The following is a 288,358-nucleotide window of genomic DNA, read 5'->3' on the forward strand; positions in this document are numbered from 1 at the left end:
GATTCTATTATGTATTAAACTGCTTATAACCATAAACAGAGCACGATTCTCAAAATGATCTTTAAAGTCTGGTTTATGCAATGGAGCATCTTTAATTCACTTCACTTTGTTTCAGTGCTTGAACTCATCATCGATAAAAACGTCTTCTATCCAAATTGCGCTGGTAGAGGTTTGGTGCTGGCCGTCGCAGTGAGGAACATACAAAGGTTCAAGATCAAACAGGTTAAATTAAATTATAGAAGGGAAAAACGTAGGTAAACTTTAACAGCAGACGATTTGAGCGTCAGTGTGAAATGAATTAGGACTGCAATTGAAAGTTGGAAAAACCCTTATTGCAACATGAGTTGTGATATGCTAATCGCACGGTGGAAAATGAATTGTTGTGTATTAGAGGAATATGGAATGCGTTAATCCACTGAGAATAGGAATAGTTTAACAACAGCTGCACGACTTTCAGATTCTCTTATCTGGATTCTCAGACAATGGATTGGCGTCACTAGGTTACCGGCCTTGACGCTTTTGCTGTCTCTTCTTAAAGTGGAGGTTGCGGTTTTCCAATTACCAAAGGCAGCTTTAAAGTCCCCTCCTAGCTTTGGAAAAAAAACCCTATATATTGCCTATGAATTCAGCAATGTAAATGCACGTTGTCTTTGCTGCTTTAAGTTACACAATCACGTAAAAAACACTGATCCATATTAGAAAAATGTCCCATGGGGACCCTCTGTCTTTTGGGTTTTGCTGCAGCAGAGTTCTTACTTGTAGTTCACTGATTTCAAATTCCGATCTGTAACATATTTAACTTTTGGTCTGAGCTCTTCACATGCTGATTGAGATTTAGAATTGTTATCAACTCAGGTCCATTTGGAAGTGCAGCACACTGGGCTGGCATTAGATACAATACTTGACACCAAAGGTTTTACAATAAACAATTTGTTTAAGAATTTTTTTTTTTAGTTTAATGGATTTTTGCTTGTGCAAACCCCCATTGTAATTTTGAGTGGGAGTACCATATATACTATAGAATACATAATTCTAGAAAAAAAAGGTCAAAACCATTCTTAATTGACTACATTCCTACAGATCTTGACTCATATTAAACTCCTATTTTGCATGCATTTGAACCCATTTATACAGCTATATCCATAAAATTGTTTTGCTGTGGATAAAGCATAAATAATTTAAAAGAAATTGATCTAGATATAAAACTCTGATAAATATTTCTAAATTGATTGTAAAATAAATTGATTATTATTATTTCATGTGTGTGGAAAATGGCATTTGACAAATTCAGATACTCAGTACTCTGAACCTGTAATTTGCAAAAAGGACTTAAAAGATGAGAGAACATTTATGGAAACTGTTTCAAACCAAAAGTAGCACAACATTTGTGAAAGACTCCATATTTTTATCCTTTAAGCATCCATGCAAAATAATCACTCAAGAGTACTGAAAGAGCATTATTATGCTGTTTTTTTCCCACTGTATTGTAGTTCAGTGCATCTCAAAGCTGTTGCCTGTACAGGACTATGCAAATCTCCATTTGAACATTGCTGAAATAGTAAATGAGTCCCTGTATTGTACCTCTTTCCTGTTTGACAGTAGTTTCTGCATTGTCATTTGACTGTTATATCATGGCAACACAGGCAGACGTCTAACTAGGTATCAGCATGTCTGGGAGAAACATACCATGATGTCAAAGTGACATAAGCAGCACTGTACTGAGCGATTAAGAAATGTGGGCTGGGCTTTTTAGTACTCAGCTGTTCAAAGCCTAACTGTCATGTATGTGTGAAAAGACACAAATAACATGTTGGTAACAAGGTTCTGTGACTCAAGTCAGTAGTTTCCAGTGCTGGCCCCATGGGTACTCTCTGTCGTTTGTTTGTTTTTTGGTCTGAGCTCTTCACATGCTGATTGAGATTTAGAATTGCTATCAACTCAGGTCGAATTGAGGTTCATTTGGAAGTGCAGCACACTGGGCTGGTGTACAACAAGGCAGCTGTTTCACACTAATACTGTAGTTCATTGCAAAGCACAAAAGGTCAAGGAGGGTGGAATTACTGAGTGATATGAAGAGAAGAGACAGAAATATAGGTAGTTCAGAGAGCCTACACTGGGATGTGATTATTCTACTGGGACCAGTCAGTGTGCTTCTTAGCATATTATTTTAAATAGAGTGATGGGATATTGGATAATACAAAGGAGTTGTTTAAAAGATTCATCTGAAGGAAAGTATTATTAACCATGCAGATCTAGTTGTAACTGACATCTTATTTCTGAGGAGACCAAGCTTGAAGTTGCTTGCTCTTAACCGGGCAGACGGGAGAAATAAACACCCCCTTGAACGTCACAAAAAATTCCCCACATCACTGTCTCACTGTGTTCTGGCACTCCTCTGAACTCCATGGAGGCTAACCACCTTTTACTGAACTGTCCTGCACTGCTGGCTCTAGATATGCAGTAGCTGACCTGTGAGAGGTGTTCTCAGGCTACTGCAGCATGTCTGCACATGTTCAGGACTCCTTTTTTTTACCTTGATAATTTTAACCTTTTCCAGTTTGCACAATACATTTAGTTGATCCTATCTGGTAAAGCCCCTGAAGCAAACTATAAAAGAAGGAATTCAAGACTCAGCTAAGTGCACCTCTAGCATTTACCTTAATTGAAAGTTTACAGCCCATCATCTCACTCACAATGTGTCAAAGAGATCAAGTCACTCTTAAAACCTGAAAAGGCTAGGTATAGCTTTCAAAGCCTAACCAAGAACTTGATCATGGTCTGGAATCCTTGATACCTTCCTTCTCTTTTAATGATCTTGCTCTCTTCTCTAGGTGCTGTATTCCTCCTCCCTTTCCTCTCCTCCTCTCTTTCCTGTTTATTTCTTTCCTAACACTGTTTGTTCTTGTTGTTACTTTGTATCTTGATCTTACAATATTCTGTACTGTTTTTCAAAACGTAGGAATAACGCCTTAAGTAAATAAGCACTGGCAGTTTATAATTGTCTACCTTTGGAAAAAAGACACCTTTCAGAAATGACTGTCACTAACCTGTATGCTCATGAGATTCAAAGAGATTCATGAGATTCATTTTTTACCTAATGTACAGGGCCATTATCATATTTTGCATGAGTAATCTCTTACCTGCCATTTGCATTTACTGGAATTTGTAACAGCTATTTGTTTTGTGAATCACTGCCATGTTAGACGATGTGAATTGTAAGGAAAGGATTTTAGAAAGGAGTTCTTGGGCTCACTTTTCAGTTTTCACAACTTCTTTAACAAGCTGCAACTGTCCTTAAAAAAAGTGTATGAAGAGCTGAAGGTGAGCTACCACATTTCATGGTGCACTGTGAGGGTGAGTTAATGGAAATAGTCCAAATTCCACACACATTAGCAAGCTCTCAGTGTCACATTCCTTTTTTCAATGCGCCGGAGACGCTATTTTTTTCGCATGTTACATTTTTTCCCATTACTGAGAGAATCATGTTCCTGTGCAAAAAAAATATTGTTTCAAATATTATCTGTGAATTAAATATTTATTGCTGTTTATTTGGATGAAAGATTCATTAAACCTCAAGTTAGTTCGAGTTTATACTAATACTAATACATATTACACTGAATAAATCTCATAATATCACAGCCAATGACAAACATTATCTGGAATTTTTCAAAACTACAGTCCTTCCACTCAAACACTTCACAATTAATAGAACATTGTAGTCATTGTAGTCTGCACAACGTATGACTCATTTAGCCTTAAGCGGTAACAACTCAAAGCATATACCCAACCCCTGCACGAGTTCTAGAAGAAGGGTGGAATCTGTGAATGAATGGAGAGATTATGTTACCGTTGAATGCTCGGGGAATGCTGGGATCAAAGGGTACAAACACTTTTGTTAGCTAGGTAGAATGCTTATTTACCACCTCTACTGGCTTGATCTCTAAACACTACAAGCAATATACTGATGAAGATGATGGTGATTCCACCTGCTTTAGCAATCAGCTACAGGAATTTCTGTCACTTCATTAATTCTCATACATCTCTCAAATTCATGTTAATGCACTGTATCTTCTACCATTCTTCCTTTGCTTGACAAGATCCTATTAAGTATGTGGAGCTGAAAACCTCTATGTATTACAAACCCCTGATTCACACAGAAATCTGTTTTACGACTCCCTCTGTCTCAACCATTCTAAAAACCCTCTTTCTTTCACTCACTTTATAGTTTATGTAGCAATCAGACTGACTTCCAAAACCAAACACTTAAAATGTGGTCTTTTCTAACCCCTGTCAGTTATCCTTTGTGGATTGTTTGAAGCGCTGAGAGGGCCCTCACCTTAAAAAAAATGTTCTATTAACTTGAGCAACACAGAAAAAAAAAAAGAATTGGATGACTATTTCAGGGAACAAGGTCAGGGCACTGAGGATTAAAGATGTCTCCAAATTGATAGTCCTTCTTTTACCTCTTCCATTTCTATTTACACTGGCCTTTCAGTCTCTGTCACCTCAGAGGGAGTCAAAGGCTAATATTCCTGCTGAGCAGACTCCGAAAAGACATCACTGGAAGCTACAATGATCCTTACACGTCATTCACACATATCCCAGCACTCAGTGATTGACTTATCTCTTTCCAATCTCTCCTTTCATTTACAGATTAATGTAATTGCCCAGATTTCCATTTCTTTAGCTCCCTTTTTGCATTCTCCCACCTATTCACATATTTTCTTTTGTCTTCCCTACCACATCCCTATGCCTCTTATTCCTGCTCTGTCCCTCTGCCATCTACAGCAATGAAAACCGCTCAGCAGCCAAAACATTGCATTCGTCTCTCTTTTTAAATGATTTCATTGTGGATTTAACCCCTTTCTTGCTCCTCTAAACTAATGCTATCAGTGCTTTCCATCTGTTTCTGTGCACACTTTTCAGGAATGATTAAACACATGGAGAAAATAAAACCTAACGGGCTCTATTTGCAAATCTGGATATTTAACACTTCCAGAGGTCATTAACGAGCACTTGTAAGATGTTTGGAGTGTAAACACTACTGATTTCAGAAAACATTTCTTCTGTTGGAAGGTTAGAGTGGCTGATGAAAATCTAAACAAAACAGCAGAGAATTTGAAGACACACTGTATCAAATAAGAAGCATGATTTTTGATATACCCCATCTATTCTTGGTGTCGTGTTTCAAAGGAAGACACAAACAACATGACTCAGGTGAAAAAAGCATACTTCGCAGTACTGAACAATTATTACAGGGACCAGAGGGCATTTTTCTATCTGTACTCAAAGAAATCAGGTGTGCTATTCATGGATTGTTGTATAACATATTTTATCTGTCACTTCGAACAGAGTTTGGCTTTTTAACATGGCTCAACCGGAGAAGTGCAAAAGAAGGAACCATCTTTGAGAAACTAGGAATCACAAAACTAAACCATGTAATAACAGATATATTCACAGGTCTTCAATCAATTACATGTAAAACATGGTGACAACTGATTAGTGGTAAACTATAAACTAGATTATGGTGAGATCCAGCATCCTATAGAGTCAACATAGCTTTAGATAAAGTTTATATTACTAGAATCTTTACCAAACAAGAAAGGTAAGCCAAATGTCCTTATTAAATATATTGTAATTTCATATATTTCAGTTACAATGTATCTTTTAGATAAAACTTATGATTTTTGTTTGTTAAAAACACTTTAAAAGTGCTTTTAAACATTTCATGTCATTCATGCAGTAATATAGGAATATGAATTTATGCATTAATTATTAAAACTAGATAACACATGTATTATGGGACCACTTAAATGTCTATACAACAACAGTTTGTATACTATATACTATAATCACTAGAGATGTGCATTCACCTCCATGGATATGGTACAAACAGCCGCAGAGTGATATCACCAGTATTTTGTTTCAATGGGACAGACAATTGCACAATATCCTCTAACCGATTACATCAGAAGGTTGGCATCCACTACTTTAAACAATGTCTGTTCAGGCTGGGGTCTGTGAAAGGGATATAAGGTTGGTGTTTCCAGGACAATGAAAAAATAAAAGACAAGATCAAGGATTCAGTCACCTTTTAAATAATCTGATTATTCCACTTTTGATAGTTCCAAGGCTTGGCACCCTTTATGCCAGGTCATTTCTTCACCCTTTGGCACTTAAAACTGGCAGAGTGGTCAGTTTGAAACCTAGGCCTATGGTCCAACCATCTGTAAATGTAAATTATGTAATTGTAGCAAAACCTTTGTTGACCAAAAAATCCATACTATTTATCTCCAAGTCTTCTTGTTTCTAAGGTCAGTATTAATTGAACTTTTTCACTGTACCTTCTTGGGACAAATGTTTTGCTGGAACAGTACGACACCCCTTTTAGTGGTTTCATTGTACTTTCTAGAGCCTGTGTGCTATTTTTAGCTCTGTCTTGCAGCCGTGAGATAATATTTGCTAATTGTATGGCTTGTTGACTCTTTCTAGTTTACTTGGTTCATGTAGGGCCACCACAAAGTATTTTCTTTTAAAACAGAACACAAACACTTTGTGAACACAAAATACTAAAGAAAATTGTTTTGCTACACTTGATTTTAATATGATCAATGTTTTTAGAAACACAGATTTATTGTGGGGACTGTTTCCCTCCCCAGATACAAAATACCTGTTCATTGCAAAGTTGTGAAACACAGCTTTTGGCACTCAAATTAGTCAGTACAATATTCACATGAAAAAAAAAAAACAGTCTCAAATATAATTTGCTCAGAATAAAAACACTATCCGGATAAATGTATTAATAATTTAAAGTTGCATTCTTCAGATGCGGTATTTCTAGATGAAATCTTCCATGTGGACCTCTGGCAAAAGCCTCCTAAAAGTCCATCTTAATTTGTTGCCTTACGTAGCACCTAGAATACGTGTAAGACATTTAAATACTACCTCTAATTTTACTAATGATGCGCGGCCCTGGGAGTGTAACTACATAATACTCCACTTCACCCATTAAAGAGTTTTGACTCTATTGCTTAGCATACATTTACTGTTAAACATCTATATAGGTTACATTTTCATGGTATTACACATTCTTCTTTTCGAAGGTGGATGAGAAATTGCTTGTTTTCAGTTTAGCGTAATGCCTTGTTTTTTTAATACTAAACATAATAGTCGTTCGATTGCTAGCTTCCTTAAGGAATAAAAGATTCTGAGTACTGTGACATTTGCTTGTTTTCAGTAACGCTAGCTCCTGTGGTAGTAAGCTGTTTCCCCCGGGTATGTTTGTGTAAACTATTTCAGTTTGATAGTTTTTGTTATGCAAACATAAATTAGTTCCTGAATATGGCCACACTTTTCTTGTCCTCAAGTTACTTAAACTTGCCCAATTGTTGCATTGTCGAACTTCCTATTTTCTTTCCTAAATGGGAAAAAGTACACCCCACCCCAACAAAAAACGGGAAAAAAAAAACAGAAACTGTAAAATTATGTTGATGTTTTGCATTTTCTGAACTTGATCTTCTTCAATGTGTCAGAAATATTCATGAAAAATAACTAAGTATGCTCAATCAGCGCTTTTTAAGTATGCAGCAGTTTTGGGGGCAGATATCGGTTAGCATTTTAGAATGACAGAAATCTTTGCTGAGAGCGAAAAGCTATACTATCCATTAAGATTCTCGCAAGGTCAAAATTTGCCGGGCGTCCGGCTCAAAAACTGAAGAAACTAGTTTCAACAGGACAGCCGGAAGCTAGGGCATGTACCATAATTCTAAAAAATGTGGGGGGGGACAGTAGATTTCAATTAACATAATATGTTATTTATATTGCATAACATATAAGGTGGTGTAGAGAGTATGTACTGTATTACAATATCTTCTTTATTTTTCGATATTAAAGAGGTGGAGTTATATTAAGTCTTACTTGCATTCCGCTGTTGTAACAAGTCCCCCCCATATATGGACGTGTCTGCCAGTTTTCCCAGACAAATGTCCAGAGATTCCTTCAGTCGGGATTTAACAGGAGGTGTTTGAAGTTGTATGATTAGTTTCGTTAGTGTTATTTATATGTCTAGTTTGCGGGGCACAAACTGGAATCGCCGGACTATTTTCATTAGAGGAGTTTTTTATTATACGGAAGCATGATTTTTTGAAACCTCTGGACGAATGAGCAAAATGACAGCCTTGATCTTTAAATTGGTAAGATTTTATGATTAAAATATTTTTAAGTCTTTTAACGCCGCTTACGTCGATTTGGTTTGTTTATTTTTTATGTTCTTGTTTTGGCTGATGTTAAAGTTTGTTTTTTTTTTTGTAGTTGAACTCTCCCGCAGAACATGCCCGACACGTTTCTTTCTAGTTCTGTTACTGGTGTTAGAACTTTTTTTTAACAACTTTTCGGGAAGCCCTTACTGTTTTAACGAACACGACCTTTGAAGGGACTATTCAGTCACCTTACTCAGGTTAGCGAGTGGTATCGCAAATTCAGATCATCCCCTTCTTTAGTCATACATAATAAAGAAAAACTGAGGTAGGAATGTAAGTCATTTGGCGTGTTTGCGTGATATTCGGACCAATTTACAGATACGGTTTTGAGTGGTAAATGGGGTGACGTCTTCAAATAAGTTGTAAAGTCCTATAACTTTCAAGGACCATGGTTTGTCATTGCTAACTGAATTGTTCAAATCTTTACACTTCTTAAGATATAGGGTGATTTACTAGTCTCTAGTTCTACAGGTTAGGGGTTAAACTAAGCTTGGGAACGGGTGTTACCCACCACAACCTTCACCTGTGCGTTTTTTTTTGCATCGAAACCCTCTACTACTACTATCCAGCAACAATTAAAGAATTGCGAAAATTCTTTTAAATGAACTCTGATTTCAAAATTATATATCGCACTTTTAATACCTCGGCATTGCACCAGATGTAGGTTATAGATTTACTTATTAATGCATTCATTAGAAAAATTTAAAAAATCCAATTATTTCTTAGCCACTTTGTCATTTTTACTACAATGGCACTTACACATTGTCGACTACCTGACACCACATTTCTGAGAGAAGCGTATTTCCTTACTTTTGAGAACGACTTTTGATGCTTCTTGCTAGCAGGTGCGCCCAAACCTTTTGGGGATGGTTCCACAATGTTGTAGGTTATCCTAAATCATTTCTAAAACGACTTTTATTACAATGAGTATACATCTAGCAATTTTAGGCTTATTTTAAAAAATGTCGGGCATGTCCCGACTTGCTTTTATCAGTGTTTTGCAGGCGTGATAACATTACTGCAGCATACCGGTGGCAATCCCGATAATTCTGCTGGAATGTCTTTTTTAAGTGTTGAATTTAGTTTTTGCGGATCTTTGCACTGCAAAATATATTATGTAAAATAATTTAGCCTATTACTGCTAAATGTATACTAATATGTCTTTGATGCTGCTTACTTGGCGGTATAAAGTCGATAAGCATATCAACAGTCAAAGCTTTCAGATTGCTGTTATAAGTAACTTCACATTTAGAATATCGGTTATACATTGTGACTTTTAACAGTTTGTTTAATATCGAGACAACGATTTTATTACCTTGGTGCTTTTATATCTGGAGTGCATCATGTATATGCGCGATAAATAGTACACACATCCCTAAATGAACTGTTTTCTTTTTCTTTTTAATATATTAATCATCGTTGGAAATCGTTAAATTTATCTTCCTGTCAATAATACCTTTCGCTGGTGCGTGGGTAGGCAGGTCTCTGGCCTGAGATGTTAGGGTTGTGGTGCCATTTTTTCTCCAGGATTAAATGCTTGCAGTTTGACACCAATGTTAATGATTGTTGTTTTTCTTTTATTATTACTGATGAAACCACTTACTGTATAAAATATTAGATATGTTTCTATTTGCATCAGAAGTATAAAACCCTCTGTGTACTGTAAGCACATTGCTGAATATTTTATAATGTCAAAACACCACGCTTGCACGCTCTGGTATTGGGTAGTTTGTTTCAGCTTTCAATAACCATCCATGCACTAAAGTGTTCCAACTTCAGCTGAACAGGTACAGTGAAAGTGATGATAACTAAGTTGACTTGTGATAAAGGCAAATAAAAGACATTTTGGATGTATATACCCCTGAGACTTTGTCGGCATTAACGTAACACGCCAGTAAATATTCTTTTCTCTTATGACATTCTGGGAGACTTTTGAATTCCTTCACATGGAGGTGTCAGCTCTTGTGAAAGTAGCAGTTTGGTGACGGGATGCTGTTAGCGGTGTCGTAGGCAGTTGAGAAATCCCACCCAAGGCATTTCCACAATTACCGTGGGCTCCTGCACCTCTAGGTTCTGTCTTCAGCAAAGGAAGTTTCAGCGGCGGGGTATTGTTAAACAGGATTAAGAACCATGCTAATATTGAAGCGTTCCATGAAATGACATTAGTCCACATAATTAAAAACATTGCCGAGAGGGCTCCAGAGAAGCACAACATTCCTAAAAGGATGGAAAATGAACTAATGCTTTATCGTGCGAAAGTGCTGATTTCGTGTTTTGCAAAAGTACGTTACCAGTGTGAGCACTGCCCAGAGCAGCATCTCAAGTTTACTTTCAAGAAAAAGAAATAAGAATAGTTTTCACAGAATCATTTGTTCAGAGAGTACTGTCAGACTTTGGGAGTGCTTGAACCACCGAATACAACAGTAAAGGTGTCGGAAGGCATCAGTTCTGTAGCAGGGATTTGTCTCTTTTTGAAGTCAAACTCAATAACTGAGGTGGAAACCTTGTATTTATCCATTTTCCATGCCTGAAAAAGTGCCCCAGAAGCCAGTTTTTTAACATTACCAAGATGACTGACTGCTTTGTATTAGTTGATGCCTTTGTCAACATCAGAGCAGTAAATCTTCCAAGTTACATGTAGTTGTCAGAATGACAAGCTGCCTATAAAACTCAGTTATTAGTAACTGGTGTTACAGTACCTCTCGGCTCGTGGGTCATAAGAATAAGGAATAAGGTCATAAGGTTACATGAGAGGCCTTTGGAACTGTTTGGAAAGGAGGCACTAGACCTGGGATCTCGAGCCCAGGTAGTCTTCCTAGGTCTCCATGAGTCGAGTATTTCAAAATGTGAGCACTTGTAATTTATCAGTTCAACTATTAAGGAATGACTGGTCCCTGGGCTAAAAGGCATTCAGATTTCAAATCCTATCCTGGAGTCCTTGCACTGGTTTCCTGTCAAATTCCATGTGGACTTTAAAATCCTCATGCTCACCTGCATGGCTTGGCACCTCAGTACCTGTCTGAACCATTATCGCCCTACTCCCCACCTCACACCCTTCGCTCTTCTAACTCTAGTCTACATTCTATGGGTGACAGGCCCTTCTCCTGTTATGCCTTCAAGCTCTGGAACTCTCTCCCCAAGGATATGAGAGAGTCACCTTCTCTGAACTCCTTCAAATCCAGACTCAAAACCTTCTTCTTTAGAAGAACCTTTACTTAACTGGTTCCATTCTTTACCCCTCTGCTCCTACTTTATTTAGTACCTCTATCCACAGTCTCCTCTGTGTATTGTAATTGTGTTTTATCTGAAGTGTTCTTTTTATTTATTGTCATTCTGTAAAGCGTCTTGAGAAGCCACCTTTAAGGGTTCTATATAAAATATTTTATTATTATTTGTTGATCTCAATGATGTATGCATTGCTTAATTAAACAAATCTCTTTTGTTATCACACTTTAATTTATCCCTGGTTTTCAAAATTGCTAGTTTATGAAGGTTATGGTGTTCTCCTACACTAGATTCTAGGAAGTGTCTTCTTTCAGATGATAATATAGTGCATTTTACATATAGGATTAGGACCCACTTCATCCACCATTGCAGTGCAGTACCTACCTGAGTGATGTGTATCAGCAAATTGGTTAAACAATTTTCACTTCACTTCACCAGTTGCACTTGAGGGAAGCTGGATGGTACAGGCTCAGAATAGAATTTAGCTAAGATATCTGTCTAGGACCAAGAATTTAGCCAGTATCAGGATTTCTTGATTGCTGTACTGCAGTCATAATTGAACACAGTCTATACAGTGGAGTTGAATTATCGTGGAAAATTCTGTAATTTTGCATTTTTTTTTAGGTGTATATATTGTAGAGTGAAACATCGTGATATATGTTCTAGCCGTCATCCTGTAGCTAAGTATTTTTATTATTTGCTGATGAACAAGAGGATGTAAAGTGAACACTGAGTGTATTGTATGCTGTATTATAGTTTGCTGGAAAATATAAAACGTCGCATGACATCTCATTTTCATTGAGTATTTTTGTCTGCTGCATGGAGGTCACAAAGAGCTGTTTGTACGTGTATATATCTGCTTTTTGATATGTTTTATTCTTTCCTCTAAAAAGAAAGTTGTGCGAGGAACAGGCTTTCACCTATTTGAATGATGCTGTGGTGAAACCAGTTTTTACAGTGGTGTTTTTGTAGGTTTCTCCAACCACAATTCTGTATTGTGTGATTGAGTGTGCACCATCTTTAAAACCTTATTAATTTTATCACTGTGGGACCTGGAGTGGTATTTTAGCAAGCTTGGAGGTGAGTTTCAGAGGTGTGCCCGAACTGCACAGCAACACAGTGTGTGGTCAGACCACAGAGCATGAAGGAAACATAGTCTTTCTGCTAATTTTTAGTTATCCTGAGGAAACAATAGAAGTTCTTAGACTGTAGAAGACATCTGTTTTAGGTTTCAGGGGTTTCTGCGGATTTCATGGGAGAGCTATTTCTGCTACACAATGTAATCTTCAAACAAACGTCAGTGAGATTTTTTTCACATCCCCAAACCCTGGCAATCAAATATTTTTCTGGCAGAATAGGTACTCAACTACACATTAGTGTGTAGTTAAAATTAACCAGAGAGCCTCTCATACTTAACGCACCAAATGACAAAGGGTAATGGCCAGGATTGGGGGAGAGGGAATAAGGATGGTTTTATTGGATTACATGCATTTTTGTATGCATCACTTACACAAAATATTGTGATACTCAAATTGTAAGTTGAGAATATCTTACAAGTGCATTCTCCATAGATCCCCAGCCCGTAGTGCTGCTATTGAGAGATGTTGGCAAGATGTGTAGTGTCAGTAATGCTCTTAAGGGCTGGACTGTTGAAGTGAGTTGCATTTTGGAACATTTGCTTTGGCAGCAGGCAAAGCAGGAGCAGGGGGTAAGTTAGGTCTTTACAAATGTCTGAAAGCAAGACAGATTGGAGCAATGTATTTTTAATTTAATTTTAATTACCACTGCACACTAGGACAGAGTATTTTATAAATGTGCCACAAGGCACAAAAGCATGAGCCTACTTATAACAGTAGTATTATGTTTTCCCCAGGGCAGCCAGTAAAGTTTCAGAATTTAAAAAAATGTATGTACTGTTCAAATCCATTGGTTTTGGTTTCTCCTAGGCTGTATACTTTGCTTGTGCAATGCATTCAAGTTTTAGAAATAAGAAAGAAATACAAGTGACTCTTGAACAGCACACATACTGTACTTCATTCCTTTTAAACCTCAAATGAATTTCTTATAGGCAAGGGAGTTCCCCCTCAAAAAGTCCCTGTACTTAATTGTTTGCAAAAGTGCAGAGAACAGTTGATTTTTTTTCTGTAATTTTTATGGGTTAACCCGTTAACCTCTGCATTGTTTGCTGTTGATTTAGTTTATTCTTAAGAGAACAGGGCACAGTGCTCCAATGCAGAGGGGGTTGAGAGAAGATGTGTTAGTGGTGTTCTTAAGTGGTCAAAAACATCAAATAGCGCAGTAGAGCAAGCTAAGCTAATAACCTGTCTTTGCAGCTTTATTTACTTATTGCAACATACAACTTGGCCCTACCTTGAACTTCAGTCTATTGTTCAAGATTTTCCTGTCTTTCTTAGCAACAGGTAACTATTTTTCGGCATGTCTGACAATGTGTTGAGTCATTGTAAGCTGGGGTGAGTTCCCAGCTTTGTAGCATGTGCTTTTATTGGAATATTTATTATGGTAATAGATTGGGCATCTTCTATGGATTTCAGGAACTTACTTTTTAGTTGAGTCTGTGTCTGTGAGCTGGAATCTGCCCAATTTAGGTGTTGTCATGTATTTGTCAAAGTGTGCTTCTGTCTTACCTGAACACACTTCATGCTGCTGTTTCACACAGGGAATTGATGAGGGAAGCTGTAAGTCATCTGAAAGCTTTATCTTCTGTTAACTTTCAAAACCTGTTTTGTCAACTCTTTTTGCCTGGTTGACTTTTTCTGTCCCTACCAAAGTTTCACAGTGCATTGAAAACTATCATTAATAAACTATTTTATATAGCATGGTTAAAGCAGCCATATCACCCTGCAACTCACAACTGGCAGCCAACTGAAGCTAAGCAGGTGTGAGTCTGGTCAGTACCTGGATGGGAGACCTCCTGGGAAAAACTAAGGTTGCTGCTGGAGGTGTTAATGGGGCCAGCAGGGGGCGCTCACCTTGCGGTCCATTTGGGTCCTAATGCCCCGGTATAGCGAAGGGGACACTATACTGTAAACAGGCGCTATCCTTCAGATGAGACGTAAAACTGAGGTCCTGACTCTCTGTGGTCATTAAAAATCCCAGGGCGTTTCTCAAATAGAGTAGGGGTGTAACCCTGGCGTCCTGGCTAAATTTCCCATTGGCCCTTACCAACCATGGCCTCCTAATAATCCTCATCTAGGAATTGGCTTCATTACTCTGCTCTCCTCCCCACTAATAGCTGATGTGTGGTGAGCGTTCTGGTGCACTATGGCTGCCGTCACATCATCCAGGTGGATGCTGCACATTGGTGGTGGAGGGGAGTCCCTATTACCTGTAAAGCGCTTTGAGTGGAGTTTCCAGAAAAGCACTATAAAAGTGTAAGCAATTATTATTATTATTATTATTATTATTATTAAAGGTGGCTTCTCAAAGTGCTTTACAGAATGATGACAAAAAATGCACAAGATATGCACCATGAAAATACACAATGAGAGAAGACAGTAGATGGGGGTTCTGAATACGGTAGGAGCTAAGTAACAGAACCAGTTACAGTGCCTTGCGAAAGTATTCGGCCCCCTTGAACTTTTCAACCTTTTGCCACATTTCAGGCTTCAAACATAAAGATATACATTTTTTATTTTATGTGAAGAATCACCAACAAGTGGGACACAATTGTGAAGTGGAACGAAATCTATTGGATTTTTGAAACTTTTTTAACTAATAAAAAAATGAAAAGTGGGGCGTGCAAAATTATTCGGCCCCCTTGCGTTAATACTTTGTAGAGCCACCTTTTGCTGCGATTACAGCTGCAAGTCGCTTGGGGTATGTCTCTATCAGTTTTGCACATCGAGAGACTGAAATTCTTGCCCATTCTTCCTTGCAAAACAGCTCGAGCTCAGTGAGGTTGGATGGAGAGCGTTTGTGAACAGCAGTTTTCAGCTCTTTCCACAGATTCTCGATTGGATTCAGGTCTGGACTTTGACTTGGCCATTCAAACACCTGGATACGTTTATTTGTGAACCATTCCTTTGTAGATTTTGCTGTATGTTTGGGATCATTGTCTTGTTGGAAGATAAATCTCCGTCCCAGTTTCAGGTCTTTTGCAGACTCCAACAGGTTTTCATCCAGAATGGTCCTGTATTTGGCTGCATCCATCTTCCCCTCAATTTTAACCATCTTCCCTGTCCCTGCTGAAGAAAAGCAGGCCCAAACCATGATGCTGCCACCACCATGTTTGACAGTGGGGATGGTGTGTTGAGGGTGATGAGCTGTGTTGCTTTTACGCCAAACATATCGTTTTGCATTGTGGCCAAAAAGTTCGATTTTGGTTTCATCTGACCAGAGCACCTTCTTCCACATGTTTGGGGTGTCTCCCAGGTGGCTTGTGGCAAACTTTAGACGAGACTTTTTATGGATATCTTTGAGAAATGGCTTTCTTCTTGCCACTCTTCCATAAAGGCCAGATTTGTGCAGTGTAAGACTGATTGTTGTCCTATGGACAGACTCTCCCACCTCAGCTGTAGTTCTCTGCAGTTCATCCAGAGTGATCATGGGCCTCTTGGCTGCATCTCTGATCAGTCTTCTCCTTGTCTGAGCTGAAAGTTTAGAGGGACGGCCAGGTCTTGGTAGATTTGCAGTGGTCTGATACTCCTTCCATTTCAAGATGATCGCTTGCACAGTGCTCCTTGGGATGTTTGAAGCTTGGGAAATCTTTTTGTATCCGAATCCGGCTTTAAACTTCTCCACAACAGTATTACGGACCTGCCTGGTGTGTTCCTTGGTCTTCATGATGCTCTCTGCGCTTTCAACAGAACCTTGAGACTATCACAGAGCAGGTGCATTTATACAGAGACTTGATTACACACAGGTGGATTCTATTTATCACCATCAGTCATTTAGGACAACATTGGATCATTCAGAGATCCTCGCTGAACTTCTGGAGTGAGTTTGCTGCACTGAAAGTAAAGGGGCCGAATAATTTTGCACGCCCCACTTTTCATTTTTTTATTAGTTAAAAAAGTTTCAAAAATCCAATAGATTTCGTTCCACTTCACAATTGTGTCCCACTTGTTGGTGATTCTTCACATAAAATAAAAAAATTATATCTTTATGTTTGAAGCCTGAAATGTGGCAAAAGGTTGAAAAGTTCAAGGGGGCCGAATACTTTCGCAAGGCACTGTAAGTGAAGGCTCTTCTAAAGAAGAAGGTTTTCAGTCTAGATTTGAAAGTTTAGGGAAGGTGACTCTCGGGTATCCTTAGGGATAGTTCCTGAGCTTTAGGGCATAACAGGAGAAGGCTCTGTCACCCATAGAGTGTATATGGACTTGGGGGGGGACAGATAGGAGATCAGAATTAGCAGAGGTTGCGAGGTGGGGAGTAGAATGATAGGAACTCAGATGGGTATCGAGGTACCAAGGTGAGCATGAGGATTCTTTAAGTTGACCTGACTTCAGTTAAAACCTGACAGGAAGCCAGTGCAGGGACTCCAGGATAGGAGTAATGTGATTACTTGCACTAGACCTGGTCAGGATTCTGGCTGCTTAATTTTGCACACACTGGAGTTTGTTCAGTGTGGATATAGAAACTCCAGTGAGCAGAACATTACAGATGTCAATTCAGGTCAGCAGTTGGCGATAACATAGGACTTAGTCTGGTGATAATATTGAGGTGAAAGAATGATGTTTTGACTGTGTTGCACATGTAAGCCGAATGTCAAGCCTGAATCAAATATCACGCTCAAGTTTTTAAATTAAGACTGAAGCCCAAGTGCAGTACCACCCACAGATGGAAGGCATTGGCTTTACAAAGTTGACGGGAGGTGCCAAAAAACATGACTTCAGTCTTGACAGTTTGAATGAAGGAAATTGAGTTATCCATGTTTTATGTCAGAGATGCTATTTAGAGAGAATAGAGACATACATATCAGTATCAATATTTATTATGGTGGTGGAAGGGTTTTATTCTTTTGTGGACTTCAGGAGCTTTTCTTTTAGTTGAAAGTCTGTGTTGCCGAGCTGGAATCTGCCCAAATAAAGTGTTGTCATGCCTTTGCCAATTTGAGTTTCCACCTTACCTGAATAATTACAACACTGTGGTTCATTATAGTGCTTGTGAGATATTAATAGAATGCGCAGTGCAATCTGTCCAAATTAATTCAACTAAACTATGTTACAAGGCACTATCCTGTCTTCTTTTCTTTTGCATTTTGAGTTATTGTAATTCTAAAGAGAATAAGGTTCAGCTTATTGGATTTTTAGTCCGATTGATTTGTACTATAAATTGGACAGTAATAAAGATTCCTTGATTCAATTTTGCCATTTTTTTTTATCTTTAGAGGAGTAGCACTTAAGAAGACCTTGAAATTCCAATGACCGGAAATGTAATTACTTGGAGGGTGTAAGGAAAGTGTTAAGTGAAGGTGTGGCAGAGTTTCTTAAATCCACTGTTTGGCTTTCAATTCATATGTGGAGGCCAGGATAAAACCTCCTTCTAACTCTTGTGTAGCTGGCATAGTGGTCTCAGTCAGGCCTACTATAACAGTAAACCCTCGGCTTAATGGACTAATTGGGGAAGGTGTGCCCTTTATTGTGGAGTGGCAAATAAATCACAAATGACGTTCTCAGCTGAAAAACGCCAATCTAAATGGGGAAAAAAAAAAAACAGTTTTCTAGATGTATAAATACACAGTGTAGGTAGGCATTTACATATTACTGTTCTGTTTATACGCACACACCATATTGTATTACAGTACAGTATATCTTGCTTTACCGGCCTAATACAGGGAAAGGGGAATCTGGTATTGTTGGCCGTTGGTTAAATTACCAACAAGATATAGATCAGTGTTTTTTGAGCTTGAAATTGAGAATCAAAATTGATTTAGTTTGGAATGGTAATAAACTATTGTTATATCCTTGAGGACCCTTGACCACTGTGACTTTGTGACAGCTGCGTGTGTCAATCTGTGTAAGCCATCAGCATGTGCAAACAATAATACTGAGATTCTTTCCTTGCTGATTTTCCGTTCTGGCACAAAAGTCTTGTGGTTGTATGCTTGGGTGTTCTCTGGGAGCGAAAGCCAGAAAGCCAGTCATGTTTGCAATGTACATTTGGTTAATATGATGCCTACATCTTGGATTAATTTATTCAGTTTCTTACAGAGCAGTTCTGTATCTTCAGTGGGTGCCCTCAAAGCTTCACTTTAGGTTCTTTTGTTCACAATACCAATACATTTACAAAGTCTCCCAAGCTACTTGTCGCTGCCTTTGAAATGCATTTTAATGTGTTTGGCCAGTATATTAACTTGAACTCTCAATTCATCACCATGGACATCTCTTTTGTGGCCAAAACCCCCCTTTATCAGAATTTGTACATTAAGTAGTTCTTTAAAGCAAGGGTATTCTGTACTACTTCACCTGAGTTCAGAAGCTCAGACTTTTCTATGGCATCATATTTATAACCAAATGGAATGGGTTGAGTTTTGTCCTGTTTTTACAATCAATAAAAATAGTTAAGGTTTCCCTTTGATACGTTAAACATTCTTAAATGTTCAGGTATTTCCTTATGTTATAATAATGCAATCCCTAGAGGTGTAATGTTAAATATTTAGATAACTTGTGCAGAAACCTTAAGGATGTGTGTAGAGAAACTAGAAAGCACAAAATATTAGTGGGCAAAGGTCAGTTCATGTGTCCTAGATTTTGAATGAACATGAGAGCCAGATTTGTACAAACAACACTGCATTAGTACATAGAATCTCAAGTTCTTCCTTTAAAGGCAAGGGGGTGGATGTTTACTAAGCTCCTAAGCCGCAGGGAGCTTTATAAAGTTACCTGTTGTCCGCAAATCCTCGCCTAGCTCTAGATGAACCGGTTGGCTTCCTGTAAATGGGTGTATGAAAACTCGTGACTCTTATTTAATTCCTTTGGTATGCAGTGAAAGGAAGAGGCTGACGAACTTGCACAATGTTTGTTTGCTTAATGAGTCACATTACCTTTAGTGATACCGCGAAAACAGCCTTAGATGTCCTTTCATGATGTTAATAGTTAATAAAAAGAACAAAACCTCGTCAGTGCATTATTAACAATGCAGAAGGGATTAAAGGCATAATAAAGAAAAGTTTAACAAAGTTTTGTATTAAGGCCAGTGGTGATGAGGACACTTATTTAGGTAGCCTTTGTCATTTGAAGTCTGAAAAAGAACGATTGCAATATGAAAGCGGGTAATGGTCTTGGTCAGACTTTAAGCCAAAGGAAATATGACTTCTTGATCCATCAGCACATGGTCCATGTTCCTAGACGTTGAGCATGTCTGCTCTCTGCTTCTGACGGAGGTTAGGATCAAGCCTGTGCATGGTATGGCAGCTGGCTTTTCTGTCGCCCAAAAGACAGCCCTTTTTAGGGAAATTTATCATCATCTGAACGAGTTTTTGTTCTTCATGTACAATTTTAGCAATATGGATGAAAGACTACAAACGGAGCTACTCCTTTCAAACAGAACATTAAAGTTTCAAGTGCCATCCATTAGTTGACAAAATCGAATGGACAGTTTTGCTGCAAATCAACATTTCAAGTCGGAAATGGCATTTCCATTATCAAATGCACCACGAAATAAAACATCAGCATCTAAACAAGGACTTTACTATGCAGAGAAATATTAAAAGGTAATATGAAATAGGCTAATAACTACTCACTTAATAAAATGATAAAATGGTTTAACTTGTTTAGTATCATGCCATCTGCTAACTGGATGGAAAAGCATGAACCGAAGCACTTCCTTCCAGAAGCTCAGCCTGTAAGGTGTTTGTTCAGAGTGCAGGCTGAGACCTTGTATATCCCTGGTGTGAGCCTGGGCTGTGTCACTAGCTGACTGCCACCTGGATTCCTGAGTAGGGCTGGCAGTGACACTGGGGTAGAGGGTGTGTCAAGTCAGGCAGTGGCTGTTCACGTATATTGTTGCAGCTCCTGTGACTTGCTGGGTGCCTGCAAGTCTCACAGTGATGGTGGTGGAGAAGTGGTGTTCCACCCGTTAGTGCTGCTCACCTGTGATGACGGGCATCCTGGGCAAAATAAGTAGAATATAACCAGCTGCATAGCCTGCTGTCAGTCTTAAAAAAAAAAATGTAGTAAATCCAGAAAAGTCAGTTATGTTGTAAGTTTGCTGATGACAAACCTGATGTTAAAAAAAAAGGTTCTTGGAGTTACCAGTTTCTTCAGGGGTGCGGCTTGTGAGGTGTGGCTGTCGGTGTTAATGCAGCTGTCCAGATCTTACCTTAATTTGCAGTGTCCACCTCTATGATGAGGTCTATAGGGAAGTCAAATCAGTTCAGATTCTCAGTTTCTAACCTGCCTGAACTCTGCTTAGGGAGATGTCATGATTAAGTATGGTGCCATTTGGCTATGCTAAATACAAAATGCACTGTTTATGCATCTTTGTTTTAGTCACTTTTGTTTTCTCTGTATTCATTTTGTTGTATACTCTTTTCAGTATAATGAAAATGATGAACTTTTTCCACTGAAATTAGAATGGATGCCTCATACAACACCAGTAGCATATAGATAAACCTATACCTAACATCCTGTAATCCTATTACTGTAACAGCTCTGCAAAGTTCTAATATGGATAGAGAAATAGTGTTGGAGTGCTCCTTTAAACCCCATGAGCAGATGTGAAAGGTGCCTCTAGTTGGGATATGTGCTGTTTTTAATATTCCTTTTTTTCCATTTTTAATGCGTAATAATTCCATAAAACAGTCCATGTACATCTCTTGAAACTTGTCTATACTAAAAACACTCCAGTCATTTTGTGAAGCATAAACCACGTTTGCAATTATTTTTTTTTTAACCTACACGATATTTAGCCAAGTGCTGATTTTTTTTTTTCCTGCTACATATTAACATCTGCATGAAACTGGACTAGATTTTATTACTAGAGATCGTGAATGTGGGAGTTAATTTGTCCTGCTTCCAGATTCCTCCACTTCAAGCCGTTCCTTTACAAAGTTTGGTTTTCGGCTTTGATTTGTTTGGATAAATCTTAGTGGGGTGATTGCTGGAGCGGTAGTTTCATTGGCCCTTCCCGGTGTTCCTGCTCATTGGAAATAATGATGCAATCGAGCGCTTTGAACATGCAGGAAATCCCCTGACAGAAACCAGGTTTGTAGCCAAATTCCAGAAACTTTTACTGTGAAGGACTGGCCCTGGCGATCTTGGCAGTAAATATCTTCTTAACCACCCTCCCCCTTCACACCAGAATGCGTTTTCATAGTGTTCTAACACCGTTATTGAAGTTTAAAATGTTGTGCGTTTTGTAACAAAAATTGCATGAGTGCTTACTGAGAGTGGAGTCCATAGCATAGTATTTTAAACCAGATCAACATTCAGTCATTCGTTAACATTATGCTGAGTGATAAAAAGTATTAAAAGGCAATTACATTTCAGTGATAGCAGAATTGATTTAATTGACTTTTTTACTTTAATTGACCTGGTGCAAAATGATTGCAGTTCAGTAATATGCATATGTAATCAATTGGTGCAAGATGATTTTAAGAGTTACATGCATGTACTTGATATACTGCCTCGAGCAGGGTATAAGATTTCCAAGCTTTGTGCTTGGAATAAAATGGCTTTGTGCCTTCATGGTTTTAGAAAAAATGCCATCTTTTTGTAATGCTTAGAAAATTGAAGCAGGTTTTCGATAGAAACTGCTTATACGTAGTTTTTGGCTTCAGAGTGTAAATTGCTCACATGAACAAGGTGTTACTTTGTCTCTCCAAGCAGACATGGTTTTTGTGAGTTTTTTTAAATCTGCTTCTGCTTCTGCTGGTAATATTTTGATTTTAGAACTGTTTTTTCAGTCTATTATTGCTACAAAAACATTTTAAATTAATTGATATTTAACCAATTAACAACAATTGCTTAGATTCCAAACACAGAAAAGTAGAATTTAGAATCTGTGACTGGACTCGGCCCCACGGGCCCCCCCCCCCCCCCCCAAACTCAACGGTCCTGCCCCCTCCGTTTTGGATAAAAGGATTTTTGAATACTTTTGCTTACTTAACTTGTGCCCTAAAAAATAGTTGTGCTTTGTCAATGGTCAGATAAATACACTAACCCCAAATTCATAGTTACTACATCGGACTGCTTGATGTGCAGGTGGGCTATCTGTCCAGGAACGGCACATATTACATAGTGTCTATGTTATTGGGTGTCAAGATTATTAAGATTCCTTGTAGTAGTTTATCCTTATACTCAGAATCGTTATTTAACTAGCCCTGTAGTTACTATAGAAGTTTATGGTTCCTTTAGGTTTTACAATTTTTTTTCTTAACAATTCAGAACCCCATTACCGTCGATATAGCTGCAAAAATAAAAGCATATGGCATTTTGTCGCTCCAGTCTATAATAACCGTGAGAGTGCGGATGAAACTGTACTTAGTTGCTAAATCCCAGATTGCTCGTCGTTATCTTCTGTCATGAAGCGCTAATCGGTGCCATGGTTGCGAGACTTCACTTGGGTAGAGACAGCGGCTCGGTTTCAACCGAAATATCACCTCCCCGCTCTGGATTTCAGACGCCCCCCTACAGATTTTTCTCCTGGCGCCGGCACTGCCTGTGACCCTGTACTGGATAAAGTGGTTAGAAATGTGGGACATTGCATGTACAGTATGTTGCATTTTCTGTAAGTTCTAAATAAGCAGCACAAGCTGCATGTGAAGGAAAAGGCATTTCTAGTAAAGCTACATGGTTGCGGTGATCTTTTTTTTTTTCTGTTGTAGGTGACCGTCCTGGTGGTTTCCCGTACGATTGCACCAGCTGATTTTAGTAACAGAACTGCTCAGCTTAAGGTCTGCCAAGAGGAGGAATACTTGGATGGTCAAATCTGCTGTAAAAAATGTGAAGCTGGTAAGAAAATCTGGTTTTCGATTTGTGAATTTTGTTTCTGGTGTTCGTTCAAAGCTTTAAAGAAATATACGGATCCATATTTGTGCATCATATTTAAACAAATAAACCACGGGCACCGATAACTGTGGAATGAATTCAGTTTTAATTAGTTCCTTCTGCAAGGCTTAGCTAAACTTTTTAATATGCCATTTCTTCACTAGTTTCAGAACAGTTCAAAGGATAGAAAATTGGAATCTGTTATCTAATTTAATGCCATAATGGAACATTTCTGAAATGCTGCTTTGCTGGGATTTATATACAGTATTTAAAGAGTTAAATACCAAATATAAAAGTATCTAATGCTGTTGCTGTGACTGCTTTTTTTCCCTGGTCTGGTTTAAGCCATTTTGTTAAAGAAAACTGAACTAATACTTCACCTCCACTTTCTGGATATGTCTCCTGTTGAAAAGACATACAAGCGTTTTGCCATAAAACCTGGAAATCATGAGTGCCATTTACCAATGTGAAATGTAAAACTTGATCACCAGTTTGAAAATGATATATAATTATGAAATGCTAATTGTAAACTAGGGATCATGGTAATTAAGGACCATAGAAAAATCTTGCATTGTGTCCTGTAATTTTGATTTATTTTAAGTGCAAAACGTATTTGGTGTACAAGTACCCATTAATACTGACATAATATGGATTAATTTCTTTAAGTTTCAATACATAAATGTAGGTTTTTCTTTTAAGTGCTATGGTGCAACACTTACAGGTTTTTATTTTGATTTCAATAAAAGTGATGCATCTCATCCCCTTACAGCACTGTTTTTTTCTTTATTATACTGTATATAGACAAATATATGCTGGACATGTGTTTGAGCGTGCTCTCTCCCTGCAGGGCAATATGTGAAATCGCCATGCACGAGCCCCTCCACGTACGGACAGTGCGAGACCTGCGCGGACGGCAAGGACTACACCGAGCACGCCAATGGACTGAAGCGCTGCATCCACTGTTCTCGGTGTCGTTCAGGTACCACGCTGCCAAACCAGAGTTCCGTTGTGCTTGTGGTGGGAGACGTGCGTGCCATCAGATCGCTGTCAAGTCTGTTTGCTCAGAGTTCAAGATGAAAAAAAAATTGATAAGGTTCCCTTACCCAAAAGATGACTCAACGCCCTCTGTCCCATGAGTTCATCCGGTGAGGAGGAAAAAAAAGATTTCACTATACACTGTGAGAAAGAAGCAGACACTTACGGAGCAGTCATTCTTAATCAATTGAAAACCTCCCCCCCCCCCCCCCCCCCCAAGGGATGGAGGCACAGTATCTTCACCTGGCCTCTGTTTAAACACATGCAGAACTGAACCTTAGACAGAAAAGCTTTCGATTTGCAGCGCAAAGACATCCAGCCAGGCCTGACAACAGGCTTTGGAGAACATCTGTGGTTGTTTTAGGCTGGTTGGTCTGAAAACAAATTGTGTTCAAAAGTGGAAAGATTGTTTCAGTGTCAAGTAATTCAAAAATGTATGTGCTCTTTTAAACAATAAATTAAGCAAACTGCAGTCTGTTTTAAATTATGTTGAGTGAGTCAGTGGAGTCAAAGGTTCAAGTGTGGCATGAGTAGGCTTTTCAGCCATGCTTAGAATTTGCCACACCCTTGTTAGGTCACAATCTGAGGCTCTGCATTTTTGTCAGACAATGTGAAACCTGGTTTGTTGGAGGATTCTGAAAGTTGTGCTTGATGTGCTGTTGGTTCTTTCTGCTGCAATTTGTCAGTTTACAGCTTCAATATTTTTTTGCATAATTTGAGTACAAAATAATTAATCCATAGACATGTAAAGCACTGGATTAGCCTGTGTAAACATGTAGTAGTGTGGGTAATTATGCTAGCTAAACTTGTAGTATCCCTTTCTGCACGCACTGCATAGTGCTTTTGTTTCTGTTTGTGTGTATCCATATGCACAAGTCTTCTTAAAAAATGAAGGGTGTTAAAATGGCTCTGTGCAACTTTTCACTCTTTTTTTGTGCAGAATGAAGTCCTTTGCACTGGTGTATTAACTTAAATGTTATTAGATTATACTTTGTTACATGCTTTTCAGCCTCATTTTGAAGTGGAAGTATATGGAAATAATCATTTACATTGTAATTATATTTTTAGAGTAGAAAAGCAGTCAATATTTTAGTTTAGGTGGTAAATAATGGGAATAATATGTAATATTTTGAAAGCATGTTTTTATTACCTTCTATGAGGTATTTATCAAATGTCAGTCTGCTAAACAACAGCAGTGATGCGTGATTGTGAAACATACATTATATGCCGATCTCCTGCAAGTTAAAGCATAGTTTACAAGTCTCTCTCCATCTTGGTTGAAACCAGCAATACAACAATATGGTGCTTTTGGTGTTAAAACCATGTAATATATAAAGCAAAAGTGAAATAAAAAGGCTCCCCAAACCAGATAAGTAACTGTTGAGATAATATCTCCGCAAATGAACTTTTTTACAGGACAAACCTATTTGTAAGGGTTGGTCAAATTCTTGTACAGCAGCAACCCCTTTAGGTAAGGGGCAGCCGAGCCTAACCTAGCCTTTCTGTCTGCAGACCAAGTGGAGACGGTTCCCTGCACAATTGTGCAGAACCGGCAGTGTCAGTGCAAGCCTGGCTACTTCTGCCGTCCGGAGGAGGCCTGCGAGGTCTGCAAGAAGTGCTCCAGGTAGGCAGGCATGCAGCAGCTCCGCGCGTCGACCTCATGGGCACTGGCGGGCTTAAATGAGCCCTTTCAGGAAAACCTGATGATGTCGTTTTATCCTCTCTGGTTCTGCGTTGCACGTTTTAAGGAAGCCAGACATTTATGTACAAAGGCATTGAAACAATTGCTTTGACAATGCTTTTCGTAATGTATATCTCAATCTGTCACAATTTTTATTGACTACCCTCATTCTCCTGCATATTTTCGTTGTTGCTCATAGATATCAGTAAGGCAGACATGGTCACTTAAAGAGTAACTTACAGTAAGTGCTACTTTTGTTCAGTAGTGTTTCTTTAGTTCAACTGTACAGGACAGATTAGCTGTGAAGTGGTTCTATAGTGGTCTGTTCAAATATCAACAGGTTCATGTAATAAAAAATGATGGTCTGACACTATGGACCAAAATAGTTGAATCTGTGAAAATAAAAAGAGAAACAATGGAATTTCCTCGTGGGTTTCTGTTACATGTCACATTTTCTCTTATTTCCAGGTGTAAAGAGGAAATGGCTGAAGTGCACAGTTGTAATGCTACTGCAGACACTGTGTGTGCGAAGCCGTCACCTGCCACAGAGAAGCCAAGACTAGGTAATACTGACAAAGCCACTACCAGCGCAGGAACAGGTATACTTCACATGGCTAAGGCAGTTTTATGCTGTCATTGGTTGGAGACGATACACCTTTACTAATTTTTCCTCTTTCCATTGTGATAGTAGGTGTTATATTTATCTTTTTCAATGGTTGCTAAGCTACATTTGTCTACATCTATTCACTATTAACTTGGAGTTGTTCTCCTGGAGCCCAAAGATGTCTGCGGTTTTTTACATAGATCAGGGTTTTCTAATATCCCAAGAATCAGCAGGGGTAGTTGTGTGGGGGCACGATTAAAACACCATTTTCTAAAGATATGGGATATTTCCAAATAAGAGTACTTTGTCTCTCAAGGGCCACTTGTCAGCTACTAAAGATGCATGCAAGTGATCTGTTTAAGAGGCCCCCGGTCCTTGAGAGATAAAGATTGGCATCCAAGTACTCTTTTAATTCAAGTGACACAACAAAGTTTGGAGACCTGACTCAGACACCTTTACGTGTGTGAGGAACTTTTTTCCTCTTTCTCACATGCTGCTTGAATTGCAGTTATTTCAGTCCTTTAGAAGTAAACCAGTTCCCTTTCATAATCCGTGTAAGTCAGGGCTGATTCTGCAATGCTTTATTTAATTAAAGCAGTCATTAAATGCTAATTTGCTAACATTATTTTGATTGTTAATTCTAAAGGAAATTTGTACTGATAATTTCTCTGAATAACAATGGTAAAACTACACAGTAGTGTAAAAATTTGAACTTGTTTTAAATGATGCAACATCATAATAGTTAATGCATTCAGCAGAGTGATTTTTTTCCATGTAAATGCGCCGGATTTAATAAAAGTGGTGCAAGGTATTTAAATGAATGATTGTGAAATGCTATCAAAGAGATTCAGATGCCCTCTTAACATGTTTCATTTTTGTTTTGTAACAGTGATCACCATTGTGATTGTAATTATCATTGGGATTGTACTTGTGATTTCTCTTGTTTTGTGGAAGAAGAGGAAATGTAGTCATAATCCAAGTCCTGGTGAGTAACATCGCAATAGAAACAAGAAAAGACTGATATAGGGAAGGGAATCCTGACATCTGCAGCTGCTCAGCATTTGACATTCAAATGTTGTTGTTAATCTTTTTGTCTATTTTTTTCTTTTTTCCCCCCCATGAAAGGCCTGAGCAGTGACTATAAAAACAACAAACAAAATGCTTTTTAATGAATTTCTTTGCACTTGTTCATGCTGTAAAAGTATTACACATTTTAAAAAGAAGACTTGGTTTGAATTATAGCAATGTAAAATGTCATCTACAATCACATGTAAAACAACTTGTGTGAGATCAGAAAAGAAACAAAAGAAAACCAAATGGGCAACCACAAGTTGTTTGTGCGACAGATTTATTAAATTGGTTTAACACTGCACTTTCAAGAGTTTAATTGAAAAAGTTCCATGGCAGCTGTGGCATTCATGATGTCTCTTTGTGCATGTAAAGCTTTATGTGACATTTCCCTGGGAAAACGACTCATAAGCTGTATGCACGGTTAGTTTGTACACAAATTCCTTCCTTTCTCCTTGAGTGCAGTTTCAGCACACAATGTAAGTTCCTCATTCTGTGTTCCAGGTTGCTCCAGCCAGCCAAGTGATGTGAAGATACCAATAGTAAGGGTTCCTTGATTCTCATATAAACATTATTTTAATGTGTTGCAAAGTCTGTCAGAGACGATTGACAGAAAACAGCTGTGGTTTTGCTTCGCTGTGTTACATGTGCACTCCTGTACAGCTCTTTTGAATTTCTTGAAAAGTGTGTATACATTATATTACAGTTTTAACATTTCTTCAAATCTAAGAACTCCACAGAGTTTTCCAGCACATGGCACAGAAATAAGAAAAATGAGCTTACACGCATTGATAAAAATGGAAAGTGTATGGTAATCTGGAATTAGCTCTCTATTACAGTGAAGAGTTCCATCTAAGCAACTGCCTGCATGGGAAAACCTGTTTCTACTTCTGTTATTCATAGAGAGATCCATTCAAAATAAACTTTGGGGAAAAAAGCACAAAAAATTTCTAATGTACAGTATGTTATACTAATTTCATAATTGCTGTGATGTTTTCAGCATTTGTTTCTCAGATCAGAAGTGGGCCAAACATTTGCATGTTCAGCTGTATTTGATCATTTCAACTCAAGCAAAAAAAAAATTGGTTTAGATTGCATTTATGGTATGGTGCCCTCTAGATTTATTAATGCACCTGAAGGAAAAAGAACAAAACATTATCCAGTCTATAACTCAATGTTGTAACATTCTCAAAAAAGAGTGAAGTCAAATGTCATTATTGAGTTCCAGCAAACACCAGGGTTATGATTATTCCCACTTTTGTTTACACTTAAGTAAAAATATAATTGTAAAATATCTTCCTGTGCTTTGGAAGTACAGGGGAGCTATACAGAAACAACTGAAAGTTTCCCTTTTAACTGGAGTATAAAAGGAAGTAACACACAGAAGACACTCAGTAGCAGAAGCATTATCATTAATGTGAGAGAGCTCTCTGAAGCCTGAAGGCTATTGGCCATTGACCTCCACAAGTTAGTTGGGGGAGTGTGGACAGTCTGAAATTAGGATAATTTACAAAATACTCTCCGCAGTGTTGTGAATGCATGTGTACTCAGGTTAATAATAAACAAATAATGGCTTTGCTCTGTGCAGTGTTATATAGTAATACTTATAGTGTTTTTAGGAATTGTGAAGCAAGATATCCAAATCATTGAATCTTTTTTGTGCTGATTTCGTCAGGGGTATGCATTCATCTGGAGGGCAGCGCATGTTTCGGTCGTTTTGAAACTTCTGTCCTTTTTTGTTTAGGATGGCGCAGGTCAGGGCTCAGTGGAAGAGAGGCAGAACAGCTTGAATGCAGGGACAGAGCAGCAACGACGCGTCAGTGAGGGCGAGCCGTTGCTGCAGAATGAGCGCTTGGCCGGCGCCACGCGCACGGGCATTGACGATGAGGACAGGGGCTTAGGAGACAGCCTGTCCAACACCGCTAACTCCTCACAGACCAGCCTGGCAGGATTGCCCAGTAGCGCCTGCAGTAGCAGCACCCCTCGACACAGCCCTCCAACACAGAGACAGGACTTGGCTGGGGTAAGAGCAATATTACTGTATATAAGACATAATCATCCCTTCTATAGCAGCACACATTTAGGAAGCACTACAGTCACAATGATCCTGGATGACATCAATATGGCCAGTGGCATGCAGCATTAGTTTAAACCTGAACTTTAATATAATGATACATTAGAGCAATATGGCTTTCATCAAACCTTGACATTTGAGTAGCTACCATAGTTGGCATGAATATACAACATGCTATTCTTCAAGGTAGTACTTTGCTTTGCTACCTTTCTAGGCCCAAATAATGAAAGATAGACAACACCTTGACCTTTGTTCTACTAGCTACAACTAACCTAGAGTGAAAAGTTGTTAGCCAAAGATTCATATTAGTTAACCCATAGTTTCAAACTTCCATGTGCTTTGGAAAAACCTGTGAACTGTTTCATAATTTTTTGTTTGGAGAAATGAACAAATGCTAAAAGGGCTGTTCAAGACAGTGGATAGATATGTGCTTATTTGTAGAGTATCTTTTAATAAAGATTAACATTGTTGATATATTTAGTGTATGTCGGTTTGTAGTTCATCAGCTTCTTTCGAGCTGTTGGTTCTGTGCCTGCTGTGTTGGCATAGATACGCTCAGCAGTTTAACCACATGCCATACACCCATCTAAGATTGGCCAGAATCCTGCAGTAACTTGGGCTGATTCTCCCTGCTTCTGTCCATTGAGTTTAGTAGATTACAGTACTTTTACTTCCCCTTGCTTTCATGAGTTCAAATCTTATCTTTAAAAAAAGGAATCCAATAAGTGTACAAAACCCTAAATTTGATCAAGGAAGCAGTTGTAATGGTGTTGATAGAGGTTGAGGGTTTTCTGTCAGTGAACATAACCTTTAAGATTTAGTAAACTAGTAAAGTGTGTGGGTGAACTGCCTTTTATTTTTATAGATGAAAATAAGTTATTAGTATAGGAATTGTCTGTCTAATTTATTTAGGGATGATTCTAAACTGTCAGTTCTAGGATTTTATTAGACTGTACAAACAAGAGCTTTTTTCAGATGGTTGAATAATATCTCTTCTGTTTTTGCAGGGTCGTGCTATAAATGAAAATACTTATATTCCTTTAGAAGGTAAGTAGAGCGATAATTTCAGTGCATGTTTTTTGGTTGTAATGTGACTGATTAGCTTGAATATGGGTAAATAATCTTAAGATTTGGAAGTGCATATTTTTTCTGTTAGGCCTACTGGTAAACAGAAGGAACTGAAATTAGATTTTGATAATTTTCTGTGTAAGCACTGGCTCCATTAACAGTGTACATGTATGCATTAAAAGCTTGCAGTTAATCAGACATGGATATTATTCAATGTTGTTTGTACCCTTATACTTTTGCAACCCTAGGTTGCAGCTGTATTATCAAATTCTTTGCAAGTGCCCAATAATTTACTAGGAGCATTTTTTAACAACAGGAACAATCAAGTCCTAGAATTGTATGAATCTTGTATTTTTGTCCTACTTTATATCAAAATGGTGTCCACTCCCCAAAAGATATTCTAGTGTTTTAGTGACCTATAAGTTCTATTTCTTGGACATTGTAAAATCTCCAGAATTATGGAGTTGCACTTGCTGAAGTCCTATATCCTTTTGTGTAGGTGATTTGTAGTGGAATATAAAAAAGACAGATAAAATAATCTCTCCTCTTTCCAGTCTCTTATTTCTCTTGCGCCTCATTTCTTTACAGTGTCAGAGTCCCTGAAGAAGAGCTTTGCAATCTTCACAGATCAAGTGGGAGTGAAAGATAGGAAGAAATTCCTGAGACATATTGGCGTTAAGGACAATGATATTCTTAAAGCTGAAAAAAATATTCCTGCCGATGTGGATGAACAATTTTATCAACTCCTTACTGGCTGGCAGCAAGACAAAGGGAAAAATGCTTCTATTGAACTATTGCTTAATGCTTTACTGGAATTAGGTCATAGACACGATGCTGAAAATATCATCCAGAAAGTGATTGAAAATAACTATTATAAGCTTAACAATGAAAATGAATAAAGATTTTTTTTTTTTGCTTTGTAACACCCATGCAAAGATTTTTGCAAGGATAGCTGAAGGCAATACAATGACTTAAGTCAGTGTGGCCAAGGCCAGTAGGGCCCATCTTCCATTTTTTGAGCTGTAAGTCTTATTGATCGAAAGATGCAAGAGAGGGGAACACTTCAGCTCTTCTGAGGACAGTGGTATTCCTCTAGTCTGAACATAGAAGGTGTTCTTGGTTCTGTCCTGCTGTGGTTGGTAGAGATTTAATCTGTTGCACTGAGCTGTTACATCACTGGTTTATGGGGTAATTTCCCACCACATTTTACCTCAAATGGTACTTGACAGAACTGGAGATTCATCTCTCAAGTTTTTTTTTTCTTGAACTACAGTTAAAATGTTCAGCTGTAGGAGCTACTGTGAAGAGATGTATTTATTTTTAAATACATGTTTACATATTGTATACATTTTTGCCTTTGTGTGTTTTTTTTCTTGTAAAATACACAAATCAAAGAATGCAATCTAGATCACAGGGTTTGTAATATTAATTTGCTTTAATCTTTTCTGCAGTAAGCAGTTAGAGGTAGGCATGTCCGAAATTAATTTGTTCCAAAGAGTGTGTGTACATTCTTAAAGTAATACAAAAATACAGTGCCAAGGATTTACTCTTAAAAGTATTTTAAAGAGGAAGGATCCGTTTTTATTTTTACATGAACTTGAAGAGGTGTGTGTAACCCTACAAATGTAATGGCTGAATGAACCTCCTTAAGTGTTAGCCAGTAGTGGTTTGCCACCTAGTGGTTACAATGTACTTTTGTTGAGAAGGCTGATACTTTTTTTTTCTGTTGTAATTCATAGTTAATTCTGACATGACATTGAAAGTATTCAGATAACCTGTTTTTAAAGCATTCTTTTTAAATTTTGGCAACTGGATTGCATGTACATTTGTAAAAAGTTATATAATAGACACTTTTATATCAAATTTTCAGCTAGTTAGCTCAAGTGTTTGAATAGTTGTTTTGTGTGAATGTTTTTCCAAGTAGGTTTTAAAAAAACTTTTCTTTAGCTTCATTTTGTGTAATGCTTTCTAAGCTTTTAATTTACTTTCCACTTCACTGTGCAGTCTTTAATTCTATTTATTTTTTATTTATTCCTAGAAATAAGAGGGTTAACTGGATTAACTCTCTCTGTGATTAGTGAATATTCTGTCTCTATTGCTTTTTCTCTATTAAACAGTGTTGGAGACCGATTATGCAGAAGAATCTTTATTTAAGATTGACTTTTTTTAAATCAATTTTTGTGTACATTAACTTGTAGTAAAGGTTCTAAAATTGTACTTTGGAATTGTAGGACATGTTCACTGCCTTTTTATAGTCTGCCTTAAAAACAAAGACTCATAATTGTTTTTTGTGCCTTGCAAAATTAGTCTGTCACCAACGGCAGCACTTCAAAAATTATACCACCACAATGTGTGAAGCAGGATGACAATCTTGTAGCAACACGGTGTCTTACTGCCATACCTGAAGATAATCTCTTACTTGCATGTGATCACTTTTTTTTCATATGTGCTCTCTATGCTGTATGCCCATTTGTTTTCTAGCTGCTTTCTCTAATACAGGGCAGTCTGGGAGCCAGTGCTTATCCCAGCAAGCAATGTGCAGCAGTCCATCAAAGGGCTCACACAGACACACCAGGGCCAATTTCCTCAAATGCCAATTAACCTACAAGTATGTCTTTGCACTGTGGATGGGAACCTGAGCTTCTCTATACATCTATACATGTGTAATATAATATGGAACAAACTGGGTTCTATACTAGAATTCGGTGTTTGTTTTTCTACTCTGGCTCATCGTGTGTTAGAGCGAATGTTTCTATGCATGTATACTTGAACATTTTTGTGGTAAGTCAGTGCAACAGCTGCTTGTATGAATTTCTGCCATACTGCAGTCTGTGCAAGGTGTGTAAACAAGTTAAGTCTGCAACATACTGGAGCTCACACAACAGTGGAGTAACTGCAAAAATATTACATCCAAGGGTTTAAAATAGCTGGCATGATTGACTGCTGATGCTTAAAAGAATTTTCAAATGGAAAATGTCCTTTTCTGTTTCTTCCTGTATTGCTAGTTTCATTGTTTAACTTCCTGAAAGATAATTCATTGTTTTTATAGAAATGATGCTTCATTATGCAGACTCATCATTTTCTATATTTTGCCTGGAATAAAAGCATCAACTAAGTACAAGAGAGTGATTTTGTAATGAATAGATGCAATGTGATTGGCACTGAAGACTTGCGAGCATGCTAGTCACATTTGGGAGTTAAACTGCTCTCTTTTCGGTGTACACTAATGCTTAAACTATTCTGGAAGCTGCAATATGGAAATGGATCTTAGCTGCAGTTTTAAATTACACAAGTTTTATAAACATTTTTTTTATCTGAAATTAAAGAAATGTCATTAGATAAAAATGCAAATTAATAGTTTTTACAGTACTTTTTATCGGATTTTCTATTCATGTTTTCTTAGTGTCCTGCAGTTGTAAAAGCATATTCAGCGATGTCCTCTTTCTTATGAGGTACAAATATATAATATTTGAAGTCAAACTGATATGACTTACAGTTACTGAATTAATGTTTTTCTAAACATTTTTGAATGCAAAGAACATTAGGAAGAAGACTTCAGTCTAATAAGATATGTATTTAAATAATTCTGATTATGGTTCTTTTGTTTGTGGCTTTCTTCATGATAGCATAAACCCCATTATGACATCATCATGACATGATCAGTTGCCACTTGGCTAAATTTACACTACTGTGTATGGCACTCTGTGATGTCATTGGTTAAAAGAATATCCAGAACTGCAGGTTCAGAGAGAGAAGTTTTTTTTGGGTGGGGGTCAAAGAATGAGTGGGGTTCTGGATTTGAACCGATGCACTGCCAGACAGCTCACACTGATGTCTGGGATTTCTGTAGAAAATGCCAGAAGGCTGGTTAGTTTTAGGAAAAGACAGCACAACAATGCTAGACAGATGGAGGCCAGGCAAACCGTATTGAAAACAAAGCGAAGACTCAAGCCAAAAGGTCAGAAAACAGCTAGAGAGAAGAAGAAATTTCAAGTTATAAAAGAATCCCCACCAACTCAGGCAGGTGATGACCATTCTCCCAAGTCTGCAGCTTTGGACCCAAATGTCAACCTTCAAAAGAGGAAGACCTTGAAGGAGGCCAAAAACTCAAATAATGAGAGACAAGACAGAGCTGCAAAATGTACAGAGGTTCTGGAAGAGGAGAAAACTTGTGGTGGAAGAGCAAGCCTCCATGGTCAAGCAGAAATGGAACGGTCTCTGGCAGTCGCAGACCCCATTCATGATCCTGATCCCTGCTTGAAAGTCTGCCTTCAGGATTCAGCCCAGCAAAGTTCCAAGATTTGGCTCAGAAGCCTCTCAAATGCACGTCTGCAGGCAACCAGTAGTGATTCAAGTCTGCAGAAGCAACAGGGTAGTTTTCGGTCTTCTCCTCACTCCAGTGCTGACATTTCTACAATCCAGGCACCAGAAAGTTCTGCTCAATCCTTTCTGCAACCTTTACCACAACTCGGGCATAAATGCCCTTCTGAATTGCCCTCTAAATCTTATCCTGGACTGCCCCCGCACATTAACCAGAACAGACTGCTGAAGGAAAGAGGAAAACAGGACAGCTGGGAGTCATATTGCATGATTTGTGGAGCTCCTGAAAAGTACAGGATGAGAAAAGGGAATGCCAAGGGGGAGGACATGGTCTGTTTTCAGAGTAATTGCAGTCCTCAGAAAAGAAAGGTAGACCACAGGAAAGGTAGGAAAAAAAGAATGAAAAGAACAGTGCCCCCAGAGCCAGAGATGGAGTGGATCCCTACTGTTAAGGAGATGGAGAAGGAGCCGGGATACTGCACCATTCTTTAATCTTGGACACCATTTGCACATCCAATCTGTGAAAGCTGATTGAAATAAACTCCATTAACATCAGAAGACCAAGGACCAAACGAAATAAAGTAGGATTGTCCCTTTCTTCAACAGTTAGAGTAATTTGTGTCATTTTGTATGTCAGCACAAAGGTGCATGTCATATAAATAGTGAAATTAATAATAATATTGGGAAGACCTGGGAATTGGGAATATAGATCTGAGTGTGATATAGACACAGAAATAGCAGTTTGGTGGCAATTAAGGCAAATGATGCCTGATTCACAAAATCTGAACTACAATTGGTATTCTCCAATTAAACTGGTGTGGCCAAATTATAGGATGCTACACAGACTGTAAGTGAGAAAACATTTCTCCAGTGGTGTCTAAAGGATTAAAAGTTAATCAATATATGAGTTTTGCAAAAAGGAGTTTTATTAACATTGATGAATATATCATCAAATGTTTATTATTTTCTTAATATTCAGTATACCACATTGCTGAAATCTAAATTGTAGAGGGAAAAAAGTGCATGAATAGATGTGTACACTTATTATAAAATGTAAACAAGTGAGAAGCATGTTGAGATGATGACATCAATATCACTAGATCATAGGATAACTTGACTTGGGTTTTTAACTTCAAGCTTCTCTAGTCTTAAAAAGGCATCTGTGGGTCTCTTGTGTGAGTGAACATTTCAGTGTAGTGTGTGAAAACAGATAAGACTTGGACACTACACATGCTGTACCTAAAAAGTATGAATTAAACTTAAAAGACCTAAAATGATCAAGTAATTTCATTCTTCAAAGGAAGTGCACGCAGTGTAAACAGTGTTTTTGAGAGTTGGATTTCCTGAAGGTATTACAACGGTAATTCTGCTATTATAAAATCTCAATAGGATACTGAGTTTAAAAATTGCATCAATTTTCCTCAGGAACCTGTTTCTGGTATTTTAGAATATATAATCCACTTTCTTAAATACCTAAGAATAAATATATAAATATAATTGAAAAAAAATAAATTGAAAACTAAAAACTAGTACCCTTTTCTTTGTATCCCAGATAGGACACCGCTATTTTCAACGAGTAACATACTTCATATAAACATCTCCAGTAAATATCCTACTACATAAATTGTTTCCAGGTCATTACTGTAAATGAGAAATTTAATAAAATACAGGAAGCTGGCCAAATAAAATATCTGTTTTCTGAAAGTCATCAGGATAAATGTTTTCTGGGTTGGGCATCCAAAAAATCTTCAATACTTGGAAAAAACAGAAGCACGCAGTTCAGATGTAATGAAATATGCCATAATTCATTAAAAAACACAAGGCATATTCACAATTTTCTCAAATTAAAGTGCATTAATGTATTACAGAACACCCCATTGTCTATTGAAATTTGAATCTGAGTTGTGGCACAATGTGAGTCTTCTGAAATGAAAGTGAGTTCTTCAGGGTGTGTGCTCCTTCACTATTAAAGCTGTTTCACACAGTGACAGATGTTAGCCCTCCTGCCAGTGCTAATTTAGTTCTGCAAGTCATACATGCTTCTGTCTCTCTGAAGCTTTGCCAGCGAGTCTAAGTCAGACAATGTGAGAGCGCAATACAGGCTGCACAAAGCATCACTTACCCATAGCTAGCTTTAATCTCTGCAGGGGGAGTGTAGTCTGGCAGCTGAACATGCTCATCATTACAACATGCATGACACATGCCTGCTCTGTTTCATAACCACTGCTTCAAGGGAGTGTGAAGACAGTGCCATCCAATATTAGGACCAAAGTGCAGTCAATGGTTTAATATGACGAAAGAAATGTCAGACATTTGTAGTAATGTATGTTAAAAACAAATCCTATTTTTCTTTTAAAAAGAAGCCTGACTTTCTTGCATGACTTTTTTAATTTGCTGAAAGCTCTAGGTATCTTATGCTAGCTTTGCTAAATCCAGTTCCTGCTACTAGGCAATTGCTTTAGGAAAACCCTGTATCTCTGGTAGAGAGTGTGGGCTATTTTGAGAATTGGAGAAATCTTTAATAGAGAATTAATATAGTGTACCTTACCCTCCTCTGTGGCTATAACCCATACCAATTTTTAAATGATTTGAATGCACATTAAAGCTAATTTCTAACTTGTTGTTAGCAATGATGCTTGAACACAAAGCCAAACTAAACTATAGGCGATTTTGAAGAGTCTGTTCTTTTTCAGCAGAATTCTGAGCTCTCGTAGATTGTTTTGGCTTTATTCACTGTGCGTATATTCCCACTCACAAAACAGGGCAGATGTTGGACCTTGTTTAAACTGAGGTCTGCCTATTAATAATGTGCAGGTCCATGAACTTCTAGCCAGTTGTTTTAATCTGGAGTTTCCAGGAAATATTGACAAGACTAAACAAACTATTAGGGGTTATGTTTTCTTTTCCAATCTTGTTCTCTTGTCACCATCACTTAGCCATCCTAGACTTGAGGAATCTGTTATGGAAAAAAATAGATCAGTGTTGTTCATACCTCAGTCCCCTTGGTCCAGTAAGCAACATTGCTTCATTAAGTGTCATGTGTATAAACTTGAACATTGAAGGGATACTGTCTGTTCGTTTACTTTCCCTCAAGCAACACCAACGGGCCTGTTGTATATTTATCGTTTATATACTTGTATATTATTTTTCATGATTTTTTTTCAGTCTACAAGTGTTCAGAGTCAGATTGCATTTTGTGATTCTATGTGTTGAGTCCGATAACAATCGCTGAACACTAAGTTTACTTAAAGGGAAATGTTTTGGCCACTCCCGATTCCCTCATGTGCTTGAGAGACACGAATTTGGACACCAGGTGGAGCTGCTGTATTAACAAGATTTTTAGCATACATATTTAATGATTTATGTATGTAGAAACACATAGTCATGCATTGTTTTACAGAAAAAATCCTTCATCTTTATTCAAAGATTATTTTTTCACTACAGGTAGGAAAAACAGTTTTACATATGAACCACATTAAAACAAATATTTCCAGTACACTAAATATACAATACTTTCCCTTATATAAATCACACTTAATATTCTACATATGTACTCTGCCAATTATAGAGCTGTCCCAGAAAATTGCACTCTTTTGGTTTAACAATATAGTCTACTGCATAGTAGACTATATTAGTGGCAGTTTAGTCAAATCTACTGTACATCTAGACAAAGGCAAAATGATACTGTGTGTGACACTGACACAAGAAGAGCTCTTTTTGAAAAAGGCTGTTTGAAAAAGAAATGCCAAGATATGGCATTAGAAACAGGCTTTCAGGAAACAGAAAAATGAAAAAGCAAATAACAGCCAATAATGGTAAACTGTGTGCCAATGAACAAATTCATATATCACAGGAAATTGGAGTGTTATTTCCAAACAAGTCCTATTAGATAAAGAATACTAATGTCTCAGTTTGAAAAAAAGGCTGTTTAGACCTGAAAAAAGTGGAGGTTCTGAGTTACATGTGACTAATTATAGCATACCAGAGGCAGCCTGCCAGTAACTGACTCATTGACTTCTAAGATTATTAGCCATAGCAGCTTGTGAAGAGCTCGCTTTGAGGCATGAAAATGTTCTTGACATTGTGCAACTCAATAATCCAGGATACTGGAAAATGTACTACCGATGGTGTTATAGATCATTTTTGAGTATTTTCTTCTGAAGTGTGCACAATCGACACGAGTCTTACTTTTAGATCTGTTTTCCCAAGTGTATTTCAGGAAATGAAATCACAGACTTACACGGCTGAAATAGGTTATATTCTCTGAAGAACAAGTTTAAAGCAATATATGCCTTTTTAGGAACAAGTAATAGGTGCTAAAAAGAGAAGAAAGAAAACACAGCGTTTTCGGCCGTGGAGCCTTCTTCAGGCACACGTGACTTCAGACATGAACAGCAGTACCGCGAAATTGCGGAAAGAGTAAAGAGGAAAAACATTTAAAAGTGAATTACTTTGTTTTGTGGAGTTACCAAACAACCAAAGTGTCCTCTCGTACCTTCGATGTATACATGAGACAAGAAGCCACGCTCTGTACTGTACAAGTGAGAATCTCGTGTTGGTAAAGATAACTTTCTCACAGTTGAGAAACACTGGGCGAGTCTCGTGCACAGTCATTAGATATCAGGCCTTGTAGCCTGCAGAGAAGAAAGGCTCAAAAGACAAAGGGCCTTGCCTTCACGGCAAGCGTTACCCCTAGTCCTGTTACTCAAGCACAGCATCAAGCAAGAAGCCATCAGGTGTATAAGACCTTGCCCTGATTTAAAAGGAACTGAAATCCTGGGCTTCCGATCACAAAGCACATACTTTAACCACTTGAGTGGCTAATAGGTACTGTACATTACAATTACTCTCATCTTCAAAATTGAAATGATACCGAAATCATTTGTATTTATGCTTAAAGAGCTGCAACCAGATTACCTCTCACCACCTCCTGATTGCCGTGATTACTCCACATCCTTCTGTTTCTTCTGGGACAGGGTTTAGCTAGAGGATGTGCTGACATGCAGGGGATCTGTGACACTGAGAAGCAGGGGGCTGCTGTGCTTTTTGGAAATGCCTTGGAAGAGGTGGACCTGAGGGAAAGGGTTCAAGGTGTGCAGCTCTGACTCCCAGGCCACCCTGCTCCACTGGTGCGCACCAGCTCCCAGCAGGCTGTGCTCACTGCGGTCCCGGAGGTGGAGCGAGTCTATGGCCGAGACTCCCACACGGGCCCGGTCTCCCAGCCTCCCCGCCAGCCAGCGCGGCCTGCCCCTCTGGAGGAAGATGGCCAGGAGGCCCTTCTTGAAGTTTTTGTTGAGGACAGCGTATACCACGGGGTTGCAGATGGAGTTGCCGAATCCCAGGATCTGGACTGTGGTGAAGACCAAAAACTCCTGATCTGGGTCGAGACTCAGCTTTCCTGTGGAACAAAGGTACTGTAGTGACTGGACTACAGTAAGTACTGTACAGTTTTCCTAGTTGTAAATGCTGTGTACTATGGTTTAGGTTACACAGAACAATGCTGAAAAGAACAATTCTACCTATTAATTAAAAATTTGTATAAATAAAATAATATACATTATAAAGCAAATAGCTTATGCGTCAGTTGGTTAACTGCAAGACTGAAAAGCAAATTTAACTGTGAGATTTAATTAGTGAGATCAACACCACCAGTAAAAGTGATCGATCAGCTAGGAGTCTGCAAGTTGTGGTGCTTTTTTCGTAATTGTTGTAATTTATGTGTGTTTTCAACAGAGAAATTGAATAGGCCAACAGCAAATTTAAAAGGAAATCACAAGACCAAAAAAAAAAAACACTTTTAGAAGTGTTTTAAATGGTAGAACACTACTTATGATTGCTTATGATTATGGTTTCTAAAAAGCTCACCCCGGTTGCGCAGCTTATATAAGGGATGGATCAGACAGCTTCATTTTTCATGTTTACCATAGTCAGAGAGCACGGAAACCAGATGAAAAGGAGCCCAGCAGACAGCAAAGAGAAGAACGACCGTGGCCATCATTTTTACAGCACGTCTCTTCTTCCTGTTTGCAAAGAAAACGACCAGTGGGATTAGCGATGAGTCACTATAATCAAGACATTCTCATCTGCAGCCTGTGAATTCAGTTCACTTCACAAGGTAAGTGACTCTTGTATTGCAGAGGAATGAAAACAAGTGTACTTCAAAGTATTCTAATTTATGCCAGATATATTAATGGTTATGTGAAAAGAATGGTTATGTGAAGCAGCCGCTTATTTCATACATTGCTTAAATGGAAGTAAACTGAGAAGCACAGTTATGATATCACCCAATTTGGAAAGAGCTAGAAGTTGTGCCCCTTTGTGGGCTTAAATCCAACATAAGCTTGATGTAAGTATTTTATTTAGATCGCTGCATGTGCATCCCCACTTGTATAAATAGATTTAAATGTAAATCAATAATAACAAGATATTTCTGGAATGCTGGAGTACATAGTATCTAAATCATTTTTAGTGGTACAATGAAGATTTGACTTCTGATCTGTGATCAGTGGGACTATAAGGCTAAGACATCTGGCCAGGGTTGTAGGACAAAACAGAAGAGACTGGAAACTATCTAGAATCAATTCAAACTTGCAAATCATTGGATAATATCTCAAGACATAAGGATACCACAGTGGAGTATCATTTTCTATATAAACATGACCTGCTTTGAATTCCTTTTGCTCAAGAGCTCACCTGGTGATCTTGTTTATCTCTGAGCCAGGTAGTGTCTGAAACATGACATCATGGACACGATGTTTGCCCCACAGTTCCCGCATGATTTTGCCATATAGCACACTCATAGTAACCATGGGAACCAGGAACACCAGCAACAACAAGAATGTAGTGTATGCTTGTCGTTGCCAAGTATGAGGCCATATCTCCTGGCAGCAGGTGTAGTGCACATCAAACAGGAAGTCGTACTTCACCTGCAAAACAATCACCATGTAACTGTATGAATATCATGCATGTTTCTGTGAAGGTATAGAATATAAGAACACGATGCAGTAGGTTTTTGGTAAGAAATGAAGAAATACAAATGTCTGAAACTGAAGTTTCTTTCTTGATTTTTTTGGAAACAAATCAGTCCTGAATTTTAGAAAGTAAATTAAATATATAAAAAACAACCCTTAACCTAAACATCCACCTCCCTCTTAGTCCTGTTTTAAGTTAATTTGACAAACTGTTTAAGCATGCATGACATCTTAAATTAACTATCACATTGAGCATACCAATACAATTTACAGTTATTTTCACTCTTACTAAAAAGTGGTATGCATTCATCCAATGCTAAAAATCCAAAAGACATTATGACAACCCAGAGGTCTTTTATAACATTAAAATATATCTTTTATACTTTATCCTGATTTGTTTTTCAGAATTTCTGTTCTGTATTTATGCTACTAACCGTGTGTAGCACATAAAAAGCAGACAAATGATAATGCAGTATTTTGATAAGAGTCCTATTCAATATGACTGAAAAGGTATTGTAACGAATTCGCCTCTGTACATAACAGGGATCTTGGCCGCGCAGGCTGAGGAAGGTCTTCTTCAGCTCAGCCAGCAATACCCCTGGTTGAGCCATGCCGGAGAGCAGGGTTCGTGCCCAGTGTGGTGAGGGAACAAACCCTAGAACCCGAATCTGTTACAGTATTTTGAGGCTGAACTTTTAATTTCTTTGTCGACACCATATTTTCACCATTGTGTGTCAGCAGAACTTTTAAAAGTTTCAGGGCTTCTTCTTATTAATAATCTTAATTTCTGTAAAGACTGATGTACTTTGAAGAGATAGTTACGACTAAGAGGACATTGCAAGTCATTTGTGAAGAGATAAAACACTATTCAAAGAATAATAATGATTCCTGAAGCCTTACTGAATGATCGGAAGCTCTTGATGTACACATGTATATTTATGTTGGCTATCTCTAAAACATACAGTACCTTTGCTTTTTGAAATTTGTGCACTAATCACTAATTTGATTACGCTAAAGAATATTCTTTACCAGAAACATAATTTGTCTTGGTCACTGCAATTCTAAATAAGTAACAGTAAGGGAATTATAATTAAAGATTTAGGACACAAAAAAAGATAAATGAAAAGGACAAAAAGTACAACTTGATTAATTGAATTTGAATTTAATTTAATTTGATGAATTATAACTTGAGGTTTAAAACAGTGGGAAGTTACCTCCACTTTGTGGGCATACCACATAGGGCATGCAATAACCAGAGCTGCCAGCCAGACACCAGCTGGAAGGAAAAAAATGGTCATTTAAGAAACCACTTTAAAAATACATTTACAAAAAGCTAGCCCCCTCTTTCTCTGTTTAATTATCTGTGCAGTTTCATTGTATCACCACAAAGTTAATAGTTAAAAAGAAAGTATTCCTCAAAAGACCATTACTGTTTGGAATTGGCACCAGTGTGCCCGACCAGTATGTTTGTATATTATTTGCCCTAAAATGAAACAGATTTTGTCAAAATAATCTCATGCTTTGCATAACAATTGTCATGCAGGCATAGTTGAAATGTGCGTTACTTCAGTGCAAACAAATATTCGTGTTGTTGTTTGTAACTTCACAGTACATGACACATGTACTGTATGTAGAGAGGATGAAGTAGGAGCTGTGTCAGAGTGTGAGCTGCAAAAGAGTAAGCAAAGGTTAATTTCTTGCTAAAAAACAGAAACAAAAGTATGATTCAGCTGTTGGCTCTATTTGACTGTTACTTCTTACTCATTTAGATATTTCTGGCTATGAACACTCCAAACATATTGAAGGCTTAAAGCAATTTTCTCTTGATAAGTGAGGCTTATTAGTTACTTTCTGTTTCTCTTCTTGATTTTCAACAGGTCTGATATCCTTGTCCCCAGTGCCTCATCAACTTCCTGAATAATGAGGTGATTTAAAGCTCGTGCATCAGTCATCCAGGTGATTCAGGTATAACAGGATCAGTTGTAAATGTTCAATTAATTACAATGACACCAAAACCATTATAATAAATCACCTAAATCTTCACACTGTTTTTTCCTAAAAATATACATTTATAAATAGTAATGAGTAAAAAATAAGTTATATACTGTATATAAGAATTTTCATACAAGCCATATTGTGTAAAAGTCTGTTTCCATGGATAAAGTTAGCATTTCTAAATGGCACATTCCATGTTCCTGCTTAAACAACCAAGCCTATGTTAAGAAAGGAAACCTACATCTCAAGACACTGGTGTACAAAATTGTGGGGGCGCCAGGAAAATCTTAATAAAATCCACGTAAGAAAATAAGAATGAACAAATTTATCAAGGAACTAACAAAACTTTTGAGTCACAGGATATGGGGTACATATCTTCCCAACAAAAAAAAACGCATGAGTGAAAAATCAAAGGTGGTCCCCCTGACTTGGCTCTTACCCAGCATCTTGATGGCATGACTAGGGAAGTAACCATTCTGCAACTGCAGTGGGTACAAGATGCCCTGGAATCTCTCTGCTGCTATGCAGATCATGGTGAAGATGCTAGCTGAGATGGCAGTCACCTGGAGAAATGCAACCAGCTTGCACAGAAACTCTCCTGTGAGAGATAGAGAGGAACAGGAAGACAGAGAAAAGAGTTTTCCATTATTTCTTTTACTAAACATTTTGGGACTTGTGGGAGAGAAATGTTTGCTGCCTTGGTAAATCTTCAGACTATTCTTGCATTTGAATGTGGTAACAACAAAATGTATTTATGCTGACAACCATGAAGAACGTGAACCCTTGTAAACTGAACACAAATATCACATTTTGTTGTTGACATTTTCCCTCGACTTACAGTGGTGCTAAAAAGTTTTTGAACCCTTTAGAATTTTCATGCAAGAAACACAAACAACATCACTGAGTTGAAGCAGTTCTGTAAGGAGGAATGGGCCAAACTTCCTCCAAGTCGATGTGCGGGACTGATCAACAGTTACCGTAAGCAGTTGGTTGAAGTCATTGCTGCTCAAGGAGGTCACACCAGTTACTGAAAGCACAGGTTAACATACTTTTTCCAACGAAGAAATTTAACATTGGATCATTTTGATCAATAAATGAATGAAAAAGTATATCCTTTTGTGTGTGATTTGTTTTATTGGGTTCTTTTATCTATTTTTATGACTTAGATGAAGATATGATCCCATTTGAGGTCAAATTTATGCAGAAATTCAGAAAAATCTAAACAGCTCACAAACTTTCTAGCACTACTTGTATATGCAGCAAAAGAACACAAAACAGATTTATTATACACTCTGTCATTAAAAACCCAATTCCACCCAGCACAACTCACCTCTTTTGCCATTTATAAAGTTTATATGTAAATCTGCACAGATGTGTTCACTGCAATTATTACACATTCAAAATAATTTACTGGCTGCAGCTTGACAGTAAAACACAAAATGAGTGAGCGCTAAACCTTCATATACACTGACAGTAAAGGTCAAGAGTTTTTTATTAAAAGGCCAAGAAATATATAAGAATTGGACTCGTCTAGATTGTTATCCCTGTATATATCCTGTCACAAAAGTCACTACATGATGGAGCATTCTGCAATTTAATAATAGTAACTCCAGTCTTCACTATTTTATAAAGTTATGGAATGGTATAATGTCTTGTGGTCCACGTCAGATGTCAAGAGAAAATCTAAATAAAAATTAAGTAACATTTTAAGGGTTCCTGCTATGTAACATCAGTTATGTTTCAATAAGTAACATTCTTTTCAAAGTGGTCTATGATTAAAAAAAATGAACAGCTTTAAAAGTAAAACGTGTAACAGCTTCTTGTGACATTAGCACTGAGTTGCTGGTCATGTAAATGCCTGTTTCTGTTATACTTTTAATATTGAGTGTACTTTTAATATATACATTTTTTAATATTAATACATATTAATTGTCTTGCAGTGTGGCTGCCATAGGGAAATAAATGTGAAGTATTTACAGTGTAATAGGTTGAAATGAAATCAAGGGTGTTTTAACACAATGGCATGTGATGGGTTTCACTAGGTCATTTGAATCCCATATTCTGTACTGTTACTCATTGAATATTATGTGGTCACTTCAAAGGAACCACAAACTGGATTAGTGTCAATATCTGAGGCTTAACTGTCAGAAATGTGATGAATTTCATAAGTACAACAAGACAGGAGGCCTACTGATAAACAAATGCCAAAAAGTTGTCAGGAAACAGAAATAAAATTGCAGATCTGACACAAAAAGCCAATTGTACATAAACTGAGAAGTTGCAAATGAATCACTGCTGAAAGTTCAAAACATGTCAAACAAGTCAGGTAAAACAAGTTTGCTCAAGCACATCTAGAAATTTTGTTTTACAAAAACAGTAAAAGTTCAGCTACAGATTTCCGGCAGAAGTGCCATTTCAAATGTGAAGTTCATTTAGAAATATCAAGAACATTGTGTCACTTTAATGTCAGAAGTTCAGTTGAAGCTCATCATACAATATAAAGCTGATGTAAAACTGATTATAATACCTAATGTGAAGCTGAATTTCAAAACACTGAAAGGGATACCTTTATCATCATTACAAAACTATTATCATTATTGCAAAGGAACCTTTTCCTTTGCAGCCTCTGCATGCTGACGCATGCTTACTTGATTTATTATCAGTGTTGATGAGACGGGCTGTTTTTTTAATGATCTAAACAGAGAATATGACTGGTTGAAATAAAACAACTCTAATGAATGGCAGCCTTTCTCACTGATTTATGTGATCCATTAACATAAGACCACCTGGTGAGTAAATAGTCTTTAAATGTGTAAGCTATTAAACATGGAGCCACTGCATTTTAGATGGTAGGCCATTTCAGCTGGTATCCAAAAAGTTAACAGTGGCTGAGCCATTACCCATATTTCTCTGCCAAGCACAAGTAACGACGTCTTATGTGTAAACTGATTTGTAACCTATCCAACTAAACATAGAGAGGACATCTTAGGATCTAGACGACTAAATAATCATGGGTGTAGCATGAACTATCAGATGTTTTACTAGAATGAGTACAACAGCTTTCTTAATGGAAATTCTTTACTACCTTGTTTTAACATGTTTGGAAATTGTGTTCAAGCTAAAATCTCTGTGGCCTTCAAAGCTTGCCAAATACTAACAACTCCACTTCTGAAAAATATCTTAAGGCTGATTGCCAATAAATGTGATAAGTAATCATTAAAACATCAGAAGAGTGAAAAACTATAATGAGCACGTTGGTCCATGGGTGTGCTTCATGGTCCAACAAAGGAATTGCTGGTAACAACCTGTCTCATCTCTTCTGGCAAATTCAAAAATTGAATTTGTGAAAGTTAAATTCCTAGATGTCCCTACTGTATTTCTTTCCTTCACTGTAATTGTTACCCGTCAACAGGCAAGAATTTGTAAAGAAATTGCTGAAATGAGAAATTTTAAGTTATTCCCATCCTCTGATTCTAGCTCAGTGTCATGTGGAACTTCCTGTCAAGCTGTCTGCCTAGCCTTTTCAACAGCTCCTTGAAAGTGCTTATGAACAACGTACCTACCTGCAAGCCAGTTTGTGAAGAAGTGCTGCAGGAGGGTAGCTGGGACACAGAAAATGGAGATCAGGAGATCGCTTAGGGCCAGTGAGCAGACAAAGAACGTGCTGGGAGCCTGGAGAGCCTTCCTCCGACAAAGCAGGAACAGCACAGCTGTGTTTCCGGCCAGTGCCAGAATGAAAATCAGTACATAGAGGATGCTAAAGATAGGCTGAAGTGCAGAAGGCAGCCGGGGCACATACACCAGTGGACTGAGCCCAAACTCCTGAATAAACTGGTGCCTGGAGACATTGGAGGCCTCCAGCCAAAAGGTTAACATCTGGGGTGTGAAATTCATCATGTAAAAGCTGTAGGCGGGAGTTTCTCTTGGTGATTATAGTCCTTACCTTAGAGGATAAGAAATCTAGGCTTGAGGACTTGAAAACATTCAACAGAGGTTCTTCGAATTCGAGTGCTGATTCTAACTTGTTAGGGAAATTTTAAAAAGTACCGTTAAATCATCTAGCCCTTTGGCAGAAAGCCCCATCACCATCATAAGGGGACTCCTTGAAATTTTGAATGTCCACTTGATCATTTTTTCCAGCTTCAGATACAACATACTGTAAGAGCTGAATACAAAAGAATAACCTTCTTAGTGTACATAAAAGGAACACTGAATCTCTTCTTATTGATCCATTCAAAATATCCAGGTGGCTCCCTTCAATACCACATGGCTCTGTTGCTAGACCTAATAACACTTGATTGAAATGGTCTGGTTATAAGTGACTGATGTTGTCTGGTGCTAGCATGACAAAAATGGCTGAAGAAAACTGTTCTGCCATTCGCGACTTTTATCAGGGCTCTTACCAGTTGTCAGTCATAAGGACCTTTCGCTTTTGGTATTTTCACCTTTTCTTAATGAAAAGTCACATGAAATTCTACACAACTGAGAAATGTTGATACGTGCCAAGCAAAAGGCTGTATCTGTTCACTCATATTATTCTACTAATAAACTCCTGTGACCGGGTTTATTATATTGACTTTATCACTGCACTGCATCATGGTTGGCCTGTACAATCTGCAGTTTGTGGAAATGAATCATTATCAGTTTCACTGAAACAGGATGATTTTTTGTCTCTATAGATTTTCAAGCTAAGGTAGAAATCTCCACCACAAAATACAACTGTTATTTCAGTTACTCTCACACTGGATAAATTCCAACTTGATAAAGCTGCAAAATTTTAAAAAATTCCATTACACTATTTTGTTGTGCCCTCACACCTATTTTCTAGATAGCTCTTTATTTTTCATTTGGTCTTCTTTTGGTTTGTGCACAGCACACACAATGAATAGATCTCATGTAGCTCAAGAGAGTAAAAGATTATTAAAAAGCCAGAAGTCCTCATCAGAAGTCCTCCTCACACAGAGGAGGTCACAACGCAGTTGACTGGTTTCTCAGACTGGCAGACTTCCTGTAAATCGTAAGGGCTGCATAAGTACTGTAGCAGTTTGGCAGATGTGAATCGATGTGGATCCTAAGGAAAGAAAATGCAAGAAAAAAACACCAGTAACTTTAATAGTTCTACTGTATATTAGCTAAATCATTGCTGTAACAAAAGAAGGCAACTTCCCTATACACTCTTTCCCTAAAATCCCTATACACTCTTTCCTGACATACTGTAGGCTTTGGAAAAAAACCCCAACTTGGACCTAAACTATTAACATGTCCTTTATTTTTCCAACTAGTCATTTGTCAAGAATATGGCAGAGACTTGGAGGATTTGTAAATTGTTTGGTCTTTTGAATCATCTTGTGAGCCCCAATGTGATCCAATGGAATTTGACAGACCTTGCAGATTTTCATCGTCTTTGAACCATTCTATACGTTGCTCAGGATAATAATATGATCCATCTAAATATAATACACACAAGTTCATCCAAAACCCACCAGATCTTGCAAATATACAATAAAAGTAATGGACATTTATACAAATGGATATACAAGTTTAGTTTTAAAACATGACCACCAGATGACTATAGCAAAAAGAAATGAGCACATTGTCACTTAAGATTCCGTTACAGCCAATGTGGAACTCTCTAAAAAGTGAACAGCTATTTACTCAAAATAAAATTGAAGAAGTTAAGGTTAATCACACACTGAAGAGTGGAAAGAAGAAACACATCTTGCCGGTTATGTTTTCTTCAGCTGCCATCCAAGAATTAACTTTTAAGTTTTCCTATCCATTCAATGAATTCTAAAACAGCTCCCCCCTCAAACCTACTCAAAAATGTTTACTAGCTTCCCAAGCATCTTAGGCCAACTGTGATTTAAATGAGTTTTCTTTGCCTTGTTTTTAAAGCTTTCTTATTTTTCCCAAATTCCAGTCTGGCCCTGATTAACCCCTGATTAAACACCATGTAGCTGATCTGCTCCAAATGTTGCAAGGATAGTGTTGGAGACATTATAGTTTATACAGTACAGTACAGTATGTGGACCAATACTGGATTATCAAATTATTGTCAAAACAATGCATTAACAGTTCAAAATTGTTGTAGTGGCAATAAAGTGCCCCCACAGTGCCTGTGAATAGACTGAACGCATGAGTAGCAGCATCACTCTCCAAAAAAGCCTATTAGTGTGTGTACTACTAGTGTGTAGTATAGTTTAATCCAAACTGACTGTATCTGACTGATAGTAATCACACTGAAGGGAAATGTTCTAGAAAATTTCTACAAAGAATTGCTTATTGGGAGTTCTGATGGTTCTGAGTAAACTGAACTCATTATGTCAAGTCTTTTTATAAACTGTTAGTTGCTGCTGGCAGATTGACTAGTGAACCAAACAAAGGTTTGGGAACTTATAATTAATCCAGTTTTCCCACATAATTTTTAACTCATAGACAAAAAACATCTTTTTTTTTCAGTGATTGAGAGAATCTATGAATTTCCATTGAAGTCGGTTAACTTTTACAGGATATTTTTCTGGATATCCCATAATACAATGTATACAAACTACTGGAAAGCAGTAAAAATACAAGTCTAATTCTTAACTTGAGTATTTAACATTTTCTTGAAAGATTACAGTACGTAACATAATTAAAGTAATGTGTGAACGTAAATTTGAACGGGCTCTTCTCCATTATTACACTACAAAAAATAATATATACCTGTATTTATTGTACTTTCTGTAGGATTCTCTCCTAAATTAAAAAAAAACCGTTAGTGGTTTTGTTAAATCCCCAGTTGTATAGTACAATAACGTACTTCCATCCCTCTGTATTTCGCTGTAGCATGAAATTAATCTAATAAATTCGGGAGATTTCTGTCATTTCCTGTCTAGGAATATTAATTCCATAATTTTAGGTGGTGCATAAAAATGTATTAAAAATGATCATGCAGCTACAATCGCTAATGTCACATTGTTCATTTTCTGAATACATGTGTGGCAGACAAAACCTAATTATGATATATTCTATTCGAATACATTTTCTTAAGAATAGACTGTCTTATAACTATATACTTGTGGGAAATAATCTCTATTCCATACAAAGTAATTTATTCATATTTATCTAACTAACGGTAAGAACGATAGACGCTTTGTGGATTGTTTCTGCCGTTTCACTAGACCCTAGCCGGTGTGCCGGTATTCTGTAGTACAGTAGGCGTAATTCATGTTGTATAACAGTACCAGACCATCCAGATACCCTCACAATTATTAATGAATTATTGAGGTTTAAATATTAATTCCAATTAAAATCGCCATTCCAGTTTTTAAACTAAAAATCAACAGAATGTATGCGCGATTCCCCTTGAGCTTGGTTTGTTAAAATGCCATTTTTCTGGCTCTCTGAATACTTCAGTAGTAAAGTCAAATTACTCACATTTCCGTTCTTGTGAAGCTAGAAGGAAAAACGCTTCTTTCTTCAAAAGCTTTTTTAAATACACCTCTCGAAATATCTGATTTCGTCGTGTTTTCATTGTAATATTGAGAAGAAAGCCGGAATTATTTTCTTTCCAAACACGTTTCACTGGATCCAACATTCACATGATGCGCGTTAGGTGAAGCTCGCTGGAAAAGTTCTCTCATAGCTGCTCTGCTGGCAGCCAGAATTTCCTGTGCATTATATATACAGTACTGTACCCTGACTGTTTTCCCTCCAGGTCTTTCCAGGTTTGTTATGTGAAGTGTTGGGTGAGTCTCCTGTTTCAATGTGTATCTTTGACTGACATTGCGAGATATATTAAATATATTCAGACATCTTCAAGCGTGCTCTGTGGTTTTTTGGAAAAATACCGCGTCCTGGGCGTTTATGTAAATGCCTACCGTAATCATAATTGTGTTTTTAGATTCTCCAGGTGTCAAATGTAAAAACAACCAGGTACAATTTCAAACAAACATAAAGAACAATGTCAGTGCCTAGGGAAGGTAACATTTATGCAGCGTAGATACACCAATAAAATTGTCGGCATTTCTACAGTACAAAATATCAGATTTTGTAGCTTTTTATCACAGCGGGGTAAAACTGTAACCCTGCTGTGATAAAAAAGGGGGGTAAAATTATGTTTTTTTCTTCTTAAAAGCTCTGTTTTGGTCATTTAGTCTCGTGTTGTGCTGATTTCAGATATAGGGCAGAGGAAATAACAAATAAGGACCACGGTTAATTGTCTACATTGTTAATTGTTTTTAATTAGCCGAGAAGTATAGCGTTGTAGGACCCAGCACATTCCTTTAGACAGAAACAACTACATGCCCCAGTAGAGCAGCAAATTAAAAAAAAAAAACTTTGAGAATTCTTATCATACAATATTGATTTGTTGTACAGTAAGCACACTAGAATCAAAATGTTGTTATGAACCTGTGTGTGCAATAAGCAATGAACAGCTTCTTGGTCAGAAATGATTAATTAATAGATTTTAATGTATAGTATTGTAGTGAAAGAAACAACCTTTTCATTCAAGTTAGCCTTTAGAAGGAAAGGTTTTGTGGGCACAAAGGGATGATATATACAGATATCCTCCTTCTCATTCACCCATCACTTTACTTACACACCAGCTTGTGCAACCTTTATACTCAACTTTCAAAACGAAGGTGTCACCCTGTCATGATAAAAAGGGTAAAATAAAGGGTAAATTAAATTTCCTCTTAAATTGTGCTTCAAAGAGTTTGGCTTTGCTTGTCCTCCTCAGAGACTAGTTTCCAGTTGTGCAAATCCATTTATATTATCTCTGTGATTGGATTTGTTTAAAATGTATGTGCTAGAGTTTACATCTGACATATATCACTTGCCTAAAGTGTGGCCTGGGCAAATAACATCCTACATTTTTAGCCCAGGCAAACATCTGGGATTATCATGTCTCACGTTTCCACCCCTGACAGCAGATTGTTTTTCTGTGTCTAGCTAATAACCCTGCTGATGAGTGCTTGCTGGGCTCTAGCACTTCCAAAGGAAAACATTTTCTGAAAGACTGAAATAGAGACAGGAATGCTAAATTATAATGTGTGGGAGAGTTCCATGATTTTTGAACCTGCTTTTTGTTTTTATCCTCCTTCTGTCTTTCTATTAAACCTGTCCTTACCTGTATTGCTCTTTTGCCGGGTGTTTCTGTTTTTCCACTCTTACACTAGCTGAAAGGTAGAATCGTTTCAAAACATTCTATGAGTTCAGTTACTAATTTTAGCCCTACGTAGCCCCCACATTGATATTCTTGGGAAGGTTGATTTGATCATAATGATACTGTGGTGGATACACACACACAAAATAAAGTGTGAGAAACAAAGGGGAAAAAGAATTGATTGGATCATAGAATACAAATCCAAATTGTCAAGCACCGTGTATATTAGATTCCTGGGATCCTTCAAAAATGGGTACCATTAATTTCTGCTTTCATCTTTATCTTTCGATGTTCTTTATTCCTTTTTACCTATGCTTTGATGTCATTGATCTTGTATATCTCTGTCTAATAATTATTGTGAAATAATCCAGTCATTTAAAAATGCTTTATTGTGGGACAGATCTTCGATATAAAAATGTATACAGCAAGCTTAAGAACAGGGTTAAATTAAGAACACTGTTTGTCATTTTTATATATACTGTATATACATTACTATATATACCTTCCTAAGTGATTACGTTTTTGAAGAATGGTTGAAGGTATTCATATCTTTTTTCTTTAAAGCAGTTAGGAACCCCTAGATTAGGTTAAATAAGTCCACCATCTTGTTTCACTTGGTGTCTGGAATTTTTAACAAATTAACATGAAAGCTGAGATTGTTATTTATTCATGTGTACTTGCTTTAGTGAATAATAAACAATATACATTTGAATATGAAACAAAATATTTTCTGATCATGTTGGTCACTACTGAAAGACCCACTTTGACACTTTAAAGCTCTCAAAAGCAATCACTGTGATGCTCAGTAATACCATACACACTTAAGATTAATAATGTTTGTTCCATGAATTTTAAATGCATGATTTAATTTTAAATAGGCGATTGCTAATTATGAATACTGTTTTAGTAATCTATTTAGTTTTTCTTCAAGTGAAGCTCTCACTATTTGAAATATAGCACAATATTCACATCAACATCTGGTAGTTGCTTATTTACTAATCTACAGTTTAGAAAAGGACCTTAATTCGAATGATCCATCTTAAAACAACAAGAAATACTCAAAGTAAAACAGCTGATATCCTCAAAATGTAAATAAAACATTTTTATATACATTTTAATATGAACGTTGTTGGTACAGTGATTTTATCTGCTAGAGCTTTGGGCTAACCCATTAAGCAATTAAGTATATTAGTGTTTTGAACTTGAGATACAGATTTGCTTTTATCAGACAACCTGACCAGAAAGATTCAACTTTCCCCTACCCGCAGAATTCATTTCTGTTTGACAGATGATGGAAAAGAGTAAAGATTTATCTTTGGCATTGCTATATTCTTGTAATGCAGATTCCTGCAATTGTAGTCTGTAAACTAAACTACTTTTTTCAAGGCAACAGGGTGATATTAAGGGGTAGAATTATTTTGAAAATTATTTTGACACATGTGAACTGTTAAATTGATGAATGGTTCAGGAGTTACCTACTGACCAAATTGAAATGATTACCAATGTCCACTAATCAGTTTAAAATGATAATTTTCAATACAGCAAAATGGACTACAGTCAGTACAATACAACCTTATTTCCTTTACATAGTTTGAGTTAAATTAACTTTCAGTTCCATCAAGAACCTGAAGGCAGGACAAAAGCGGTCAAAAACATACAGAATTATTCCAATTCAATTAGCACCTCTGATATATATAGAAACATTCAAATGGTTACTAAACCTAAAGGATCTTTGTGCGGTGCTTTCATATTTACACTGCAGAGTTCAAGTTGTCCAGATTTTTAAAACAACATTTGAATATTTCAAAACATTTGTGCCTGGGTAGAAGTATGTTATGCATTAGTGCCTAAAATTGGCATTTATCAAATAACATTTGCTCAGATGCAAATTCCAAGTGCTGTCTGCAGCTGTCAGCTGATAAGGAGAGAAACCACAAACTGAGCAGAGATAATCGGTGGATCTTTTTCAGGCCTGCTGCTCTAATTTCTAATCTAAACTCCATACCTGGATGGATAGTGGGGAATTATGCAATTTGCAGATGGCACAAAAATTGTATGGGAAGGCAGCACGGATACCAAACACTGTGGGAAAAATAAAATATGTGACCTGTTATATTTATTGCAGACATACTGTCTGTAAATTCTAAATATCAAATGGATGGAGGTGAACTTGAAAAGAAGTAGTTTTCATTAATGATTATTAATGTCTTCATCTACAGATGTCTGGAGACATTACAAACCCTAATAAATGATCTGTATATGAAATAAAAAGGTCAGAATTTGAATCAGGGCAAAACTGACAATACACAATACACCATAAAATTGGTCTGCAAAATGTACCATACACGGATAGGAATTTAATGTCTTTAATCTTGAAAAGAGGAAAATACCGATGCAAGTATTTGAAACCCTGAAGAATACTGAGTCAGCAAAAGTAGTAACATACAGTAAAACACTGTACTGACCAAATTTCCAGCCTGATGAGTGGATCAGCTATGTGGTCTCCACTCACATCGGGGCTGTTATTTTGCAAGCTACATTTGCACATGTCCAGATGCCTCAATATCCTCTGTGTCTAGCAATGTCAGTCATGTTGGTGCCTGTGGTGGTGGAAGTCCATTTTGTAGGATAAGGGGCACTAATTAATACAGGCATTTTTAATACCTGTACCACACAAGTGGAAGTTATTAACTGCAGATCGGAAGAGATAACAACGAGAACTCAATCTCCCACAAATGTACTAGGCCCCATCATTACGTCACTAGAATACATATACTGTACTGAGCTCAGACGCCTCCCTTCGGTTTTTGATCAAGCATCCCTCCACCTCATCTTCACTGTGCGGAGTGGGTTGAATATTTTGGAGCTGTAAAACTGTAGATGGAGGTGATAGAAGGTATGTGTTTCATAAATGTATTGACTGGGTTTTTAAATTAGTTAAAATAACTAAATAATAAAAAATATACTGATTTACAAATAGTTTGAAATATTTTTAAAATAAAATCAGTCCTAAGGTTTGTTGGTTACTTTACTTCTTTTGGTACTTTGGACTGATGTGAATATCTTCTACTTCATTAGATTTATTTTTAATATTTTGCTTGTATCTAACTTCTGGAGGTCTATTGACCAGCACTCTGATGGAATTACAGTCTGGTATGTGAAGTACTTTGATTCACTACTATATGAAAACAGTAGATTTAAGACTATGAACCCTTTTCTTTGAATACTGCATCATGTCAATCAGCCACAGCCCCTCTTCCTCCATTTCAAGATAATCTGCATAGATCCTTGTTCTCCCAATGGCAAATAATCCAAAACCCTGTGGAAAAGAGTACAGTCTTCTGAGGGCATATACATAAATGTGACAGCATAAACCAGGCCAACACCTTTAAATATTTTAATTTTTACATTATTTACAGGAAGTATTTTATTTTACCTGTACATTATTTAAAATGATGTGTCTTGTAAGCATATATAAGATAATAGAGTTTACAACAGAAGTTTGAAAGGAAGGTTAGAGCCTAATCTCACACTCTTCTGCTTGCCTATTTATATACAGTAAATCTCACTAGTTGACTCCACAATAGTGAGGGTGGATGGGCAGTATATACTAAGGGCTAGGGTGCCATTCCCTCAGCTAGGCAAATCACAGAAGATGACTTTACATTAAGTTAGTGACTCTGGAGAGCTTTGACAGATCAAGTAGAAGTTCATTCTTGTGCTGGAAAGTAAAAAAGTAAAAACAATGATAGGTGCACACAATTTCTTGGTTGTGGAGCCTTCTTCAGGTGTATCAGTTGAAGGATCAGTCACAGCATAAGCTTTTTGGAAAAACAGATTCTGATCCTGCACAAAATTCCAGGTCCTTCCCTATACCTGCATATGTCTTGCATTGAGATGCCAGGCTAACAAGCCCCTTTCTTCTATTTTCATTTGTTCATCAGAGAAGAACCCAGAATTCTGTATTAAGATAGCAGGCGTTTTTTAATTTTCACTACACATCGCTTCAGAGATCCCGTGACACGATGGCCCAAACCTCTACAGAGACCGAAACCAGTAGGAAGCTGTGTCTGGTGGTGAGCATGTATTCCTTCCTGTTCTGACAGACTAGATTTTTGTACTCCTATGTCATGGTGCAGGTAGACAGATTGTTGTCTGTTTGTGTGCTTTAGGCTGGAGCTTTCCTTTAGTGCGTGCATTATGATTTGGGTTTCCATTTTTCCTTCATTGCTGTATGTTAGATTTTCTGCAGCAGGTGTCGGCTGCTCTGAAGGGTACTTCTGAGTGCCTGTATCCTCCTGATCACTTGTGATTTGCATTTGTAAGTACTCTTCTTCACTAGGAGTGTGCAAACCTGTCTCGGGTTGTTGGATGAACGTATGTATTTCACTGCTCTGATGTTGAGATCTGAACATTCTCTTTACACAATCCTTCCGTGTTCCCCCTGAGCGATGCCTTAGAGTTCTGCAGCCTGTTTCCTGATGATGACTAGAAGTTTGAGTCCCAGAGTTGGTTTGCTGGTTGTTTCCTTGTCTCTGGATATGCTGTATCTGGTAACGGTATTGTGTTTCTGTGTCTTGCTGGTCACCAGAGCTTTGCAGCTTGTCAGCTTCCACAGAGGAGACTGCAGTATCCTCTAGATCGGATGAATGGTTTACATCTGTTTGCTGCTGGGGATCAGAGTGTTGGACTTCTATTTTCAGGCTGTGGTGATGACTTTCTTGGGTCTTTCTGTTTCCACTCTTCTGTGTTTCTATGTCCTGCTCCTGGCTGAAAGAATTTGACAATCCTATGTCTTGTGTTTGGCTTGAGGTTTGTGTCAATCTACCTATAGATTGAAAGGACTTTTCTTTTACCATTTTCTGTCTGCGCCTTAAATCTTTTCTCAAACAATGCTTCCATATACCAGTTAAGCGGTGTATTAGACCCTTGCATGAGAAGATGTTAGTCGTGTTTGTATGTTTATTTTCAAAGCTGTGCTGTGCTGTATGTGATTTTGTTTCCATATGCTCTTGGAAGCTAGCCTCCTCAACACCTGAATTTAAATGTACTGACAAGGATTCTTTCTCTTTAACCTCTTCTTTAGTATAATTTTGTAATGATGTACCCTGTCCTACATATTGTTGGTATATATCTGTATCTGGAACTTTACTGATAGACGTTCTATGTTGGTCCTTTTTGAATATAAAAGATACATTCTGGTTTTCTGTGCTCTGATCCTCTGTAAGAAGTGTTTGAAATGGGAATTTTCTTTGTATGAAAATACGTGATTGCCGTTGTAGAGCTTTATATTTAAATATACATCGCTTCCATGCACCTCTTCGACGATGAAACAACCCATGACATATATCAACAGGTAACTCTGTTTCTGTGTTGGTGTCCTTCTCCATCTCAGGAGTCTCTGTTGGTGTTTCATCTACTTTGTTGGATATATCTTGCTCATCATGCTGTGTTGTGTCCTCTTCTGTATTTTGATCTCCATGAGAAGAGGATTCTATTTCATTCGTGTCCTCGGTTGAAGTGGAATCTGCTGTGTCTGCTCCTTCACTTTCTGGTATTAACTCTTCCTGCTCCTCCTGGTTGGATATGTCTGATTCTGTTTTGTCTTCATTGTTGTCTTCACTTGTATCATCAGCTTCTGAGAGAGTGTCTTCATTTACAACCGGAGTGTCAGTTTGTGATTCTTGATCTTTATTGCTTTCGTCTTGTGTTGTTTTCTCTTCTGTGTCCTCTGATATGCTGTGGTCTTCTGATTCTGATTTATCTCCAGTCTGAATCTCTCCAGTTAACTCACCTTCTGTGTTGCTGTCCTTTTCTATGTCAGGAGTTTCTTCTGGTGTTTCCTCTCCATTACTGGAAATATCTTGCTCATCTTTAAGTGTCGCTTCCTCTGTTGTTTTCTGGTCTTCCTCAGTAGAGCTGTCTGTTTGAGTCGTGTCCTCTGTTGTTGTGTCCTCTGCAGTGTCTCCTTCTTGAATGTTATTTTTGGACTCTTCATTTTCAGTCTGGTTGGATTCCTCTGTTTCTGTACTGCTTTCATTCTCGTTTTCTTTTGAAGTTTCTTCTTTTGAGATGGCTCCTTCATTTTGAGCTAGAGTATCTGTTTGTGTTCCCTGGTCTTTGGTGCCATGTTCTTCTGTTTCTGTATTGTCTCCATTTTGAATTTCACCAGGTAACTCTGTTTCTGTGTTGGTGTCCTTCTCCATCTCAGGAGTCTCTGTTGGTGTTTCATCTACTTTGTTGGATATATCTTGCTCATCCTGCTGTGTTGTGTCCTCTTCTGTATTTTGATCTCCATGAGAAGAGGATTCTATTTCATTCGTGTCCTCGGTTGAAGTGGAATCTGCTGTGTCTGCTCCTTCACTTTCTGGTTTTGACTCTTCCTGCTCCTCCTGGTTGGATATGTCTGATTCTGTTTTGTCTTCATTGTTGTCTTCACTTGTATCATCAGCTTCTGAGAGAGTGTCTTCATTTACAACCGGAGTGTCAGTTTGTGATTCTTGATCTTTATTGCTTTCGTCTTGTGTTGTTTTCTCTTCTGTGTCCTCTGATATGCTGTGGTCTTCTGATTCTGATTTATCTCCAGTCTGAATCTCTCCAGTTAACTCACCTTCTGTGTTGCTGTCCTTTTCTTTGTCAGGAGTTTCTTCTGGTGTTTCCTCTCCATTACTGGAAATTTCTTGCTCATCTTTAAGTGTCGCTTCCTCTGTTGTTTTCTGGTCTTCCTCAGTAGAGCTGTCTGTTTGAGTCGTGTCCTCTTTTGTTGTGTCCTCTGCAGTGTCTCCTTCTTGAATGTTATTTTTGGACTCTTCATTTTCAGTCTGGTTGGATTCCTCTGTTTCTGTACTGCTTTCATTCTCGTTTTCATTTGAAGTTTCTTCTTCTGAGATGGCTCCTTCATTTTGAGCTAGAGTATCTGTTTGTGTTCCCTGGTCTTTGGTGCCATGTTCTTCTGTTTCTGTATTGTCTCCATTTTGAATTTCACCAGGTAACTCTGTTTCTGTGTTGGTGTCCTTCTCCATCTCAGGAGTCTCTGTTGGTGTTTCATCTACTTTGTTGGATATATCTTGCTCATCATGCTGTGTTGTGTCTTCTTCTGTATGTTGATCTCCATGAGAAGAGGATTCTATTTCATTTGTGTCCTCGGTTGAAGTGGAATCTGCTGTGTCTGCTCCTTCACTTTCTGGTTTTGACTCTTCCTGCTCCTCCTGGTTGGATATGTCTGATTCTGTTTTGTCTTCATTGTTGTCTTCACTTGTATCATCAGCTTCTGAGAGAGTGTCTTCATTTACAACCGGAGTGTCAGTTTGTGATTCTTGATCTTTATTGCTTTCGTCTTGTGTTGTTTTCTCTTCTGTTTCCTCTGATATGCTGTGGTCTTCTGATTCTGATTTATCTCCAGTCTGAATCTCTCCAGTTAACTCACCTTCTGTGTTGCTGTCCTTTTCTATGTCAGGAGTTTCTTCTGGTGTTTCCTCTCCATTACTGGAAATATCTTGCTCATCTTTAAGTGTCGCTTCCTCTGTTGTTTTCTGGTCTTCCTCAGTAGAGCTGTCTGTTTGAGTCGTGTCCTCTGTTGTTGTGTCCTCTGCAGTGTCACCTTCTTGAATGTTATTTTTGGACTCTTCATTTTCAGTCTGGTTGGATTCCTCTGTTTCTGTACTGCTTTCATTCTCGTTTTCTTTTGAAGTTTCTTCTTTTGAGATGACTCCTTCATTTTGAGCTAGAGTATCTGTTTGTGTTCCCTGGTCTTTGGTGCCATGTTCTTCTGTTTCTGTATTGTCTCCATTTTGAATTTCACCAGGTAACTCTGTTTCTGTGTTGGTGTCCTTCTCCATCTCAGGAGTCTCTGTTGGTGTTTCATCTACTTTGTTGGATATATCTTGCTCATCCTGCTGTGTTGTGTCCTCTTCTGTATTTTGATCTCCATGAGTAGAGGATTCTATTTCATTCGTGTCCTCGGTTGAAGTGGAATCTGCTGTGTCTGCTCCTTCACTTTCTGGTTTTGACTCTTCCTGCCCCTCCTGGTTGGATATGTCTGATTCTGTTTTGTCTTCATTGTTGTCTTCACTTGTATCATCAGCTTCTGAGAGACTGTCTTCATTTACAACCGGAGTGTCAGTTTGTGATTCTTGATCTTTATTGCTTTCGTCTTGTGTTGTTTTCTCTTCTGTTTCCTCTGATATGCTGTGGTCTTCTGATTCTGATTTATCTCCAGTCTGAATCTCTCCAGTTAACTCACCTTCTGTGTTGCTGTCCTTTTCTATGTCAGGAGTTTCTTCTGGTGTTTCCTCTCCATTACTGGAAATTTCTTGCTCATCTTTAAGTGTCGCTTCCTCTGTTGTTTTCTGGTCTTCCTCAGTAGAGCTGTCTGTTTGAGTCGTGTCCTCTGTTGTTGTGTCCTCTGCAGTGTCTCCTTTTTGAATGTTATTTTTGGACTCTTCATTTTCAGTCTGGTTGGATTCCTCTGTTTCTGTACTGCTTTCATTCTCATTTTCATTTGAAGTTTCTTCTTCTGAGATGGCTCCTTCATTTTGAGCTAGAGTATCTGTTTGTGTTCCCTGGTCTTTGGTGCCATGTTCTTCTGTTTCTGTATTGTCTCCATTTTGAATTTCACCAGGTAACTCTGTTTCTGTGTTGGTGTCCTTCTCCATCTCAGGAGTCTCTGTTGGTGTTTCATCTACTTTGTTGGATATATCTTGCTCATCATGCTGTGTTGTGTCCTCTTCTGTATTTTGATCTCCATGAGAAGAGGATTCTATTTCATTCGTGTCCTCGGTTGAAGTGGAATCTGCTGTGTCTGCTCCTTCACTTTCTGGTGTTGACTCTTCCTGCTCCTCCTGGTTGGATATGTCTGATTCTGTTTTGTCTTCGTTTTTGTCTTCACTTGTATCATCAGCTTCTGAGAGAGTGTCTTCATTTACAACGGGAGTGTCAGTTTGTGATTCTTGATCTTTATTGCTTTTGTCTTGTGTTGTTTTCTCTTCTGTGTCCTCTGATATGCTGTGGTCTTCTGATTCTGATTTATCTCCAGTCTGAATCTCTCCAGTTAACTCACCTTCTGTGTTGCTGTCCTTTTCTATGTCAGGAGTTTCTTCTGGTGTTTCCTCTCCATTACTGGAAATTTCTTGCTCATCTTTAAGTGTCGCTTCCTCTGTTGTTTTCTGGTCTTCCTCAGTAGAGCTGTCTGTTTGAGTCGTGTCCTCTTTTGTTGTGTCCTCTGCAGTGTCTCCTTCTTGAATGTTATTTTTGGACTCTTCATTTTCAGTCTGGTTGGATTCCTCTGTTTCTGTACTGCTTTCATTCTCGTTTTCATTTGAAGTTTCTTCTTCTGAGATGGCTCCTTCATTTTGAGCTAGAGTATCTGTTTGTGTTCCCTGGTCTTTGGTGCCATGTTCTTCTGTTTCTGTATTGTCTCCATTTTGAATTTCACCAGGTAACTCTGTTTCTGTGTTGGTGTCCTTCTCCATCTCAGGAGTCTCTGTTGGTGTTTCATCTACTTTGTTGGATATATCTTGCTCATCATGCTGTGTTGTGTCCTCTTCTGTATTTTGATCTCCATGAGAAGAGGATTCTATTTCATTCGTGTCCTCGGTTGAAGTGGAATCTGCTGTGTCTGCTCCTTCACTTTCTGGTATTGACTCTTCCTGCTCCTCCTGGTTGGATATGTCTGATTCTGTTTTGTCTTCATTGTTGTCTTCACTTGTATCATCAGCTTCTGAGAGAGTGTCTTCATTTACAACCGGAGTGTCAGTTTGTGATTCTTGATCTTTATTGCTTTCGTCTTGTGTTGTTTTCTCTTCTGTTTCCTCTGATATGCTGTGGTCTTCTGATTCTGATTTATCTCCAGTCTGAATCTCTCCAGTTAACTCACCTTCTGTGTTGCTGTCCTTTTCTATGTCAGGAGTTTCTTCTGGTGTTTCCTCTCCATTACTGGAAATTTCTTGCTCATCTTTAAGTGTCGCTTCCTCTGTTGTTTTCTGGTCTTCCTCAGTAGAGCTGTCTGTTTGAGTCGTGTCCTCTGTTGTTGTGTCCTCTGCAGTGTCTCCTTCTTGAATGTTATTTTTGGACTCTTCATTTTCAGTCTGGTTGGATTCCTCTGTTTCTGTACTGCTTTCATTCTCGTTTTCATTTGAAGTTTCTTCTTCTGAGATGGCTCCTTCATTTTGAGCTAGAGTATCTGTTTGTGTTCCCTGGTCTTTGGTGCCATGTTCTTCTGTTTCTGTATTGTCTCCATTTTGAATTTCACCAGGTAACTCTGTTTCTGTGTTGGTGTCCTTCTCCATCTCAGGAGTCTCTGTTGGTGTTTCATCTACTTTGTTGGATATATCTTGCTCATCATGCTGTGTTGTGTCCTCTTCTGTATGTTGATCTCCATGAGAAGAGGATTCTATTTCATTTGTGTCCTCGGTTGAAGTGGAATCTGCTGTGTCTGCTCCTTCACTTTCTGGTTTTGACTCTTCCTGCTCCTCCTGGTTGGATATGTCTGATTCTGTTTTGTCTTCATTGTTGTCTTCACTTGTATCATCAGCTTCTGAGAGAGTGTCTTCATTTACAACCGGAGTGTCAGTTTGTGATTCTTGATCTTTATTGCTTTCGTCTTGTGTTGTTTTCTCTTCTGTTTCCTCTGATATGCTGTGGTCTTCTGATTCTGATTTATCTCCAGTCTGAATCTCTCCAGTTAACTCACCTTCTGTGTTGCTGTCCTTTTCTATGTCAGGAGTTTCTTCTGGTGTTTCCTCTCCATTACTGGAAATATCTTGCTCATCTTTAAGTGTCGCTTCCTCTGTTGTTTTCTGGTCTTCCTCAGTAGAGCTGTCTGTTTGAGTCGTGTCCTCTGTTGTTGTGTCCTCTGCAGTGTCACCTTCTTGAATGTTATTTTTGGACTCTTCATTTTCAGTCTGGTTGGATTCCTCTGTTTCTGTACTGCTTTCATTCTCGTTTTCTTTTGAAGTTTCTTCTTTTGAGATGACTCCTTCATTTTGAGCTAGAGTATCTGTTTGTGTTCCCTGGTCTTTGGTGCCATGTTCTTCTGTTTCTGTATTGTCTCCATTTTGAATTTCACCAGGTAACTCTGTTTCTGTGTTGGTGTCCTTCTCCATCTCAGGAGTCTCTGTTGGTGTTTCATCTACTTTGTTGGATATATCTTGCTCATCCTGCTGTGTTGTGTCCTCTTCTGTATTTTGATCTCCATGAGAAGAGGATTCTATTTCATTCGTGTCCTCGGTTGAAGTGGAATCTGCTGTGTCTGCTCCTTCACTTTCTGGTTTTGACTCTTCCTGCCCCTCCTGGTTGGATATGTCTGATTCTGTTTTGTCTTCATTGTTGTCTTCACTTGTATCATCAGCTTCTGAGAGACTGTCTTCATTTACAACCGGAGTGTCAGTTTGTGATTCTTGATCTTTATTGCTTTCGTCTTGTGTTGTTTTCTCTTCTGTTTCCTCTGATATGCTGTGGTCTTCTGATTCTGATTTATCTCCAGTCTGAATCTCTCCAGTTAACTCACCTTCTGTGTTGCTGTCCTTTTCTATGTCAGGAGTTTCTTCTGGTGTTTCCTCTCCATTACTGGAAATTTCTTGCTCATCTTTAAGTGTCGCTTCCTCTGTTGTTTTCTGGTCTTCCTCAGTAGAGCTGTCTGTTTGAGTCGTGTCCTCTGTTGTTGTGTCCTCTGCAGTGTCTCCTTTTTGAATGTTATTTTTGGACTCTTCATTTTCAGTCTGGTTGGATTCCTCTGTTTCTGTACTGCTTTCATTCTCGTTTTCATTTGAAGTTTCTTCTTCTGAGATGGCTCCTTCATTTTGAGCTAGAGTATCTGTTTGTGTTCCCTGGTCTTTGGTGCCATGTTCTTCTGTTTCTGTATTGTCTCCATTTTGAATTTCACCAGGTAACTCTGTTTCTGTGTTGGTGTCCTTCTCCATCTCAGGAGTCTCTGTTGGTGTTTCATCTACTTTGTTGGATATATCTTGCTCATCATGCTGTGTTGTGTCCTCTTCTGTATTTTGATCTCCATGAGAAGAGGATTCTATTTCATTCGTGTCCTCGGTTGAAGTGGAATCTGCTGTGTCTGCTCCTTCACTTTCTGGTGTTGACTCTTCCTGCTCCTCCTGGTTGGATATGTCTGATTCTGTTTTGTCTTCGTTTTTGTCTTCACTTGTATCATCAGCTTCTGAGAGAGTGTCTTCATTTACAACGGGAGTGTCAGTTTGTGATTCTTGATCTTTATTGCTTTTGTCTTGTGTTGTTTTCTCTTCTGTGTCCTCTGATATGCTGTGGTCTTCTGATTCTGATTTATCTCCAGTCTGAATCTCTCCAGTTAACTCACCTTCTGTGTTGCTGTCCTTTTCTATGTCAGGAGTTTCTTCTGGTGTTTCCTCTCCATTACTGGAAATTTCTTGCTCATCTTTAAGTGTCGCTTCCTCTGTTGTTTTCTGGTCTTCCTCAGTAGAGCTGTCTGTTTGAGTCGTGTCCTCTGTTGTTGTGTCCTCTGCAGTGTCTCCTTCTTGAATGTTATTTTTGGACTCTTCATTTTCAGTCTGGTTGGATTCCTCTGTTTCTGTACTGCTTTCATTCTCGTTTTCATTTGAAGTTTCTTCTTCTGAGATGGCTCCTTCATTTTGAGCTAGAGTATCTGTTTGTGTTCCCTGGTCTTTGGTGCCATGTTCTTCTGTTTCTGTATTGTCTCCATTTTGAATTTCACCAGGTAACTCTGTTTCTGTGTTGGTGTCCTTCTCCATCTCAGGAGTCTCTGTTGGTGTTTCATCTACTTTGTTGGATATATCTTGCTCATCATGCTGTGTTGTGTCCTCTTCTGTATGTTGATCTCCATGAGAAGAGGATTCTATTTCATTTGTGTCCTCGGTTGAAGTGGAATCTGCTGTGTCTGCTCCTTCACTTTCTGGTTTTGACTCTTCCTGCTCCTCCTGGTTGGATATGTCTGATTCTGTTTTGTCTTCATTGTTGTCTTCACTTGTATCATCAGCTTCTGAGAGAGTGTCTTCATTTACAACCGGAGTGTCAGTTTGTGATTCTTGATCTTTATTGCTTTCGTCTTGTGTTGTTTTCTCTTCTGTTTCCTCTGATATGCTGTGGTCTTCTGATTCTGATTTATCTCCAGTCTGAATCTCTCCAGTTAACTCACCTTCTGTGTTGCTGTCCTTTTCTATGTCAGGAGTTTCTTCTGGTGTTTCCTCTCCATTACTGGAAATTTCTTGCTCATCTTTAAGTGTCGCTTCCTCTGTTGTTTTCTGGTCTTCCTCAGTAGAGCTGTCTGTTTGAGTCGTGTCCTCTGTTGTTGTGTCCTCTGCAGTGTCTCCTTTTTGAATGTTATTTTTGGACTCTTCATTTTCAGTCTGGTTGGATTCCTCTGTTTCTGTACTGCTTTCATTCTCGTTTTCATTTGAAGTTTCTTCTTCTGAGATGGCTCCTTCATTTTGAGCTAGAGTATCTGTTTGTGTTCCCTGGTCTTTGGTGCCATGTTCTTCTGTTTCTGTATTGTCTCCATTTTGAATTTCACCAGGTAACTCTGTTTCTGTGTTGGTGTCCTTCTCCATCTCAGGAGTCTCTGTTGGTGTTTCATCTACTTTGTTGGATATATCTTGCTCATCATGCTGTGTTGTGTCCTCTTCTGTATTTTGATCTCCATGAGAAGAGGATTCTATTTCATTCGTGTCCTCGGTTGAAGTGGAATCTGCTGTGTCTGCTCCTTCACTTTCTGGTGTTGACTCTTCCTGCTCCTCCTGGTTGGATATGTCTGATTCTGTTTTGTCTTCGTTTTTGTCTTCACTTGTATCATCAGCTTCTGAGAGAGTGTCTTCATTTACAACGGGAGTGTCAGTTTGTGATTCTTGATCTTTATTGCTTTTGTCTTGTGTTGTTTTCTCTTCTGTGTCCTCTGATATGCTGTGGTCTTCTGATTCTGATTTATCTCCAGTCTGAATCTCTCCAGTTAACTCACCTTCTGTGTTGCTGTCCTTTTCTATGTCAGGAGTTTCTTCTGGTGTTTCCTCTCCATTACTGGAAATTTCTTGCTCATCTTTAAGTGTCGCTTCCTCTGTTGTTTTCTGGTCTTCCTCAGTAGAGCTGTCTGTTTGAGTCGTGTCCTCTGTTGTTGTGTCCTCTGCAGTGTCTCCTTCTTGAATGTTATTTTTGGACTCTTCATTTTCAGTCTGGTTGGATTCCTCTGTTTCTGTACTGCTTTCATTCTCGTTTTCATTTGAAGTTTCTTCTTCTGAGATGGCTCCTTCATTTTGAGCTAGAGTATCTGTTTGTGTTCCCTGGTCTTTGGTGCCATGTTCTTCTGTTTCTGTATTGTCTCCATTTTGAATTTCACCAGGTAACTCTGTTTCTGTGTTGGTGTCCTTCTCCATCTCAGGAGTCTCTGTTGGTGTTTCATCTACTTTGTTGGATATATCTTGCTCATCATGCTGTGTTGTGTCCTCTTCTGTATGTTGATCTCCATGAGAAGAGGATTCTATTTCATTTGTGTCCTCGGTTGAAGTGGAATCTGCTGTGTCTGCTCCTTCACTTTCTGGTTTTGACTCTTCCTGCTCCTCCTGGTTGGATATGTCTGATTCTGTTTTGTCTTCATTGTTGTCTTCACTTGTATCATCAGCTTCTGAGAGAGTGTCTTCATTTACAACCGGAGTGTCAGTTTGTGATTCTTGATCTTTATTGCTTTCGTCTTGTGTTGTTTTCTCTTCTGTTTCCTCTGATATGCTGTGGTCTTCTGATTCTGATTTATCTCCAGTCTGAATCTCTCCAGTTAACTCACCTTCTGTGTTGCTGTCCTTTTCTATGTCAGGAGTTTCTTCTGGTGTTTCCTCTCCATTACTGGAAATATCTTGCTCATCTTTAAGTGTCGCTTCCTCTGTTGTTTTCTGGTCTTCCTCAGTAGAGCTGTCTGTTTGAGTCGTGTCCTCTGTTGTTGTGTCCTCTGCAGTGTCTCCTTCTTGAATGTTATTTTTGGACTCTTCATTTTCAGTCTGGTTGGATTCCTCTGTTTCTGTACTGCTTTCATTCTCGTTTTCTTTTGAAGTTTCTTCTTTTGAGATGACTCCTTCATTTTGAGCTAGAGTATCTGTTTGTGTTCCCTGGTCTTTGGTGCCATGTTCTTCTGTTTCTGTATTGTCTCCATTTTGAATTTCACCAGGTAACTCTGTTTCTGTGTTGGTGTCCTTCTCCATCTCAGGAGTCTCTGTTGGTGTTTCATCTACTTTGTTGGATATATCTTGCTCATCCTGCTGTGTTGTGTCCTCTTCTGTATTTTGATCTCCATGAGAAGAGGATTCTATTTCATTCGTGTCCTCGGTTGAAGTGGAATCTGCTGTGTCTGCTCCTTCACTTTCTGGTTTTGACTCTTCCTGCCCCTCCTGGTTGGATATGTCTGATTCTGTTTTGTCTTCATTGTTGTCTTCACTTGTATCATCAGCTTCTGAGAGACTGTCTTCATTTACAACCGGAGTGTCAGTTTGTGATTCTTGATCTTTATTGCTTTCGTCTTGTGTTGTTTTCTCTTCTGTTTCCTCTGATATGCTGTGGTCTTCTGATTCTGATTTATCTCCAGTCTGAATCTCTCCAGTTAACTCACCTTCTGTGTTGCTGTCCTTTTCTATGTCAGGAGTTTCTTCTGGTGTTTCCTCTCCATTACTGGAAATTTCTTGCTCATCTTTAAGTGTCGCTTCCTCTGTTGTTTTCTGGTCTTCCTCAGTAGAGCTGTCTGTTTGAGTCGTGTCCTCTGTTGTTGTGTCCTCTGCAGTGTCTCCTTCTTGAATGTTATTTTTGGACTCTTCATTTTCAGTCTGGTTGGATTCCTCTGTTTCTGTACTGCTTTCATTCTCGTTTTCTTTTGAAGTTTCTTCTTTTGAGATGACTCCTTCATTTTGAGCTAGAGTATCTGTTTGTGTTCCCTGGTCTTTGGTGCCATGTTCTTCTGTTTCTGTATTGTCTCCATTTTGAATTTCACCAGGTAACTCTGTTTCTGTGTTGGTGTCCTTCTCCATCTCAGGAGTCTCTGTTGGTGTTTCATCTACTTTGTTGGATATATCTTGCTCATCCTGCTGTGTTGTGTCCTCTTCTGTATTTTGATCTCCATGAGAAGAGGATTCTATTTCATTCGTGTCCTCGGTTGAAGTGGAATCTGCTGTGTCTGCTCCTTCACTTTCTGGTTTTGACTCTTCCTGCCCCTCCTGGTTGGATATGTCTGATTCTGTTTTGTCTTCATTGTTGTCTTCACTTGTATCATCAGCTTCTGAGAGATTGTCTTCATTTACAACCGGAGTGTCAGTTTGTGATTCTTGATCTTTATTGCTTTCGTCTTGTGTTGTTTTCTCTTCTGTTTCCTCTGATATGCTGTGGTCTTCTGATTCTGATTTATCTCCAGTCTGAATCTCTCCAGTTAACTCACCTTCTGTGTTGCTGTCCTTTTCTATGTCAGGAGTTTCTTCTGGTGTTTCCTCTCCATTACTGGAAATTTCTTGCTCATCTTTAAGTGTCGCTTCCTCTGTTGTTTTCTGGTCTTCCTCAGTAGAGCTGTCTGTTTGAGTCGTGTCCTCTGTTGTTGTGTCCTCTGCAGTGTCTCCTTTTTGAATGTTATTTTTGGACTCTTCATTTTCAGTCTGGTTGGATTCCTCTGTTTCTGTACTGCTTTCATTCTCGTTTTCATTTGAAGTTTCTTCTTCTGAGATGGCTCCTTCATTTTGAGCTAGAGTATCTGTTTGTGTTCCCTGGTCTTTGGTGCCATGTTCTTCTGTTTCTGTATTGTCTCCATTTTGAATTTCACCAGGTAACTCTGTTTCTGTGTTGGTGTCCTTCTCCATCTCAGGAGTCTCTGTTGGTGTTTCATCTACTTTGTTGGATATATCTTGCTCATCATGCTCTGTTGTGTCCTCTTCTGTATTTTGATCTCCATGAGAAGAGGATTCTATTTCATTCGTGTCCTCGGTTGAAGTGGAATCTGCTGTGTCTGCTCCTTCACTTTCTGGTGTTGACTCTTCCTGCTCCTCCTGGTTGGATATGTCTGATTCTGTTTTGTCTTCGTTTTTGTCTTCACTTGTATCATCAGCTTCTGAGAGAGTGTCTTCATTTACAACGGGAGTGTCAGTTTGTGATTCTTGATCTTTATTGCTTTTGTCTTGTGTTGTTTTCTCTTCTGTGTCCTCTGATATGCTGTGGTCTTCTGATTCTGATTTATCTCCAGTCTGAATCTCTCCAGTTAACTCACCTTCTGTGTTGCTGTCCTTTTCTATGTCAGGAGTTTCTTCTGGTGTTTCCTCTCCATTACTGGAAATATCTTGCTCATCTTTAAGTGTCGCTTCCTCTGTTGTTTTCTGGTCTTCCTCAGTAGAGCTGTCTGTTTGAGTCGTGTCCTCTGTTGTTGTGTCCTCTGCAGTGTCTCCTTCTTGAATGTTATTTTTGGACTCTTCATTTTCAGTCTGGTTGGATTCCTCTGTTTCTGTACTGCTTTCATTCTCGTTTTCTTTTGAAGTTTCTTCTTTTGAGATGACTCCTTCATTTTGAGCTAGAGTATCTGTTTGTGTTCCCTGGTCTTTGGTGCCATGTTCTTCTGTTTCTGTATTGTCTCCATTTTGAATTTCACCAGGTAACTCTGTTTCTGTGTTGGTGTCCTTCTCCATCTCAGGAGTCTCTGTTGGTGTTTCATCTACTTTGTTGGATATATCTTGCTCATCCTGCTGTATTGTGTCCTCTTCTGTATTTTGATCTCCATGAGAAGAGGATTCTATTTCATTTGTGTCCTCGGTTGAAGTGGAATCTCCTGTGTCTGCTCCTTCACTTTCTGGTTTTGACTCTTCCTGCTCCTCCTGGTTGGATATGTCTGATTCTGTTTTGTCTTCATTGTTGTCTTCACTTGTATCATCAGCTTCTGAGAGAGTATCTTCATTTACAACCGGAGTGTCAGTTTGTGATTCTTGATCTTTATTGCTTTCGTCTTGTGTTGTTTTCTCTTCTGTTTCCTCTGATATGCTGTGGTCTTCTGATTCTGATTTATCTCCAGTCTGAATCTCTCCAGTTAACTCACCTTCTGTGTTGCTGTCCTTTTCTATGTCAGGAGTTTCTTCTGGTGTTTCCTCTCCATTACTGGAAATTTCTTGCTCATCTTTAAGTGTCGCTTCCTCTGTTGTTTTCTGGTCTTCCTCAGTAGAGCTGTCTGTTTGAGTCGTGTCCTCTGTTGTTGTGTCCTCTGCAGTGTCTCCTTCTTGAATGTTATTTTTGGACTCTTCATTTTCAGTCTGGTTGGATTCCTCTGTTTCTGTACTGCTTTCATTCTCGTTTTCATTTGAAGTTTCTTCTTCTGAGATGGCTCCTTCATTTTGAGCTAGAGTATCTGTTTGTGTTCCCTGGTCTTTGGTGCCATGTTCTTCTGTTTCTGTATTGTCTCCATTTTGAATTTCACCAGGTAACTCTGTTTCTGTGTTGGTGTCCTTCTCCATCTCAGGAGTCTCTGTTGGTGTTTCATCTACTTTGTTGGATACATCTTGCTCATCATGCTGTGTTGTGTCCTCTTCTGTATTTTGATCTCCATGAGAAGAGGATTCTATTTCATTCGTGTCCTCGGTTGAAGTGGAATCTGCTGTGTCTGCTCCTTCACTTTCTGGTGTTGACTCTTCCTGCTCCTCCTGGTTGGATATGTCTGATTCTGTTTTGTTTTCGTTTTTGTCTTCACTTGTATCCTGAGCTTCTGAGAGAGTGTCTTCATTTACAACGGGAGTGTCAGTTTGTGATTCTTGATCTTTATTGCTTTCGCCTTGTGTTGTTTTCTCTTCTGTGTCCTCTGATAAGCTGTGGTCTTCTGATTCTGATTTATCTCCAGTCTGAATCTCTCCAGTTAACTCACCTTCTGTGTTGCTGTCCTTTTCTATGTCAGGAGTTTCTTCTGGTGTTTCCTCTCCATTACTGGAAATTTCTTGCTCATCTTTAAGTGTCGCTTCCTCTGTTGTTTTCTGGTCTTCCTCAGTAGAGCTGTCTGTTTGAGTCGTGTCCTCTGTTGTTGTGTCCTCTGCAGTGTCTCCTTCTTGAATGTTATTTTTGGACTCTTCATTTTCAGTCTGGTTGGATTCCTCTGTTTCTGTACTGCTTTCATTCTCGTTTTCATTTGAAGTTTCTTCTTCTGAGATGGCTCCTTCATTTTGAGCTAGAGTATCTGTTTGTGTTCCCTGGTCTTTGGTGCCATGTTCTTCTGTTTCTGTATTGTCTCCATTTTGAATTTCACCAGGTAACTCTGTTTCTGTGTTGGTGTCCTTCTCCATCTCAGGAGTCTCTGTTGGTGTTTCATCTACTTTGTTGGATATATCTTGCTCATCCTGCTGTGTTGTGTCCTCTTCTGTATGTTGATCTCCATGAGAAGAGGATTCTATTTCATTCGTGTCCTCGGTTGAAGTGGAATCTGCTGTGTCTGCTCCTTCACTTTCTGGTTTTGACTCTTCCTGCTCCTCCTGGTTGGATATGTCTGATTCTGTTTTGTCTTCATTGTTGTCTTCACTTGTATCATCAGCTTCTGAGAGAGTGTCTTCATTTACAACCGGAGTGTCAGTTTGTGATTCTTGATCTTTATTGCTTTCGTCTTGTGTTGTTTTCTCTTCTGTTTCCTCTGATATGCTGTGGTCTTCTGATTCTGATTTATCTCCAGTCTGAATCTCTCCAGTTAACTCACCTTCTGTGTTGCTGTCCTTTTCTATGTCAGGAGTTTCTTCTGGTGTTTCCTCTCCATTACTGGAAATTTCTTGCTCATCTTTAAGTGTCGCTTCCTCTGTTGTTTTCTGGTCTTCCTCAGTAGAGCTGTCTGTTTGAGTCGTGTCCTCTGTTGTTGTGTCCTCTGCAGTGTCTCCTTCTTGAATGTTATTTTTGGACTCTTCATTTTCAGTCTGGTTGGATTCCTCTGTTTCTGTACTGCTTTCATTCTCGTTTTCATTTGAAGTTTCTTTTTCTGAGATGGCTCCTTCATTTTGAACTAGAGTATCCGTTTGTGTTTCCTGGTCTTTGGTGCCATGTTCTTCTGTTTCTGTATTGTCTCCATTTTGAATTTCACCAGGTAACTCTGTTTCTGTGTTGGTGTTCTTCTCCATCTCAGGAGTCTCTGTTGGTGTTTCATCTACTTTGTTGGATATATCTTGCTCATCATGCTGTGTTGTGTCCTCTTCTGTATTTTGATCTCCATGAGAAGAGGATTCTATTTCATTCGTGTCCTCGGTTGAAGTGGAATCTGCTGTGTCTGCTCCTTCACTTTCTGGTTTTGACTCTTCCTGCTCCTCCTGGTTGGATATGTCTGATTCTGTTTTGTCTTCATTGTTGTCTTCACTTGTATCCTGAGCTTCTGAAAGAGTGTCTTCATTTACAACGTGAGTGTCAGTTTGTGATTCTTGATCTTTATTGCTTTCGTCTTGTGTTGTTTTCTCTTCTGTGTCCTCTGATATGCTGTGGTCTTCTGATTCTGATTTATCTCCAGTCTGAATCTCTCCAGTTAACTCACCTTCTGTGTTGCTGTCCTTTTCTATGTCAGGAGTTTCTTCTGGTGTTTCCTCTCCATTACTGGAAATATCTTGCTCATCTTTAAGGGTCGCTTCCTCTGTTTTTTTCTGGTCATCCTCATTAGAGCTGTCTGTTTGAGTCGTGGCCTCTGTTGTTGTGTCCTCTGCAGTGTCTCCTTCTTGAATGTTATTTTTGGACTCTTCATTTTCAGTCTGTTTGGATTCCTCTGTTTCTGTACTGCTTTCATTCTTGTTTTCATTTGAAGTTTCTTCTTCTGAGATGGCTCCTTCATTTTGAGCTAGAGTATCTGTTTGTGTTCCCTGGTCTTTGGTGCCATGTTCTTCTGTTTCTGTATTGTCTCCATTTTGAATTTCACCAGGTAACTCTGTTTCTGTGTTGGTGTCCTTCTCCATCTCAGGAGTCTCTGTTGGTGTTTCATCTACTTTGTTGGATATATCTTGCTCATCATGCTGTGTTGTGTCCTCTTCTGTATTTTGATCTCCATGAGAAGAGGATTCTATTTCATTCGTGTCTGCGGTTGTAGTGGATTCTGCTGTGTCTGCTTCTTCACTTTCTGGTTTTGACCCTTCCTGCTCCTCCTGGTTGGATATGTCTGATTCTGTTTTGTCTTCATTTTTGTATTCACTTGTATCCTGAGCTTCTGAGAGAGTGTCTTCATTTACAACGGGAGTGTCACTTTGTGATTCTTGATCTTTATTGCTTTCGTCTTGTGTTGTTTTCTCTTCTGTGTCCTCTGATATACTGTGGTCTTCTGATTCTGATTTATCTCCAGTCTGAATCTCTCCAGTTAACTCACCTTCTGTGTTGCTGTCCTTTTCTATGTCAGGAGTTTCTTCTGGTGTTTCCTCTCCATTACTGGAAATATCTTGCTCATCTTTAAGTGTCGCTTCCTCTGTTGTTTTCTGGTCTTCTTCAGTAGAGCTGTCTTTTTGATTTTTAGCAAGAGTACCCATTTTTGATTCATCCTCTTTGGTTCTGTATTCTTCTGGTTCTGTTTTTTTTCCATTTTGAATTTCCCCAGATAGCTCAGTTTCTGTGTTGGTGTCCATGTGCACCTCTGGAGTCTCTTTTGATTCTGAGTGATCTGCATTCTGAATCTCTTTAGCTAATTTATTTCCTGTGGTGGTATCACCAGGAGTCTTCTTTAGTGTTTGTTCTGTATTATCGTAAATTTTGTTTTCATTCTTCATTGTTGTTTCCTCTGTTGGTCTGTGGTCTTTGTCAGTAGAGGAGTCTTTTTGATTCTTCACCTCAAATGTTGTGGACTCTGAAGTGTTTTCTGTTACAGTGTGTGCTGCTTTTAAATGTTGCATTTCAAATGTAATGTGCCTTTGGCCATTATCTTCTAGAAGCTGAGATTTAATTTTTTTATGTGGTTGGTGTTCATCACTGAATGCATTTTTTTCATTTTTTTTGTTTGATGTCTTTGTGGTTTCAGGTTTTTTGTTGTTGGCTTGCCCATTGACAGACATTTGTGTATAGGAAGTTTGTTTTCTGACTGGAATGTTGACATTTGTTTGCTTGAAACTTTGTGTTTCAATATTGTTCTTCTGTTCACTAGACAATATATGTATTTGATTGATATTGCAAAAGTATATAATTTCCATTTGAAAATCAGATTTTTGTACATGTAAATCTTTTTCCTTTCTAATACACATTCTTCTCTTTTCTGTTTTTTTCATAGTAATCTGTGCTTTCTTTTCTGTTGTAGTGCATATGTACACTGTCTCCTCTTCTAGTCGTGATTTTGTTTTTTTGATACATTTGCTTTTCGTTTCATGTTGTTGGTTGAATGTCTGGGTCACATAGTCAGTTTTGTCAGTGTATATTCCCTCTCCTGTCTTCTGTATTTTTCTAGTGAATGTTTTTACTGACTTGATTGTTGGGGTTTTTTGTTTCTGTTTCAAGCAGCGAAATTCTAAGTTAAACTGTTTAAATGAGGTTTTAATTTCTTTTTTGTATCTAATGCACTTCCAGACCCTGGTCCGCCATACTCTGGAGGTGTGTTTTGTTAATGTTTTGTGCTGGATGGAGGTTTCCATTATTTGTATGCTTTTTTGGTTCTCATTCACTGTTTTACTTGAAATTTCCTTTTCGGTGTCTGGGCTGTGATCCAAATAAGTGGGTTCTGTTCCTGCTTCTATCTCTTTATTATTTGTAGTATCTTGAAATTTATTTTCTTCTACTTCATATGATGGGTTTTCACCTTCATAAGTAGATGTGTCTCTTCTTGTTGTGTTATCAAATGATGTTGTTTCAGCTCCTGTCTTTAATAACTCTAATTCTGCATGGTTTTCATTTTCAATTGAAGCTTCCTCTTCTGAGGTCATGCTTTGATCCAAGGAAAGAGTGTCTGTCTGAGAGTCTTGCTCTGTGCTGCTACTGTAATGCTCCTCTTTCTCTTCTGCTTCCTCTGTTAGACACTGATGATCAGCTGTTGAAGCTTCTGTTCTTGAGAATTTTTCTGCAGATGTTATGTCTTCTTCTGTGGTTTCAACTTTTTTCCTTTCTGTTTCTTCTAAAATTATGTGATCTTGTTTGGTAGATGCTTCTGACCCCGTCTTATCCTCTCCAGATTTTGTTTTAATGTTTTCTAACTTAAAGTCAGGGTTTAAGTCTTCATTCTCCTGCTGATTGGGTACATCTAATTCTGTTTCGCTTTCTTTCTCATGTTCATCTGAAGTCTCTTTATGTGATATAGTGCCTTGATTTTGAGCAGTATTATCTATGTGTGATTCCTGCTCTTTTATGCTGTGGTCTACTGGCTCTTTTTCATCTCCATTTTGAATTTTACCAGATAACTCAGTTTCTGTACTGGTGCCTGTCTCCATCTCAGGAATCTTATTCGTAGTTTCGTCTCCTTTGCTGGAAATATCTTGCTCGTCCTGCAGTGTCCTGTCCTCTTCTGGATTGTGGTCTTGGTAAGAAGAGGATTCTTTTTCAGCCTTGCTCTCAGTTTGAGTGAAATCTGCTGTGTCCCCTCCTTCAATTTCAGATTTTGACTGTTTATCATCCTTCTGGTTGGATATGTCTGATTCTGTTTTGTCTTGATTTTTGTCTTCACTTGCATTCTCAACCTCTGAGAGAGTGACTTCATTTACAACTGGAGTGTCAGTTTGTGATTTTTGCTCTTGATTGCTGTCATCTTGTGTTGTTTTCCCTTCTATGTCCTCTGATATGGTGTGGTCTTCTGATTCTGATTTATCTCCAGTCTGAATCTCTCCAGTTAACTCAACTTCTGTGTTGCTGTCCTTTTCTAAATCAGGAGTTTCTTCTGGTGTTGTCTCTCCTTTATTGGCAATATCATGCTCATCCTTCAATGTTGCTTCCTCTGTTGTGTTGTAGTCATCTTCAGTAGAGGTGACTGTTTGAGTCTTCTCCTCTGATGTTGTGTCCTCTGCAGTGTCTCCTTCTTGAATGTTATTTTTTGACTCTACATTGTCACTCTGGTTGGATTCATCTGTTTCTGTACTGCTTTCGTTCTTGTTTTCATTTGAAGTTTCTTTTTCTGAGATGGCTCCTTCATTTTGAACTAGAGTATCCGTTTGTGTTTCCTGGTCTTTGGTGCCATGTTCTTCTGTTTCTGTTTTGTCTCCATTTGGAATTTCACCAGGTAACTCTGTTTCTTTGTTGGTGTCCTTCTCCATCTCAGGAGTCTCTGTTGGTGTTTCATCTACTTTGTTGGATATATCTTGCTCAACCTGCTGTGTTGTGTCCTCTTCTGTATTTTGATCTTCATGAGAAGTGGATTCTATTTCAGTCTTGTCCTCGGTCGGAGTGGAATCTGCTTTGTCTCCTCCTTCACTTTCAGGTTTTGACTCTTCCTGCTGCGTCTGGTTGGATATGTCTGATTCTGTTTTGTCTTCATTTTTGTCTTCACTTGAACCATCGGCTTCTGAGAGAGTGCCTTCGTTTACAACTGGAGTGTCAGTTTGTGATTCTTGATCTTTATTGCTTTCGTCTTTTGTTGTTTTCTCTTCTGTGTCCTCTGATATACTGTGGTCTTCTGATTCTGCTTTATCTCCAATTTGAATCTCTCCAGTTAACTCACCTTCTGTGTTGCTGTCCTTTTCTATGTCAGGAGTTTCTTTTGGTGTTTCCTCTCCATTACTGGAAATATCTTGCTCATCTTTAAGTGTTGCTTCCTCTGTTGTTTTCTGGTCTTCCTCAGTAGAGCTGTAGGTTTGAGTCGTGTCCTCTGTTGTTGTGTCCTCTGCAGTGTCTCCTTCTTGAATGTTATTTTTGGACTCTTCATTTTCAGTCTGGTTAGATTCCTCTGTTTCTGTACTGCTTTCGTTCTCGTTTTCATTTGAAGTTTCTTCTTCTGAGATGGCTCCTTCATTTTGAGCTAGAGTATATGTTTGTGTTCCCTGGTGTTTGGTGCCATGTTCTTCTGTTTCTGTATTGTCTCCATTTTGAATTTCACCAGGTAACTCTGTTTCTGTGTTGGTGTCCTTCTCCATCTCAGGAGTCTCTGTTGGTGTTTCATCTACTTTGTTGGATATATCTTGCTCATCATGCTGTGTTGTGTCCTCTTCTGTATTTTGATCTCCATGAGAAGAGGATTCTATTTCATTCGTGTCCTCGGTTGAAGTGGAATCTGCTGTGTCTGCTCCTTCACTTTCTGGTGTTGACTCTTCCTGCTCCTCCTGGTTGGATAGGTCTGATTCTGTTTTGTCTTCGTTTTTGTCTTCACTTGTATCCTGAGCTTCTGAGAGAGTGTCTTCATTTACAACGGGAGTGTCAGTTTGTGATTCGTCTTGTGTTGTTTTCTCTTCTGTGTCCTCTGATATGCTGTGGTCTTCTGATTCTGATTTATCTCCAGTCTGAATCTCTCCAGTTAACTCACCTTCTGTGTTGCTGTCCTTTTCTATGTCAGGAGTTTCTTCTGGTGTTTCCTCTCCATTACTGGAAATATCTTGCTCATCTTTAAGGGTCGCTTCCTCTGTTGTTTTCTGGTCTTCCTCAGTAGAGCTGTCTGTTTGAGTCGTGTCCTCTGTTGTTGTGTCCTCTGCAGTGTCTCCTTCTTGAATGTTATTTTTGGACTCTTCATTTTCAGTCTGGTTGGATTCCTCTGTTTCTGTACTGCTTTCATTCTCGTTTTCATTTGAAGTTTCTTCTTCTGAGATGGCTCCTTCATTTTGAGCTAGAGTATCTGTTTGTGTTCCCTGGTCTTTGGTGCCATGTTCTTCTGTTTCTGTATTGTCTCCATTTTGAATTTCACTAGGTAACTCTGTTTCTGTGTTGGTGTCCTTCTCCATCTCAGGAGTTTCTGTTGGTGTTTCGTCTATTTTGCTTGAAAAGTCTTGCTCATCCTGCAGTGTCGTGTCCTCTTCTAGACTGTGGTCTTTATAAGTAGAGGATTCTATTTCAGTCTTGTCCTCAGTTGTAGAGGAATCTGCTGTGACTCCTTCAATTTTAGGTTTTGTGTCTTCATGCTCCTCCTGGTTAGATATGTGTGATTCTGTTTTGTCTTCATTTTTGTCTTCACTTGAACCCTCGAGTTCTGATAGAGTGTAGTTAGTGTTTGATTCCTGCTCTTTATTGCTGTCATCTTGTGTTGTTTTCTCTTTTGTGTGATCTGATATAGTGTGGTCTTCTGATTCTGTATTTTGTCCAGTCTGTTTGTCGCTGTTGGAGTTTGGAAAGGGGATGTGGTTTGGGTTGAAATTTTGGTTCTGAATGCTGTTTTTCTCTCGGTTGGACAATATATGTGTTTGTTTAATATTGCAAAAATATTGCATTTGTGAGTGTTTTTCCTTTCTGATACAGATTCTTCTCTTCCCTGTATTCTTGGTAATTGTCTGTGTGTCCTTTTCTGTTGTGGTGCACAAGTACACTGTTTCCTCTTCCAGCCTTGATTTAGATTGTTTTATACAGCTGCTTTTTGTTTCATGTTGCTGGTTGGATTTTTGGGACACAATGCCAGTGTGCTCAGTGTAGATTTCTTTTCCTAGCTCCTGTGTTTCTTCTGTGAAAGCTTTTGCTGATTTGATCATTTGAGTGTCATGTTTATGTTTTGTGCACTGAAATTCTAAGTTATATTGGTTATGTGAGGTTTTCTTTTCCGTTTTATATCTAATGCACTTCCAGACTTTGTTCCGCCTTTTAGATGTGTGTGTTATTACGTTTTGGTGCTGGATGGACGATTTCTTTGTTTGCAGGCTGACAGCTTTCTTTCCTATATTGTCTTTTTTGCTCAGGGAATGTATCCTTTGACTGGGAGCACCCTTTGATATTTCCATAAGTCCGCTGGAACTTTGTGTTTTAGACTCTCGTTTCTGGTAGTTCTTTTGCTTTACCAAATATCTTCTCTGCCTAAGAGTATCTTCTCCTGTGTCTTCTTGTATGGTGTATATGTCTTTATGTTGTTTTTGGGTCAGTCTTTCCATTTCCAAATCTGGCTCCCTTTTGAACATTTCTTCTTCGTACCTCATTAATTTATTAATATCATTCTTTGTGTTCGCTTGTGTTTGAAATATTTCTTTTCCTGTGACATCCTGCCAGTCAAATATGTCAGTGACTCTGTTTTTATGCTGCCTTATCAGTTCTGTTTCAAACTGTGGGTCAGCTTTAGATATACTGGTTTCTAATCCATCTTTTGGCCCTGTCATTTTGCTTTTTAGTTGTTTGTAGTTGTAGGGTAATTTTCTTGAATTATCGTTATCCTTATTGGATAAATCTGTGTCCTTGTCCTCTTGCTGGCTGAATCTATCCTCTCCTTTCAACTGGTTCAAAATGGATATTTCTTTTAGAATGCTTTTAAGGCTGAGAGGAGATTTTTCCATTTCTTCTTGTCCACTGAATTTGCCTACTATTATGCCCTTCTTGTTTTTATCTATATCTGTGTACTGATACTGATCTGGGGTTTTATTTAGTTGTTGCAGTTTCTGTGTTTTTGGTCTTACCCTTTGATTGTGGTCAAAGATTTTTACAGGTTTCCCTGTAAAAAACTTCTTGGTCAGAATCATTTCTAGCTCTGCAACACTTATTGGCTTCAGATCAAATGGTTCAGTGTTGCTCCGCAGTATTGCTCCTTCTTGAATTTTCTCAGTACTACTGTAGTGGTAGGCACTCCAGGAGAACTTGGGTATTTTAATGCGGTTTTCTTTATGAATCCCAGTCCACTCTTGCAAATGGCTTTTGAGATCAGAAGGAATGATTCCACTTACTACATAGGTTACTGCTTGAATGTCTGTAATTGGTCCCCTTCTGTTTTGTGCCTCGCTTAAGCTGATACTTGTTTCTTCCTTCATGTAAGTGCTTAAGAGCTTAATAAAAAAGGAAACAAATAAATAACCAAACTAAGTTTGAGTGCAATACAAATCAAATAAAAACTAATGGACATATTACACACAGGCTATTCAGATGTAGATGATCACAAAGAAGGAATTTGCAGTGCTGGGCGAGAGGCAGGTGAAACATGGGAACCCACAGACAGCTTGCAGACTGTGTAGGCAGCACACATGCAGGGAACTGCAAAGTGCTTTGCACACACAGACACTGTGCTGGGCGGGCAGCATGCACAGAGGGGAACTGTGCAGGCAGCTGTGCTAAGCACACAGGCATCATGATCCTGTAGCCAGTCTGGGACTCAGAAAGCACTGCAGTGTGTGCAGACAGGCAGAGAGCAGCGGTAGGTTAGGAAACGAGGATATGAGCACTGTCTGAGATCATGGTCAAGCAGGGTCAAAGCTGGTGAAAGCAAACTAAGGAGAGTCAAAAGCACAAAACATAAATCTGGGAGACAAGTTCAAAGCAAGCCAGGGTCCAAGCTAAGATACACAGTGTAGAGAAACAAAGCCAAGGGAGAGATGTGGTACAAAGCAAACAGAGATTCTAAACAAAGCACTAGGGAACAAAGCTAGAGACACACAGGGGCAAGGATTCGAAAGGCAGAGAGACAAAACTAAGGAACAAGACTCAAGGGACTCAAAGTCGAAACTCAATGACTATGCCCCAAGCTCAGTCAGATCTGAGTATTTATCTTGAGAAGCATCTGGAACAGGCATGGTTGTAAACCATACCAAAGATCTGCATGGTTGTAAACCATCTCCGTTTTCTCCAGATCTACAGTTAATTGGTTTCTGCGGCAACCAGAGCAGAGACACAGGTTGACAGTGATATAATCAGTTTCCGCATCAAAGCTTGTTTGCACCACTGCTTGTCAGCGGAGGCAGACGTAACGTGTTCATCATCAATCATAGATTTGGGAAGCAGAGTAGAGATGGTAAAGTTTATGTGATCAGGGGCAGGTTCTGGAAAATAAGTGTAAATCTAGAACCTTTCACATTTCCACCAGTAGGGAAAGACAAGAGCTTGGAATATTGTCAGCTACAAAAAGAAAACAAACCTTTATCAACTCTATTGGATATATTTGATATTGGATAACATTTAAAGACGTTCAACAGTGGAAGGTGGTCTGGTTCTTTAAGTGACTTGATTTTGTATGTTAGCATTTTAAATAATACTTATAAAGATTCCAGTATCCACTGGAATCTGGATTTGGCATAATAGTTAATAATTAATGTTTAAACATTTAAATAGCTATATTGAACTGGTTAGTTACAATTAATATTATGTGGCCGACCCATTTTTTTCAGTACATCAATAGCAATATTCATTATAAATGAGTTAAAATTACGAACTGTACTTCTCCACATTATCTGCCCTGAAATTGTTTTGGCTTCTCCAAACATTGCCCTCAAAACTTCCCCTGGGGTCAATATTGATGAAACCACCTCCCACCCAAATGAAAATGAAAAATACGCAAGATGCTTTCCCCAGAAAACAAAAGATCTGCCACCCACCACCATGCTTTTGCCAAATCAGCCTCTGCTCCCACTAAACTGTTTTGATTAAACCATAGGAAACATTGACAAATATCAACAGAGTGGTGTACTGCAAGCTCAGCAATTAAATGCAAAGCAAGGAAAGTAGCAGGAATCTCAATTTCAAATAGGGGCTGGACTAAAATGAAAAGCCACTTCATTACTCAAGCAGCTGGAAGAATGTGGGAAAAATGACACAGCATTTTGTTTTAAGGTAGTTCCATCTGATGCATTCAGAAAATGTCAGTATGAAATTTGTAGATTCACAACAAAGTTAGCAGTTTAAAGTGGGCTTAAATGAATCCTCTCATTTGAAATTCATGACTTTCTGATTTGGAAAAAAATATATTGACCGAATTTCTTTAGTCCTTCAGATTGTTCTTAATTTCAATATTTTCTATTTTTTTATTATTTTAAACAAAAAGTTCAATGATTATTAACAAAGGTGGGAATTACAATCAAAACATTCTCCTAATGAAGTATTCTTAGCTATGCACAGGTCCAGTTAGTGAATTCCTGATTTCTGGTACAGGAATAAAATTAAAACTGTGATCCATGCACCATGAGTTAATTCCAAAGCACAATTTCCAATTCCCAACTCGCAACAAAGTAATAGAAATGATATTCCCATTCCCATATTTGGCAGGTGGGTTGAAGTCTGCATTTAAACATTTAAACAGCAGACTGGTCATTAAAAAAAGTCAGAAGGCCTAGAGGGGCGTCCTGAAAGTCCGAAAATATACTGTATGAAGCTCATTTCTAACCATTCTGCTTTTAAAACTTTAAAAAAATGTTAATAAAACAAGTCTAGTCTAGGGTCTTATTAAATAGTTTGTATTTGCCCATAAGCCAGACCTAGTTACCTTGAAGAATCAATGTTCAAACCCCTCCCCCAGAAAACAATATCATTTATCACATATCAAGGAAGGAAAATTGTGCTACCAGGAGAAAACCCCTTTCAGAAATCAAACCAGAAAGGGGGTCCAATCCAATAATAAAGCTTTGTGGACGGACCAACTTAACAGAGCTCTATGATAAAAGGTAGAATGCTTAAATTTCAGAAATAAACATTCCATTCTATATGAATCTGAAGTACTTCTGCTTTTAATGTATTTTCCTAAAAAATGTAGCTTGCTCATGTAGCTGTCCATCATTTTGTTGCCCACATGTTCAATACATAGAATTACAGGCCTTTTAATAATCTGATTTCAGAGCCAAAACATATTATTTTACTGAAAACTGTTTTCAGAGCTAAAACATCCGACACTTCCTAGTAAATAATTATAAAAAATAAAAAGCTCACTGCCCCAAAAGTATGATATTCTTTGCTAATGCTCAGTAAAGCAGGAAGATAATGTATATCTGTGTATTAAGCTATTTATTAATCTATAAACATTTCAAAGTATCTTTAAATATCATTACTGAAGTGCCAGCTGTCTTTGTATTTTTTATACTCTATGTTTTTTGTGCAAAGATGTCTCTAAAACATTTAAGGCCAATAAATAGAATCAATTAAAAAATGCAGCAGACAAAATAACAGAGAATTAGAGCAGGTGCAAAATAAATGTAAATCCAGTAATTGACCGAAATCCTAAGAAAAGTGAAAGGATGTGTTAAGAGGAAGACACAATAAACACTGAAGAAAGTGCCAAAAGAAGGAAGGAAAAGAGAGTTTGGAGCAAAGGAACATGAGGAATGAGATGATATACATAGAAAGGATGAAATGTGTCAGATGGATACAGGGAGAGAGAAATTGGAATGAAGAAACCAAACTGTGCTCCAGCCAATTAAAGTCTAACTCCATAGTCCACAGAAAAACATGAAGTAAATATGTCTACAAACTGCAGGATGATTTTTAGACAGGTTTTTGTCTCAGAACGTATAGCTAAGTAGTGATGGACTGATGTCCTACCTAGGTTGTAGTCCTGTCATGCACCCAGTGTTTGGATGATAAACTTTGGGTTGCTATGACCCTAACCAGGAATAAGAGACTTTCTGATAATAGATTGATACATTGTTCAGAGTTCAAGATATTTAATAATTAGATTAGCCCATTGCTATGTAGTTTTCTGCCAAAAAAGAGACTTTGATTGTTTTTGTTCATAATCCTTTTTAAGACACGTTTTCCATGATTTTAAAAAAAACATTTTTAACTTACCATTGGATCAATGTGCCAGTTATTGATATCTGATAGAAATTCATGACTATTCATGACTTCAGTGCTGTGAGCAGAGTATATAGGAATACGTCTTTCTTGGTCAAACAATGCAATGTAGAAGCATTTGTTGCCAAAACACTGGCAGATGCGGTCCATTTTGTTTGCAATTTGCTCAAAGCCTGAGGGTTCCTGGCCATTGAGTAAATTTCTTTTGCAAAGATTCCTGTCCGCAGATTCCTTGATCCACTTGACCGTCTTTCCTTTGAGAAGCAAGGGGAAGGAGGTGCCCAAAAACAAAGCTAGCCACCAGAACTTCATTTTCAGCCTGGACAAGTGACCCGTCAGTGCACCAGCCACAAAGGCAAAACATTCAGTTTTATCTCTGTACACTTATGAGCCTGCTGACTTTGAATATTGAAATCAACTGTCATGAAGTTGTTCACAAGGTTTTCTTCAAAGAAACGTTTGTTATTCCAACTGTAGGTGGCCAGTTTTACCCGGACATCCACAATTTAAAGGAGCTCCACGTGTGTTATACAGAATTAATCTGTTTCAAAATTAAAGCACAGATACCAGGGTCTCCAAGTTCTGAGTCTCTGGATACAGTCTCCTCCAAATTTGAATGAGCTGGGAGATCACTGATATGTACAGTTGTAGACGCAAGTATTGGTACCTTGTAGAATAAATTAGATAAATCACTAGTAGTACTACCATTTGATCAGATGAATGAGTGTTCAGTCATGTCTGAATAAGCATTACTGACTACTAAATATTAGTATGTTTTAACAAAACTACTGTATATATTACATTTATTAAATTGTAAAAATTGAAATAACCGTGTTTCAGTGACAGAGTGCCACATAAAATGTAAAACTAGGTATATTTTTTAAATCTACAGTACATTCTCATTTTCAGGTTTTAGTTCTGATTCTCAGAATAAGTATTTTGACTTTACGGTTTTAATTCTAAAGGACAAAATTATTTTTCATAGCTATAGTAGTAGTATCCAAGAATTAAAATATATTTAAAAAATGCAGATGAGAGGATATAAAAAAACCTGAAATATATATAAAAGGCAAAATAAATGAAGAGAAGCTAAAGACCTCAATTCAGGATGTTTATACAGTATTTTATAGAGAGAAATGAACTTGAAAGTGAAAAGTCTCAAGTAACTTTTAAATTTCAAACTGAAAATAACCAAGCTTTGGCTTAAATCATTCCAGAATGTTTTGTGTTGTATGTTGTATTTCAGTTGAAATATAAAAAGAATACAACTATGTATGTGCTCAAATCAAAAACTGGAAATTGGAATAGTATGGAATATTTCATGGGAGTTATTCACTAGGACAGCATAATCTTCTCATGAACCTTCAAAACCACATAATTTCCATGTCAAACATATCCTTATTGTATTGCTTCCAGACATGTGACATTTCATCATTTTTTTTTGTTTACATAAGATTTACCTAAACTTGCCTTCTAATTAATAAGAGAATGTGCCTTTGTCTGGTATGTTGGAAGAGAAAAATACATTTAAATTTGGAAATACAAAAATACACTATTTCAGTTATTTCAAAAAATAACTTTAATTCAATTAAGGTGTTGTGGCTTTATTCTGTAATGTCTTGTCAAAATGAACTGAAACTTTTCTCTTGCTGGGAATGTTTCAATATGTCGATTAATTAAACTGCCGTAAATACAGTAATGGATGAATGTTATCAATAAATCTGAAATGCATCTTATTCATGCTTAAAGGGTGCTTAATCACTGACTGAATTCAAGATGAATGAGATAAATAATACCTATGAATGATTAATTGTATGTTTGTTGACAAAATTATCTTGTCTCTGAAATATAAATGCTGTGTATGTTTCAGTGCTACTTATTTGTTATACATTTGTAACATCTAAGACTTCAGGTAAAGTGAAAACTTCATTAGCATGTCACTTACTTTTTAAAAAATTCTGGGGTAGAAAAGGTTTTAAAGAGGATGAAAAGGAAAAACACTGCATTCTTTATAGTTGTAGAAGAATGCCCCCAACCATTGTTCTCTAGATTGCAGGTTATTTTTGGTCAAAACTGAATTTAAAGAAGCTAAGTGTTGCTGCCAATGAGAACAACAGATTTTCCAACCTTTCCTGTGTTTCTAACCACCTCTGGTCAGAAAGTTCATTGAATGCAATGGCCTCAATCTGGAGCCCACTCACATTTACAGTAGCCACTGCTGGGCTTTTCTGGGAAAGGGGAAATCATGACAATGTTCACACTGAGGCACTGTTTGTTCTCTGAGTAAATGGAGAGCCACAGGGAACAGTGACCCTTCCATCACCTTATACAGTCTTGTCTAAAATAGCTTTTCAGATAATTATACTTGTGTCAACCGAGGACGTACTGTGCTTTGAAAGGAAAGAATATTACTTTGTAGGAAGAGTGCCATTTAACAGTTTAATTGGATAGTATTGTAAAAGTGCCGAGCTGGCACAGTGTTTAGCATTGCTGCTTCATGGTGCTGGAGTCCTGTGCTCAAGTCCAGACCTGGGGTGCTATCTGAGTGGTGTTTGTATGTTCTACCTGTGTTCACATGGAGTTTTCTCCATGTTCATCAGTTTCCTCCCACAGTCCAAAGACACACTGGTAGGTTAATTGGCTTCTGGGAAAACTGGCCACAGGTGTGAATGTGTGTGCCCTGCAATGGCAAGGAGGTGCTGCTCCCTGTGGGGTACTACAAAGCAGCAATAGTCCAACTACACAGCAGAACAAGAAGAAAACTGACAAGATGCTTCACTGATTGATCAAAGGGGAACTTTAGGTAGGCCAAGACTGTGCAAGTACAATGTGGAAATTAGCCAGGACAGCTCCATACACCTCTTCTTTGAACTGTGCATTCAATTAATGGCATTCCAAAAGACAGCACCACCTACAGTACAGTCGGGCCTGTTCCTATACTGAGGCACTGGTTTGAGAAACCTTATCTAGAAGGAAGAGCAGACCTGTAAGTGGCACTGACACCACTTTTAGGAACAATCTGTTTTTCCTTCACAACCCATTACAGACCAGGCACAGCCTTGCTTTGCAACGAGGTCCAAAGAGAAATTATCACACTGCTGTCAGACAGCCTGCATTAATTGAACTACTTTGTTACTTTTTAGTTTGTTAAAATTATTTATTCTTTTCAGAACCAGGAACATATCATTCAAACGGTGTATTTAACCTAAAGCAGTCTGAACCTGCTGAAATAGAAGCTTACTTTTGCCTATCTGATTCCTCCATGAATGTAGGTTTTCACATGGGTAAAATAAAATGCAAAGTACTTTTACCTTGGTTTAGTAACTGCTCACATGTTTTATCTTCCAACAATACCACACTGCAGTTGGACAAAAGGGCAACTTAAGCCATGAATGTAATCTTAACTATGAAAAGTAGACACCACTTTTGGTTATTTACTTCATAACCAAAGCAGAATTTGAAGGGGGGCTCTGATCTTGAATGTTTGAGATATTTATACCAGTAAGCTAATATGTGAACCAACATTAATATACAGTATATATATATCACTGTCGTATAAATAACTGAATGATCATGATAGTTTAATGTTAGTTATAAATAAATAAATGTATGTATGCTTACATACTCCAGATGAAGGTACATAACTAGCTGTTCTATAAATTTTAATACGTCTTAGAAATGAGTCCAGCTGCTGTTGGATGCTGTTTGAATTTGATCATACGGCATATTACAGTGGATTGGAATTTAATTGGTGAGAGAAAACATTGGTAATTCATTTTTTTATGATAGACGTGGGCTTCATTTATGTATAAAAATATTGCAAAGGTAAACCTCATACACTAAGTTTCAAGTCCTGTTTTTGTTGCATTCATCTAAGAGTATTTCTTAATTTATGTCTGTGGATCTTGACATGATTTTTATAATGAGCCTGATTTCCTGAAGTTTAAGCTACTGGAGGCTTTATTTTATATACCTGTACTGTACATTTAACTACAGAAGATAGTCTACAGCTTAGTTTATTGCAAGAAGTATAGTAACTTAGTCCTGTACATTAGTAACCTCTAGAGGGCAGCAGCTGTTACTTTAAGTTAATTGCAATTGAGTACATCTTTAGCATGGAGCTGGGGACTAATTTCAGCCAAGTCCTTTGCAATTGGTATTAACCTAGACTTAATACCGATCTTGAGTACTGAATATGGGATCATCCCCAGTTAGTAAGTGCTTTTCATGTGTTCCAATTTACCCTAAAAGATTAAGTGCATTATCCTTAACAATATTATTTTTTCTATACAGTTAGAAGAATTGTCATTGTTTTTTAATATAAGCAGGTAAGATCACAGTGAATATTTAGGAAAAGGATATATAAATTATATTTTAACTGATCACATGTATCTTTCTGTTATCAGTGTCAGTTTGTTGTTTATCATACTAGATGCATCCTCTGACTTTTTGTCTTAACAAATGACTTCTGATTACTAATTAATACAGGAGCATACACCAGAAGCATGTCAATTTGGAAAAAGTCATTGAGTCATTTACAAAAAGTCCACTCACAACAATTAACTGGCATGGCCAACATCATTCTCAATAGAAAAAAAACAATTACACAGAATGCAGTTTAAAGGAGATTTTAAATTATATACTGTATTATACATATACCAGTATATATACAAGATTAATAGATTATTGAAAACCTTTCAGTTTAAATTGTCTATTTAAACAATTCAATATTGTGAGAACAGTATATTTGGCAAAACTGTGCCCATTGTCTACCAAGCCTTCTGGTTTCCCATTAAATTAAAGCATTTCTAAATGGCCATCTTGTAATTCTTTTGAATCCTTACTTTACCAAATGCAGTGTGACAGATTCTACAAAGATTCTGGTAAGTGTATTCTTTACTTAGGCTGGAGCAAATAAAATTGATCAGCTCCAAATCCAGGCCCCCATGTAAAAACCTCTATGCAGCTCTGTGGGGAGTTTTTGGCAAAAATTGCATATTTTCTCTAAAAAACTTACTTGTCAGTTCTTAATGACAGTTAGGCTTTACTTCTCGAGGAGCTAATCAGGGATTTGTATGTATAGCACACTGGAATTCTCACAGCAGGATACAGCTTTACAGGTTCATGCTCTTAGATTCACATACTGTAGCCACGGAGATTTCATTTCCGATGGGACCTTGTGGTATTGGTTTGTAGTTCATCTTACTCCCAGCAGGCAGCCATCTCCATTACTAAAGGTACTCAAAGGTGTTGGTGACACGCTGTTGAGCCAAAGTTTCTTTGAGGAAAACTAAACCAAGTGAGGGGTCCCTACTTTGGGTTTAAGGTCAAGGACAAGGATTTGTATGTAGAATAGCAACAGTAGGAGGGTTATTTTAGAGTGTGTACTAAGGGATTGAAAAAGTATTTCAGTTAACCTGAAGGTCTAAACTTGAAGAAGCACTATTTTATGAAGGGATTGTGCTGCCTTGCAATAATATGCAGAAATATGTGTATTATATTTAGGTCCATTGTACATTTTTCTGTAACCTGTGTTCCTTTGTGTTCACAATTTCTGTGCCAGCAAAATTTTTCTATAAAAAAGACATTTAAAAGGCTGCATAGTCACGTAAGGGATTAAATTATATTGATGTTATCCTGATTTAGTAATTGTTCACAGAACTACCCAGAATCTTTTTACATTAGCATTTAATTTACTTTTTACTTACAGTATGTTGTCTCACAGTCTTCAAGCAACTCAATCTATTGCATTTAATTTATATGTGAATTGTATTTGTTATTGTATATTGTACAGTTAAGATTTCAGAAACATGAGCAAATGTGGGTTACATATCTTAGAGACCCAGTAAAACTAAAACGAGGTAAGCTTTTTAAAACATCTGTATTGGTACATACAGAATATCCTACCAAAATCCCAACAAAATATTTGAACAAAACAATCTCATAAATCAGTAAAACTAACATTGTTTTGCACACATCACCCTCACTAGCCAACTGCAAATTACAAAACCTTTTCCTTTATGGTTTTTTGATTTGGTTCAGTCTAATTGTCAAAAACAGTACCATTTATATTTGTTAGTTTTTTTCCTGTTTGTTTCTTTTATTAAAGTAAAATTATGCCAGTAAGATAAACATCCATGCTTTCCGACTAAAAGGTTAATAAGGGGGAATTATTTTACAAAAATCTTTTACAATCTCAACAAATATTATAAACTTCTGCAAAGACTTTTTGTTTTTAAAAACGACATTCAGTTTATCTGTGTACCAAGCAAACAAACCAAAGAGATTCTAAAGAAGAAGCAGCTTTTATTTCTTTAGGAACACGTAATAGGTTTATTCCATGCTGAAAACAAAAGAAAGGAAGCAAACTGTTTTGGCTATGGAGCCTTGTTTGGATGTTTTATTTCTTTATTTGTAGAAGGCTGTGTGATAACTGACATAACTTTTGGCATGTCTATTTTTGTGGTGTCGGATTAATGGAATATTTAAAAATGGGAATCCCAAAGGATACAGATAAATATTTGGATGGGTGTTTCAAATATACAGTATCACATAATGTTAGTCCATCAGCCTTTTTCTCAGAGGGACAGAAATATCAAGTTACCACCTAAAAATCCTTTGAGAAATCATCCATACTTATTAGTCTCATCTACCATTTCAATACAGTACAGTGTACAATTTACTTTTGTTTAGTCTTTATTTTTGTTTCTGTTTTATATTAGTTTAAGCAACTCAAAACCTAAATCTATAAATGACGTGCACAGAAATGATCATTTTTTCACATATGATAACATAACAATGCCTGTGGTTTTAACATAAGTATGTAACTTTGATTTTGTACAATAAAGACAAAAATAAATTATCCCTACTGTGCTCCGTACAGTTTTTTTATATAGGATTTTTATACCTCTTAGGTTTAACACATTGTTTCGATTTTCAAAAGCACTTTTATTCATATTACACTTTGAATTAACATTTTGCCCTGTTCAGTTACAATATTTTGAGACAATGTATCTAAAGATTTGTTCATTCTTTAACTGTTTCACAATAATAACAGTAATATTACATTAACAACTATAGTCGTATAAAGTCATTTCAAAGCAAGTATCAAACAACAGCTAAACAGAAAAAAAATATTCCAAAACATTACACTTAAAAAGTGTAGTTGGTAAACTGACAGTTTCAAATATAAATTTATCTTAAAAGTTAAAAATAAGCCTTTACTTAACCTTATAATTTCCTTGAGAACAGATTATTTACAATGACAAACTGACTGAGAAGCTAACACGACTGCTGCACAGAAAAAAAAACAAAGAGAGAAAATAATTATCATCCAACCTTCTATAATATGATGATTAGTTACTCCATAGCCTATCCTGACATCAGGGGGCACAAGGCAGGAATACACCTTACACGGGTTACCGGTCCACTGCAGGGCACACACATAGTTAAACGCTTGTTAACACGCTTTTCCATTTTAAAAAGGTGACACAAAATGGATATAGGTCTATAGCAGTTGAACTTGAACTTGAACTTTATTGCCATATGTAACCGGTACATGTACTGGTACAATGGAATTCTTACTTACAGAAAGTCTCTCGATTGTAAAACAATCCGTATGTCCGTATGCTCTTATATCTCTTGCCTGAGGGCAGTGGGGTGAAGAGCTCATGCCCGGGGTGGTGACTGTCCTCTGTGATGGCCAGAATTCTACCACGGCAGCGGTCCTCATAGAGCTGTTTAATCTCGGTGAGACCGCAGCCGATGATCTTCTGGGCCATATTGACCATTCTCTGCAGTGCCTTTCTTTCTCGCGAAGAGGTGTTGCCATACCACACGGTGATCGGGTATGAGTTATCATAACCTATGATAAGAACTTGCCTGCATCACTCTCAGCAGAATCAGCATTATTTTAAGTATTGTAAATAAACGGATAAAGTAAATGTTTAATTGTGAAAGCTAGGGACACCATCTTGCCTTGCAGGCACATGTATAAAAGGGAAATAATAAAACATCCCAGTAATCAGAGAATGTTGAGTGGGGTTTCTTTTTTTCTTGGCACTACAGTATGTGGTTTTCAGATTAAATGAGATTATTGTGTAAGACACAAGCATGTGTTTATGTGCACAACTAATGTAGAAAACACATGTACTACTATTTACAAATATTTACAATATGTGTGTGTCACAATCGCTACTGCCCCTCTTAAGGGTGCTCCAGCCCTTCCTCGTTTTCCCCCATTGCTTACACCTGTTCCTTATTCCAGCCCCTTTTTAGTTCCACCTCGGGCAGACGCAGGCGTTTGCCCGAGGTTTCTCATTGAATCCTGCTTCGTGAGAGCCCAGGGGTCCTGCCGCCTCTGGCTCCGTCATGGTTTTAGTTTCCTGTTCCTGATTCCCTGTCCTGCCGGTCCCGACCCGGTTCTTGTTTTTAATTACTTTGGATGGATCCCCTGGCCTTGGACTCAACCTCCCGTTTTGGATTCCCCCTTTGGATATACTCTTGGATTGTTCGCCTTGGATTCACTCCCCCTGGACACCTGCACTCCTCGGACACGCCCCCCGTCTCCAGACCCTTCTCCTGCATGACTATTTTCCCTGTTGTATCCTCACAATTCCGGATGGTGTCGTCCGCATAGGGCCCGGAAAGTACTGTTCGTGACAGTGTGAGTACCTGTACTCAGTATTCTACACAACCAAAACGTAGACAGACTGTCCCAGTGTCATCCTAATGAGACAGAAATTCAGAAGGAGACTAGTAAAGTCACTTATCAACTAAGAGGCACAAACCTCCTCTCTAAACCGATGCTAGACCAGATGGAACTTTTTTCCTTATACCAAATACACAATTCAACATAGACAGGTTTTTCTCACCTGATGAGACACCACACAAAGATACCTGGATATCACTTAACTGACTAACTGACTTTACCAATGAGGTGCTTATCTTCCCTTGCACTTGTGTCTGGTGATCCCACTCTTGGTGCTCTCTTTGCCACAGGAAGGGCAGGTGGCCTGGCCTGCCGCCGTGTGCATCAGGGTGTGATGCAGACTTAGTCCTCTCTGGGTGTCGAAGGAACGACCACAGCTGCAGGTGAATGAGGAGGTGGGTATAGGCGGCCTGTAGGGCTGGACGCCTTCAGACTTCCAAGCTGTGAAGGAAAACAAAGTGACATTAAAAATGAAATCTACCTAGCCTATCTAGCCAGACCATAGGAGGAGGTGTTTCCACTGCTGGATGCACTGGCCAGCTGGCTAGCCCAACTTGTAATCCGCTATCCATTGGCCCAGCTTACAACATACAGTAGCAACTACATCAGTAACATAGCAATTATGTCGTTAACCTAGCAGGAACTAGTGTGCTGGGAAAGTAAAGCAACAGATCAACAGAGGTACAAAGTCACAACAAAATTATGTAAAAGATGTCACACAGACTAAAAGCTAATAAACTTGCTTTGCTTTTTGTAGTTTTAACAAACTTTGTTGGTTTTATACATTTCTTTTTAGTTGGGTTAGTTGGCCCTGCACATACTGATTTTTAGATATTAATAGAATTAATAGAATTAGAAAATAAAGAAAGGAATATTATAAAAATGCTCTTATTTAAAGTACTGTCATCAACTTATGTGGGGTTAGTTTCTTGCATTTTTATATTTTTTCTGTACTGCATACATTTAAAGCTTACTATTGTATATGCATTAAGCCTAATGCATATAGAAATATGTCTCAGATGTCCTTTTATCATACCCAAGCATTAAAGTAACAAATCAATGTGTTTATACATGCACTATACTTTGATAATGAGTCACCTTTTTCATATCTATTTAATAAATAATTTTCTTCACTGCTCCAGTTTACTTTTCACATCGAATTTACACCTGCTGGCCAAGGTTATATACAGTTTAAATTTACAAGAAAAAACAAATGGGCTACAAAGAACAGTAAGTAGTTCTGTTACATATACTACACAAATGATTGTACGTGCCTCTGAATTTTTATTTTTTAAAGAGGTTGCTACCTAGGGGCTGCTGAGAATATGTAAACTATGTACTACGTAACTCAGTGACTACCTGTATTCTGTTAAAATTCCTTTACACTGAAGTCTGGCGGTTTAGCTATTCTAGCCATGGTCCTTACATTAATTTCACTGATAATAAGCAACACTAGCATTCAAAAATCTATCATACAAAATACATTGAATAGACTAAGTATCCCACTCTGATATTATCTACAATTAAAAGACATAGTTAAATTTCTTCTTGTGATTCATGTTGTAGTAAATGGTAGTAGACCACTTTCCTACACTTCAAGGACTATATGTCCCTTGTTCTCACCTTGTGGTAGAGTTAATCTTTCACTGGTCTGGTAGTTCTGTGTCCAGTCATATAAGGTGGATGTGAGTTGGGAACTTGTTTGAGAATCAGCATCAACTCTAGTTATTAACCATGGATTTCTGCTCTGATACAACCCCAGATGTCCTTGGCAGTATGGTAGGTGTCGGGTTATCCCACTTTTAGTGCTCTCTTTGCCACACTTAGGACAGGTGTCTCTCCCTTCTTCTGTATGTATCTGGGTGTGATGGAGTTGCAGCCCTTTCTGGGTGTCGAAAGAGCAACTGCAGCCTGGCTCACTGCACGTAAACCTGCTTAGGCCAGCAAATTGAAGGGACTGGAAACTGAATATTTTCTCATCTGAGAAAAGACAAAAGAACCACAAAATTAGATTGTTTGTCGAAAACAAGGAATACGGATATTGGGAATGGAAGTAGTCAGACGAAATTGACGGTATGAGCTACTTCTTTAGGTTTCCTAGAGGCTCAGTCACTTGCTCATCTTAATCTGTCAATCTGTCATTGGTGACAGCGAAGAAGCCTTCTACTGCATTTTCCTATTAATTCAAAATGTATTAAAGTTTAGGAGCCCATATCAAATCCAAGAAAGAAATAATGAATCCCTCCATTCCTCTCCTCTCACCTTGTGCTTTAGAGACTATACTTGGAGGCTGAGAAGTCTGGATCCTGTTGAATAAAGTTGATGTAAACTGGGTTAACGAAGGATTTCTGCTCTGATACAACCCCAGATGTCCTTGGCAGTATGGGAGGTGTCGGGTTATCCCACTTCTAGTGCTCTCTTTGCCACACTTAGGACAGGTGTCTCTCCCTTCTTCTGTGTGCATCTGGGTGTGATGGAGCTGCAGCCCTTTCTGGGAGTCGAAAGAGCAACCGCAGCCTGGCTCACTGCACGTAAACCTGCTTGGGCCAGCAAATTGAAGGGATCGGAAATCAACTCTCGTCTCACCAAAGAAGAGATCTGTAATAAAGCAGAAAAAACATTTGACATTTTCAAGGAAAAAAACTTAGCAAGGTCAGAAAGGTCCAGGAAAAAGCAAATACTGCATCATCGTACCATAGGAAGTGGTTAGGAATCCAATAATGGAAATATAGAACTTCCATTCTCACCTTCTGCCATACGAACTCCAGTTTCTGGCTGCTGGTGAATCTGGTTCCTGGCTATTAACTGTAAGGGTATTTGATTTGATCTTGTAGGCTCAGCCAGATATCTTTCCCTTATTGGAATGTCTGTAGATACTGCCTGATGATCAACCTGTGGGTATTATTTATTGAATCAGAACATACTGTATACCATTCACTTCCTAAAAGTCCTATGTACTAATTCTCAAAGTATGAGTTCAGTTCATTTAAAATGACAGAAAAATATTTATGATGAGAGGAACATGGCAATTTTCCTTTTTGTTTTTGCTAAAATGCAGAAAAAGGTTTCTGGAAGTAAATACAAAGGTTCAATTATGCCTATCTGTAGATATACAAAAAAGAAATTAAATTAAGTTATACTTAGCAATACTTTTGGAGAGAGGGAGAAAAATGCTTTCAATTTTCTTAAAAACATTTTAATTACAGTTAATCAAAATGTGGTGATACATATCCTTGAAGGTTTCAAACTCAACATTAACTGAAACTAAAAAAGTAACGGGATACGTACAGCAGCCTTCTCTGAAATACATTTCAGAAGCTCTGTAATGCGTTTTTGTGCCTCCAGGACTTGTTCAGATAGTCCCTCTATTGTGATAGAACTATTTCTGCAATGGAGCCTGACTCTCAGCTCTTTCTGGATGGAGGCGAGTTGCTCTGGTCTCAGCTGAGCAATCTGGGGGTCTTTTAGACATTGTTGTTGTTTGGCACCCTGGAAGTCTGTTTCAATGGCTGCTCGAGCTTTCTCCACATCTGGCATCCTCCCAGTCACATGGATCTTGTGTGCTAGAAAATGAAATGTATTAAAGCTGTAGGAAACTAAGGACGATATCCAGCTTTTTGTATAACAAGTACACAATAGTATACTGTACTTATATATATGGATTCAGAAGTCAATAAGAAACCCTATTTTTGTATGCTATTCACAAGGTGTGTAGTAATTATCTTACAATAGTGATAGCTAACAGACTGACTATGGATGAATAGATACATTTGTTTGTGTCTAACCAAGAAGAATTTATACTAATTAAACGGACCTTCTCCAGGACCATTCCTGACTTCCATGATGACAAGGCATCTAAGGGCTTCACAGTACTCCTCCAAGGTAGCTCTTCTTTCCTGATCCTCAAAGTAATCCTTGGTCCAAGGCTCAACCAGAGTCAAGGATTTCCTCACAAGGGACTCCAGATCCTTTGTCACAGTCTCCTGGGCTCTCTGTACTTCATCTCGTGGACCAGACAGTATCACTTCCAGCTGGGATTGTGACCCAGTCTTCATCTTCACCTAATGAAGACATGCGGTCACACAGAAAGTTACAGTATGGGGCTGAAGTGAAGCAGATAAGCACCTCACCTAACTCACTGCCAGGCTTTTTAAAGCCTTGGGGTACACACCATACCGTTCCCCATAAAACAAATATGTTTTTATACAGTATAAATTGAAGATATATATGCATCTGTTATACCAGAATATAGCTTAATAATGATTAAAAGAACATTCTAGAAACTTCTTAAGAGACCACCCCTCAGAATTATATTAATTTTACCAAGTGTTAGACTTAAAGTGTCAAATAACTGTCTCACCTTAGTTTGTATCGAGCTTTCCCAGTCCATGATTTTCTGAAGTTGAATTCCTGCTTCCATTAAATGTGGCTGCCGGAATTGCAGGACTCTCCTAGCAAGAGTATTGTGGCGTAAATAGTTTTGGATGCAACAACATGCAGCTTGCAACTCTGCTGTAAATCCCACTAGCACCACCAAGTAGTTGGTGTCATTCTTATCTCTCATCGTGTGGGCTTCCACCTTCTTTCCATTCACATTCAACCCTTGAAAGATACTGTCCATTAGTTCTTGCCAGACCCTCTTTTTAGTAGCTGCTTGGTTAGCACTACTGATTCGGATGGCTTTCTCCTTAACAACATCCTTCAGGATTTTCACCACTCTCTCGGATTCATCCTCATGAATCCCTGTCACCACTAGGGAGCCATCTTGACATTTCAAAGTAGCCAGCATCCCTCTGGGGTCAAAGACTTCAGCAGAGAAAGCTTCCAGGTCCAGTCCTTTTAGGAAAGCACACTGGTACTTTGAAAGTTGGTTTTCACATGCAACTTGTAATTTCTGTTCAGAGATTTGCCCCTTAAGCAAACTCATAGCCATGTTAATGTCCTTCAATGGTCCCTTGAACACTAACCTTGGTATATCCCTAAAGCTTAAAATTGAAACATACGGGAATTGATCTGACAGCATCTGCATGAACCTGCGGATGACTCCAGAAACTGTTTCATCCGAAGAAGGTTTCCAATTTTCAGAATTTATCTCAACGGCTACATTCCAGTTCAGAAACTCCTCCAATTCTTTAACCCTCCCTACCAATACTTGCAGTTCTTTATAAAACCTAACAGAGGGCAATGCACTAAGAGCAGGGGCATATACTTTCCGATTTATCCAGGATGTGAGTTCTACAGTTCTCACACCATACAGTTTTCTGGCTTGCCAGTAGATATCCATGAGAGACAAACTGCTCCTCCCAGAGCTATCTGGTTCCACTAGGAGGCTAGGTAGTTGTGACCCATGGAAAATGCTAAACTTTAAATTCTTGGCAAAGAGGTGTCTGGAAATATCTTTGAAAGCCTCCGCATGGTCCTGAATGTACTGTATAAAATAGGAATCGTCCATAAAGCAGGTTCCAATTATTTCTAGAAAGAAAAAAATAGATATATACCGATAAATATTTAAAAATGAAATCAAAAGTAAAATAAGTAGTTAATGCAATTCACACTTTGACTTCTTCCTTATGCAGAGTTTTAAGTGAAACAAGTTACTCACTTATGAAAAAGAATTACAGCGGGTGTTTACATTCGCACACCATTGACATATTTTATACAATGTGGGAAGTAATTGAAAAGCATAGACATTAAATCAAAGCATGGGATGTTGAAAATGTATAATGCACAAGTGAGTGATTCTTATTTTGTCCCGCCCAGTACACCTAGAGGGCGCTCTACTTTCCTCCTGTTCCTAGTTTCCTGTGATTATTCTTGTCTTTCTGGTGTGTCTTGTTGTGTAGCCTATTTATTTCCGGCTTCTGCTCTGTTACTCGCTCAGCATTGATGTTCGGATGTCCTGAAACCCGCCTAGCACCAGGTCGCCCCACGTCTGCTACATGAGGGCATAGGTTTCTATACGGCATTTCCTGAACAGCTGACCCTGGGCTAACCCCCGTCTCGCCACTACGCATAGGGTCTTTTCGCTCTCCTGTCTTTTCATGGTTCGTCCTTTCCGACATCGGTGACATATTTAGAATAATGTCTACAATGTGTCTTTAAGATAACATATTGTTGCTCTGGAACCAGTCCAGAGAAGAGCAACCAGATACATTCAAGGGCTCCAGGGAATACCCTGCCAATGACAGGCACTGAATCTTTTTAGTCCTCAGCAGAGAAGCATGTGAGGGTACCTGACTACAAGAATTAAAAACCACTGATGGGCAGACTTTAGTGGATATAGTAAACATAAAGCAGAGGACACAAATGGAGACTATTGTGGAAGTGCATTTAAAACTGAGAACAGGAGGCACTTCTCTACCCAGAGCACTGAGACTATGGTACAAGTTACCCAGCCATATTGCAAAAACAGAAATGCCCTTAGAATTGGTAAGCAAATTTTCTATATATAGCTGTTCCCCCAAAAAATGAGTAGCTTTACACTTTTTTGGGATATGACTCAGGATGATAAGCAATAGTGACCACATAGAAAGTGCAATAATGACAACCAATTAAAATCCTACATAATGAATTGAGTATGTTTTAAAAAAAAGTTCATACCTGAAGGCTTTTCAATGCCTTTCAACACCTGCAAAACAGAAACACAAAAAACAATCTAAGTCTATTTCTTTGTTTTGACTGGGAGGTGTTAATGAGTAAATCATTACTTAAAATTGTTTTGGGCATTTTCAAAGTCCACATCATTATCTGGTTATTAAGAAATTATTTTAATCTGATTAATCTGCATCAATATTTGCAACTAATTTACATGACATCTCATTTTGCTATATTTTAAAATAAGTATTCCCTTAATTTAATCTAAAAGCTTTATTGTAAATTAAGTTTTATGCATCTAGTGTAATGTTACCATACAGTTAAATGATCACAGAATCAGATCACAGATGAATAACTATACTCTTTGGGCTGAATTACTATTGCGGAGATGAAAAGAGAAAAGGAAAAGGCTACAAGGTGCTAAGTATTAGGAATTAGACATACAATGGATTTCTGTAACCAACAGATATGAGAAAACCAAATATAAGAGAAAAAATATGAGCGAACAACACAAAAGTACAGAGTATTGTATTTAGGAAAACAAAATACACTCTTCTTTAAAAGCATATGAGTAGCATCCTTATTTGTGTGGGTTATAATTAGTTAACATCCACAAGGACTGTCTACAAGAGAGAAGCAAAGAACACGGACAGTTATAAATGGAAGTGTAGGGTCCACTCACATGAAAAGGACAGAATTCAATAAACATCCTTTATTGAAAGCAACATTGACAATGCGTTGGCCACAGCCAATGTTTTTTCAATAAAGGATTCTATTGATTATATGCATGCTTACATTAATAACCTTTGCCTTCTGTTTAGAATACACTAGAATGTTGCATGAAGGCAATGCATCTTGAAGGGATTTAATTTTTAACAGTTTACACAGCAAAGCAGATAGAAGGTCCCTTTAGTAATAACTAACCTCTAAACAACCTTAATGAAAACTGGAGATCCTCCTATCCAATGATGGCATTAGATAATTAAGTTTATCTAGATTATCAAGTTTTGTTTTAAAAATAGGAAATTGATGATTTTTTCTTTTATACCCTCTAATTTTAGGGTGACATTGTGATGCAAAGTACGAGGTATTGAAATGGTCCCTGCTTACCGTAGTTTCTTCCAAAGTTCCACACACCACTTGAGCCAAGATGTCTCCTTCTGGGAAGGGAAAGCCTTCATTGGGGAGACGATCAGCCGTCTCCTTTTGTATTTCAGAGAAAGGGTGCCAGCTTGCCCCCAGGCTTCTCTGTAGCTGTATGACCCCTTCATTTTCATCAGGAAAAACCAGGTGCACAGACACAGGTGCAGGTAAAGTGGAGAGTGTTGCCCTGCTGAAAACCTCTAATTCTGATACCAGAATTTCAGCTTCAGACTGAAAGCACTGTGCATTTGTTAATGGAAGGCAAATAGCCAGAGATGCCAGGCCATGGTGCTTCACATATTTTAGTACAAGACTGATTGCACTTTGAATCAGGGACACACAACTGCTGCACTCCACAACATTCCAGTGAAATGTGATGACCCTCTGTAGTCTCCCTTTGGTGGTCAACCGTCTGTGAACAGTTAGTGTGACTGCTTGCTCTTCATCCACCACTTGCTCAAAGGTTCCCAGTTTTGTCTTCCTGCTGCTTGGCTTTACAACTACATCAGACTCCAGATGGAGAGTGTCACCCACACAGATGTAGATCTTTAGGCCTTCTGGTGTCTGATAAATCCCACAGACCTGATTAGTAGCTATACATTCCTTTGGAAAATTCTTTTTCCCATTCTCTCTGATGCTAGCTTGTTTATGCCTTATTTCTGATGCTGTCTTAGTATTTCCTAATATGGTCTCTGAAAAAACACCTCTTTCCTGTTCAATGTTTGTAACATCTGCATTAAAGACCTTTAGTATCTTCAGTTTATTCCAATCAATGGAGTCTACCACATCTGGTGGTATTTTGCATTCATTTTTCAGTCCCTTGGTACTGAGGGCTTGTCTATGTGAATCAGTGTCCACTCTCATACCTCTGATTCCCAACTTGTCCAAGCTTGGGTACAAACTTTTATCTGCTAGAGGCAGGGCCATATTACAAGACAGTTGGTCCAAGAGCTGTTCTGATTACTTATTTAACTGTGCTATTCCTCCACTGACAGGATTTTCCTCTAGGAAAAGAATATACAAGAAAATGTTTAAAAGTCATCAAGATAAGTTTAACATATTTGTATTACTTATGATTAAATCTAAAACTACAGAAGCGCATCGCTGCCACCAATGGGAAAAATCGCCCCCTTATTATCTCGTAATTGTGAGATAGCAATGATTACTTCGGTGTATGTACTGTACAACCTGTTACGCTGTGCACTGAACGCATCTAGAAACTACCGTGAACTTGGCTAAATCTTTCGGTTTCATGATTTTGCCAATGTCCAGCGCTTCAGAATTAGTACGGATTTACTTGCGACTGGGGTTTAGTCATAAGTATCCGAAAATTACTACAGTATCTCGTAATTACGACATGTTTTTCTTGTAATTATGAGATAACTTTGTCGTAATTACGAGATGAGGGCGAGGATTGTTTCTTCCTTGGTGACAACAATGCGCTCCCGTATAAAACGAATGTCTCTTGGGCATTATATTTTAGTTTTGTCATCCTAGAATATATTTTATTACAGCACAAATTTGAGCAAACAAATCAATTAGTAAACTATTCTACCAAATTACCTACAGTTTGTCTCAAAATACAAATATCTTAACCGGAAACGTGAAATGCTTGCAATAACCTGCAAACACTGTAAATAAATTAAACTTTGGAACACATTATGAATTATTCATTCATTGGCATACTGTACATTGAAAACATATCTAAAATCATACACAGAAATATATTTTTCTCTTACCGTATAAGTCTTCTTTAAGCAAAAAAATCGAGGTATCCTATCAAATATCACGCAGAATGGATAGGATTTCCTTCTTCATATGCGAGTAGTTCCAGACGTTCACGAACTAAATAGTAACTTTCTTTCAGTTTCGTTTCTCGGAGTCGGATTGCGTAAATACATACTTAAACACGAAATAGCCGACTGTCCAAGTTAGAATAGATAAACTGTTCAGAAAAAGATTAAAGTTAAATACATCTAAGCTATTTGGTATTTAGATTTAGATATTTAGATTATTGTATGAGCATGAAATGATATATTTAACAAATGTGAAAGGGGCATAAATAAATCCATTTGATTATTATCAAGTTGCACAGATCAAAGAAATTAGGGCGTACTGTGCTATATGGATGTGTCATTCATCACATCAAATGTTAAACCAAAGTGTAGACTGCTTGGTTGTAAAATAACCCCATGAGTAGGGGTGCTAAATCCTCTTGTCCTAACTAAATTCCTGGCCTACTCTAAAGCTTGTCCTTGTTACACTTGGTGAAGTAATTTCTCACTTAGTGCTAGCTGCTGTGCATTTCACTGGTGAATGAAACTGCCTTTCCTCAGGGGTGAGGTGATGCGAACACCCTCCTCTGCCCCCATTCCAGTGGTGTTTTGCAGTGGCAATGTCATCAATGCCAACTACAGATGGGCTGTCCTCTTCTTCCAGTCTCTCTTTTTCTCTCCAGTTCTGTATAAATGGAGATACAGCATCCTGTTTGCTCAAAGGCATTCAATTATTTTACAATAATAAGTGAAAACAGTGAAACAATTAAAATTCCATAAACCACATTTCATCATAATGCCAGTTGCTGCTAAACTGCAAGTTTAAAAAGCATTGTTTTTTGCCACTTTTTTTTTTACAGCATACACAGGGCGATGACATATAAAAAGATCTTGGACAAAGCATCATGAGGATATTTGAGATCACTAAAGGTGTGGCAGCATGTGAACCCCCCAGATGTCAGCATTTTCTTAATCTTGAAACATCATCTTGGAAGTGTGCTCAAGGCTAGTGCTATTTTGATGACTCAGATATACAGAATACAGTACATACAATTTGAGATGCCAAAACGAGCTCAGATACACTTTTGAAGTATTCCAAAAAGTGTTTATGGAGTTAGATGGACTTTATCTGTCCTCCAATGTGCAAAGACTAAAGAACAAAATGTGCAACTTGATTAAAAGTAATAGTAATCTAGTGCCTGAAAACACAATGTCATGACAATTTGCATGATTTCTTCTTAGCTTTTATTTTCATCTGCATTTACTTATTTATATTTTGATTTAAAACCTTGAACATCATAATGCAAAATAAAAAATACGACATACTATTTTTGCTCAATGACAATTACAAGCTGCAGAGAATTGTGTTTAATGCAGAGACATGTTACCCAAGAAATGTTTTGCAGCACATAGATGTTACTTCCATAACCCTGAGAGCTTGGGTTGTTCAAATCTGGTTGTGAACTATATGATTGCTGTTGAGTGGCTTTTATTTAGATAATGTCGTCTAATTCTAGGGGAAAAGATTGAAATGTCAAAAAGGGAAAAAAATCATATCATGCACTAAATGTCAAGGTTTATATAAATTCAAATGTATTAGATGTTATTCCTCATTCAAACCACCAGGAAGCACTATATTCAAGTAAAGGAACAAGTAAAGGTTTACTCCATGCTGAAAAGATTATTCCATACTTCTGCTGCGACCCATTATGCCTTCCGCTAAATCTTTTTCTAGATCTCTTCGTCATTCCTTCTCCTCCTCCCTGCTCTCACCAAACCCTTTTTCAGCATGGAATAAACCTTTACTTGTTCTTTTGCAGCCTATGCATGCTGACAGAGCTACCTACTTAAACTATGTTCAAGTAAAATAACCAGCGCTCTCCTTCTATGTAATAACCAACATTCCACATGATAATGGGATGAGAAGTGGTTTGTACTGTTAAAGTAATTTGTGTTAAATGATTGTAATAAATTCCATACATCAATTTTCTAACTGCTTCATCCAATTCAGGGGAGAGAGAGAAAGGGAGATAAACAGAGAGGGTGGAGAGACAAGCAAGATCTGGAGAAAGAGAAAGAGAAGATGGCGAGACCTCCATATACAGTATAATGTACAGCAGGACGAAACAGCTAAATTCAGGGTCAAGTGTCATTGGGAAGCAGTACAGTTCAGTTCCAAGGAGGGGTGGGGGGACAAGCTAAGGCCATTCGGATTGGGAAGACTAGCTTGCCGTTAATAGGACAATGTTCCTAATCCGGTCTTTTGTTGTATGACAGGGTAAACTTGCATGTAGTATACAGAAAAACCTATGCAAGGGATTGCTCCTTGGTAAGTGGCCACGAAGAGTTCACTGATGGGTTTAATGAAGGACACTGGCATTATGTATGTTTAGAACATACAATTATTATACAATGATCGAATCCACTAGGCGGGTGGCACGGGGGCATAGCAATCATGGCTGTTGTCTCATTACTCTTGAGCCCCAGGGTTGATTCCAGATGCAGGCACTTTTCTAAGTGGAATCAGCATGCTCTTATTTTGTCTGAGCGAGCTTTTCGGTTATTGTCATCATTTATGTGTCACTTCAAACCTTGTGTCTGTTTGATGCTGGAGAAATGGTATATTCAGTCCCGAAACAGATCTGATTTGTTTCACTGACATGAAAGTGTAGTAAGGGAGCTGGTATCCCCTCCAAGAGTAGGTGCACATTGAACTCAGCTTCTGTAATAATAATAATAATAATAATAATAATAATAATAATAATAATAATAATAATAATAATAATAATAATAATAATAATAATAATTGCTTACACTTATATAGCGCTTTTCTGGACACTCCACTCAAAGCGCTTTACAGGTAATGGGGTCTCCCCTCCACCACCACCAATGTGCAGCATCCACCTATTATTATAATAATATATAACAATATATTATTATATTGTAATATTCTCTCATTTGCTGCCAGGCGCCGAAATTCCATTCAATTAACCTCTACTTGTCCCTTTATACATAGCACTGTTTTCATAATTAACAAACTGTAAGAGAATTAACTCACTAATATATATTTGCGGTGTGGCAACGTACAGTACAGTATGTGGTCTTCCGTACACCCCCCTTCCAAAAAAGTGCCGCAAACTCTGCAGTTCAGGTATTTCCGGAAATCGTTTTTGTAATTCTCCACTGCAAAGACAAATTGCAGTTCCAGCTTTTATGGCGAAACTCGAGAAATGGACCCGGCGTATTCGGATCTTTATGGAATTTACTGACAGAATTAGATGAGAACCTACGACTCCGATTAATCTGGATTGCTCCCTTACTACACTTTCATGTCAGTGAAACAAATCAGATCTGTTTCGGGACTGAATATACCATTTCTCCAGCATCAAACAGACACAAGGTTTGAAGTGACACATAAATGATGACTATAACCGATCATAAGAGATATAATATTCCTGTATTCCTTTAACTAAAAAAAGGGAAAATACACAAAACGTCTCTTATTATTGTTACCACGTATTTTAAGTAAAACGAACAGAACTGAAAAACTTGTCATACAAACGTTTGCAAAATGGATTCTTTTGATGAAAAGGGATAGCTAAAAAACAAACGTGACAGAAACGTTTTATTGCTCTCTTTGCTGTGGAAGATGAAGTTATTATTCTCATTCGTTATTATCCTTGGTTGTGTTGTTGTATTAATCCGTCTAGACCTGCGTGCGCAAATTACCGACATGTTGAATAACTTTTTTACTCAAGCTAAGTCATAGACACGTGGTATTTTGTGACCGCCTTGCATAAACTTGCATTCCTGTGTTTTAAAGGGGCTACGTAATTTTTACTTTGGAGTTTATACAACACTCCATCCAGCGGGTGACTGCCGTTTACGAATTGTGCAAAACAGACAGTACACCATACTGCATTTCACAGTAAGTAATCTGCTTCTGTATTGTTGATCCTGTATTTTCATTTCTGTAGCATTCTGTTTAATATTTTACATTCTGAAAACTAAACTTTGTTACAATTGTATATTTATACAAGGATAAAATATTGAAATCTAAAGTGATTTCCTGGAAGACTACACAACAAGACATTGAAACAAAACGAGTCATAATGTTTGTGTTTAATTTCCTAGCTGAATGACTTGCTTCCTCATTCTAGAATCAGCAGAATCATCAATATAACGTTACTGTGAAGAGGTAGTATTACAAATTGTATATTCTCACGGATAGCACCTTGCGTCTGGTTATCAAACACCGAGTCAGCATAGATGTGACCTGATTGGATTGGCATTTTAGTTTTGTATTATGTACTGTAGGATTAAATGTAAAATTAGAGATCACAGGATATGTTTCCAATGGCACAACGTTGAAACTGTGGAATAATTAACTTGCATAAATAACAGAAGTGGTGCACTTGAAACTATTACTCACTATCTCACTTAATTGCATTTTAAAAACTACAGACTGACAGAAAATAGAAAAAAAAAGCATTTGACTTGGCAAAGTTTAGGTGCTAATTGTATCCTGGAAATACCTTTTGTTAGATCTTACAATGTAAAAGACGTAAGGGAGAAAATTTTGGGTGGTGTGTTTTTTTTTTTGTGTTGTTGGATGCACAGCACTGATCTATTTTGAGCTGGGTCAGCTGAAAGAACTGAAGGAAACCCAAAGCCTCAAATTTGTGGAGTAATCTTGGTCAGGCATCGTGTCCTGTGGTCTACTAATTATGTACTGCATTACGTAGCAGTTGCAGTTGAGTTCTGGGCAATTATAAAATGTCCTTTTATAAGTTTGTGGACTAGTATTGAGGTATATATTGCCACTGAGGTTTTGCCTTTAATGTTGGAAGCCACTTTCAGCTATGTCATCTCACTGAAGTATGACTAAATGGTCTGAAGCTGCCTTTGATGCATTTTATACAATATTGTTGCAATAAACACAAAACAGGTATATCATAGAAACTGTATATGGATTGTTGATGCTCTTTTGACCAACTTCAATAAAGGACTTCAGAGCATCATGTGGAATTGAAGGAGAGAGGAATTACAGAAGAAAGTTCTCCAGTTGGATGGATTGTTAATTTTAGTGGTTTTCAGTTAAAGGTGGTTTTACATTTGAGTTAATTTTGGAAGTGCTTTGTTGTTACAGTGTAATTTATTACCCCAGCAAGACAAAGCGAGGAAGGCTGCGTTGACAGAAGGGTTACCACTAGAGGCCGCTAAAGTGACAGATGCCAAAGACATTGTAATGGGATGTTCAGATGGCGCTTATTGAAGGTGTGCCTTTGTTTTGCTTGAGGAGTCTTTGTAGAACAACTCTGAGACAAGCACACTTGACTGTCAGCAGTAGTAGTAGCTTCCTTGCTTTATTTCTGATATTTTGTACTGAGTTTAGATACAATTTATTTCAATGAGTAGACAGATGTCAAAGGAAGTTAGGTTTTTCTTTCATGTTTGTTCAGAATAATAAAACCACGAACCAAACGGACCTTGTTATATCTTTGGGTGCAGAGTGTTATGTATGTGAAGGTTTTTTTTGGTCTCGAGCTTAGGCCCTCTGTAATTCATCTGGCAGGAGAGACCAGGACATCATGTTATGCCGAGCACATGTATTGTGGGAAACATACTGTACAAGGACTTTTGTGGTAATATTGTATTCAGATTGCTCAGTTTCACGAGGTAACTGCTGTCAATCGTTTCTGGAAAGTGTACTCAACCCACAGTAAACAAGTAATATAATCATGAAAGCAAGAAAAGCAATTGCCAGGTTAACTTTATTTCAGGTTTCATGGGCACACTGTTTATCACCTCTGCCCTGCCTTTTTTATTTAAGCTGGGAGAAGGGATGTGTTGCAGAGAATGATTATTTAGTTAAGCTTGCAAAGCTTCCACCATGCAATATATTTGTGCATTTTCAGATGCCTTTTCAGAAAACATGTGGGAAATAGGTGTGCTAGCGTGGAAGGCTGCAACAATAGCTGTGCATCAAAAGGACAGCATAAGAGGAATTGCAAAAAAGAAATGAAACCAGGACAATACAGCTTTGCATTAATCCTAATACCTGTTTACCTTTTTCTTTAACAGTGAGGTGATGTTCTCTGTTTTTCAGTGCAGGTGATGCTGTGGTTTTGCTGTGATCAAGTGTACAGCAGGCATCAGTGTTAGTTAACCTTCTCCGATTATTTGTGGGGTTCCATATCAATTTATATGATCGCGAGGTTTGCCTCCACTGCCAGTAAGTTGCAATAAGGTCTTTGTGAGCTACAACTGCCACATGACTCTGCAAATACTAACCTGACCACTTTTCTACGGTGTTACTTAACTCGAAATCTTGACACTTCAGAGTATAAGAGGGTGTGCCTCCTCTGACATACTACCCTGTCATGTGATCCTGTTCATTCCACAGGGGCAGGCAGTAGTCTTATCGCTTTTTCGTGGTCACCTGCTGCTGACTGTGATGTTATCCACTGCTTGTTGGAGCTTGTATCTTCCCGGCTGGGAGATAGTGACTGTAAGTAGGTAGGATAACCAGAAAGTCAGACAGTCAGCAGCACTTCCAGTAGGATTGCAGCCTGACGGTTGTAAAGTGGTGATGCCTAATATGTACAATATATAATTATGTGACATAACTTGTATTTTCACTAATCTGATGCATGCCTGGGTTGTAGAAGCAGTTATGTATTATAAAGATCCTTTCCTTAGCCTAGTCTAAAAATATTTATTGACAGCTTTTCAACTGTGAAGGAAGGTATGGTTCAAGCATGTAGCACTTCTATAAGCTAAAGCTATGGGTATCTTTCCTGAGTCTTGATGATCACATTACACCTGAAACATCCTCACAAAATAATGAAATAAAGTTAGGAAATGCTTCCACACCTATGGATTGCCTACCAGTATAACACTCTTCCGTATATCGTTGCATGTCCTGATCCAGGAGCCTGCCCTTTTCTGAGTCAGGGCATTTTAATGGGGTGGAAAGGTTTTTTTATGTGCATTGGTGAGTGTTAGTAGGAGAATTTGGAAGCTGAACTTGGAGCTGGACTTGTGGATCTTTAGAAGCGAAGCCAGGAAGCTGAAGATTCACTTCTGAAACGCTGCTAGATGGAACAAAACAAAACCAATATTTATATTTATTAATAATTAATAATTAATTTAAACAACCATTTTATATACTTAATTATGTATGTATATTAAATATAAAACACGATAATATACCAATAACCAAATTATTTTTAGTTGAGCTTGCATTAATGGGTTCTTTGAATTACGGTGGCCAGGTGGCAGTCACAGTTATGCCATGTAAACAGGAAGCAGGAGGCACAACAAAAGTGAGAAGACTACTGTAGCCCCTATGGAATGAACAGGATGTGTATTTAGGAGGGGAGAGGTAGTCTTCCAGTCCAGCTGTTCTTACAGGTGAATGATTCATAATTGTTCCAATCAAGCTAACTATCCTGTGACCTGAGATTTTAGGTTGAGCAGAAACTAGAGGGCTGAGCAGCCCTTGCTGGAATTGCGCTGTGATGTTGGTGGCACTGAGCTTGCACTGAGAATGCATTCATGCTTACTTGCAGTGCAGTTTGCTTTCTGCGCCTCGAGTGCTGGTTGAATAACTTTCCTCCACCCCAGCCAGCCACACCGGCAGCTGCCTGAGTGAATGAGGAAGCAGACTCAAATTTCGGTTCCCCGTCACCTGCCTCCCTCTGCTCTTGCGGGCCTGTTTGACTCGAGAGTGGTTGATTTCCGCCCATTCTGTCTCTCTTCATGCGTGCTTATAAAGAAGGGAGAGCAGAGACTGGAGACGTTAATAGCGGCAAAGAGCTGATAGAGTGCAGACAGGGAGAAACAGAGTCCGTGGGTGAATGCGAAAGAGGAAGGCTGTGAGAGAGGGAGGCGGATTATGGGAAATAGGAAGCACAACAGAGAAGTAGAGTGACTGAGAGAGAGCAAGCAGGGGCGTTAGAAAGCAGTACCAGATAGCAAGACAAAGACTCCCTTACCAGAGGGGAATTTGTGTTGTGGAAGAGGAAGAGAAAACCAGACAGTGAATTCTGTGCCAAGAAAGAGAAGATACTTGAAAGGGAGAGAGGTCCTGTGGACTCTGAAGGGTACCAATTTCAGTGGAAAAGCAGATATACCGTGTGAGTGCACAGCTGTCTTTTCTCAGATACTAGTTCACTACAATGTCTGTTTATTCTGGGGGAAGAGAAAGATTTTGGAAGTATATTTGCCAGGTTTATCTTGTCTTCTGCCTGAAGGAGAATTTTATATTCTGTTTAGATCACTGTTTTCTGAATTAAGGATTGCTGGATTTTCATCAGAATCTGAATATGAAATAGCTGTGGCAGTTAAATTATTATTGTATGGTATTCACAATTAGATCTGGGTGGGATACATTTGAAATGGTGTGTAATTCCATATTAATATTAATTTAATGTGCAATTTTAATGTTGAAGTTGAACCTTGGCATTAGTTCATGTGCAACAGTAATAGTAGATCTTGGACAGGTAAATTCCAAACAGGCCCTTTTACCTCCCTAGCTTCCATGGGAATTAAAGTGCCTAACTGTTTTGATTATAGCACATCATATGTTTATGCATCATATGATGCATATGATAGTGCATCATATGTTTACCCAATTTATTTAATCTATTTGGCATTTATTTAATCTAAATAAATTTGCATTGACAAGAAATTGACTATCCTGTTGTTCTCATAGTCTGATGATTTTAACAATTCTGATCTGCTGTAAGTTGCAGTTGTAACGTTTGATCATACTGTTATGACTATGGGTGACTATGGAAGTGTCTCTAAGAATCTAGATATAATGGGTAATACCTGGCTAGTGTCAACATTTCCAGCTTCAAAGCAAATGGATGTTTGGCCAAGAGGTTTGGCTGTGTAGGGAGTCCAGATTCAGTGATCAAAACAATCATAAAGTTTACCTTGGATTACCTTAGTCAATTTAGTTCTGGGTAGTTGATTAAGTGTCAGTTAACAGTACAAGAGAATAAAAGGGGGAGACAAGAGGGGGAGGAGAAAAAAGAAGATATTGAAGATGAGAGCTCTTTGTCTAAGATCACCCAGAAAAAACACACTGGAGCTAAGTATATGAACTGTTAAGAGAGCTTGCTATTCTGTAGGTAGCTTTTAGGGAACTCTGATTTCCAGCGTTACCAATCCCTCGGTTAAAAATTGCTTTGTCTTGTTATTAGGTACATTTTTAGAACAGGGAGATAGTTTCGCAGTTTTGTGGCATCCGGTTTTACAGAGAGAGATTTCTTCTTTGGGTCTTTGTAGGCATTTTAGAAGAGTTTGAATAATTAGTAACAGTCTGGGATTTTTCTGGGTCGTTAGGCTGTTAGGTCTCCGGGATTTTTTATTTGTAAATTTGTATACTTTGTAACCAGTGTGTTGTATGTTTATGTTGTGTGTAGATTAATGTGTGTATTATTAATAAATATTTAACTAAGTGTGCCTGAATTATTACTCTTTTCAACAATGCTGGGCCAAAGAACAAAGAATATGTGTGCCTCTAACTATACCAGCCATAGATATATTATTGGTGAAATCATTTGGGGTAATGATTATTTTATGTATTGATTAATCTGCTTGGTAATTTCCTGATTCTCCCCTTTTTTGCAATACCTGATTTGTAGCAATACTACAACAGTGTATTACTCTTTAGTGATTTTCTTTTTACTATTTACTATTTAATTTACTACAGCAGTTGGATTGGTGCTAACGGTTGAAACTGAAGCCAACCCGGCCAAAGGCTGTGTGGGAAATTACTGCAGCAGTATAATAAGCCCATATTAGAAGAGCAGCATTTATATGAGACAGTACAATACAACAAAGAAAATTAAAAATTTCCCTTGGATCGTCCACTCCTCATGTGAATGTGTACATGAAGTATTTGTTCTCTTCCAATTGTATAAACAATAGACAATAGATGTGATTATGTCATGTGGTTTAAGGCCTATTACAAGTGCTCTTATACTCTTGTAACTGTGTTTTTAATGTCTCATATGTTCTGTGCTGTATGTGTTTGTTGTTTTTTAGCACTGGTTTCATTTTCTCGCAATTTGGACTGTCTTTAAGATAAGACAACTCATTTGTATTTACTATCAAGAAATGTAAAGCAGCCAATTAAAAATTGACTAACGCATTTGGGTTATTGTATGCATGTTGTAGTTAAGTAAATATAATGATTTGTATAATTAAGACCCTCAAACCTTATGAACACCTGTATCGTGGACTCATATACTGTAGGTTTTCCAGTGCAAGCAATGTGATATTAAAACATATTTAGATAAAGCAATAGCACTAATGCTCAAATATGAAACATCATCCTCAGTCCAGATTAATATGAACTTTCCAGTAAAGCTACTGAAGAAGACTTCCCCATAATGCTCTCTTCTGGAAGAATAATTCATTATTAAGGTTGGTAAGACAATTTAAACCAACATTTTGTGAAAAAGTGGATTTAAAATAACATTTTTCAAGCTGTACCATTCACTTCAACATCTAAACTATCCACCCATTATCACAGAATCTGGGTGTGCTGGGAAGGGTTGTGTCAGCCTGGAGTTTATCCCAGGAGATAAGAGGTGGAACAAAGTACAAGTCTTCTCTCACCCTAGACAGGACTCCAGTGGATCACAGGGTTGTGGAGAAAGGAACAATTTAAAACAACCAAACCAGTGCCAGGAATTGAACACAGGTGCTGAGACCCATGGGACAGCAACACTATTTACCATCCCACTGAGTATCACATTTTAAAAATAATGTTGAAAAATAATGCTCAAATACTACAGTAATTAGAGTATGAAAGTGGTGCACTGAATAATTTGTTTAATTTGCACATTTGTTTCTGTCTTTTTGTCTGTAGTTGAGATCTTTTGGATTTTAAGATGCATGTTACACTGAGATCTTCAGGATTTGTCCTCAATCATGACCCTTGTCAGAATGACACAGCGATTCTTTGATGCTGAAGCCAGAGCTTTCTGACTGACCAAGGGGATTTAGGGAAATTGCCCTTACTAATCAGGGGATTTAGGGAAATTGCCCTTACTACTCAGGCTCAAGGCTTGACATGAACAGGCTGGTGTTTAAGTCACACACTGACTCTTAGTAACTGTCTGCTCTTGCAAAGTGTGACACAGTATTAATGGAGTTTCATGCCTGGTTTGGAAGTTATCCAGTCCTCTGAAGAAATGTACTGTATTCCTTACTCTTTTTAAGAACTGAAGTAGGATATCCGTAATGGGCCATAGCCACAACACATAATTTTCGTTGCTTCGAGAAATAGGGATACAGATTTCATTATACAGTATGAGGATGAAGTGCAACATGCATGTGTATTATGGCTTGCACATATTCAAGAACACAATATTATTGCTTAATTATGTTGTGGGAAGTATTACAGTAATTTTTGGAGTATATTAACCTAGCCAAATAAAACAACAAAATTAAAACAAGATAAAAATGATCTGTGTCAGTTGCTGCAGCAATCAATTTCCTCCTATTAGGTGTTAAGAGAAGACATAATAAACTTAAAGAACAAGATGAAAAACACCTGTGTGAAACAAGCCAACTTTGGTCACAGACCACAAGAAACTGTGCTGTATAAAAAGGTTGAGAATTCTTAGTGTATTGTCTATCTGGTGGGGAAGTCTTAGCACTTTATTGCTGTGCATACTGATCTCAAGTAAAGGTAAAACGTTTCTGATCATTTTATGCACAGACCAGCTGAACCATCTACTGTGAAACTCTTAATTGACGTAAACTCTCTCCCTCTCCTTTTTCTTATTCCCTCCCAGGTGGTGCACCATGAGTTCTGTACTCTCCTTCTATGTGTCCTACCTGCTGTGTCTGTGCCTGGGTTTCTTGTGTGTGGTTTTTGTGTCCTACTGGAACTCGAAGTGGCGTGGGGGTTTTGCCTGGGATGGCTCAGGGCTGCAGTTTAATTGGCACCCTGTGCTGATGGTGACTGGACTGGTTGTGGTATATGGCAATGGTGAGTCAAGGATGTTTAACCTTATCTTACTGTGTTGGGGAGATCGCTAAGAATACCTGATCTGGGAACAAATGCTGTCTTTAGTTGTATTAATAAGAAGAGAACTATCATGCAAGTCTCATAAAAAAATACTAATTTATGTGGTTGACGCTTTTAACCAAAGTTACATTTGCACTTATTTATACAGCTGGAAATTTAAGCAGCGTGGGTGAAGTAAAGTCCAATGGCACTTGTACTTTGCCCTACTTCAAATTTGACCCATCAACCTACCAGTTATAAATAAACAGTTTGCTGTGTATTTTATCATAATATAATTATTGGTCGTTTATGTGAATCAGAACACTTTCTCATTCTCATTTATCACATTATTTTGTTAAAGATTAATGTATCTATTATAGCATTCTAATCTAAAACCATCCAGCAGTTATACATTAAAATGAACACCCCCAAAATATCAGAATAGTTTTATTTCCCCACAGTGCTTCTGAACGTCACTGGTCTTCTCCTTGATTTTCTGCCTGATGACGGAAAGGGGTAATGTTTTTTACGCCAGCTTTTCAGGACTGCTTGATAATGTCAAATCATATAATCAGTCTGACTCCCACTCTCCTTGTTTGCCCTTTTCCTCTATTACTGCACTACAGCGGCAGTTCTCTATCGAATTCCCCTTACCTGGGGTGAAAATAAGTTGCCCTGGAAGCTGCTTCATGCTGTTCTGATGTTCCTGGCACTGCTCCTGGCTGTGCTGGGTCTCTGCGCGGTCTTTGACTTCCACAACAAGCAAAGTACCCCCAACCTCTACTCTGTGCACAGCTGGGTGGGCATCTGTACTGTGGTTCTTTTTGCAACTCAGGTAAGGACACTGTTACTGTCTTTGGTATACCTACTGTACAGTAGTTGCACTGTAAGTAAAGAAGCCAGTTGGTCTTGGTCAAAGGGATGTTTACAGTTTAAAGGACTGATTCGATTTGTGGTCAAATAAAGATCAATTTATTTAAGCATTTAAAAACCTGCACCATTCTGACTAAAGTCAACACAATGACCACAATCATGTTCAACAATGGATCAAAGAAAATATGAGGAACTTGTGATCTCTTCTTCTTTTTACTTATCTGCATTTGACATGCCTCTAAGACCAGGAATTGAGCCATTTTGTGCTATGCAGATTTCAAGTTAATTTCCCTAACAATCTACTTTTTAACAATTCCTATAAAAAACATTCCTTTCAGATACAAGTTGATCTGGTTTCTCTTTAGCCCCTTGGAAGAGAAATAACATGTTAATATGTGCATAATGTAATTTTCCAATATATTTCCCTAATTATTTACTTTGCTCCAAGTTCAGGCTTTTTTTTTCAAGGTCCTCTCAAAGCCCAGTTTGAATTTTTTGACTCATTATTGTCTTAATCTTCACCAACAGTGGGCTCTGGGTCTATGCACATTCCTGCTGCCCTGCTCTCCCTTAGATCTCCGCAAGTTTGTCAAGCCTTTGCATGTGTGGATGGGCAGTGCCATTTTCATTATGGGTATTATTTCCTGCATCTCAGGCATCAACGAGAAGCTCATCTTTTCTCTGTAAGTGATGACTTTGCCTAGAAGCAGGAAACACCTGAAAGTCATTGTGTGACATCAGTGTTTTTATTTGTGAACTTTGCATAGCCTGATTTTGTATCTCATAGTCCTTTAAAGTAAAATTGAGAGTTACTTTGGATCTGCTCTTATCGGAATCTTGGTGTGAACAATTGGCAAGCATTGCTTGGGCTTAGCAAGTCCAAAGTTTTTGTAACTTCCACAGGTCACCATTGACAAGCAATCCCTGTCCTGCGCTCAGCTCTTGTATACCCTATTAATAAGAAATGTATCAGAATGTCTCTAGACATTGCAGATGACTGGACAATGCTTCAGAGGATTGATTGATATAAAGTACGTGTATCCTCCAAAACAGAAAGCAAGGAAGGTAAAAAAAAATCCAATTCTAGTTTGGGTTTTGGGCATTAGAAAATAGGGATCAATCAGTATCAACATCAAATCTACTATCTTTATTAGATTTTTTGTTGCCAATATATTACCAATATTGTTCTACATTATTTTTTAAAAGACCTAGTACCAGGGGTCAGAAAATATCTTTCTATGCAATTGTGAAATAGATTCTAAATCCCCTGTGTGTGAAACTGAATTATATTTTGTTACCTGGGTTGACTCACTAGGAAGAGTGGAAACAAGACTCAGCCGTACTCCACCCTGCCCCCAGAGGCTGTTTTTGCAAACTCATTGGGCATCTTGATTGTTGCTTTTGGAGTAGTGGTCCTGGGTATTCTGTCGAAACAGTCGTGGCGTCGACCAGAGTCAGGGCCTGAAGATGACAGCTCAAGGGTAAGTGTGAAGTGGCCTTCTGGCTATAATGCACACATAGTGCCATACATCCACTTAGGCATGTTGTATTGTTTGCTTTCAATTTAAATACAATTAATCTAACATTCCATTTACTGTGGATATACAGTGTTTTTCCATCTATGTGCAGATCGGCTCATTCACTGTATACAAGGTAGAGCAGTTTTAAAAGGCTGTAATTATTTGCCCACTGGTATTTCCAATATAGTTAAGAATATTAGTTTTAAAGAGCAACTTATGGGGTTACGAAAAAGAGTTTTATGTATCAACACATGTGCACTTAAGATCTTGGATCTTAAATCTATGTCCATTGCACACATTTTCAAGATGCCAGCATTAGTTTGGTCCGGGGAAACGCCCATGATGCAATGAAAAATGTCTGGAGACGTGCCAGACAGGCGTCTCTCACGCCACATGTAGCATTTCTTTCCGTTGCCCCAGTTTCAAGTCAGTACCTCGACAGTAAGTGTAGCGAACTGAAATTCTGGAATTTAAAAACGTGTTACAGAAACCTTTCTTGAACAGCTGCACCACCATGTGGAGACATGCGGCGGTGTGTTTTTTGGAACACAGCTGTTTGCTCTTTGTCTGGGAGTTCAAGTTCAAGTTTATTGTCATTATACTCATATACAAGTATATGGAATAACGAAATGCTATTTAGCTAGCTCTCAGACGATATGTAGTAAAAAAAAACAACAATACAATTGTATAATAAAAGAAAGACAGAGATAACAGGCAGTGTGCAAAAAACAACAGGCAATGTTCAAAACAACAAAAAGGTAACAGGTAATGTGCAAAAACAACATCAGATGTGCAAAAAACATGCATCAACAGAATGAAATATAAGGATAGAAATTATGGGGAGTGAGCTCTATCAGGTTTCTGAATGCTGTTTTTAACATGATTCTAGTTTTTTTTATTGGTCCTAAGTCTGCTCTTTAAGGATGTTGTCCACTTTAAGTACTATAGTTTGTGACTTGTTTCTTTTCCTTCTCAGCCACTACTGCGTGAAGAGAGACAATAGCTAAGGAATGGAATGAAATTATTTCCTGGACAGCTCTTACTGCACAGATGTCCCTTTTGTGAACATTGCACTCAGGATTAGGAGCGTGACTCCTTCCTTCCTACACGGTCTCCTGCCTATAAAACCCTCTGTTTTAATCCCATTCCCTGCTCCAAGATACAGACACTGTTATCTTCATTTTTATAAATCAAGACAGTAGGTGCTCTTAACGAGGTCATTTAAACAGAAGATAACTGTTAATATTTGTAAGTAAATGACCACAAAACTAATGAGAAATTGGGATATCTAGCATGATATTCATAATACAGTTATGACAAATACAGGACAAATACACAGTTAGCAGGGTCTGGATAAATGTGTTGCTGTCGGATAAGGGAATACAGTGTATGGAAAACCAGAGTAAATCTCTAAGTTAGAAGCATTTTATTTTTGTATAAATGATCACTAGTATATAATATATACAGTGGCTATCAAACTTTTTCACCCCCTTGGGCTTTTTTACATTTTATTGTGTTGCAATAGGGAATCATTATGTAATTAATTAGGATTTTTTGCAAGAAGGCATTTTGGAAACTGTTAGACCAAGTGGAAGAAGATTCCATTTGATGAGACCAAAATTGACCTTTTTGGCCTAAATGCTAAGTGCAATGTTTAGTGCAAGTGTGATCCGGAGAACACCATCTCTACCATGATGACGTATGGTGGTGGTAGCTTCATGCTAAGGGGATGCTTCATTGTGTCAGGGACTGGTAAACCTGTGATGATGGAGGGCAAAATGGGTGCAGCAAAGCACAGAGAAATCCTGGAGGAAATCGTTTTGCAGTCTGCATGACACCTGGGACCTGGGAGAAGATTCACTTTCCAGTAGGATAATCGATCTTGACAAGGTGGCACAACTCAGTCCATCTGCTCGGCTGTAACATCTTGCCAAGGTAGAAATTGCTGACTATGATTATCCCAAACCGAACCCGCCAGGACAGCCCCTTAGCTTAGCCTTCAACATGCCAATAGTACAAAAGTATTGCTCTCTTACTTGGGGCATGTTTGTTTTATCCATATTTTCTTTCTTTATTTTCCCCATGTTGGACATTCAGCTGATTAAATCACCTCGTTACCTTTGCCCAATCAACTCTTTCACTAATGTGGAGATTTAATGCTTACTTTAATGTATCCCGGCCACCTGTAACTGATCAATTAATGCCAAAAACTGTTAATCAATAACTAAAAATATTGAAAAGTGTATTGAAACAGGAAATGTATGGGGAAAATGTTCCAAGTCTGACTTGGAACTAAAAAGTATTTCTTTTTTAGTTGAAAAGGTTTTTCAGTACTACTGAGAAAGGAAAGAGTGAATTGCACTTTTGAAGATAGACACCCTCTGTGATGATGCAGAATTTGCTCATTGAGAAGCTTTTTACTCATGTAACATACATATATTGAAACCGTTTTTAAGGATAATTTGACTTGGTGTCATTAAAATTCTGACCTCTAAATGTTCAATAAATGTATTTTGATTATGAGAAAAGACCAGTGTGCTGCTTTACTGTATCACTCTGCCTGTCTCTGACTGTTTCTTCATTTGCTTGGAGTTATGTTTTACTTATATTATAATGTGGTGTGTTTAATAAAATTTGATCTGCGAATAACCACCAATTTGAACTCTGAAATAATTTAAAAGTGGTCAAGCCACTGCAATAAATATGTCTTTATCAGCGATATTAAAGAAATCAGATCATCTGAGTCTTCACTTGTTTTTGGACAGACTTCAATTATTCACACAATGGTGAGGCACTGAGGCGGTATGAACAAAACATAAGTAGAAAAACTTAATATTAATGAAAATTGTTATTGAATGAAAATCGTATTATTATTATTATTATTATTATTATTATTATTATTATTATTATGGTTGAGAAAAGGGAATGAGGTGTGGTTACAGAAAAAATGGGATGTTGACATATTATGCAGTTTATACAGAGGTTTCTGAACACACATTTCATTTGGCAAACCAAATATGCTAAGAAATGTAATTTTTAGCTTTTAAATTATGCTATTAATTGATTGATAGAGTTAGCGTTTCCAGTGGTTCGGGATTTCATCTGAATTTTGGGGACCTATCAAGCTTTTAATTAGTAGGCAGCGATCTTTCATATGTCAAAGTGTAATCATGTGTTTAAAAAATCAAGAAAAAGGAATTGGGAAAGCTGTTATAACAAAAGATGGTCTTACTTTTTTGTTCCAAAGTTACTTAAGTTCCAAAGGCTGTTTTCTGGCTGTCAAATTAAACATGCCTTTTGATTAATAAAGCAAGAGATTTCAACCTCATAGGATCTCAAAAGCAAAGAGTATCTGAATTTATCCAGGCTGTCCTTACCCAGGCAAATTCTGAGAAAAGGAGTTTGTTTCTCATCTGTGAACTCTTCACCTTTCTTAACTTTCTGTCTCTGGTGTCACTGTCTTACAATAAAACAATTCTACCTTCAAAATGTTCCAAACATCCAAAAATGTTTTAGTTGATACTAGATTTGATTATGACGTACTGTAATAGAGCAGATTGATCAATGTTAAGAATCATGTGGAGCTTAATTGTTTTTTTTTAAAGCCTGTGCAAATGTGTTATAAACTTGGCATTATTATGAAGAAATCTGCTCAACTGAGTAATCTGTTTTTCTTTCTTTGTTTCTGGAAAGTTCCTTTTTGGTTGTTCTTAATAAAAAACAAAAAGATTAATTGTAGAAATGCTATGTGAGCTGTATCAGTAGGTTTTATACTGTATGGTAAAATAATATAAACTAATTGAGAAAAGTACATGGAAGGACAGATACAATTACATCTCAGTTTTAGGTTAGTTCAAAACTGATTGTCAGGACATAATACTATCAACATTATATTTCTGTTACGTTTACATCACAGTATATCCTAAAATCTTTTTAGGATCTCAGTTTATCTTAAAATTATACCTTGTCTTCTTTATTGTTTTTGTCTAAATTATTTAAAAATCTTTTGTGAAAAGACACAATAGGGAACCTGTTTAATGTTTAGATGAAAAAACATTGCTCAGTCCTCTGTTTGCCCCATGTCCAGTAATTCATTGCATTATCCCTTTAAGGTTTTACAGTGACAGCCTCCAACAAGCAAAATTATATACAGTATCACACTCTGTCATCTGCTAGATAATTTATGAAACTGCAGCTAAAAGTGAATTCATTGCTTTCCAGCTGTGCATTTTATTGATTAATCATGAAACATTTTATTTCATTTTTGGGAGACAGTGCAATTAATAATTTAAAAATTATTTTCATTTTCATAGGGACATTTATTCCCCATTGAAGCAATATGTTGAAAATATGAATATTATAATAATACAGATAAAGATGTTACTGTACATAAATAAATATCAATGTAAAAACCTATGATTATAGTAAGATTACTGCATACCTAGGACTTCTTTACACCCAGAAGAAATGTCACTGGATAACAGCCACATTTGGGTTATTAACTATGTATGGAATAGTGATTTTAGCCACCAACATTAATATATAATTCTGATGTTTTTATGTTTTTTCTCATTCATGCAGTCTTGCACGGTTTTCAGCATCAGAATGAAAATTGAGATCTTTGAGACAAAAATAGAATGCTGAAGAGGACAGTGGAAAGGATTTATCCCTGCATTAATGAATGTCAGTATGAAAATTAGCTTTCATGCATTTCTTGTTTTTCTTTTAATAGTTTTTAACTAAATTGAAGAATAATGTCTGCATTTGGCATACGTTTTTAGCCTAATTCAAACCAGAGGAAGGAGTGACATAAACCATTCCCTGAAGTAAGATCACTGGAAGATTCCCCATTAATGGTGATGGCTGAGCTATAGGGTGCTATAGGATAAAAGAGCACAGCTCCAGAGAGATTAATGGCATCATATCAAATAGCTTGAGGCAGAGCAAGAAAGACTACATACACGAGACAATGAGAAATTCTGTCAAAGAGTTGGAGTGCACAGAGAATACTTCATTGCTTTCCCGAGTGGATTTCATGAGAGTGTTTTAAAAAAATCAATATTTTACTTTAATTTTCTTTGAAGTCCCTTCTCTGTGATTTATGTCAAGAACAGACCTCAGTTGTGCTCCCTGATCACCAGCAGTACTTCTCAATGCTTCATTTTGAAGTAAAACTTGAAAGAGGATGTTTTGAATTCTCATAGCTTTGGACACCTCCGCAGCATTGCCAAAGGGGCCATCAACCATGACAAAATGGTTCTAACATGAACATCACGTTTACAATATACTAATTATTATATATAAGAAAACCTTGCTGATCCACATTCATAAGTATTGTAACTTTTTATCCATTTACAAAGATGGATGCGAGCAGTTAGGAGACCTCTCTCTCAGAGAGTAAGGGTTTTTGTTGTGCTATTGTGTGCTGTAAAGATTGATCAAAAAGGTTTTCAGTTTGAGAAATAATTTATTACTTATTGATGTTTGAAATGTTTGCTCAAGTGTCACGTAAATATAAAGTATATAAATGTATTCACATAGATTTCTATCCTGTCATTTACTGCATTTTTTGTGTCTTCCTAAAGTCTAAGTGCCAAACTTGTATAAATCAAATCGAGATTTCAGATTTCTGGCTACCTGGATATAGATTTTGAACAAGCAGCAAAAACCAATCCTGTCAGAATTTCTCCTATGATACTGTATACTGTATGTACAATAAATGTTAACTCCTGTCTAGTCTTTCATATATAAATAACAGGTTCTGTTTGGTTATTCATGCTCCTTTTTTAACATGAATGTGACAATATGACATTTCAAATTAACCATGAATATTGTATTTTTTCATTTTTTAATAATTTAAGCAATCTTTTCTGGATAACCAGAGGGCTTAAGTAAAGAAGCATAGGAAATTCAATTATACTGAGCTATCCCTCACTGTGAGTTGAGATTTCCATCCGGAGTTCAGTGGGAGACAAAAAGCTTTCTGCTGAGCTTTCTGCTGTTGCTACCTTTGTAAGAAACCTTTACATTTTCTGTACTATTTTATTTCCAAGGTAGGCTGTATATAGCTGTCTGATGCACAGCAATTCATTAGGTTCTCAGGGGGACCCACTAGTACGTAGACATCCTGTAATAATTTTGTACTCTCAATGTATAATAAATGGTTTTCACATAAATTGTAGTTCTTACATACAGTATTTATGGGGGGAATTATTTATGCACGTCTTGCTCTTTCCCCCATGAATCCTTCATGCGTGGTTTTCATTTGCTCTATGAGTGTTTCCCAGCACATTACTTTAGTAGTATTGATCATAACAACATTGCATACATATCTTTACCAGCAAAAACAGCTTTTTTTATCTTCTATGTACCTGCAGTTCAAGAAAACTACAGTAAGTGTGCTTATTGTTTTCAAACTTTTTTTCTCTCTAGCCAAACACATTTAAAGTTTCAGTAAGTGATCCATAAATCTGTAATACTACTAAAACCCAGTTACTTACAAGTTATTCCATTCACCAGTTTAATTTTAATGAGATCACAACCTTGAAGTCTGAACGCCTGTTGTCCTGATGATTGTATTGGTACTGGTATGGACTTGTAAGGATTCCACTTTGACTGATGAAGAATTCATTTCTTTTTCTTTGACAATGGTAATCCCTGCTCCGATGAATTCCCACTTAAAATCTTCTAACATTTAGAATTGCCCTCAAGGCTTCCAGTTTTTTATTATATTTAATTGGAAACTTACTGTAGTTAATGGTGTCCCAGATAATCTCAAACAGATTAATTCAACATAGAAAAGATAATTTAATCTTTTTCCAGTAAAAACTGAGCTAGTCTGAGAATAAGATGTAAATTGGATATTTAGCAAGCCATAAAGTGTGGATTCCAGTTTCATGAAAGTTGTTTCAAAACAGAATTAAAATAGTTATTCAGCTTCCAAAGAGTGTTGTTGCAGTTTGCTGTGCTGTTTTGACAAAATGATCTAGGAGAAGAGACATAACTCTCAGGTCTCTACTCTGTGTCAAGTCTAGTATGGTTCTATGTGTTTGCCAGGATCATCTGAGATCATAAACACATTTTCCAACTTGAGAAATTGAAGAGCACACTTACAGATGTCCTAAGATTGAATTCCTCTCTTCTTCCAACAGCTATAATATAATGCTCTATCCCAGTTACTGTAAAAGTAGCTTCATTTACAAATGTACAATATTTCACCATATTGTCTCTTCCTCCTTCCATTTGGAGAGATTGCCTTGTTTTTTTCTTGTTGGAATTTAGTCTTCTTCTCCCATGTTAATTCCTAAAAAGTTATTACAACAATTCAGTTACAATGAATGAAGATATATTTTGCATCAAATGTGTTTTTGATGGAAATTGATTTATTTTTGATATAGTTACTGCACATGATACATTGCTTTCTGATGTCTGATTACCTGGTTTGTATCACAAACATCAGTACTCTTTTAATTCATATAGGCCTGAAGTTGAAATGAAGTACAGCATTATTAATCCATTAATAATCCTATTAATGCAAAAGATACGCTTCTTTTTTGCAGTTCATAACACTGATGTAGAATAACAATGAGGTTCATTAGAGATGACAGAAACAAGCCCTGTTCAACTATTCTTTTACTAAAGTACTGTTGCATGATCTTCTGGTGCATTGTGAATTGCTAATCTTGAACATCTAATTGTAATTGACCAAATACGTTGAGCACAGCTTGAGCTCACAGTCACAGCATGTGCCTGTCGGTAAAAGGGTTTACTGAAGATGAATTTCAATGCAAATTGGGACAGAAGCTTTCAGTCAATGATCCCTGTTGTGTTTTAATGAACTGAGACTCTGGGGCAGACAGTTCAGATTGGGATAACAGATAAGTCTGTTTACTGGCTTGGTAGATTCTGAATCCTTCCCCTTAACTCCCCTGACGAAAATGTTTCCCCAAAATAATCAAATCAAAAACCGAGATCTCCCAAACAAATCATTATTCATCCCACAGAGTGTTTATTCAAAGTCATTAATTGAGTTAATTAGGGGTGATACATGCACCAATGACTGCTGCTTCAGAGCCATTTACAACAGGGACGTTTTACATGTCAACCAAAAGACAGAGGATAAGAAGGTCATGAAAATAACTCAATTAGTGAAACAACCCAGTCCTGTAAATGTGTGCAGTAAACTGTCTTAGTTGAAGAACATGTCATGGGTTTACAGGGTCCTCCTGTTTTAAAGTTTTTGAGCGGCCAAGCTTGAATTCGTGCATGACTGAGTTTCAAATTAGCTTTAAGTAAGCCTCAGTAAACTTTCCATGTCTGAAGGGAACGCACTATGTGTTAAAAGAGGTAATAGTTTCATGCAGGGAACTCATAAAAAAATCTCAGTAATGTATTAATCATATCCCCCATTATATTTTCTTGTGAAGTTGATGCAGTAATAGAGACTGTCTTTATCTACTGTATGTCTCATGAGCAGCTTCTATTTCTTAACAGGATATTACTGTACAGTATGTTGAGCTACAGTATATTTTCCCACTGTCTAAGACATTTTCTAGGAGTAGTAGTGTAATTAATGTTAACTTTCTCATCAAATAGTGAAAATGTATCTGACAATCAATATAATCCTGGTTTATAAATTGATCATATTGTGATTAATCTAAATATAAATCCCTCATACCTATTTGAAAGCCCATTCCATTTCTCACCTGCTCTTCAGTGGACAAGTTCCAATTCCAATTATTTCTGACTATACCAACATAGTGACCTGTTAGTTAGTTCCCCTAACAAAGCACAATTTCACCCATTTATTAGTATTTATAAATTCCACAGGATGATGGGTTAAGAACAGTGTTTCCCAATACACCCACACATCCCTTCCGTATCCAGCTTTTCAATTCAGTCAGAACCTAACCATGCAGTTTTACATCTATACTTGATATGCATTTTGCATAATACTCTAATATTCTAATTTATTTGAAAATGTCAAACAAAAGATGTTATATACAATTCTCCTGTTTTTTTACTGTATATTGGTGCTTTACAGTTATATTGTATTGTATTATTGCTAATATATATTGTTGTTAGTAATAATATATGTTGACTTAAATAGTTGATTTGAATCAGGTTTTCATGCTTGCTCCCAGCAGACAACTTGAGTGGAAGTCACTGAAAATGACTGGATTTAGAACAGTCACAACACATTAATTGCATTTAATTCTTGCTAAATTTTCACTCTGAAATGCACTCTTCTGCACAGATTTGTCAAAAATTAAGAAAAAAGAATAGCTGATGCCCAGTTGTTTCTAAAAGTCGCTAAGAAGAACATAAAGAAATATATGTTCTCCTGCAGTGTTGAAAAGTACACTGAAGTACTGTACACTGAAATAAATGGTTTAGTTACTTTGTAAATACTGAAAATGCATTTTCTTTATATACTGTAGGATCTAATCTCTGAAGGGTCGTAAAATGATAATATTTCATTGGAATTTAGGAACATGACCTGCTAATATGATTATATTGACTGATCACATGACCTAATTTATCTGCTTTCTTAAGATCTTATCTTGCACAGCTTTTGGCTATTAAGTGAGTTAAACTAGGCTATATAGTCAAACTAGGGCTATGTTTTGGAGTATATTAGAAAATTAGAGGGTTACTGAATCTGCTACTAACCCTAGTCATAGATGTGGTTTTGCTAGATCTGTTGTTGGGCTTGTTGACTGTTTTACTGGGGATCCAATAATTATTTGCACAACATTTTGAGTACCTGATGCATCGCAAAGTCACAAAACACATATCATGCAAATTTTGTCAAGACTTCTGAGTTTGGAGCAAGTGTAGTGGGAACAAAAGGCTCTGGCTTCCTTCTGACTCCGAATTGGATGAAGTAGTTAGAAAATGTTTAGATGGATGCTTTCAGATGTCTTTTAATGATTTTTCCTAAAAGTAAACAAAGGGGAGCAAGTAAGATATCAGTTACCAGATTATTTCAAATTAAACGAATAAAAGCAAGTATGGGCTATTTTGCTGGTTTAAAGAGGAAACTGATGTGTGACTTGGTTTATTTAAAATTAAACACTTAGATTTGAGGACATATTTCAGGGTTGACTTGTGACACGTTTTCGAGAAGTTTTGTTTCTTGCTGGCTTGAATCAATTCTCTGAAACATAATAGGAAACATTAACCAGCGAGAGCTTATTCAGCATCAGTGGACATGATTATTGGACCTTGGTTATTCAAAACCATCATTAACTGGTGAACCAAACAAAGTCTTAGTTCAGATGACTTATAGTTTTTCTACAGCTAAACCAGTTGAATTTCTACAGCTGATTTGAATACAGCTTATTGTTCTTAAAAATTAAAACTGAGACATTGCTTCTTATATTAAAAAAGGTGATAACAAAAATCTTCCTTCAATTCTATTTTAAAACTTTCATTTTCAATATCTCAGTAGAATATAAAAAAGCAGAGTACTGTAATATTACTAGTCAATAACACTATATTTAATCATTCTTGAGAAGATGTGTATTATCTTTAGAAAGACTAAAGCAAAATTAATAACGTGAACAAACACCACATGATAAAGATAAATTTCAAATACAGTAATAGAACAAAGTAATAGTAATATTGCAGTAATAATATGACACACCTCTTATATTGAAGGTCTTCACACTAATACAAATCACATCAAAAGAAAAACCTCAAATGTGCAGATGAGATTGCAATGCCAAAATAAAAAGGATTGAATGACTTCAGATGAACCATAAAATATCATCCATGTTACACAATTATAAAATTAAGAAAACCTGCATGCTGAGTACTAAAAAACATCTTCCAAAATAAATTGTTTTATTAAATTAAACACCATCGGTACCTGCATATGTTCATCTATGAGTCTTTTTTACCTTGTTTTACTCTTCATTCCCAGGTCCTTACTATCTTTTTCATGTAGATCCACAATAAAAACTTAAAACCCGTCATGTTAAAAAAACAACTACTTCCTTGTTGAAACCACTTTAAAAAATGGCACAGCAAACCAACTGTTCAATTCAGAATGTATGAATAAAATAAACATATGGATGATAGAGCTGAATTCAAAGTAAAAATAAGTACACTACCTGTGTATCACCATCACACATGAAGAATAATAATATGTAACTGACGTTGTTAAAAGCTTGAAAAGTGCAAGACAACTGAGAACAAAGAAAACGTAAACCCAGGCATTGTTCATCAGTAAGAACTATGTAAGCTGAGTTTGCAGAATTCATTTGCAGAGTTCATTTGTAGATGCACAATCAATGTGCTGTTTATCTGTAGTCTTCCAGCACCAACTAAGCTATTTGTAAAATCGAGACTGAAGCTATTTAATACAGGTTAACACAAGCATGATCTAATAACTTTAAATTCTCTCCACATTAAGAACTATTTGTTTGAGGATGCCTCAGTCCTTTTAAAAATTTTGGATAGGCAACTGACAATGAAAGCACCATCTACTACATATTTTGCTTATAAATGATCACATTGAAGTCAAAGATGAGGCCACTAATCCTAAAATAAATTAAGCCAGTAGTCCAAACAATGTTAATGAAAAAAACATGTGAAGTCCACCATCTGTACAGAATTTTCAGCATTCTGCAAACCTACCAAAAGTAGCACAGTCTGCACTCAAGCATTTTCTACATGACCGTGTACAAAGGATAGCTCTTTTTACAATATCCCGTACCTGCACCAGAACCCTCTCTCTGGGTGTGGATCATAGACTCTGTTTAAACAGAACCAAGTTAAATGGCTGATCTCCAGGTGTAAAGGGAGTGATCTTGTCCAGTGACACATCAGTATCTCCATCAGCATGGACCATAACAGGGTGACTTCCTGCCTGATCCCTGTCCCTGCGAGTTGTTTGAGAGAATTGGGACATGTCATCAAAGGACAGCTCCTTCTCGCTGGGTGGCCTAACAACATGGGGAAGGAGATAGGGATAGCTGAGTGGCTGAATCTCCTGATGGTTGGTGGTATCATGGTGGTAAGACACTAGTTCATTGCTAAAATCCACTGTCTCGACTGCATTACTAGGACACAGTCTTCCACAGCCCAGTAGTGATGCAAAGGCCCGGCGGAAATCAGCATTGAAGGCATAGACTACAGGGTTGAGAGTAGAGTTGGCCCAACCAAACCAGACAAAGACATCAAAAGTGGTCTCACTCACACAGGGCAGCTGACCTCGGTGGTGGATGCTTGGGTTACAGAAAGGGACCATACAGTTGAGGATGAAAAATGGCAGCCAGCAGCAAACAAAGACACCCATGATGATGGAAAGAGTCTTGAGGACCTTGGTTTCCTTCTTGAAAGAGTTCTTCAGGCCACCCTCGGGTAGACCTCGATTTCCATGGCAGTTCTGAGCATGCTCAGCCGCTCTCTCTTGAATGGAAATGCGGCGGATCTGCCTTTGAGCTATGCGGTAGATTCGGGTGTAAGTGACAACCATGATGATCACAGGAATGTAGAAGCTGATCAGGGAGGAGGTGATGGCATAGGTACGGTTCAGGCTGGAGTCACAGGTCTCAGAAAGCTTAGCAGAGCTTGGTGGAGGAGAGGTACCATTAGCTTTGTGCCAGCTCAGCTGCACTGGGATAAAGGAAATGAGGACAGAGAGAGTCCAAGCCACTCCAATCATGACTAATGCCGCCCGACGTGTCATTTTGCGCTCATAACGGAAAGGGTTGGCGATCGCCCAATAGCGGTCCACGCTGATGATGCACAGGTTAAGGATGGAAGCCGTGGAGCACATGATATCAAAGGCCACCCAAACACTACAGAAGCTGCCAAATGGCCAGAACCCAGCCACCTCTGCCACTGCCCTCCAGGGCATAACCAGGGTAGCCACAAAAAGATCGGAAACAGCCAGCGAGACTACGAAGATATACGTGACTTTGGAGCGGAGGTGGCGGAATTTCACCACAGCTGCACACACCAAAGCATTCCCCAGAAGCGTACTGATGACAAAGAGCAAAAGCAGGCAGGCAGTGAGGGATCGAGCCAGGAGCCCTTGAATCTTGCTGCCAGTACCGTCTTGAAGCCAGGTATCATTAGTCATGCTTCACCTTGTCTTCTCTTGTTCAAGTGAGGACCTCTGGCCTCTGGATCGCCCCAGGATTGGCTTCAGAGCAAATCTTTGGAGTTGTCCATGTTGTATCTGTGCTTTCTGTCTTTAAAGTCCTTTTAGAGTGTTAGATCTGGAGGCTGTTTATTTGCTTTCCCATTTCAGCCTCACTGTATGCATCCCTGTGCAAAGCTATGAAGAAAGAATGAGTGCAGCTAAGCTAATGAACTGTCGACTTGAAAGAAAGGGAGGAGGCAGAGTTGTGAGCAACAAAGACACAGAGAGAGAGAGGGGAAGAATGAGGTCTATCCCTGGTTGGTTGCTTTCAGCTCAGTGCTCAGTTCCTATCTACTCAGATTTCTTCCCCCAACATCAAGTGCTATTCCTTCCTTTTGTGTAGATTCTCTTTTTCCTGTAATATCACAACTTTCATTTTATCATCATATAACGCAATACATAAGTGGGGTTAGGAAGTGCTACTGTACATATATGTTTCAGGTATAGATCTAGGTGTCACAGAGAAAACAACATTATATTCCTTTTAGTTTATCTGTTTTTAAATTACATTTATGGAATCATCTTAACACAAATCTCTGAATAAGGTCTAAACTAAATCCACACTCCAAGCAGAGTATCTAGAGTCAAAAACACTGCTTGAAATCTTTCTTAAATATCGGAATACTACTCACTGAACTGGAAAAAATCCATGACAGATGAAAAAGATGGAAAAGTAATAGCAACTGAAAGGTTTCCTGAGCTCATAGGTCTATGATTGACAAAATGCTTGAAATATCTATTGTGCACAAAGGAATTATACTTGTATGCTCAATATTTTAGCACAACAAATTATTTGTACAACTTAACAAGGTGTGCAGGAGCTAAAAGGCTATGATCTACCTAGGCTAATACTTAAAATAGATTTGAGCACTAGTTTGCAAAACGGAACATGTATTTCAGGGAGGCTTGCAAAAAAGCTTTAGACTGTATATTACAAAATAGCACACTTTATATATTCAGGTTGTACCATACCGCACACTTTCTACCACTGTTATAAACTTACTTTTTAGATGGTGCTCCAAGTTAAAAGGCGCTAATAAAAACGTTTTAACTGATTCATAACACAAACCCGCTTCTCCTTGTTCGTGTCAGTGCAGAGAAAGTGTTCGTTTAGCAATTTTGAAACGTCTCTTAATCTTCTGTTTTTTCCCGTTTAAAATACATTCTAAAATATTTGTTGTTATGTTAATTCGCGTTTCTTAAAGTGGGATGAATAATTTTAAGAGTATGTTTGGTACTGAAAATTGACCGTATTTTTAAAAAACGAATCACTAGAATGTATAAAATTGTTTCGACTTCAAAATTAACTTTATATAATTTATCTTTATTTTAATTTTTATTTAAAAACTATTTACATTTTATCACCTACTTCACAAATAAAATTCACAGGGGCTCATGAATACACAATCGGAACAAACATCGCTTTCTTAAGGTACAATTATCTCAGAATTAAATTGTTAACTGTAATCTTGAGTGAATGTTAAAAGAATACATGTGGCATATTCTTTAATGTCCCTCTTAAACGTAGCATTATAGAACCCAGATCTCCTCATAATTAGTTTCATGACCTTTCTTTCATTTTAGTATGTAACATATGTTAATTAGTATGTGTGATAATGTGAATCGCTATCAAGGATAGAGACGTTCTAGCAGAGATTGATGTGATATTTTATGGTGCACAAGGGGGCAGTAGATTAACTTGTAGAGGAAAGTAACCCTGATTGTAACCTTATTAGCGGTTAGGACTGCCACAGATTTATATCCTGTGTTCTGGATTTTCAGCAACGTCTAGAAGGAAAAAAGAGAGGCAACAGGAAGTCTTATGGAAAAGATTGTACAGTCTGTTTCAACACAATCTTGCACCTCTGACGTCGCGATACACGGTATGCCATTATTTTTTATTATATGAACCTTTTTTAAGTGATAAGTTATGAAACAACTTTCCCGATAGTTTCAATTTAAAATGTTAAATTATTTTATTTTATTACACCTAACTTCTTTATGCTGCATCCATCAATGGTCATACCTTTTTAAAATTTTCTGTTGTAAAATTGTACTCATATACCCCCAACAAAAAACAGCTGCTTTTAATGTAATGCTATCTCTTAACGTAAGTGACGTGATTTTTTTTTGTGAACAAAGGCAACAGGAATGATTATGAATACGCTCTACCCTCCAAAATATGCGTAAATGTTTCACTACAGATTAATGCAATTCTAAGATCCTCTAAAAGGAGTCCTCCCACAAAGTCTATACGTTGGTCATATATTTTAAAAAAGTGGAGTTCTTGTTAAAATTAGTAGCACTTAATGGCTTCTGCTGACAGCCATGGTAATATTTTTCTTAGTATTAACTACACTAAGTAATAGTATAGTAGAAGGAATTGGTAGTACAGTACAGTTGTGAAATCTTCCAGTGTTGTGTAGAAATGACCTTGTAAACACCACTTACATCTTCAAAAAGTTTACCCCAATATATGCAAACTGAGATTATACGTCATGATTTGTCTAAGCTTCGACTCAATTTATAGGTGATATGTGTGTTTAGCAAAAATGCTCTAGCTATGAGGATTAATAGTACGATATAAAGACTGCTTCATTTAAAACGTCTTTGTCTACGGTCTGTTACGTGTACATAAGAATCCCAGCAATATTTAGCATTGCAAGATTTGCGTTAAGGATGAGGTCATTGTTGAAATGTTGTGAGGTAGGCGTGGAGGGGCCGTTCTGAAAGGCGTGCCTTTGGCTCAGAAACCCCAGCTCTCTTGCTGGAGGTGGTGAAAGTTGTTAGGGAACCTCTACAGAACAAAGTAAAAAGAGGTAGTAATCAGGCGTTTTCAATCTTTTTTACAGGAACACTGTCTTAAACCTTAATTTATTCTACAAAGGAAATTTAAGGAGAGACTTTCGAAAGAAAGCATCCGCCTTCAGTTGTCAAAGTAAGTATTAATGCTTTGATGTGGGATAGTCTTAAATGAAACGTTTTTTTCTGCTTATTAATTGGTCTGGAGGTACTTTGAAATGCATCACAGCAAAACAGTTAAAGTTCTCGATTGCCTGTTGGAACATAAATTGAAACATAAATTAATGCCTTTTTAACAATAACTGTTTGAGCCAAGTTTGCATAATTGTCATTATTTCTTAATCATTAACGTTACTAAAAGCCACTTTGCTGTGACAGAACGTGTCAATGATAAATTATTATCCGCGAATTTGGCCGCTATTGCAATTGGGCAAGAACAGTTAATCTCGACTTGCAACAGGGTGCGTCCGCTAGAGATCATAACTGCCTAATTTCCTGTACTGCCCTGTTCTTTAGAAGCGTGGACAGTCCAATTAGTTTTCAATCTAGGATTCGGTGAGGAATTCCGAGATGTGCACTTGCATACAGGACTTCATTAAGGGTGCCTGGAAAAATATTTGATTGGGGGGTGTAAGGAAATTAAATTAATCTTTTGGCTATAACATTCTAAAAAGACATCTAGGTCCAGTGAACCTGAATTTTACCACATAATATTTATTCTGTGATAATTCCGCAAAATCAGAAAAGGATTACGTCTTTAACTTTTTCTATTAATTTGAAGACACATGTGTGTTCCCCTACATCGATACAGTCCTTTGTGTGGAGTGTCTACGTTCGCTGCCCTTATGGGAATTAGCAGAACCCTACTAGATTTAAAAAATAACTTTCTGCAATTAGTTATTGGATACGATCCTTTAATTAGCATTGTTTGTCAACAGAGAAATTTGGACCGATGAAGAAATTACGCTGAAAAAAGAAACTATGATAATGACTTACACTGTTTACGTGGTTTGAGCCCTTTGCTGAATAACCCTTTTGAAAACCAGTGGGTACACTATAGATTTGAAGTTTGTGTTAGATTGTTAGTTTATACTCCTTTAAAAAATTATGCAGGCCTTTTATTGTAGCCGGTGTTGTGCATTTTTCTTCTACTTTATGTTAACCCCGATCAACAGTCTGCTTTCCCATTCAACAAAATGAAGGTGAATGTGCTGAGTTTCAGGCATTGCCTACTTGCAATTGGTACGGAAAGTTCAGCAGGGAGGTAATAGGAAGATGAACTGCTTGGCTGTAAATTTAGCAGTGAAAACCTATAATCAGCTTGTCTCCCGACCGCTAACAACCTAAGGTACGGAAACTTTTAGAAAATACTTTTTTCTGGCACTACATAAAACAAAAGTCAGGAGCAACAATTTGCAGCACCGTATCAATATCTGTTAGATCGTTTATCGTTCACCCATCTCTTGTCAACGGAAAATCTGAATTTAAAGACCCCCCCCCCCAAACAGACACTCACATTAGCTTGCAATGCTAAGTGCTAAACCACAACTCTGTAATTAAAGATTACGTCTCTTTATTCCAAGAAGGAAAAATGCGAGCACAAATTTTCCCGATATCCCCACCAGAGCAATATCATATTTTTAATGATTTTGTTTCGTTTAGCTGCGTGCATTTTAGTAGTTAAATCAAATGGTTAACTTTCAAACCCGATTAATGAGTTGTATAAAACAGTAACAGACATTTCACAGATAATGATTTTTGTCCAATGAACACTTTCGTTTTTGCGTATTAATTAGTATTATGATGTTGGAGGGACAGAGCCTGAATTGGGGAGTGAATCAAGTTGGTGGTTCAGCTAATAAGCTTGTTCCTGCATCACCGATAGCCCTGGAGTGCCTGGCAAGGCAGGAAGTTGCACTTTTCTGTGAGGCGTAGTGCACAAAGGCTACCAGGAGATGGTGATGCTCAGCTCTGAGATACATCAGCGTGTACACGTTTCACCGCTTTTCTCTCAACCACAGCATGCCAACACACTGCACTGCACAACTGGCTGAATAATGGAAGCCTTCTGTTTAGCTCCGGCAACAATCTAATGCTTGATGGGTTGACGGGTTGGATATGGGATTGAACCCCAGTCAGTAATTCAACTGGCAAGCACGTTAGGACCAGACTACACAAAAAGCCAGACCACCCTGGAAAAGCGAGGACTTGCTCTTTTCGATTACGTGTAGTACACGCTGGCTTCCAGGAGATGGCGATGTCCCTGCAATGCCAAAAGCGTTGTCATGCACTAATTATGTGAACCCATACGTGACAAAAGGCATGCACAGTACAATATGAAACCATGCTCAAGTGGAGCAGTATAATCTGTTAGTATGCTATTACATTAAATATTTGAACAGAAAATGCTGGGGTTAAACCAGTAAAGACTGAGATTCAAGGAGCAGCTTGTCCTATAACTCAGGTGTAGTTTGTGTAGATGTTTGGCTATACTTTTCAGATTTCTTGCTAAACTGCATAAACAAATATCTTAGCTTGTTGGGAATGACATTCTTGAAGTGACAGTGGAGCTCTGCTGGGTTAGGTGGGCTTGGGCCTCCATATTTTTGATTTGCTGCATAACAGAAGCTAATTGGGACCTTCCAGCTGTCTCTGAGATTGGGTTTAACTAAATGGGCTTAACTCTCTGTAATTGAGAGTTGTATTATTCCTCAAATTTGTTCTAGTGGGCACGGCGGGACTTGTAAAATATCATAATGCAAGTTTTAATAATAACAGCACAATAAGATCAAATCAATTCAAGCAAAATGTATTCTATTCACATGAAGCTTAACACCGTTCTTTATTCTGCGTGGTTGCAGGGGGTTTCTAATAGGTGTTTGCTGCTATGTTATTGATAATATTTTTAATAAAGTGTAAAGTCTATAGTAAGCTATTGTTTTAGATTCCTGCACTCCATGAAGCTATTATTATTTCAGCTGCTCATGTACTTAGATCTTAATGAGCAATAATATAATAATTATTTTTCTGCAGCATAAAAGAATGATATTAAATGTCTTCCTTTTGCTCGTGATGTAATGACAGGTGCTCCTTGTAAGCTATGCACGTTCATTTTCAAGCTGGGGCATGACAAATTCAGTCTTTAATAGTGCGTGAGATCAGTTAAAACATTTCAGAAGTGAAGTAGGCTCTGGAAAGGCAAAGCCACCTTTTATAAACAATCATCTACATAAGGGTTTGATTGGCCCAAAGTGCTGAAAGAGTCATGGTAGATTTGTGGGTGTGGGTCAAAAGTGAGAAAACACAGCTACTGTGAATGAATGAGCAATATAGCTGCTATAGTAACAGAGCAGATAACTGACCCAAGTGGTCTCAATCTCATGTCCTGGAAGTTCTACTGTGTTTAAGTTGTCCTGAGTAGTCAAGTAAACAATCAACCAGTGATTTTCTTAGGCATAATATTTTTCTTAAGGTCTTTTACACTTAATTACTCGAAGCAGCCTCTTCATCTTAGAGGTAAAGTTACCTACTGTACAAAACACATGAGAGCAAGAGCAGTAGATTATATTACTGTATGTGACTTGATGCCTTCTTTCTTGTTCTCTTAGTGGTCATTCTATGACATCTCAGGGTTTTAATGCTATTTGTTATCTGTGTCACTTTCCAGTGGTAAATGCATAAATACAAATAACAGATCAAATAGAAATCACAGATAAAGTCTTTTGTTTTATCAAGAATTAATTTGTGATAGCCAGGTGTGGAGAACCAAAGCGTTTAAAATTTCTGCAAGTGATAAACAGTGCTTTGAATGACCCCATACATCAACTAATTGCCCATAGCTCTTAAACTACCAAAGATCCAATGCTGTAAGTTTCTGTGCTTAAAAATTAGAGTCTGTGGAACGTCATACTGAAAAATAGAAAAAAACAAAAACAAAAGGCAAATGTATAAATGTAAACCTGAAAATTTTAAATTTCTCAATAAAAACCTCAAAGACAATTAATCTGTTGGCATATACAAAAGTCCATTGTCATACTTTTAGCATGTGTAGATCAGAAATTTTCCAGGAAGCCCAGGTAGGTACAAAAATGCCACAGAACATTAAATGACCATATCTCAAAAAGCTGTTTGAGATGTTAATATGACATTTTTACCCCAAATAATTTCTCCACGGAACAAATATTTACACTGAACTTCTGGAAAGGGGAAAATCCAGTTGATTTTACACACAGTGATTCCATAATCTAGACATCTTCTCTGAAACCTTTGTCACCATATTCTTTTTTGTCCACATCTTTATAAATGGGGAAAGAGATTGAGGTTTTCAGGATCAGATGTCAGTGTTAAAGGTTATTTCTTTGTAATATAATTGTGAAGGAATTTTAATTTAATAACGTCACTGCAGTTCTCCAGTTGGCCTTATTTGTATGTGTTCCATGTGATTTCCTGTTGTTTCAGCTGTCAAGCTGGCTAAAATAGTCTGTGCACAGAACATATGGAGCTAAGTCTGTCTATTTGCTAGGAGTTGAAAATGACTTGGTTGTAATTGTGTATCTGAGAATGAAATTGTCACTTCTTGCACCTGCAGTAAGTTGTTTCAGCAGATTGCATACCCTGTTTTCCTGGGAGATAAGGAATTCCTGCCCCAGCTGGAGTTATAAATGGTTAAAGTGTGGTTGGCATAGCGATGCTTTCCTATACCAAACCCAGCTGACCTGTGAACTCCTGCCAGCTCTCCCTGTATCTTGGTGTAGGGAAGCAAGCTATTAGCAGTCCTTCTCAAGGTTGTGAGGGAAGATAATTACTGTCCCACAAACAAGAGCCCATTCTCCTTAAGTGATCACAGAGCAGTAGTGAAGAATTCTGGGGTCAGGAGAAAGTTGCTTGGAAAATTAGGACTCCCATCCAGAGGAGAAATGGGCTGTAGCATAGTGTGATGTCATAAATCTCAACTAAATGATTTTGGTTTCCCCTTCTTACCAGGGGGAGTCTGTGCTTGCTGAAGGTTTTGTGTTGCTGTGTTTTATGCCTCTGTTGCTAGGTGATTGCTCTTTAATGATTTCAGCTGTTACCAGTTGTGATGAGGGTCTTTTTCATTGTGGTTCACTGCAGAAATATCTTACCTTGCAGTGCTTCTCAATCCTGGTTCCTAAGGATCACAGTGTCTGCTGGTTTTTGCAGTATTCTGGCTTTTCAAAATTCTGGACTCCAATTGTGAAAATACCCTAGGTAGAGTGCATTATTTCTAATATCAGCATATAGAACTCAGTGCAGTCTCTCTTCATCTTCCTAAGATTTATTCATATATTTCTGACAAGGATTCCTAATAGGTAACTAGTTTGTGATGATCACACATAATGAACTGTAGGTACTGTATTTGTGTATATATGACCGTATAAAACACATTCCCCATACAACTGAATGAGGGCAGTTGTGAAATCACTCATTAATACAAGTCTGTTACCAATTACAAATCCTTTTCTCCTTTATAGAAGCTGAAAGCATATTTAAAAATAGGCCTGAAATATGAAATTGATATCAGCTGGCTAATGATTAAGAACTAAGCTGAAGCAAAATTAGTAGACACAGGGGTACTGTGTCTAGGACTACGTGTCCTAGACACAGTCTAGACAAACTAAGTGTTTAGTCTAATGTCATATACAGTAAGTCTCATGTGTAAGCCAGTGGTCTGCTGTTTCCTCGAGGTAGCTTTATCAATCAAAGACATTGAATCAATGAAAAATCATTGTAACAGCCTGTTGGGATGATAACCACATGTCTCAGGATTTACATAAGACCCGCATAAGCAAGGAAAACTCTTCCTGTGGCACATGGAGTTTTGTGGCACATCACTTACAGCATAAAGGCTCATTCCATATGGCCTGTTCATCTCTCTCATCTGTCAATTCCTCAAGCTGCTTCAGTTAAAGGCTGCTCAGCTCTCCCACAGAACCACAGTGTATGGTTTTGCTTCCTCAACTTTAAACTGACCGTGACAGGCTCCTAGAGGCACTCAGCCCTAGTGATTTGAACTCATGACATCTTAGAGACCAAAGGTGCATTCAGAGAAAGCAGTTGGCTCCAGGTCCCTTGGCTTTTGAAGGATTAACTAAAGAAATTAGGCTTGTTCTTTAGTTTTGTTGCCTTTTTCAGACTTTTGCTTTTTCCACCAGGAGAAGGTGGTTGCAGAATTAATTGTTTGTAATCACAACAAACCATAATGACTTCACTTTCCTGCCAGAATATGGGGGTCACTTCCTCTGAGACCCCAGTGTAGCCAGTGTCATGCCACAAATCACAAAAGCTCTGAAGAAATAACATTGCAGATATCATTCAGCATAGACTCTAGGGCTATAAGGAGTCTGAGGTTGTGAAGATCTGAAGTGAAAGACTGAAAAAGAAAGTCTCCCATGTAATAGATTAAACATAGATGAAGTTACAATGCAGGATACATATTATACACCAAACAGTAGAGGGAACAATACAATTAAATGTCTGAATAAAATGCAGTTTAATAATGAAGTGGAAAGCTTGCATGGGCAAAAAATATAATATGGGCTTAACAAATAAGTATCAGAATCATTACAGACAACATTTTGTTTCTTTTTGCAATTTGTTTTATGAGGTTTTTATTCCATTAATAGGCCAATGGGAATCATGGAGCTAGGAAATTTGGTATACATATAGTACAAATAGAACCATGAGTACTATATCCTAATAGATAATGACAATATATCCTAGAAGGCTATAACATTACCAGGATGCTCTATAATTTCCACATTGTGCTCCATGGATATAAAATCAGCTGTACAGCTGCAATGTAATGCCTGAAGTGTTATGTTTACAGTATGTATGACAGATGGGGTGACACTTTCTCATGCACATGATGTTTACCACATTAGTTTCCAGGCTTTTTAAGAACATACTGTATGGATCTTCTGGAACATGCATTTCAAGCTTCCATTAGCCTGTTCAGAAAAAAAACAATCCCACAACCTCAAGGAACAAACCTCACAGTCTATATTCTTTTAGGATTGTTTCCCAAGTTGGTTCATTGCTCCAAATGAAAAAAACAAACAAACAATATTTTAAAGTTGTAAAGTTGCAGAATAAAAGCCCATCAGTTTATATAAAAAATAAAATATTGATTTTGAGATTATCCAGTCTTTAGTGGAAACATAAGAGGGTGTGTGTTAAGTCATTTCTGAACTATATTTCACCCTTGATAGTGGGCTGTAGTTTGTTAGTTGTTCTCTGTAGAATACTGATCAAGGGTCTGTTTGGAGCAAAACTGTGTACCTGCTTCCACTCTTTTGTTCAATAAGCAGTTCATACATGAAAAAAGTCCCCCAAATCCTTTTTTAACATTGGTGTATTTGCTAAAGGGAATGTTAAGCCCATTAGGATTCAACAGGAAGGAAGTCTTCATTTAGGATTGCTTTCATTTGTGAGAGATTGAGATTTGGAAGACTTCTTTTTCTCCATAGGTTTAGCTTTTATACATTTTAATGTTGTTAACAGATCTGTGCTTTATGCACCCCAAGTAAACAGGCACTCACAGTTAATTTTCACATTTTTTTCTGTATTATAAATCAAAACAATCATGCTGTTGTCTAGCACCACTGTGAAGTGATTCAGTTAGAAATCTTAGATCAGACATCTCTAACCCTGCTCATGGTGACCATTAAATCACCACTTTCTAAAGTCTTAGAACAAATTGGCTGTGATCATTTTCAGGTGTTTTGTTAAATGTAGTAATTTAGTGATCACATGGAATTTCCTTAACCAATTGCTTGCTTGATTGATCAATAAGGTATTGTACATATGTTACTACTTTATAGGAACATGAACATTTTAGGGTGAAACCTAAAAATGTATTGGATCCAGACTCTCCAAGAAAAAGGCTGGAGATCCCAGTTTTAAATGTATATTGTAGAGTTGGCTTTCTTATCACTGAAGCCAACTAAACAGTCACAGTTAAAGCTACAGATGATTGAAGGCATCCAGATAAGCTTTATGTAATGATATAGCCAGCCCAGGTCATTCTCCATTTCTACACTTTTACAGTGTTGTTACCTGCAGATGAATTAGTATCAACACAGCAGGTAACAACTGCTAAGACCATTGCTGTAAATCTATTTAAATCACAATATACAGTATATTGGTCCTTTTTGTTTCAAGTCAGTCTTATCTTTAACAAGCTGACGTTGCTGTCAAAGATGACCTTAAAGTTTCGTAACTGTGGCGAACTGAGGCAAGTTCTCCAGGCTCCTGGAAAGCCCCGTGCTGTGACATCAAGATGTCAGACGCAATTCTAATTAGGCATGCAACAAACATACAAGCAAATATATATACAAGGGGCATTAAATACTTAGAAAGTGATATTATTTGCCTTTAAATGCCAGCTTGTATGTGCCTGTAAATCTTAAAACGTTTCCGTGGTAAGTTAAACAGAACAATTATTTGTATGCTTATACATCACATAGACACTAATAAAATGAGTTTAATTTAAGATACTTGCTGAATTTATCAAAAATAAAACACTTTCTAGAAACACTACCACATTGTACACCTACACGGTTCACTGACAGCGTTTTTTATATGTTTTTCATTTTAAGCAATTATCAAAATATAAACTAATGTTTAAACTGGAACTGTATCCTTCTAAAAAGCTCAAATTTAATCTAGCTACTGCTGTGTGTATTCTGTGAATTTTGTTTATTAAATGTGCATTTCACAGTATATATCCTGAGTACTGTGATTTGCACAGCTAAGTCCTAGATATTTGTAGTAACTATTTTATTAATTACATCACAGGGAGGGGTGATGGTAGGGCTGTATTACAGGGGATGGTGTCTGGTGATAAAAGGAGGAGAGGCCCTGGTCCTCACACTCCTTTAGGGACAGCCCTGACAGCTGTCATGTTCTTCTGCATTTAGACTTAGATGAACATAAGATGTTTGTCTGAATCCCGTTACAGTATCTTTTTAACCAAAGGACCTCAACAAGCAGGCTTGTGAAAAAATCTCATTTTCCAATAAGTGAAACTTACTTGTTAACTCTACAATGCAGATCACACTGGAAATTTTCTGTGGTGAGATGTCTGCTGCACAACCTGTACTTATTCGCTCGTACATTGCATTACACTAGTAATTACAGTGACTAGCGAGCAGGAAGGGCCACTTCACATCACAGTTTGCACAGACTCTCGCTCCTGCCCGTGGTGAGACCAGGGGTTTGTGACAACATGGTGACTTACAGTACTTTCACAAAGTTCATGATTTTGTGCTTAATTAGAAATTTGTTAAATGTATCTATACCATCAATGAATTCATTTTGTTACTGAATAAGCTTACTTTGAGGTTAATAATAGAAGATGTAAAGACAGGTAGACACTTACAAAAGTATCACCAGTCATATATCTAATTGATGAGTATTATAATAGTTTTTTTTAAACGTTTTTTTTTATCTTTCAGGAAACCTCCTGTTGTTTCTCTGAGGAACATCTACAGAAGGCTACAGAGCTGCTGCCATGTCCCCCCCTGCCTGTTTGATCTGCTGCTTGGCTGCTGTCCTTTGGCTCAGCGTATTGTGCCAAGCTCAATATGAGCAATGGGGTTACCCAGAGGGCTACCCAGGGCCCGCGCAAGAGCACTACCAGCCCCCCCAGCTGCCTCCTGACACCCCCAAAATCCAGCTGAGGCTCACAGGTGACAAACGGAAGCACAACGAAGGGCGCGTGGAGGTGTTCTACAATGGGGAGTGGGGCACCGTCTGTGACGACGACTTCTCTATTCATGCCGCCCAGGTGGTGTGCAGGGAGCTTGGGTATCTCGAAGCCATCTCATGGTCCCCAGCCTCGAAGTATGGCAAGGGAGAAGGTAAGGCCAGACGTCTGTAAAGCACTCAAAAATCAAACTGTGTGGAAGCATTGGAGAAGCTCAGCCGGTTCAAGACGTTTTCCCTTAGCAAAGGTTGGGCCGCTGTACTCCAGAGATCACTGACTGGTTAGGGAATTGTGACTGGGATTCTCTAAGTGACCAGGCATATCTGCTGAAATGTTGCCGGGGTCAGAGGTGATCTGGTCACTCAGTGTGACTCACAGGAGCAGTTTCTATGGCTGGGCATGCATTTGTAAGCTTTCATTGTCACAAATGGAAGCATGTTTCAGTGGCTGCTTATACTACAGCTATAGCAGTAAGCCAAGTTGATTGACAGCTAGCATTTTAAAACTCATGAGGCTATAAAAATAAATATGGAATTTTCAAAAGAGGCAATTTTGTCACATGCACTTTGTTTTAATCTGAAATGTACTATGCATTTCTGGATGGGCATATTCAAAATCTGTTGTGGCATAGAAAGAAAAATGTTATTTCCAGATATAGTCAGTTAATAATCTGTGTTTCGATTTGATCGCTACTAGGCAAAATTATTCTCAGGGGTTTTTCTACATTTTAAGTGGAAGCAGACTAGAAACTGGAAACCTATTCTTGCACAGTGTGGAATTTTAAAAACACCTTTTAGGAGATTATAGCATCATTAAGATCCAAACATTTTGAATAATTTGATCATCTCTTGTCATGCTAAATCATATCCTTTCATATGCCATGAAGTTCTCTTCACAATGTTTCAAATTATAATTCCAACTATATACACTTTCTTTTTATTGTGTTTTTTCTCTCATGAAATGTTTTTTTTTCACAATACAACAATTTAACTAATACCATAGTAAGGTATAAAAAAAATGTAAGGTATTAAAAAATGTAAATTTGACATACAGGTAGATAGTAGGACATGCATTCTGTGCTAACTTGAGAGTATATTATGTGCTACAATTTTCCCAACTCCATAAATCACAGCGAGAGCCATAAGTACAACACTTAAACTTTAAGGCCTTTAGGCTTTTTCGATAATTATGAATCTGCATTGTAATAAAACCCAGATGCAGATTTCAGCAGTTAAACACTTTTCCTGCTCATTTTGGTTCTAATGCAAACGGGGGAGACTTTCCATATACTGTACATGTCTGATTGGATCACTTCACCAGCATAGATTTGGACTGTTATATTACTGCATTTCCTTTCTGATATAACACGTTTCACTTTCAAGACGTTTGAGTGCCACTGATAACCTGATTTATAACTTTGACTGTTGATCTGGGTTGTCTACTATATTTTCAAGTAAATTCCTAACTTGGTCCAACAGAAGTATTGGGCAGCAGAGCTATAGCTGCATGTACTGTATGTAACTGAAATACTGCCCTGACTGTTTTATATAATACCACAATAGTTATTTTTCTCTGGGAAACCCTACAGACCTTTTCTCTTGCATTCAGCTTTGAGATGTGTATAAGGAGCTTTGTAAGCAACTACAGTAACTGTACAACGTACAAAGTATTTTGCTCTAGAAGAAATATATTTCTACTTTTTAAAATAAATAGAGTATTTCACAGAATTATGTTTCCGTTGTAAGATATTATTTTTGTCTTTTCTTTGCCCAGTTGTCTCTTTACAAAAATAAAAAATTTCTGTAAAGAAAGTTTGTTTCTCAACATGATTGACTGTGGTTGTGTTTCTTTACAACCAGCAGCTTTGTCTTCTAAATACATCGATGAACAAAAAAAAGCAACATGGCAAATGGATTTAATCCAACATTTTAAACATACAGTAGATATGAAACAAACTCACAGAAAATGTGAGCAGAAGTGCAGACTATACAACCATTTTCAAGAGATGTGATAAGCACGTTATAAACGGACAAAATGGAAGTACAGTATGAAGTTAGCATTGAATATGACCTCTCAATCACTATCTGTGTTAATGCATAGACTTGAGTGCTGTAGGATGTTCCACGACTTTTCCTGTCCAGCTGTAGCCTGTTGCAGGTGTCTGCAGTTGGTATTGGTTGGTCTATTGGACTCTCTCAGGGGAATAATCTGGCCATGGCTAAATTTTGACACTGATTTCCTAAGAGTCTTCAATTAAAATCCTAACAATGTGTGGTCTTGCATTGTTGCTGTAAAAATGGTTGGCTCAAGGTCTTTGTCAGTGTATTACTAAGCTATGAAGTTGCTGGCAGTCTGCACTGGAGTTTTAATTGTAGTCTTAAAGGAAATTCCTCCATCACACTTCCACTGCCACAGTCTGCCTGTTTATCTCTGGACTGTTGTTAATGGAATCAGCCAAGACAATGTGCCATTTGTTCTTAAACTATCCCTCTCTGGCAGTTGTCTTTTTTTCCTGTTATTAGTTAATGTGTTCCCAGAGACAGCTAACTCATGCCATATGTCTGGAATGTGGAATATCCCACCCAGTCCATTACATTTTTAATAACTAGGTAGTGATATAACAGCTTGTGATGATGACCTGGAAAAGGAATGTTATCTATGAGTAACTTCGAAATCTGGGCTATGAGCCAGGATAGCTTTCTACATACTGTATATCAGCCATGGATTCCCATTGTCTGCCTTTCTTTGTGTTATAGGCCGTATCTGGCTGGACAATGTTCACTGTACAGGAAAAGAGAAGAGCTTGGCTCTTTGCTCTTCCAATGGCTTTGGGGTGTCAGATTGCAAGCACACAGAAGATGTAGGTGTGGTTTGCAGTGACAAGAGGATCCCAGGCTTCAAGTTCATCAACAGTTTGACCAACAACATCGAGGTAAAGCCTTTACATTTAAAGCCATTTCCCTAATGGCATTTCTCTACACAGGCTTAACGGGCTCTTTTCAAGGCTCAGTACCAGTACAGTGCAAGAATTACTTTTCAGTTCTATTTTTCATAAACACAGGAGAAATGCTGTTGTTGAGGGTATTTACAGAAGGACTAAACTGCTTCAATTGGTAAACTACTTGCTTTTTGGCTCTAGAAAATAATGTGTTGTGATAGCTCTAAAATAAATGATAGAAATGTAAATGTCTGGTAACAGTATAGGTCTGGAAAAGAGAAATAAAGTAGACATAATTGTAAATTGTAGGTGTATTTTATTTAAAGTCTTGTGAGAGGATTGCGTCCAATTTTCCATTGTGAGCAAATGCTCCAGTAAGTAAATTAGATGAGTAGTTCACCCACAGTAAGAAATGGGAAACATTTCATATTTTTATGTGAAGATAAAAAATCTGTAATATGTTTTATTCTTTTTCAAGACACAAGACATTTGTAGAATTAAGTCTACTTTACATCAAAGGAAACATGACCAGAATACATCCAGATGGTTGGACAGTGTCGTCAGCTATTTAAATACCACAAAAGGGATTTTGAGGTATTTATTTTGCCACAGAAAGAAATTCCCTGTCATGCTGAACAAATATTGTATGAATAGTAACTTTTACCTGGTGGTTATATATATATATGGATTTGTTTTTCTGGTCATTTTTATTACATGTTACTCTTTCCTGTAGACCGACAGGGCACAGGGGAGTGATGTTAACCAAACTAAAACAGGCTCAAGCATGTTAAGAGCTGTTCTCATAACTTTCTAAGATGTGGTAGTTAGACAGAGCTGCACATTGTAGCTACTGATTTTACATTAAGCACTTTTCCTTTCTTTGCAAGGGGGCTGTTTTCTTTTTTCCATCTGGATAATTAAACATTAAAAACAAATACAGTAAAAGCACAGGTTCCAAAGACTGGAACAGGACACGTGGGTGGTGGAAGACTTTGTCCACAGTTATCTTGGATCTGAGGTGCAGGGGATATTCCATGGAAATGCAGCCCTGCAGTGCTTCACTAAAATGAAATGAACGATACATCAAAAAGTCTCAGCTCTGTGAAAAGTGCAGTGATTCATACCTTATAGATTTTTAATTGAAAGTGTTGTCAAATACTGATACATTTACATCCTATGGGGTATATTGGATCAACATCTCAGTTTTAAAACCAAGAATAAGACGCATATCTTTGCCCACAGGGTTGTGGGAAAGTGGAACAATCTACCATACTTGTTGAAGCCGATACTTTGGCTTCCTTCAAGAAACCACTGGATGAGATCCTTGCATCTCAACTCAACTACCAAATGTCACAATCGTAATCCCTCCTCTTAAGGGCGCTCCGGCTCTTTTGTATTTTAGTTGATTACATGCACCTGCCCCCTGTTCTGTCCCTCCTTATTTAAGCCTGGCACTTTCGCTATTCTGGGTTCAGCATTCTGTAACAGGAGCTGGTCCAGGCTCCCGCGAAGCGTAGTTCAGGACCCTTTGCAGATGGTATAATCCGTAAGTAAGTGGGGAAGGACAACAGGGAGGAGACGACGAGGATCAGGACGGGTTGACAGACAGGAGGCCTTAACGATGGTGATCTGGTACTCGGGGGGGCGTGGCAAAGGCAAACAAGGTCAAAGAGTCCAAGGGGGAAATCCGGGGCACAGTCCAAAGTCCAAAACCGGGTGAACCATCCAAGACGAGACAAAACATGATAAAAATCCGGAACGGGATCTGGAACAGGGCCAGGGAATCAAAACAGGGTAATGAGGCCAGGCACTCTGAGGCCAGAACACTGTGATGAAGCCTATGCCATCGGGTCTCTCCTGGACCCGCTGGTAGGCGAGCTTCCGGGCATCCATCTCCCAATGCTGAGCCAGGAATAGCTAGAGTGCCAGGCTTAAATAAGGAGGGACAGAACAGGGGGCAGGTGCCCTTAAGAGAAGGGATCAAGATCATGACACCAAACAGGCACGATGAGCCAACTGATCTTCTCTTCTTGTGTGTAACCTTTCTTGTTCTTTCAGTATATTTAATCAGAAGACCCAGGACAATGTGATGTGTAACAAACTATATATTAACTATATAAATAACACATATTCTTGAATGACAGCAGAGTCCAGTCCCATGGTATCTACCAGTGTTTCTGAATGAGTTTTTCAAGCTAATTAAGCTTCAATAGTGAGTTATCATGGAGAGGAGAAATATAAGAAAAAACAGAAATGAAAGTCTTGAGCACATCGCAGCACTTGTACACTTGGTAAAAAGTGAAATGAGAGGTTAAACTGTATATATTGGAACACACTTGTGTATTTCAAATTTATGCTGCTGGATGTAGATAAAACAGGGAGACTTTATGGTAGGCTAAAAAACACAGAGTTTAAGGTTAAGTCTAGACATGGGGCAGCCACTGATGTCTACAGCTAAGGTATTTAGTGAGAACATGAAGCTCAGCTTTTCCATTTCCCCATGTGAACTGTGGGCTTTCCTAATGGCTTAAACAAACCAAGATTTGCCAGTCTTGTCCACGTTAGACATGTCTCACATGTTCTGGGAATTTTAATAAGATGAATTACAGCTGCATATCTTGCCTTACTGTCTTACTGTCTAATGGAACTAATGACAACAGAGTTCTGTGGTCTGTTGAGTGTAGAGGATAGGGAAACCCTGAGATTATAAAACTCCTGCCTACATTATTTTTTTTATCATGATTATTCAGACTTTGGGGCTAAGCTAACATATGGAAGTAATTCAACAGCCTATACTGTACATAATCCATCAAGGAAGTTAGTCTTATATAGCCCTGGAATAGTTTATGGTATATAAAAAAATGTAACTGTGCTAAAATGTTTAAGAATTATCAGACCACATTACATTAGATGTTTTTTTAGAAATGGTTCACTAATATAAAAAAATGTTTAATCATGAAAGTATACATTAAACTTTAGCAGTGATAAACATTTCACTCTAGAGTATAATATGATTTATTTAGGTTTATACTTAAATATGTTTTCCAAACAGAAAACATTCTTTTTTGAAATTTTTATTTTCATTTAAGCAAAGATTAAACCAAGAATGTTGCAACAAAAAAAAACAAACATTCTTAAAACATGTAAAGTAAAGCCTTGTGCAAATGAAGAAGCCTGTAGTCAGTTTTACTCTTAATGCTGTATGTATGAAGTAAGCTATGCAGATGTTTTGCAGTGGTCCAGAAACACCTATTTTAATATTCTGTTGTCTTAGATGAATTTAAGGTGAGACTTCAGTCTAGAAAGCCTCTTTGATGAGCTATAAGTTCAGGATCTACTGCAAATCTGCTTTCAATTTGTGAAGTTCAGAAACACATGTAGTGTCCTGCAAGAAAGTAAAGGCAAAATGAAGAATTGCTCAGCACACTTTGTGGATGTGACAGTTCTCTGGTGGTATGCTCTTCATATCATAGGGAGTATTAAGCATATTATAAAGGAACTACTGCAGTGACGTGCTTCTTTGAAAAAGAGTTTAGCATTATGAGTCCCCAAAGGAAGGGGCCCCTACTTTAGCAGTTTGCTTTCTTGATGAACATCCAAGAGGCTCCAATCGGGAAAAATGAAGACTTACTGGGAGAGGAGACATGCCGACCACAGTTATTTTCACAGGCTGCATTCATTTTAATGTAAAAGGGGGAAATCTAAATATATATAGCTATTTTTTCAATTCTAATGCAGGATAAAATCTGTCCCAAAGAGGGTATAAACATATAATTTTTAGCATCTAAATTTGTAATCTAAAGTTTCACCACAGGAGAACATGTTTTAAAAGCAGATGTGAAAGGCATCTCAACCATCTAAAATTTCAATTGCGGATTTAAAATGGTTCAGGACACAGATCAGACCCTGCCATAGATATTTTTTCCTTGTTAGATTATATACAATGTGTCTATATTAAACCTCACTTTCCCTGTTTATATTTGTATCAATATTTATGTCTCACAGCAGTTATTTCAAATGGCTGCATTCCTGAGTTCAGTAAATATTTTCTCTTATTAATTTGAGGCTTTCAAGTATTGAGGGAGCAGGATACAGAGTGGATAATTTCTTTTTAGAACAGGTTGACCTGCTAAAGAGCACATACATAGCATTCTTTTGTAACCAGACTGAGGTTAGCATGAGAGGTGAACAAGAAAGGCTCTCTTTTCCTGAATTCATGAAATAGCTACATTTTTGGAAGGACATATTTCCAAGCATACTAACCAGGTTGGATCACAGGTCTATCAATGCATGGCTTTATGTAGATATACCCCTGCTTCAGTCTGGAGTAATTTAATCATCCATGTAGTCATACAAATGATATGTTTGTCTTTTCTGCACTTGGTTAAACATACCAAAAAAAATAATTTATTTTCTCAGCTTGTCTAATAAAGTGTCTGCACAGGAGCAGGAAGTATTTAAGATTTTATTTTTTAGAAGTCAGTTTTCCCCCATGGTTTATGAGTGCGTTACAATTCCATGTCTTTCCTGGCTCAGAGCGAGAACTTCTAGTTTTATCAGTGTTTCTTCTAATTAGGGATATTTTATTTTTTTATTTAATCATCTGTTAAATCAGATTAAGGACAAAATCTTTTTTTTTTACAACTATGACCTGTCCAAGACTCTTAAACTGCTGTTCCACAGAAACACTTAATTAAAAGAAAGGAATAATGTTAACAAGCTGTTAACATAACGAGACAAGTAAGTGTTAATTATACCAGTCATTAGCAACAGTAGATCAATCATTAGAGGCTCTCAGATGTTACAATTTTGATAAAAATTGCATCTTAAATTGTAAGATGGCGCAGAGAACTATAAAAAATAATAAAGACAAGAAGGTGTTTTTTCCAGTTCAATATCTGTAAAGTAACTTAAACCAGTGAATCATTCATCTAGAACACAGAAGATATTGGTGGTTTAGTAGGATTTTATGAACAGCATATCAAAATATGTTAAAACAATTAGGTAATTGTGGTGGGTGTTCAAAACCTAACTATGCCAGTAAATAGATTGTTAAGGTTTGTGGATCAGTGCTCAAGGAAACAAAGGAAATGACACATGTAGCTTTTTCACATTTGTAGTATATATATTTTATATTTTTTATTTTTTATTTTATGACCTACCATAACAACAAATCATGTGCAGTAACTTGCATAGATGATTCAAATACCACCTATGTACAGAATATATATTTCACATAACAAGGACATGATGTGCAGACTCAATACTGTATGTTGATCATTTGTATGAAGATGTGTTCTCAATCGATAAACAATGTAATCTACAAAGGATACTATATCCACCAAAATGTATTGATGGAATTCTGTGAATATCATATTTTAAGTATTGTTTGAGTAATTCTTATTCATGGGGTAAGACCTTTCTTATAAAAAATGTTTTTCAGCATATGAAATGCACATATCTTTAGATACATTAAAATATACATTAAATGAAGCAGATGCATATTTGAACTGGTAGCATTTGTTGTGTTTTTAATGCCTCTCAGTTTACATGACTGTTTTGCAAGTCTTGAAAATGATAGTATATTTTACCATAGTGTCCTATGACCTAAGAGTTCAGAGGAAGAAGAACTCTTTAAAATAAAATGGTTTGCCACACACATGGACAGTCTATTGGTGTCTAACCCAGTTGCTATGCAGGAAAAATGCCCATACTCCCTCATAAACAAGCATGAGAGGAAGCATCTTACTTCAAGGGATGACACACTGTAGGGGATGGAAGGTCATTCTCTCTGGGAGTTTGGTTTCTATACGTTCTCTGTTCTGTTGCTCTGGGAGAATGCTTGCTCATTCGGTCAATGGCTGTTAACCTTTACCCTGGTCAGAATGGAAAACCCAGAAATATCCTGTTGCCTAGCCTGTTTTAGCAAGAGAAGAGAGTGAGGTTTCTTTTAATCAAAAGGACTTCCTCCTGCACTCAGACTAAATTATAAAAAACTATTTACAGCTAAATGCTTACTATTTTTCTCATGTTATAGTCAGTCGCTGCTTATGTCTGTCTTTTTTCCAATCGTCTTGGATGAATTCAGAATTCACAATGGAAAATATATGCAATGCCCACACCCCACCCCTAATATAGGGATTCAGATAAACCTTCACATAATTTGGGGTAACTGAGTTTTCCATTGGAGGGCTCTGTAGCTGAAATCTTTCAAATGTGCTCATAGACCAAGAACAGCTCAAGAAACTCCAAATTTATCTTTCTGCAACTTCACTGTCAATGTACCTTAGCCACCCTGCCCTGGAGGGACCATTCTTTTTAGGAATGAGAGTGTCTTGGTCTCCAGATTCATCAACCTTTGACCTTCTGCCTGTATAGCAATTGTCAGGAGTGATAGTGTGATGGTGTGATTCAACCAAGGTGTCCTTGGGCTAAGAAACCTACAAGTCTGCTGTACAATATGTGGAATTATCAGCATGATCACTGTAACTGCATCCTAGGACACAAAACTGCTACTATTTAATGAGTAGGGTGCCAGTGTGAAAGTGGAAGGCATAAGGTACATGTACTGTATGTGGGTTTCTTGTGTCCCTTGCATAAGCGGGGATTGTAACGTTGATTTTGAGTGTTGGATGACCACATTCACAGCACTTCCTTCAATTTTGGATACTATTCTAGAAGTCAAGATGATATTCATGGATACACTTAGAGGTCAAGGAAAAGTATATTTGGGACAAAAAATAAGTCAGCTCTAGAGTCAGCCCTTTGACTCCAGAGTTGTTGGTGTCTTGAAGAAACTATGCAGTTGCATTTTGGAAACTCATTAGCTAAATCCTTGATCAGGCTTTTGGATTGTTAGTTTTCTAGCAACCAAACAATTACATTGGGCCCAATGGTCTGTCTTGTTTACTTGTAAAATGTTACATGCCTATGAAGTTTACGGAGACGCACCAGACTGTCAAGAGTCTGTATCTTTATTGTAATGTTAACAGATTTTGATGAATTAGAAGAACATTATTGAAATATAATTAGGAATTTTGTCACAAAAATATTTGGTATTCCCTTACAGTCTTTGAACAAAAATGGGTCATTTTCTAACACCGAAAAGCCAATCTGTAGCTCTCTGGGTTGTGTACGATGTTTTTTGTTTTAGTTTAGTGTTTTCAATACACCACTTAACAAATTGTGTCCTCTACACTGTTGTTTTGATATTCCACTGAGTTATGGGAAAATAACAACCTTTGGCAACATGTCCACAAAATCCACAGTCTCTTAAACATTAGTTTACATTTTTACCATCTAACTGCTAAGTAAACATAATTTAATGATGTCAAGTCAAGCAGCATCTACTTATGACTGGGTCTGATTTGTTGCTATTTGTGATATACATGCTTTTTGTGGTTTCTTTTTGCAAAGATTATTTTCATATGCTGTATATGACCAACAGAATAATGAATTATAAACATTATGATAAAGTAAGTGTATGAGGGACAAAATGGTGCAGCATCAAGTTTTAAAGTTGTGGTCATTGCACTGTGGATACATGGTACTGTAGCATTTCTTGTCCTTATGTATAGAAAGTGTGTTCGGACACTGGTTTTATTAATCAGAGAAATGTGAATAGTCTACTGAGCTTCCATTCCTACATGTGTCATGTGAGTAGCATTCCTAATCATGTTTTTTAAGTTCTAGCATTTATTTCTTGGAAATATCCTGATTTTATAAGGCTGTAGTGGTAGAATGTAATAAAGATAAACTCTTTAACTCTTTAAGAGATTGTTAGTAACATTAATAAAGTAATCCCGAACACTTATGACACTGTTAGAGGGTATGGGCTTGGAAAACAAGTTACGTCTCATTCATTCTTCAATGGCCAGGTCACATCAATAACTTCTTTTCCTTGTACACTTCCCGACAATACTTTGTAAGAAGTCTCTTGTATTCCCTTCAAGGCTTCAATCAATAAGACTGAAATGCATGAGACTGAGATCTTGTAATGCATTATGGCCCAGGAGACAAAGCCTACAAAACAGCAGGAAACCTGTTTTTAGATTTATCATTTCCTATTAGTAAGTCTCTTTTAAGTTTTTCAAAGGTTTATGTACATTAGAAATTGTGCATGTTTGGGGCAATGTTCCATTTCCAGCCTCTGTTCATGATAATCCCACTCCTATTAGTGTGATCAAGATGATGTTTTCCAGCTGTTAGCAACTAGTTTTATAACATTTGCTGTTTTCTAGGAAAGTACAAATGACATTATCAGGCCAAATGATGTATGGTAAGTATGTGGACTATCAAACAATCCAGATCACAGGCTTATCCTTTGGTTCAATACCAAATTTTGTAGAGATTTAAACATAAAAGATAATCTTGAATAAACATTTTAAGACTTTGTAATAAGGGTAACTTCTGTCTCTGTGCCCCTGTGCACTTTTGGATTCAGTACAACATGTACAGATAATATACTACACATATTCCACAAAGGGTTTCAGAGGATTTCAATCCTTGTTCTACATTACTCATTTGTCATCTGCTTTTTACTGAGCTTGAAATCACTTCATTTTATTAAATCCTTAATTGGCCTAGCTATTTTCAAAGACTTTTCAGAGCTCAAGTTATTGTTTTTGGAAATTGCTGCTTCTTTTAGAGTTTAAAATTGAGAAAACAACACTCTGAACACTCTGTCCTCAACTTGTGCTGTTAATTGTTGCTGTTTTATACTCTAGGACGTTTAACAATACAGTACTAAGACATTGGCATGCAGGCACATTATCAAATACTCAAACAATAAGCTTTACTAGATTTTGTAGGGCCTAACTGCCACATGAATGGTCAATAAGATAGTATATTGAAATGAGAGGAGGGCCGAAACCTTGTACAAGGTTAATGCTAATGTATTTCTAACCATGCCCAGCTATTTATGAGCTGACAGCTGGTCTTATGAAGTAAATAGCTCTATAAAAAAGTTCAGGTGGAATGAAAACTAGACAAGGAAAATATACTCCAGGACCGGAATTCAATATTCCTGGTCCACGGAGTCTGGTACACATGATGTTGACCTATTATTTGATGTTGTTGTTTGCCTTAGGGCCTTGGAATATATTATTTGTTTGTGGCACAAGCAGGGTTAAAGGATACCATTCATTGTGAAATTGCTGTCATTACACAGGATATGCTTTCTGTAGCTGTTCTTTAGCCTTCACCTTGAGGCTATGGTTTAAGTTGTATTTTTCTTGCTACTATATATTAATGCATACAAGCTGAAGCACAAGACTTATTTAACAATGCGTACAGTATGATGCTTATGCTTCTGATATCCTGTAATTATGACAGTCCTATACTTCTTCCTTCTGTTCCTCCTAATTCCAAATTTCAGAAACATCAGTTCTTATGTTATGTATCTAAATTCATTTGTAGAACTGGTAATTGGGTCCTTTATTTTTTTTTCTTCTGTTGTGCAACAAAAGAAGTTGGCTTCTGAAAATCCAAGCTTTCTCTCTGTGTTACATGGAGAGATTGAGCTGATTATGTGTAAACATAATTAGACAGTTAGACAGCTGAGGAGGATCTGGACAGAATACATTTTGTCCTTCTGAACCCTAAAATGATTATAAGACCTGAAATGGCTTGAGTGGGTAAATATTCTTCACACCTTAAAAAAGAACATAGTTTTTGTGTTATTTTTCTTTTTTCTAGTGGAGAATTAATCCAGTTCTGTTCTTTGGAAGCTCAAATGTTTCTCTAGATTTTTGTAGTGAAGGTCTTGAAGGTGAAGAGGGCTTCTTCTTTAAACCTGTTTTTATTTTGTTTTCAGGTTTAGAATGCCAGTTATCTTTCTTTATATAATCTCCCCAATGTAGAATTGACAATTCTTGATTTGCTTACGTCTATGCTGTAACCCTGGATTCTGTCAAAGGCGTCACTATTGCATGGCAACCCAGCCAGTCTCTGAAGCACTCAGACGCCTGTTCTTGGAAAAACTTGCCCACAGCGCCCATGTTCACACCTGAGATTCCTGGACTGTGTCACATGTGTCCCTTCACTTGTTGATACACTTGAGACCCTGGTGCTTTCAGTTTGTTTTCATCAAGAACAAACATAAGTGAAATTTCCTGTTGAGGAAAGGAAAAAGAATGCATGGAAAGTCTGTAGAACATAAACCATTTGCCTACGGCTAAATGCATTAGCAAAAGTAAACGTCCAGACCATCAGTCAGCTGGCGGTCATAATCAAGAGCGATGTGGGTTACCTCTGTCAGCTTTCTGCTTTGTGGAGCACAAAGGTTAAATATGTTTCTGACCGTGAGACTCACTTCTGGATTCCTAACCAAGAGCATAATAGAAAGCAACCTGAGCTTTCTAAATTCTGTGTGCTTTCCAGCGCGTGTTAAACACAGTGCAGTCATATGAGTCTCTAGATGCTTGAAGATATGGAGTAACTACATTAATCTCTCACTGAGGTGTGTGTGAAGAATAAAGAAGTTTGTCTGTTTATCGGCAGCTGTCAAGCTGTCCTGTAGAAAAATTAAAAGCATAAAGTTCTGGTTTACCTCTTTAAATGTTCAAGGTTTGAAATTTACAGATTTTATTAAATCATTGTAATTTTAAATCTCTGCATATTTCTTTTTGCTTTGCCATCCACTTATAATAATAATAATAATAATAATAATAATTGCTTACACTTATATAGCGCTTTTCTGGACACTCCACTCAAAGCGCTGTACAGGTAATGGGGACTCCCCTCCACCACCAATGTGCAGCCCCACCTGGATGATGTGACGGCAGCCATAGTGCGCCAGAACGCTCACCACACATCAGCTATCAGTGGGGAGGAGAGCAGAGTAATGTAGTCAATTCATAGAGGGGGATTATTAGGAGGCCATGATTGGTAAGGGCCAATGGGAAATTTGGCCAGGACGCCAGGGTTACACCCCTACTCTTTTCGAGAAACGCCCTGGGATTTTTAATGACCACAGAGAGTCTGGACCTCGGTTTTACGTCTCATCCGAAGGACGGCGCCTGTTTACAGTATAGTGTCCCTGTCACTATACTGGGGCATTAGGACCCACATGGACTGCAGGGTGAGCGCCCTGCTGGCCCCACTAACACCTCTTCCAGCAGCAACCTTAGTTTTTCCCAGGAGGTCTCCCATCCAGGTAATGACCAGGCTCACACCTGCTTAGCTTCAGTGGGCTGCCAGTTGTGAGTTGCAGGGTGATATGGTTGCTGATAGATTATGAAATCTTTGTCAATGTGATGATAGTTTCACTTATTTTCCTTTACTTTTGTGATACATATTGCGAAAGATTATGTGGTGTGTTTCTACATGTGCTAAAAGCGGTAGCCCACACAAGCTTGACTCGTAGGATTGATCCTTGATGACTTCCAGGCATTTCCTAGGAAAAAAATAAGACTACAAGAGAAGTCCTGCTTTATACAGATCTCTTAAGAATTTCACCCTAAAATTCTTTAACAATTATGTGTCTGTTCCCATGATATTGTGAAATAGTCACATATTTTTTCATTACATTTCACTTTTTCAGGTTCATGTCATATATTTCTCAGCTTTTGCTACAGTAGGTTTAAGAAGTGCCTAATATACTGTAATACTGTGCCATTTGCTGAATTTGTGAGATTATACCAATTGAAAGGTAAGGTCAGATGGGAATTATTGATAACAGCAGGAAGGGCTGAGCCTTTCCCCCAAAAAAATCTTGTTAAATGGACATCTTCATGATTCTGCTGTGTTTATGATGTAGCACATAATTTTTTACCGAATACAGTATGGAACTATGATAATGAAAGTCGGCATTATTAAAGTCAAGAATTATTCTATATTTTTCTTTACTCTATCTGAATTGTGGGCAACAATCGTGTAAGGTTCTACTACACTTATAGTACAGTTAAAAAGTTGTCGCATTATATGATTATTTCACGTCACATTATTATGATTATATAAACAAGTGAAATTTACTGGAATTTTTTTTTCATTTGAGTAGAACCAACATGTAAAACCTGAAAATACAGTGTGCTGTTTTCCTTTCCTATTCTGCAAATATATTTTTTATCTTGACCAATGGATTGCCAATGAGTCAAAGAATCCTGCAGCTGTTCTTCTCTGTTAGTTGCTATATACTGTGCTGTCATAACTCCTACCCAGAAAACACAACCCAGTTAATTATATGGGTTTTTACGATTCTAATTACTGTATACAGATGTCTCCATTTTCTTTGATTCTATTCTTTGTAGTCCTATTTGCATTCTACCAGTTACCCAGTTTTCCACTTTCCAATAGTTTCCTCAGTATCTTCTGTTTTATCAGTTCACTTCATATCGTAGGAATAATTGTATAGTACTTATGTAGACCTGTATCCACCTGGTTCACAGTGAGATTACCAGTGGGGTTCCCTCTTTGAAAACCTGACATGAAATCCACAGTGCTTCTGCTTGTAAAACATTTTAGCAGAGTAATTTTGCCTGAACCTACCTGCATCTTAATTAAAATGTAAGGTTCCTGTGCAACAATAAAGACGGCTTCCTATTTTTAAGTGTGTTCTGTTAACCAAGTGGCATCATACTGTATAAATATAAAACTGTACATTGGCAAAGATGATATTATCTTTTGAGGAACTGACGATTTCTGAGAAAGGTTAAGATGAGAATTGTGATGTACTGTGCATGGTAAAATGTAGTAAAACAGACAAGGCAATAATAAAAGAATATAAAAGCAGGCATTTTGCCTGACTGCATGTTTCTTTAATTGCCATACAAATTTGAAAACCAAATTAAAAGGTTTTTACGCCTGTGGAAATACATGCTCCAACCTTTCTAACAACAAATAAACTGCGTTCACTTTCCTAAGCTATGTTTACAGAGGAGGAATAGTACATTCTTCCTTTTCTTCCATAAATTGCAGATTTTCACATTAATACTGTAGTTTCTTTCACAGATTGAGAGTATCGTTTCCTCAGGAAGCTAAAAATGTTTTGAAAATCACTGTCAATAAACAAAAAGGCTTCCGAAAAGTGTGAATGTGGAGGAAAAGGCAGTGTTCCACAGAAAGCTAAAGCAATAAGCCTGTGTTATGCTGATAAAGTTCTCTTTCCATGAGACTTCAATCATATAATGAAATCATAGTCTGAGTGAAGGGAAAATGGCAAGAGTGAAGTTAAATCTCCTTGCCTCAATTGTAACATTCAGGCCCTCCCATAGTAATACAATTCTCTCAGTAACACAGTTGCTGTGAAATAAACCTATCAGTCCTTGCAATGAAACTTGCAAAGACATCTACTGAAAATTAAGAAAGTATATACAGTGAATTTCTTGACATTTCAGGGTATAGCCTGAATAACTTTAATTGTTCGTTGCACGGTGTGAATACTTAGATCACAAAATGGTTATGCTTGACATTTCCGCTGAAATGTTTAAGTGTGTTACCACTTGCTCCTGTAGGTCCTTCTGGAATTCGTTTTAGTGTGCGTTGGTGAGGGGGTTTGTCGGCTCATCTTGTACCTCTGCCCCTTTGAGAGCTGTCCGTATTATAATAGGTTTTACAGCTGCAGGTTTGTCTCCTATGCAGTCGCAATCTTTTCCCTTTGGAGAGGAAAAGAACGGCGCAGATGTTACGTCTGCAGCAGACTCTTCCTCAGAAGTCTCACGTGCAGCCAGAACGTGAACTGTAAAGCCAGAATGTTTAGAAGAGGAATAAAGCATGTCTGGTAGCTAGGGGAAAAATCATCTTAAAGGGGCTGTGATATACTGCATGAGTCACTGGTGAGACAAGGTTTGCCTCACGTTCATGCTGAATTCTTAAAAAAAACAGATTGTTCATTAAATGTTACACAAGATCTCCCCAGCTGGCTGCTGAGCCAATGGAAAACGCAGAATTGAACGTTTCTTCTAGCGAAGGAATTTGGTGGGTGAGCAAAGTTTAGCTTTACAGCTCTCTGGAGTACATTATTAGCTTAACTATTTTCACTCCCAAACCGCATGTTGTTGTTACAGGGGGATTTTGCCAGTGTGGATGGAAAATGACTGAGGGCTTTCCTCATTCTCTGTCATTGCTTTGCATTAAGTGCCACGATTATAAAGAATTTTATCATATTTGGAAAATAATTGAAGCCATGCAATCATTAAACAAGTGCAGAAGTCATCATTAATAACTATAGTAACAGTTAAACACAGATGTATATATTTCTCTACTAATAGCAATTATTTAATTCTATTTTGGAATTATATTGTAAACCTATGTCTTTCCAGACTCTACAGGAAGCAAATAGCAAAGATGCCCTATTTCTGTTTACTGAAAGGGTATTTATAACTTGGCGCCACATTAATAAAACTTTTACCACCACTGTACAGATATAGCTTTTTATGTTTGTTTTTAAATGTGTTTTTATTTTTTCATAAAGAAATAAAATACTGAACAAGGAGTGGTGGAATATGCCTGTTTACCGCTCTTTGGTGCTTAAAGTCAACATTATCTGCATGTCACATAGAATTCCTGTTCCTGATACTCTCTAGTGTAATACAAATATAATGAACTGAAAATGAACTGAAATACCATACTAGATTGAATATTTTTAATATTCACTTTATCAAGAACATTTTGTTATACATTCATTTGTTTGAGAAAGTATTAGAATAGATTCAATTGAATTCTACTTTATTATCCTCTGGGGTAAATTTGTTTCATGGCACAGTCTAATACATTAATTAAGACAGTACTAATGTGTTATAGGAGAGAAGGCAATTACTATACATCGTTTGAAAGAGATTATGGTGGGGATGAAAGATGTTCTGAGACCATTACTTTTACACCTGGGGACACAGAGGTGTCTCCCAGATGGGTGTAAATTCACAATAGAGGGGGTGAGATACATACTCAATAATGCTCTTGGCTGATCTGAATAGATACCTAAACTATCATCCCTGTTTTTTCATGTGGTTGTCTCATAGTGGAATTGCTATTCCAGATCCTAGTATCTGACAACAGAAGTGTATTATGTGTAAAAATGACACAATTCTAAATGTACTAAATCTGCAGTGCTATGAAGATGTTTGTTTTCAGAACCAAAGTACAAAGAAGAACAAATTATAGAGATGACTTATGAGTGCAGCTTAATAACTTGCTGCATTATAACTCATACTTTCTATACTATGAATGTTTCACTGTATGTCAGTCCTTTACAGTTTATAGCAATTTGATTCAAAGTGCAAAGTGCTGCATTATAACTCATACTTTCTATACTATGAATGTTTCACTGTATGTCAGTCCTTTACAGTTTATAGCAATTTGATTCAAAGTGCTTGTACTATATGCATACCCTTTACATGTATTTTTGTTTTCATTAACACAGAATAAAACATGCACTTGCACATGAATTTGGTGAAATTTGATGAATGATAACATTCTGCTTGATTATTGACTTAAATACTAAAATTTCGATAGGACATTTCCATCAGAAACCACTTCTCCTATAAACTAATTTTCAATGTGACATTATAAACTATGAAAAAATATGAAAATTACTAGTATGGTTGTGTGGTATTTAGGGTTTCTTCCTTAACTGTCTCGTGTTTGGAAGTCTTGAGTGTCTGTCCCTGTGGAGTTTTCAACTCCTGGTTTTTGGTTTTCTCCTGGGTTTTTTTCTGGGGTGCTCCAGTTTCCAACCATTTTCTAAAGACATTCGGGATAGAGTTCATTGACTACTGTACATTTTTCCTGTAGGGTTTACCTAGTCCCCATTACCCCACTAAACATTGCAAGATTTTTTTATTTTTCCATTATAAACCTTTACATCATGTGAGCAATAAAACGAAAAACTGTGAACACTAGCTTTTGACTGTTTAGATGTCTGTCAATGTTCACTTACTGTTCAGTAAATATAGATATTATTATAATAATAATTGCTTACACTTATATAGTGCTTTTCTGGACAGTCCATTCAAAGCGCTTCACGGGTATTGGGGACTCCCCTCCACCACCACAAAGACATATTACTTGTCTCTTGGGGTGGCATGATGGCAGAGTGGTAAGCATTGCTGCCTTGCGGAGCTGGGGCCCTTGGGTCAAGTCCTGAGGTGCTCTCTGCATGGAGTTTGTATGCTCTCCCTGTGTCTGTATGAGTTATGTCTGGGGGCTCCAGTTTCCTTCCACAGTCCAAAGTCATATGAGTAAGATAATTGTCTTCTGGGAAAATTGGCCCTGATGAGAGTGTGTGTGTGTCTGTCTGTGTGTGCCCTGTGATGGACTGGTGTTCTGTCCAGGGTGGTCCTGCCTTGTGCCTGTTGCTTGCTGGGATGAGCTGTGGCTTTCCAGGGATTCTTTTGTGCTTAATAATATTTTCACTAGAGCTAGTGTTGGGCTAGTTGTTTTTGAATCTGTATAGCAGGGCATAATGTGTGGCAGTTTGGAAATGGAAAGCTCACTGATTTTAACAAGTGAGCCAAAAACAGAAGTACTCTGTCATCCCCAGACATCTGGGAATACTTCTATGATCATATACAATCTGCAATCATACAGTCTAGAAGTCCAGTAATCCAGTTTTCGGTTAGCCAAAATCACTCCAGGTTTTTGTTTTAACTTGGAAAGTTGGATTAGTTTCTGTTACAGATCATAAAGCCTAATATAGTGTGCCTTTGGTACTGTATTTGCTCTTTTTAACTGGAGTCTGTCATATATAAGCCCCAAATAAAATCTCAAAACTACCAAAGAAGCTTGCATTTGTAGAGGGAGAAAGAGTCTAACAAGCAAAAAGTACAAAATGTAATTTAAATGATGGATGGGAAGACCTTACAGTACAAACCTTACTGTATATGCATGCACTAACACAGTTAAAGACATCTTGTCCCTTGTGAAGTCACAAAGTGTGAAATAGCTAAATCAAATACCATATTACCTACTGGTTTTCTAATGAAGCTGCTGTTTAGTGAAACACTGCCTGCATTATCTGTAAAGACCTGACTTCTGAATCCAATAAAGATCTTTAATGCATTAGTGTTCACTATCCTGTCAGTGCATGTCTGTGTTCAATTTAGAAAATGTGGATTAAACCCCAGGCTTTGCTGCCTTTGGTAACCCAAAACAAAGTCCTGACAGAATAAGTGTTGATAAGACAGTTGCTTGTGGCTACCTTAATTCAGTATGTGTGAAGGGTAGTTATAATTGAGAACAGACTTGCTGTATCATACATTATGTAAGTTTGCTGTGGTGAATGTGTATGTTTTTTTTACACTTTTTTATAACTTGCTTTCATTTAACCATGCATCCGCCCAGAGATTTTCTCACAGATGCACCTTTGCATTCTGAACTATGATGAAAGATGATGATTTTTCTATACTGAATTCTTCCTTAAGGATTGTGTTTCACAGCACTTAAAGGCTTTTAGAATGGAAATCATAGCATGATCAGTATGAAAAAGAGGAGTGGAAGTAATGAAAACTATTGGAAAATATAAGCAAAGTAGTTTAATATGAATCTCAAGGAAAGTCATGAAAAATGGTCCCCTATATGTCTTTTTTCGATCTGATTTTTCCTTACTTTGGTCTTTATTTGGAAAATATGAAAATAAGAGACAGTATTGCAGGAGAAAATTCAGAACTAGTAGAGGGCACCTCCTTTATAGACTTGACTACAGAACTTCCGATTACCTTGAACATTGAAAAGGCAGACTTTAGAATTAACTTTAGAATTAACAGAATGGACTGTTGACTTATAATTGAAATACTGATTTCCTTCTAGTGGTATCCACCAGGCTAGAGAAATCCTGCACATGTTTATTGATGCATTTATTTGTAAAACTTTGTTTAGTAAATATTTTATTTTCTTTATTAAATTAAGTGGGAACAGGTTCCCTCTTTTTCTCATATAGTATTTTTGCCTCAGCTGCAGTGTGGAGTAATGTTTTTAGAAGTCTGTAAAACGCAGTACTTCCAGATTTGTAAATATGTGTAAAAAATGGTCTCGTATAGTTTTTGGAAATTATTGTAAATATTTGTCTTTTTTAATTGCTGCCTTCTTATTAGTTTGTTACCACAGTGTTCTGGAGAACATGGAAAACACATGCTGTGTTACCTCTTTGGTGTTCAGGGGTGCAATTGTTAACTTTTGTATAGATTGGCTTCCACAGCAAGCTGATGTGAGGGTTTGATTTGTGTTCTTATAGAAGTGTATCCTAAGTGTGTATCCTAAGAAACAATCTATGCAGAAAGAGGTGACAGAGCCTCATTAGTGGGTCTCTAAGCACTGTGCAGCATTTAGGTGTTTTAGGTGTTAGAGTTTTAGACCAATTGCTGGTTGCCAGCAGACACAAATACATTGGAAGTACTGTAGCTTGCTGTTTTTTTCATGTGCTACAATGTTTGCTTAAGAGAAAAATATATTGATGGGGTCTACCATATATTCAAAGTTTAGTTTATTTAATGATTTTAAGGAAAATAGGCTTCTTATATACAATTGCCATCAAAACAATCCAGCTGGAGAATGACTGACATTGTTTATAAAATATCTCAGGTAAAACAATTGTTATAAATCTAGGTAAATCCTTTGATAAAACAGATCTTTTTCACATGGCACATGAACCATGATAAATACAGTAATAAATAAAGTATTATGGTACAAATGATGATATATACTGCATACCACGATTCACACTGGTAAATGATTCATGGCAAAATATGTGGTATATCCTGGTTAAACTTGTCAACCAAAAATATTTACTTAGGTATTCAACAATGTACTATTGTATTCTAAGTATAACATACTGTGGTAAGATGGCTTTTTTTTGCACTTTTTTACTTTTAAAGTTGAAGAAGAAAAAAAAAGTATTTGAAACAGCCAATATAAATAAGGAAGAAATTATATAACTTATCATTCTGGTAAGAAATCAGCCTTTCTCAGTGCTGGAGCATTGTGAATATTATGCGAATTTTTATTTTCAGATGTTAGCAGTTTTTCCCATTAATCTTGTCGTTGGCTTGGCTGGTCATTGGCTGCCAAATCAGAGAGCTACTCTTGGTTCGTACTTTTCCACTAATAACTCCCATCCAGAGAGGATTATGAAGTGGTGTAACCGAAAGTGATGTCACGCGTGCTATACTCGTGGATTATATGCTTGGCCCTACTAGTATGCCGGACTGGTTAGAATTTTATTGCCATGAGGGAATGCTGGAGGTTTGCTTATTTGCCTGCTTTGGTTTTACTGTCTTTCTCTGGTGTGCTCCATATACTTATAAATACAGCTGGGATACTAATGACATTCCATTTGCCCCGTAGTTTGAATCATTTCAGGATTTACCAGCTGAAAGTTCTTGAGTGTAAACCAGCACCATCATGTTTGTTAGTCAAACATGATAAACAGACATGAGGTTACATACACATTGGAAAAGAGCCTGCAGCTCTTTAATCTTAAAATTTGAAATGGATCAGACTGCAAAGGGAGTCTTGTTTGCTTCTGTTGTATAGTATTGAAAAAAGTTTCATGCTATGACCAATTTCTGAAGGCAAATTTGCACATTTTATAGAGAATGTCCAGCTAAAGGGTTCTGACATATAATGACATATAATATACATTAGAAGTGTGTTTTTTATGTCTTAATTAAATTAAGGCTGAAGTATGAGGTGATGTTTAGATCTCTGGCTGTGAACAGGATGGACACTGGTTCACGTCCTGATTGGGATGCTGCTTTAGTACCCCTGACAAAAGTACTTTACGAAAATTGCTCCTGTACATGCCTTGCTTTGCAGATTATTATCATAAGTAATATTATTTAGGCATTGAAATTTGAAAATGATTTGATTTGAAAAGGTGTTCTCGGTGGAACTGTTTGATAAATAAAGGATTAAATGAGTGGGGATGATGTTATTAATGCATTCGTCTACTGTTTGAGAAACATGTAGAACCTTAAACAGCTTAGGCATGGAATCTAAAATTGCACAGTATTTCAAATCTTACAAAGGGTGATCATATTACTGGGGTTTGGTCCTGTTTGTCTGGCACTGATCAGTTTTTCTTTTCACACAGTTCTTGTTATTATTGTTGTATTGTGCTTGGTATAAAGTATATTTAAACAGTGGTTAATTGTCAATATCTTTTGGGACCTCTGTTTCTGCTAGTTTTTGCTAGCTGTTTCTGCTAGTTTTCAGCTGAGCTCTAATCACTGGTGCTAATTTACACCTTTAAGTAATCTGGTTGATTTATTTTGTGCACTTGGTTTCAGAAATACCTGTAAAGCATATTATTTCTAGCACCTTCAACATTTAGAACATATGATTTCTGTCCTCAAATTGCTTATCAAAAGTATTCCCCCAACTTTCCCTCTAAACATCTCTTAATAGATTATGTTGATTTATAAATATAATTTATAAAGCATGCCTTGAATTGACACTTGAAAGCAATTATCCTGCATTGAAGAATTTAACACAAACAAAAACCAGCAGACACAGGGGTCCCCTGGGACCAGGATTGAGAAACATCACACTAGAACATTAAGTACTCATAGTTAACTGGAATTAAATTGCGTAGAGTAATTAGGAGAGTTCTCTAACAAACTGCAGAATACAAAGCAATACACTTCTCAATACATTAAGGTGCAGTACCATTCAACAGTGAACAAGACAATCGTGAGCGAGGGAAGAGTCAATCATAATTATTATTAATTAAAATCTAAGAAGTCAGAATATTTTCAGATACACAGAAATGTCGCTGGAATGAGTAATGCACCTACATTTATAGGACAAAGGTTAGACCAGGGGTTTCTAACACTGGGGTGAGTACAGGTGGAATGAAAACTTGCTACAGTGGTCCTCCAGGACCATGGGTAGGAAACACTTAGGTAGTACTGTATAAGCACTAATGCTGAAATCAGACATTTTTTCCACGTCTGTCTTTATTGGCGGAGTGGTGGCACTATGGCTAAGGATCTGCACCTGTGGCTAGAAGGTTGCCAGTTCAAATCCTGTGGCTGGCAGTGGACTCCTACTCCATTGAGCCCTTGAGCAAGGCCCTTAACCCCAGCTGCTCCAGGGGTGCTGTATAAATGGCTGACCCTGCGCTCTAACCCCAAGCTTCTCTCCCTGTCTGTGTGTCTCATGGAGAGCAAGCTGGGGTCAGCGAAAAGACAAATTCCTAATGCAATAAATTGTATATGGCCAATAAAGTGATCTTATTTAATTTATTTTAATTAATCTTTATTTATCTGAAAGTAAACAAAAATGTCAGTCTGATAGCTTTTAGACTATAATATCTCATCTGCCTTTCCTTTCTTCACGCTAGATCCGTGCCCTGTTTGTCTAGTGAAAACTGATCAGGAGAAAATCATGTTGTGCAACTGATTTCAGTTAAGACTACTTCCTCCCCCTTCATTTCGGTTATTGTGGTCATTTCTTGTTAAGAAAGTCAAGGCTTCTCTGTGCCGTTCAGATGTTTTGGTGTGGTGGGTGCTGTACATTCCACAGCTCTGAGGTCACGGCAAAAAAACATCCTCCAGCTTATCCAGTCATTTTACAGGACTCATGGAAAGGTTTTGGTGGGAAAGCCTGACTGAAGCTCCCTTCAAACACGTGAAGCCCAAGTGCTCACTCCAGCTCCTTTCTCTCCCAAGAGAAGGAGTTCAAAGCTGACACTGTGAGCTGCTCTCCACCACTGTGGCTTGTGCTGTCATGCACGGGAGGAATGTGGGCTTGGTCTCAGAAGTCTTAACAGGAGACTCAGAGAATCGGTGCGTAGAGGGATCAGTCTGTGAGCTAAGGTCAACTTTGTCAAGCCCAACAGTGTCAGGGAGAGAATGAGGCTTTCACAGCTTATTAAAGTGTTATCATCTTAAAAGGCTATGAGGTATGGCTGCATTTGGTCTGTCTTCACTGTTAATATGCTAATTTTTCCTGGCAGAGTGGTTTTCCTTAGAACAGTACACAGAGTCCACTCCAGTTTGAGTGAAATGCTGCTTGCCTGTTAGATTTCTCAGCATAAGTTGGCCCTTTGCTGAAACAGCTAACTGGGATCATTGGATGTTTTTAAATCGAAATGTGTTTATCTGATGCTTTTATCCAAAGTAACTTGCTTTTAACAGAAGCAACCTTAACAACGTACTTGGCTCAAGGGCTACTAGTAACATCCCAGTGAGAATAAAAAGTTAAGTACATCATTGTTGTTTCCTTGAATTTGGTATATGGTATATGGTAAAACTGCGATTTTTTCCCACATTGAAAAGAAGACTTCTGATCTAAATAGACCCACATAATCAATAAAACTGGGACAGAAATGAAATGACCAAAACAAAAGTCAAATTAATGTTCATGTTTTAGCAAGAGACTCCTCAGTAACACAAATTCAAATCCCGGTTGCATGTTTTATCTGCCTGCTCACAAAAAATCTTATGGATACTTCAAAGAAACAGCAGCCTCGAGGGGAGTTTGGAGAAAAATCAGTCTTGCACCCTAACATTGTGTAATCTTGTCCTTGTCATGTAAAGAACTGTCAGCTCTGTTAACTCAGGAAATAAAACCATGCTACATTTAAGATTCTCCAAAGATACCATAGTGAATGCAATAGTTCACAAAGGTCCAGAAAAGATAAGCCAGTGATGTTCTCCATTGTAATTTGCTTCAGTTGATTTTTATATCGCTTACCCTATGGTAAGACTTAACATTGGAAAAATTTACAGTTAACGTTTCCATATACTCAGATTTACACTCTGATAGAGCTGTACTTAAACTGCCCAATATGTCTTTACATACGTTTCCAACTGCACTTGCGGTTTTTAAATTAATATTAACGTTTTTGCTTATACTTTATTTTGGATTAAATATGCAGTTTTCATAAAAATAGTTTAATACTCTCATATGTTTTTCCCCTCTGAATCATTGTCTTGTTTAATCTGAGCTTTATATTATTAATGATAATAACACCAAAAATAGTGATAACCTATAAAGTGCTCTTTACAAGAATTAAGCATTCAGCACTAATGTCTCAGTCTTCTATACAAACGTTGTCTTGCTCAGATCAATAAATATTGCCTAGTTTGTCTGAGGCTCATTTTCTATTAGGATGAAAAAAAGAAATCTGCAAAGTGTTCTGTTGAGGGTTGGAGTACATGTTGAACTCAAGACCACATCACAGGAATAAAGTTCTGTATTTTTGGTAGCATCTTGAAACATAGTTATTTTGTATGTCTAGTCCTGTAACAGCGATATTTTGGAGCATAGTTTTCTTTCAAAAATATACTATCAAAGGAAGGGAGTGTACTCAATGCAAAAGTGTGGTGTCACATGTCTGTGATCATCTTACACATTATGAGTTAATATCTGGTAGAGTACTGCAATCCTTCAGTTTGCACTGTTGTTACATATATATATATAGCATTTAAATTATACCATGCAGCTGTCTGTATAAGATACAACTTGGCAATGAAAACTTTTTGTCTACAAAATAATAACACCGATTAGCTTACCAAATTTAGCGCTAATCTACATGTCTACTACTCTAATTTTACACAAGACTCTACATATTGTGACATCTTTCCAAAATAAAAATGGCATAAAATTGCAAATAAAGGATTGTTTGGCATGCTTTACCTTTGGAAAGTCAATTGTTCTTCAGTACAGTGTCTTTATATCTTCCAAGGGAGATGCTGATGAAGACTGCCAGACGTATTCAAGATATCAGCCAGTCCTAACCAATACAATATGTGTGGAGAAAGAAAGGATTTGTAAAAAAATGTTTCATCTTTCATCTGCTACTGGGTATCAAGAAACATTTGAACTCATACCTTCCTCAAAGTTATGCCTCGTCAAGTACAGTAGCTTCACTGTCTGTACAGTAAGAAGCCAATTATCAAAGCCACTTTACAGTAAGCAATTAACATACATAAATGCACAAGGGACAAATTATTTATCACCTTGTAAACTCTTCAGATCTTAGAAGTTAGGCAAGGTTGAGCCTGATATGTACTTTGATGGGAGACCTCTAAGGAAAACCAGGTTGCGCTGTACAGTATGTGGTGTTAGTAGACCATTAATTAGAACAGTGTCAGTTTTGCCTCTGGACAAAATGACCAAACCAGAGCTCCATTACAGTGATGGGGGACACTTTGCTCTCCTTTGTGTGGGAAATTAACTCTAAGTAGTTTTGACGACTTAGTCATTAAATATCTTACACCTCACATCATAAGAGTAGGAGTGCTGACTCCATAGTCTTGACTTATTTCTACTTGGGGCATTCAAGCGGTGAAGTAATTTCTCTGTTCTCCATACTTTATGTCCTATCCTGCAATGGGGCTGCTGGTGTGCAATGAGTGCTACACTTCAGTGGGTCGCCTTCTATGTACAAAATGCTTTGGATCCTTGTGATGTGATGACAAGCAGCTTACAAATGCAAAGAACATTTCATTATTTTTGGAAGTCCAAATGAAGCATATGATAATTGTTTGCACTCCTACATTTACAGTACACATGCTTATGAAAACCTCTGGATATTTCTTAGTATTAAATGCTTTTGCATCCATCCTTATGGTTCTTAATAAGTGTATGTGTTTGCGTTTAACAGTTATAACAGTAATTCAATTCACTTTGTAGGTACAGTATCTCCATTAATAAAGGAAATTAATTCAAATACTATTTGAAGTACCTATGGGATAGTAATAGCACAACAATTATAGCAAGGGTGAGTGGAAGTGGTTCAGTTCCTTGCTTTGATGTGTTCTGATTCACAATTCCAGAGTCTCATCTTCGACAATGTGGCTCTGTAAATCGTCCAAGACACTCTCAGCTTGTTTGTTGTTTAAAAAGGTATCTTCAGTTTCATTCCTAAATACACCTGTTTCAGATGTCCTTTTCTGGATTTAAATGTCCATTTTTTTAGCTTACAGCAACCCTTTGAAAAAATTGTTGGCCAATAACACTACATCCAGTAATTAAACTGATATCCAATACAGATGTTGTAGCAAGCCATATGTGAGTCAAAAGTCAGGAAAATAAAAATAACCCAAAATGTTAATTACCTTCTGTGTACCTCTTTAGCTCTTAAATTCTAAAACTGAACACCTGCTTTGCTTTTGACCTTCTTTATGGAGCTAAATCAAATTTGTTCAGAATAGTATTTTGTGCTTGTATTTTTAAGAAAGGAAGGTTTTTTATTTTTATTGGATATAGCAATTGACCAAAGTCTAGAATATAAATAGCGTATATTTAAAAGGAAAGGCTGAATCATAGTTTGTTAAATCTCCAGAGTAATAATATTCGGCAATGATAAAGGGGAACTGATAGGCAGTTTGCTTAGAATTGATAGCTTTGTGTGAAGATTTTATATCACACATGCAGAAAGAATGTAAAAGATTACCAGCTGCTTCTTAGGGAGGCTTGGAAGCCAATTTTTTTATGGTGACATTATGAAGCAAGTCTCAGTTTTGATAAAACTTAATTTGAAGGAAAAATGCCTGAGGCCAAGAAGGGGAGACCATACAAGGTTATCTAATATTTTCACATTCCTTTGGAAGAGACACTTTTTCTGCAGGCAGAAACTTATACTTTACCTAGAGTTCTGTTGATCTTTAACTGATAGAAGGAGATTTGCTGTGGTAGCTAAAATGCAGAATGTAGTTTTGATTAAGTTTTTCTACTACTTGCATGTAGCATTCACCGCTAATTATTGTAGTCAAGACCACTAGTGAATTTTGGAAGTTACATTAGTAAAGTTTTACTATCAAAATAATAAATAACATGTTGTCCTTGTTTGACCCTTCTTGAGAATTACAACATTTAAGTTTAATTTTAGCTATTGTTTTCTGTTTTTGTTTTTTGGTGCCTTTTCCTATTTTTAATAATCAAATTGCATCATGTATATCATGGAGTATTACAAAGTACCACTATGTATGTAAATATGTTACATACTGCAATACTAAACAGATAGCAGTCTGACAGACTTCAGGACACAGAATAAAACAGCACAAAATAAGTCAAGCAGTGGGGCAAAACAGCACCAAACAGTGATCTACTTTTAGAAATTAAGCAGATTGCCATAAAATACCCTTAAACTGCGAGAAAAAAGTAAATACAAATTGAGCACAAATAAATACTTGAATGAACAGTTAAAAACAAAGAGTTTGTGATGAAGTATTCTGGAGTTTCAAAAAGGACAGTACTGGTGATAGCAGTTTATAGGGCAAGATATACAGGTACAGAGTTTATAGGATCTACAGGTACAGTATGACTAGTTGAATGTGTGGTGCTTTTCCAGATTCTTTTCCAAGGCCACATCTCTGTTAATCACAGTGATTTTGTTCTGTCATTAATCCCATGTAATTCTGTCAATTTTATGTGAGGGAAAATCATATCTCTTGCTTTATTGCTCCCCCCAGAGCTTGAATATCCAAGTGGAAGATGTACGAATCCGAGCAATCCTGGCCACCTATCGCAAACGCATCCCAGTGACAGAGGGCTACGTGGAGGTGAAGGATGGTGGGAAGTGGAAACAGATTTGCAATGAAGACTGGACTCAGATGAACAGCAGGGTTATCTGTGGAATGTTTGGGTTCCCTGGCGAAAGAAAATACAATGCCAGAGTCTACAAGTAAGGTGGACACTTCACACACTCCGATATTCTGATTTAAAGGGCATATTGGACATACTGTAAGAAAGGTTACCAATGAGATGAGGCCACTTGACCTTTCTAGGTCATTTTGTTGTTAGGAGTTAAGTGATCTCACCCAGGGTCTCACCCAGCTGTTTATTAAAGCAACATCTGACACCCCTTATTTGCACTCTGTTGTCAATTAGCCCTTATTAATCCAAGGGCATGCATTACCTTAAATGCCAGCTTCATGCAATACAGAAATTAATCTTTTATGAGAATATTTATCCAAATCTTTCCGAAAGTTTAAATATACATATGCTGTAAACTCCAGTTGTACAGTATGTAACTGTTGCTGCGAGTTCAGAGAACTCCAGCATGTTAAATAAAATGTACCTTTAATAAATCCATGTTGACTAACTTGCCATAAAAATGATGCAAAAGTATATTGAAAGATGAAGGGAGAAGAACATGTACTGTATATATACCTTAAAAGGACATACATACCTTAAAAGGAGTTTGCAATTGGCGTGATCTTTAAGTAACTGGGATATAGACCCATATCTGAAGCGTGTAATAAGTTGACAAAGAGCTGACGCCGTTCAGTTTGTACTGAATGTCCCCTTTGTTTAGCAATCTGTCTGTTGTTTAAAGGTTAGATTGAGAGGCTCACAGTGTGAGTTAAAACAATGTGAAGAATGGAGCAGGCAAAGGACATTAAGATTTAAGATTTAAGATTTTCTAGATTGTTGTTTCCCAGTCCCCCACAGGGTTGAAGTTTGGCCTTCATCACAATTATCATCTTCATTATCATCACCAGAACCATCATAGTTTTGAAAGAAATGTGAAGGAAGCTTTAATTGTATTATTTGAGATTATCTGGAAGCTACAGTGGAATGGCTTCAGGGAGACGCAGGCCTGAAGAACTCTGAATGAAACAGATTTTCCTGAAAAGGGTTCAAGAACCTGAGATCTGTTAAATAAAATTCTTGCTCGTACAAAGCTACTTTGACTTCAGACTGGATATTGCATTAGACCAGTTCCAGGAGACTATTCCAGTAGTGATGTTTTTTTCTTTCAAAATTGAGAACATCCAAATGCTACTCCAAGTACGGCTGCAATATTAGAAAATTTGCACATCAAACAGTTGATTGATATACAGTATTGCTCATTCAAATGTTCTGAGCAATTGAAGAGAAGATGCTTGCTTTGTCGGAGGTGGCAGAAAACTGGCAAGTTTTATGAACTGTAACTGTCATCTAACATTTATCCAGTTTTAGTAACTTAACAGAGACTTAATTCGTGTAATGAATGAGGTTACAGAAGAATATTTCAGTGCTTTTCCTTTAACTCACTTCAATTTGAATAAATACAACTAAATAGCATTAGAATACATTTCACATTAATAACTTGCTTTCTAAATTCTCTGGTTATTTGTAATTCATTAAGAGAAAGGATCTTTTGAGAAATAAAATGGATGACGGGAAAGATCAGGTTACCTTTACCTTATTGGTAGATGCTCTGTTTTAACAATCAGTTCTGCCTGTATGTAATGTTAGCATCTATATTGCACAGTGTTTTGGAAGAAATGTTTCACATCTCTCTCTCTCTCTGTCTCTCTGTCTCTGTGTGTGCGTCCGTGCGTGTGTGTGTGTGTGTGTGTTCAGGATGTTTTCCAGGAAACGGAAGCACACCTACTGGGATTACTCTGTCAACTGTACTGGGAACGAGGCACACTTGTCCAGCTGTAAGATGGGCAATTCCATGGTGGAGAAGGGGAACAGCACATGCCAGCAGGGAATGCCCGTGGTGGTCAGCTGTGTCGCAGGCCGAGCGTTCGCCCCTAGCACCATGATAGGCTACAGAAAGGCATTCAGACAGGAGGTAGGCTTCACACACAGTAACAGACACTTGCTTTTAAGTTCATAACAGCATTACCAATTTGTGACTGTCAGGGATGACATTAGGAGCACCTGGTTAGACCTGATCGGTGTCCAAATCCCAAAGACAAAAGGCAAACTTCGTAATCGAGGTAGAAGAGCTAGGTCGGGTAGCACAGGAGTTAAGTCTAGAGTATCAAAATCCAAAACGAGAAGTGAGGCGAAGTCGAAGCAGGAGGAAACAAGGTTGGGTAGCCAGAAATCAGGTCGAGAGTAGTTTATGCACACAAGAGAAAGCCAAGGGTTATTCTCTATAGTGAGCAGGGACTGAGTGGAGTGAAAGGGTATAAATAGGGAAGAGCATGAGGCATGACAATTGATTAATTAGTACTCGGTTGTTGACGGTGAGAGGTGCTCATAGGAATGCTGTTCGTGACACTGACTCTCCTTTACATCTTATTTAAAATGTGATTTTTCTCAAAAATCAGCTTTTACCTTAGAAAGAATGTTTTGTTTGTTAAAATAAAATGTTGCCAAAATTTAAAGTGACTCAATTCATTCAGAGTAGTGTAACCAGAATTGTGATATACTGTATAGCTGTTATGCTTGGTCTGACAAAGCATGGAAATTATTTTTGAGTGAATTTGTGAAGGTCTGGGCCCAGAATGTTAGCCCATTCACCATTCACAAATACCACACAGCCCTCGTGTTTGTCAGAAGCCTTCATGTATTACATTTTGAATGTTTTTTTTTACGATTGGAGGGTTGGTACAAGTCTGGGCTCAAGACACAGATCTTTGATTTCACCGCAAATTCTGAGTCATTGCTAGAGCACACACTGTAAATTAAAATCAGTGCTTGGGTGAATCTTTGCAGTGCAGAGATTAAGATTAGTTGAGGTTTGCTTGGATCATTGATTATTCTGTCTGAGAAAGTGAAACTTCTGAAACAAATGAGAAGGGATGTTAAAATAAAAGGGAGCCTTATATATGTTATTTTTATGTTATCTGCTGTTTTTAATAAGATCGAAAGGTTTCTCATAACGAGAACTGTAAAGTGAAGTGAAAAGATTGAAAATCCGTCTAATGTCCTAGGGATAAGTTTTTTCCTTTCATCTTTAAAACCATGCTACTGTATCACCTGCTAAGTTTTGTTTTTTTATTTCATTACACAATGTTAAATATCATATGGGTTATACTGTATCTACGCATAAAGCATAATGGGTAAGTCTCTGGACTCATGACTGGAGAGTTGTGGGTTCAGTTCCCTTCTACAGACACTGCTGTTGTACCTTGAGTAAAGTACACCCCACTTTACTCCAGTTGCCAAGTCCACCCATCTCTATAAGCAGGAACCTGCATTGGTGGGGAATCCCTGTAATGAACCAGTGTCCCAGCCAGGTGAGGGTCATGGTTTCTTTAGCATTCTTGATGTACTTCCTTACTACCATCTTGGTTTTTATAAACTGCATTTTACATGGAATGTTATTGTCTGGAAATTTTTGAAGAGCTTTGGAGAGGCAAGGACACTTGAAAAAAATTGCCAATCAATCAAAGAAGACAGCAGGGCTGGCTCACAGAGAAGTTCCAAAACTCCTTCTGAAGATGCCAAGTCCAGAATAACAGGGCCTGATGAGCCTTCAACAGCATTAAGGTTTACACACCACAAACTGGCTAGGCTTTTTATTCTTGTGCGTTGAAAAGCTTGATCTCTTCCTATTCAGTGCATGATGCTGTCATACACTTGTCTTAATTTTGATTTTGATTGCACCCTGAAAGCCTTTTAAATAAGGGATACTATATGAAGGTTTTGAAAGATCAATTCAGAAGTTCAAACAAAGTGATGGTTTTGTATCTTATTAACAGAAATATGATAAAGCTTCTGATGCCCAGTAAAAAGGAACCAGTCAAAATGATCTGAGTGGGTTTTGAAAGGGTTTTATGGTTCATTACATTCTAATTCCCAGTTTTCCATGTTTTAATTATGTAAAGAGTAAATTTGTGTCTGTAATTACACAGGACACTAATACCAAGCAGTTAAATTGGTTATAGGTCCTGTTTTAAAATAAGATGCTTACCCCCTTACCAAAACATTTAATGAAAAACTTGAAAATACTTGAATATAGAACCTTCCTGCACTATAGTTATCTGGTGTGTTAAAGTCTTCTAGAGTCTAGGATGGAAAGTCATTGCTAATGTTGGATTAATTTTCCTAGTCTGGCAGTGAAACAATAGTGGGTCCTACAATAGTTATGTCACATCTGCTTGATGTTATCATAAAAGACATTTATGTACATGGCTTGCTCACAGTTGTTTTTAATCCAAGTCCTGCTTTTATTTTGACATAAATATGAAGAGGAAGACCTTTCACACACACAATTAAGAACATTTTAAGCATATCAAACCCTTTTGATATTAATATACATCCTGTTTCTGTAATATTTCTTCCTGACTTCTACTCCAACTCATTTGCATTGTTCTATTCCCACCCTTAGTATTTTGGCTGGCCTGTTGTTGACTTGTACGACTGACTCAGAATGTCTCAAAGCTCTCTAAAGGAAGCACCGAATCACTCTATTATCATTAACAGAGGCGCATTATTTCATAAAGGCTTTAAATTATAGCAATTTCACAGTTTTTACTAGTAATCCAATGTTAGAAGTTACCAATGATTTATTTTTTATAATTTGTATTTGTATCTTAATTTTTGGTATGTTTTTAATGTCAGTTCAGGGCAGTTTCGCTTGAAATATATAATATATATTTTTGGGAATATTTTGTTTAATGGCACATACAGTTTAAAATATTAAAAATTTCTAAAACTGAACTGGAACTCGTATATAGTTCTGAGCATGTAGAGTTGAAAATGGTATTTGACATTTGCTAGGGATACAGATTCTGTACAAAGAAGAGCTTTAGACTGTGAGATTGAGGAAATGGCTGATACTGTGCTAACCTAAGGAAAAGTATTCACATTAGAAAAATAGCTGCTTAGGTGGCAAAATTCCTAGGTTATAACCCCATATTTATGGTGCTGTAAGTAAATTCAGGTTTAAATTCAGATTTACGTACGGTCTAAAACTGAGTGGCTGAAATCCAAACTTGAAGTGGTCGCCTCTGTGCATTGATGATACATTTTGGATGGTGGTTTAAATTGTAAAGTTACTTTATGCATTTGCGTATTTTTAATTCTTGCTACAGGTGTTAAATATGCATACTTATTGGAATTAAATGTCAGTTGAAATGCAGTCACGTTGCTTTTTACGAGTGGAAGCTGTGACACTATTGCATCATCTTCTCTGTTGGTAATGTTTGCCTTGTTGTTTTGCTAATTGGACTGTGCTGTAAAACAGATTTCCCCCAGAGGACAATAAAGCTTGAATTGAATTGAAATTGTAAAGGATGGACATCACCTTATTCTTTGTTGTGTGACATCTAACATTTTTTCTTATATACATAGGGTTGCAGAGCTGTCAAGATGTGTCCTTTTGCTATGATCATGTAGCAATTGTGAAGTCTTCCTAGCAATGAATAAAGAGGTATACAACTGTATGAAATAACAAATTAGCCATTCTAGACACACACTCATAGGCTGAAATATGTCAAGTTTTACACAAACCCATTATATTGATCTATTTTGACTGATTCCTGTTGAGGTTGCATTAAAGGTGATGCCACGTGGAAATGAGGCAAACAATCCACTGGTTTCCATGAACTTTTAGTAAGATTGAGGTGTGGGAATTGTTTTTTAGCTAGGGAACATGATGAAAGTTTGACTCAGTCTCTTCAAGCTGATCATGGCTTCCTTGCAACTGAGAAGGTTTGTTCATCTGACTGAGGGGAATCCTAATATTTAGGCCAGTAAATGTATAAAGCACTGCTACATTCCTACTGCTTAGCAGCACTTAGTTTGTACAGCAGGACACTCTTCTGTCACCGATGACAGAGTGCATTGTGAAACTGAGACGTTGGAAGCTATACAAGATAAACAATTAGTTTAAGAAGCCGGAAAGAAATAGACAACAGGAGATTCTTGAGGCTGGTATGTAGCAGACAGACTGAACAGTGAAGGATGCTTACCGCTCAGTTTTGTCATTTTGTCTAGCAGATGCTAATCTTCCCTACTTCATGTTTATGTTCTTGTGTCCTTTGCAACTGGGTGACTCATTATTCCAAATGCCAGGAATATTTCTCTTTGGGGTTTGTTATGAAGGCAGTGGGAAAGCAGACAGAGTCTGACCAGACCAGTCATAGATAAATGCTTAAGTTTTCTTTTCCCATGTTTTTTGTTTTAAAGTCTGTCTCTTCTTCTTTTTTCCCTATGGAGCACTTTTAGCCTCACTACTTTTCTTCAGTTTTCCTCTGGTCAGTTTTATAAACAGGGTTTGATTTCCCTTTAAGACCATATACTGTAATATGGTACTCATTAAAATGATATTAGGGCGTTGTGCAAAGGTTCTATGTGTTGAGAAGCACACTGAGAATCTGACTGTAATAAAAGGAATTATATTAGTCTAAGTAGTTTGCTGTTGTTGTGGCTACCACAGACGTGCAGAGCCTTTGAATCTCCCTAACATGGATGATAAGCACAATACAGTATATACAGTATATCGTTAAGGCTATCACTACTATGGCTTTTTCTACTTGTCAAAGTGGTCATAGAACAGCCTGTTCTGTGGCGGCTCTCTCTCTGAGTGTGAAGGTTTGGGTTTTTGTTCATGTCCTCTGTGCAGCCAGGATGCAAACTTAATTTTAAAATCATTTAAAATTGAAATTGATTTTTTTGGGGGTTTAATCCCGAGACTTTAAAATGAAGTGCAGTGCCCACCTGTACTTTTTTTTTTTCTCCAAGCAACCTCTGGTGCGTCTGAAGGGTGGTGCAATCGTTGGCGAGGGGCGTGTGGAGGTCCTGAAGAATGGGGAGTGGGGCACCATCTGTGACGATAACTGGAACATCCTTGCTGCCACTGTGGTGTGTCGAGAGTTGGGGTTCGGGAGTGCCAAGGAGGCTCTGTCCGGTGCCAGGCTTGGGCAAGGTAAGTTCAACATACTGTAGATCATATATTTTCATGTTTGCTAGGTTTTCTGTTGAACTTGTCTCAGGAAACACATATTGTGAAAAAAAAAATATTTTTAGAAGCCAGCAGGAAGGAGGCATATTTTTTTGCCAGAACATTCTAATATTTAAAAGGAAATGTACTCATTTGTCTAAATTATCGTAATTACTTTTGTAATTAATAACTTAAAATCCATTGTAAACCAAAGCTCCAATTGTATGTCTGTTTTTGCCTGTGGTTTACAGTATATGACACAAGCTGCAACAACAGTAGGTCTTGGCTGGAAAGAGCTAATAAAAACAGTTATGTTCAGCATTAAAATTATATTGTACATTATTTTATTAGTAATTTTATCATTAACAATATCTTTGTAATATTAACTACAATGGTAAAATTAGATTGTGAACCAAAATACTATGGCAAACTGCTGTAGTATTCTTTTTTGGAGACATCTGATTCATGTGCTTTCTGCACTGAAGCTACTGCAACACTTTTTGTTCCTCACATCATTTCCTCACATTGGACTATGAGGAATATTTTCAGAAACCCAATACCGAAGTTCATAAAGTTAAAGAAAGAAAGGGAACTCTTCATGTTCTGAATGTGTGTTAAATTCACATGCAAATTATTTTTAATTTAAGTGTGCCTCAAAAGCAAAGGTTATTTCCACTCTAAAAAATAAAAAGAAACAGGACAAAATGCAGTCTTTCAGCTGTGGAACCTTCTCTGGTTAAATAATCCCAATGGCCCCAGTCAACCTTGATGCCATCCAGTTTGTGTTTAGTGTTTTTGTGTTGAGTAAATCTGGGTTTGTCTACTTTTACAATCCTCACAATCTGGCAGTAGTAACAGGTAGACAAATGAAGCAAAGTGTTAAACTAATGTAAATGTACAGTATGTTAAGAACTATTCTATTTGTAATCAAGTTACAGGTCCCTAGCATCTGTCCTTTTCTATTTTGCTTAATTAAGTATTGTGGACTACATTGTACATAACTACTTTTTTACTTGACATAGTGATTCTGTTTATTTGTTAAGATTTTCATGAGAACGTTAAGGAAGTTTCTGAACAATAGGACATTCCTGTTTGTGTGTTTGCTGGTAGTTGAATAATACAAGAGTCTCATGTATCCTTGAAGGTTTCCGAGTCAGTGAGCTTCAACAGCATATGTGGGCAATTTGCTCCAGACAGTTAAAGTGCTCTTTTAAACAGGATGTTCTTACTTTTTCTTATAAATGCATTTGAGGGAAATTTCTTGTTATTTTCCCTGTTTTTTACTACACTATTTAAAAAACAAAGTGAAGTGAATCAGTGAATCAGAAATCACAATCAGTGCAATATTAAAAGCAATACAGTACAATTATTAACTAGGTCATTTAAAGCAAACTAAATCCAGCCCAGAGTCATTCAGTATTATTGCAAAATTGCAGTGGTATGGTGACTTCACCTCACTTCTTCTGACAAACACTATTTATGTTGAGAAACAGGAACATCTATATAGAGATCTATGCATTCTGCAGCTGTTAGGCCAACAATCAGTCACTTAGTGGATAGAAGTGAGCTAACTAGCTGAGGATCTGACCTTTGGCTTTGTTGAACAAAGAAAAAAAGACTTTGATCTGGCAACTCAATGCCACAGATGCTAACATCTGCTGTCCAAATGCCACTCTGGGATTGAGAAATTCATTACATGTGTCAGAGAAAAGCAGCTAATGTTCAATGCCTGTGCATTGTGATTTATACATTTTCAGCCTAACCTCTCTTGACTTGCACTCTACACTCTTTGATACAGTATGTTCATATGCATGTTTGCCTTTCTGTTGTTTCTGTGCACTCCCTAAAAGCTGAGCACAGAGAGTTTATTAATACATCTTTTTTTCTACTGTGTACTTTCTAATTTTGTCTCTCAAAGTGTAATTATATTTGACTTTTTGTTATTTTTGTTATTAATTAATGTTCTTTTTTTTCATACATGTGGCTATTAAACTGTATTTACCCAAGTGCTATCTGGTTGTTCTGGTTGTTGGCTATTGTCCCAAAGCTTGATATCACCAAATGTTGACTAATTTGTTATTAACACTTTGATTGACATCTATGTATATAGATAGCAGTGTGTGTATATAACAGCAGCTGTCTGAACACTAGGTATGATTCCACTTGGAACACAAGCTTAAGTTTGGCATGGTCATGTAGGTATTTTAAATTAGAACCATTAGAGGCAAGTTAACTGAAGCTACATTTGAAATGTTATCTCACACAAACAAATTCATTATTTAAGAGGTGGTTATTAGATTGCATGAAATAAAGACATCTTATGTGGGATTTGAATTAAACATTATACATTCTTTTTTCATATCCATGTAGAACTGTGTGCTGTAATTACACATGGGTAATTACATATAGTGCAAGGTATACAGTATGTATGAGCATTTTCTGGACATTTCTCTGTGAAAAAAGTAGATATTAATATAGTCATGAGAAATAGCTAACAGATTTATAAAATAAATGTAAAAATTTGAAGTGAGCTTTGAAGGAATTACATCTGTTAAACATTATGTGTATTTGAATTTTGAATAGAAATTGTAGTCTTCGCTCATGTGCTATGCTCTCTTGTTGTCAGCCCACACACAGAGGTCATACCCAAGAACAATCAGAAATTGCTGAACCCTCAGCTGTGTCCCCAATTTTAAGATACCAGATCAAAGAATGTTAAAACGGAAGACAGTGTGTTTATTGTCAGACAGTTCTGGGTACTGCCTAGACAAAGCTTTTGGGTCTTGTGAACAAAATTCTCCCTCCTCCCTCCAAAATTCTTCTCCCTCCTGCCTAATTAAAATGTGTTCTTTATTGTTAAAATACAGTCTTGTATATAATAATTATTTCACAACCTGGAGTTGATGTTAATGGAAGGAACAGATACTTATTGTCAGCTAAATTGGCTTTTGTGTGTTTTACTAAATCTTTGTACTTTTATTTTTTTCTTTCTTAATTTGATTTTAATTACTCAATCACATACCTCTCACCACAGACCCACTGCCACAAACCCATTGAAAAATATCCTTTCATTTAAACATTTTTTATGAGCTTCATAGCATTAGCAAAAAACTAACTCTGAAACTGTTGGATATTCCAGTACAGGAGCAGACAGGGGAAAACATGCTAGCAGAGTTATGGAAAATCAGTCATTTGTCTCACTTTATTTTTTTCTGACAACAGGGAAAAAAGCTTTTTGTAACCAAATGCTCTGGGTAAATGCCAAGCAGTGTTCCTGTAACAACAAGAGCAGATGAAAAATCCCTGCAATCCTTATGTAACCTGACTGAGTACGCTAGTCCTGAGTTAAGGATTTCCAGGAGAATAAATCATGAGATCATAGTGAGCTTGGATGGATCAAAGGAGAACACTAAGAGATTACCTTTCCTGTTATTGTGGTTTTTAGTTAGTTGTTAACTCTTTTAAGGGTTATTTTTTAGCTGTTTCTAAAAAGTAGCAGATTTGGATAAATATTTACTTGAATGTTGCTGCATGATGGCTTTATAATCCTTTCATAACTGCTACACCTGATGTCATAATCACATGTATAATGTCTTATAGGGACATGCATAAATGAAATAATGTGTGCATAAGAGGTTACATTAAAAAATTATATTTGTTTTAGAATCATTTCTAGCTCTCGGTATAAACTATGCTAAAATGAATGGCATAACACTTCCTAGTACAGCGTTACTCAGATTTCTTTGAGTGTAAGTGCCACTGTGTGTTTTTGTATTGGCTGTCAGGTATGGGTCTTGTCCACATGAATGAGGTGGAGTGCTCAGGGTTCGAGAAGTCCATCACTGAGTGCTTCTTTAACAAAGACTCGCTGGGCTGCAGCCATGAAGAGGATGCTGGTGTGAGGTGTAATGTTCCTGCCATGGGTTTTGAGGGCCGGGTAAGTGGAGATCCCTTACATTTCCTGAGGGTTTCATGTGAAACTGCCAATTTATTTTCCTAAAGTTGTCCTATAAAAATAGCACATACAGTAAGTATAGTATTTAGCCTTTGCTTGAATGATTTTGTTCTGGATTAATTAACAAAAAAAAAATATAAACATTATATCACAATTATTTACAGTAAGTTATATGTAGAACCATTCCTGCTACCACAGTCTACGTTTTCAGTTTCACTAGTTTAATCAGGGTGAAGAAGAACAAACTGGGGAGATAAAATAAGATTAATAAAGCCAAGTTGAATATTCAATTTTAAAAAATGTTCTGTTCTTAAAACATAAAATAAATATAATTGTAAAAATATAATCCAAATTCATTATGCATTTTCATGGTCATGATTTGTCTTTGTAATTCAGAATATAGTAAAATAAAAACTACATGAAACTGATATAATGTAAATAATTATATACTTACTGTAAATTCTATATCATGTGAGTTGGGACCATGCAGGAATCTGAGAACACAATGTAGCTCTGATTTCATTGTATACAGGTATGTACACGTACTGTATATACCTATGCATGTAGAGTATGTGCATCAAGGACAATACAAATAAAATAGAAGTACACAAGCAAGACAAAACAACTTTTTTAACCTCCGCAAGCCTTTTGTCATCAAGTAAACTTAATTGTTAAGCCAAGTGGAATCAGAAGTGTGTATTTGACCACAATACACAAAGACAACTTAATTGGATCCTGAGCATCATTTGATTATTGTTTAGACTTGTCCCACCATATTTGTAAGACAGAACGTCAAGCATACTGACTACTGCACATATGATTCAATTGTGTATATTTTAGTATATGGTATTACAGTACATAGTATTATATAATTTACTCCTATGGTATTGCATGTACTGTAAATGGCATTTTAATTAATCTTTATAAACAGCATTAGTTTATAAGGCTCAGGATCATGCTATCAATAATGTGTCCTTGACTCATTTTTTTTAACATGCATAGCTTTGGCTCACCACACAAGAGTATAATCTAGCCCTGCAGCAAGAACCTAATTACATGGCTTCTTCAGAAATCATTACATAGTCTCTCCAGCTGCAGCTGTTCTTTATATGGCATACTGAATAGGGATAGTACTACACTGCTGTATACTACTCAGCAGATTTGGTTAGGTAATATTTGAGGCATCTACAATGGACAGACATAAATCCTTAAGCCTTTTTATTTTCTTAGTCATTATGTGCAGGATTTCCTTCATTTATTACAACCGAGAAAGCCATAAAACATTTGTTTATTTTCAAAAGCAAGAATACAGTGTGCTTTTTCATTCTTCATGGGTAGAAAAACAACCAATTGGTTCTTCTGCTGCAATAACTATTCTAAGTTTTGTGAAGAAAGTATTTTTCAGTATTGGTGCACCAAGCTGAAGCTCAAGTGATTCATTGCAGAGAAACGTGTGAAAGCAAGTCACGGCAACATATGTAAAAAGACAAATATTGTGTTTGCACATGGTCTTTTCCTGTTATTCCAAAAGCTTGCTAGCATCAGATCATTGATGATTTTCGTATGGGTTTTATTGGTTTAAGGTCTGAAATACTCTCTTGTGTGCAGTTGTTCAGAACAAAAATTGATCTGAAATGCTTATAGTGTAATGATTCTAATGATACAAATGGGAACATTTAATGGACATGATTCCCAACATTGTAAAAATGTGCTTTGTTTTTTGAAAAATGTATGCATTTATTTTCCATGCTTAAATTGTCTCCTATGTAATTAACAGCTTGAAACTTTCTAAATTACAATGGTACAAGGCAAACCCCACTTTTGAAACTCCACTTGCAAACATTTTACCTGATGGCACTTTTTTGTTCATCAGAACAAACCTCGTCAAGCCTGCAGTCAAATTGAAGGTTTTGGAATTTTCGCCTGGGCCGAGGGCTGTCTAACCAAAAAGCTTGAACATGATACATTGTGCCATTGCGGGTGGTTTTCAAGGGACCTTTCTCTTGCTGTGTTTGGTCAGCTGCGCCTGAGCGGCGGCCGGAACCCTTTTGAAGGCCGTGTGGAGGTCCTGGCAGAGAATAACGGCTCTCTGGTGTGGGGCACTGTGTGCAGCGATGGATGGGGCACTATGGAGGCCATGGTGGTGTGTCGTCAGCTGGGACTAGGCTTTGCCAACCACGCCTTTCAGGTAATCCACTTCAGTACCAGGGTGCACAAGTTCCAACCTACCCATCATAGTGCTACATTAGACTGTTTATATTAGTGGTGACTTCTTGCATCTACCTACTGTAACTCAAACTCACTACTGGCATCACATCCTGGGTTTGGGTACATTGACATTAAATTTAAAGCCAGGTCTAACCACCCTAGCACAGGTCAGAGATATGTGTGCTGTGCTGTCATTGTGTGATGGAAGAGTTGGAGACTTTTAAACACACTGCAATAAAACATCATTTTTACCATTCCTGAGCCATGACTTAGTTTGCCCTCCTGTCCGAAATAAACATACTGTATTGATCTTTCTATACAATAATATATAATGTTCCTTATACTTATATAGTGCATTTCTGGACACTCCACTCAAGGTGCTTAACAGGTAATGGGGGCTTCCCTCCCTCACTACCAATGTGCAGCATCCACCTGGATGATAGGTGTCTCTAAACCCTGCAGCAACCCAGTGTTCAAGTATCGGGGTTGCCTAACCTTGACCTAAACACTCTGAACTGGAGTCAGTCAGCTCAGACTGTTAATGACGGAGAAGGTGAGTAGGTCGAGTTTATTCAAGAAGGACAAAGAGAGGTAGTAATTTATAATAGGAAGAGGATGGTATATTATGGCTTACATTACAGAGGTTATGCAACTGAAAGGAACATTTGCCAAAACCACAATGAAGTTTCACATAAATAATTCAAGCTGCTAATATACGAGTTGAAACATTTCTCCTTTAATTTTGGAACATGGTGAAATTGTTTTAGAACATACAATGGTGAGAAAGGTTACAAAGCAGAGCACTTTCCGGCTCTTCTTTTACATTTGGTTGCTATTAGACATTTCTTTCTTGCAAAAGTGCCTTAAACTTAGCATGTCAGAAAACACTTGAGAAATATGACTCTTTGTTCTGAAAAAAAGAACTAACAGCAGTAACTGAACTGAAGTTATTCTAACAGATGGTGTACGACTATATATTTGAGCATTACTTCCTTGACATTTTATGTAAGCAAGATATTTTTTAACTTAAGTGCTCCAGCAGACATGGGAATGAAATGGAAAATTTGACTAGGAACTTTACTTTCCCCACCTTCTCTCATGTCAAAGATACAAGAAATCCAGCAACAAGCACATGGAAACAAAGGCCATTCCTTCTGACTTCCTGACACACTACAGCGGCTGTAACTGCCAGCAAATGGAGAATGGCTAGGCTCCACAAAAACAAACTTACACAAGGAAAACATGGTCAAATGTACTCTATACGTGGAGATAGTACTGGACTTTGAAATACATTATTGCCAATTCAGGTACAACTGAAACTAAGAACAATTAAATGAGAATCCACTCAATGGATGTGTTTTTAACAAAGAGAATGTATGGCCTGGTATTTGGAGCATGAGGCTCTTTTGTTTTTTAATCTTCTTCTCTAAAGGTTCAGCGATCCCTAGCTGGAGATTTTTAGCTTTAGGGTTTAGCTTGATTAAAATCTTGATTGTGTATGATTTAAAACATTGGATAGGATTAGAAATAAGTATAGTAACAAGTAGTTTCAGTGTTTCCATGAACAGGTTCCTGAATCCATGCTGAATAAAGGATGCTTGTTATTGGAGTGTTTGATATAATCTACTGTAATCCCCACACATCTGAGCACCCTTAGCAGAACAACAGTGTACCACACACTTTGAGAATAAACTAAACAGATCTACGGTATATGTGATGAGATTGTTGCAACCGTACACCTCTGTAATACAATGGAGTTTCTGCATGTAAAATAGAAACCAACAGTTTAATTAAGGATAATATCAACTAAAGTAATTAGGCTGAACAAAGATGACAATATGGTACCGTATGTACTATGTATGTAGTATGTTTAGAATATTACAGACTCGATAACTGTATATACTGTAGACCATTTCAAAATGGAACATATTCAGAAGGGCAAAGTACTGCTACTATTAACAGAACAATAACAAAAAAAGTTTAACTGTTAGTCTGAAGACTTCCAAGAGCTTCTTTCTCAGTTTTCTGTCAGTTTGTAATAAAGTATAAGTTGAAAACATAGGTAAATTAAGAAGATGGTATAGCAATATTGCAGAATTAGTATTCAACACACAAAAGCAGGCTAGCCTCTACTTGCTACTGAAAGTCCTCTGCTTCAAAATAACCGATTTTGAAAAAAGACACTATTAATAAACAATTGTGCTTAAAAGTAAATAACAAGAGCATTTAATTTGAACAAATCTTGCCCAAATCGTATTTAGCTAAATTATTAAGGATGTTTGGGTTCATGACATCACAACACGAACACAACACTTTGTCCCAAATTGGTAAAAGCTGTTGTGGAAAAAATGGGTTTGATTTAACTAAAAAAACACAAAATTGCACAACCCTTAACAATAATAAAGTAGTTCTAAATAACAATAAGGAATAGAAGAATTCATGTACCACCATCTGGCAGACAAAAATTGCAGGCTTGCCTCAAACTTTATTCAGTTCAGACTGAATATAAAAATTAAAGAGTACAGAACATTTTAATTTGACGATACTTTTAAGTTAGCCTCTTCATTTCGTCCCCTGGCATCATTGTATCTGTCCTAACTAAATATGATTTACATGAAGGTTGACACTGCTTGGATACATTGTGTGTGGGGGGCAGGTTTGAAGTGCTGCTCCAAAGGGTGGTACAACTTTGAGGGGATTGGGCTGTTGTTTTGTCTTGTTTTCAGAAAACGTTAAAGTTGAGAAAAGTAGTTCGCAAAAAAATTATTTATATTTCTGCTGTTGCCTTACGTTACTATGTGCTATGAGTTTCAACTTCTTTTGCTCTGGGAAAGAATAATTCCAAACACCCCCCAAAAAACTAAACAGTGATGTCATTGTTATTGGATGTCTTTGTAATTCAGAGACTCACTACCCACTCAATGACAATGGCAGAAATCAGGGATAGGTAGTTTATTGTGTGAACTGGTTTCTATTAAAGTGATTCATGTGCCTTTTGCTGTGTGCTTCTAACATTTTAAGGTTTGTCCAGTTTATTTTCACAGTTTGTCTGGTGTTGACACAAGCTCTTGTCACAACAACCCTCTCAAATATCTTATTATTTAGGAAACGTGGTACTGGCCAGGAGAGGTCAGTGCGGATGATGTGGTGATGAGTGGGGTGAAGTGCTCGGGGACAGAGATGTCCCTCTCTCACTGCCTTCACGATGGACAAAACCTCAACTGTCCCAAAGGAGGGGCCCGCTTCGCTGCTGGAGTCTCGTGCTCGGAGAGTAAGTCCTCCTGCCACGGCTTCACCCTTGATCTTTCCAGTGTGCACACTAAGCCACTTGTCATTGAAGGACATCCTGCCAATGTATACTGTGCTCCTAAATCCTGTCCAAAGTTGTGAGAAGGTCTGTCCCATGCTCACTGAAGACTGTAATGAAATAGCAGACCAGGCCTTTGCCTCAATATTCTGTGTTGAGAAAACCAAGGCTGATATGCAGTAAGTAAGCTCATATAAGACATGATTTTTGGTGGACCTGTATTGCACCAAAATGTATTGTTGAGGCAACAGCAGATCTGGCCAATGTGTCTTTTCAGACATGCTCAAGGGATTACAGGCAGTGAGTAAAAATAAACATCAACAGGAAGTACAATGCAGGTTGCAAGAAACTGCTAAACATCTAATGCTGTTGGCTGAGTGGTCCCATGTTCCTATGGACATTTGTGAAAATGTATGCTGAACTGATGTAGTCAAAGCGGAACATGGACAAAATTATGAATATTCTCTAATTTTGTGGTAGCAGAATATACAGCATATAATTATGTCTCAAGAGCTAAAACCATCAACGACATCTTGTGCTGTGGTTTTGCTTTTGCCCAAGTGAACGTTTTTTTGCTTACTGTGACATTTTCCATTTAACTGATGTCACTCGGGGGGTCATGTCCATAATTGTACAGAAGTTCTCAAAACTGACATACAATACCTTATTTTCTCATGCCTGCTCCAGGCGCTTCAGCCAGGCGCCTCTAGAGGAATTTTCACTCAAGAGGGTTTTCTGTTGTTTCCTCTCAGCTGCCCCTGACCTGGTGCTGAACCCCCAAGCAGTGGAACAGACCACCTACCTGGAAGACAGGCCCATGTTCATGCTGCAGTGTGCCCATGAGGAGAACTGTCTGGCCAGCTCTGCCAACAACGCGCCCGCTAACGCCTACCGACGCCTGCTGCGCTTCTCCTCACAGATCCATAACAACGGCCAATCGGACTTCCGTCCCAAGGCTGGGCGCCACTCCTGGATCTGGCACGACTGCCATCGGCAAGTACCTGCCCTATATGTACATGAGGTCTTCTTTTTTTCCCTTGAATAACCATTAGACCCCACAATCCCTGGGACATTTTGAGCCAGGACAAGTTGGCACCAAAGAAATTAACAAAAATGCAATGTTTGAGTCATTTAGAAATGAATCTTTGTCAGGATTGTAATACAGTAGACTATTGGGGAACATTTTGCAGTTTCCCACATTTTGCATTTGCTGTTCAACTTTTACTAATTAAACATACTTAATGGAAGATGATCATTTGATATGGGAGCCCTAATTTCATCAGGCTCTCAAATCAAACATTTGTCCAGTCTGATTGGTGAATTAAAATGCTGTCAATATTAGTGTATATATAAATGAGGATAACATTTTACTTAACAGTTTAACTTGCCGTACACATGTCATCGATACAGTAGATGTTACATAGTGCATCTGCTAAGCAAATAGAAACACTAAAAATAGCATAAGAACATTTAGTCCTCAAAATTAAAGAAAAACTTTGTGAAATTAATTCTGTGATGCATTACAAAATGATGCGTATTAGGCTCTATAATGCTGATCATGTCTAATTTCATTTTAAGTTCAATATAAATGTATAGTTAATTGGAGAAAATTTTGATGATCAACTTACACTTTTATTAGTTTTACATTTAAGGCAACCTGTTCCACCTGTAAGTGACCCAGAGGTTCTAGGAATGTGCTCTCTTCTCTTCTGTTATACATCTTAACCAGTTACTGATTTATATTATTGACAATATGATACTGAGCCACTGATTGGAAGGCACCTCTATTACCTGAAAGCATCTGGTACTCTAGGACCAGGGCAGGTGAGGATTGCTGTACTCTAGGTTTCATAACCACAGGTTTTTAATCAGACTGGATCAGGTGATATAACAAAAGATAGGATGCAACATCAAGAGAATTGGTATTAGGTCTAAAAGTCTAACAATGATTCTAAACATAGTTCAGCTATCAAATCCATATCTTTTTTTGTATTTATTACTGTATGTTTCATTTATGAGACTCATTTTGAAGTTAATATGCACATATCACACATGATTATCATGTTTAATTAAGCAATGCAAATACTGGGAGATATATCTGGAATATAATCAGACTTATTCTTAGATACAGATTTCTCTATCAGGGATATTGGCTTTTTTTATACACCATTCTGCTCTTTAACTATATAAAGTGTGCACGTATATTTTCACACATGTACTGTATTTGAGGTTGTGACACGGGCTCTGTTTGATGGTCAGGGGTGAGTTTTTAGGTACTGGCAATCATATTCGGGTTTAAAGCTTGAGAGACAGATTCGATGATTCCATCTAATGTTTTTTTTTTTTCTCCAGAGTGAAATATAACTCCATTTTGTCTTGTGCCTTGTGGGATTAAGTAGAAAACTTAATACTTAAGTATCATTTAGCATAAAAGCTTATTTTTGATGATGAATCTTTTAATTATTTCCATATATTTTATGGAGCTTTGCTTAGGATTTTGACGTATCCTAACATTGTTACTGTAGGTGTTAATGGTGCCACAAAAAGGAGTCATGTAACAACACTATGTCTGAATTTCCTGAATTAAAAAAGGACATTACCAGAAAGAACATAAAGTGATTCGATATACAGTACAGTATAGTGTGATGTTGTATAGCCCAGAACACTTGTGTGGAGGTGTGGGGTTTCATCATTCAGGAAGTGGCTAGTTCATTTACGCGATCTAGTTCTCCAGTTCTACCACATTAATAGAATTACTAACAAAAAAGAGATGTTTGCCATTGTGACATAATAACTTCTTTTATAGAGCATGTTAAGAGGCTGGGGTCTGGCTAGGGTGAAAATGGGGAAAGGGTGGGGGCAGAGCAGAGGAAACAAAGTGTAAACTGAGAGGATTTGGCTACAGTGTGATATTTCTGAGCCAGAACAGCCAAAGGATTATTCACATTTATTTGGAAAACAGTCCCAGACAGCATTGTTTAAAGTATGATGGAAAAATACATTTCATGATTTCATGCTTGTGCTAAATTATGGAGTAAAGGGCTGGAGTGACCATGGAGACACACAAAGCAAGCATTGATTGCTGACCTATGGAAAGGGGAAGTAATTATGGAAACTCAATTTTTACAACTTTCTACACAAAGAAAAATTAAAATCCAGTAATATTTTAAGTGCAGTGCTCACATTCCATCTGATTTTCAAACTTGAAAGTCCAGTGTACCGACACTGAAACTCTTGATTTGCAATGATGCCAAAGAATTGTGTTCATGAAGCTGCTGTCTAAAGGTTGCTCTAACCTACTAAATTCCCATACAGTGACTATGTTTTGTCATTTGTTCAGCTGTTGCAAATCTATAATGGAATAATTTTTCTGATCTAGTATTTCCCTTAGACCATGGCCTTCCGTGACCTAGATGGTCTATTACAATTTAAAAAATATAACTCACTTTATCAAAGCTAAATAAATTGTTATGCTCCCTTTTGACTTTCCAGCCAACACTTGTAATCCATAGAGCAAAATAATTTTTAAAGCAGAGAAAAAAATATTTAAACTGACATCTGAGTATTTTATGCTACATCATTAATAGTAATTGCTGTATCAGAGGAGACTTACTGAAACAATTACTCATTCAAGAAATGTTATTTTGTTGTAAGTCAAGAGAAAAACATATGACTTATTGTAGTTACAATGACAGCAAAAGTAGCACAGAGATCAGAAAACTGGCTCATGGTTGTCCAGGTTCTAGCTATAAATGGGACAGAATTCTACAAGACATCTTCTATCTATAACCTAAAGCAAAGTACACATCTCAGCTTTATAGAATCTATTGTTTCCAATGGTGGGCACAGCTATTAGATGGTAACTTTCACATTAGACCTCCAGTTAATTGATCCAGTTGAAGACCCATCTTAACCAGCATAATAAAATTGTGTAATTTTTAAATGTCACTTCACCTACTACATTTCTTTGTGAGTTTGATGCAGTTTGTTCTGAGTATACAAAATAAAATACAAGGTTTTAAATAGGTAATTAGTAACTGATATAAAAGCAGTACAACACAGGGTACTGAAATCACTGTGTTAAATCATACTACCAGATCAGGTGGATCAATGGAGCAAATAACTGGATAATAATTTCAAGAGTGAAGAGTGAAGGGAATGAAAAACGAAGAGCACGTAGAGGGGCTACAAGAAACAACTGCAGTCAATTACTTATAGCTGCAAAGATAGCTGGGATAACCCCATATGTACATATTGTATATGAAGACTATGTTCCCTTTGAAATCTTGAAACTGTGATATTTGTCCTTAAAAAGTGGCTGGGAAGTTGCAGACTTGGCCTCTTTAATACAAATGCCTGGGTAAATGCAGGGGCCTTACTTAAGTGCTTCTTCTCATTCTTTTGGTTTCATCTAATTAAAGATCACATTATATCTCCTTCTCAGGCATTACCACAGCATGGAAGTCTTCACACACTATGATCTACTCAGCCTTAATGGCACTAAAGTCGCTGAAGGACACAAAGCCAGCTTCTGTCTGGAGGACTCCGAGTGCGAGGAAGGTGAGAACCTTACCTCACTGAAACATTAATATTCAGTCATAGTTCAGGTCGCTGCATAAAATCTTATCTGAGACTTCAAACCATCTTGATAAAGCATTTTGAAACCACAACAAGAAGCAAAACTACTTGCCATTTGCAATTACTGCTTGGTTGATGCATGTTCCTTGTTTTATGTCACTGGTTGGCTCTTAAAAATGAATCCACATTAAACATGCAATATTTTTCTTTAATTTTTTTACATAATAACATTAAAGGTTTTTATAATTCCCTCTCCTTCTTTCTTTCCCCTTGTGTTTGAAAGGGATTCATAAACGGTATGAGTGTGCTAATTTTGGAGAACAAGGAATTACAGTGGGCTGCTGGGACACTTACAGGCATGATATTGACTGTCAGTGGGTAGATATCACAGATGTCAAGCCTGGAGATTACATTTTCCAGGTGAGATTATGCTACTTCATTCCACCGTGATATCTGTAGTGTTATAAACTATTCCTTTCCTTTTCAACCAGTGGTGACAATGTGAAAAAATAGCATATTTGAAATGGAAATTATTTGTTATCAGGTTACTTGGCCACATCTTTTTTGTATACAAATGGAATTAGAAAATAAATGACCTCACATTATATGAACTGATTATTCAAATAGCCTTAGTGATTATTCCCTAATCAAGAACTTGAAATGAACCTGGCAGATACTTACCTGTGGTCTTGATCGGTGGGTCTCAAACAACTCAAACTTGTGAAATGTTACTGTATAAGTACAACCTCAGACATGGTCCCTCATACCACAGCACCTCTTTCAGTAATATTATGGCTTTTGGAATTTTGTTCACGTGCGCCATCTGCTGTAAAAAAACTTTTATAGATTCAACACGAGGTTGTTTTTACACAATGATACATTATCATTCAAAGAGTTTTAAAAATCTTACCATCAGTAAAAGAACTGGATCCCTTTATGATATTTTAATTGTATAGTCTTTCAGTGTATTTAGATATTGTAGCAATATCGGTCTTTGTAAAGTAAAATGAATAAAATAGAGACTTGATTTGTTTCTATTAGGTTGTAATTAATCCCAATTATGAAGTGGCTGAGTCCGATTTCACCAACAACATCATGAAATGCCGGTGTCGGTACGATGGACACAGAATATGGATGTACAGCTGTCATATAGGTAAGAGTTTAGACACTAAAAAATAAGATTATATTGTCTAAGTTTTTCTTCAGGTTATTTGTCTTCCTATTTTTCCTATATTGTACCATTTTTTTGTTTACCAAGCTGTATAATGTACAATATCTGGATTATGTGGATTAGTGATTTGGGAGTAAAAAGAAATCGTAACAGTTTTTTGTACAGTACTTGCAATATAAAATTATCATGACTTGCAGTCTTATTACATATTATATCCGATAAATGGTAGCTGGGCTCAGAATTTGACTTCACTCCTCCTGCACAAACCAGCAGCACCAAACACAAATTGGTTTCTGTATTGCACTTATATGTTTATACTGTATTAAACTTATGTCCTACAATAAGAGGAGCAGAGATAGGGATGAAATCCAGTATTAAAAAAAAAGTAGAAATGGTGTTTATTAGAAGTTCGGGAGGAGGTAAAATCCTAATGTTGCCTACTGCACTCTGATGTATAAATGCTCCCTCACCGCACAAAACCCTACATGCATCTTTTCTAGCTCCTCAACTTTGCCATTGCAGCATTTTCTCCCTAGATCACATTCTACAGTCTGTTAATGTGATAAACACAGACTCAAGGTTAACAGCTCTGATGTCTTCCACTGCCTTTTGCAAGAGATTATTAAATCATGAGTGGATTCATGTATTTTTAGGATAAGTATGTAAATGGTTTTGAAGCATGCAGTGGCTGTTTTGACAATTGTAGAAGTCACTTAAGCATCCACAATGTAAAAATGACTGGAAAGACTGCATCAGGTTATTTGCGTCTTAAACCCCTGTGGTTTGAAAGGTAAGAAACAACTGCCTGAATGAAAAGCTAAAGAGCTTGTATCAGCGCACAGACATTCAGGAATTGGTTTAACAACTGTTTCGTGCACAAAGTGGAATGCTACTTTAGTTAAAAGAATTTGGTCTTCATACTGTAGTTCTGTTAATCCTAATTTATTTAAATGTATATAAATATATAAAGTTATATATTTTTCTTTCCAGATTTTTGATGGGCAAAAAACAATTGTTTAATACTAACAAGTATGTTACATGTTTTCCACATACAAAAATATTTAAAACCTTATTTCTTTGTTAACAAAATACTATGGCATAGAAGAAAGTACTAAAACATTTTTCTTGCCTAAATTAAGGAACCAAACCCTATTTTTTCCATTAGGTCTTATATTTGCATACTGTGGATCCACCCTTAGAGGGGCTGTCAAGAAAGGAACCCCCAATGACTAAAAGTTCCTGTTGTTCAATATATGCTGTTGTTTGCATTATTGCTGTTGAAACAGTCAGGTATTCATTAGAGGAAACTGTCAATCCAATTACATGTGACACATATTTTCATAAGACACTGCAATTGTAAAAAGCCTCAGTCCTGGAATATTGTTTTTTCCAGAAGGATAATTAAAACAATAACAATAACTGTTTTTTTCCTTTTTGTGTCAAAGCCAAATTTACACAAAAGATTTCAGCTAAAGTTATAACTTTAAAAGGCAAAAATGTCTCTGAAGAAAACTAGACAAGTAATACTTTTTTAGTCACCCTTTTTCCAAAGAACACATCTGACCAACACTTTAAAAATGTCATCTGAACATTGAAACCTGATGTTGTTTACTAGACATCACTCTTCCCAACTCTTTAAAGGTTTTATAAAGTACACAGGTACTTTATAGCTTACAATGAAGATCTTAAACTGTACATGAGTGATGTAACATAAATTGGAGATGGGGTTCATAGCTGCAAGCTGAGTTGTGAAAAATATACAGCTGATTATTCCATAATTCTGTTGGTAAAAATAATAAGTGATTCTGTGATTAATGTAGTGATATTTGTGATTTTAACCTAGTGATTTATAGAAGAAAAGTGAGTCATAACATTATTGTGGAGTTTGGTATGTCATTCATAAAAAAACATATAAAAGGGTGCTTTTGAAGATGACATCAGAAAAAATCAAGAATAGATTAAACTTCTTCATTAGGCACCTTCAAAATATTTGGTTATCCGTCTGAATAACTGTTATTATTAATGTAAAATTAACTAACACTGCAAAGCCAATATCTTGTGAGGCAGGGCAAAGACCACTAAAAACTGTAGTTGCCAGGGATGTAAACATTTGAGCTAAAGATATACCACTGTTGTAATTTCAAATCCTGTCAATTTCAGTTCATTTAATAGATCCTTACTGCACCAGTCAAGGCCAAAACACAAAAACTAAGACTTTGCATTAGTGGGTAAACCATAACATTCATAAAATATCAGTTTAGACTTCAGAAAAATGTTGCTTACATGAACAAAAAGTTGCATTAATTTAATAGGCACAAATACTCACTTTTGGAAAAAATCTACAGGGAGTTTTTATTGATGTTTTTTAGGACTGAAAAACAAAAACAGTTTAGATGAGAGGAATAACTCTTCTGAATGGTCAAAATCTTCATGGTATTGTCAGTGGCTAAATCTTCAGTCAGTTTTCTCTGGAACAAAAAAATATAATTGTATTTGTGAGGGCTTTTGAAGAAACACATAGATGTAGCAGTACTACTGCTTTCACAGTTTGGGAAGTTATTACTCAAAATGTGCATGAACAACAACACAAACTAAAATACTGAGACGTTTAATAAATGGCAAGTAGGTTCAGAATGCGAAACAGACGGTGCTCATTTTCACAAGACGTTGCAGCCTGTGGAACAAACTGGCAGTGGTTCCAAAGCTAATTCCTTAGGAATTCCTCAAAACCTTCTTTGGTCAGGAGCTTGAATGTGTAAGCTACAGCTTGATCTTATTTTACCTCCTTGTGTTCTTCTCTTTTCCAGGTGGTTCTTTTAGCGCAGAGACAGAAAACACCTTCCCAGGACTCATTAATAACCAGATATCCCACAGGTAAAGGGGACAAAAGAGCAGGAACCGGACATTAGATACACCCAGCAATCCAAGACATGTGCCAGTCAACCCAACCACTAGGAGATGGTAAACTTATTTCTGTCCACTCCCTGGTGCTGCCCAGTTCCTTTTTCTTACTTGTCTGAAAGTCCAAGGTGCTCATTCGATGTGTGCCAAACAGTATTAAAGAACCTAATCACATTTCCAATTGTTTTAGAAGCACATCATGGTCTCTAAAACTTTTTGCTTTGCAATTTAATATAACTATTTACTAATGGTTCTCTTAATTCTTGAGTGTTTATCTGATAAATGTCCTACAATGAGTTAAGTACCACCACATGTAAAAGTAGTTATTTAACTCTCTTCTTGCCTTTAAAATTGTGCACTATTGACCTTTTCTTTAAGTTACATTAAAAAGCAAAGACTATAAAATTAATTGGCATTTTACAATTTTTAATTTACATGCTCAATTGATTTGAAATCAGTATAATCAACCTGGACTCATTTTGGGTTAATTTTAATTCATAAGGTTAAAGTTAATAGTGCCTACAAATAAGACAGAATTTAATGTTAACTGTTGTTTTTACAAATTTTCCTTATTCCCCAAAGTTCCAAATGTTGCAAAAGATCAGGTAGCAAAGATCTTACATGAATTAAATTATAAACTACATATGGTTTTAGGATGTAAGATTTTAACTATAATCTAGCCTTCTGTTTTGAGCTTTTCTCCTACTCTAATTCTTAGAAATAAACTCTAATTTCATGTATTAAGGTACTTTGGTTACATTAATGCACATGTAGAAGTAGCAGTATTTGATAAGTAAAAGTTTCTACTAACTCTAAAAAGCATTATGCAGATTACAACAAAAAATAAGGCCACTGCAGATTATATTTCAGTACAGTCATTGCAAGACTATGACGCTCAATAGTTCGATCAATTTATTTAATTTTCAATGGACAAAAAAATTAATAAAAAGGTATCTGCAAAATTCTGTTTTGGTTTTTGTTGGCACTACTTTTTTAGAAGCAGCGCCTAATTATTTATTGATTTTAAGAAGCATGTTTGTGCATTTTTTTTAATGCCACTAATGCTGCTTGTTCCTGCTACAAGTACTACAAAGGACTCCACTGTAGCAACGTACCAATGGACTGGTTACACAAGTTTGAAACTGCCACTGCTGTATGAGCTAAAGTGAATGCTTGTTGTACAACACAATCAATTTGCCATTGAAAACAAAAGCAATACTTCCTCAGCTTAAGCAGCCCAAGATTTAAAAAGATGTGCTCTGAAAAATAGCATTCTCCAGTCCTTCGCCCCCTTACTAATGCAGTACCTTCTACCTTTCCTATATTTGGATGTTTCTGCTGCAAAAAATATTTTAAATATTTCAGGAGTGACAGGTCAACTTGTGCTTATGCAATGCATTTTTTCTTAAGAACCACATTTTATAATGGCTTTTCTTTTCCTACTTTCAATAAACTCATCTGTTAAAGTAAGCATCTTAAGTAACTTATTTTTGTAAGTCAGGGATTTCAATATATTGATTTATATTAATGTATCATTTTCAAAGCCTCTGCCAGTGTGAGTGTTTCTTTGTTCATTATTTTGTGAAATTTGTTTTTGTTATGGTGCTAATAAACTGTGTTCCTCTGTTTTTTGAGGGTACACATTGCCAGCTGAATGGTTATGTATGCATATACTTGAAAGAAAAAAATCCATATTGTGCTTCTTTTTTTGGTTTCCATAATAAAGGTATGATTTATTAAGCATACTGTTTTGGTTTTTAATGTATTAACCACTAATCTTCACCTTCTAGCTGGTTTTTATTTCAAAATACACTTACATTTGAAGGATTTAATGAAGCATAGTGCCAATGAAAAAGTTAGTTTACAGTTTTAAAATGCAACCTATAAAATGTACTGTTCTCAAATTGTCTCAATTTAGAAACGGCATAAGTTCAGAAACATGCACCACGCATTAATGCATGATCTTCTTGACTGGGTCCTTCTTTCAGTAAAACTGAGGGGCAAGCGACAAAGTAGGATCTAACCTTTACAGTTCCTTACCAAAGTACTCAGACCCGTGGACGGTTTTCACATTTTGTTGCATTTGCACAAAGGTCAAAACGAGCACAATTCGAAAGAGCTTCAGCAAAATTCCCAAGAAGAATGGATAAAAATTGCACCGAGCTGGTGTGTAAAGTTGGTACTTATCCAAAAACACTATTTACTGTAACTTACATTATCCTTAGAAGTCTTCAGTTTGAGTAATTGGATTTGAACAGAAGTATTGTATGCATCATTTTGTCATTTCACAAAATAAGACTCCATAGGAAGGATCTGAATACTTTTGCAAAGGTACCAACCAAGAGTAAGAAAGAAATAAGCCGACAGTAGTTAAATAGTGCTATATGATTTCCTATTTAAGTCCTATTTAATTTCTAAATTTCAATGTTGTATTGACTAGTCATAAATCAATAAGCTCCAAGTATTTAAAGATGCGTTTAAGTGTGAGGGAGTTGTGTAACATGAAGGTATAATCAGATATAGCCGAAAAAGATTAGATCTAAAAATGTTTCTACACTTTCCATCTTCTACATGTTGTTAAACTCACAATTCCAGCATCTTGATCTTGTGTGATAACTTCAGCAAACTTCAGCGGCGCTAGCTGCGGACACTTCGCTTCTGTAAGCCCAGTGCTCTGGTCACCATCCTTCTGGCTGCTTCAGTATCTGTGCGTGGTCTTTCCTTCACTGGCTGAATAAACTCTACACAAACACAACAAAGAATAGCATTTAGCCTCTCTGCTGTACAGTCTGTACTTGTTCATCAAGCTTTGTTAACTTGTCAGAACTTGTTTACATTTGACTTAGTCAGGTTATGATCTATACTCAACATATAAAAAAAAATGTAAATCTCTTGTATAACCTATTTTCTTAACAGCACGGAATTGTACTAAGCTTGTCATGAAAATTCAGGAGAAATGATAGCAACCAAGTCCCCCTTTATCTGTGCTGATCTTACTTGTTATCCTCTCTTAGTACTCAGCCAAGCAGGCTATGCCAAAACTCTTCATGCTCATCTTTTTTTTTATTTTCTTTTTGAGATTGGGTATCATTATTCCTCACAAAGGGATACAAAATAGGGTCTACACTATCTCCACATTTCCATATGTATTCTACTTGTTTAGGGATAGACTTTTTGTATTTAAAGCACTAAAGGTATTAGCCGACAATGATACAGCAAGCTACAGTATGCATCAGCTCTTCCTTACTGCTATAAAGGCAAGGTTACATTGCAGTCACACATTTAGAGAATTAAATACATGATGTACAGAAGATCTGGGCTTATTAAAGGAGATACAAAGTTAAAAAGCACTTTTCAGCTCAAAAATAGCATAAAGGGCTTAAATTGTTAGAATTTTCAGACGTGCAGCATTCCATATATCTACATTAGCAAGATTTCAGATTTTAAGGTTCCTATTTAACTAGATTCAAAGTAGTAGTAAAAGTAGGCAGACAATCATGTATAGTTAAAGCATTCACCATGCACAGGTAGGTTTATGTAGTTCAGGTGGGTAGCTGCATCAGCAAGAGTAGGCTGCAAAGAAACAAGTTGTGGAGCCTTCACGGGTGTAATAAATATAGGGCACTCAGCAAAGATAATGTAGCATGGGAGCACAAAAGCCAGGAAAGAGGAGGAGGCAGGAGAGGGGGCGAGGCAGAGTGGCCAATCAGGTGTTGTTAGGTCGAGAGAGGTGAGGAGATGTGTGAATCGAGACCTACAAATGAATAGAGATAATTAAAAGAAAACAAGTCTGTCATTGAGAGAAGGGAGAAGGTGTGAATCGAGTTTCAGGATAATTTTAGTTTCTGATGTCTTTCTGCTATAGGAGTTAAGAAACCCTACTTTGAGAACGCAGACAGAGAGATCAGTGTGATCATGGCGGTAAGAGGTGAAATGAGCAACTAAGGGCTTTGAGAAATCTTTAACCTTCACAGCCCTAACATGTTCTCTGAAGCGGTTTCTGAGTCTCCTTCCCGTTTCCCCAATGTAGATGGCTGGAACTTTGCTACAAGAGATACAGTAAATAAGGTTGCTGGAGGTACAAGATGTCATCTGAGTGATCCGGAATTGTCCTGAGGGGCCTTGAATGAGTGTGGTGTTAGATAAGTACTTGCAGGTGATGCAGCAAGCTCTGTTGCAGGGGAAAGTGACTGGTGTGAATGATTGCTGAGGGCGGTCAAGGGAGCTGTGAACAAGAAGGTTATGCAGATTAGGTGGTCGGCGATATGAGATGATAGGGCTGTCAGAAAAGAGGGCCCCAATGGAGGGATCATCCTGTAGAATAGGAAAGTTGTCATTAACGGTCCTGGGGATAGAGAGTGTGTTCATTGGTGCTTCCTTACCACCCAGTGTGTAAGGAAGCACCAAAGGGAATGTGGTTGTTAGGCCGGGAGGTATGGTAGGTTACATAAAAAGACCTACAAATGTTGAATGCTCTCACATCTACTCTTTTTTAATTTTTAATGAAAATAGCTAAATGTATATTTCATACCTGCGCCCCTTAAAGCCTTCCCTTTCGACTTCTTGGATGCTTCAGACAAAGCACGTGTCTTCAACAAAGGATGCTGAATGGTGAGAGCCTGCAAGGCTGAACATAAAAGTACAGAGTGACACATGTCAACTGTTAAAAACTGAAGTACTGTTCCCTTTCTAATGAAGCACACTTGTTACCCCTCGGGGAAATGACAAATCTAAGCCCTCCAATCAGAACCTGCCACAACATTTAGCACCTTTCATCTGGCTAACTTTCTTCTCTTACCAGGCAGCGTGGACCAAGTAGCTCACCGCTATTTTTTATCTCATAGCTGGCCTGACAGAGTAACTTCACTCAGCTGAGCTTGACATGCTCTTCCCATTGCAGAAGATCTTTCTGAAGAAGGCCAGCCCACCTCTCAATGGCACTGCAATGATCTACTTATTTATTTCTCATTTCCACAGGGAAAGATTGGAGTGTTTGAAACTGCAGCCCAGGATGCAGCACACTCCTACCTTCTCAGATTTTTAACTAGGTCCCATACAGACCCAGCTACCAGTCATTATCTTCTAGGAATATTTTGATATATTCTAGGAATATTATTGTTTGGATTTACACAGTTTGTTTAGGTACCAAGTCTGTCATGCCATGATGTTTGTTCACATTTATTCATTATTGTACAGTATATAGTACCACGTAATATTATTTTTTTCCCTAAAAACCAATAAACAAATTAAACATAAACAGGGTCTCAGGCACTGACATGATCGTTCAACAGTGCTTTCTATGAAAGCACTGCCATAGAGGTTGTGCCTTCATATTTGAGTGTCCTTCATATCAATATTGGCTACTGCCACTTCCAACCCAAAGAATTTATTTTTCCAGATCACTGCAGTTAGACTCTGCCTCAAACCTGAAGGCTTTGTATGGGTGACTGCAATGCAGTTACAAACTCCTGGTTACAGACTTTCATGACCTTTGTCTCCGTTGCATGGACCTAGAATAGACCTGTAGTGTACTGGAAACCTGGAAGGCTGTTGTTCTTGCAATGAGTTTATGGCTAATTCTTACCATACAGAGAGGAAACACAGAGCTACTAGAGTCCAGTATTAAACTGTGAGAATCATGCAGTTTATTAAAGAATCAAGAAAAAAAAGTTTTGGAGTGGCCTAGTTAAAGACCAGACCTAAACCCAATAGAGATGCTGTGGCAGGACCTGAAATGAGCAGTTCATGCTCGAAAACCTGCCAATGTTTCTGAATTAAAACAGTTCTGTGAGGACGAGTGGGCTAAAATTCCTCCACAATGATGTGAAAGACTGATATTGAATTATAGGAAGCATTTGGTTGCAGTTATTGCAGCTAAAGGTGGTGCAACCAGTTATTAAGTGTACTTTTGATAATGTGTCAATTACTTTTTCACACAGGGGATATGGGTGTTGGATAACATTGTTTTGTAAATAAATGAAATAATCATAATAAAAAAGTGTTATTTGTTCACTCAGATTCCCTTTATCTAATATTAGATTTTGTCTAAAGATCTTAAAACATCCAGTGTGACAAATATGCAATAACAGAGGAAATCTTTATACTTTTAAATACTTTTTCACAGCACTGTACCTAGAGGAGAGGTCAGTAAAGTGGCACTTTAAAGACAGTAAGGAGGTAAGATCCATTTTTTCCATCAATTCCTTCCTCTCAGTTGATATTTTTCATTCCAGTAAATGGTATGTAATATTTTTGTGTAAATTAACATGTAATAGTTTAAGGGTGCCAGATTCCCTGCAAGGCTATAAATGTTTACTATGCAGGGTGCTGGAAAATGTACAGCTTTGATTTATCAAATTATTAGGGAAATAAGTACATGCATTGGCAAAAATACAATCAATTCCTAATTAGACCTGAAGAATTCACAGCCGAAACGTTGTATTTTCTCTCTTCTTTTAAGCATGGAATTAACCTATTACTTGTTCCTTTGTAAATTCCTAATTATATCTGAAAGTCAATCACAGGCATTACATGTGGTTAAGGTGTTTAATTCTGTATTGTATGACTAGTGCAAATCTCTCTCGAAAGTAAAAAGACAATGAAAGAAAATCAGTAACATTACAGTACAGGCACTGACCTCCACACCTGGTTATCATTCTACTCTGTACTCTTACATTACTATTTCAATCAATTGTTCACCCAGTGGTCTATATAACTACTGTTTCTTTTTTTTTTACTCATTGACTATTATAAATTCCTGGTAACACCTGGTAAAAGTCAATCCATGCACAAAACTATGAAGTCAGATCACACTTCATTAATCCTTTATCAGTGGATAACTGCCTCTGTGTGTATGTTTTTATAAAGTGTGATTTTTATCCCCTGTACTGAAGTGTCACCAAAAAATCTCTTCTACCTAAATTATAGAATATTACCTGCTGAGTGGCTTGAAAAAACACCAAGTGCATGAGTGTTATCAACCCATTTGATCTTCAGGCCTCCCTTGCTGTAAATAGATAACAAATGATGCAGTTCATTTTCAAACATGCAACAGATAAAAGAAATAAGGCAAAAAAGTGGAAAACTACAATTAGAAATATTTCTAAAGTAGTTTTTAAATAACGTCACAAAGGTAACATTTTCCCCAATTACTTCTAATTACTTCTAATTTAGCAATCAAAGTTTTTGCAGAGCAAAACATGCACTAAAATGTTAAAATTAATATTACGTTTCAACTTATAGATTTAGGCAACACAATCCTAGTTGTGGAAAATGTTTTGTTCACTTCTTAAAAAATAGCTTTGCACTTTGCATTGGAGTAGAAAACCTTGAAAACGATCTGAAGTTATTTTTCTTTAATAGCTATCTCATTGTAACTGAAATAGCAAAATAGATGTAAAGATCACCTGAATTCTGCAAATGCATCTAGCAGGTCCTCAGTGGTAAGTACTGCTGGAAAGTCGTATATTTCTATAACATGACCAAATTCTTCTGGGTCAATCCACACATTTGCGTAACAAGAGTATTCATTCTGGGCTCTCTCAATGGTTATGTCTGGTTCTTTCAGGTTTGCAGTGATCTGAGAGCAGGCATGAAATATGGTTACTCACATGGATCCAAATGGGACAGACAGATGGGCCAAATGGCATCCTCTCATTTGTGTTATTATTACATGACTTACCAACAAGTGGGTTCCTAAATTTGCACTCTACTCCAAGTGGTGGTTTTAGTCTTTCATTTCTCACTCTCAACATAATGCTACACACCTTGGAATCAACGTGACACTCATAAAGGAATTTTACAAAACAACATCAAATTAGGCATATAATGCCATACTTAACAACGATTTACTGTTATATCAGTCAAAATTGGAGACGAAATTTAAAATAAAAATGATTTTGGAATGGATTTAAATAAAAAAATAATTTAAACATTACATTGGTTGAAATCTATTAGATGCATTTGTATTCATCTTACCGAAACAGACTACAGTAAAATGTCAGCCTTCAAATATTAGCATAAAAGAAATAAAGAGGCAGTGTTACAGTGTTAGAGTCTGGTAGCTTCCAATACTGTGCATCTGGTCTTCATGCATTGATGTACAGGAAAATGTTGACTGATGTACCTTTATCTCAACATTGTAAGCACCTTTTTTAACACTCTGAAAATAAGACCAAGAAACATCTGCACTACTGTACCTCATTTATAACAACTCTGAAGTCTTCTGTGGTTTCCACTTGTGCCTTACAAGTAGGGTGAGATGTTGTGTTGCTTCTGTCTTCTTGCTGGTCATCTATAGACAATGCAACAAAATAGGAAACAGTCTGATCCCAAGCAGGAACCCAGTTTTTGTGATTCAGTCTGGCAGAGGGAAGAAGTGCCTCCAGCTCACTGGGTGATTTGTCAATGCCGGGAGATGCCGTATCATGACTGGTCTTTGCTATGTTCTCAGTTTGGGCATTTCTGTTGTAGTCTGCTGTGCATTTCAACCCATGATCCGGGAGCCCCTCTGTTTCAGCAAAGGAGTCCTCAGAAGTGCTCAAACTGGCACCAGAAGAGTCCAGCTTATTCTTGCTCACAGCTTTGGCACCGTCACTCTGGATCCCCTGGGCTGTTTTATCACGCATGGCCTTGCAAATGTAGACAGCCTTGTCCGGCCGTTTCTTGCGCCTGGTCTGTCTTCCCTCAAGAAGCTGATTATTTTTCACAGGATCCACAGATTTAGTTGCTACTGGGGATCTGTCATATAAACTGGAGTCTGTGTCCGCAGAATCATCCAGTACTACCCTAGAAAAAAAAAGGGTCAAATTTTAAGCAGAGCATTCACAACAATATTCTGAAATGAGCCAGGTCCCCTGCAAACAAGGCTGATAGTTAAGTAATTAAAAAACAAGCAGGCTTCACTGAAAATATTTAACAGTTTTATAACTTTTTCAGTTTTCTATCCAATGAAACCTTAGCACTGGATGGTCCTGAGTCATGCTGTTGCAATTCCTGAGTTTGTGATGAACTGGCACTCATCCAGAAGATTTTATTTAAAAAAAAAACTAATAATTGAGATCTTACTCTGTGGTGTGGTCAGATATAACCTTCAGTCTAGTCAGAGCTGGATTTAAAAAAAAAATTGTGCCATGCTACAGTTTATTTTGTGGGAGCTGCTCAGACCATATCATGATGAAGAGGCAACATGTTCATAAACCCTCTTAAAACATTACCAGTGTTTGACATATCTGGTGCCATATTTATTCAATCTTCACCAGTCATTCTTTTAAACAGTTACCACTAATGGGAGGAAAAGAGGATTTAAACGCCTTAATTGCGTGGAATGAGAGGAACGCAACTTGTGTCATATTCCCTAAAGACCAAAGGGTTAAACTGATTAGGAGCTGAACTGTGAATTGTGATTTGTGAATTGCCTTTGCTGTATTTTTAAGATAAATTATTTCCTGTTACTTTTTGTGGCCACTTTTTTTGCAACAAAGTGTATATACCCGAGACATTTTTTAAGAGAATTGTTCCTTCTTTTTCTTTTTTACCATTTGAAAATATTTGTACTTCTTTCCCTACATAATTTTGTGGGATTTACCGCCTCAGTTTGACAATGGGGTTAATTTTTTCCTATGAAACTATTACCCTCAACTCCTGTTGGGGGACACCACCCTCACATTCGCCCATTCCGCTTGCTTTTTTAAGGTCACTGTCTCTTAATAACACAGGGTACCTGAGGTGAGCGTGACAGACAACAGCTCTGCGGCTCCAGCCCTCCCCCACTGAGAACGTGCTCAGGGAATCAAAGCTCTCTGCCGTTCTGTGAATCAGGTAACGAAGACGGCTGGGAAGAGGTGGAAAAAGAAGTACCCTGGAAAGGAGAGAGATGAGATCACAGATTATTGACAACCCAGTTCAAGCTCATTAACTCACTTTTTTTCAGTTCAAGCTGTTAGTGTCTTGAGCATTTGTCAGTAAAGCTGTTCAATTCAATTCTACACCAACACAAAAATTATCTTAAGAAAAAATAACTAATGAGTTACAAAGCTGTACAGCTACTTTCTGAATATATTTTAATGACAGAACAGCCAGAATAAGTCTAGTCTTTGTGTGTATCTGAGAATATAATTCTATGTGTGCATATATAACGTGTACCTACTTTTTTATGTACATGACCAAAATGTAACTAATTTAAAAGAAACAGAGCACACAGATTTTGTATTTCCACAGATTTCATTGCCAAACCCAGTAACTGTCTTGAGATGCAACATAGACCTAACCCTTACGTTTTCTCGTCACTCTTCTGTAGAAATGCTTCCAGTTCCTCCATAATTTTGTGAGCAAATTCATTTTCTTGCTTCGGAAGGTAGACGCCATTAAACCAAGGTAACTCCAGGCTGCCTAGAAGATTGGCTATCCCAACTGCACTGGTGAAGATTCGTCAGCCCCTTACATGTTACAGAAAAGAGCAAATGTCCATTTAGACTCATAGAGTGATCCAAATTAATTTGCAAAACAATACTGAGGAAATGGGAACAACAACCAAAAACGCTTTCTTCAAGTTTCAGTGACAGTCCACAACGATTCAGGCTTCAAACACAGTACCCTAATGAAAAATATCTTTGATTACTGTGTGAAAACTCCAGTTTCAAGTTACAAATGGCAAACCATTTAAAGTCGTACACGCATCCAAAAACATTCAAATTGTTTTTATTTAGCATCACTCTGAAATTGAGATGGCTATACTAATTTAATTCCTAAGGAACAGATACAGCTTTATCACCATGCATCTCAAAACTAACCATCCACTGATGCTAAGCATGTGTGAGCCTGGCGAGTACCTTGAATTGGAGACCTCCTGGGAAAGCTAAGAATGCAGCCTGAAGAAGTGTTTGTGGGGCCAGCAAGGGGTGCTCACCCTGTGGTCTGTGTGGGTCCTAATGCCCTAGTATAGTGATGGGGACACTACAGGGTATATTGTAAAATTTAATGTCCTTTGGATGAGATGTTAAACTGAGGACCTTGCTCTTCATGGTCATTAAAACCCCCCAAGACATTTCACAAAATGAGCAGGGGTGTTAACCCCCCTGCCCTTTACTAATTATGGCACCCATCTATGAACTGTCTTCCTCACTCTGTTCTCCTCCCCACTGATACTTGATGTGAGCCGAGCGTCACATCATCCAGTGGGTGCTACAGATTGGTGGTGGGGGAGTCCCCGTCCCCACTGCCTGTAAAGTGTTGAGTGGAGTGTCCAGAAAAGCGGTATATAAGTGTCATGATTATTATTTATTCCCTGCTGAAAGGTAAACAAAACAACATTTCGACTGTGGAGCCCTCTTCAGGTGTCAAGAATACCTAATTTAATTGTTGTTGGTTAAACTATACACAGTAAATTCTATAATTAAACTATTAGTTCCTTATTACCAAGTGGGCGTTCGGTACCTGATATTACTTCATTACTGTATTATCAAGCAGTTTTGCGGGAGTCTCAAAGAAATATACCTTTTATTTCCCTTATTAATCGCCCTTATTAGTACTGACATAATATCGTAACACATATATCCTAGTCGTGTCATTACCATTATTTAACGCAGTAATCGATAAATCAGTAATCGATACGAACGAAAACGAAACTAAAGTACAGACAGAACAAATTTACTGTAGCTATGGGTTTATTAAACATATTGTCAAACATGCCAGAGAGTTTTTGTTTTACTATTATAAATGAACCGAGTAAGCATGGATTTACATTTTAAAAGTACTCAACATTCTAAATGTAGTGAGCATAACGCAAGAACCGCTGAAAAGCTTTATTTAGCGTTATTATTTAGCATAAAGTACTGCCTAACCACACGCCCCAAAATGCTGCAACAACAGTATTTTCAGTACGTTCAAGACGCTTCCAAGTGGCCAAGCCTTCGTCGATTAATCATTTCAGGTCAACACATACTATTAAATAAAGCATCTTCACAATAAGCCTCCAGAAATAACCACTTCAGCTTCACTACCTTACCTGTCGACGTATGACGTAGCTGTTAAAAACAAACCAGCACCACAGAATAGGAACATGCTAGTGGTGCTCATATCTATTCTAATATTCAATCTCTCTCGGCGCCGGTAGTCCCCCTGCTGTACAGGCGGAGTCAAAACAATTAAGAGAATGGAGACCTACCCGTTGTACTTTATGATAATTTTAAGTTGTGTCGTCCGTCTAGAACAAACATTAAAAATACTGCAGCTAATGAAGTAGTTTAACCAAATAAAATATGCATTGAATATTATTATTATTATTATTATTATTATTATTATTATTATTATTATTATTAACTTTCAGATAGGTGCTTATCAAGTAATGGGAATTCGCAGGATTTCGATCATTGCAGGTTGAAGATAGGGCCATTTTAAATCACTGACTTGTATTGGTATTGGAACGAGTTGAACTTGTAACATCAACAATTGCATGAAGGTGGCATGAAAGTGAGTGAAAATAAGTACAATTTCAAGAAATGTCAAGTGATATTTAAGTTCTTGTTTGACGCCAAGATTACTTGAAAAAACACAAATCTTAACAAACTTAGCAATAGGTTAGTAATGGTAGAATGACAGTAGATAAACGAATTAAATAAATAGAAAAACGGTTCACTCCTAAAATTAGTCTCCGTAACGGAAGGGTCTTGATTACGCTAATTGAGGACCTTTGTTTTGCAATATAATTTCTAATATTATATAAACATCCATATAAAGTCGCAGAGGATCCCCATTTAGAGCTTAAAATTAAAAGAGTTTCTGCTAGATAAAGGCATGGCAGAGTATCACGCCTGATGATCAAAGTTCAATGCGAGTTATCGGGATCATCAGTTATGTTAGAAATGTAACCCTAAATATACTAGAATGATACAAAATGCACAAAGTACAAATCGTAAAATGTGATATGTAAGAACAGCTTCTCAGAAGAGGTATTGAAAATTTTAACATTTGCGGGTTAGACAACGGGAAGGAATCAGATTTAAATGTCTGAAGTAACGTAAAAATTACTCCAGATGGCGAACTTCACCTACTGTTAATCTCTTGGAAAACTTGGAAGTCTTCTTTGTTCTGACAGTTTAAAAGTTGACTATGCCAACAGCGTATGAAGTAAAAAGTTAATTTACTTATTTATATTTATATGAACAAGTTATAAAATAATATGATTGTAACTTATAATACATATCCTGTCGAAATTATGTATTTTCTTTTGGATATTATTTCAAATTAAAAAGTCAAAATCAGCAGCAGCTGGAAAGGACGTTTAACATAAATGAACATTAGATTTTATTACTAACATTTACTGCATACTATTTATTTAATTAAATACACGTTTTTCTTAACTAAGATGAACTGCACAAAACCGCTAAACATTATAATCCATTTACTGTAGGTATGGTATTGATAGTTTCCATATGCTCTTATTGCATACAGTATGTACTGTATGTATAATTCATAGTGAAAATGAGTATCAAAATGATCTTGTTTAGCAAAGAGGTGTTTAATACTTACACTTACTTCATAAGTACTGTAATAAATCTAAGGCATCAGAAATTAAATTTGATAATATGTCAAATCTAATATTGTTTTTCAAGCTGTAATGATGGTACCTTTTTTGAATTTACTGACATTTTAAATGCTTTAGAAAATTGGCATCTAGTTTAGGATACAGTGTCTCAACGCTTATCTATGATACTTATGATAATGAGAACAGGACATTAATTTGAAGACAATCTGTGCTTATAATATGTCAGACATGTACTGTATATGTTTTCTGGCTATTTAATTAGGTGTATTACTATGTTGAAAAGCAACCCTCTCAAATATCATGCATTTGTATTTCCAAGTCACAATTCAAAAGAAACTGCAAGTATCCTAGGGGGTTGGTAGAGTCATCTGCTTTGAATTTCTAGAGTGTGAAAAGAATATGAAAAAGAAGAGTGGTGAGTGTCCTACATGTCAAAAGTGTGTTGTGATCTGGCTGATGCTGAGTGTGGAAGGTAAATAGATGAATTGCATTTCTGCCTGATTTGACATCCACCTGTGGTCAGAGCAAAAGAATGGGGCAAATGAATTGCTTAAGCATGGGAGGCGAGATTGTGGTTCGGCGGGATCCTCATGCATAGTGCTCAGAGCCAGTGGGTTCCAGGTTTGTGTTTCGGAGGGAATGAGAAAGCTGAAAGAGCAGAGCTGAGGGACTGGGAAGCAGGAAGAAAAGGCAGACAATGTGGTCAAGTCTTTTCATCCGAGGGCACTCTGGTCTCTCTTGGCATCCTCTACACCTGAGCTTTCAGTGCCTTAATTGGTTCGTTTAATCCATTGGACAGACTAACACTAATACAAGCTGTACCTGGAATTACATGCAGCTTAAAGACCTTGAAAAATAAAATGATCTAACTGACCACATAATGGGATCCTCAGCTGGAAAGCCATTTGGTCCTCAAAGTTTGGAGTTTGATACCCTTGCTCTGTATACTTTCAAAATATCTTGACATCTGGGCAGCTGAGTTATATTCCTATTATAAACCAGGTTCATTAAGGATTTTTTTCATAGCTTACTGCTCTTCACTTTGAAAAATGTGCTTAGATACATTTTTGAATTAAAATGACTTGTGGTAAATTTCCTCCATTTAAACAAATGAATCAAAAATCCATCAGCCATAAATCAAGTGCTACAATCCTACCACTGGTTTGAAGTGCAGACCAAAGAGTCAAGATGAAGGTATATACAGTATTGTATGTGATGAGGATATTTACAGGCATGCTCACTGCTTTCAGAAAAAGTGTTTACGGTCTGGATCTGTCAGTATTTTCTAATAAAACATTCAGAGTGCAGTTCATGAGTGCTAGGGTCTTTACCACACTGTTGAGTTAGAGCATTCGTAAAATGGCGAATGGAGCTTTCCTCTGAGTAAACTTGATAATGAAGAGAAAAAGCTGACAAAATCCTTTCTCCCCCAAAATGATTACATTTTTTTAACATTAAAGCAGTGATTTGCAAAGTATTCTCACTGTAGTCACGGCAGATGCCATACAATTTCAATAACCCGCTGTTAGGCAAACATGTGATACTCTAGTTGCAAGGTACTGTAAATTTGTAAAATCCTATGATTCAACTCTTCAATGTGCAATCGAAAACTCAAACACAGCTTTGGAAAAGCTTGGTCTTGAATTTAGTTGGATTAACAAAAGTTCTGGTTGATTACAAATGGTTTGACTTATTCTCTTAAATCACATGGTCAAAATGTGTTTTGTTTGCTTTTTCAAAAGCAAAATATTTCTTCACTATAATCCCTTGATAGAAGCAGCCAATAAAAACAACAAAAAGTGCAGTGCAGTTCTGTGAACTGAGATCCCATATCGTATGCAAAGTGCACAGAAAGGCATGTGTTTTCAGAAAGTCTTAACCCTGGCATAGCACTGAACAAAGTTTTATTGCAAGATGATAGACAGTGTTAATGGAAGCCCATGTTTACACAAAGGGTTGTCAGACATCGAAAAAGCTGATAACTTGACTCTCTTCAAGAACAGGCTGGAAAAGACCCTCGAATCAGTTACCTAATGGCAGACAAAAGAGATTTCTGTTCTTATCTGTAAATCTTTTTATGGTTATTATGCACATCCTACCTGAACTAATCCCCAGAGATACACTGTAATACTGAGCCACTCCAATTTTCATTCTTTTAAGAGACCCATGTCCTTTCATAGTCTACTGACAGCTCTATGTTATCTGGTGGTTAATTTCGCCAGTAACTTAAGATCATCCAGTAAGTAAAACTAATATTGCATTTGAACTTGTGTTCAATATAAGCTGATATCTTAGAGGAAAAAGCATTTTTTGCAGTTTTGAGAGAACAACAGTGTTCAGTTGTTTAGAGAGACAAGTTCCACAAAATGAATAACAGTAATCTCATGTCTTATTTCTCTAATACTATGCAGTGAGATGCTGTATTAATACCGTTCATTTCTAGACTATTACTGTATATTTCATGATATTAGGCAAATGTGGTTTTAAAGTGTAAAAATCTGTAGATCACAGGTGTCAGTAAGTTCGCTATGTCTTATAGCTTTGTTACCGCATTAGTTTAGGTAACAATCTCCTTTTAGGACTTTGAAGAGTTAATTCACCATTAAGTCTTTTTTTTTGTTGAATACCAAATTTATTTATTTCTTCTATTCTTTTGTGTGACATTGTGTACAATTTAAATTAGTAAAAAAATCATAAGGTAAAAACAATGTTCTCAATGTAAAAAAAACAAATGCTACAAGATAAAGATAATTCTACTTCACACTATGAATTCAATTATAAATTAGTAGTAAGAGCTGTGCTACTGGAAATTATCAAAACCCCCTCTCTCTGTTGATTTGTATTTACAGTGTAACACATTCATTTCAAATCCTTTAAAAACCACAACCTCCTGCAGCGACAGACTCCTTAGGTGGACGTCTTGTCGTCAAGTGAGGTGGACTATGTCAAAACATGATTATAAAGGTCATTCCATCACTTCAAAGTTTATCTTTTTAAGTCTAAAAGATAAATCTCACAGTACTGCCTACTGTAAAGAAGCGATGATCAGGCTTAAACGTTTGTTGTCACTTTCTGCAAGATGATATCAGCACTATTTCCAGGAGATGTTTTCATATCAAGTCATGCCATAGCACGTAACACTAGTTCAAGTTCCATAATAAGTAGTTACTGTTATCACTGCCATCATCTTCCTCATCGCTCCTGTTCAGCAGTAATAATTAATATTGCTTGTGATTAAAACGATTTACATCAACTCATGAGGATCAAAGAAATCATCTATTTAAAAAATACAGGTGGCTAATGGAGTTACTGCACTATTTTGACCAGTGTGCATTTACAGTAATGGCGGAAAAAACAATACACACATCAGATACATGTATATGGTATCTATATTTATTTATATATTTCAAGCAGGTTTGACAGGTTCAAAGGCGAAGGCACATTTTTCAAAGGCCGTCATAAATACATGTCAAAGTTTTAGCTCAAACATTTATTTCCTTTCAAAGATAGTTGGGTGAAACACTGCAAACCAGGCAGCCCAATTGCTATCTGCCTGGTTATATTCTTTATTTTCCCAACACAAACTCAAAAAGCTTCAACTCAGTTGAGGGAAACATTATACAGTTCTGGAATAAGGCATTACTTGGTCTGGAATTTAGAAAGAACTTCCAATGTCAAGGTACCAGATCACCCTGTAAAAATAATAGTGTGCAAAAGGCACAATGACTTAGGTACACTCTTTAAACTGGCCTATCCTCTCAATACATTCTAAACTAATCAAAATCAATAAGTGCAAATTATATTTTTAATATCAAATAATAATAAATGATAAATGACATACACTGAAAATAGGAAAATAATTCTCCTTTATTCAGTCTATTAATATTCTAACTTATACAAATAAGGCATCTGTAAAGTTTCATAGCAAACATACTGTACAGTATAAGGATACCCTTTGTTCTGTGCATGAAACAGAACAATCTTGACAAATAATTTGAATTCACTACTAACAGCTACTTCTGTTTTCAGAAAACTGAGTGAGCCAAGCTCTCTGTGAGAGGCTTTGAGGATCCACTCATGCCATCAAGGCAATGTTGCCTTTCCTTTTGACAATAATATGATTTAATCCTAAGTATCCCAGGAGAAATCATTCTATATGGAAGCAGGCTGATGAAGGTTGCACTCTGCATGCCTGTAAAATCATTTCCAGTGGCCAACAGCCAACTCTTCAACCAAGCAGGAAAAAGTGTTCCCTATTGACACATCTCTTAATAGATCTAATTGACCAGTCAAAGACATTCTCTTGAGCAAAGTAATCCACATAAGTGGTAAGTTAAGCCCCCCTTTTAATTTTCCAGCTCTTATTTTTTCAATTTGATCACATGATGGAAAAGCTCACTGGGTTCAGTGGGATTAGAGCTCAGGCCAGACAAATGGGAAGAGAGGATGCCCATCCATGTTTTCGTGCCTTCTTCCAAATCAGGGTTGCAGGGGAACCAGAAGAAAGCAATAGGCGCAAGCAAGGTACACCCTAGACATAATGCCAGTCTATCGCTGAGCAGTTGCACAGGCACAAACTCGCCTTAGGGCCAACTTTCCCAGAAGTCAATTAACCTACCAGAATGTTTTTGTAGGAGGAAACCAGAGCACCAGAGGAAATGCATGCAAACACAAGGAGAACATACTAACTCCATGCTGAAAGCATCCCAAGTTTGGAATTGGACCCAGGCCCCCAGCACTGCGAGGCAGCAATGCTAACCAATGTGCCACCCAGATGCCCATCCATTACCGTTTACTCCATATGCATGTTGAAAACTGCCCTAGAAAAATACATCAAAAGCTGTTTGGATTTAAACACTGCTAATTAAAGAAGCCACTATTCTCACTATCAAAGTCCTATGAAATTCAATGATGAATTAGTTCATTGAAGTACAAGAAAAATGTTACATTAGGAAATAAGTTGTTATTTTTCTGTCTCTTGGATAGTTGTTTGTTTTTAGAATTATACACCAACTTTTCAAACTGTACATGAAGATTTTTAGAAAAAAAATACCCTGACTGAAACAAGGTAGTCCTCAAAATGATAAAATGCAACCTAACCTAACTGAGGTTTATAGTAGTGGGCTTTGTAGTTATCCATCCAATACCAATCAATTCAGTAGAGGCCAGATGTGATTAAGGACTGTCCACAGATCTATGTCAAGCCATTCGAGTTAGTAAGCCAGACACTGTCGCTTTTCCTTCTGAAACAGAAATTACAAAGCAATACCCAAGCATGGTGACAGGGTTCACTCTCATACAGGATGGGATATCTTTCAAGCAATCATGTTAAACCGAGGTCCTTCACTAGCTAGAGACATTAAGGCTCCATTCAGAAGAGCCTGGGGTGTTAATGATGAATATACAGTCAAATCCAGAAACAAATTAAAATCTATGATAAAATGTACAGATCTAATATCTTGAGCATTTAAAATCTTTCACATTTTAACTAAATATATTATTGATTCTGGGATAAAGAAAACAAGACATCTCCACTCATTTCGCTTGCCTTCGCTGAATGGTTAGTGATAATACTTCCATGCAGTGCAGCAAGGTTTCCCCTTCTTTTCAATAAAAAACAATATACTGAACTACCTGTCCAAGAAACCCTGATCATCTCTAAACATCATTCAGTAAAGGTAAGCCACTGTGGATCCTCCACTTCACGCTGTATTAAACTATGAAACATTCTGGCATCGTGCTTGTAGTCCTGGTAGGGCTAATAAACCAGTATTATTTAATTTGAGGTAAATCTCTGTTACCTGTACCCCAAGGGAGGCTTTAGTCTCCAGAATTATCGCAAGCAGTATCTGCCATCAAAAATGCTGCCAAGCGTTTTTCTATTATCCACCTGCCAATTCATTCCTGGCAATTACATTTAGCAATTTAACAGTAATTCGGGATTTTTTAACCAGGAAAGAAAGACTTTTTCAATTTAAATCCTCCATCTCAGAAAATTGAGATTGAGGATTTAAATAATGATTACAGCATGTGTAGAATAAATATCAATAATGTCTTCAATTTTCTTACCAATATGGCAATATGGTTGTAATCTTTACAGCTAAGTTACACACAGAAATTCACTAACAATTTCCAAATGTAAACCCATCCTTAGTCCCAAGTCACACAAAGGCCAGTACAATGGCTCCCAGAAGATATAAATAGGAGCTTTATTTAACTTATTTCAATACAAGTCAACTTTTTACACAAGAACGCAGGATATGATAATGTACATCCCACAACATTATATGAATGATCTCAACCTGGTGTCATCTTATTCTACAGCACTACATATACCACACTTACAGTTCAACAATTTCAATTATTTTATTCTTTAAAGGTGCTTGCAATCCTCCCGATGTTTTCTGCTCTAAACATTGAAAGTAATGTGGTGAATTATTACTTTCAGAAAATTACAGTGGAGTATGGATTAGAGGTCAGGGATGTTAATTTACTAACACTATTGTTCATGTACTGCAGCATCATCCCATGGCCAAATATCCATGTGCTTCAGCTAAATCTGAAAATAAACAGCCAAGATAAAAATACTGAAGATTTTGTGCAACTCTCTCATTGTTTTTCATAATTGAGAAAATACAATGTCATTATTCACTGAAATGATTCACATTATTTCAAAACTGAAATGTTTTGTTCAAAAGACAAGGTACAGTATATTAAGATTTACACATGGTTTTGTAAGCTAAAGGGTATTAGAAAATGCAATATATAATTAAAGATTCTTTTTAAAAATCACATATTGCTTTAGTTTGATGCCCAGATTGAGCAGCATTTTTGTTTAAGAGATTAACATTTATTAAATCAGGAAGGTGCATATTTTAACAGAAAACGTAGGAAGGCTGCAAACACATTTGAGAAACTGGAGTGTATGAACAGCATGAGAATATGTAAATCCCTTTCTTCTCACTTTTTCCTTATCATTTAAGGCAACCTGCTGATTCAGGTTGAATGAATCACAGGGAAGTATACATAAACAAAGAAAACAAACTTGCTTACAATAGCTAATATAATCATATGGATTCTCTAGCCTTAAATATGACAATTGGAATTTTGTTCAACATTTTAGATTTAACAGTGATGAAGTGAACACATGATGTAGCCCACTGCTAGCCATATTGTGCTTCACTATTAGTTAAATTCACCAAACCAACTGGTAAACGTCTTTATGATCATGGCTGTATTTCATGTTACAGAATTCAAATTACAGTATATATTAAAAACTCCTACTGGATCCTTCTAACAGAAATATTAAGGCATGCCAACAAGATGCATTAGGTTGAATATTCTTTCAGAAAAGTACACATTTGAATGCTACAATACACATGATTAGAAATAACATCGTTTGGAAAAAAGAAACTGAAAAATCCAAAGTATAAAAAAATATTAACTCCTAAGATATGAACAGAAAGATGAGACATTTAGCTCACAACCAAGGGGTTGCAGGTTCTGTTTATTTGCATGATTATTACCTGAGCAGATAACTGCACTTAAAGTTTAGGAGATATATATTCCATACATTAAAAAAAGCTTCATTTTCTTTTTTTGCAGCATGACAAACTGTTAACCACTTATCCATATAGTTTTGTAGTGTTATGCATTTCAGTGATGATTTTTCATTTTTCTCAAATTTTTCATTTTCAAGTCATACAGTTTTCATGCAAAACATACATAACTACATAACACTTGATGACATTTTCAATGGTTTATCAGATAGAGTATAAAAAATCTATTTGTATTAAAGCCAGGCTTCCGCTATTTAAGAGCTGTCTTTATTGACATATATTGGTTGAGATGCCCTGACATTAATCATTAATCACCTGAGCAGACCACAGGAATGATATAATTAGATAAACACAGGGCTTTACATGATCTGCTTTCTCCTACAGTCCTGAACATCATGATACTCATCACAAAGGACAGAGAGCAACTGATGTCACAATTAGAAGACTACACTAAAGACAGCTTTTGTCTGACCTTTCTGTTCAAAACAATGAAAGGAAATAGTAAGACTAAATATTAGTAAAAAAAACAACATATGGCACACCATTTACAAAACAAACCTGTGGTTGAAGAGAAAAATAAACCATGTGTATTCAGTTTTGACATCTAATTTAAAAGATGCCTTAATTCTATGGAAAACAGAATTACCCTGCCTTCCCTGTGGAGCTTAACTTATAAATAACTTGTCACGAAAGTTCTGAAAAGAAAGAGAAAGAAAACCAGATACACACACATTACCTATGCATGGTACAAGGGGGAAACAGAGACTCAAGAAAGAGCTTTGGGTAGGAGTGAGGGGCTGCACCAGGTGAGAGGCTGAACAGGTTGGCACATTGGTCAATCAGGTAAAAGGTAGGAAAGTTGATCTCTGGAGAGATTTAAATTCATATCCAACCAGCCAGCTGCAGTTTCAACACAACGAGAGCTGCAAGACAACAAAACACATGTTTTACTCACATATTTAATAAAAGCAGCAGTTCATACAGTGGAAGAGTATACGCTTCATGACAAAGTAAAAAAAAAATCTTTGATTCTGGAGAACTGTTTGCAGTTGTATGTCATCACACCACCAATGCACTGCTATTTGTCTTGAAACAGATACTTTATTCTGATACCCTTACTTACTTTCAAATGAGAAATACAGAAATTTAAAAAGAAAACATTGTTACAAAAAAACCTATAATTATTACAAACTGAGTCTAAGCATCTGCTGTTTACAATAATGATTTCTTGCTTGTTAGAATAATACATTATTATTATTATTAGATTTGAATCTAATTAGAGTTTGAATTTACAGAGCTTCCTCAAATGTGATTATTAAGCTACTGTGTATATTTCTGAAGTTCTGAAAAAAGTTAGAAAAAATAAGAATGACAATTTATGTGCTAGATCTGGTCATGCTTGGCAGTATATGTCTTTACATCCCAACAAGTCTTGATTGCGTGCCATCAACATGGAATGTTTTTATCGATCCCAGCTGGCTGTACTTGGCAAAAACTTTGTCATGACTCATTTCATGGCCATCATTGCTAAATAGCATGTTTTCCTATGTGCTGTGGTTTAAGCAATTACACATAAGAGGCTAATCTATCACAAAATTTAAAATACTAACCTATACTGTGAAATCCCAAACTGATTCCTCCATAAGAAGAACGATTAGGAACCTTCTCTACAACATCAAACACCAAGAGAGATTGAAAAAGACACTGTAGTTTCTTTTTTAAAAAACTGAAAGTCCATAACTATAACAAATACTCAGATTTTGGGGTCTGTTCAACACAAGCTGTTGAAATTCATTTAGATGCTATGGTAAATTTGTGATTTTTAAATAATTTTATTACAATATCTGCAGTAGAAAATTACAGCATTATAAACTTATGCATAATACTTAAATATTATGCAGAGGCTTGTCCCATCAAATAACGCAAACTTGAGTTTCCTATACTTTTTTTTGCATGTAAACGCATTCTACTGATCAAATTGACTTCCATAATGGAATTTTCCAAGATATTCATATGTATATTTCAAGGCATTTGCCAAGCAGTGCATGCTCCTATTTGTCATATGTAACTTCTGAATACATAAAGCAAGATATCTTAAGATTGACAGTGACAGGAGTCATTTAATCCTTGCATTTATATTGCATCTTTCATCCAGAATGACCCAAAAGCACATAAAATACGGAAGGGAACTCAATTCATCCACAGCTGAAGTGCAGAGATTGCATGCCAGCAGCTCCACTGTATAGCAGGCGAGTTGGAGAAGAGAGATATTCCTTCACCACTTGAATTTAGGAGAAACCTTAAACAGGCCAGATTGTGCATACCCACAAAAGAACTGCTCTAAGTTCACACCCCATATGTTGATGACTTACTCTGTGACTCTTCTGTTGCTGCCAACATTTGGTATTTATTCCTGAACCTCTAAATTCATGACATTCCCTTTAACTGCTCCCTAATGTAAGACAACATGAGGATTTTCAAAGAAATATTACTACAACACACCTCATTTTTATTTGCTCACAGTGGCACTGATCCAAACACACTTTTAGTGTTTGCATTTCATATTCAGAACACCCGGCCAATATTATGAATGCATAAAAATTGAAAAGAATTCTGTACATCAGAATGAATTGTTTCATGTATCTCATTTCCTTCAGCTCAGTGTATTATTTTTCCACAATTGATTACAATTGTCAGTTTCTTTGTAAGCATAACATTCAGGGAGTCATTTTTGGATCCTTGACTGTAATATCTTTTGAAAAAGAAATTGGAATTCACTTTTGGGCTGGTAATGCCTTTCAGCACCTTCCAATGATTTGTCTAAAAATCCTGTGAAATTATTTGTGCCAGATAGAAGTCCAGAATTATCCTTTTTAAAATGCAAAATTATAGTTTCTTTGATAGAAAAACTTCTGCTTGGTAGTACAGTAAGTACTTCGGTAGGTCTTGTGGTGTGGATTAAAAAAAAAAGCTAACAGCCCCCCCCCCCCCGTTCTGAATTACTTAATGCCAATATGTTTATTAGCTTCTGCTCTGTGATTTATGCTTGTCTAGGAAGGCACTGGTATTTGTTTTCAAGAGTGATTTTGAAACTACATAGATACTTTAAAACACAAAAGCCTGGTAAAATGTAAAACACCCAGAACAAAGCAGAATAATGACAGGTATGTTTTGCAGATGAAACACTAGAAATAGAAGCATTTTGGACGAAACAAACCTTCTGTGTGGAGCTAGTATGTTCTCCCTTGTTTATATGAGTTTTCTTCTTGGTGATCTGGTTTCCTTCCAGATCACCAAGACATGCCTGCTGGTAGGTGAAGTGGTGTCTCTAAATGGCCCTTGGGTGTGCATGTCCAGGGTGTAACCCCACCTTATACCCAGTATATGCAAAGTTAAGACTCCAGCACTCCACAACCTTCTATTGGATGAAGTGGCTTTGGATAATGGGTGGATTTAATTCATTGCAAAAGTAAGCAGTATACTGTATGCTTAAACATAGCATACTTAAGTGCAACTTACAAAAATGCTAAATTCATCAAAATGAAAAGGATTGTTATACAAAACATCAGTTAAGTTTGCATTTACGCATGGTTTGTCTAAGCTTGTTGAATAAAGCCAGTTATACTTTCAAAGATCTCCTGCATACAATTGTTATTCAACATGTGATTCATTTAGAAACTTCAAAGATTTGGGGTTTAAGATACATCAGTTCCTTTCTCGTCAAACTTGACAACTCTCAAAATATCCTTATATAAAATATTTTTAAAAGTCTTATCATGTTTTGACAGCAATTATCTTATTAAACCCCTAATCTGTTTTAGTTGAACTGAACATTTTATGTCACTGATCATCTCTCATGGTTCTTGTACTGAAAATTCCATTAAAATACGGACAAAACACAGATTACCGCAGTGTATCATCTGAATTCAAGTGTTAGGGGGATTTGTGCCTGCTGGAAGGACATAAAAGCTTTTAGGCATCTCAAAGCAGATACAAAATACCTCAAACTTCCTTTACTTAGTGGATTATACATGTCATGACTGTATGCATTCTAACACCTATATCTGATACAGTAATGTTATTTGGAAATGTTAATCAAAGGAAGAGACTTTGATTTAAATGTTCACCTTTGGTAACTTTTATCTTCCTGCGCCAGTGCTTCTGTCTTCATAGATGGTGATTTCAACCTGAAGAACACATTGTTAAGGAAACATTTCACCTTGAGTACTGAAGCCTCTTAAATCATTTTAAAGAAATGAAACAAGTACAATGTGGTGATACAACATTGTATGCTTTTTCCTAAGTGCCTTCTTGAGTAAGCAGCTGACAATGCATTATATGAACACTGTCAAAGAACCGTTGTTTCATTCATAATTTAAAGTTGCTGTATCTGACCAGGTAGATAAGTGCTTAAATGTTACAAGTATCAAAAATAAAGTGCATGAAGTTTAATCTTCTACACTAACAGGTGATTATGATGAACTGCAATCACAGAAACAGAGTGATGGTGAACTACAGCACATGACAGATAGGTAGAGGAAAGGCAGGAAAGAAACAAGAGGGATATATTTAGCACTATAAATTCAAATCTGTATTCAGACACCCAAGCGTCTCTTCTCATCTGTGTGTCTCATGGAGGGCAAATTGGGGTATGCAAAAAGACAAATTCCTAACACAAGAAATTGGATATGGCCAATAAAGTTATCTTAAAGTGATCTTAAATGAACCTAGATTGGTCAGAGATATAACATAAAATTCATAATGAACTATAACTCAACATTGTCTAATTAAAGTAGGAACATATGTGTAAAAGAAGAAGTGTTTTTGTAGGCAAACTTTTCTCACATTAAAGCTCAGCAGCAGAAAGTAAAATGGTACACATGACAAACGACTGCTTTTATACTCAGCTCGGACCACTTACAAGAAGGAATGTCCTTAATGATCTTAAACAATCAATGAATGAATGAGAAATCCAGACGTGAGAAAACCAGAAGGGAACTGTGATCATAATGGAGTATTCTTTGAAGTGTACTTTTTAACTGTACAGGTAGAGTCATAAACAAAGGTTTACAATTTCAGGAAAGCAGAATATAAAGGAATGACCTTAAAGAAAGTAGAACAGGACAGGATGGATATGAAATCAGTGGAGAATGAATAGAAACAGTTAAAGAATGGAAACTTGAAATTTTACTTCTATTATGCTTGGAATTATGGAAACAATTGTAAGAACTAAACTAGATGAATTTACGTGTCGCCTTATGATTCTGACAGTCTGAACAGATATAGAAAAGTCAAGTCATATTTAATTTACTAGTTCTTAAAACAGGCAACAACAGTTGCTTGTTCAAAGAACTAGTAAATTAAATAAGACTTGAGAAGTAATCCTCATAAAGATGAATTCACAAATTGCAGATAGCAGGCATTCAAGGAAATGCATGTGCTTGGATGAAGAAATTGTTAATGCATAGAAAACAGTACGGATAAAAAATGTTAAAACTAGGGAGATGTCTGAGAGCCACTCTTCTTCCTAATTATATCAATTACTTAGATTTTAGTATGCTTCAATTTGACAAGATTGCTGATTATGAAAAATAAGAGGATTAGAAAACAGTAGAAGCTGCAAAGGAAATTCAAAAAGCCTTAAACAGAATACAAGATTGGCCAATCATCAGACATTTAATTTAGAAAAATGCAGAAAATAACATTCAGGCGGCAAAACAAATTTTATGACATAAAATGGGAAATGGGAAACAATGAGCTTAAAGAAGCTGCTTATGAAAAAGATTTCAGTGTCTACACCATTTAAATCTTCTAGACAGTGTGGAAACACAATAAGGTAAACAATGTTAGGATAAGTAAATAAAAGTGTAGAATGTAAAGATGCATTACAATTGTACAATGTATGTGTAAGACCTCATTGAAAAATACTGTATACAATTTTGATTACTGCATTACAAAAATATATTACTGCTACGTAGACAATCCAGATCCATTTCCCAGATTACAGAATGTCTTACTGACAAGATAAAAGTATTGAACATTTTAAGTTGTGAACAGAGAAGGCTTTTAGAGAACCTCAATCATGTATTCACAATTTTCAAAAGGCAGGGTGCAAAGTCATCCCAATGGATATCTTCAAAATCAACAGTGAAAAACAACCCAGAAGACAAGTGGAAACTATGACTTAGTGCATTCAAAATGGAAAACAGGAGGTACTTTTTGGTACCTGGGCTTCTTTCCACAAAACAGCTGGATGAATCCCCAGATGAATTACTTACTAGCAATTAAATAAGACAAATGGGCCAAATGACCCTCTATCCTAGGATTTGTAACCGTCCATATATAATTATGTTTCCTGCTGCTCTCAAGATTCTGAAACATCCTGATAGTGTGAATAGATACTGCATGAACTGGACAAAGTGAATCCTTCTTGTATTTCCAACTTGTTAATAAACAATAACAATACATTGTCAAAGATATTATCATGTTTGTAAATGTTGCCTTAAGTATCTAGGATAACACAATATGCCTGAATTTTTACATTTTTAGCACAGAAAATCTCAATATATCCAGTTTGTGCCTGATACCTGACAGAGCAAATAGAATATCAGAGATGAAACAAAACATACAGTACTCAGGGACTCTCTGCTTTACTCACTGGGTGAACATGGCCAGGACTGGCAACTGACAAAGATGTCCTCATGAATTACCCAGTTACCCATGAAGGCCAATAAAATAATACATCAGAAAACCTGGCCACAGCTGTGAACAGTTTCAGCAATACTCAGCAAAGCCGGCACTACTGCAATTAATCTGGATGTCAAGTGTACCACACACTTGTAGAGAGATGGATTTAAAGAGCTTTCGTTGATTTTATGCAGATGAAACATATTAATTTTGTTTTCCTTCTATTACTACATGGTCCCCACTTCCCATTCTCCCTCTCCTTAGCAATCAAGCAACCAGAGGATCTCTGGTTTCCATTAAAATTGTTATCCCTATAACTTGGCTACACATAGTTCATCAGATCTCAAATAGCGAAGCATTACTTAACACTACATTCAATCTGACACATATTGTGTCTGTAATATAATTATCACGCAATCCCAAGAGTTGCTGTGAAGAAAGAAAATAATTTTAACAGAACTAGTTGAATTTTTTTTCTATTATTGCCATAAATGTAATCATCCATAATAAAAAACTGCAGGTGATTTTCAGCACATGTATTCACTATTTGAAAACCAAATCTTTTTTCCTGTGTTCTGGAAGGGCTTCCTGGTAAAATCTGTTGAGCTATATTGAGTCATTTGGTCTGCATCTTCCATTTGCGTTTCCATCTCACTGTTGAGTTGTTTCAAGATACTTTAGTGCTTCTGGATACACTTTTACCAGTTTCCCTTTACTTACAACTTCCCATATTTACCTTTTGAACATTAAGCAGTTTTAGTTTAAGATTACAAAATTCTTCGATTGAGGTCTTAATTAATTTAGCAGTCAGTTTTATGTATTGCATATTCACTTGCACAACGTTATTTACACAACTCTATATTGTAGCATATTCCTGTAAACAGTTGAAGACAAAACTGCACAGAAGACTATGCAGTACATTGTCTAAGCCGTCTAATCACAAAGGAGTGATCAAGGCTTTTGGTTCAAGCACTGGCACTGCCACTGACTCCCCATTTCCTACCCTGAGCCTGTTACTTAATTCTCTGTGCTCCATCCTTGGGATGAGACATAAAACATGTGCTTAGTAAAAATGGCAGCATCTGATGATGTGTATTTCACCCTTCATCTCTGTTTGTTGCTATGGATGAAACCATCTGCTAATTCTTAATTTTTACTAATAATGCTGAAAGAATTTGCTATGCATTTTCTATTCTGTCTCAGTTGCGTTTCTTTTGGCATGACAATGTGAATTACCCCCAGCTGGTCTCCCCACATCCCTACCCTCACAGAATGGAAACAATTTCTGCACACCAAACATGGCCAGAGCCAAAGATGAGTCACTCAAAATGACGCAGTGAGGTGCAGCATGAATGATCATGTTCTGACAAGGACTAGCTGCAGTGATAAATTAAAGGATACTACTCGCAGTCCTCGCTCTATAGGGTCTGTGAGAAGCAGGCCGCGGGGTGCGTAGATCTTGTCGTTCTGTTCTTGGATGTACTTGGCAATCTTCTTCAGAACCTTCAAGAGAAACGGAAATTTGTTAGAAACAGCCTTTCCATCTAGTCTACACTGTCCCTAATTATTGAGAGGAAATGGGAGATCTTCTCTTGGAGGCCTTTTATTTTTAGGTAACTTTACCCGACCACATTCATGTATCCCTATTTATTACATATCGTGTCGAGTTCCTCCAATGTGGATTTAATGCATCACTTACATTTATGTGTTCTTCTCACCTTACACGTAAGCGTTTTCTACATAAAACTGATGCTAGCTTGGCCTGTCAAGAACAAATTAATCTCCATATTTCTAAATGGCTGAAATGTAAAAAGTATGGGTCTGTACCTCCAGAAATTAATTACAACTACAGTCTAATTTGTCACTGCCTATAAAACAAAATGGAAAACCAGTGCTTGGTTCCTTAATAATACAATGTTCATGACATCAACCTTTTCAACTTTCAAAGGATTAGTGTTCTAAATCCACTTTTATTTAAAAAAAAACACACAGCTTCTACATCCACAGTAGTAAACAAATTCCCATATAGCAGATTTTTGATAGTGAAGTAAAAAGTCTAATGCATGCTATTCACTCACTTGTCATATTTTTATTAAAATAATAAAAGTGAACTTTATTTATTTTAAGAAATACTGCAATTAAGAATGTTAAGTATCTAGTACATGAAGGTAACCTGCTTTGAAAAATCAACACTAAAAAACATTTGTTTTAAAACTGCAGTTAGTGTACCTTGTTTAACTTTGAGTAAGTGGACACTAGTTTTTTATTCCTAGTCAGTTTTTTATTCCTTATAAACATATAGCGCTCTCTTTGAAATTAGTATGAAGGGTAACAGTGGCACTAAGGAAAGATCACTTATATTGATGCCAGTTTAGCATGCCATTAACTATACTCCTATTTTTGCATGAGCATAGGCTGGTCACAATCTGTTGTAGGTAAACATACCACATTTTTAATAACCCTTTAATTAATATGGTAAGTCAACTTAGAACAAGTAACTGATTACTTGATAACAATGGTGACCTCAGTAGTATCATGTATACAGCAGGTGTTTTAATGGAGCTATCCAAGTGATACATTAGTCACACTTACAATGCCAGTGCCCCACTCTGGATTTGAACACACAACACTCCAGATATAAGTCCAAATCCCTAATCATTACCCCTAAACTGCTGTATAATATTCATATATTGTCTGCACTGAAAAGTGTTTTTATCCCAACCCACGAAAGGGTCACAAAGTACATATTGTTAATATGCAAAGCTAGAAACACACGTCATATCAGCACACATGTATACCAGAAGAAACATTATGCCAAACTTTTAAGTCACGGCTAGACCAAGATTGTAAGTATTAATTTTTCTCCTTTATAAATTAATCATTGTGTTAAGTCACCATTAAACAGATGGTGTCCAATAATACTCCATTTTCTCAAAGGAGCTATGAAATCACATTTGGATAAAATGCAAGGATGAAAATGTGGAGAAAAGAAGAAAAAAATAATCACAAAAGACTAAGCATCCAGATTAATTAAACCTTGGTTGAAAATGTTTATAAGGAAATCTGATGCTTCCAAAATCCAGATTTAGGTCTTAATTCTTGACACCCACGTCGTCAATATCCACCCACCTGCTAGTAATAGCCTTTTAAAGGTGGAGGGTTTTCAGTTACAGCAGCCTCTAAATTGCTTAATATTAGACCTCCATTAAGAATCCAGGCTGCAGTAATGCTGGTTATCTTTCCATCAGCATGTTGTCAATCATTTGAAACCAAGACGACATCTGGGAGGTAGCCAAGAGCAACGTCTGGACTCAGTGTTGTATTCCAGTGCACCTCCCACAACCTGACCGCCATGAGAGAAACGTGATAGGTCAGGTCTCTGCTAACAAGCCAATCACTGAAAGATCTTCGCATTGCCCAGACTGGATGACTACTCATGAATAAAGAGCTTCTGTGCCCAGCCTCTGGCAACTGGCACTGTGAGACCAGAACAATCTGTGTATCACCACTCCCTACGAAAGTTCATTCCAGTTTCAGCTTAAATGTCACCTTAAATTTAATGAGGAGGACAATGGATTGTCAAGGTCCACGTTGCACATTAAATGTCTTGCTGGCAAAACGGTACACTCAAGCATCTGATTTCTTGACAGGATATTTTTAGTGAACATGGCTTCAAAAGAAAATAAAGCCCAGGTTTTTTTTATGCAGAACATTTAAATTTGTTTTATAAATTTAAGGTCCATCTATGAGTTTGAGACGTACGCTTTGGGTCTTACAATTCATCCAACAACTCACGGAGAAAACAAGAAATTACATACCATATTTTTTTATGGTGGCACATATCTAAAAAAGCTAATCGGTAAATCTATAAGTATTTGAAATAGAAACAGAAAGATCTTTCATTTTAATAAAATACGGCATCTACTGATCTATTTTCACAATGGGAGACGTAAAATATTAGGAAAGGTTTTAAATAAATCTAAAAAAGGATCCAACAAAACAATTACATAACTACCATTATGACTACAATATAAATGTATGTAAAAAAATATATTTTTTAAAATAAATGCAGTTATTTTTGAACATATGACATATGTCAATTCATTATATTGACTAACATTTGTCTTTGGAGGTTATTCTTGCTGATGATTAATATTATAAAATGTTTCGGCGAAGGAGTTCCAAGGACCTGTGCCATTCCGCAGACCAGAAGGTGTGAAAGCTTCATTCATCACTAAACAGGACTCAGCACTACTGCTGACAAGTCCACCTGAGGTGATATTAATACCTCCTTATTCTGTCATTCCTATGAACATTATTGAGCCCTGGGCCTCGTGTGGTCATCATGCCTGCAATGAATAACTTTTTTAGCGAACGACAGTGTGCTGACTTCATCCAGCCTCCAACATACCAATGGGATGAAAGTATTGTTTTCTTGATAAACAGGGTAGATTAGTTCCTTTCTGTGTTTTCCCTTCTTGATTTTAACCAGGCTTGACATGATGTCATATGTATGATACGCTTCTTGGTTCATAACACAAAACTACTTCATGCTTTTTAAATCTCTGAAATTTGTGCAGTGGTAAATCTCTAGCACAGCTGCACCTACCTTTTCGTAATGTGTCTCTATGCAGAGGAAGATAGTGTAGGCTGTGAGGCAGGCCAGACAGCCCTCCAGGTATGACTGGCCTCCTAGTTTTTCTGCCTCAGCATACAGATTATTCAGTGTTCTTACTGTCTCCTCAAACTGCTGCTTGTCAATCTAAAAATCACACAAAGCACACATCAAAACATCACAACGGAAACAATGCATACACTGGAATGCAAGGAGTAAACTACATTTAGTAGAACCAAATCTGATCTACACTATATAGAGACTAAGATAAGGTTCATGGTTCCATCTTAAACCTTTTCTTTTATACTTATATTCAGGAATCCATTTTTAGACAAAATATGTTATATACTCCCATGCCTTTAATAAAAATGCTGATCTGTATGAAACATAAGAGAAGAGGAGCATTGAGATATGTTACATTTACTTTAATTTGATTACACTGAGAACCATATGAAAGTTAGGCATTTCACAACAAATGCCAACAAATACTTTTCTTGGGGGTAACAATACAGGTCAGATGACAGCAATTCAAGAATCAAAAAACAAGATGCTGTATTAAAATAATCCCACACTGGCTGTGAAATAATGAGGATGCCTTGGCAGTTTCTTCACTGCATGTTTTCACTTTATTCTTTGTGTTTTGGCAAAGCTGTTAAAATATTTTTAGGGGAGGGAGGAAGGGGCTTTACAGTGTACTGGCTTGCTTGTAAAGAAAAAAAACAGAGTTCTTATCAACAAAGAAGTGATTGTTTTACTGAAATTGATTCAAAGAGCATCATGGCACAGACACTGAAGAACACAAGGATAAAATAATCGCTTCCGCGCTTGCTTGGGAAATAAAAGCCTGGAAAATTAAAACCAGTAATTTTCTTTTGCTTCAAGTAATGCCAACATTTGGGATGAGACGCTGGCTAAAGGAATTGACATTTTAAGATATGAACCTTTGGGAGTGTTTTGACTGGGTGTTAGTTGTAGTCTCCTCTTTTGATCTGTGTGAACGCTGCTGCCGCAATTTAAGAGGAGCATTTCTGGAATCTACAAATCAGAAAGATGCACCAGTTTTCCTTGGCTTCTTAAGAACTCGGGGCTTTAACTGAATATTTGAATCCAGAATACTTACGAAGAATAAAGAAAAAATACGTTTTCAAAGTGTACACAATGCCAGCAAATAATATAAAGTCTCTGCTCATAACTTATGTATAAAACAATCATAAAATAAAATTTTAATATTTCATCAAAACCATTCCATAACATTTAAATGATCACTAATAATCATAAATGTTAAATTATGATTTTCACAATGAGCTCCAAAGTCACAGCAAAGACTACTGCTTATTGATTAGGGTGCTGCGGTGGCTTTGTGGCTAAGGACTTGTGCCTGTGGCTGGAAGGTTGCAGGTTCATATCTTGTGGCTGGCAGAGGAATCCTACTCCGTTTTGCCCCAACTGCTCCAGGGGCGCCGTATAAATGGCTGACCCTGCACTCTGACCCCAAGCTTCTCTCCCTGTCTGTGTGTCTCATGGAGAGCAAGTTGGGGTTTGCAAAAAGACAAATTCTTAATACAAGAAATTGTATATGGCAAGTAAAGTGATCTTATCTTATATGGACTAAGTTTTGGGACATTTTGATATTGGTAAGAATGAGGCCTTTTCTAAAACTATCATGGCTACTTTAGTGTGTGAAAATGTAAACAAAATTAATATAGTTGCAAGAGTGTTAAGTGAATTTAATCTTTTCTATATTTATTACAGCTTCAATAGCGGTCATATAAACACTGCATATTTGCCTTTACTTCTGGCAACACATTTTGATGATGGAAGCTCCCCCTCTTGTTTAATAAAGCATATAAATACAAGAACATTATATCAAAGATTACAAAACTAAACAAAAACATGAATGCCAGCTGAAGAGACGAGTGGGTGTCAACTCAAGGTCCAGGATGTTGCAACCAAAAGTTTTTTAAATTTTAATCAAAAACTGGTTCCTATTACATCCTATTTGTAACTTGCACTTCTAGACTTTTGCCTGTGGTAGGTATTTTAAGTCATGTTATTGTTTTATCTATTCATTTTTAAATGTTTAAAAGAAGTCCTACAGTGGTGACATTCCTGCAAAGTGAAGAAAGTCCAGACTAGACAGCCTTCTGGTTTCCTCTCCATTTGTGCTCACAGGTATTAATCAAAACTCAAGCCATATTTTACCTTAATTAACTTAAAATACTGTAGATTCACTGTTCTTATAAGGAGCAGAAATAAGTTAAAAGATACAGGTTCAGCTAGTAATAGTCTTAAATGTGCAAACTGAACACAGAAAATAAAAAAAACATTGTATGGTTTTTAGTATGTTTAGAGTTTTTGAGCTCATGATTAAAAAATTCATAGACTATTGTGCTTGTAAGCAGATGAGATCTCTGACGGCTGCCATGAATATTCTGACAGCCCTTGTTGCTTTTGCTGGACTTGTGCCAGTGGGTTTCAACTAAAAAATTTACTTCAGGTTAAAGTAATTTATTTCTACAAAGATCAAATGAGACAGTACAAAATAAAATAAATATTAAGGTAAAAATCTGCAAACACTAAACTTATCCAATGGAAAACCAATCTTTTAAGATTCCAAAGTACATTAGTTCTTAAGAGAGGACTTGAAAACACCATACTGTAAAATGACCTTAATATGTAATGTATAACGGTTAAGAATATTTTAGGATGGAGTCCTACATTTGGGAATGAAAAGTACTTGCAATGGTGTGTACAGGAAAAATAACCTTTTCTTAGAGAAACATGCAGCTATATTAATGCTTCCTGTTTGCAATACTGTTTTAGGTCTGTGTACAGTTCTCGGGGTTCATTTTTCTATGCTGTTGAACAGTACTTGTCAAACAACTCTAGAAACTCATCATTTAAACACTGAGCAGGTATCCCTGCAGCCCTTATGTGAACTTCCCCAATATTGCTATCCTTCTGGAGAGACCACCCACACAGGGGATGGGAACAGCATTTCATGTTTTATCTTTGCTAGTGCTGAAGAATACAGATCTTCTAATATTTAATAATATGCACTGAGGACCTGCGTCTAACCCTTTTGATTCCTTTGAAGGCAGTTCTAAGCTTTTGCATTATCATATGTACTCATCAGATGGCACTGCCTTGGCTGGAATTACCAATCTCCAAGACATGGGAATTTTTCAATTTTGTCAGCTTTTCTTCTATTAATTGCTCAAGGTATATGAAAGTTTTTTGCTTTATCTATTTTAACTACATATTTTTAGAACTGTTTTCTGTTCCTTAGTTCCTGAAATATCCTGCTTTGTATATACTGTTGCCAAGATATTTAGCAAACAGTGCTCCATCTGTCCCTGACTTGTCCGATAAACTGGTGCTCCTTAATACAGCACTTTAAACAACTCTGAAAAGGTACTCATTTAATGATGTACAGATGTAGGTGGGTGTTACGCTGCATCAAGCAGTCCCATAATGAGCATTCTTGGTATTACAAAAGTTCAGTTAATTCAACTTATGAATTTATAGCCAGGGGCTATATCAGTGTGCAACTCACAACCAGTAGCTCACTAAAGCTAAACAGGTGTGAGCCTGGTCAGTACCTGGATGGGAGACCTCCTGAGAAAGCTAAGTTTGCTTCTTAAAAATGGTGTTAGTGAGACCTGTAGGGAGCGCTCACACTTCAGTCTGTGTGGGTCCTAATGCCCCAGTATTGTGATGGGGACACTATACTATAACATGATGCCGTCCTTCAGATGATACATAAAACCAAGGTCCTTAATCTCCGTTTTCATAAAAAATGCCAGGGCACTTCTCGAAAAGAGTAGGGGTGTCCTGGACAAATGGCCTTTACCAATCATGGCATCCTAACAAACCCCATTTCTGAATTGGCTTCATTACTCTGTTCGCATCCCCATTGAGAGTCAAAATGTGGTGAGCATAATGTGCATACTTTGGCTGCCGTTGCATCATCAAGGTGGGTGCTACAGATTGGTGGTTGGTTATTGAAGCAATACCAAAACAAAGGAAATTCTGAAATCCACCACATTATATAAACTCATATTTTAGTTAGAACATAAGAAAATAAAGGTTATAATCAAGAAGAGGCCATTTAGCACATCTAACCCATTTGGTAGTTAACTGATCCAAGGATCTCCTCCAGCCAATCCTTGAAAGAAGGTAGGGTATCGGCTTCAGAAACATGGCTGGGTAGCACTCCTATTCTTTCTGTGTCCGTGTTGTTTATCACTGGTTAATATACTTTCCATCCAAGGTGACGTTCTGCCTTGAGCTCTGTACATACTGTGTTAGACTGTGGCTCAATGTGACTGTCTGAGGATAAAGTGGTTACTGTAAATTTAAGAATGGATGTTTATTTTTCTAAATGCCTTCTTGATTTGCAGTTTGTTTTACATACATGCTCATAACACAATGATTAGTGTTCTCCTACCCTGTTCTCCAGCTCAGTGGGAAACTTGGTCTGAAACTGGCACAGGGTCCCATTCGTGTAGTCCCTCTGGATGAACACCTTGGCAGCAATGGCTGCTTGTTGCCTCATGTCCTGCAGACTGTGAGTCTGAAAAAGCAAAAAGAGCAGTGAGCATCTTATAAGATGAGAGTTCATCTGATTAGTCAGTAGAGTGCAATGACGAGCGGCCACCAGAATACTGACGAGACATCCAAGAGCAATGCCAGTGTGAAGAAGAGGCACTGTAAGGATGTGAACTTAGAATATAAGCATAATGTATTTATTTTTAGGTATAGGAACTGTGAATTGCTTACTTTCTTTGCCTTTTGAAGGACAAACGAAGGAATTTAAATTCTTAAAAGTGTAACTGCTCGAACACTGAAACCATTCTTTGTTTGTGTACAGACTGAAATTCAATCCGTCTTTCAAGTGGCCTAGGCCAGATGGTAAACATAATAGATCTATCTTAATTATAAAACACACCTAGGCCAGGATTCCTAGGATTTCCTAGGATTAGGTCTATGGGCTATACTAGAGATGAACTGGATTTTCATATTGTTTGCCATCTCCTTCCCATTACGAAAAAAAAGGCTCTTCATACAGTTTTGCAGTCTCATTCTTCTCTGTACATTCAATATTTTGACTTTTTGTGGAGCACTCTCTAACTTTGTACTGAAGGAATTACATACACCACTTAAAAGCTAGTGATGTACAAATTGATTGAAATTAATCAATTTCACCAATAAAATTGTTTAATTTACATATATTTGTATCAGAGAACAGAACTGAAGATCTTTTTGTAGGTTTATTCTATTATTGGTCATGCCTCTACTTATCAAGTACTTAATCTTTTTAAAGTTCTTGCCAAATACTTTGATTAATTTATCATAGTTATACTAGAGCCAGACTCCATGTTCACTATATGCTTTCTAAGTTTCTATGTTTAATGAAATTGCTGTGAAAAAATGCAGACTTGAAACGAGTCTCTGTAAAGAGGTCAGTAGATTAAAAAAATTGCCAGGCAACTACTTGGTACTCTCTCACTGTTTGTTTACAAGGGGGAATGCAAAGAAGAAAAATTCAACCACCCAGCCTTTCTGCTCATTAGTGCAGTCATCTTGTAACCGTGTTATTGTCAAGATTAAAGTTTTCATGCTTGTTCTCTTGTAATCAGTGGTCTTTTTGAAGAAGACAGCTTACCATACAAACACAAGATCCACAGCTAGGTACAACAAAGGACAATTCGCTTACATTGCACCCAAACAGCCTCAAGCACTTACAACCCAGAAACTATACCGCAATCCTAAATTCTAAAAGGGGGCTGCTAAAATAAAACTTTTAACAATTGATTTAAAAAGCCTAAAAAACTGCAGGGATGTGTTGTGTACTTATAGAACAGAATATTTAATCTCCACCACTTAACACATTCTGCGGGTATTCAGATAATAACATAGTCCAGTGTTATTTGGAATGTGGGGTTCTTCCTAATGTAATCTCTCCATAAACCTAACTTTTCTGATTGAACATGCTTAAGGAATTTCAAAGGTTGGTTAAAGCTGATGATTTCCAAAATGCCTCCTTCTTTTGTAATCTTTCATGTGCAATTCAACAAAATGGAATATCGCTGGGGGACAGTACAAGAGACTATAAATATATAAATAAAGCTGTATACACCTTAACTACTTCCTAGCAAAAAAAACGGCTTCATATTACAATGAGTAAGAGGTTACATCTGACTAACAGTAGAGTAGGGAGGAAATCTAAGCTAAATCAACACAAATACTCAGAAAAACCATGATCCCATCACAGCAAATCTTCTAATGTCTGGCCATAGGGAGCTACAGTTACCAGGAAACTAGAAGGAGCACTGAACAGCCACTGACTCACAAAGCAATTCAAGACTCAACACTGTCTGGTCTTTGCACTGACGCATACAAAGGAATACCTAGCGAAGCCAGCTCCTGTTCGGGAGCTGTTCAACTAGACGAGGGTTCCATTTAGAGCACAGGTTGGATCCTCAGATCCAGAGATCACAAGTTTCAAATTTGGCCTATGGATTCCTCAATAGATTTTCAAGGATTATTTCAACCTTAATCATTGAACTGAATTTCAATGACAAAGTTATGCCTACAAGGTTAAGTTGGTTTGAATTCAAGCAAGGTTTCCATGATTTTCAGCATAGCACCAACTCTCTAATTAAAAAGAATCCATTCACATCCAGATGCCCAGTAAAGATTACAGCAGGGATCCATTTCTTACAACTTGCCCACTGAGGTCAATTCTTCAAAGGACAGTTTAGGTACTAAAACCCAGAGATCCTTGGTTCAAAATTTGAACAACATAATCTGATTTACCACTTCACTCAGGATTCGCCAAAACAGCAGCACACAACTGGGGTTGGGTGGATTGGGCTTTCCACATAACATGCAAGTCCTGAAGCTTTGTCACCCAAAGTAGGCTCCACAGCTGAAATATTGTGTTTTCTTTCTTCTCTTTTCAGCATGGAATAAACCTTTAGTTGTTGCTTTGCAGTCCTGTAGCTTGCCAAGCACCTGAGAAATCAATGTTATTTTAGCAATTTGCATCCGTAAAACAACCAGATGCCTCTCTGACACTATAGGTTCACAGTTTTAATAAGAATTAGATGACCTGACAAGTGCCCTCTAAAGAGGATACAGGCACCATCTTCAATACTCCTGTACTAAGTAGGATGAAGTGATTAACTGCAATTAATAACTTCCAAAAATGAGGAAACATTTTTTTTAAAAGGTCAAGACCTTATCAAGCAAATCTCTCTTAAATATTTCAATCAGACAATTTTTGAAATAGCTTAAGTAGGTAGCTGCGTCAGCATGTGTAGGCTGCAAAGGAACAAGTAAAGGTTTATTCCATGCTGTAAAGAGCAGAAAATAAACAACGTTTCAGCTGTGGAGCCTTCTTTAGGTGTCAAATTATGGAATGCTCATTTATGCTGAAGTCCAAAACTCACTACAAACCTGAATGACACAATAATGTGATACAGTAGATTAACAATAGCACCAGTTGACCCAAGTACTGGAAAGATTGCAAACATAAGCAGGCCATTTGATCTAGCTAAGGATATCACGCAGCTTTTTCTTGAAAAAAAAAAACAGAACACTGGCTAAGACAATATGGCTGGTAGCTTGAAATTCACACAATCCTTTGTGCAAAGTAATTGCACATGTTCTCAGTTTAACATACACTTTGCTTTAGTTTCCATTTGTTCCCCATGGTTTGTCTTTTACTGTTGATTCTGACTAAATCCATAAGGTTGACTTTGTGGAAGAGTTTTGAGGAACTCTTTTCAAGGCTAAAAAGAATCGAGATATTTTATCTTGTCTCCTTAAGACATTCCTTTGATCTCAGAAATGTTCCTAGCTGCTCTTCTCTAAATGGATTCTGAAGCAGCAAGATCCTTTTTTTGCACTGTGAGGACCAAAACTGAACACAATATTTTAAAAGGAAAGACTTTCATCTCTGTAACCTTAAACGGGCTTTGAATTCTACTGCATGATGCCACGTCACTGTAACTGTTTATTTTTACAAAAATAAAACAATATCAACAATGGTGCTTTTATCCAAGTATGTACTGGAAAAGCCTTACAAAGAGACTTTAAGAAAGCATACAATGTGTCAGTGTATTGAGTTAAGATCTAGTACATCTAATTTTACATGTCTGAAGACTGGAATTACATTTTATCTAAAAACAGGCAAAGAATTTAAGAGTTTTTCCTCTAATACAATTCCAGCGTTGAAATTCGCAGCACACATTTAAAACCACATTTAGTAGAATCCATACATTTACAGTACATGCCCCCCTGTAGCGTTTCTACATTGTGCGTAATCTAAGCCTGCAATCATGACACTTTCAAACAGTACTTTGAGAATATATTCTCAAATATTTGAGATATTGAGAATCTGCGCAAAACCCATCCCAACTGATTAAGCTACAAAATATTGTTAAATGTAAATAATCTATTAGATTTTCCAAGAAAATACGAAGATTCTCAAATGTGTAAGTATTCAAAATATTTTCTATGATAAACGGAAATGAATTCAGGTTCTAACAATTAGTCAGAAAATTCAGAAAATCAGTGTAATGGTTGTTCATTACATTCAAAGTGGTTTAATTTGACTTCAGAGTTATTGCATCAGTCTCAGCAGATTTAGATATTGAATTTCAAGCCACGACTAACACAGTGATACACTGCATCAAATCAACCATGAAGACCAAGGTCCTTTCCAAACAAGTCAAGAATAAAGTAGAAGAAAAGATCAGGAACGTTTTACCCAAAAAATCAAAGTTGCTGGTAATCACAAAGTGGAATGCGTTTCATATCATTGGACCTAAGTTATACTGGTTAGAGATGCTACTTTGAGATGAACACTGACTTTAAATGGTTTACAAACTTCTGTGTATGAACACCAATGTCACATATTGACAATATACCAGATTCTATATAAAGCTGTCCTGTATTGGTGAGTGACAAGAAAGACATTAATGACAATGCAACAATGACCCCGAGTTGAATCAGAAAATATATAGCAAAACTTGAAGATTGTGCTCCATCAACAAACCCCAGTAATACTGTCAAACTGGAGCAATTTTTCTCAAAGAGTGGGAAAACAGGACCGAACAAAGCAGTCAAGACTTATCCAAAAAGTCACATCAACAATTACTTCTGAAGCTGCTTCCAGCAAGTACTGACTTAGGAGAGTCTAAGCACTTCTGCACTAGTTTTTTAATGTGTGTATTTTCTTTGAATTTTTACACGCATTTTGCTGACAAAGCCTTTCTTTGTACATTATTCTGATATAACAGAGTTAAGTTTGATCATCACATGCTATTTTTCCACGATTACATAGCTCCCAGAGAGTGCCTATTAATTAACTGCTGCTTGTGCAGGATACCACAGATACCTCAGTTTCAGATTTTCCCCACTAACATTGATATATATGGTATCTGCACACATTAAGAAGCTTGCTAAGCAAGTCATTATGCTTTAGCAAGCACTTAAATGTGTCTATCTAAATGCCAGAAGAAAGTATTGGTCAGGCCAATTATGCACCACAGAGTATAGAGGATTAATAAAAATGCTTTGGCCAAGATCTCATGTCAGTCAATACAACTTTAGTCACTGACTCATCAGTATTACCTTTGCTGAAGCTGAGTGACGACAGAGCATAATGAACAAGGCAGACGTCCTGTGCATTGCCAGAGAGAATGTAACACAATCTGTATAATACTGCAATAGACCTTTGTTCCAATTCACAAGAGACATTTTAAGATTAAGGTGAAGATAGTGTCACAAAACTATCCCATCTAGAATACGGCAATGATTCATGATGTTTGTTGTTAAGACATAATTAAAAACTGTAAATCACAAGAAGTAGACATTCACTGTACATTATTAAAATATATGTTCATTTTAAAATATTTCATTCTTATTGACTGATTGTGTTTGTGGACAGATAAGAGAACTGACATAAAAAAACAATGTATAATCTTTAATCAAACTGAAACATAAACCCCACAACACTTCAACTAGCTAAAAATAAAATAACGCGGATTGTAACTGATCGAAACGAAAAAAAAAACACCTGTAAACATTTAAGCAGGTTTTAATTTGTCCTACTAATACATTCACGATTTTTCTTCAATTCTTCCATACTTAAATGTCATGTAGCAGGTACTTTTAAAATAAGACACTTTTAGACTAAGTCGATTGAATCAATATTTTTTAAAAAACAAACGGTTCCTTTGTTAAAATGTGTTTAGCTTTTAGTACATTGTTAATTTAGCTTCACTTTTCGGCTCCTCATTCATACTTCCCAGTTACTCGACTCATTTAAAAACGTTAGTTGTCTAAAGAAGAAATGCATTTAAAAATTCTGTCATTACCCTCCGAGCAAATACATTTAAACAATGACGTAGGTTAAAGCATGCATTTAACACTATAAAATGCTGTCCATTTGTTTTGATTAAATACTATCAAGAAGAAACACGGCGGATTCTCTCTTGGACAAAGCAGTTGCTGAAGAGCTGTGTTGAACTGATAGCAGACAGCTTTTGTCTTAATGAAATATCCTAACCGACCTTCCTTACAATAATTTATAGGAGCTGAACAGTAAAGTTGTAGATTGTTACAGAAACTGTCAGTGTTTTTCCCCCACCTTATCGATTACAAGATTTGTGCTTTGTTTTTTCAAAAGCAAGTAACATTGTAAACACGCTGGAGCACAAAACGCTGTACTGACACATCACACCAAAACATTAACATGTCACATGGATATTTTAAAAATATACTGTATATTTAAAGGTTTCTCTATTTTTTTTTATTCGCAACCGTTCTAACCAAATAAAATAAACTTAGAACAAAATTAGAACCCTCCCTTACCTCCGCCATGTTGAAACCCCTTTAATTTCTTACTTCCGTACTTCCGCCTTGACTGGTGCACTTACATTACAAGTCCGACTGAAAATTTGAAAAACATGTTCCGCTTGAAGGCCATTATTTTATTAACTCTTTTTTTCAGCAACTGTACAGAATTTAAATTTACTAATGAATTTATTTCGTTTCAGTCTTGTTCCTAAGAGTGGCTTATTTCTTAAAGTGTTTCTAAAAGTTAGAAAATGACTTTTAACGCGGAAAAGCAATCCCGACGATTGCAGAATCAATCGTTTCACTGATTCAAATTTGAGAGGCTAACAACGTTTGTATAAAGCTGCACGTGAGTTAACTCATCGGAACTTTTGGAACTTTTTTTAATTGTCTATCACTCCGCATGAATAGAGCCAAAACTAGATCCCATCAAACTACACCATCTCCTGGTATTTACAGGCAGGGGATTTCCAGGTCATAGGAGCAATACCTTATTGACATTTCTGTACAAGAACAGCAATAAAAACATACAGTACAGCTAGCTGACATTTAGCAACAAGATGTGCGCTAAGGCTTCAAAGAAAAACTGGACTCTGTCCGCCCTAGAGAGCAAGCAGGATTCAGTGCTGGATATAACACACTGAGCTGTCAGCAAGTAGTTGGACAATCATTAAAACACTGGCATTTATTGAATCAACTGCATATGAGAAAGCATTTCACACTCTGTACAACGTACCTGCTTTAGATGTTTAAAAAACAGACATCGATAAACCTACTCAGCACCATTTATAAGATTTCAAGAGTGCTCAAAAGTGTTCGCTCTGATATCACCAAACAACACACAATTAACAGTTTATGCTTGGGTCAGAACACCCAAAAAGGGCATGTGACATCAGAAAAACAATGAATTGGCAATGGGTAGGACACATAAAACATAGAACAGACATTCTCTGGACCAAGGAAATACTGAGCTAGTTTACAAGAGGCATAAAATAACAAGGACAAATGTAAAATTAAAAGGTGAAATCATTATGTTTGCAATAGCAAGTTGGACAAAGATAGCTGTAGGCAAATGTTCATGGAAGAGTCTTAGGGAAGAATTAATCCAGAAGTGGATCAACAAAGGCTGCTACTGTATATGCAGTACTGTATCTCTGTTTCGTTAATTATTAGAGTTATTGGTGTTTCTAGTGAGTTCCCAGCTCAGTTGGGTTACTTTGCCTTTTCAAATGTTTTATTGATGTTTTATTGTCATTACATTTTTTTCCCATTAAAAACTAGGCAAACTGGGAATCTCACCAGGATTTCTAGAAATGTAAGGCATTCAGTCCATTAATCACAAAAATCTGTTTTTTTGCATTGAGCACATTTCTTTTTGCTTCGCTCTAATTCTAAGTGTCTAAATGGCCATGCTTTTGTGCAAGCTCCAATTCGAACTCCAAAAGCATTTTTAACATGACAAAACCTATCAAAATGAGTGACAGGAGTTGGTATTACCACATAATTAAGTGTGGGAGAGAGAATATACAGATTTAAAGTTTAAAAGGCTTAATAATTTATCCAGAAAAAACATGAAGTTCAGTTTCACAGATTCCTCATTGTAAAAAGACAGATTCATGGCATATCTTTTTTTGCATTGAAACCTCCTCTTTAGCAAGGTCAGATGTATATTGTGACCACTGTAGCTGCAACTAATAGTGTTATGAGCTTGAGTGGGGGTGTAAAGATGCTGATAACTTTACAGCAATATGGAATTAGCTCCCAAGCCCATCCTAGCCCCTGTTCCCACCATTTCTGAAATGAGTGACCCCACCTGCTATAATATAGTAAAAAATTCTGGTGGTAGACATATTTCATTTAGAAAAAAAAGTTTTCATGTACCTTGGTTTTCACGTTTCAGGTGCAGCGTAGGTAGGTGTAGGTAGCTAATCTGCCCTAGTGGGAGAAGATTTTCAGTTTATACAACATTTGTGTAAGTAAATACTAGGTTTTCCCCATGGGAAAAAGAGCAATTAAAAATAAAAATCTTTACATTCTACCTTTTTCCTTTTCCTTTCATGAATAGGCACATTTTTTCAGTCACCTATTTCACAGAAAAATTGTATATTGAATAATACCTCTGTTTAATTTTAGTCTTGGCAATTAGCATTAACATCCAATAGGATAAAGACAAAGCACCAATAAGGCTATATAGCATATAATAAGGATTTATAAAGATCATTAATAAAGTTAATAATACACTTGTAAAAACATAATTCAGCAAAAGATTTTGTGGACTGACATAGTTTAAAGTAGTCAGAATAAAGTTATAAATTCTGAAAGAAAGAGCATTATAGATTTGTAAGATTTATTATTGACATGTTAATGACATAAAAGACTAAATTAGAAATTAGATACTTTAGCTCAAATCACTGACTCTATATGCGATTTGTCACAAAACTACCAGTAGACAACTAGACTTATTAACCCTTTCAGACAGCCTGTGTGAGCATTTGTCTGTGTGTTGGGTGGGTTCTCAAGGCCTCATGGGAAAGGGGAACATTAAATGGAGAGCACTGGGGAGGTCACAGTCTGGCAGATCTGTTCATTCTGTATTCATCTGATACCTTTACCCAGCACATTCAAAAAACGGAGAAGAAAGAAAGTTGGGTTCAAAGTGTAGTTCAGGGTGCAGTTCCACTAGACTAGCTTTTCTGGTTCATGAACCCATCATGACTTTCTTCCTGTTTGTGTAGAAACTCAAGCCACTGAGAATGGGCTGACCTTTTCACTTGCGAAACGGTGAGTTTATTTGAATGGCAAGTACGTTATCTGCATGAACCAATTACCCCGTCGACCCCTGGCTTCCTACAAAAGGAGGGGAAAGCTAAAAACTGACGAGAAATGTTAAACGAGTGCTGAGGAGCATTCCAGTGAACCCAAAAAAATTGCATAGAGACCTGTTAATGACACGGTCTGATTTATATGAACATGGTAAGGCCAGGGGGTGCAATAATTTAAAAACATGGGTATTTCCTACCCATATTGATTCAAGCAGTCTATTCAGCTAAGGAAATTAATCCCTAACAAATGGATTATTGCAGTGTATACAAAGAAACACTTGTATTTTAATGCTATGGATTTTTTTTAAAAAATAACTCCATTTGTTATGTTACTGTAGGTATTGTTCTATAAGAAAATTACAATAAGAATACACATTTTATTATTTTAAAAGTTATCATACTGTTTTGAAGCCTCAGTGTTTAAAAATAAACTATTACACATTTGAAACAACTCAGCTAAATAATGAGCAGTTTCAATATATTTCTGTATTGTATGATAAAGAGATGTATTGTTTTATTTGTTCCTTATATATTTCTTAAATTACAGTAGGAACATAACATGTAAAACATTTACTTCATTTATTTTCCCACTTTCAGCAAACACTGATTAAATTTACTGTGTGAATTTAAAAAAATAGTTTAGAATCTAAAATGAATGTAAGACATTCTGCACAAAATTCACTTTAGAAATGCAGTACATTCAGTTTCTGCTTCATTTGTTGAGTTTATCCTTTTTAGTAAGTAAGCAGTATAGATTCTACTGTATTTACAGTGCTGTAGCCCTGATTAAATAAACTCTGTAATAAAGAGAAATTGCTGTGCCAAGATTATCAAAGGGTCAGTTGGAGCTATTGTTTAAAAATGTTTAGAAAGGTATTTACTATTTAATGTCCAAAACATCTTATTAAATCAATTTTAAGCATTTTGTCTGCCTTTGATGGTGTTGAAAACATTTATTTCACTCATGCTCTGTGACACATAGTTACTACATAAGATAAAATAACTTTGTTGCCAAGCTGTTGGGCTTATGTATCCGTTAGATACTGTACTTCAATCCAACTATATATTAAATATGGATGGATCATACAATGCACAGTTTGAATTAACATAAGCAGTTATAGTAAACATGAAAATCATTACTTCTTGTCTGCGAATAACACAAGCACAAACTTGAAATGCAGCGCTTGATAAATACCTTTCTGTTTTTCAGTTTGTGTATCCAATGGAAAGCCGCTCTATAAAGTTGTGGGCTTTGAATTTTCTGTTTGTGGTTGGACTGAAGTTTTAATTTAATCCATCCTTAATTATAAAAACAGTGTAACACAGGAGAGCTTTATTGATTAAATGTTTAGAAAGTATTGAGTAAGAAGTATTGTATGAGTGGGAAGATTAACTGATTTATGCATAAAACAAATGCTTTTAATGATCATACCAGTTTGTTCGCCTACTGTATAGGCTGAATACTGTATTTACCCTTAGACTTTAGTACCCTTAGACCCTTAGAGCTGCCTTAGTGTGATGTAAAAAAATACCAGATTGTGATGTTTGAAGTTAAAGGCTGATACCTAAAAACATAATTGAGAAACAGCTCCTCTAAATGAAAAAAAAATATTTTCAGAGGCAGTGATGGTACTGTATGTTATCTTCATTTTGTAGTTTTGTTCTTTTAGACAATCTGAATTATGAAGGGGTCTGATTTGTGCCCTGCAACATGCCACTAACATTACAATCTGTCCCTAAGAAGTGACTGCAAAACCATAGCCATCCTGAATTCATTAGAGTAATTTATTTGAGTAAGTCAGTGAAAAAATTGCAAGTTTATCAGGTAGCTAGTAGTAATGTCTCACCTGGTTAAATTGTCGGCATATCCTCTCTAAAAATACTAAAGGGTTTAACTGGAATAAATGGTCAAGTTTCAAAAGTTTCTGCTCCAGCATAAAATGAATATACTACATTGTTTTATGGAAACAGGATTTTAAGAAAGGTTACAAATGAGGGAAGCTGTTTGAGTCATCTCAGTCTTTGGATTGCTAGTATCTAATTATTCTGAAGATATAATTCAGTTGTTTCTTCAAGGAAGCCAGGGAATCGCATTCAACAACATAATCAAATTTGTAATCAGATAAAGTACTATTACTGTACATTCTGTGATCATACGAAGCATCAGTACTAGATGTTCTCTTTCCTGCCAATTGTCTCTTGCTAGATTTTCACCTTTAAAGTGTTAAGAATACCTCCACAAAATGCTTTGAAAACAGTCCTGTTCATTTGTATGGCATTGGGTATTACCAGATCTTAGAATAAAATTCCCTGCAAGTAAAGCAGAAATCCAAATGTTATATTTTAGCTTTCTAAAACAATATTATTATTAACTGTTGCTAATATCAGTTCCATGACATGTTGAGCACTGGATTGGGTGTTACTGCCTCAACAATACTCAGATTTATCCATTTGTGTATTTTCAGGCTCTTTTTTAAATATTTGTGTGTGTCTGTTTTAGTTTTACAAGCAATGTCTAGAACACTGACATGATCAGCACTTGATTCTTTATACAAAGATCTTCCAGGAAACAAATGTGTTTTTAAGCCTCTCTGGGAGCATATATTTTGAATTGCCCCAACTTTTGGAACATTTGTATTGGATTAACTGATCCTTCAGAAACACAAAGCAGATCACTGAATCATCTGACCTCGCCAAACATGTGCATGTTTATGATTTAGGTGTTAGTTCTCTTAAAGTATGCTGAAGTAAGGTTTCACAAATTGAAAACTGAGCACTGTGCTTTGCTCACTGTTATGATTTTAACTGTTCATTCTCTAAAACTTAAATCCTATATTCAAGAGAATTTGCATATCACCAAAATGAAATATAAATAAAGTAAATACTGACTACACCACACTTATGTCTTAGATATATATAGTCACATTGAAAATGTAATTGTGACTGAAACTACAGTTATAAATCAGTCTCATTATATATTCATTTTTATTTCCATTTATTTTTCAGGTTTGTTTTTTTAATATTGAAATATAGTTTAAATATACTTAGGATATAGATTTTTATTAAAAATAAAACAAAAGAGAATTTTCAGTACAAATCAAACTCAACAAAAAAAAAGTTTCAGCCGGTGCCGATAGAAACATTTACACAGTGTAAGAAGTATGAGAAGAAATAGAAGAAAAAACAAAATGTTTTTGTTTAAAAGGTACAAAAGTTGAAGAAAGAAAGAAAGAAAAACAAATAGGAGAACACAGAAGTGATACACATCTTAAGTTACGCAAGATGGCTTTAAAGTATTGTTGATCGTTTGTAAAATGCAAAACATGCATGTAACCATGGCAGCTTAATGTTTTCTTTCTTGACTTCTGCTTTTTTACATTAACTGAGCTATAATATTTTTCTGTTTTGCAACTTGCATAAGCACACACAGATTTTGCAAGGCATTTCCTCTTTTTCTTGAGACAAATATTCATTAAAAACAACTTGACAACACTCCATGTGTGTTCAAGGGACACACCATGGTGTCATTGATTAAGGATTATAACTATTTCTAGATCTTTACTTTGGCTATATGAAGGGTGTCCACCAGGCCATAAGGATAAGAAAATAGGCCAGGGGCCATCACAGGATCCATGAAGCGGAGAAGGGAGCGGGTGATTTCTTAAATCCTCCCAAACATTGGTTGTCAACTCAACCTCTTTAATTAAAAATCTGTAATCAGTTCAGGTATAATTGGATATTGATATTAGTCAATAAAAGCCAAGTTGTAATCCTTCATTCAGTGTTAATTAGTTTTGATATAAAACTATAATGGAAAACTAACATTGTTCCATTTTTATTGGAAATGTAGATATTCAGGACCATGAAAAAATAGATTTTGTGTCATTTCATCTGTTAATATGGGTTAATGCACAAATCTTTTTGTGTGACACATTTCTGTTTGTTTTTGTCACATTTTTATAACAATAACACTGATACTCCTGAATGTGCACACATTTGTGTATATTTTAAAGAGTTACAGTAGATCTGGATATTTTACACAGTGTAGTTTTAATTCCAAATTCCATACACTACATATTGTTCCAAATGAATTAAATGGCAAAACCATTACCTGTCAAACATTTTTAATACAGCCTTAAAAAGCTACCTCTGAGGAGACCTTAGGTAAACCCAGTTCTTATAAGAGGTCATAAGAAGGTTACGTCCAGTTAAAATTTTTTTCACAAGAACAAAATTGGTTATTTTTTGTGAATAAACCCAAGATCCCATTAAAGGTCTCTAAATCATGGAAGGTACAGTAGTGTTTGGTTTTGACCTCTTCTTGTGTGCTTTGCCTATAAATTATGCTGTTGCCTTTCCTTCTAAGTAGAAGAGTTTTCTGAATAGGACCGTTCTTCACTTGTCGTGTGCTCACCACACAATGTCCCATTCATCTGCAAAGACATCGCTTTTTTGGCAATTAACTCCATTAGCCAGTCCTGCGTTCTTAAGAATGGAGCCATAATAAGTTATTGCCTTCAAAAACATCTGGTAGCTCACAGAGAGATCATTTCCCTCCTTCCCCCTGCCAACGTTTGAAGAATTTGAAGAGAGGCCTGCAGGAGCCCACCTGGCTAAGCTCCTGGCACAGTGTGTGCAGCAGAGTGCAACAGTGATGAAGTGCTGGCATAGGTCTGGTGGGAAAGCTGTCCAGCTTCTGTCAGCTTATAAATGTGTATGAAATGTTCTGTGGAACTGTACTTTTAAAACATATGTTGCAAATTTTGATCTTTAACTCAAAACTATATTGAAAAGCATTCATTTTATGTTTGTGTGAAAACTAGAACATGGGGACTGCTAAATTCTGCAGATGCAGTAAATCCTCATAAAGAATTTTTAGTTTTACTCTTCAGATTGTGAAACAAAAGATACACCGTATGGTAAGTAACTACAGAGCCTGAAAATAATGTTGTAACTGAAAATAATGGTAAATACATATTCTAAGGCATTTAAAAAATGGTTTATTACTGATACAAAATATAATGATTTTCAAGGTAATTTAAAACAAAAAACACAAGACAAATAGCTCATGCAATTATGTGGAATTTTCCAAATACAGAATGTTGTTTTTAATTGAAATTGTTTTATCTGTTCCCTTCTTATATAATGGATGCCAGACTCTATTTTTCAGTCCATCTCTTGATTTTCACAGCTTTTATGACTGAGTATTAGAATTTATAGGTGAACAGCATTACAAGGACCTGCCAGGTTCTTTCATAAACAGCAGGGAATGCATGCTTCAGACACAGTTAAACCCTTCAGACACTCAAATTACTGAAAGTGATTTTTTTGTTATTATTAATCTTGTCTATTACAGAGAAACACAATGTGCAAATAGAACATTGTGGAAAACTATGTTAATATATTATTTGAACCATTCTCTCTGATTTTTGTTCGTAGGATCCTACATTTTCAGTCATTCAATAGAATTTAAGACAATAAATTATAGTGACTTATTTTTGCATTATTTTTGCTATAGGTGAAAATAGCCTGAGTCTGCCTCTAAACAATGCTAAGAATGTCTAAAACAAAAAGAATGGAGGTTTGTGGAGTTTTTTTTTCTACAGTGCAGGTTTCAACCACTTGTGAAATAATTACTCTTTAAATATCATTCATTTATATTGCCTAGTCGGATAAATGCTGATTAAAACCAAACTCAATAATTTATGATTATATTAAAAAAGTTTCTAGACTTTTAGAAACAGGACATTTCAGCTAACCATGGAACATTTATTATTCAAGGCTAATAGATTTCTATTTTTTATGTTTTGCCACATTAAAAGCTGAAAACAGGTGGGCACAGTGGGATGGCAGTTAACACTGCTGCCTCATAGCTCTTGGGTAGTGGGATGGATTCTGAACAGGGGCACTTTTTTGTGAGGAGACTGCATGTTTTCTCTGTGTTCCTGTTTTTTTTTCAGGTCCTGTGGCTTTCTCACACCTTCCAAAAACAGGCTGGCGAAGTTAATTGATATCTGTCAATTGTCTGTGGGTGTCTGTAAACGTACGTAATATGCAGTTCCACTTCCTTGCCATGAGTTGGCAAGTCAAGCACTGGTTGCTGGCCTGGCTGTGTAACCGAGGCTCAGACTATGCAGACGGCTGCGTTAAGCCTCAGCCAATCACAAACTGACCAGTGTTCCTAGGACTCCACATCTCTCTCCCTCAGGTCTATATAATCAATATTCCTATTCACTTCAGTATAATTTTTTTCTTCTTTCTTCCATTGTTTTCTCCTGGTTCCTCTGTGTTTCAGTTCATCTGCTTTTTGTGTTGTTTTTCCTCGGATTGCCTTCCTGGTTTCTGACTTCTGCCTATTCTTGGACTTTGTCTGTGGATTTAGTCACTTGGTTGTCACTTTAGTTCCTAGTCTGTTGGGTCCTGTACAGGGTCCACTTCACTGGTCATTTGGCTGCCTAGGCAGACCTTACATTGCGATGGACTGGTGTCTTGTGCAAAATGTTGTCTCATCTTGTGCCCTATGCTTCCAGGATAGTCTTTGGATTTCCATGATGCATACCAGAAATAAATTGCTTTCTGATAATAAATGAAGGCATAAGATACAATCACTTTAATAGCCATATACAATTTCTTGCATTAGGAATTTTTCACATACTCCAGCTTGCTCTCTATGAGACACGGACAGGATGAGAGAAGCTTGGGGTCAGAGCGCAGGGTCAGCCATTGTACAGTACCCCTGGAGCAGCTGGGGTTAAGGGCCTTGTTCAGGAGCCCAACAGAGTGGGATTCCTCTGCCAGAACTGGTAACCTTCCAACCACAGGCACAGGTCCTTAGCCACAGAGCCACCGCGCCACCCCCATTGATAGAAATGCTACAAACTTTATAGAACAACAAATATAGCCAAACAGCCATTGACTTCAAACTTGTGTAAACCTGTGGATTTTCATAGTTGTTTTCTTCAGACTTTCAGAATATGTTCAGCGACAGCACTGTCATACAGTATGTATCTATTTCCGCCCTTAAATTAATTTAATCACAAATTGAGAATCTCAGAAATGTGATATGACTTAGATCTCTTAGTTGAAACCACATGAAAATAAAATAACTGCTGAGGATTCTGGAAAGGGTTGAAGTCTTCTCGGGCTGGAATGAAATTACAAACAGTTGCTTTTCAAGGTTAGAATGACCAACAATTTGGATGGATTTCTAATTTGTTTAATCTTTGAATGAATACAGCCTGTTGTTCAAGTGGCCCACAGCCATTTTCACATTATACCAACTGATCATTGGTCTGTTTTAACTACAGTCCTCCATAACTCAGCTATAAGTCCTTCTGTTTATGCACATTTAGAGTCTTGAAAGCACAAACCAACCCTCCTGTTTACTTAAATTGTAGTGGAATTAATGCCTCTCTTCCAAGTATGAAGTGATCTCTAGGATGGCAAAATGCAGCCATTTTGTGTCAGAAACTCTCCTCACAAGAAAAACATTGGAAAAGAGAAGAATCATTTAGCCAATTAAACTAGAATGAGAAATATAAGCAGGAAATCTAAGAAAGCTTCTGAAAGATGGTGCCTCCTACACCCTTTGCCTCCATAATCAGACATTGGTTTATGTTTTAATGGGAGCAATATTTTAGTAAACCCTAATTTTAAATTTAAACTAAAGAAAGAATTATCAAAAATTTCATTATCTGCAACATCGCTTTTCAATATCCTTGTCAGCTGGGGGAGAAAGGTGTGTTGGTGATTATTTTCACTTTAGTCAGTCAAGAAATATACAGTATACAGTACTGTACATACTGTATACGTATTATGTAAACTAATTATATTTTATATATTGCAACTCACATTTATTTTACTCTATATTTTGTGATTGACATTTTTGTGCTATGTAAATAAAACTTCCAAGATTATTTGTTTGGCTAAAATGTAGATTTTTTTCGCATTTTAACTATGGGAAAATGTATTAAATGTAATACAGTACTCTCAAATTAGTCAAAAACAGAGACTAAGGTTGGAATTTGAAGCCCTTTTTCAAGTAGGTGATACTTTTTTGTTTAGGTTTTGCGTTTTAAACACTTTTTCAGATGCTACATCTGTCAGTGACTTAGCTTTTTCTTCTAGTTTGACATTTATTGTGTATCCTAATAAAACTGCACATTCATTGAGATGTAAGTATAATATGAACTACTAAAAGACTGATTGACCAGTTGCAGTTTTGATGTGGTAAATCCATTGAAGGCACTGGTGGTCAGTTCTGTGGATTGTACAGTTTCTGTCAGAGATCTCTGGCTGTGGTTGTTGTGGGGGGCTGAACTCCAGTAAAGGATGGCTTTGGGCTATAAATCTGCATGTGTTTTTAACGAGGGGTCCAAATGGTGCTCATTAGTGCTCTCCTGGACTCTGATTCTTCTGGATGGTAGGTGTTCTGAAGACTGGCTTTCTGACTCTGGGACAGAAATGAGCTTGGCGAGGAATGACAAAAGAATTTATACAACCTTCCAGATCCTTTGCTAATTAACTAAAAAGACATGCGCAATCCCTGCAACATATAATATTGGCTAACCACATCAATCAATCTGTGTGTAGTGTGGTGAAGAATATCTGCAAGAAACAATTTTAAATGTTATTTGGCCCTGTAAACCTCAACACCAAGGGCTTTGCCAAGCCTATTACCTTAGCATTATCACTTCTAGTATGATCTAATCAGAAACTAAGCAAAGCTGGGCCTGGTCAGTATCGGGATGGGGGAAAAGAAAAGACAGGTTATTAGTGTTGGTAGACCAGTGTTTCCAAGCCAATGACCCAATATATCCACCAGGAACAGTGTATTGTGGGATGTTCTGTCTTTCAGATTAAATGTTAAACAAAGTCCTAACTGCTTTGTCATTTAATGTCCCACGGCAGGGCTTGTAAGAATATAGGTGTTAAAGACATAGTCCACTCTGGGTCTCTCTCTCCGCTCTTTTCCACTCTGGGTCTACATAATCTAGTCTCCCTAAAGTTCCCCTGGAGAACTGCTGTACTGTATATTGATTGCTACTTTGTCAATCAGGCTGCTGCTGTACTTGAGTTGTGGTTGAAGTGGGTCTTATACTGTACAGTATATGTGAAGCACCTTGGGATCCTCTGGAAAGTACTGTATTATACTAACTACAAGAAATGAACCACAATTCCACTACAAACAAGTTGAACTTCTCAAAAGTAGTTTCTGACAAGTTAGTATAAGCAGTCATGACTTATAAGATTAAGATGTCTATAAGCCCTCAGGAAATGTGGCACTCTGGGATCAGTATTATTAGTTGAGAACTTCCTGGTGACTTCCACCTTGTAAAACAGAATCATAAGAAAATAAACATGTAAAAAAAACACTGGGTCATTCAAAACAACGCTTCTGACTCTTCTGATTCTTAGAATTTTCTTAATACATGAACTTTGTCAAGCTACTTTTCAAGTTTGTTTAAGGATTCCTGAGCTACAAAAAACTTTGATCTGTTACAGTATCTGTCTTGAATTTTGCATAAGTTTCTGACTTGTTTGTTCTATGCTGTTCTTGCTCAATCCTTTGGGTTGACTTTTCCAGCAGTATTCAGGATTCTGAATTTTGAATCGAGACATGAGATCTTGATTCTTGTATTCCAGTCCAGTCTCTGCTAAAGGTCCCATCTCTGCTGAATGTATCTGATCTCTGTTGAAGTAGGGACACCTAGATTATTTAAAATGGGACTGGATGCTTTAATTAACTAAAATGTATTTCTGTAAGCACTTCAAAACATTCAGCAGGCCTATCTTGAGGTAGTTGGAGCCATCTATCTATTGCTTTCCAGTGTACATCTCTCTAATTATCTGTAAGAGTTTTTTTCTCTGTCTTGTGTGGATTTGCAATATATTATGCTTCTAAGAAAAGGAATTGTGGGCTCGCATCAAAGCAAACGAAACTTCTGTAGGTGGGCCAAATGTCATTTCCTTATTCTCTGCTTTTACAAAAGAAAAAAGATGCATTTCAATATATAAAGCAATAAATAGTACTTGTTGAAACAGTTTTGCTGAGAATTGGAACCTACATTTTGGAAACCACCGAGGGTCTCAGAAATATTTAAGTGGAGCTGCTTGTGGAAGAGAAGTTTTGCTGCTAAACTGGAACCAGTTAAGAAGTTTCTTTGCATGAGAAGACACTTTTGGTAAAAAGATGCCCTGGAATCTTTTTTGCTCTCCATAACATCATACTGCCAAAGTCTGCTTTAATATTATTTATGTGTCTCAAATCATTTCAACCAAATCACTAGACTGCATGAGGTGTTGTTTTTGAAATCTTTCTTGCCCCTAAGACTTGGAAAAGATAGGCTGCAGCCAATATTAGGGTAGTGTGGGGAGGTGTCTGTGATTCTCAACACATGTGGCAAGATTCATTGATATGTATTTTAATTCTTTTTCCAGAATTTCCTTTGATGAAAGAATGATCACAACAGATTCCAACGTTATGATGTGGTCTTGAAAGACACAGATGCAGAAACAGATATTTACATGTGTGAGGTTCTCTTTGCGTATAATGGTTTCATGATGTCACTCCATGTAGACTGAAGAGTATACAATACTGAGACAAGAATAGTTTATAAAAATACATTTGAGTGATTTTCAGATTCAGTGATTTGGAATCTTGAAAAAACAATAGTGGGAAAAGGGGGGCAGAATGTAGATGTTGAGACGGATGTTGCATCATTACCTTAAATCTGAAAGAATGGTTAATGAAAGTCAATCAGGTCCATTAAAGAGAGAGAGATGGTTCTGGTAGTATCCAAAAATATACAGACTACTGTAAAATTCATCTCACTTTGTTTTTCTTTTCAATGTAAAATGTTAAACATCAATTGTCTACTGAATGGCCAATCTAAATTAGGTAATGCAGAAGGGAAAACATTTCATTCAGGCTGTCATGAAAGTGTTTGCTTTAAAAGGATGACTTTTTTTACTCAACAAATCAAAGTAAGTTAAATAAAATACAGGATTCCTTGAGAAGATTTAACAAGTAGTAAGAATTCCCACAGAACAAACTCCTAGCCTACAGTACATGACAGTAATATACAGTACAAGCAGTATCAGACCTGAAAAAAACTGTACAAGTATGGAATATCAGAGCAGTGTGTTGTGGCCCTGTTGCAACATCTTATGGTATTTTAACTGGATCTGCTCCAGCTGTAAGAGGAACTATGTAGTTTTTATTGTTCTGTAACTTGGCTACATTCTCAAAGTTGTTTTATGTGATTTTACAGAATTTCAAAAGAATTCCACAAAGAAAAAGCTGGTTATTTGTTATGTGGATTTCATCATGCAATTCTGAACCTTACATCTTTAAATGATTCCCCTACTGAAAATAATATAAATATTATTGATCTAGGATGTTTAGTGTGTATAAACTAAACACGTCTTTTATGCATTTAGTTTATATTGAATACTTTTCACTTTACACAAATAAACATGAGTTTATTTTCCTCACTTTCTGAAGTGCTGAAACTGTAGCCTTGCTACAGCATATTTACCATTCTAAATGCAAATATCCTTTCTAAATCATAAAAGTTAGCCTAGTGAATTAGATTAATTCATTCAGTTTTTCATATGTAAGTTCAACAACTGTAGATTGATGTAATTATTGTAATAACATGTTACATAGCAAAAGCTGCACAGTGTTTTTTTTTAAACCATTAATCCATGTGCAGCAGAATTTAGGCACTGAATCCAAGTTTTCTTAAGTGCCAATCAAGACATTAATTCACCAATATGTCTATGTCTATTGGGTAACACTAACTCACCTAAGAACTGTAGGCAAACTGCATCTGCTGTTCAGCAGACTAGTCATTGACACAGTAAATGGAAAGTAATGGAGATCCTAAAGCAGAAAAGTAATGCTTATTTGCTTAATTACTTGACGCACAACATCCCATGAGGCACCACATTGTGTGGTACAGTAGCTACTTTTAGGGTAGGTCTTACACTGAATTTTTATTCTTGCTATAGCTTTAGCTTCTTATGCTTTAGAAACCGTTTACTCTTCACCGTAGGAACTATTTGAAATGATAAATTGTACCATCCTGTCATGAACACTTCCTCAATGTGTGCTTGGAGGTACACCAAAGTATGGATTTAGGTTCTCTATGGGTGGCCTCTAGATTAAACAGCAGCAGATTTTGTGCAGGTCCAGAAATTGGGCATGATGAACTGTTGATTGCACTAGCAGCCTCACTGTGTCTCAATTGAGTTGACAGCCTCACACTGTGTGTTGTTTTATTGGATTAACTGTGTCTAATAGTAAACAGAAAAATAGTTAACACTTCACTATATTCCATTCTCTCTAGCTCAGGATCAGATTGCCAGACTAACAAAACAGGCACTGGGATCTATGTCCCACATTTGATACACGGCTGCATTTCCATAAGACATCTAACAGACATGTCCTATTGGAAGAACAGAGCCAATTGTAATAAAGCAAATAATAAATTGTATTTCTCTCCTCTGCTTTCCATCTGGACCTCATCATTACATTAAGCTGAAAGAGAAGAAATGCAAAAATTCACTGACAGGTTTCATTTCATACGCAGAAAAAGCACATTGAGGATGCTTTCAAGTAGTGAAAATATTAATATTAACATTATTTGTCATCCTTTCCATGAAAATGTGTTTAATTTTTGGAAAATCATGCATAATGTGTGGCTTTTCATAGTACTAATCTTACATTTTTGTGACATTTAAGTAACAAAAGGCAAATGAAAAAGCACTCTCTCTGAAAGAAGTATTGTATAACAATTTTAATGAAAATTTCAGGGTCAAGTTGCTTGATATGTTCAGGAAGATTAACAAGGAGAGTAACTTTGGCTTCCTCTTGGTCATATAATACAGGGAGGTAGGTAGACAGAAACAGAGGAGATTATCTCTGACATTGCTCTGCTCCTTTTTCTTCTTTTTCATTGGTATCACCTTACTTAGTGTTCATTCTTTTTTACACCACTGTCACTGGCACCTTTTAGTTTCCACTAAAATCCAATGAAAAGAGTCTAAATAGCATACTAAAATTGAATTTTTTTTCGCATTTTTACATATTGTGTGTGGTATATAAAAATGTCTGCAGAGTAGTGTGCTCCAGATGGCAATTTTGAAAGATGTACTGTATAAATACTGTAGGCGCATACACTGTATATCTATCTTCAGGATTGCAGTCAAGCAGATTGCTTCTTGAAGCCATTTGTGGATTTAAAATGCTGACTTACCAGTTTTAAAGCCAACATGGTCAGTGATTGAATACCAAAGCAGGTTACTCACTGACATAGTGCTAAACTGAATCTTAGTCTTAGTAGTTTCTTAGTCTACTAACATTTCTTAATAGCAATACTCTTAATTGTATACTTTACTTACATGTACAGTACAATACACTTCTGGAAGGAGACACATTTGGATAACTCCTTCAATATTGCATAAACATTAAAATACCATCAGGTATTTGTACTTCTTTTTACATGGGATAACCAACTGACCTTTAACATGTGTTCACTTACATCATTCAGGATGGAGAGTGTTCATGAATTTCTCCATGTGTTTATAATGTTAAGTGTGAATAAGTTCAGGTGTCAATTTCTACTGTTAGTGTGTGCTCTATAAGGGATATAACAAATGTCAGTAACATTGAACACGAGAGTTGGAAAGCCTGTCAAAGTTCTGTAGCATTGTCATACTTCAGTTTCATACCCCACTTTCTTTGCACATACAGTATTTCCATTCAGGTTCTTGCAAAGTAATGGAAAATATGTGTTAACTAATTACAATGTCCTAGTTTCCATAACCAAGACACCTGAAAGCCCAGTAGAACTCCTTATTTGACTAATTAAGCTAAGTGAAACAATATTATCTGATGTTTTTTAAGTCCATAAATATCTCTGAATATGTCTAATAGGTGATTACAAGTGTGACCCTTTAATTACATTTTTGTTACATTTAAATAGGAATACTGTTTCCATTCATTCCAGTCTAGATTTACTGGTAGAGCCCCTATTAAGCTCTGATACTACAGCATTAGGACCAGGCGTGGCAGTAGTAGCTGCAGTTACAGTATAATGTTCTATTATAGTTCTATTACAGTTCTATTAACATGATTATGAAATTAGTTACCAATACAGCCTTCAGCAACTTGGAGTTTATAGGTAATAGAACTAGAATATTTTTACCTGTTAAAGAATGAAAAGACAGAAAAATAGAAAGAAAATAATAATAAACTTATTATTGAGTAAATTATTATTATTATTATTATTATTATTATTATTATTAATAATAATAATAATAATAATAATAATAAGAAGAAGAAGAAGAAGAAGAAGAAGAAGAAGAAGAAGACCATTTAGAGACACACAAAAGGGCCCAGTATTAAAACACACAGTTCAAAGAAAAATCTACACAGGTAATGGAGAGACACCAACATTAAATTACAACCTGTAATTAATAACATTAGTTAACTTGTAATAATTTAATTAAAAATTAATAATCACCATACTCTTGTACTAAATTGTAACTTCACTTTGACTTAGTGCATTAGCTTTATGCTCTGTGCTACAGTACTACGGAATACTGCATAATTTAACTCATTTATATAAGTTTCTGTTGTTCTAAAATAAAAAAAAATGTTGTGGTATTAGTAATTAGTAAGGCAATAAATTGCCTTATCAAACTGAACTAAAATAATAATTATAATAGTGCTCATGTAGTTGATCATAGCATTCAGTTTTGATTGAAAAGTTTTTCTCATCGCCTTCAGAGAGTTTAGAAATGTAGAAAACGTTTCATTGTGCAGTAATTGGAAATCTATATAATCCACTGTAAAACAACCTCAAAACACTCTACAGCATTTTCTTCCTTAATCCTCTCTCCATAACTCTGCCACTGTAACATAATGCAATTTACAGTACATGGACTTGTTTACAAATACAATACAAGCAAACAAAAAGCATTTGATATGGTAAATGGTAACCTTAATTTTATTGAATATTGTCCACTATTATGCAGATTCTTTGTATGGATTTTTAACATTTTGTTGTTGATTTGTTATTTGATATAAGAATATTTTAAGTTATGCACAATAAAAATAGGATAATGAGCCACATAATGAGCCACTTTTGTCACGCAGAAAACTTCAGTCAGCACCCACAGCCTTGGCATAGCACAGCGGCTATGACCAGCTAATAATACTGTATAGGCTTATTCTGCATGGAGAAAGAAGCTGCTATGAACCGATAAATAACAGAAAGTAGCAAATTAAGAGAAACTATAAAGAACAGATGTGTTTAGATGATTAGATATGAACAAAGATGAGGCAGAATCCCCCCCAAAGGCAACTAGCAGATTTCCAGTTCTAAGGTGTGAAACATGCACACCCCAGAAGCAGCCCTCTGAAGCAAGGAAGTAACAAGAGAGCCAGGAACAAACAAACTCAGATCCTGTAGAGGAATATAATGACTCAACAGAGCACAGAGGTAATCGGGATCAGTGCTGCGCCGGGTGTGATCAGGTAGCAGAAGGATCAAGAGTCAGCATTTGATGGATACCCAACCTGGGTGAGCTGTGACTCCATGAATATGTTTGTGCGCTTTGCTTTTAAGTGGAATTTATGTTTACTGCTTTGTTTTCCCAGTAGTGGTTCTTTTCTAGGGGGGAAATAGAAATATCCTGAGCACTGTGCTGCTTTGGATAGACAGAAGAAGACAAAGGCAAGACAGATCGTGTGCCTTTTAGCTTGTGTGCTACTACAAGCGAAAATGGGAGGTGGTGAGGGCATGCTGGCAGAAGGCATGGCCCTAAATGCTGCAGAATACAACAGACGACTCCAGAGCATGACCGAAATGTACAGTGTTTCAAAGCTGGAAAATTCCTTAATTACAGATTCATTTGGAGTGGCTTATTATATAGTGTGCCTAGGAGAATCAGAAATGCTATCAATAATTTCTACCTTTGTGACATGAAGTTTTAATGGGGACTAGACTAGCTTCCACAGAACAGTAGTTAAGTTTTCTGGTTTGGCCATGTTCTGTTTCAATTGAACTGTCTCTCAATCCATTTTGTCTCCTTACAGGTTAATTTGAAATTTTGCTCATGGCACATATTAAATCACAGAGAGTTGCAGCTGTGGGAGATAAACGGGGGCTTTTGCAGTTTCATGGAGGTTCTATAAAAAGAAACGTTTGGACAAAGATTTTCCAAAGATACCTGCAACAAACCATCATCAGGTGAAATCAATGTAACTGGCTCCCAAGGGCAACAGGAAGCCCTTTTAACTTTACAAGTGAGCCAGTTACCATGAGCACTTAATTATTTAATGCAGCCATAAAAACACATATCAGGAATGTGAAGACCTTTAATTACACAGTCAAGTCTACCACGATTCATATAACCACACAGATGCACAATTATAATGTTGCCTGTATACTGTGTTGTTGATGACATCTGGATCAACAAGATTCACTTATATACATTGTAATACATTATATACATTATATACATGTACATTATATATATTATATACATGTTCTTGCACTCTGGATATGATCTATTTTTACTGTCACAGATTAATGTGCCAAATCTACACAGCTCAAAGAAACATGTAGTGCATTACATCAAAACTCCCCAGGCAGCAATATAAGCGCCCTTCACAACCTAGGGGTATGACGTTACCATACCAGAGTCAGTGTAATGCACAATGCCTTATACAATAATAAGCAAGGTATTTTAAACAGATATTTATCACCGGTTTTTGTTCATCTGCTGCTCAGGGGAGAACGAGATGGAGACCTGCCACTTCCACCTGCAGAACATTTCATCATTGCCAAATCCACAGCTCCAGATAGGAGAGGAACAGTGCATCTCTCACTGATGGCACTGCAAGCTTGCAAGGTAATATTCAGTCTATCTGCGTTCATGCATTGAAGAAGTTTAGTAGAAGTCATGTTTACGCCTTTATGGGGATTTGGGGTTTCAATTCTTTCCCTCGAAGCCCAAGCACAATTATCAGAGCTCCTAGATTCCTAAGCTAGATACCAGCACATTAACTCTTAACCAAACCCTAACTGTAACCCTCCTTGTGTTTCGGGATTTTATTATTTCACTGGTACGACGAGGCTTTGTAATACCTAGTATATTAATATAAATTGCAAGAAAATCAGTAAAGGTGATTTTCTGTGGAAGGCAGGTAATCCTGTTCAGTTTAACACTAGGTCAAGTTGCCATGGGTACTTTCTGCCTTTTGCTGTTTCCGAGTGGGGGCTATTCCATCTTAGTAAAGTCTGAGCTTTAAAAGAAACAAGAATGGCATTTAGTATTTCAGGCTGTTAGTGCCTTTAAATGCATAGAGATTGTCACAAAGCATGGACTTACACAGCTTTGTCTAAATTTTTAGATTTTTTAATATAACCATTCTTGGTTCTTGTTTGTCCTCAATGGATGCTGTGCAGAAAAAGCATGTAAATTATATCAGTTTCATCACTAATATGTTTTTCAATTAGAATGTTTTCTCAGATAGCAATGTAATTCATAAACAGGCATCAGGGGCAAACACCATAAAAAGCTAATACCCTAACTGAAAAACCTTCCCAACAGTACTAGTTTTGCAATTAAAGACTTTTTAAATGTCATATTTCTTTTGCCCTCAATATGTAAATGAATATGTAAACAAGGCTGCTGAATCTAAGTGGAGAAAGCCCTGAAATGTTTTATATCCCATTAAAGTGGTCTCCTCTTGGAAAACTGTAAAAAAAAAAAGAGTTATCACCCATGGGCAAAGGGACAATTACGAGGTTTGGATGTTCATTCTGGCTGGAAAACTTGTGTATGAACTTTATTTAAGTCTGTGTGTAACTGTCAGCCCTGAACAAAACAAAACCGTGATGGTGGCTATGAAATTTCACTTTCTACAGCACTATTTCACCACTAAAGACCACATCAAAACCATGTAGGATGACCCTTGACAGAATGCGGTTAAAGTAGACAATTTATCAGGAATAAGAAGTGGTGGGACTATGGCAGTGCAGACTGAAATGTTTGTTTTCCTCAAGTGTCCTTTTAAAGCAGGCATCCATTTTTCCTTTTATTGTTTTCTTAGGTCACATCATACGTTTGATTCTAGTAGTTCATGTTATTTATATGTATTTTGTAAATAATTTTTATTAAATGTCCTATGAAATGGTTTTTGCAAGACAAATTGAACATAGTATATTAAGTCTGAAAGAGAAGCAAATGAAACTAATTAATGGAGCACTCTTCTTTGTCTTCCAGATGACAAGCTCCAATGACACTATTAGAATATTTATTATTTATATAAGTAAGACTATTTCAATATTGCTTTTAATAATAGTAATTGTTTAAGCTATTTTTACCAACCCAATCTTTATTTTTTATTAGATCGAGATCTTAATGCATATAACAGTGACCTGGTTGTCTGTTTGTGAAATCTGTCTTAGTCATCATACCACCAAAGTAATAAATGGCATTGTAGGCTAAATGTTCCTAAAGAATGGAGATGTGTTACTACTGTAGAAAATGTGTCACCAGAGAGCATCTTTCTAAACTCCTTAATTAAAGGTAATAAAAGACTAGGGTTAGAAAAATAAACAGACACAGACCACAGGAATTCTGCAAGATGGTCCTGAATGAGCTCACAGGACCACAGACAGCCTCATCAACTTCAGCTTAACCTCTGAACTATTGCTGGTGTTCCATGATCACCTTGGCAAAACAAACTTTTCCCTGGGTTTTCACGTGCTGTCATCTGAATGTCAGCTATCATGGTTAGGTGAGAAATTCCAGTCCTTCTCAAAGAGCAGAATGTCAGTGCACTTAATAGCAGAGTGCACTTAATAATTTAAAGACATAAAAATGAATTATTTTCATCATCTGGCCTCCTTCTTTGTTCTTAAGAGAGTTTGGGAGCCGTCTGGTAATACTTGGAAGCCTTGGTAATACTTGGAAGGCATTGAATCCTCAAATGTTTTAAATTTTGCCAGATACCTTATGGTGTCTTTGGGCATTAAAGCCATGCAGTTTGCTCAACATTTTTATTTATGCTGATTTCCATGAATCTGTTCTGATTTGTACACACTTCTGTCATTAGCTACAAATCTGTCTATGGGACAGTCTTCAAAATAAAAATTCAATAATATGTTATTCTTTCCTTTTTTCTAAATAATTTTCAGGCCTATTGCATGCTGCAGACCATCACGTCTGGAATACAGTGGTATGAGAGAGCTGGTCTGTGTTTACCAGTTCCACAATTTGTAAGATACAATACAAATACAGAAGGCTAATAATTACTTCTTAACCAAAGTAATTTATAAAAGAAATAGCCCATCCTATTATCTGTTTTCCTCTTTGGTGTACAGCTATGAAGAGGTGTCTGTTTCATTCTATAAAGAATTTAGCTATGTGAAATCAATCAGTCATCCAGTGTAGAAAAACACATTTCTGAATCTGTTTCTAAAGTTCTGAACCATTTACTCCAAGCTCAAACTGTTTTATGGGGAAAGGGATTTGCAGAACTTTAGGAAAGCATTCCTCTATAAAACAAGGAAGTGTAACAAAAGCCCTTTGGAGTTTTACTTTATTGACCAACTATTACGAGAGACCTTTGGAATAAAATAGGCAACATTGAATTGCTCAGGATTTTATAGAAGACTTTCTTAAGTCTACCTTTGGATGAACAAAGGAACGAGATCATGTTTTACAAGGACTTCACAGGCTCTTGATGGCTTTGTAGTTAGACTAAAGGCTGGGAGGCTTTTTTCTTCTTCTACTGCTATTGCAAAATGGCATTTAGTGCATGAGATGCTCACTATTGCTTTTCATTGAAAGTAATTACTAATATACAGTAGATGTGCTGATATAAAAATAACTAAAGACTATAAATGACAAATTAATTATACTAATAAACTTTATTATAAATGAACACCTCAGAAATACTTTCAGTAGTAGTCCGGATGAGAATTTATCCAGAGTACTTTTACAGGTAAAAAGTAATTGAAAATGCTATTTTTAATATAGTGCCATCAAGTTTAATATAGAAAATGAGTCAAGGCAACAAGGTATTAACTTTATGTATATATGTGACTATCAGGGTCCAAATCATCTGCACATATGAAAACTCACAATGTCCAACCACCAAAGTCTAGATGATTTTATTGTATACTATTTCAGGCCACCCAAAATAAAATCCAACCACCACCATATAGTCCTCTGCATGATCTTTAAAAACCAAAGAAAGACTAATTGCATCCATGTGAGAATGTGAAATTCTCAACATTTGACCAATTATTTAATAATTAAGTCAATCACCTCTAGTGTAGCTATTTACAAGTAATTAAAGGCCAGATAGTGGCCACTAATGGCAGGTCATCTGTAACTGTAGCCCTTTCTTAAGACACCCTGTAACATCGCATTTGATAAGATCTCTTTATTAGCCATATGCAATTTTTTTTGTAAGGAATTAGTCTTTTCACATACCCCAGCTTGCTCTCCATGAGACACATAGGCACACAGACAGGGAGAGAGAAGCTTGGGGTCAGAGCATTTGGGGCAGAGCGGTGGCTTTGTGGCTAAGGATCTGGGCCTGTGGCTGGAAGATTGCCGTCCAAATCTCACGGCCAGCAGAGGAATCCTACTCCGTTGGTCCCCTGAGCAAGGCCCTTAACCCCAACTGCTCAAGGGGTGCTGTACAATGGCAGACCCTGTGCTCCGACCCCAGGCTCTCTCCCTGTCTGTGTGTCTCATGGAGAGCAAGCTGGGGTATGAGAAAAGATAATTCCAAATGCAAGAAATTGTAAAGGGTTAATAAAGTGATGTTATTTATTATTATTATTATTATTATTATTATTATACAGCACCCCTGGAGCAGTTGGGGTTAAGGGCCTCGCTCAGGGGCCCAACGGAGCAGGATTCCTCTGCCAGCCATGGGATATGAACCGGCAACCTTCCAGCCAGAGGCGCAGATCCTTCTGCATTATAACATGGCTAAAATGAAAGAAGGCATGGCATGACAGAAACAGGAACTAAATACTCTGCTTACACCATTTTACTACAGTTAATGCAAACCAATATTGTTATTTCTTATAACACACTGGTAAAGAACCCATGTCTTTTGATCCATAGGTCCAGGAAGAGGCCATCCAGAATATTCCAATAATAGGATCTGTGCTTTAGAACTCGGTAAATCTTCTCCAGACATGATAAAAGGAGACACAATGCTATATTAAAGCTGCTATTAATGCTAATACTTTCATTTATAATTTGCTGTTCAATGGCATAATTCTTGTTTAGATAAAAGACATGACACATAAAAGTCACTGACACAAACTGAACTAGTTTTATTTTCAACAGACACAGAAACTTCCCAAGGGCTCAACGTGTAATATCCGGTCTGCTTGTGCATACCCTGCAGGCACCTGAGCACTCCACAGTGACTCCGTGAATACTACATTCAAACACAACAATAATCTTAAAACACTTCACAAGTAGCAGGAGCCTCACTTCGTGGCAGTGGCACCTGAAACAGATAATAATGTGGAAAAGAGTGATGTGACTTAACCAGCTGCACTAGGGGGTTAATTAGGTAATGCTGGAGTGAAGAAGCCTGAACTGGAATTTAGCCAGCGTCATGGTTACCCCTTCTGTTTTTAATGATCATGGTCTATAATTATATGTCTATTGATTAAAATATGAGACAAGATTAATGCAATAAAATTCTTCATGAATCAACGGAAAGATTAAAGATTTTTTTAAATGCTTCATAATCTTCGAATCACAGATGTAGGTAGTTAATGCAAAGTGTAACTGCTTAGGTAGATGCTGCATTATACCAAATTAAGCATCTCATTAAACAAGAATTAAAGGCTTACTGTTCTTCACTGTAAATAAGTGGTTATCAAATGTGGCTGCCTGCAGTTTTCTAGCATAACCTTTAAAAATTCCAACACTGTGCTCTTGAAGAAACAGCCTGGTAAACATTTAAAGGGTTACAATATATGAGCTAAATGCTCTGAGCATTTATTTTATTAGCTGTTTAATATCCTGTTGTGAACTCCTTTTATCATTTGGTGTTTTTTTGGCTGAAACACCATTTCACAAAACTACTAACTTTTACAGTACATCTAAAATAGAAGTTGCTTCTTCACTTTAAAAACAAAATTTCTTCAATGACACTATTGTGAATGACATGGCCCATCCAATCTATTTTTTATCGTATTTATTGAGTATGGCGTGAATTCTCTCTTCTTTTTTCCCCAACTTCAACTATTCATTTCACATTTAGTCCCCAGTTAAATAAATATTTCGACCCACCACATTCCAGCCGTGTCACTTGAAAACAGCTTTCATCTGCCAGAGATTTCTTGTATCTACCCAGTGGAACGTTGCCATCAAGTGCTGGATTTGGAACTTCTGATTGTTGGATGGGTTAAATTTTTCTTTCATTAGGACTCTCATCTGTTTACAACAACTTTTACATGAACAGGAACTTTTTTCTTCTAACTTTGAAATGTTTCCTAGGTATAGTAAATCTACGGAACCACACTAAGCTTGTTTTAAAACTGCTATGGAGTATAATTGTACAGTGTCCAACAATATTTGACATGTCTGTGTTTTCAAATGTATGAAAAACAAATCAGAATGTTTTGCAAAAGTGCTTTAACAGTGATTCGTTGCTCATCTCTTTCTGGCCAAGTCACATGCCATCTGAAGTAAATTCATATACAACACAGTGGTTAGCATTGCTGCTTCGCAGTGCTTCTGCTTCTGGACCTGAAACTGCATGGAGTTTATATGTTTGTGTTGGTTTTTTCTGAGTGCTCTGGTTTTCACCCACAGTCCAAAACCATCCTGGTAGGTTAATTGGCTTCTGGGAAAACTGGCCCGATGTGTGAGTGTGTGTGTCTCTGTGTTTGTGTCTGGGTTTCACCCTGGACTGGCGTCTTGTCCAGAGTGTATCTTGCCTTGCGCCTTTTGCTTGCTGGGATAGGCTCTGGCTCCCTTGTGACCCTGAATTGGAAGAATCAGTTAGAAAATAAATGGATGTTTTTTACATTCCATCAGTTATGAATGGGAATCCTATTATTGAACCATGAACCTTATCTGCTTATTACTAAAAAGATTAAGCTTACACAACAAGACTGGATAGGTTGTTAAGTATACAAATTTGCTGCCTAAATCAACACTTCCTATTTTCCTATATATATTTTTTTTACTTTTAAGTTGGAACTTTGAGTCCTTATTCCATGTTGTCCAAAACTGCAACTGTATTAGAAGTGGAACATGGATTTAAAAAAATAAAAAACAAATGTCAACTCATGGATCCAAATATAGGATGAATTCTAATGAAAGAGCAGGCTAGGTTCATCTGGTAAGATACAGTATCAGGCTGAAAACTGTGGAATGAGTGTTTTACATTCCACTATTAGTAAACTGTCCAGTTAAGGTTTTTATACAGATGTAGAAAACCCAGAAGCTCTGAGTCTCAAGAATTATACAAAGACCACCATAAAGATATATGTTTCGAATTGAGGCCTGGAGAGGTTGTTACTGTGTTTTAACACCAATTGTGTACTTCATGTTTTTTAACCTTAATTAAATGAAGGTTGCAGATGGGGAGGAATAAATATTAACAGGCTGTGCCATTTTTCTTCAAATGTTTCTGCATGTACATTTGTTTCTTCTTTGATTTACTATTTTAATATTTTAAATATATTTTTATCAAAATCACTAGTTTAATGCATTATGCTTCATATTTGGTACGTTTATAGTTTCAGTGATGAACCTAGACATATTGTTTACAAATACAAACCCGCATTTATGTGGAAATTCGTAAAGCCAATAAATTGAAAAGTGAGGTTATGAATGTTTTTTTAAAAGAAAATGGAAATATGATACAGTTTTAAAAGCTGTCAAAACTTGGACAGAAATCTGAGTTTAATTTATAGGCTCATAAGAATGCTTAGTTTTACAAGATTAACATTTTTCTTTTTCTATTTATAAAAACAAATGTTGCAATTGGCATTTTGGGATAGAGTATTTTGTAAATTCAAACCTGATGTTTTTAATATAAAACTACATATTTTGTTTCTCCTGGAGAAATTGCCTTCTACAAAGTTTTTCAAGAAACAAGGAAGAAGAAAAATGATAAAATAATAATAATATTTCTTTATTAGCCCTATACAATTTCTTGCATTAGGAATTTGTCTTTTCACATACCCCAGCTTTTCTCCATGGAGACACAGACAGGGAGAGAAGCTTGGGGTCAGAGCACAGGGTCTGCCATTGTACAGCGCCCCTGGAGCAGTTGGGGTTAAGGGCCTTGCTCAGGGGCCCAACAGAGTAGGATTCCTCTGCCAGCTGTGGGATTTGAACCGGCAACCTTCTAGTCACAGGCACAGATCCTTAGCCACAGAGCCACCGCTCCGCCCAAATGGCATTTGTATTATTGATAGTTTTTCAAAGCAAACTGTGTTCCAGTGAACACTCAGGTCTGAGGTCATATAAACAAATGATTCTTCAAACCAACCAGATTCTACTCATTTAGCAAAGATCAGATCTTCCCAACACTGACAGGACTACAGACCTCAAGCATTCTTTGGTGTAGTTTGAGGAGGGCGATAGTAAATCTTGAAAATAAACTGAGACAGTTTTACGATTTGATGAAATGATCAACATTGTGTATTTTCTGAACCACAGAGCTCCACAACACACAAAAGACACTCAAATGTCAAACTTAGAAGAATTCTCTACTCCCCATTATAAACTTTATTGCCTTTAGTTGTGATAAGAATGATACTGAGTTTAAAAAGCATTTAGAACTTGTGCAGCAATGCAAAGTCTCATACAGAATGCAGATTGTTAATAATAATGTCTGTGAAGTTTGTTTTTATTGGATCCTAAATTAATTAATATATCTGTTTACAGTACGTCCAAGCCGGACGTCTGTTAAAGTTCTGTAGAGTGGGTAATATTCACAGACTACAATAGTTCAAGGGAAAGCTATTACATAAACAATTACATAAATTTACATTTCATTTTCTTATGAAATCAATAGGAAACATTTCAAAAGGTTTTACGAAAAACAACCAAGATATGCAACAGGGTGGCCAGCATGGGACTGTAGAAATGGGGTTGAACCACCAGAGGGTGCCATTGAGACAGTCCCAAAACACATTCCTCGTATTCTCATGATTGGCTGCACCTGGGGTACTCCAGGTTTCTAAAAAAGCACTCACTGAGGTGCCAGAGATTTAGCCAGACCCTCACAGACCCTTTGTTACAGTAAGATCACATGATCCCAGGGGTGATATTCTTTTGGGAAAAAGGTGATAAGGTTTACAAATCTCTCCGGTGGGGGTAAGAGCAAAGTCACCGAGAGTTAATCTTCAATTAACTCTTGGCCAATCAGAATGCAGATTATTCAGTATATTAGTTGAGGTTTTCAGAAGGAAGGGGCCTTTTGTTTGACTTCGCTTCGTTTCGCTTCGTTTCGCGTGTTTTCATATAGCTTTGTTGGTTAGTTGGTTAGTTGGTTAGTTGGTTTGTGTTCGTCTCCTCGTACTTTCGTTGTTTGTGTGTTTATCCTTGTTTCGCCATTACCTTGTCCAAACATATTGTATCTACCTCTGTGTTCTTTTGTACCCTGTTACTTGTCTACTCTCGTTTGTATTCGTACTGTAGCTCACTTATGTATTTGTGCGAACTTTTGTGTATAGGGTTATTTTAGGCTGTTGGGTACATTCTGCACACGTAGTTTAGTACGGGTGAGGGCCTTTCTGTCTTGAATGGTTTTGGGTAGTCAGTGAAGGTTAGCTAGGGCGTTTGAAGACACCGAAGACCGTGTGTTTCAGGTTTTCTCTTGTAGTTCAGTCAGCTTCCCTCACTTTCTTAGCCAGCTCCATTTTGTTTGTTGTTTTCTTTTCTTTGGCACTGCTCTAGTTCCCTTTCCTTGCGTGTTATTGCGTACTGGTCACTTATTCACTTTAAAATAATAACGTTTGCACCCACACTTGTTATCAAACTTCCTAAGTCCCACACCAGAACCCACCTGCATCCAAAAACTATCTTAAATGTTACACCCCTTTACCCCTAGACACTTGGGGTCGTAACACTACCTAACACAGGTTTTACATTCTTTTCTGATAGACATAATTTTTTTCCCTTAGATTCATTTAATTTTCAAACTGGTTTTATCCTCCTATTTTCACAATGTGGATCTACTGCTGTTTAGTTTCCAACAGTTCAAACCAAATACTTGCAAATGTTCCAAATAAAGTCACATGATGACACTTCAACACAGCTCTGCTATTAAACTCACATTTCAATAAAAACTTCATAAATGTATAATTTCTTATAGAATGCAATAAAAAACATCATTAGCAGTACTACTACATTATTTGCCTCTAATCTTAACAATTGCTGTTTGTGGAAAATTAAAGATTTTAACTTTGCAAAACTTAGAAAAAAGTGACTAGAATGATTTTTGACCAGTAAGGAAAAATGCAAGAACTTCATAAAATGATGAAAAAGAATGGTTAGAATTAATGGAATGGAAAACAAAAAATTGTAGGTACAGGCTAAAATTAATATAAGAAAACATACTGTAAGAGACTGACAAAAAAGAGAAAAACAAGTTATTTTAATTAATATTGATATATTTCAGTATTGTAGCTGTAAAATAGAAAAGGGTGAAGTACAGAAATAAGTTTTCAAAGATCTTAGACCTTTTCAATAACTGCTTGAAACAATACACAATTGCTGTGAGTCAGCATACAGCAAACCTTGCGAACAATGGATTTATGACAGGATATACCCTGTGTTACGTCCCTGTACGTGTTTGTGTGTATTGGTTTCTTTCCGTTTCTCTCTCTCCCCTTTACTTTCTCTGTACAGGTACCCCGATCATCATTGGTACATCTTTCTGCCATTCTTCATTAGCGATGCCGTCACCTTACCCCTGGCCATCAGAACCTCCACCATCAGTTTAAAAAAACAGAACTTTTGACCCCCCCCATCTTTTTGCACACTTCTCTTTGTTTTCTTGGCATTTCGCTAATTATTGCTCGCTTTTTTTTATGTCAGTGGGTAACCCCGTCACTGTAAATATTAGTCACTTGTCATTTTGTTGCTGGTATGTATTTGCTGCAGATACTTTGCATACACGTCGGTTTGTTTTCGACTGTCTAGACACACTAGGTTAGGTGCGAGTGCCACCCTTGTATTTAGGCTTTGCTAGCTAGTGTAGGTTAGTTAGGGCTTCTCAAGATGCTGAAGACTTTTTTTGTTTGGGTTAGCTTTAGTTTTGATATTTTCTTTTTTTTTGGCACCACTCCTGTTCCTTTTCCTATTCCACACATTCATTTATTGAAGTATATAGTAAATCACGCTTGCACCTGATTTTCGTTATTTTTGCCGTTATGTTGTTCCCTTCCAAATTCCTCCAGTGTCCAAATAGTTTTAATGTTACACCCCTATACCTAGACAACCTGGTTTTGTAACACCCTGGAACGGGACACTGATCAATCTTAAGAAACATAACGTGGGACAATTTAAAGATGCCAGTCAAACTAGGGAGCAAGTCTTAGGATTGTAGGAGACACTGGAACACCCAGAGCCAATCCACATGGGGAAGTAAAAAAGCACGCAAACTCCACAAAGAAGGAGTTCAAGTCAAAACTGAACACAATATTCTACTATTAAATTGTATTAACATGGAAGACAGGTCTCTAGTTGTTAATACAGAAAGAGTTCTGTATTTCCTGGGGCACACTTCAAAGCTGTCCTTTCACACTTTTGTCCCTGTTGCAACTCACTGACTCCGTTGATATCCTGACATTTGAATAATGATATCATACCCACTTACTTTTTATCAGTTGACCTTTTCAATATTTTGTGATACTTTTTGGACATAAAATGAACTGGTCTGCCATTCATGTCTTCACTAACAAACATGGTTTTATCACCAAAATGCTTAAAAGCATTTTACTCTAGGTAGCAATGCATTCTTTCTTGATATTCAACATCAAACTATTTAAATCTACCCATCACTACACACAGTTGTACTAGTTAATTTTAATACCATTTACTTTACATTTTTTTTAATCTCAATACCAAGCTGCTTAAAACCTTCAGTGATCAGTTTGGATAGGGACACTGTCCTTTCCTGGGATACTGTTCAGAATAAGTGTAAATTGGCTTCCAATCACCTCAACCGTGGTCAAGCCATTGCTATTTTATCTATAGAATTTAGCTGACTACTTGGAGATGCTTTCTAATAGGATTTACATAAGCCTGCAATGTGCCCTCAAGGCGCAAGAGGCACCTTTTCTTATATGATGTGGGAATGTCCAAATGTGGTTGTGCTCTGGGGCAGGTGTCTTCAAGTTTCTCTACTGTTCTGAAGAAGAATTTCCCTTGTTCTCTAGTGTTCCTTTTGTTGAATAATGACTCATCACCCACATTGTCTGTGCAGCAGAGGCGGATTCAGCTGGATGATATTACTGTTGTGAAAGGATGGCTAATCTGTGCTGGTGGTCTCCACATTTCTGTCCCTGGCACCAGCAGGCCCTTGCTTTTTTTTCAGTGTGGTACATATGGAGCTCCCCATTACTCTGATCCAAGGGGCCAGGAAGGGACTGTTTAAGATTAGGGAGCAGTAACGATCGCCATTAGAATTTTGTTAAACCTAACCTTAAATATTGATGTGTTATGGGAATCGCTAGGGTGCTCTGAGAGTTGGGGGGAAGAAGTGCATGCTGGCAGGGATGGTGATGACCATTTGGCGAGGAGATAGGGGAGAGGAACTTGGGAGAATATGGAATCGTCTCTCTTTGTTATTTTAAGATTTTGTTTGCTTCCCCTAAAAGTACTTAGGTGAAAAGTTTCCACGGTAAACAAATTTGAATGATAAATTCAGTGTGGTGCAAATTCAAGTGGTGCACAGTTAAGAGACAGAAAAGTAACATTTATTAAACATTATTTTATCTTACACTCACAATGGCAGTGTTTCAAAATAAAAAAAAACATATTTTTCAACATGTTAATAGGTCTAAACTCATACTCAGATTAAATCAACTTGATCTAAATAAGAAGAAAAAACAACAAGTTTGACAGAGCACGATTATCTCGCCTTTCCTACTGTTAAACTGTATTGAATGTGATGAAATTAATAATGAAAATAAAGACAACATGAATATGTTCTGGAAGATGATTATGGCCAAATCACAGAAAGATTGTACAGTAGTATGCGTAGCTGACAGCTAACAAAGGGAGGAGTTTTTAAGCTTCTAAATGGTTTTACTGGTAAAGGATCTCTATCGTGTGTACATCATGGTTTTGAGCCCAGGTAATGTCCCTAGCTAACTGTCACTGTAATTTTTCAAGAGGCAATACACAATTAGTACAGTGCCACTGGGTGTGTGGCTGTGATTAATCAATCAGGTCTCAGTTTTTTGTCAAACAGGAACTCCTGTGAATTCATGGGCACTAACATCAGTGAAAGATGTGCCATGCACCACTACTCTAATGGAAGTCAACTCTCGTTTTGGGCACTGTGGTGTTTGAAGTTCGTTAAAAGATGAATCGATGGGTAGGTGAGACATACAGTAAGAGCTCTCTTCCCATTCTCATTCTCCCTGTGCAGCATAAGAGCCATTATTGAGAGCCAAATCACAAGGGGATAATAGGCAATTCATAGACTGGCTGCATATAAAATTAACACTACAAAAATTGATCAAGAAATAATTTTTAAAATAAAGTCTGAAGTAAACTAAGAGCAAAATGTCTTTTATTGTGTTTTATTCTGTGAACAATCAAATGTACCTGTTTATTTCAGTAATATTACTCAGAAGCAGCTAGAATTTTTGACCATATATATTTCACATATTCTTATGTTATATTTCATTTATTTCAATCTTCAAGAATTCCATTTGTGTAATTGATGTGTAGTCCAGAATTGAATGATCATAAATACTGCAGTGTTGAGACTGTCAAAAACACAGCTAGATGCTTATCTCTGAAGGACTTTTTGGATCTTAGCCTTATCACCCATTCAGTGCAATGCAAATGTGGAGATAGATAAGCTCTGGAAGAGACACCGTTGTGAAGCAGTTTTTGAGGAATGATGGAGCCACATCAACATCTTACATATGAACAACAGAATTAAAAATCAGATCTACATTTTACAATCTACCAATGTTTTTGAAGTTATTGTTTATTGTTATGAGTTCATTTCCCAAAGCCTAAAATACCTCACAATACCAACAGAATTAGTAATCAATTGTCCCTCAGTACATTTTTAATCAATCAAAACCAATTGTGTGTATTGTTTTTGTTTCTTGTAACAATCCCGTCGTTCATAAAAAAACATGATAAAAGCTAATGAAAACTAATGGGTTGCACAAAGCAAATGGGAGGAATAATCATTGTGTTTACTTCCACAAACCACCTTAAATTAAACAGTCCTAATTCAAAACATCTTTGGGATCTTCTGGCTTTTATTAAGGTTAAAGGAATGTATTAGACCATACTGTTTATTGTGGTCAGAGACTAGGAAACTGAACTTTTTTTATGTTTTGCCTTAATTTATCAAAAAAATACCATGCAACATTAATTATCTCAAACCTCAACAGTACAAATATCTGTGTTGGAGACGTCCCCATAACCCTTAGTACAATAAATTCAAGTGTAAGTTACCAAATGTGCAAGCCGTTTAACCAGTGGTTCAGAATGAATGTTTATGAATGCAGGGATTGGACATTTAATTAGTGTAGACAACTGCTAATACTGTTACATAAATGTGTAGATTTCACCCCTTGGAACAAATCTGCAAATTTGTAAATCTCTACTTTTTTAAAATTTGAAACTACTATGTTTGTCATGATTTCAATTATGGAATCAACAATTGCTAATTAACACCCTCTTTTTAAGCATGGAAAGAAAGATAGAGTTCACTCTTCCTTAGAAATGCCCATCCATCGTATTCACTCTAAGATTACATCAGAAAAACACAACACCATGAAATATAAACAGATAATAGAATAAGATACTCAGAACAACTACTGTATGAATACAATATGATGGTATTTTGCATACAGAGTCAAAACAATTTTACTGAACAGGATTGCTAATTGCTAATCTTTAAACTACACCTCATTTTCCATTAAAGACAGAAGTTAATCTGACAGATCTTTGACACATTCTTACACCAAAGGTCCTTATAATTAGATGGAAACATTTTAAAGCAAATTGCACGGTGAGCTCTGAAAGCCATCATCGCATCACAGCCACCACAGTTAAAATTAGCAGGAGAAAGTGGTCTTAACCTCTGGAATCTGTTAAGTGATGAAACCCTAAACCAGGATGTCTGGGCAGATAAAAGTAAGTTAGGGTTTGAGGATTTCTTCCAGACACAAAGCATGTTCTTCACTTACTCATGGAAGAGAGTCAGCAGTGCTCCTCTGGTATAAAAGACGCATTTTTTTCTTTTGTCTTTTACACACCTGCCCTCAAGCTTAAAAGCTGTAAATTTCTGTTCAATCAGTGATTTAATTTACAAAGGCATTGCTTGTCAAAAGCTTCCCGAAAGGTTGAAATGCTAATAAATCATGTCTCAGATTGTAACTCAGATTGTGAGGACTTGATTGACACCCTTCTACGTCACTGAACGGAATCATTCTCCTTTTCATTATTTATTACTCCACAAATGGCACACTTTTATTCATCAAATTATAGACGCTTTGATATATGTCTATACAAAAATTTGTGGTATCTGTTTATATTCTCATTAAAAAGACTAGAAAAGTCAGGAGATGTACAGACAGCCTTGGGGAGGATGCCACAATGCCACAATGCATATTATGCCACTGTTTATTTTCTAAAAGAGATATTGTCTTTATTTTATTACTCACAGTTTGGACTCAGGTTGTGTTAATCAATTTGGCTATGATCCCACCTCAAACATGGAAAGGGTGAGAGCTATGATCACTGCCTGCTGCTATTTTGAAAACTCCAAATCTCATGGTGCATGCGGCAGACTTTGTACTGAATAAAGGAATGATATGTTTTTCCATTACAGTGCTGCTCCAAGGCACATAACAATTCATGGGTGTTGATGATCTATGCTGGTCACTCCATTCTGCCAACCCTAAACGCACCGAACTCTTTTGGGATGAGCATGATGGAAAAGTACAAAATAAGAGTGTAACCCATGTAAATATGCTCTGATGTAACATTCAGACTGAAAGAAATTTGAAAGAAGACAAGTAAAATACACAACAGTTATTTTTCTAAATCATTAATACATGCATTTGTTTATTTTTGACATTTCTGCAAATTTGTATCAAAGCTTTATTAAAAGACATCTCTGTAAGCAAGTTAAAAAGGTGCTTTTACATCTGCGGCAATAACTACCTGTTAGTGGATTCAACTATCTAAAACAGATAAGATATGGATATCATGTAAATATTATATATGACAAATGGGGAAAAAAAGTGGGAGAAAATTGATGTAAATTATCTGAGGTCACAGTTATGCTGTTGGAAGAGGATGCGAGAATATTACATAGGTTTTGTTGGGAATTACGAAATATGTTTCAGAATTTATTGACTGCATCTGTTTGTGGAAGGGTACTTTTTAAGTGGTGGTGTGAATGCATAAAGCACATTTCAATCTTTAATTGCTAAATTTCCTCGCTGGAGTATATATTTTTTCATTTCTCAACAAAGAAGTGGAAAAAATCTAAGTGAACGTCTGCTCCATGGAACTCGTAACAAACAAGACAAAGAAGCTACACTGATATCAGGTGGAGAAATCATCAGACCTCCTGATTGCGCTGTGTTGTGCTAGCCAGAACAGTATGCTGTTAGTGACGTTGGAAAGATAGCATTGCTGTTTGGTATTGCCATCCACTTGAAATCAATTAACTTAATTTTTAGATGACTTGCTTTCAAAAGGGAGTCAGCTTTATTCTCTTGCCATTTAATTTGAGCATAATTAGAAGCATATTAGGAAACGATGCATTCTTTCTTGATTTGTGCAGGCCTCATATAAAACAGTAATCATGGTTCATGTTTTCTCAGTCGATCGGAGTAGTTGTTGTCCTTGGACTTCTTTATAGCCATTCTATGTGACAACCATCATTCTATAGAAGAAACAGATTTTGGGCTTGTAGCTTTGTGATGACCTTTTCAATTACCAATCAATTCCTTCCAATTAGCAATTTCTGACATTGATTTCACAAACCAATGTTTGAAACAGTACCATATCAAAAAGAGCTGTCTAGAAGCGTATACTAAAAGAACTTCTTGGACTGCAATATTGCCCCCATGCTTGAGTGTTTTTTTCTGGGACCTCCAGTTTCCTCCCACCTCCCAAAAATGCAGGTTAGGTGTATTTGGCTTCTGGGCTTAATCCCTAGTTCCCATGAGGAATTGAGCTGGACACTTCACCTCTGTACTTTGCCATTACAAGAGGATCTGTGGTGGCGATCTGCCCTTAATTTTAGTGTTGAAAATTGGTTTAATATTAAAAGTGTCTCAGTATCAGTGAGTGCCTGGAATATATTTTAACATTTCTGTATCTTCCCTTTGATAAAAAAAAAAACTATTAAAAAAATCTACATTTTTAAAACCACCCCAGTTTGGGATCTATAACTGTTAATCAGCACAGCTCAATGATATGTTCCTTATACCAACAACAGAGACAAGAAGACAACATGCATGCCTCACAAAACATTTTCACTTCTTTTCACTCTGCCAGCCCCACAGTCAGATGTCTGTTTCAGCTCTTGTTTATAACACTAAAAGGTCACATTTGCCCTGCATGGATCCCACCCAGGTCTGGCTGTGCTGGCCAAGTTACACGGGCAATCTGGATTACAGTCAGCTAATACCATTGTACAGAATCTCTTCATGTTGATTTTTGTATAACTCATTAAGTACATGTTGAAGGACAATTTACATATGTTTCCAGACATTTTTATACAATGACATATGTCTAAATTCCTTGAATACATCTCTATTGCTAATGAAGTAATTCCAGATTTGTGTCCAACTGTTTTAAGTGATTTAATTTCATAGACACAGCTGTTTATTCTGAAAGATTGTTCTCCGTATTGAGAGAAACACATTCATTTCTTTCATATCTTCAAAATTTTCCAGTTTTACAGTTTCTCACTGTAGTGAAATTAATTTTAAATAAGAATAGTTCATATGTATTTACACAGGACCACATGACAACACGGATTTCAGTTGAGCTCTTTGTGATTGAGCTTTAAACCTTTACTAAACAAATATTTTGCTACTAATAGTAAGGCAGCATTATAACAGACCGTTTTTTGTCAAATAAAAAAAAAACATTTTATTAATTCCATTATGTTTTTGATAAGTAAAAATGACCAACTGTGCTACCAATCAGAATGAGTGGAAATTTGCACAGTATTAGGTGATTTGTGGACATATTTTCATATAAGGTTGTGTATTAATTAACGACATAAAGATCAGATTTGTAATGTGGTAAACAACATAAATATACTTCCAGGTTTTATCTTCCTGCATTCCATAAACAAACTGTTTTTATAATACGATGCCACATGGCAGCTCTATTTTAGCAAATGTTTAATGCTCATTTTAGACATTGTTTTATTTACTTAATCAAAGACATATCCTGCTCAGAGTGGTAGAATTGGCAACCTTTACTCTTAGTGTTCAGTGTCTATTGTATATACTGTACCTTTCACCCAAAACTTAGAATCCCCAATGCTCCTAAATCAACAATGGTTAACTTGTGGATCACTGGAACATGTATTTCAGTCCTACACACCATTATCCTCATCAAAGCCTTAACTGAAAGCCGTCACTCTGGACAGATGAGTTAAGATAACTATTAATATTTCAGAACCTTATGGAATATACAATAAATGTCAGACCTTGGTCGAGCTTCTTGCATGGGCCCAACATACAGGATCTGTTGGAGGCTTCAATAAAAAGTTCAATATAATTTTCAACAAAATGGTCTTAATGGTCTCTTCTCCATGTATATTGAGTGTATGAGCCCATTCATAATGCTTATATTTTTTAACTTAGAAAATCATTTTTGACAAGTATAACTGTTGTTTAAGTTACATATTAGAAATAGTCACAAAACTTGGGAATTTCCATGTAAAAATGGTAGATTAAACAAGTAGGCAACAGACTCTTCAAGGAAGGCTACAATCAATCATGTAATTCAGTCTAACCATTTGAAAAATGGAATATGGAAGCATTGAAGTGTTATTTACTAACTTACAAAAGAGTTGTGAGACATTTGACCCTTGTGTAGTTCCTGTTTGGATTGTATTTAAAACTTATTTAATTTGAAATGTGCTTGCATTTTATTTTTCTTTAATTTAATGAGTCAATGTGAGTGGTACCTCTACTGTAAATACAGATATAAAGTTATGTAGCTACAATAGATAAACAGAAGCATAAATCTGTAGGTTACTGAAATGTTTTATTTAGCAAGTTTCCCTTGCCATGGAATATTTTCCCTTTATTCTAATTTTTTTTAAACTGTGGTTGCAATAATTTTCTTTTATTATTAAAGTAATAGTGCATTATTATGTAAGAAGATTACTCATGACAAACACATGCTACTGAGACCAGAGGAATACTTGAATATTTCTTTTTTATTTTAATTAAAACCTTATTGTAGAAGCATGAACTTCATTCCAGAATGGTTAAATGACTGTGACCCATGTATTGCCTGGAGTTTTAAATATAAATAAAGTAAGATATGATTTTAAGGGGGACATTTCTGATTTTATTTTTAGAGTGAATAAATGAGACGGTATTCTAATTCCGCTGCTTATAGAAATAGCACAAACCCTGCAACTGTTTCTTAAGCCACAGAAACCAGCTTACAAATGAGCCTTCACTATTCCACCCCACTCATTGGGGGTAAATAAATAGAAAGGCCTAATTAATTTGTATTTTGGCCTGGAAACTCAGGCTACAATGACCTTGGGATCAGGCCCCTTCAGGCCTTTTACTCAGATGAAGCCACAGCTACAGAACAAGTCTGAAGACTGAAGGGAGAGTGGGATAGCTGGTGGGGGTGGGGTCACCTTGTGAAAAGGGGACTAACAAAGACACCATTTTTCTGTGGCTAATGCGACCAGACAGTTGAGCGACAACCCCCTCTCAAAGAAAAATAAATAAATAAAAATAAATGGAATGATATACGCCTGCTGAAAAGAGCCAAGGGAGTGAGTGACAGACAATTGAAAAGACAAATTGTTTAATTGTCTTTTGACTCGGGGAGTTGGGTTAGGTAATTATGAGGAAAACGTGAAGCAACAGTTCAAGGGTCAGACACCATGTCTGACCCCATTTTTTTAATTCCCAAGAGGACGGAAGAAATCCTGAATTGGTGGACAAGCTCGAGTTTTATAATGGCCTACTACGGATCTGGCATTCTGGTTGCCCAGAGATGTGGAATGTATATAAAAGCCACTATTTTTTGTTTTGGATTTTATTTTCTTTCTTTCACTGCCCTTCCTTAAGAAAACACATTGGCCTTTCTCCTGTGTGTTTCGAGAAATGCTGACTAGGCATTTGTCCATCAGCTTGTCACCCAGGTTTAATTTAATTGCTTTTCCAGCCCTGGTGCAGTGTCTCCTAGCATTTCGTCCTGAATGAAATTTTTCAGAGTCTGCCAGGAAGGTGCTATTATTTTGACTGTCAGGCGCCTAGACAAGGTTGACACATCCTAACCCTTTGCAGGATTTCTCACGATGTGAAGGATTGAATAGAGGATTACTTCTTTTATTTTCTTTCCCAGCTGTCACATTTTCTGGAGATTGCCGGCTCTTTTTGCTACTACAACACATGACACAGTCTTGTTCCAGAGAACCTAACTGTGCTTCAGGTAAGTCCCATTATGTCTATTACAGTCAAAATGACTGTTACCTTGACTGTGGTTGAAGAGAGCCCAGGAAGCATTTAGCCTTCCATGTAACAAATAAATTATTTAACAAAACAATAACAATTATGTCACAGCCCCCCCCCCAAATAAAATCACATTAAACTTTATGAATGTGATAAAATCACATTAATGTTTTCTCTAGTGTGAATATATGCAAATATGTACATTTGAACATAGAAAGTATAGAAACCAGATAGGCATGTGTTACAATTTATACGGGGTTTTTGGTGTCTCTGTTCTTGATTCTTCGTATATATGTTAATATAAGGAAGTGAAACAGAAAGCTGTTTGTCACAAAGCAATTGGTTTATTGGACCGCATAATGTCAAGAGAGAAAAATTTCAATAAAAGTGCAAACTGAGAAGTTTGGAAGAAATTCAGACAAAACCTTTTCCACAGCAAGAACCAATGAAAGTTTATTTTTAAAAGTCCTGAATACTTATCATCTGGATGACTATTAAGTGAGCATTCCATTTCAATATGTAAATGCACAATTTCTGTGAATTTGGCAACAGATGATCTGCACTTACTAAAACAGTAAATTCACTTTTCATGGTTTCCAACTGATAACACAGAAAGCTTAATAAAAGGTATTCTGTTTTTTTTTTTTACCAGAATAAGAATCCATAAGATGATCCATAAGGTCCTTTGCATTTCAGTGTTCCTGCCCAAGACATTTTTATTGTTCTGTAGAATATACAGTATGTAGTATACAGTATGTAAAGTGTTTAAATTATGCTATTACCTTTCTCTTTTCCATCTCATGTTAACCTGTAGGATCTAAAACTCTTAAATCACCTCAAAATACCCAAAGCCAGATTACAGATTTGTAAGTAGACCTCCAAATGAAGTTGTTTTCTGATTCATTTGGTCAAACCACAGTACAAAGGGAACCTTAATCAACAGCATAGACAAACTTCACAATAATCAAAACAAACCTCATCCCACTCAATAGTACAGGCTCAGTCAAGTCAGAGGGGGGCAATGTCCGGTACTAGCATGCATTAAACTTACACAATGACCACCACAATCATGACCGAGAGACATTCCACAGATTTCACTTGGGTCCTCTGTACCACACTTCGACTCCAAGTTCTGGTTCAGTACCGTGAGGTTGTTTTCTCCAGAGCTGGAGGAAAGTATTCAGTGGTTAGAATGACTAAACACAAGGCAACATGCCTTACTCATTAACGGCAATGAGTTCCTCATGAAACCGCGTTGGGTACTTTGGAAAAGCCACAAAGCTGGAGGGCTGCCCATTGCCTGAGTGAGCACCAGGAGATGTGCTTTGAAACTCTCCTCACACTTTTGATTCTTAACAGGGCTCTGCAGTGTTCACCTGGCTAAAATGGCTTGCTTCATATTTTTAAAAGTGACCTTTGAGTGTTTGAGGATGCAAGTTTGGATTGTGTTGTCGTTTACCAGCATTCGTCACTTATTATGACTGTAAAAAAGATAATTTGATAGGGTTCTCAGGAGTATTCAGATTTCCCTTGTTTATCTGCAGATGAGATGCACTGCTCAAGTGATCAGAACTGAGGAGGGCAGGAGATTGCTGGGGAAGGGGCAACATCACACACCACAGTCAGTTATCAAGCCTATGTAAAAATGTAACAGCTTTCCATTTATATTTCCATCCCCTATTTTAAGGACACATTTTGTAACAATACTCAATGTCATCTCTGCTTGAACACTGACACGTGCAGGGTAAAGAGAATAATTTTTAATTAATTAATACAACTATTTAATCTAATCATTGCAATTCAAACCTTTCACAAAAGGTACTTTTTAGTTATCCCCTATCTAAATATTTCTGATGTTATACTGAGACAGTTTAGACCATAATGAAACACTGAAAATGATGTTTCCAGAAATATTATTGTGGCACCAAAGTTCTATGTTCCTGCTTCTTGTAACCACAGTTATCTGTTTATGTACAGTACTTTGCCTTGGTTACTTTAGATTGTGTGACTGCCAACTGCTCCTCTAGCTCTATAACAAGAGTGAAAATGAATCTTTTATTATACATAGTTCGATCATTTTGAGGCTTATGAACTGCAGGCTTTTATATGAATTTTACAGGTGAAGCAAAAGTATGATTTACAGTGGATACATTTTAACAGAGCATGGCTGTATTCAAATTCATTCAAACCAAGTTAACAAGCATGAAATGTGCAGCACCTGTGTTTTCTCGTATACAAAGGCCTGTAGGTCATAAAAACATGAAACATTTAAATTTTAAAACACTGTAGAAAATTGAAATAATTTCAATCCCTGCTGTTCCTGGGGAACTGGGTGGCTTAGTTGGTTTCCTTGTAGCATTGAAATCTTCAATGTTAATAGGCTCAGTCCCTCTCTGTACTTGTCCATTAGTGGTTCTGATGCTTCTCTCCCCTCTGTCTTCCACAGGATATTGCTTTGCACAGACTCAAGGTATGTGAAAACATGCAAAATACCAATTGGCTTCAAATTAGAAACAGTTAATGTAAAGAAACACTAGGAAAATGCAAAGTGTACATTTGGATTGCATTTCAATCCAGTAATTGCTAAATGAAAGTTAAATAAATAATTGTAATAAAAAAACAATTGTGATTAATGTCCAGTCTTGGGCCTAAAGTTGTGAGTAATGTTTCTGAAGTATAAACACTCACTTATTCAAATCCATATGCTCCTCTTCTTATATTTTAATTATTTATTTAGCTGTGTAGCTTTCAAGCCATAGCAATATAAAAAATAAAACAAAACTTTGGAGAGGCACCTCTGTTTTAACTGGCATAGCATTTTACAGTTTCCTGGTTAATACTAAAAATGTCAATTTAAATTACATAATCTCTAGTGGGAAACTCTATTTCAGTTCCAAGCTGACATTACAAAAGAGTCACTTTCTTCACATTGTGTGGGTTGGAAAATAACTTCAGCAGTAAAACAGCCTGACCTATTTTCACTCGATAAACAATTTACATATTTATTTTCATTTTATTTTGTTAAAATGGCTGTTTTAAAGAGCACATATAGAACTATACACTTATAAAAACAATATGAGATTTCTACCTTAACCCATTACCTCCCCAAAAAGGTTAAACAGAGCTCTTAATGTAAGTTTGAGAGAGAGGTCAAACCTTAACATGACCTGATTGTGATAAAAGGGGATATGCAACGCTTTTTATATATTTCAGGGTTAGAAAGAATCAGCATTGATGAGTGCATTTCAAACCACATTTTATAAAAGTAAAATGTACACAGTAGTTTGTAAAACCTCCAATTTCCATTACAAAATAGACTAAACTTCCAGATGTGCGGCACCATATTTTGCAATTGAGAATGAGGCAACACAACTTCCGGCAACGTGATGTGGACTTATTCTGAGAATTTGGAACTGCAATTCCCCTTTAACTAAAGGTATCTACCTTGCCTATCCCAGAATTCTGTTTCTTCCCTGCCCATTATCACCTTCACTGCAGTGTTTTGGTTTATTACACCTAGTGAGAAGTTGCCTTAGCCTCAACCTCATAGCCAGGCATTTGTTCCTTCCATTGTAACAACCAGTACCACATTTGAACCTAATTATCTCTCGGTAGGTCACATATTGTAAGGTTGGTTTAAAATAAAAACTTAGTTTTATCATTGTTCTATCACTTCCGTGCCACTTTAGCTGTATTTATGGGTATTGTATTGTCAGAGGACAGAAGGAACGGATAAATGCAGTTTCCCCTTTTCACATGATTTCGTCTGAGGAATGTTTGGGAAGAGACTTATTTGCATGTTTTGTAAATTATTCAAGATTGCAAAATCAAATGCAGAGTTCTTGAATGAATTGGGATGTCCAAATAAATAAGGAGAGCAAACAAATTATACTTCTTATTTTATTTGCCAACGTTAGTCATAAGGTAGATACAATGTCCCTTTTCCCCACTTCCTTTCTCACCCGAGGTTATAACTAGCTGATTGAAGATAATACTTGCTAACTTAGGTTGTCATTTTGCATCTTTTCAAAATTTATGAAGGAACTAAAACAATACATTTCCAGGAGAGAAGATAATCTGCATTGCTCTTGGAACTGTATATTTTAATTGTAGGTTACATACTATGTGAAAATACTATGACGATAGTATTTATTGCTTCTAAATAAACTCAGGTTTTGAAATTTAACTCTATCGTTAAGCCTTTTATTTCACTTAAGACAGACAGAACGTTTTAGGCCAATACTAAAAAAACAAATGTTAATTACATGGGTTTCTGTCTAGACATCACCAGTCTAAACCTAAGATATCTTTTGGGCCAAATGTTACTGGGATTCCCTAACTGGCACCACATAATTGGCCTAGAGCTGGACTTGGGTTTGGTGTCCACATTTCAGACAACACATCTTCGGGTAGCTGGAGAGCAGAAAGCCTTGTAATTAAAATTTGAGCTTGGAATCTTGTCACTAGGAGACACATGACTCCTTACAGTACTAGAGGTTCTTCAAAGCACTGTGGGTGTATTGCAATGTAAAATAGTGAATGGCATGGCAGTGCACATTCTAGGAGAAAAGGCCTCATTCAGGGTTTTCCAAAAAAGCACTTGACCAGATTTCAGGCTAGAACTTTAGCTCCTGGACATAGCTACTGTTTGGCACTACACAAAATACAATTCCATTTTAAATCAATGGTATTCTATTTTGTAACCTGTGCTTTAGCTAGCTGTTGTTTTGTTAATTCATGTCCTTGAGGCCTGCACTGGGTATTATTTATTTTCTCTTAACTTCTGTTAATCCTGCTATAGTCTTTTTCACGATGATTTCTACAATCTATGGCAACATTGACTTTAATAATTTTTAAGAGTGTTGGAGTTCTTAATATTTAAATGCATTTCATATAGTATATCAGGGAAATGTAAGTATTATTTTAAATACTGCAATTAAAATAATCGGTTCGTATTTAAAATACAATAGGAATCTGTAATTATATTTTCTTGTAATAGTCTTCCTCTGTGAGCAAAATGTAAAAAAATAAATAAACTAGTTTAATTGCCCAAGATGCAGGAGCTCACAATGGAAGCAGTGTTTGGAGTCCCTCCAGGGCATGGAAGAGGTAGTTCAAGCCCTGCAAAAAGTGTTTTTGAGGAACTTGTTTAAAAGGAGAAAGTGGGTAGATTTAAAATGGGACAACAGACAGAGACAGAAACCAGTCTCAGATTTGGTTCTCCTTATGTTCCTGTGGGTTTCCTCTGGATGTTCCAGATTTCTCCCACAATCCAAAAATATACTGGTACTGTAGGTTATTTGGGTTCTGGGAAAATTGGCATTGCTGCCTCACAGTACTACTGTATGTTCCAGACCTGGTGCTATGTGCTTGGAGTTTGTAGGTTCACCCCATGCTCACCCCATGCAGGATTTTCTTTGAGTGTCTGAGTCTCTGAGTTTCCCCACAGTCCATAGACGTATTGGTAGATTAGTTGGCTTCTAGGAAAATTGGCCCTGATTTCCTATCTAGGGTGTATCCTGCCTTGCGTCTATTGCTTGCCAGGGTAGGCTATAGCTCCCCCTGCAATCGTGTACCAGATAAAGTGGACAGAAAATGGAAGGATAGATGTTGTGGTGCTGAGTAATATTTACCTTTGTCTTAAGTGTCTCCTACAGGTCAAGTAAGGACATGATAATTAAGCTATTGAATAAAGACTTCCAGACCAAAAATAAAATATGCAAGGGTGTGCTTTTCCATGTCTGCTTAGTGTGTCTGATTTAAATCATTTGACTCAGGTCCAATAAAGGTTTCTAGTTCAGGTGCTTTTAGCTTTTTGATGAGGTTGAAATTTGACATTGCTTTAGGAGGTTGCAGTGTATAATTTAGGATAACTGCCACATGTAGAAAAAATGGGAAATGTTTTAACCTTACTTTCTTGTTAGCACACATTAAGATTCTTTGATGGACATTCCATAATGTGAGGGAAAAGAAATTTGTGGCGAGGGATCTACAGCACATTTTCCTTCTCCACAAAAAAAAAAGGATACAAGCGCCAAATTCTCCACTCAACACGCCCCACAGGTTGTGGGAAACCAAGCAAACACAACATTTCTGCTATCTCTCTGTCAGCCTAGTCTACAAAGGAGTGAGAATTATTTTCATGTGGGCTCACTGTGGGAAAGAAAAAATATCCTGCTTTTTATTTTTTGACCTGTGAAATCTTTTAAAGTAAAACACACCATGTAATTTTGTTAGGTGCGACATTTATATGTGAGCTCTGTTCTCATCAAATGAACATATTCTGGCATGGGATGGATTAACATAAACACTTCTGTGAAGCTATTACATTTAATTTCTTTTGTCACTTATTTCCTACATTTCAAACTGCACTAAAAGTATTTGTTCCTATACGGCTGACTTTAAAATTTTGAACAAGACAGTGAGACATTAACCAATTTGTTGTGTTTAATACATACACAATGATGACTTGGAAGGGCCAAAGTATTCCTAAGGGATGTGTTAAAGATTTGAGTGCAATGCTAAAGGTGTCCTTCCTCCTTGTACAGTACCAGCCTTCAAAATTGAAAATAGTTCAGGAAAAGCTGACCAAATGTGTTGATGGCACCTGTACTAGTTCTCAGTTATAAGCAAGCCAAATTAAATTTTAATGTTAATAGATCCTCTCATTCCTTTCGTAAGAAAAAAAGCTTAATAAAATAATGGGTTTCCATGCTTATATGGTTTCAATTGCAGTGTGCATTGTTTCTGACCTAAAACTACAGGAATTGTGTTGCTTGTTTCATTAAGTTGACTCTGCAAACAGTCCTGAGAATCTGTTCTGCTCATGTTTTTTGTTCAACACCTCTCTCAATGAAGCCTTTGTATTAGCTTATTGAAATGCAGTGATTGCAGGTTAACATTCTTTACATGGATATTAAAGACTACTGGTAACCACTATGCCTCTCACTGCACATTTTAATGCTGAATGTGAAAGTGCAATTAATGTTTAAAAACAAATACAGCCTTGCATATTTCCTTCAAGTGTTCAAGTGAAATGTCTACATTTGCCTTTTAATCTTACACTTACTGTATTGGGTAGTTTTCAAATTTAAAAGTTAAAGCTCATTGCATTGAGTTCCCGTTTGAGTTTGATGTGAGTGTATGTTCACACGGCTGTTTTCTAACACCACTTGCTGTTTTCAGATGTTGCTGTTGGGAGCATTAATATTGAAAACCAACTGTAATTGCCAATTGTAATTTTGCATTCTTTACCACATGGTACCTATGTAAGTTACCTTACATATGCAAAAGTTTTATGGTTTAACTTATATTTTGTTGGAACATTCCATTTGAATTTTAATGATAGACATTTAGATAATGCACCATCTATATAATGTAACTTACAGTTACATACAATAACATATAAATAGCTGAAATTTAAAATCTCTTATGTTTTTAAATAGTGTCAGCTGATACACTTTGGAATGCAGTGATAAGAGAATGTGCAATCTTCACCATAGTGGA

The 288,358-nt window shown here is 37.0% G+C and overlaps 9 protein-coding genes and 1 long non-coding RNA gene across 14 annotated transcripts; 4 read left to right on the forward strand and 6 right to left on the reverse strand.

The window, feature by feature from the left end:
• The first annotated feature begins 7,985 nt into the window (after positions 1-7,985).
• On the forward strand, positions 7,986-33,094 carry LOC102683981 (tumor necrosis factor receptor superfamily member 10B-like). 2 transcript variants are annotated; one of them, XM_015343150.2, is made up of 10 exons: positions 7,986-8,192; positions 23,272-23,398; positions 24,282-24,413; positions 25,982-26,093; positions 26,619-26,749; positions 27,644-27,739; positions 28,327-28,364; positions 29,567-29,845; positions 30,904-30,943; positions 31,553-33,094. In XM_015343150.2, exons 1-10 carry the CDS (start codon positions 8,160-8,162, stop codon positions 31,861-31,863), a joined length of 1,299 nt encoding a protein of 432 aa, XP_015198636.2. In that variant the 5' UTR covers positions 7,986-8,159; the 3' UTR covers positions 31,864-33,094. The 2 variants fall into 2 exon arrangements, with proteins under 2 accessions (XP_015198636.2, XP_015198646.2); XM_015343160.2 differs by having other exon boundaries at positions 26,619-26,713.
• Positions 33,095-38,737: 5,643 nt separating this feature from the next.
• LOC102683780 (pyroglutamylated RF-amide peptide receptor) lies at positions 38,738-51,971 on the reverse strand. The gene is made up of 7 exons (XM_015341833.2): positions 51,667-51,971; positions 47,814-49,321; positions 44,690-44,848; positions 43,470-43,531; positions 41,978-42,210; positions 41,207-41,304; positions 38,738-40,682 (listed from the first exon to the last, which is right to left on the reverse strand). Exons 2-7 carry the CDS (start codon positions 48,145-48,147, stop codon positions 40,264-40,266), a joined length of 1,305 nt encoding a protein of 434 aa, XP_015197319.2. The 5' UTR covers positions 48,148-49,321; positions 51,667-51,971; the 3' UTR covers positions 38,738-40,263.
• On the forward strand, positions 40,500-44,724 carry LOC138224385 (uncharacterized). Its single transcript, XR_011182865.1, has 3 exons — positions 40,500-40,695; positions 41,212-41,399; positions 44,133-44,724. It is a non-coding gene; the product is annotated as an uncharacterized lncRNA (long non-coding RNA).
• A 5,883-nt stretch (positions 51,972-57,854) lies between the features above and the next one.
• LOC138225565 (serine-rich adhesin for platelets-like) lies at positions 57,855-93,267 on the reverse strand. Its single transcript, XM_069186009.1, has 4 exons — positions 93,179-93,267; positions 76,716-79,531; positions 58,753-75,017; positions 57,855-58,034 (listed from the first exon to the last, which is right to left on the reverse strand). Exons 1-4 carry the CDS (start codon positions 93,265-93,267, stop codon positions 57,855-57,857), a joined length of 19,350 nt encoding a protein of 6,449 aa, XP_069042110.1.
• On the reverse strand, positions 90,816-103,169 carry LOC107077108 (uncharacterized). The gene is made up of 10 exons (XM_015345002.2): positions 103,082-103,169; positions 101,310-102,346; positions 100,206-100,233; positions 97,966-99,077; positions 97,420-97,666; positions 96,894-97,168; positions 96,353-96,497; positions 95,868-96,203; positions 95,229-95,585; positions 90,816-94,046 (listed from the first exon to the last, which is right to left on the reverse strand). The coding sequence occupies exons 2-10, from the start codon at positions 102,267-102,269 to the stop codon at positions 93,838-93,840; spliced, it is 3,669 nt and encodes a 1,222-aa protein (XP_015200488.2). The 5' UTR covers positions 102,270-102,346; positions 103,082-103,169; the 3' UTR covers positions 90,816-93,837.
• Positions 103,170-106,289: 3,120 nt separating this feature from the next.
• On the forward strand, positions 106,290-120,075 carry LOC102692657 (lysosomal membrane ascorbate-dependent ferrireductase CYB561A3). 3 transcript variants are annotated; one of them, XM_015341396.2, is made up of 7 exons: positions 106,290-106,517; positions 106,941-107,045; positions 114,940-115,136; positions 115,781-115,989; positions 116,556-116,710; positions 117,343-117,508; positions 118,524-120,075. In XM_015341396.2, the coding sequence occupies exons 1-7, from the start codon at positions 106,447-106,449 to the stop codon at positions 118,548-118,550; spliced, it is 930 nt and encodes a 309-aa protein (XP_015196882.1). In that variant the 5' UTR covers positions 106,290-106,446; the 3' UTR covers positions 118,551-120,075. The 3 variants fall into 3 exon arrangements, with proteins under 3 accessions (XP_015196882.1, XP_015196903.1, XP_015196892.1); XM_015341417.2 differs by lacking the exons at positions 106,290-106,517; positions 106,941-107,045 and adding exons at positions 110,836-111,258; positions 112,845-113,560; XM_015341406.2 differs by lacking the exons at positions 106,290-106,517; positions 106,941-107,045 and adding an exon at positions 110,836-111,256.
• Positions 120,076-129,299: 9,224 nt separating this feature from the next.
• Positions 129,300-130,430, reverse strand: drd7 (dopamine receptor D7). The gene has a single exon (XM_006625567.2). The coding sequence runs from the start codon at positions 130,413-130,415 to the stop codon at positions 129,300-129,302; it is 1,116 nt and encodes a 371-aa protein (XP_006625630.2). The 5' UTR covers positions 130,416-130,430.
• A 2,055-nt stretch (positions 130,431-132,485) lies between these two features.
• LOC102692252 (lysyl oxidase homolog 2B) lies at positions 132,486-199,529 on the forward strand. Its single transcript, XM_006625566.3, has 15 exons — positions 132,486-132,586; positions 133,556-133,641; positions 142,982-143,386; positions 145,989-146,164; positions 172,525-172,736; positions 174,404-174,620; positions 179,468-179,651; positions 183,452-183,603; positions 185,642-185,809; positions 188,935-189,100; positions 189,889-190,129; positions 193,581-193,696; positions 193,998-194,134; positions 194,756-194,867; positions 197,693-199,529. The coding sequence occupies exons 3-15, from the start codon at positions 143,038-143,040 to the stop codon at positions 197,761-197,763; spliced, it is 2,301 nt and encodes a 766-aa protein (XP_006625629.2). The 5' UTR covers positions 132,486-132,586; positions 133,556-133,641; positions 142,982-143,037; the 3' UTR covers positions 197,764-199,529.
• An 844-nt stretch (positions 199,530-200,373) lies between these two features.
• r3hcc1 (R3H domain and coiled-coil containing 1) lies at positions 200,374-209,859 on the reverse strand. Of its 2 annotated transcripts, none has more exons than XM_006625565.3 (8): positions 209,791-209,859; positions 208,061-208,222; positions 207,508-207,645; positions 205,985-206,573; positions 205,193-205,365; positions 204,722-204,792; positions 202,318-202,413; positions 200,374-200,527 (listed from the first exon to the last, which is right to left on the reverse strand). In XM_006625565.3, exons 2-8 carry the CDS (start codon positions 208,102-208,104, stop codon positions 200,424-200,426), a joined length of 1,215 nt encoding a protein of 404 aa, XP_006625628.2. In that variant the 5' UTR covers positions 208,105-208,222; positions 209,791-209,859; the 3' UTR covers positions 200,374-200,423. The 2 variants fall into 2 exon arrangements, with proteins under 2 accessions (XP_006625628.2, XP_015194311.1); XM_015338825.2 differs by lacking the exon at positions 209,791-209,859 and adding an exon at positions 209,667-209,775.
• A 7,660-nt stretch (positions 209,860-217,519) lies between these two features.
• golga7 (golgin A7) lies at positions 217,520-241,177 on the reverse strand. The gene is made up of 6 exons (XM_006625364.3): positions 241,078-241,177; positions 234,641-234,766; positions 230,185-230,337; positions 226,977-227,078; positions 223,016-223,075; positions 217,520-219,811 (listed from the first exon to the last, which is right to left on the reverse strand). Exons 1-5 carry the CDS (start codon positions 241,084-241,086, stop codon positions 223,028-223,030), a joined length of 438 nt encoding a protein of 145 aa, XP_006625427.2. The 5' UTR covers positions 241,087-241,177; the 3' UTR covers positions 217,520-219,811; positions 223,016-223,027.
• Positions 241,178-288,358: the final 47,181 nt, after the last annotated feature.

This window comes from Lepisosteus oculatus, chromosome 2 (genome assembly GCF_040954835.1).
Source record: "Lepisosteus oculatus isolate fLepOcu1 chromosome 2, fLepOcu1.hap2, whole genome shotgun sequence".
Lineage (NCBI taxonomy): Eukaryota > Metazoa > Chordata > Actinopteri > Semionotiformes > Lepisosteidae > Lepisosteus > Lepisosteus oculatus.

Coding starts and splice junctions, on each gene's coding strand:
- LOC102683981 (XM_015343150.2), top strand. CDS start 8,160: ATGAGCAAAATGACAGCCTTGATCTTTAAATTG. Junction 8,193..23,271: donor CAGCCTTGATCTTTAAATTG/GTAAGATTTTAT, acceptor TTTCTGTTGTAG/GTGACCGTCCTGGTGGTTTC. Junction 26,094..26,618: donor GTCTGCAAGAAGTGCTCCAG/GTAGGCAGGCAT, acceptor TCTTATTTCCAG/GTGTAAAGAGGAAATGGCTG.
- LOC102683780 (XM_015341833.2), bottom strand. CDS start 48,147: ATGATGAATTTCACACCCCAGATGTTAACCTTTTGGCTGGAGGCCTCC. Junction 43,532..44,689: donor TCATGCCATCAAGATGCTGG/GTAAGAGCCAAG, acceptor TTTTCCTTCCAG/CTGGTGTCTGGCTGGCAGCT. Junction 41,305..41,977: donor GAGATAAACAAGATCACCAG/GTGAGCTCTTGA, acceptor CTTTGCAAACAG/GAAGAAGAGACGTGCTGTAA.
- LOC138225565 (XM_069186009.1), bottom strand. CDS start 93,267: ATGACGGAGCCAGAGGCGGCAGGACCCCTGGGCTCTCACGAAGCAGGA. Junction 75,018..76,715: donor TGAGATGGAGACAGGCACCA/GTACAGAAACTG, acceptor ATACCACCACAG/GAAATAAATTAGCTAAAGAG. Junction 58,035..58,752: donor ACACAGAAACAGAGTTACCT/GTTGATATATGT, acceptor CATCCGATCTAG/AGGATACTGCAGTCTCCTCT.
- LOC107077108 (XM_015345002.2), bottom strand. CDS start 102,269: ATGGCCCTGCCTCTAGCAGATAAAAGTTTGTACCCAAGCTTGGACAAG. Junction 99,078..100,205: donor AGGCATTGAAAAGCCTTCAG/GTATGAACTTTT, acceptor TTTTCTTTCTAG/AAATAATTGGAACCTGCTTT. Junction 95,586..95,867: donor TATAGTCTCTAAAGCACAAG/GTGAGAGGAGAG, acceptor GTCTTTTCTCAG/ATGAGAAAATATTCAGTTTC.
- LOC102692657 (XM_015341396.2), top strand. CDS start 106,447: ATGTCAGTGAAACAAATCAGATCTGTTTCGGGACTGAATATACCATTT. Junction 107,046..114,939: donor ACACCATACTGCATTTCACA/GTAAGTAATCTG, acceptor ATTCCCTCCCAG/GTGGTGCACCATGAGTTCTG. Junction 115,137..115,780: donor GGTTGTGGTATATGGCAATG/GTGAGTCAAGGA, acceptor ACTGCACTACAG/CGGCAGTTCTCTATCGAATT.
- drd7 (XM_006625567.2), bottom strand. CDS start 130,415: ATGCCCTGGAGGGCAGTGGCAGAGGTGGCTGGGTTCTGGCCATTTGGC.
- LOC102692252 (XM_006625566.3), top strand. CDS start 143,038: ATGTCCCCCCCTGCCTGTTTGATCTGCTGCTTGGCTGCTGTCCTTTGG. Junction 174,621..179,467: donor GAAAGGCATTCAGACAGGAG/GTAGGCTTCACA, acceptor TTTTTCTCCAAG/CAACCTCTGGTGCGTCTGAA. Junction 179,652..183,451: donor CGGTGCCAGGCTTGGGCAAG/GTAAGTTCAACA, acceptor ATTGGCTGTCAG/GTATGGGTCTTGTCCACATG.
- r3hcc1 (XM_006625565.3), bottom strand. CDS start 208,104: ATGGAGGAACTGGAAGCATTTCTACAGAAGAGTGACGAGAAAAC. Junction 206,574..207,507: donor GTCTGTCACGCTCACCTCAG/GTACCCTGTGTT, acceptor TTTTTTTTCTAG/GGTAGTACTGGATGATTCTG. Junction 200,528..202,317: donor GAAGGCTTTAAGGGGCGCAG/GTATGAAATATA, acceptor GTGTTTGTGTAG/AGTTTATTCAGCCAGTGAAG.
- golga7 (XM_006625364.3), bottom strand. Junction 227,079..230,184: donor TAGAGACACATTACGAAAAG/GTAGGTGCAGCT, acceptor TTTCTCTTGAAG/GTTCTGAAGAAGATTGCCAA. Junction 223,076..226,976: donor TAGAGCGAGGACTGCGAGTA/GTATCCTTTAAT, acceptor TGTGTTCTTCAG/GTTGAAATCACCATCTATGA.